The sequence below is a fragment of the Balaenoptera acutorostrata genome, chromosome 1 (genome assembly GCF_949987535.1).
Source record: "Balaenoptera acutorostrata chromosome 1, mBalAcu1.1, whole genome shotgun sequence".
Taxonomy (NCBI): domain Eukaryota; kingdom Metazoa; phylum Chordata; class Mammalia; order Artiodactyla; family Balaenopteridae; genus Balaenoptera; species Balaenoptera acutorostrata.
This window is the reverse complement of record NC_080064.1, coordinates 19,130,170-19,347,481: the sequence shown is the minus strand read 5'-3', so window position 1 is coordinate 19,347,481 and position 217,312 is coordinate 19,130,170. Positions and strand designations below refer to the sequence as shown.

At 45.1% G+C, this 217,312-nt stretch overlaps 5 protein-coding genes, 1 long non-coding RNA gene and 1 other non-coding gene across 16 annotated transcripts; 4 read left to right on the top strand and 3 right to left on the bottom strand.

Annotated features, from left to right (window-relative positions):
• Positions 1–6: 6 nt before the first annotated feature.
• On the bottom strand, positions 7–33,546 carry RCAN3 (RCAN family member 3). Of its 3 annotated transcripts, none has more exons than XM_057526650.1 (6): positions 33,275–33,546; positions 25,190–25,444; positions 5,569–5,742; positions 4,346–4,517; positions 3,182–3,362; positions 7–974 (listed from the first exon to the last, which is right to left on the bottom strand). In XM_057526650.1, the coding sequence occupies exons 2-6, from the start codon at positions 25,382–25,384 to the stop codon at positions 932–934; spliced, it is 765 nt and encodes a 254-aa protein (XP_057382633.1). In that variant the 5' UTR covers positions 25,385–25,444; positions 33,275–33,546; the 3' UTR covers positions 7–931. The 3 variants fall into 3 exon arrangements, with proteins under 3 accessions (XP_057382633.1, XP_007178767.2, XP_007178766.2); XM_007178705.3 differs by having other exon boundaries at positions 25,190–25,441; XM_007178704.2 differs by lacking the exon at positions 7–974 and having other exon boundaries at positions 1,023–3,362.
• Positions 8,282–9,222, top strand: LOC103012974 (junctional adhesion molecule B-like). Its single transcript, XM_057552470.1, is given in 2 exon segments — positions 8,282–8,614; positions 8,617–9,222. Coding segments are annotated over 2 exon segments (939 nt in total).
• On the top strand, positions 16,226–16,298 carry TRNAS-GCU (transfer RNA serine (anticodon GCU)). Its single transcript has one exon. It is a non-coding gene; the product is annotated as a tRNA-Ser (tRNA).
• Positions 33,547–33,604: 58 nt separating the features above from the next.
• Positions 33,605–50,377, top strand: LOC103000159 (uncharacterized). Of its 2 annotated transcripts, XR_009009635.1 has the most exons (4): positions 33,605–33,740; positions 48,724–48,864; positions 49,777–49,895; positions 50,005–50,377. It is a non-coding gene; the product is annotated as an uncharacterized LOC103000159 (long non-coding RNA). The 2 variants fall into 2 exon arrangements; XR_009009634.1 differs by having other exon boundaries at positions 48,724–49,895.
• A 3,609-nt stretch (positions 50,378–53,986) lies between these two features.
• On the bottom strand, positions 53,987–103,214 carry NIPAL3 (NIPA like domain containing 3). Of its 7 annotated transcripts, XM_007175137.3 has the most exons (14): positions 103,082–103,214; positions 102,027–102,169; positions 99,869–100,201; positions 83,300–83,368; positions 81,509–81,680; positions 78,872–78,931; positions 74,472–74,617; positions 70,472–70,568; positions 67,946–68,081; positions 65,967–66,055; positions 63,884–63,947; positions 61,726–61,820; positions 60,500–60,531; positions 57,588–57,720 (listed from the first exon to the last, which is right to left on the bottom strand). In XM_007175137.3, the coding sequence occupies exons 3-13, from the start codon at positions 99,959–99,961 to the stop codon at positions 60,515–60,517; spliced, it is 1,038 nt and encodes a 345-aa protein (XP_007175199.1). In that variant the 5' UTR covers positions 99,962–100,201; positions 102,027–102,169; positions 103,082–103,214; the 3' UTR covers positions 57,588–57,720; positions 60,500–60,514. The 7 variants fall into 7 exon arrangements, with proteins under 7 accessions (XP_057407338.1, XP_007175198.1, XP_057407345.1 ...); XM_057551355.1 differs by lacking the exon at positions 60,500–60,531 and having other exon boundaries at positions 53,987–57,720; XM_007175136.3 differs by lacking the exon at positions 60,500–60,531 and having other exon boundaries at positions 53,987–57,720; positions 99,896–100,201.
• A 19,247-nt stretch (positions 103,215–122,461) lies between these two features.
• STPG1 (sperm tail PG-rich repeat containing 1) lies at positions 122,462–157,595 on the top strand. The gene is made up of 8 exons (XM_057532519.1): positions 122,462–122,495; positions 122,658–122,776; positions 131,882–131,983; positions 136,316–136,486; positions 141,304–141,412; positions 145,202–145,367; positions 154,077–154,267; positions 156,057–157,595. Exons 1-8 carry the CDS (start codon positions 122,462–122,464, stop codon positions 156,131–156,133), a joined length of 969 nt encoding a protein of 322 aa, XP_057388502.1. The 3' UTR covers positions 156,134–157,595.
• Positions 157,596–161,563: 3,968 nt separating this feature from the next.
• Positions 161,564–195,636, bottom strand: GRHL3 (grainyhead like transcription factor 3). Its single transcript, XM_028164735.2, has 16 exons — positions 195,508–195,636; positions 183,757–183,943; positions 180,951–181,012; positions 178,627–178,972; positions 178,296–178,369; positions 177,683–177,836; positions 177,366–177,477; positions 175,884–175,978; positions 173,471–173,629; positions 172,802–172,880; positions 172,547–172,680; positions 170,827–170,861; positions 169,375–169,463; positions 168,450–168,535; positions 165,885–165,949; positions 161,564–161,678 (listed from the first exon to the last, which is right to left on the bottom strand). Exons 1-16 carry the CDS (start codon positions 195,522–195,524, stop codon positions 161,564–161,566), a joined length of 1,809 nt encoding a protein of 602 aa, XP_028020536.2. The 5' UTR covers positions 195,525–195,636.
• Between the last annotated feature and the right edge of the window lie 21,676 nt (positions 195,637–217,312).

Below are 217,312 nucleotides of genomic sequence, written 5' to 3'. Positions count from 1 at the left end.
GAATGAAAGTACTAACATGACTCTATCTCCTGGCATCTCTTTGATTTGAACATCCCGTAAACCACAATGTTTATCTAAACTTCTATGTTATAAACAACAAGGTCCTACTGCACAGCACAGGGAACTATATTTAATATCCTGTGATAAACCATAATGGAAAAGAATATAAAAAAGAATATATATATATGTATAACTGAATCACTTTGCTGTATGGCAGAAATTAACAAAACATTGCAAATCAACTAAACTTCAATTAAAAAAAAAACCTTCATGTTGAACTTAGAAGTTCCCAGGAGCTGTTATTTGGCTCTTAATTACTGATAGGTTTTAGTGTATAATATTTTGGTGAAGGAGAATGTGAAAAGACTAGTTTGCTTTCACCTGGTTTTCAGCTCTCCAAGGCAAGGGAACCGTTCTTACCATTTCTGCTTCTTAGCACCTTAAACTAGTAGATGCTCACGGGGAGTACACTTTTAAATAGATTAACTTCCGGTTTCATCCGCTGGGTAAATTGAAAGAACCTAGACCATAAGAGCCCATGCATTACAGGTTCTGTCGACTATTTTTATTGTCGTACGATTTTCTTATCCTTTGCAAATGTTTTTTCCTAACAAAAAGCATCATCTTCTTTCCTCATAACTGTCTAAATTGATTCCCAAGAAGAGGTTATCATTTCTAAAGAAAACATAGCTACTATACTATCAGTTAAATCTAAGCAATGACTCGATTTCAAAGAAGAAGAAGTAGATAAACTTAATAGAAGGTACTTAAAAAAGAAAAAGATGCATGAGACTTATCTCTCACAAGATGGATACATGAACTGGATACAAAATAGCCAAAAAAAGACAGAGCTCATAATACCTGGGGAGATCCTGGTTGATTTCACAATATTTAAAAGTCAATGGGAGGGAATTCCCTGGCGATCCAGTGGTTAGGACTTGGTGCTTTCACTGCTGAGGGCTTGGGTTCCATCCCTGGTCAAGACCCCATAAGCCGTGGGGCATGGCCAAAAAAAAAAAAAAAAAAAAAAAAGTTAATGGGCATATAGTAGTTTTTGTTTTAGAGTTCATCTTGTGGAAACATTATACTAGAAAGAATGAAAATATTAATGTTTTCCGTTCGGAAAAGTTTAATATATATTAAATAATTATATATTAAATAAAAATATATATTACTTAATATATATTTAATTTTGGTTTAAGTTTTTCTTCAATTTATTCAACACTGGAAAAAAAGAAAGAAAAGGGAAAAAGAAATATTCAGGTAATTTGCATTGTTTGACTTTAAAAGACAGTTTTAAGTTAGGGATAGAATATTCTTTAATTGGAAGGTAGAGCATGAAAGCCAAGCCAAACAATAAAACATCATGACTTTTGACCACTTAGAAAATTATAGCAAATAAATATTATCTAAAAGGAAATTCAAAAATTCCCAAATGCTGAAAATACATACATTTCCTGACTTAGGGTCTGTCCTGCAACGCTAAGTTAGTACACCCAGATAAGATGAAAAAGTGACAAAATGCTGAATTTAGAACTGCAAAGTAAATTTATTAAGTGGCTGCCAGTTAAACTGCCAAATAATGAGTTTAATAAACTGTTTACAGAATCACAAGTTTCAACTGAATTTACATTGAGGCTTACCAGTGGTGGATATATACAAATAGAAGAGCTGATCATCTCAGAGTATTTGAGGGCAAGGAAAATATAGAAAACTTTTTTTTTTTTGCAATAAAGTTTATGTCCTTAGAAATAAATTCTACCATAATAAGAACATCTAGACCACAGAAACACATTACCAAAAATGCACAGACGGCACAGTCTGAATTTCTGCATTTTTCTTTCTTTGTTGTGGCAGCCATATTGGTTTATTAGTCCAAACTCACACGTCCCTGCACAGACACACCAGGGAACCCCAGACAGTTGCCATACAAAGAAAACCTCAGAGTGAGCACAGAATCAGCAGAGCCACCTGACCTGAAGCAAAGCATTCTTACTTTTGATGCTTTTCTACAAAAGGGAACTCAAAGTCCAAATAGACCACAAAGAGTTAAGAAGATGTCTGCTCCTACCTTAGCAGGTTCAACGATACACTCTGAAACACAGGTAGGAAACACTTCTATTTTAGGGGAAAATGTCAACTGGCAGCCAGGGCAAAAACATTTCACCCAAAAGAAAGCCCAATTAACAAAACGATCTCCATCTGCCCCATCTTTCCCTAATTCACAGAAAAAAAATGTGTGTGACTTTCGTTTCAAATCAAACTGAAAAATGTTTAAATGGACAATGTAAAAATGGACAATCTTATCATGACCTTTTCTAATTCAAAGTCTAAGAATGATGACACACAAATACGCATAACAAAAACTCAACTGGTGGTTGAAGACAGTCCGAGCTACAGGCCAGCACGTGGTCACGAACGGTAGAGTGCGGTGGCCACCTGAGGTCACGGCCATCAAGCTCACAAGGGACACGTCCTGCCTTCCAAAGCAGCAGCTCTGTGCCCGGGAGGGATGGCACATCAGAAACTGGGGTCTGTGCATCACTTTCGGGACGAGGACAATGTGCATATAGATTTGGGTCCCTTGATTCTGACAGTCAAAGGGAATTGGGCATTTCTTCCCCAAAGTTAAGGAAAAAACACTTGAGAAAAATGATTTTCTATGAATTATTCTCTACGTCAGGTTTCTTTCTGCTCAAAAAATTCCATGTATATTGAAGAGCAATTAACCTTTGACCAATAGATTAGTTGGAAGCCAACAGACCATTACAAAAAAACCCCGCACTACATTATTAAAATTGTAAGACTATTTTTAAGTTCTTAAAAATGCTACTGCACTCAGTGACTAGAGTTTTCATTTTGGGGTACCCCATGCTATACGGAAGCAGGGAAATCAACGTTGCTGGAGGGAGCCATTCTCCTAATTTGCTATTGTTAAAAATGGTCAAGAGTTGCCACATGTTGGGGGCTAATCCTTTCATTTAACGTGCTGCTCAGAGCATCAGTTAAAATTTTGAACAGGTAAACCCGGCTGTTACTCTGTACTCCCCTGTCCCCAGGGCAGGCGCTCTGTTCCCTCCTGTCCTCGCATCGGCTGAGCAGCGGTCACGGTCACGGGCAGGCATGTCCCCGCCACCCCAGCCCAGGTGGCAGCAGCCTCGCCCCACAACCAAAGCCTCACAGTGTACAGTCGAAGGCCCGGGGCTTGCTTGGTGCTGCAGTCAGAGGTTCAGGGCGCCTTGTCTGGGTGATTTTCTGTTTGGGATTTTTTGTTTCCTCTTCCTCTTCAGTTTCACTTTCACAGACATGAACCACCACGCTCGGTGTTGATTCGGTTCCCGCGTGAAGTTCGTATTTCTCTCCTGTGGAGGTAAACAGCAAAGGAAGGGTTCTGTCCCTTGAAACTTCTTGCTCTACTCATATTTTCATTGCTCATTATTGGTTTTTCAATCTTTAAATCCTATGTCAGAGAACTTCATCTTGTTATGGCATTAGAGAATTGATGCTTTAAGGTTCTTAAAAAGTTTTGGCATTTTAAGACATTAGCTAGTAAGGAGGTCTTGGGGATTAAAATGTAAGTGCTAATTACTGTTCTATGAATAACACAAGTACATCTGCTTAATTTCATAACGGTTTCTGGTTCTCCCTTGGTAGACACCTGTAAGGTTCCGGGCAGCAACAGCAATCTCGTTATTATAGGACCTCAGAGATCCAAGATACAGCTCTGATGTCTAAAAACAACAACTAGCCATTTCCCCTCAAAATGCCTTTTGTATCCCCTATAAAAGACATAACATTATCTTAGGTGGACAACTTGTATGAACAACAATGGCATCGATTTCTTATATTGTTTTAAAGGAATGAGAGAGAGAGAGAAATAAAAGAGAAGGAAAAGAAGAAATGAAAAATAAATACAGGAGAAGAATCTGGAAGGGATGATTTGGTATCACCACCAATTCCCTGATACACTAGTCAATGTGACATCTGTCTGCTATTTTGATGGCAACTAATACTAACAACTTGTTATATACTAGAATTTATAGTGGTAAAAACCGCAGTTAGATTAATTATTACATATATATCATGTAATCCTTATAACCACGTTGAAAAGTAGCTATTATGATCCCTATTTTAGATGAGAAAACAGAGGCTCAGAAAATTGAAGCTAAGTAACTTGCTCAAGATCACAAAGTTAGCAAATGCTAGAATTTGAACCCAGGTTTGTGTGACTTTATCCTCCATGCTGACCATGGTGTTACTAGTTGGCTAGAACACAAATTGCTGAATACAGTCTTTAATACAAAAGTTTTTTGGGAATAAAACAGGAGAGATAGAAGTTTGTTACCTGGTCCCAATTTGGAAACAGCACAGAGTAAATCATAATTTATAACAGGCATCGCGTCTTCCCCCTGCTTCCACCCCACTGGAGGCGACGCAGGAGGGGAGATGAGGAACTGTTTGACCGGCTGCGGGGGCAGTAAATACGATTTGTCCTGTGTTTCGCTGGACATCTGTACCTGCAGGGAGGGAGATGTTCAAAATTTGACTGGACTGTTTTTTTCACTTTCATCTTTACATTAACTGTAACATCTCTTGGGAGAACATCTCCTGGGAGAAAATTTTTAAAAATTAAAAATTTCTCTTTAACAGTACATCTCCCAGTGGCTGGGTCAGGGTCTGTGCCTGTCTGGTTCACCACTGAACACTCAGTGCACAGCACAGAGCATTATGTGCTCAATAAATATTAGATGACTAGAAAAATAAATTGGTGAAGAGATGAATGAACAATGAATGGTACTAAGCACTGAATCCCAGTTTTAGAAGAGATTAGGTTATACCATCTCCATCAATTCCACCAAGAAAAGTCCAAATATGGGTTTCATTTGGAGTATGAGATGACAAACCCCTTAATTTTTTTTTTTGTTTACTTTGAAAGCTAAGACCAAGGGAAAAAATGCTGTGTTGAAAATAAAACAGTGCCCTTAACACACATCATCTAATGCCTTTATCTCACTAATTCTTCCGAGAAATAAGCATAGCCAATTCTTGGCAACCCAGAGGATCCTTTTCAATTCCAAAGTCTAAAACAGTCTTTCCGTATGTGCCATGCCTCCTCCCTGCTCACCCCATTTTCAGAGGGGTGCCTCATATGAATCACAGCACACGGAAATGATTCCAGAGACTACTTTCTCACTTCTTCCAAGGATGTCCCAGCACGAGTGCCATTCTAGACGCACAGGAGAAAAGTTAATTCACTGACCTTAAGGCGTTAGGGCTTAACCTTCTCAACCCCAGTTGAGAAAAGCTGCCAGAAAAATGAATTCCTTAAACTGAATAAAAAAGAGGTTGAAACTCTTTTCATGTTTAAACAAAACAAAGTGAGGACGGCAAATATGCTTAATAAATAAATGTATGTATCTGTAAAATAAAGGAAAAAATATCTTTCTCCTTGGGGATTGTTCACATCAAAGACCTCTGGCATAATAATAGAGAAAATGGAGAACTGACAGTATTTCTGGATGGAGGAAAACAAGTTTAGAGAACACTGCCGTCTGCACCATGAAGTACCTGTGCGAAATACAGCTTCAGCTTCTTCCCGTTGAAGTCTGTCTCGTGGAGTTCTATTCGAGCCCGTGCTGCTGCTTCAGGCTTGCTGAAATTTATTCGCACTCTTCTAAAGCTTTTAAACAGCTGAAACGTAACTTGGTCATCATAGATGGTGAAAAGTGCTTCGAATCTCTCCTACAGATCGAGGGGCAGCCAGGCAGAGAGAATGCGGGCGAGGGGAGAAACGAAAAACCTTTACCCAGAGGAAATTTAAGTCATTAAACATAATTAATGGGATAGAGCTCATTATAATTTGCCTTTTTCCCCAAAAAAGCAGTTTTTTCTTGTAGGTGTACGAGAACAGGTATCCTGTTAATCATATGCTAAATTCTGCAGTTTGCACTTATTCTAAAAATAACCTTATTAAATATAGTGTAGATTCATATTATAAAATCAAATGTAAAGTATTATAAAATAAATGTAAGGTATAAAAATCATAAAAACATTCCCAATTATAGAACAAAAACATTACTATCATTTTGAAGTCCGCAGTGTGCCAGAGTTTCTACCCCCATCCTATTCCTTTCCTGCTTCAAAGTAACCATTTTCTGGAATTTTGTGCTTATCTTTCCCTTGCTTTTCTTTATAGTTTTACAACATTTATATGGATCCCTAAATATTGAATCATTTTGCACATATTCCTCTGTAACTTGCTTTTTGTTCCTAAGATTCTTCCTTGTTCCTGTGTGTAACTAACTGTGAGCCATCCTTTTCACGACTGTATAGTATTCCATTGTAGAGCCATACCACAATTCCTCTAGTGCTGCTGGAATCTGAACTGCCTCCAGTTTTTGCTACTACAGTGCTGCTATGAACATTCTTGGTACCATAAGCATGAGTTTCTCTGAAGTGCAATCCCTGGGCCTTAGCACTGGCACATCTTTAACTTTAGCAGATGTTGCCAAATAGTTTTCCAAAGAGTTTATATCAGTTTACTCTCTAAGAGTGAATGTGTGTTCTGGTTGCATCATATCTATGCCAACATTTGATAAAGACCTTTAAATTTTTATCAATGTGAAGTAGGGAATATGAAATGGGCTCTAATTTTGGTTATAATTCACATTTCTCTGAATAATAAAGAGGTTGAACCTCTTTTCATGTTTACTGGCCATTTGGGGCTCCTCTTAATGTGATGTATCTGTTCATATCTTTTGTCGATTTTTTTTTTTTTCTCTTTTGTCGATTTTTCTATTGGGTTGTCCTTTTTTATTGAGTCATGGGAATTCTATCAAGATACTAATTCTTTGTCAATTATAGGTACCATAAATATTAAAATTTGAACATTACTAAATGTATCCACTTTTTCCTTTTGTGTTGTGTCTTGAGAAATCCTTCTGCACTCTGAGATCACAATGATGTTCTCCCGGATTGTCTTCTCAAAGTTTTATGGTTTTACCTTTCATGTTTAAGTCCTTGCTTTACATAAAACAGATGTGTATGAGGTGCCCCCCACTCACCCCAGTAACCACTATCTCTTTTTCTATCACTCTAGATTAGACTGTATTTTTCAGCATTTTATATAAATGTACTTTTGGTGGGGGGTGGGGGGGAGAGGTCCAGGTATTTTCCCTGAGCATAATCATTTTGAGATTCGTATTACTGGGTTTTTTGTGGTCCTTTTTATTGTCAAGTAGAATTCCACTGTAAGGATGTTTACCCATGTACCTGCTGATGGGCATTTGGGCTGTTTCTAGTTTTGGACTATTAGGTATAAGGCTGCTATGAACATTCATGTACAGATTTTGAGTAGATATATGATTTTATTTCTTTTGGGTGAATACCTAAGAGTGGAATGGCTGAATTGTATGACAAGTATATGATCAACTTTTCAGAAACTGATTTTCAAAGTGATTGTACCATTTTACATTTACACCAACAGTGTGTAAGAGTTCTAGCTGCTCCACATTCTCACCAACATTTGGTATGGTCAGTCTTTTTAACTTCAGCCATTGTACTGGGATACAGTATTATCTCACTGTAGTTTTAACTTCACATTTCCCTAATAACTACTAATACTGAGCACCTTTTCCTAAGTTTATTTGCCATCTCTATAACTTCTTGGGTCAAGTGTCTATTCCAATCTTTTCCCACTTTTAACTTGGGCTATCTTTCTTATTAAGTTGTAAGAGTTCTTTTATGTATTCTATATAGAAGCCCTTTGTCAAGTCTATGTCTTTCAAATATTGTCCTTGCTTTCCTTTTTCATTTTGAAAGAGTATCTTTTGAAAAGCAAGTTTTTTGTTTTGTTTTTTTCTGTTTTTTGTTTTGGGATGAAGTGTTGACTCCATGTGTTGGTTTAAAAAAAACTTTTGTGCTTTTTCAGGGAGATCAGCTCGGTGCTTTGTGACCACCTAGAGGGGTGGGATAGGGAGGGTGAGAGGGAGGGAGACACAAGAGGGAAGAGATATGGGGATATATGTATATGTATAGCTGATTCACTTTGTTATAAAGCAGAAACTAACACACCACTGTAAAGCAATTATACTCCAAAAAAGATGTTTAAAAAAAAAAGAAATGTATCAAGTATAAACGCACATAAGTATAAAAAATAAAGACAATAAATAACTTTAAAAAAACCCCACATGTTCAGTGCCCCCCCGCCCCGGCTGCCTCCCGCACTCCCGCTGCCGGGCCCCTGGCTTCCGAGGAGGCGGCAGCTCCCGACCCTGCGAAGATGGCGAGGAGGAGCCGCCACCGCCTCCTCCTGCTGCTGCTGCACTACCTGGTGGTCGCCCTGGACTATCATAAGGCCTATGGATTCTCTGCCTCAAAAGATAATCAAGTAGTCACAGCAATAGAGTATCAAGAGGTTATTTTAGCCTGTAAATATCCCAAGAAGACCATTTCCTCCAGATTGGAGTGGAAGAAACTGGGGCACGGTGTCTCCTTTGTCTACTATCAACAGGCTCTTCAAGGAGATTTTAAAGATCGAGCTGAGATGATAGATTTCAGCATACGGATCAAAAATGTTACGAGAAATGATGCCGGGAAATATCGTTATGAAGTTTTAGTGCCCCATCTGAACAAGGTCAAAACCTGGAAGAGGATACACTCACTCTAGAAGTATTAGTGGCTCCGGCAGTTCCATCATGTGAAGTACCCAGTTCTGCACTGCGTGGAACTGTGGTGGAGTTGCGATGTCAGGACAAAGAAGGCAACCCGGCTCCTGAATACACGTGGTTTAAGGATGGCATCCGTTTGCTAGAGAATCCAAGACTTGGCTCCCCAAGTGCCAACAGCTCATACACAATGAATACAAAATCTGGAACTCTGCAATTTAATACTGTTTCAAAACTGGACAGTGGAGAATATTCCTGCGAAGTCCGTAATTCTGCTGGACATCGCAGGTGTCCTGGGAAACGAATGCAAGTAGATGATCTCGACATAAGTGGCATCATAGCAGCTGTAGTAGTTGTGGCCTTAGTGATTTCTGTCTGTGGCCTTGGTGTGTGCTATGCTCAGAGGAAAGGCTACTTTTCTAAAGAAACCTCCTTCCAGAAGAGTAGTTCTGCATCTAAAGCCACTGCAATGAGTGAAAATGATTTCAAACACACAAAATCCTTAAAAGAAGTCCACCTTTGCGATGCACCAAAACCACAGTTGTTGCACTATTAAAAGATTATAAAACTCTGCTTTGTTTTACATTTGCAAAGAGGTACATGAGGAGGTGAAATTGGTGTTTCATTATAATCTTTATGACTGCTACATCACTTGAAATTTTTATTTTACACAAATAGTTTTGTCAGCAGCTAAAATACAGTCTGGCTTCTTGTGTCTGGACAAAGTTAAAGGAGTCAAAATACTTTGTAATATTCTGGGGCTTGTGAAATGTTCAATATCGTAACTTCTAGAGTACGTTACTAAAAATATAACATACTGGTTGTGAAATTAATCCACAGAGCATGAAAATATAAGCTGTATGCACCCTCTGTGCAAGAGTCTGATTTAGAGGGTTCAGAAAATACTCTGACAGATGCAAAAGGAACCTCTGGTCTCATTTCTCCCAGAATCCTCCTTTTCCCCCTAATACAATGCTTATTCTGTTGCTCATTTATCACTAATATATTCACAGAAGGGAAGTGGCAGGAAGGGTCTTATACCCAAGGATTTGCACTTTTTGTTTACTTTCATGTCTGAGAACCAAAAGCAACATGAAGAAAAACACCTAAGGACCAGAGCTCACTCACCTGGTGTGTGTCACTGACTTCTTCATTAAACATCGTTCTGAGAGTTAAGCACAAACCCAAGTGTCTTACTTCACCCCCAGAGCTGCTTGTTGCTATTTCCTTCCCCTAAGACCCCTTTGAAGAGGATCAGTGACTTTGACATCAGAACTCGCCATTGGAACCAACACACATAACCCTACAGATACTTGTCCCTGCGTGATGGTGACTTCACATCTCTGTCTATAAAAATCGTGCAATGAAATTTTGCATTGGGCCGAGTCCCTTGCTGTTACGGCCAGTGGTTTTCCAACCCTGCTCATGGCAAAGTCAGCGATATGGAGGGGAGGAGTGGTTGCCTGACAAGTAAAATGAGATGAAACAGCTCAGCGTGGCTCCTGGCACCTGGTGCTACGCTCGATACGTAGAAAACACAGGAGAAATGAAATGAAAAATGGGTCCGATCATCTGGTTTCTAAACTGATGGATCACAAAGACCTCCAGCTAGTGTTACAAAGTGAAAATTCCAATGATGCATGCAATAGGGAGAGTCATTAGACTGTGTTAAAAGCATAATCATCCAGAACTTATTTTGATTATTTGTTTCATATTGAAAAGACAATATGGCTAGGGCACTTCCAGTTCCAGGCAAATCTAGACGAAAAGGTCCCTCACTACCTTTGACAACTTTGAACATGGTTAAACTGCTTTTAAAGGAGTCCACTCTTTTTGCCCAATAGGCAGAGCAAATCGCCAGGATTCACAGGACAGGCAATTGGATTAAGTACTCACCAAGTGCCGAATATGTGCCTGGACACCAGGTCACTGGGAAGATGCCTGTTGTCACACTGCCCCCACTTGTCTGTGACATTCAGTGATTCTCACCAGACCCCTTCCAACAGTTTCCATAAAGGGCCAGGTAGTAGATATTTTAAGACATGTAGGCCATATGGTCCCTGCTATAACTGCCTGTACTGTACTCAACTCTGCCATTTTTCATGTCATTGTATTGTAGCATGAAAGCAGCCACAGACAATACTTTTAAAATGGTCATGTTTGTGTTCTTAAAACAGCAGGCACAGACAGGATCTGGCCCACATGCATAGTTTCCCAACTCTCGGTGGTGAAGCATGAAAAGAAAAAAAAACAAAAAACTATCATTATAATTCTTAGAACATTTTGATTTTGTTTTCGTGAAGTAAAATTGTGTTTTATAAAGGTTAGGGCATTAGTATCTTTAATAGCAAGTTTTGTTTTGTTTTAATTATTATCATTGTAACTAGATTTATTTTTACTTGGGGGTTTAACCTAACTAAATCTGGAACAACTGTTTTTCAATACAGCCTTGCAAAAAACTTCATCTCACAGGTGGTGTTGTCTGATTAAAGTCTACATTAATTAAAAAAAAAACCCACAAAAAACCTTTGTGCTTTTTGTGTCATATTTAGGAAATCTCAGCCATACCCAAGGTCACTAAGATTTTCTCTTATGCTTTCTCGTAGACGTTTTATAGCTTAGTTCTTACGTTTAGGTCTATGATCCACTTCAAGTTAATTTTTGTATGTGAGACAAGGGTCAAAGTTCATTTTTTATCCCATATGGCTATCCCTTTGTTCCAGCACCCACTGTTGAAATGAATATCCTTTCCCCTGTGCACTGAAAACTATAAGACGTAGTTGAAAGAAATTAAAGACCCATATAAGTGGAGAGATATAACTCTTCTCCTTGGGGAATCACCTTTCTGACACTACTGGCTCTCTCCATGTATGTTTATTCCCTATTTCATTAATTCCTGCTCTTTATTCTTAAAATTATTTATTTATTTATTTATTTATTTATGGTTGTGTTGGGTCTTCGTTTCTGTGCGAGGGCTTTCTAGTTGCGGCAAGTGGGGGCCACTCTTCATCGCGGTGCGCAGGCCTCTCACTATCGCGGCCTCTCTTGTTGCGGAGCACAGGCTCCAGGCGCGCAGGCTCAGTAATTGTGGCACACGGGCCTAGTCGCTCCGCGGCATGTGGGATCTTCCCAGACCAGGGCTCGAACCTGTGTCCCCTGCATTGACAGGCAGATTCTCAACCACTGCGCCACCAGGGAAGCCCCTCTTTATTCTTTTCTTTGAGTTTTTTCTCTATCACCTTAAGATGGATGCTTACTCCATTAGTTTTTCAATTTTTCTCATTTTTAATATCAGCATTTTAAAAATATACATTTCTAAGTATTATTTTAGCTGTCCCCACACGTTTTAATATATATTATTTTCACTATCGTTTGATTCTAAATACTTTAGTCTAATTTCCATTATGATTCTTCCTTGTCTCATGAATTGTTTAGATGTTTCTTAAATTTCAAATAAATTTCAGGGAAGTTCAGGTTCAGCTTGAACTTCACATCCAGCCTCAGGCTTCTGCTGGAGTAGAGAGAACTGCATGTGCCAGCCTGTAGATGGTCCGATGGCCCCGTCAGGGACAATGTCGTCCACATGGTGGTATCTTTCCTGTGACTTCAGTAACCGAGCACTGGCTTTGATGAAGAAGTACAAAAGCCACCTCTGCATTTGCGAGGGGGACATGAGTACACACCATCCATTCCTGAGGACCACAGGCTCTCTGCTCATTGGCCTTTAGCATGGGTAAAACACTCCTTTTTGCATCTAGTAACAGAGACTCTTCACTTCTTCAAACATGAGACCACAAAAGGAAGACCTAAGGAGGAATTCACAGCCTGGACAGATCACTTCAGCAAGGTCTTATGGCTTCTACCAGCCACTTATCTTCTGAGCACAGAACTCTGGAGCTCGGCTGTCTGCGTTTAACTCCTGGCTCCATTATACATCTGTGTGACCTTGGGCAAGTTACTCACTTTTGCTGTGCCTACAGTTTCCTTATCCATTAACTGAGGATAGTAAAAGTACTCACTTCATTGGGTTATTGGTGATAGAAAGAGAGACCATTTAAAGGTCTTAGAACAATACAGAGGGAGTATTATCACTATTATTAACAGAAATAGGTAGAGCTGTTGCAATAATCCATTTGCCATTCTGTGGTCACAAAAATAGCTGTTCTACTATGTGATGTGGATTCCCCAGGAAGGAGGTAAATACACAGCGATGACAGTATGAACTAGAGAGCAGGTACCACGGAGGTCGCCAGTGGAAAATTAAAACCTGCCCTTCCTGACAGTCCTTTAGTGTAATTCAGATGCGTCGAGCTGAGGGAGCAGTCACCTAGGAGACATGCCCTCCCAGGAGACTCGGTTGCAGTGGGTGATACAGTGAACCACTGATTAACAGAATCAGTGTCCATCTTCCCAGGATTCTTCTGAACTTGACCTATGACCCTGACCCTTTGAAGCAGAGGACCCTGCTTCTCTGTTATGACACTGAGGACTCTGCATTACTCTGCTATGAACTTTGACTTGAACTGAGGGAGAGGATAGCAGGGTTTTTTTTTTTTATTGTAGCAATAAATTGATTGTACATACTGAAAAAATACACTATTTCCATGCCAGTGGCTTTTAATCTTCCTTATTAATTTTGTCTTTTTGTTTTGTTTTCTATTTCATAAAGTCAACTGTTGGGTGATGGCCTTGGAGTTGCTTACTATGTATGTATTCATGGCGCCAAGCTTGCACAGAATGAAAAGCCACTTAAAACAAATGGAAACGGCTGATATGAAGCTAACACGGTATGCATGAAAACGTGGAGGAGCAAGACACGACTCCTCTTCATCAAGGTCAGTTACGTACAAAGACCAAGAAACATTTCATTCTTGGGCTTGTCCATGTGCTTAAGGATTGGCAGTAACTTGAGCTCTGTTCTATTTCTTTGGTCTCCATCTAGATCTTTGTGTGTACGTGTCTTGATAAATTCTTTCTCGCTGTTCATCCACTCACTCATTCAATAAGGCCAGGTACTAGCTTAGATATTGAGGCTAAAACAAGGAACAATATTGATTGTGTGATTTATTCCAGGGTGGACGTTCATTTCCTTTCTGGTGGTGTTTTCTTCATGGACATTAGAGAATGAAGGTGATTTTTCAAGTTAGGGACCCATCTTTCCAAAGACATGTAAACTTGAAAGAATGTCAGATACAAGTCTGAGAAGGAAGTGTATTATTTGTTCCTTTAAAAAGAATACGGCATCCTTCCTCTTCCTGAACATTCGGTTCAGAAGCCTTCAGGTGTAGCCAAGTAAGGTTGGTGTGTCCACGGTGATGGGGAGCAGGGAGCCTCAGCGGCCTGGAGCAGGGTGTCAGATACAGGTGGGTTAGCGGGGGCAGACACCGGGGAGGGAGGCAGGCCCAGCATGGGGTGCGGGAGCCCAACAAGGATGAGGACAGTGTGCCCACACAGGGGGAGCCCAACACAGGGCGCTGAAACTCAGCGGGGTGAGGAGGGTGTCCATGCGGGAAGACTGCCCAGAGCAGGGCAAGAGAGAGGGTATCCAGCAAAGGGGCGGCTGATGGCGTGAGAAGGCTGAGGAGGGGACCTGCTCAGGAAGGCAATCCAGCCTGGAGCTCGGAGCCCAAGTGAGTAGGGATGTGTCTGCAGGAGGGCAGCACAGGACACTGGATCCTGAGCAGGGTAAGGAGGGCACCCGCAGGGGTATCAGAACCCAGGTGGTGTGAAGGGGGGTTTCCTGTGGTGGAAGCTAGTTTTCTCTCTGTCAGAGAAAGGAGTTACAGATTTGAAAAGGAAGAAAACTAGAAACAATTCTTTAGTGTTGGAAGTATACGTGTGAACACAGGTATGTATGCAAGTATATTCATATGCACATAGTTCCCACCTCTGTGCCAGAGGCCTAGGAACAGTGAGACTCCGAGAGCACCCGGCACACACAGCTAACTCCTATCTCGGTTCCTAAATATGACTGTTCTCCATTGAAAGGAATCACGGCTCCTCATAGGAATGGCTGATTCCAGCACTGGGGCAGGGAGAGTACAAGATAATTCTGGAATAGTTTGTTATGCTAGAAAGTTTAAAGAGGTACCCGAAGAGTGATGGGCACATGTCAAAAAGACACAGAGACCACCTGAAAGGGGCAAGTGCTGGCCAAACCTGGGACGAAAGTAGCATAAAATCACGACAATAACAGATTATAACCAATGAATGAAATAGGAAACCACGAATCTTGCTGATATGAGTAAATATGTTTAAAACTTGACAGGGATACAGGATATTTACTTTCATAGTAACTCCCACAAAGTACTTATTAACTACAAGGAAAAAAAGAATAACTCGACAGTGCAGAAACCTGGGAGACACTGTCTTAATCAAGGGCTCAAAGTGAATTTCATCGGTAAGAGGACAAATTAAAGATGGATGTGAGAAGAGGACAGCATCACTTCTGTGATGTTCCTGCCGAAGGTGCACAACCTGACTCTGACCCTGAAGAAACATCAGCCAAACCCAAACTGAGAGACAGGCTACAAAACGATCAGCCTGCAGTCTCCTAGAGTGTGAGCATCCTGAAAGGCAGGGAGGACTAGGAATTGTTTCAGACTGAAAGAGACCTGACAACTGAATGCACTGCTTGATAAGGGACTGGATTTTTGTTGTTGTTATAAAGGACATTACTGGAACCACCGGCAAACTTGAGTGGGGTCAGAGAATTAGAACAATGTACCAATGTAGTCAGAGAATTAGAACAATGTATCAATGTTAATTTCCTGAATTTTGTTTTTTCTCTTAGAATGCCCTTGTTTGTAGCAAATACAAATTAAAACATTGTGGGTGATGGCTACAATTGCTGGCAACTTACTCTTAAAATGGTTTTAGGAAAAAAGTCCTTCGTACACCCAAACCAGTAAAAGTATTTCAATATGCACTGCCAATATACTTTATTTATTTATCTACTTTTAAATTTATATACATACACACATACCCATACACACACATATTATGGACATGTTGTGCTATCCCAATATAATATGCCCTATAAAACTTATAAAAATAGAAACGTAAATCAGGTAAGAAAATAAAACAAACAGAAAAGACATGGTTACTGAAATTAATTTAGGAGGGCTCAACATAAATGCTGGCGAGTGTTGGTACCCTGACCCTGTAGATAATCTTCCCAGTTTTTTATTCATCACATATTTAATGCACAGCAAGGCTCAAAAGCTGGGCTCTGTGCCAGGCAGTATAGAGGCGACACACATGCCTATCGGAGCTCGCTCACTCCTGAATTATCCCGCCCTCCCCCATGGGAGCACCCTGCTTCGGAGAGATTAGAAACACATACACATGGGTAATCTAGATGTTTCTTAGAACCCAAGGACCTTAAATCCTACCTTGATTTGGGGACTGGCAGATCTTTTCCAACTGAAATTGAGATTACTGGGGAAAAAAAGCTTCAATGCATTATTTGTTTTGAGAAAGATAAAAAAGAAAACTATAAGGCATTTCAACTCTATAGACACATTAGAGAAAAGTTATTTAAATTATGTTAGGGGACTTCCCTGGTGGTCCAGTGGGTAAGACTCTGTACTGCTAATGCAGGGGTCCCGGGTTTGATCCCTGGTCGGGGAACTAGATCCCCCATGCCGCAACTAAGAAGTCCACATGCCGCAACTAAGAAGCCCACGTGCCGCAACAAAGATCCCGCGTGCTGCAACTAAGACCCAGAGCAGCCTAAATAAATAAATAAATATTTAAAAAATTATGTTAGGATAAATCTCAATTAAATTATAGGAAGTATTAAATATTATACTGGTTCTTTCTCATTATTCAGTGACTTCAAACGTCACTTCTTCAGACAGGCATTCCCCAACCACTCTAGTTAAAAACTGTCACCCATCAAGTCACTCTCTACCCCTCCACTATTTTATTTTCTTCACAGCAATACTTGTTATTATCTGAACTTCTGATTCACTTGTTTGCATGTTAAATATCTTTATCTCCTTAATGTTCCATCAGGGCTGGAGAGTCACTGTGTTCACCACTGTCTCCCCAGAACTTTAACTGTGGCTGGCACAATGCTCAGTGAACACTTACTGAATACACAAATCAAGATCGAATGTGGAATCTGTAAACCAATTGTCTCTAAGAACATGACAGCTAACCTGACTCTTCAGTGATCTCTCAATATGGCCGATAATTAGGATACCTAACTAAATGATCTAAGACCCTTTTTAACTCTTGTTTTTGAGACAAAGTATTTACAATGGAAGCTACAAATATAATCGAAGATAACTGAAGATAGCTTCTTCATTTCAAAATCTTATATTTGTAATTTCCTGAATGTTATACATTCGATGCGATGGTCTGAGGACCCAGCGCTAGTCCATGAACTCTGCTACTGGTCCACAACAAGGTTTGGTATAGAAATTGAGAGAAAGGGTCTAGGAACATTTTAGCAAGTTTACACTGCTGTGACATTCTTATTGCATTTTACAAATCTGTGACAGTTTGGAGGAAAAACCTGGTCCTTCACTAAGCAATAAATTTGAGAAGCATTCATCTACAGTTTATGCAAAAGTGTGTTAAAAAGGAATAAAAATGTTAACTACCAGACTGGCAAAAATTTTCAATTCTGAAAATATAAAGTATTGGTGATGCAACAATTGATGGAACAATGGGAACTCTTCTACATGGCTGGTAGGAACGCAAACAGGTACAACTTTAGAGACTGTGTGACAGTCTCCACTAAGATGGTGAAAATGTGCAACCTGACAAGCCAGCAACATCATTCCTGTTTACATACCCCGAGGAGACCCCCCACTCTCACCCTCACATATACAGGACACATACAGAACATTTACAACATCACTGCTGCAATAACAACATCTCAAAAATAATCTAAATGTCCAACATTAGAATGGGTAAATAAAGAATGGTATATTTGTAAAACAGGACAGTATACAGCAAGGGACACTGAACACATATCTCAACATGGATTAATCTTACAAATATAGGGGACTTACCTGGTGGCACAGTGGTTAAGAATCTGCCTGCCAATGCAGGGGACATGGGTTTGATCCCTGGTCCGGGAAGATCTCGCGTGCCGTGGAGCAACTAAGCCCGCGCTTAGCTGCACCACAACTACTGAGCCTGCGCTCTGGAGCCCACGAGCCACAACTACTGAAGCCCGCGCGCCTAGAGCCCGTGCTCTGCAACAAGAGAAGCCACCACGATGAGAAGCCCGCGTAACGCAACGAGGAGTAGCCCGCGTAACGCAACGAGGAGTAGCCCGCGTACCGCAACGAAGAGTAGCCCCTGCTCACCACAGCTAGAGAGAGCCCGTGCGAGGCAATGAAGACCCAATGCAGCCAAAAATTAATTAATTAATTAATTAATTAATTAATTTTAAAAAACACAAAACTTTGCAGGCCAAAAGGGAGAGTCATGGTATTTAAAAAACAAAAATCTTACAAATATAACATGGAGAAAAAAACATATAATTATGCCATTTATAGAAAATTTTAAATAATGTAAAATTCTATGTATTCCATTAGTGTTATAGTTTTCAGCATACAGATCCTGCACATATTTTGTTGGATTTATCTTTACGTATTTCATGGTGCTACTGTAATGTTTTTTAAGTTTCAATTTCCAAATGTTTACTGCTAGTATAGAGACATATAGTTGATTTTGTATATTGACCCTGTATCTTACAACCTTCTTAAACTCACTTATTAGTTCTAAGAGTTTTTATGTAGATTCCTTTCTAAATAGACAATCATGTCAACTGCAAACAGAGGAAAATTTAAAAATAGTATACATACACACACACAGTATTAGGTTGAACCAGAAGAAATGCCAATACAGGTATCCACCACTTTTTGAAAGTTTGCTTTATGCTGCTTTGCTTTTACAAAAGACCTATATTAGTACCTGTTTTCACTAACTGAAAGAAATCCAAAGAGGATGTTTCCCTTTTACAAAACAAAGGCGAAAATCGCATTCAGCATCTGTTTTGCAGCAGCCGTCATAGAGGCAGTGCACACCGCAAGCAGTGAGAGTGGCACCACCAAGCTCCTTCCCGGGGAACTATCCTTAGCATCTCAGCATCTCAAGCCACCCTAGCTTTGAACTGTGTCTGTGAGCATCTGTGCTTTACCTCGATTTATTCTGTGCATCCTTTGGTAAGATGTGTCCTAAGGAATTGCTTCTTCATTTTATACCATTTCAGTTTACAAAAGGTTTTGTAGAAACACTCTACTTTTGCAGAAAGGGGGAAACCTGTATTTGACCATTTTGGCCTACAGATACACCAATTTCATATGGTTAAACTTAATAAAAAGTTAAAATTGCATGGGAAATGATAAACACGGAGTTCAGGATAACGCTTACCTCTGGGAGAAGACAAAAGGAGTTCAATTTATCAGTCAAATTTTATTTGCTAAATTGGGTGGGCATGTGGTTTTTCTTTATATTAGTCTTTATCCTTTTTGCACAAGCTAAAAATTGCCCCTGTTTTGAGAGCCTGAGACAGTGCCTTTACACAGGAGGAATAACCAAACTTGGAAGTTATTCACCTGTGTCTTCCCTGGGCTCCTTGTGAAAGAAGAGGCCAAGGCAAGGGCACACACAGGGAGCTTGTTTTGGGAAGTGACCTCATGTGACAAGGTGGGAACAGGGAAGAAGGGAAAGCCCGTCCTCCTTCTGTCCAGGTCGTGTTACCAAGCTGGTCACCTCTGTGAGCAACTGGGGCTTGATCCTGCTAGGAGCACTCTTGAGGAGCCAGAAGCCAAGGAATTGGTGGCTGGAGAGTAGAGGAGAAGGGACTTATTCACTGGCTTCAGCCCCCCACTGGTCAAGGCTTGCCCTGTGAGATGTTAATTAACTCCCTCACACTGCTACGTCTGCACCTGCATCGATACGGACGAGCATCTGTGCACAGTCAGCAGAGAAACACTGGGACAAAGAGCACGATATCCACAGTGCCACGGAGGCCAGCTGCTGTGAGGTTACACCTGCACACAGGTGAGTACTCTCACAACAGCTGGAGTGAAAATGTGGGCCAAAAGCATACAAAGTGGGGCAAAAGAGGTGCCCATACATATACACATACATAGTACACACACATATGTACATATTTATATATATTATATATGTATAAAAGCATATTACAAAGAATGATAAAGTCAAGAAAAAGGGGGGGTTGCATTTTTCTTTTGGTGGTAAAATATACAAAACACAAAATTTACCATTTTAATCATTTTTAAGTGTACAATTCAGTGGCATTAAGTATATTCACACTGCTGTACATAACCACTATCCACCTCCAGAACTTTTCATCATCCCAAATTGAAACTCTGTACCCATTTAAGCTGTAACTCCCAATTCCCCACTTCTCACAGCCCATGGCAACCACCATTCTACTTTCTGTCTCATGTAAGTAGAATCATACAATATTTATCCTCTCGTGTCTGGCTTATTTCACTTAGCATAATGTCTTTCAAGGTTCATCCACAGTATCAGAATTTCATTCGTTTTTAGGTCTGGATAATAGTCCATTGTATGTATACACTGCATTTTGTTTATTAACTTATCCGTTGATAGACGTTTGAGTTGTTCCCACTTTTTGCCTATTGTGAATAATGCTGCTGTGAACATTGGTGTACAAATATCTGTTGGAGTCCCTGCTTTCTTCTGTGTATATACCCAGAAGCAAAATCATTGGATCATATGGTAATTCTATGCTTAATTCTTTGAAGAACTGCCATACCATTTTCCACAGCAGTCATACCATTTTATGTTCCCTCCCGCAATGCACAAAAGGTTCCAATTTCTCCATATCCTTGTCAATAATGGGTGTGAAGTATCTCATTGTGAATTTGATTTGTACTTCCCTAATTATTCATGATGTTGAGCATCTTTTCATGTGCTTATTGGCCATTTATACATCTTTGGAGAAATGTCTATTCAAATCTTTTGCCCAGTTTTCAACTAGTTGTACATACCCCATTTGGTTTTTGTTGTTGAATTTTAGGAGTTCTTTATATATTCTGGGTATTAATCCCTTATCAGATATACGATTTGAAAATATTCTCTGCACACGTTTTAAATTCTGATAAAGTCCGATTTATCTATTTTTTCTACTGTTGTCTGTGCTTTTGGTGTCATATCTGAGAAATTAATGCCAAATCCAATGTCAAGAAGCTTTCCCTCTATGTTTCCTTCTAAGAGTTTATAGTTTTAGCTCTTACATTTAGGTCTTTGATCTATTTGGAATTAATTTTTGTATATGGTGTAAGGTAAGGGTCCAACTTCATTCTTTTGCATGTGGATATCCAGTTTTCCCAGCATTATTTGTTAAAAAGACTGTCCTTTCCCCGTTGAATGGTCTTGGTATCCTTGCTGAAAATCATTTGACCATATATGCAAGGATTCATTTCTGGACTCTCTGTTCTATTCAATTGGTTAATATGTCTATCTTTAAACCAGTACCATACTGTTTTTTTTTTTAATTGAGATATAATTGACAGTAAGTACCACACTGCTTTGATTACTACAGCTTTGTATTAAGTTTTAAAATCAACAAGTGTGAGTCCTCCAACTTTGTTCTTTTTCAAAACTGTTTTGGTTATTTGGGGGTCTCTTGAGAGTCTATGAATTTTAGGATGAGTTTTTCTATTTCTGCAGGAAATATCTTTGGGATTTTGATAGGGATTGCACCAAATCCATAGACTGTTTTAGGCAGTACTGACATCTTAACAATATTAAGTATTCCAGTCCATGGATATGAATATCTTTCCATTTATTTGTGTTGTCTTTAATTTCTTTCAGCAATGTTTTGTAGTTTTCAGTGTACAACTGAAAAATGGGTTCTAAAGCAAGCTCAATACTCTGTTACTCTGAAACTACTGTATGAGACTTGGCTAGGATTTCTTCCAGCTCTAAACTTCTATGATTCTCTAGTGTTTAATCTAGCCTTGAAGTTAACTAAATTTTTACTAATTCTTGGCCAGAATGGCACTACAGATTCAATTAAACAAATATTTACTGAAACCATATTATGTTCCAGGCACTGTTAAAAATACAGTTCACTTTAACATTCTTCCTTTGAATCCCCTTTTGCAATTCTCAAATTTAAAACAAATCACTTTCCTCAAAAGTTTTATTTCTCCTGGATGGAAGGTTGTATTAGAAACACTCAACAATTGATTAGGTCTAAAAACCAGAGACTCAGGGTATTTCAGTTAACTTCCAGATATCATTTATTTTTCTTAAGTAATATTTTCTGTTCTTCTTTAAATGGAGGGTATAGAAACCAAATGCTCGATAGAAAGATTATATTATGCATATGATTATACAGACCACAGAAGAATTTGCGCCAGTGTATCTGAAATCACAATTTCAGATTAAATCTCCTACATACTACTTAACCTCACTCAGCTTATAAGTCTGTTTCTCTACCACAGCTCTGTATCACTAATCCTCCACAAACATCTCACATAATCCATTCATTCAACAAACATTTAACAGGTGTTGCCCTGTACTGGGAACTGTATTAGATGCTAAGTGTCACTGATCAAAAAGCAGGACCAGGAGAGCAAGTAGAGATGTCTTAATATACCCCAACCATCATCATTAGAAAAATAAATCAAATGTCGTGTGGTGAGTAGGTCAGTGGAAACAGTTTCATGTGCGAAGGGTAGTGCTTTGCGAAGAGGCTAATCCAAAAGCAACATGCGTTTCTTTATAAAGTCAGTCCTATCTGGAATGCTGCTTCGCATCAACATTCACTGAGTCCCCTCAGACACACAGACCTAAATCAGAAAGGACAATCACTCCAGTTTCTCCCATCATAAAAACCTAAATTGCATTTTGAAGACCTCTCATGTTCAAACCAGAAGGCTGCTCAATTTTTCCTTATTTTAAGAAAGGGAAAACTGGGGTTAAAAATGTCAAGTTAATAAAATCACACGGGAACAAATTCCAATCTGTTACAGAAAAATTAGGTACTAAACGTGCAGTGCTCCAGATGGAGCCACTGATTAGCTGAGCACATGTATAACAACTAGCAACCGTGTTGCTGCAGAAACAGAAATCACGAGATAAGCCTTTTCCTCGGTTTATTCTTCTTACAGTTTACTATATTCTTTACTCTTCCTCCCCCACCTCACGCAATTTTCAAGAAAAACTGATGAAAATGTAGAGCCCAAATCCAGCGATCTTAAATGAAGATTCACCTTCACATGACAATGGCACCTGTGTTACTCAGTCTACCATTCAAAAGAGGGTAAAAGCTCATTCCAACAATTATAAAATTATCAAGACAAAAACCTTTTCAAACCAGGAGAAAAAACTAAAATTCTTTTGAAAATAAAGCATTTAATTGCAATCAGAATTATTTTGCCCATAATCCGTCAGAAGTGGTTTTTGTTTTGCTTTGTTTTTTGCACGTATGTGGATGACCTGCACAAACAGGTTATTCCAGAAGAAACGAAAGCAAAATAAGACACTGATAGTGAGAAGCAAACTATAAAGAAAACATTTGATTCTCCCTACACTTTATATCCAATTAATGATCCATATATAATTTTATTATATAAACATTTTATATTCTGCAGCTTCAGATATTATCATGAAGGTTTTTATATAAAATTTACTATGAGTTAAGAACTGTATGTAATGTGAAGTCCACTGAACTGCTGCTAGAATTTCTGGTGATATCACTTCCAATATAAATTTAGGTTAGATACAACCTCAAGTGGTTGAAAAATTGAAAACCAACCAGAATTCATCACTTCGGCAAGTTAAACAAATCCCTAGGCTAGAGTAAAAAAAGAAAAACCTGGGACAGATAAGATTGTGAGGTTTCTTGAAAAATTCTTACGAATTTTAAGATAAAATAGCAATACATGTGGTTTCTCACAACAACAAACAACAAAGTCAGTGTAATTATTTATTACATGAAAATTTAGAGCTCTTAAAACGTATGAGAAAACTAGGAAGAATGATTTTACAATGTCTACACTGTGACTGAACTTGGGAAAGAAAATAGCGTTTGTAAATGAAAACAAACCCAAACGGTAAAAACCTGGCAGCTGCCACCCTCTCCCGCTCCCCTTCCAGGTCTCCTGCACCTCTAGGCTGGTTTCCACAAGCGCACCCCAACGGGCCCTGCTTTTGGCTCTCCTGCCACCACTCTGCCCTTCACAGGTTGTGGCTGACCTTCCCAATGTGTAATTCTGACTGCCACTCCTTTGCTCAGAGGCTACTGACCACAGAAGGGCAAGCTCCTCGAGTCTGCAGGATGCCCCACACTCACCTTTCCAGCCCGATTGCTCTTGACTTTGGCTACATCTCACCTCAGTGCCAGCCACACAGAACTGCTCGCTACTCCCTGCAGGAAGCGGTCCATGCTCTCCTGATTCAGCTCTTTCGCTCATTCTGTTCCCTCTGGCTGGAACTGCCTTTCCCTTCCCTGCTAAACTCCTACCCAACTCACACAGCTCCTCTGCAATGCCGTCTCCCCGTAAGATCTTTCATTCCAGCTGGCTGTGATCCTACTCCTCTGTTACCTCAGTACTTTCAAGCGTCTCTAAAGGCACGAGTATTCTATCTTACATCAAATTACTGATCATCTCCACTGCAGGACTGTAAACTCTCTGTGGCAGAAGCTGTTTAAATTCCCTGAAGCAACTGGTACAGTGCCTTGCACACTGGAGCACTCAAGTACGTACTGAGTCAAACTATATCAAGTTCTGCTCCATGAGAGTCACTGGAAGGAAAATACTTTGAGGGCATAGATAGGAAATTAAAAGGATCATGATAGGATTTTTAAACGAAGTCTTAGAACATGCAAAATTCATACCAGTGGCAGAAATATTTTACTTTTGTAGGACTAAGACCCACAAGCTTTTGTGAGGTCACGACGGAACCAAAAGCGCACACACAATCTCTTTTTCCAGTTAAATAATGAATGAACTAAAGAAGAGTAACCTTTTAAAAAAATAAACTCAATCATTTTGCCCTGGCCAGGTTGTAGAAAGTAAAACAGGAAATACTAACAACTCTGTTAAAATGAAATCATAAATAGTCCTAATTATGTAATTAGCCCTAGAAAAAGGCTTAAAATAATTCCTTCTTTTGTGAATTTACTCCCAAGTAATAGGAAGCCAGGCTAAAAATCACTTAGCTTCTCTTTAACCACAGGCTCCAAAAATGAATGACTGCATGAAAAATGGATGAACTTAACAGGACTTGATTCAGAGTTCACTAGAACCCAGTACTTCTCAAAATGCCTGTGGGGAAGGACTGGATTTTAAATATTTCCTATCTGTTGCAGACTGATAGTCTCATAAAGCATAATAAAAATGCCCCAGCAATGTCTAAAGTTTGGTGCACACTTCTCTACCTGTCACGGACCAGTAATAAACTTTGCAAACGGGCAGCCATGTGCTGTTTCCCCGAACCCGCACACATTTAACACACTACCAAAGGCAGGGAAAGGTAGGGTACATGCTTACCTTCTGCTCTGGCACCTCAAACACAGCTTCATGGACACTGCAAGCAAAAAGTGAGGTAGGCAGATCACTTAAATCCATCATTTCTTCCAAATCATCTTCATTTTCACCAAAAATCATCTCTTCTTCTTCTTCTTGGTCACTGCTACAGAGATCTGACTGGCTATCATTCCAAGATTTCATAGTGTCCCTCAGCATTATCCCCTAAAAGCAGGTCTTTTCCGTTCTTAAAGTTCTAAGATGTCTACCAGGCATCTACTGTTAAAAAAAAGAAAACAACAGAGGTAAGACTTTGAAGGCCCAATAACGCTCCAATTAATTCTCAAGACAGCGACTCATCAAATGAAGCAATTTTATTCAGGAAAGATCAAAGTTTAAATCTCATTACAGTCCTCATAAATGAATTCTATACCTACTAATTTGCTTTGCTTAGCATACTTTATGTAATATATTTCACTGGCAGCGACATATTACGAAAAAAAGGCTGCAAGTTTTCTAGTGAAATGGAGCTGGGGGAATAATACAAAATGAAATATTATCAACATGTACACCAGTTTACAAGCAGTAGGAAGGAAAATGTGAACCAGAACTGCCTTTGCATATTTGTTTGGGATTTAGGTCTGCAACACTGAAATTGGCAGAGCAGAATAAAACCCACACTGATTCACTCACCATCTGCACCCTAAAATATGGGCTGCAATAAGCTGACTTTACCTTTTTTAACCAATTTGTTCTTTTTGAATACACTCTCGAAGAACTAAGTTACACAGAACCAAAAGTTCTATACAAAGTTGGTCTTTGCTAATATCAGAAATATTTACAACAGGCAAAATCTGACATAGAAGACAATTTTTAAAATGTCCTTTCTCTGAATGCTTAAAAATCAATAATTTTAACCCCAAAGCATGGAGCTGATAGTGTCCCACTGTTAAATAATGAACAGAGTCTGTCTTATAGGACTGTTTATGTGCATTTTTTTCTCTTGTGATGAACTGCACTCCACACCCACCAAGCAGAGTGCCTTGAACATAACACATTTCAAGATGCTGGAATTTAAGTAATACTTATCAGGCACAGAAAAATTAAGTGAGTGTGATTATTACTACCTCAATATTACCTTTGTGATTTTCTCTTTTATTTCAAAGAACATGAAGTTGCAAATATATTGCTTATATAGAAAACAGTACAGAATGTTAATTATGGGAAAAAATAGTGATTTTTTTTCCCCGTTATTCCACTATATCAATCAGGAAAGACTAATTCTAAAAAGTAAAATCTTTACTTGTTTTCAGAAACATTTTCCGAGTGTCTACTGCATGCCAGGTACACAGAGCTAGCTATGAGATGAATAAAACATGGTTCCTATCCTCAAGGAGATCCCACCAAAGCAAGAATTTCTTCCCTTCAATAATACCCCAAAGGGACCTTGTTCCATTAACTGGCTCCTATACTTTTAATTTCTCCGTCTCCACCCATTCATTCCTCTTCTTCAGCAAACATACCTCTTCAAGATTCCCCACCCCACCCCGGCCCAATCTTGAAAAAAGAAAACCTTCCATTTGGAGTCTGCCTGCCCCTCGATCTACCTCCCTCTGTCTCTGCTTCCCCTTTCCTACCAGCTTCCTGGGAAGAGGAGTCTCCTGAACTCCAGTCACCCCTGAATTCAGGGCAGCTGGACTCCTGCCCCCCCACCTCCAGCTAAAACTGCCCCCACTGGATGGCAACAGCCTCTTGGTGGTGTCCTAACCCCAGGCCTCTGCCTGTCTCTGCAGCTCGGGACCCACCGCCTACCCATTCCTTCTGGGATGTCTCTGTGCCCCTGCCCTTCCCGGGCTCCATCTTTCCCGGCTCTCTTTCCTCGCCAGCTGCCCTTGTCACTGGCTCCTCTTTCCCTACTCACCCTTTACAACGTCTCTTCGAGGTTTCAACCCCATCCTCTTCTTCATCTTACTCTTCCTGGGTGGTTTTATCCAGGCCCAAACATTTTAACTACTCCACCACCAGTGTTTCTCAACTTTGTTTCCTGCTTCCCCGGGGTTCACACACACAACACATGTATATCAATACAGTCTCTCGCTTCAATAATTCTTAAGCCGGGAAAGATGTCACCGAAATTGAGGGGGAAGCAAGAGCAGAATCTTGGGCATCGGAGGGGATGGTGCGTTGAAAAACGACAGGATCCCGAAAGATTCTCATCTGCCCCCAGGTCTTTACTGCCTGTGCACACTGAACTCCACCTCTCTCTCCTGAGTTCTAGACTTGTATTTTTAGCTTTCCTTTGAATATACCTATCTGGTGCTACAACTGTTTAAAACTTATTGCTTTAAGTAGATGATTGTGCTGGAAATCTCCGATCTGGACAGGGGCGTGCTGGAGGGAAAATGGTATCTCACTGTGACTTCCATTGTAATCTTTTCTTTTTTTTAAATTTTTTTAAAAAATTTTTTTATTTTTATGGCTGTATTGGGTCTTCGTTTCTGTGCGAGGGCTTTCTCCAGTTGCGGAGAGCGGGGGCCACTCCTCATCGCGGTGCACGGGCCTCCCACTATCGTGGCCTCTCCTGCTGCGGAGCACAGGCTCCAGACGCACAGGCTCAGTAGCTGTGGCTCACGGGCCCAGCCGCTCCGCGGCATGTGGGATCCCCCCAGACCAGGGCTCGAACCCGTGTCCCCTGCACTGGCAGGCAGACCCTCAACCACTGCGCCACCAGGGAAGCCCTGTAATCTTTTCTTTAAGACTAAGTTGTCAGCTAGAGTCCGTAGCTTTGTTCATTTCTGTTATGTACTTGATTATTTGTTTACAAATCACTCCTAAGCTACCAGAGCTTGAGTACCTTTGAATCCCCAGTCCCTGGCACAGTTTCTAGCTCAGAGTATATGCTTAATAAGGATTACTGAACCGAAAGCAGGTAGTATTGTGTTTACCCCTCTGATACGGCAGCACAGACAAAGGAAAATTTAATTCTGCATGAGATTAGAGACAGCTTCCCCAAAGGAGGTTATGGTTAGACTTAAAGGATGAACAGAATTTCAGCAGGAAAAGAATGGGGTGCATTCCCGGCGAAGCCAACAGTTCATGGACAAAGGCAGGAAGACACAACGAGGAGCAGGCACAGGATCATGAGATCTGGTGCGGCCAGAGTGGACCAGGTTTGGTGGGGATGGCACGAAACAAAGCGAGAAAGGTAGGTTTGGGCCAGGCTGCCTGGAAAGTAGGGTTACAGAGTTCTGACATAAAAATTAGTCAATATTAGCATGGCATTGAAGGTTTTAGGCAGGGAAATGATATAACCAACCTAATTTAACTTTCAGTATCACTAAAAGTGGGCTGTCTTTACCTCTTATCTCTGAGACACTAACGTCTTTATCCTCCCCCTCCCCATTAAAAAGAGGTGAGGAAAACACCTGGCCTGGCTGGAGAGTTAGGGAGCTCTGAATGGCTAGATTTTGAAATTTGAGAAAGTCAAGCTATTTTTGATAAGATTTTCTGTTTGTCTCAAGTTCCTTCCTCCAACCTCTAAAAAAAAAAAAATCAGAGCACAAGAAACAATCCTTCACCTGACTTAAAAAAAAAAATTCTTAGAATGTTACACCTTCATTTCCTGTTTTCCACCTTCATTTTGGGGTAACTTTTTCTTTTGATATAATTTCAAACAGAAAAGTTGCAAGAATAGTACAAGGAATTCCTGCGTACCCTTTTCCTGTATACAATTACTTACATTTTTGCCTATTTTAAAAATCATTCTCTCATTTTTTTTTTTTTTTTTTACTTGATTTTATTTATTTATTTATTTATTTTTGGCTGTGTTGGGTCTTCGGTTCGTGCGAGGGCTTTCTGCAGTTGCGGCAAGCGGGGGCCACTCTTCATCGCGGTGCGGGGACCGCTCTTCATCGCGGTGCGCGGATCGCGGCCCCTCCCGTCGCGGGGCACAGGCTCCAGACGCGCAGGCTCAGCAATTGTGGCTCACGGGCCCAGCTGCTCCGTGGCATGTGGGATCTTCCCAGACCAGGGCTCGAACCCGTGTCCCCTGCATTAGCAGGCAGATTCTCAACCACTGCGCCACCAGGGAAGCCCCTCTCATTTTTATACATATACATTTTTCCCCAAACCATTGAGACTAAGATAGGGTATGCCCCCTTTACTCTCAAATACTTCAGTGTATAAGAACAAGATCATTTTCTTATACAACCTACAGTTCAATTATCAAAACCAAGTACTTTAACACTGACATAATACTTTTATCTAAATCAGAGTCGATTTTCAAATTTTGTCAGTTATTCCCTATAATATCTTTTTTTTTTTTTTTAAACGCATTTTTTTTTTTTTTAATTTTATAGCTACTTTATTTATTTATTCATTTTTGGCTGTGTTGGGTCTTCGGTTCGTGCGAGGGCTTTCTCTAGTTGCGGCAAGCGGGGGCCACTCTTCATCGCGGTGCGGGGACCGCTCTTCATCGCAGTGCGCGGGCCTTTCACTATCGCGGCCCCTCCCGTTGCGGGGCACAGGCTCCAGACGCGCAGGCTCAGTAGTTGTGGCTCACGGGCCCAGTTGCTCTGCGGCATGTGGGATCTTCCCAGACCAGGACTCGAACCCGTGTCCCCTGCATTAGCAGGCAGACTCTCAACCACTGCGCCACCAGGGAAGCCCTCCCTATAATATCTTTATAGGTATTTTCCCTTCAATTTTTTTACATTATTGTTAAATGATTTGCATTTTGTCCCAAGATATTTCAATAATCTTTACAGTATTGCTATATTTTCTTCACTTATACAGTAGTGTATATTTGATATAGCTTAAAAGGATGGATTAATGAAATACCATAGTAATTGCAAACAAGTTTGAACAATATTTAAATATATCTCAGAAAGATTCAGGCTCCATAATCAGACTCCTCGATTTAAACTCTGTCCCCTGTATTCTATGTTAGGTAAATTACTTTGCCTCCCTTTCTGTTTCCTCAACTATAAAATGGGGATGATAATAATAATCCTTATCCAATAACGATGTTAGAAGTATTAAATGAGAGAATACATGCTGGGTGCTCAGAATAATGCTTTGCATATAGTTGGTGGTCAATAACTAATTATTTTTACATAGGCACAATCTATGTCAATGTATTGTTGGGTCGAAAGGATCCCAATAATATCAGAACCTTTGGTGGAACTGATATTAAAATAACAAAATGAGAAAAATACACACCCAAATGATCTAATTCCAAGCAACAAAAAGGATACAAAAATAAAACTAAAAAAATAAAACTAACACTTTGTATCATTTCAAGAAAACTATTCAGTTGCAGATCTATCAATAAAATCAGCTCCAGAGCAACCACTGGTAGTTGTAATATAGCTCCAGTATGAAACCATTTAAAGATTTAAAAACAGAGAGCTAGCTGAAAAAAGGCCATGGTGCACTTTTTAAGGGCCTCAAAGAATTTTATGTTGTAATTCAGTGCACACAGTATTAGAGATGTTGTCTTTCATATGATGGTTCTCTTGCTAAAGGCCTGCCATGAGACTTTTTTGGATGAAGCTTAAGTCAACATCGTCAACCATTTCACAATTTTCTGACATCATAAATGTAGCTAGATTTGAACAGAGAGATATGATCAGAGTCAACCATTGGAAAAGACAATCCTAGCACATCTGTAAAGAAATCATCTTATAAGGTAACTCAGCTGGTACTTAAAAAGTTGTTTGGTTTTATTAAGGAAAAGAAAAAAATTTACAGAAGTACACAGCTTCTATGCTGATATTACTGGAGTTGTCGCTAACTCTGCCCCACTGCAACTCCTACAAGACTAAGCTGTCCCTCAGTTTACTAACTCAGGGAAATATTGATTGGAAAGGGCTGAACCAATATCCACCAGCTTTTGTAAGCAAAGGTCTGTGCTAATCAGGGTTTAGCATCATCTGCAGCACAACGGTAGCTGTGGCTGGCTTCTGGCAAATTGTTTCTTCATGGAAATATCAAATGAGTGGAAAACTCCAAGTAGCATGACCCTCTGCTCTGCTACAAGCCTTGTGACAGAAGTAATCCATCAGGGGAAAATGTCAAGCACATGGATTTGACTTTGCGTTTTAAATTCTGATCAGGAAAAGGTAAATTCCTCCTCCTTCTCCAGGATTAAAAAAATAATAATTTTTCAAAATAGTATGCTTCTCAACTTGGTGCATATTTAAAATACCTTAGCTAGATGCACTTTATTATGTTTTGATGTGCTCAAAATGTTACTGGTCAATACTGGAAGCAAACAAATACCCCATTTCCAGCTCTACAAGTGCCCTGCTGAATAACCTTGGAACAGTCACTTGGCTTTTTGTATTACATTTGTCCTCTCAATATAAAATGAGGAAAATACTCACAGATAATGTTGAACTACTAAATACCTTTTAAAAACATCTAAATTATAAATTTAGACTAAATTTCTTTTTAAAAAAAAACCCTCTGCATTGTCAATGTGGGGGTTCTGAATAGCTATCCTACAAACCTCTATCTCCCACTTCCTCCCCACTCACTACTTTTAGATAGAATCTTACTACTTTTTAGTAGCTGTGGTGAGAAAAAAAAATGGTGCAACAGTAAAGATGAAAATTAGATTTTTGAATTTCATATGTTTCAATGATCTATGCCCTCTTTTCACATTTGTCAGAACAAATGAAAATAACAGGTTTTAAAGAATAATTGAAGTAGAGATATAAAGACTGATGCTATTTGTTTCGCTGTATGTAATTCATTTCCTCTCACTATAACCTCTACATTCTAGGGGAAAAGTGGAGATCCACTGTCTGACCTCCACCTTCTGTAGTTCTTTGGGTCTAAATAACAAATGGTATTGAACTTTAGACCTCCCATTATTTCACAGGCTTCAGCCTAACAGATTTCCAAATCACACTATTTTTCATGATGTTTTGCCTAAGTCTTTCAACCAACATATCCTCTAGTACCATACAAAATTTGTACTCATTTGTAATCCTTAACATGAACACATTTAAAAGCTTTACAGATGTTACAATTCAATAGTGGGACAAATCTTGTTTTCCTGAAAAGCACTGAAATCTCTTCCCACGCTAAGAAAGAAAAGTTTTGCCAACCTGGTAAAACATAAAGCTGACAGCGTGGCTAAAGAAGGGGCTCTGAGTTTTCAGGCCTTTCACTGTCTTCCTGCATCAAAAATCCATTTCTAGAAAACCAATATAATATCCCCACCAAAAAGCAAGAACTTAGTTGATACACAAACATCTGAGTCTCAGTATTGTGTGTTTTTACAATTTAGTATTTTGAATCAGAGCTAATGAAACAGTCTTAAAATTAATCACTTTAAATCCTATTGTAATCACAGCTACAAATAAGTCAATCGCTTATGAAATTGTACATCTGAGACTTCTATGAAATGCAGAGACTTCTATTAAAAGTTTGAATAAATGTGGTGTGCTAGGTAACTTTCAACAAGAAGGAGCAAATACTTCTGGCTTTGAGCACTGCACTAAAACATCACTTTAAATAATCCTAGTTTGTATCTGCAACACGGATCTGAACTGCTCCCTGCACTAGACTCCTAATCCCTGAAGGAGATGATCAGATTTTGCACGGAAGCTGGGACGAAGCAACCTGAAAACGGACCACTACTGCTCTATTGGTCCCGGCAGCAGATGGAAGCAGACAGACAAGTTTCAAGAAGTTATCGAATAGGTAATGCGATGGTTACCCCGCGCATCACGGAGGAAGGAGAGCAAGAAAAAAGGAGGGGCTTCCAACTTCTGGTCGCCCCTGTACTGCACCCTTCTGCCTTCAGGAGCACGTTGGCTCTGTCAGCTTTTCAAAAAGTCAAACAGCTGTTGGGAGAGAGAACATTTTTCTTGGTTTTGTTTTCCAAGACACGACCCCAGAGCTGTCAGAGAAAAGCCTGGACGCCAGAGGGGCTGGACCCGGAAGGCAAAGGCGCAGCATCTCTGGGTTCTGGGGCACAGAAGCGCCCACCCCTCCCGGGCACCTGCGGACCGTTTCTTTTTTTAACTTGCCACACCCAGTGCCCCCCATCCTCCCGAGAGCCGGGTGCCGGCCCCACCCTGCGAAGGGGAGACTCACCTGCTCGCGTGGCCGCCGCAGGCAGGCAGGCAAGGAGAGGCCGGGACGGCCGGACGGGCTACGCGGGAGACGGGGCGCCGCGAGGGGCCGCGCTTGGGGAGACGCCGCGGGCGGCCGCCGGGGTACAGTCTGCTAGGTGCCCGCTGCCCAGAGCCTAACCGCCACGCCCTCGACGCCCTCGGGAGCGACCTTCCCGGCCTGGGCGCGAGCCGCGTCCTGTAGAGTGAGGCCGTCGGCGTCGCGCGCGCACGCCCAGCCCCGCGCGGCTCCGCCCCGCCCCCCACGCCCCACCTCCGGCGAGCGCGCGCGGCGCAGGCGCCCGGTGTCGACGCCCCGGCGGGGGCGCGCGGGGCCCAGTAGCCGGCAGGAAGCGGCCCCGCCCTTCGCGTGCGGCCTTGGGGCCGGGGCGGGAGCCTGGCTGCGCGCTCGCACTTGACCTGCATCCGGGTTTTCTTGTTCCGCGCAGGTGAGGGGCTTGGGCGGTCTAGCTGGGGAGGGGCCTTTAGGTGCCCCCGACGACGGGACCTTTGGCGATCTTCTGGTCTTGCACCGTGACCAGAATGGCTTATCCCCTCTTCATGCTTGGTCCCATTCAGTCGGTGGCAAGAATAGTTAGTAGGAATATAATGAACATTTACTGAGGGCTAGTTACTATGTACACTGCAACGCGTGCTTTGCAGGATTTACCTCATTTAACCTCACAACCAGCGAACCGAACATTATTATCCTCCTTTTATAGATGAAGAGGGCTTCCCTGTGCTGAATTGCCCAAGGCGAGACAGCTAGTTAGGTGGTTGAGCTATAGGTTGCGTCCGGGTGCTGACTCCTGGGCTCTGAACCACGGTGGGCTTCTGCTGCAGCCGCCGCCTCCTCCTGCCCCCCCTCCACTCTCTGTCCACGTCTTCTTCATCGTATGTACAATCCTAATAATATTTACATTTCTAATGTTTTATTTCCCGTTTGCAAAACACTTTTCACCGCACAGTCTTGCTTGATTCTCTCAGAAGCCTCCATTTCTTTTACAAATAGAAAGACCAAGGGCCTAAGCTGTTCAATGAGTTATCCGAAGTTACAGTGGTAGGACTGGGGCTTCCTTTGTCAGGTTATTTAAAAAAAAAAAAATTTTTTTTTTCCCAAGGCGTCTGAGCCAAGCTTGGAAGGGAGCCTGTGTTCACAGAGAGGGAAACAGAGGCACAGAACAGGAAAGGAATGTGTCTTAAGGGTGTGCAGTTAGAGGAACATCAGCTCTGATCTCCCACATAGTCCCCTCAGAGGCAAAGTGAAGCAAATTGAAGGTCAAAATCAAGGCACTTCGCCCCTGGGTCATGGGACAGGAAGAAGGATTAAAGTGTGTAGAATACATCTAATCTCTGTTAGATTTAAACGAAGGAAACAGGATTGCATTATGGTCCCAATCATTCTTTAACAATTGACCTGGCACCATCACAGAGATATGTCCAACGGATCACCCCTCTGGCTTCCTGTTCACTGCCTGTGTTGTTTCTGTTGCTTCCAACCCTACTGTCCCTTGCTCCCCACCAAGTTCTCCCTTTCATTCACTTAACAAATATTTATTGAGAGCCACTTCATGCGTTAAGGTCACCCTAAGAACCGAAGTTATTTTTCTTCTCTAAATTTCTCAAACACAGCAACTTCAGCAAAAATTGAGTTTTTAAGGTCAAATGAATTTGGAAATTGCTGCATTCTGTACCCCTGCATGGGGATCCATTAATGCATCTTAACACAGAAATGGCTCTGAGAGGTCCTAAAGTAAAAAGACTGGTTTAGCCTTTTTAACTCAGGGTTTAGGCCTTGTGCTGGGTACTAGGCTTACAGGGGTAAGGGCCACGCAAATCTACCCCTTCAGGAGCTCACAGATAGGGGAGACAGATAAGCAAACAAATAACTATGACACAACTTTATATGTACACTGATAGAGGCATTTGCAAAGTGCTGACAAAGCAGAGGAAGACTCGAGCAATTCTACCTGGAAAACTGAGGGAAGGCTTTGCATTAGAGGATATTTGAGTAGGATTTTTTTAGGTGGAGAATATGGAAAAGGACATTCCATAGAAATAATGGCATATTTAGAGATATAAAGGTGTGCCTTTATGTTGGTCTTTGGGATAAGTATTAAATATTATTCAACAGGTTTTGTTTTTGTTTTTGTTTTTGTTTTGCATGCAATATACCACTCAAACTGGATTAAACAACAAATGGAATTTATTACCTCATGTAATGCAGAAAAGTTGTGGGCTTCAAGCATGGCTGGATCTAAGGGCTTAAAAGTATGACATCAGGATTTGATCTCCATTTCTTAACTCTGTTTTCCTTTGTGTTGACTTCTTTCTCAGGCTGCCTTTCCCCATGAGATAGCAGAATGGCTGCTAACAACTTCACATCATATCCTTACCATTAGAGAGTTTCTTTTCCTCAGTGCTGTCAACAAAAGTCCCAGGACTGCATCTCATTGGTCTAACTTGGGTTACTCGTGCATCATTAAGCCACTCTCTTCAGAAGGGGCGTGGACTATTCTGATAGCCCAGACCTGGGTCATGTGCTAACCTCTGGAGCTAAGGTGTGGTCAGTAGCTCTTAAATCTCATGGACTGAGAATTAGGGAAAGGTGGCTTCCTGTGTGACCAAAAATTTTCTCTTGGTCCCTTTATCTACTATCTACATTTTTTTTGCTTCCTGATTTGTGCCTCAGGAGATACCAGCGTGGACTGCTTCAATGGGTCCCTAATTCTCTGGCTTACAGTTGAATTTATCCATAGAAGACACTGGAAGCGTGCAGAGGATTGGAGGAGGATGAAGTAAGGCCCCTTCCGCAGGCCCTTTCCCTTCTGGGTCACTGCATGTTGGCCACATACCTCTCTGCTGAGTCTTCTGTCTAGTGCCCCTCTTCATACGGGTCTCTCCTAGCTCTGGTAGAGTCTCCCTTCTCTTGGCCTAGAGGTGGTAGTAGCTCCCTTCTGCTGGCAGCCTCAGAGTTTCATCCTATCATTCCTTCTTGTTTCCCTCAACCCTGCCCACACATTTGTATATAACCTTTACCAAACTCAGCTCAGGTTAACCTTCTGCGGGAACCCTGACGGTTACATTCACCAAAGGTAATTCAAGTTTTTATTACCGAAAGAAAGGGAAATGAGTTAAGAGCAGGCAACAGGCGATAAGATAGCAATACTGATTTGGTAGAGCTATTACAATAAGGCAGACCAGAGATGACAGTGGCTTGGACAAGGGTTATAGGAAAGGAAGCGGTGAAAAATAGTATGTTCCTGGTGGAATTTAAAGGCAAAGTTAACAAAATTTACTGATGAATTATATGTAAGTTATGAGCATGAGAGAGGAGCTGGGATAGAAGCAGCTGGAAGACACAGGTCTGGAGCCTAGGAGTGGGCTCAAACCAAGCGTAGTGATTTTGGAAGGAGGTGTGCGGGATAGTTGAAATCATTAGCTCAGGTGAGATGACCCCGGAGGAGCAGGTGGAAAAGAAACACAAAAAGGGCAAAGGGCCGAATCCAGGACAACATCAATCTTTACATGGTGGGCAGAGAAAGAGGTGCCATTTTATATCTATCAACTAGGTGGTGAGCAACTTAAGAACAAGAATGGAATCTTCCACACCTTCCCTCTTACATTGTGCCCACAGTGAATAATAAGTGCATGTTATGAATGAACTTCACGTAGTTTTACATTTCTAACACTCCCTCCCTCTCCTCCTCATCATTGTGAGGTTTGAGTTACAGGCAGAGAAGAAAAGAGAGAGAAATCGATCCCTTGTGACTCAATCCATTGAAACCTATGCCAAGGTTGATAAGCATTTTTGCTGTCCTGAAAAACTCAAGTAGAACCCGTCAGATGAGGCTACAGATCCTGAGTAGCTCACCTCTTACCTTGGAGGAGAATTTCCAGACAGATGATCGCATTTCAGATTTTGTTATTCTTATCTGAGTAGACTTAAAAGTCAATACTTTAAAAAGTCCTTATTAGGTTTGTGCTATGGAATTAATAGAAATGATAAAAGATCTCCATCTCACACTCCAGTGTTGCTGGTGGAATGTAAAAGGAGACAATCAATTTTGGGGAACTTTTGCCAGTTTTTCAAGCTAAGTGTACATCTACCCTGTGACTCGGAAATTCAACTCCTAGTTATATATTCACAAAAAATGTCAGCAAATATCCCCCAAAAGGGGGAGGGCTTGTACAAGAATGCTTTTAACATCTTTATTCATTCATAATGTGCACAAACTGGGAATATTATAAATGTTCATCAAAAGAAGAATGGATAAGCAAACTATGGTATATTCCAACAATGGAATACTACACAGCCATAAAAAGAATAAACTACTGATACACATAACAGCATAAATAAATCTCAAAAAATTGTTGGGCAAAAAGAAGGCAGACACCAAAGAGTTATAGATGTATGATTCCATTTACATGAGGTTAAATAAAAGGCCAAACTAATCTACGGTGATCAGCATCAGAATAGTGGTTGCATCTGAAGGATGGAGATTGATTGGAAAGGGGTACAAAAGAACATTCAGGGAACATTCACATTTATTGGATTTCTACTATTTGCCCAGCACTGTTCTAGGCATTGAGAAGATAGTGGTGAACAAAACAGACCATGTCCCTGCTTTTATGCAGATCTAAGTTCTTTTCATTGGCTGTGTAGCATCAATGCACTTTAAATAGAAAAAAGTAGCCTTTCTTTAAATATAATCAATGACAAGTCTGAGGAACTTTCTTCTCCATTTTTTAGTTGCTGGTGGGAAGGCAGCAAAATACAATGGAAAGAGCATGGGCTTCAGGAAGTCAGCTCCACCATCACTGGTGGTGTGATCTTCGAGCAGTTTCTTTAAACCCACTGAACCTCACTTTTCCAATCTGTTGAATGACAGTGATGATATCTGCATTGCAGGGTTGTTTTCTAAAGAGCTAGACACATTACAGATGCTCAGTAAACATTAGTTGGTTTATTATCAGTTTACAAGTAAATGTTATTCAAGGCAGCAATGTGTTACCTCCCTTGCAGCTAGGCATAAATTAATTTTGCCCAGTGAGATATGAGCAAAAGGAAGCTGACTTAGCTGGGAGAGGTACCCTGTACACTTCTACTGTTCCTCTTTCTTCTAACCTGCAATATGAATATGATAGCTGGAGCTCCAGCAGCCATTTTGGACCAGGAGGTAACCTTGAAGATGGAAGCCACATGCTGGGATGGTGGATCCAAAAGATGTGGATCCCGGATCCCTTGTGACACTGGAGCTGCCATACCAGCCCTGGGTTGCCTGTATACAGACTGCCTTTACCTGGGAGTGAAATGTTCTATACTGTTAGGTGTCTGTTGCAGCCAAACCTAATCCCAAATGATATACCTTGTGAGTGACCCACAGTTCCCTATACTACTTTTCATGGCATCTATCACAGTTGTATTTAAGAGAATAATTATGCAGTTACTGATTTAATGGCCTAAGTCCATTACTAGAATATTAGTTCCATGGGGGCAGGGAGTAGTCTGTTCACTGTTAAATCCCCAGCTCCTATAACAATATCTGGTTCTGGTATATAGTAGGTGCTCAATAAATGTGGAAGAGAGAAAGGCAGGGAGGAAACAGAGCTGCTTCTGATCGTGAGAGAGATCACCTCATGAGAGAACACATACTGAGAAAGGAAGAGGCCTGAAGATGGAAGCCTGCCTGCCTGCCTGCCAATTGGTCTCTGTCTCTGTCTCTCTGTCTCAAAGGCTCATAGAACCCAGGCATATTAGATATTTAAATTCACGGCCTGCCACACACTCTAGATCTCCTATGGGATTTGCCTTGTAGATGACACCTTTTCCTGAAGAGCCTTTAATTACCCAGCCTCCCTGGTAACACCCTCATTTATCTCCTCTTCCTGGAAAATCAGTCATTCCCCAAAGAAGAGAGTTACAACATGATCCAAGAGCCGGCTGGGAAGGGGGGAAGCTTCTTACCAGCACCATTGGTTGGGAGAAGAGTGATGTCGATTTTTTATACTTAAAATTCCTCATTATAAAAGCTAGACTTGGGGCTTCCCTGGTGGCACAGTGGTTGAGAGTCTGCCTGCTAATGCAGGGGACACGGGTTCGAGCCCTGGTCTGGGAAGATCCCACATGCTGCAGAGCAACTGGGCCCATGAGCCACAACTGCTGAGCCTGCGCGTCTGGAGCCTGTGCTCCGCAACAAGAGAGGCCACGATGGTGAGAGGCCCGCGCACTGCGATGAAGAGTGGCCCCCGCTTGCTGCAACTAGAGAAAGCCCTAGCACAGAAACGAAGACCCAACATAGCAATCAATCAATCAATCAATAAATAAATCTTTAAAAAAAAAAAAAAAAAGCTAGACTTGGTTTTTATGGATAATTTGAAAACAAAAGGATAAATAAGAAAATTAAAATCATTTATAACCCCATGATCTAGAGATTATTCAATATTTTGGTATATTTCCTTACAATCTTTTTTGTAAGATGAGGTATATCAGTGCCTTCTGAAGCCTGGATGCTGTGTAAGATTTCATCCAGCTATGTTCCTCTAAATTACAAAGAATCAGTCCTATTTGCCTGCAGACTCAGAGGCTGTAGAATTCACTGCAGATGGGTTCAAGAGCAGCAGGGCTACTCCACGCTGGAAGGAGCCGCTCTTTAAATGTTGCATTTCTTGAATTTGTTAGGAGGAGATATTATTTCCTGATTAATTTGAGCTGCAGATGGGTGGAGGATAATAAGAGCTAGATGACCATCATCAGAAGAGGGGGTGGGGCACAGAAAAGAAAGGAAGAAAATGGAACATTAAAAATAGGCAGCTACATGAATAGCCCAGGAATTCAAATTATCTTGATTTTTCTTGACTATCAGGGTTTGATCAGGAGACAGAAGTCACACTAGTGATTTGAACAGAAAGAATTTAATATAAAGAATTGTTACCTACATATAAAGTTATTCACTAGTAACTAAACAGGTAAAAAAAAAAGGGATCACAGAGGTAGCAACTGCAGGAAGCAGTTTCCCATTCCTAGGATGAAAGGAACCAACGGAAGAGGTTTAATTATTAAAACTTAGAAGATAAGAGGATATTCAGCCATAAAAAGGAATGAAGCACAGATACATGCTACAACTTCGATGAACTGTGAAAACATTATGCTAAGTGAAAGAAACCAGTCACACTAGTCTACATATTGCACGATTCCATTCACGTCAAAGTCCAAAACAGAGAAATCTACAGAGACAGAAGATAGCTTAGAGGCTGCCAGTGGCTGGGAGGGTGGGGATAGGGAGTATAGGAAATATTGAGGTGGGGGGGGGAGTGTGATAGCTACAGGGTACAGGTTTTTTTTTTAATTGTGGTAAAATGTGTGTAACAAAATATACTATTTTAACCATTTTTAAGTACACAGTTTAGTGACATTAAGTACATTTGCACTGCTGTGCAACCATCACCACCATCCATCTCCAGAACATTTTTCATCTTTCCAAATTGAATCTCTCTACCCAGTCAACTCCCCACCCCCCTCCCCCCATTCCTGGCAGCCACCATTCCCTGCTTTCTGTCTCTATGAATCTGACTAAGTACCTCATGTAAGTGGAATCATACAGTATTTGTCCTCTTGTGTCTGCCTTATTTCACTTAGCATAATGTTTTCCAGTTTGATCCATATCGCAGGATATGTCAGAATTTCCTTCCTTTTAAGGCTGAATAATATTCTGTTGTATGTATACACCACATTTTGTTTATCCACTTGTCAATGGACACTTGAGTTGATTCCATCTTTTGGCTATTATGAATAATGCTGCTGTGAACGTGGGTATTCAAATATCTGTTTGAGTCTCTGCTTTCCGTTCTTTTTTGTATATACCCAGAAGTGGCATTTCTGGATCATATGGTAACTCTATTTTTAAAATTTTGAGAAATCACCATACTGTTTTCCACAGTGGCTGCATCATTTTACATTCCCACTAGCAGTGCACGGGGTTCCAGTTTCTCCATATCCTCACCAACACCTGTTATTTTCTTTTTTTCTTCTTTTGGAGCAGAGAAAGGTTTATTTCAGGGCCAAGAAAGGAGAACAGGCAGCTCATGCTCAAAAGACCCAAACTCCCCAATGGCTTTCAGGGGAACTTTTTTTTTTTTTTAAACTTGGGGAATTTTTTTTTTTTTAATTTCTTTATTTATGGCTGTGTTGGGTCTTCGTTTCTGTGCGAGGGCTTTCTCTAGTTGTGGCAAGCGGGGGCCACTCTTCACCCCGGTGCACGGGCCTCTCACTGTCGTGGCCTCTCTTGTTGCGGAGCACAGGCTCCAGACGCGCAGGCTCAGTAATTGTGGCTCACGAGACCAGCCGCTCCGCGGCATGTGGGATCTTCCCAGCCCAGGGCTCGAACCTGTGTCCCCTGCATTGGCAGGCAGATTCTCAACCACTGCGCCACCAGGGAAGCCCAGGGGAACATTTTTAAAGGTGACATTTGGAGGGGAAGGCTGAAGGATTCATGACTTTCTTCTCATTGACTGGTTGTGAAGTAACAGTGTGGTGTTTTAGGAATCTTAATCATCAACCTTCTGGTTCTGAACAGTCTGGGGTCTAGTGCTTGTGCTCAGCAGGTAGCCGCCATCCTCCACGTGAGTGTGGGGGTCTTAGTTCCTGTAGAACAACTGGTTTCAGGACTTCATGAAGCTCAGGTTCTCGATGTCTCGTCACAGAAAGAATTCAGTGAGAGACAAAGTGATAGGTAAGAAGTGGATTTATTTAGAGAGAGACACACTCCGTAGACACAGTGCAGGCCATCTCAGAAGGCGAGAAAGTCCACCTATTATTTTCTTTTCAGGGTTTCTTTTAGAGATGATGAAAATGTTCTAAAATTAATGGTGGTGATGCACATACCCATGGATATACTAAGAACCATTGAATTGTACAGTTTAGATGAGTGAATTGTATGGTATGTGAATTATGTCAATAAGGGCATTAAATATGTAAGAGGAGGGCACAGCAGGCCTGGGCCCCAGACCTCTGAGGAAGGGGTGCTGATGTCTCTGAGGGGTTGCTATGAAGTTGGTTGTCCAAGTGCTGGAAAGAACTGCAAAACCAGATTCAGCTGCTGCTGCCCTAGAGTGAATCAATGTTGCCGAGTGATGTACATATGAACGGGAAATAGGAAGGAGTCAGTCCTTCTTCCTCGTGCAGCCTCACAGTCTCCCTCACCGGGAGCAGCTGGCAAAGCAGAAAGGCGCTTTCAGCCCCGGCACCCCAAAGCCATCCGCTGGAAGTGTGGGTTTAGAACTGAGAGAAGATCTTAATGACATGCTGTCTTAATCAGCTTGGGTTGCTGTAACAAAATACCATAAGCTGGGTGGCTTATCAACAACAGACATTTATTTCTCAGTTCTGGAGGGTGGAAGTCCAAGATCACGGTCAGGTTCTGGTGAGTGCCTTCTTCCCGCTTTACAGATGTCTTCTTGTGTATCCACACATGGCAGAGGGAGAGCAAGCCAGCTCTCTGGCCTCTTCTTTTTTTGTTGTTGTTAGTTTCTGGTGTGCAGTGAAGTGATTCAGTTATACATATTCTTTTCCATTATAGGTTATTACAAGATATTGAATATAGTTCCCTATGCTATACAGTAGGACCTTGTTGTTTATCTATTTTATATTCAGTCGTTTGTATCTGCTAATCCCAAACTCCTAATTTATCTCTCCCTACTCCCTTTTCCCTTTGGTAATCATAAGTTTGTTTTCTATGTCTGTGAGTCTGTTTCTGTTTTGTAAATAAGTATATTTTAGATTCTACATATAAGTGATATATGGTATTTGTCTTTATTGTTCTGACATTTCACTTAGTATGATAAGCTCTAGGTCCATCCACGTTGCTGCAAATGGCATTATTTTATTCTTTTTTATGCTTGAGTAGTATTCCATTGTATGTATATACCACATCTTTACCCATTCATCTGTCGATGGACATTTAGTTTGCTTCTATGTCTTGGCTATTGTAAATAGTGTTGCTATGAACATTGGGGTGCATGTATCTTTTCGAAGTATGGTTTTCTCTGGGTATATGCCCAGGAGTGGGATTGCTGGGTCATATAGTAACTCTATTTTTAGTTTTTTAAAAAATATTTATTTTATTTTACTTTTTATTAATTTTAATATTTTATTTATTTATTTATTTGGCTGCATCGGGTCTTAGTTGCAGCATGCAGGATCTTTCGTTGCAGCACATGGGCTTCTCTTTAGTTGAGGCGCGTGGGCTCTAGAGCGTGCGGGCTTAGTTGCCCTGCGGCATGTGGGATCTTAGTTTCCTGACCGGGGATCGAACCCACGTCCCCTGCATTGGAAGGCAAATTCTTTACCACTGGACTACCAGAGAAGTCCCTATTTTTAGTTTTTTAAGGAACCTCCATACTGTTTTCCATAGTGGCTGCACCAATTTACATTCCCACCAACAGTGCAGGAGGGTTCCCTTTTCTCCACACCCTCTCCAGCATTTATTATCTGTAGACTTTTTAATTACAGCCATTCTGACCAGTGTGAGGTGGTACCTCATTGTAGTTTTGATTTGCATTTCTCTAATGATTAGTGATGTTGAGCATTCTTTCATATGTTTGTTGGCCATCTGTGTGTCTTCTTTGGAGAAATGTCTGTTTAGATCTTCTGCCCACTTTTTGATTGGGTTGTTTTTATTTGTTTGTTTTTTAAATTAATTAATTAATTAATTAATTTATGGTTGTGTTGGGTCTTCGTTGCTGTGTGCAGGCTTTCTCTAGTTGCGGTGAGCGGGGGCTACTCTTCGTTGTGGTGCGAGGGCTTCTCATTGTTGTGGCTTCTCTTGTTGCGGAGCACAGGCTCTAGGCGCACAGGCTTCAGTAGTTGTGGCATGTAGGCTCAGTAGTTGTGGCTTGCGGGCTCTAGAGCTCAGGCTCAGTAGTTGTGGCGCACAGGCTTAGTTGTTCTGCGGCATGTGGGATCTTCCCCGGCCAGGGCTCGAACCTGTGTCCCTTGCATTGGCAGGCAGATTCTTAACTGCTGCACCACCAGGGAGGCCCTGTTTGTTTGTTTGTTTGTTTTGTTATTGAGTTGTATGAGCTGTTTATATATTTTGGAAATTAAGCCCTTGTCAGTTGTATTGTTCGCAAATATTTTCTCCCAGTCTGTAGATTGTCTTTTTGTTTTGTTTATGGTTTCCTTTGCTGTGCAAAAGCTTATAAGTTTGATTAGGTCCCATTTGCTTATTTTTGCTTTTATTTATTATTGTCTTGGAAGACTGAACTAAGAAAACATTGCTATGATTTATATCAGAGAATGTTTTTCCTGTGTTCTCTTCTAGGAGTTTTATGGTGTTCTGTCTTATATTTAAGTCTTTAAGCCATTTTGAGTTTATTTTTGTGTATGGTGTGAGGGTGTGTTCTAACTTCATTAATTTACATGTGGCCGTCCAGCTTTTCCAACACCACTTGCCGAAGAGGTTATCTTTTCTCCATTGTATATTCTTGCCTTCTTTGTCAAAGATTAATTGACCATAGGTGTGTGGGTCTATTTCTGGGCTCTTTTTTCTGTTCCATTGATCCATATGTCTGTTTTTGTGCCAATACCATGCTGTTTTGATTATTGTAGCTTTGTAGTATTGTCTGAAGTCTGGGAGGGTTATGCCTCCAGCCTTGTTCTTTTTCTTCAGGATTGCTTTGGCAATTCTGGGTCTCTTATGGCTCCATGTAAATTTTAGGATTATTTGTTCTATCGATAGTTGTATGAAAAATTTCATGGGTAATTTGATAGGAAGCACATTAAATCTGTAGATTGCTTTAGGTAGTATGGCCATTTTAGCAATATTAATTCTTCCAGTGCAAGAGCATGGGATATCTTTCCATTTCTTTAAATCATCTTCAACTTCTTTTATCAGTGTTTTATAGTTCTCAGTGTATAAGTATTTCACCTACTTGGTCAGGTTTATTCCTAAGTAGTTTATTCTTTTTTGATGTGATTTTAAAAAGGATTTTTCTGATGTTTGATTGTTAATGTAAAGAAACACAACAGATTTCTGCATGTTAATCTTGTATTTTGCTACCTTGCTGAATTCGTTTGTCAGTCCTAGTAGTTTTTGTGTGGAGTCTTTAGTGGTTTCCATATATAGTATCATGTCATCTGCACATAATGACAATTTTACCTCTTTATTTCTTTTTCTTGTCTGATTGCTCTGTCTAGGACTTCCAATATCATGTTGAATAGAAGTGGTGAGAGTGGGCATCCTTGTCTTGTTCCAGATTTTAGTGGGAAGGCTTTCAACTTTTCACCATTGAGTATTATGTTGGCTGTAGTTTTGTCATAAATAGCTTTTATTATGTTGAGATATGTTCCTTCTATACCCACTTTGGTAACGTTTTTCCTTTTTTTATTATGAATGGATGTTGAATTTTATCAAATGCTTTTTCTGCATCTGTTGAGATGATCATGTGGTTTTAGTCATTTCCTTTGTTGATGTGGTGTATCACATTGATTGATTTGTGTATGTTGAACCATCCTTGTGACCCTGGGATGAACCCAACCTGATTGTGGTCTATGATCTTTTTTATGTGTTGTTGGATTTGGCTTGCTAGTATTTTGTTGAGAATTTTTGCATCTATATTCATCAAAGATATTGGCCTGTAATTTTCTTTTTTGGTAGTATCTTTGTCTGGTTTTGGTAGTATCTTTATCAGGGTGGTGGCTTCATAGAATAACTTTGGGAGTGTTACCTCCTCTTCAGTCTTTTGGAAGAGTTTGAGAAGGATCAGTATAAGTTCTTCTTTGTATGTTTTGGTAGAATTCCTCAGTGAAGCCATCAGTCCTGGACTTTTCTTTGCAGGGAATTTTTTTTATTATAGAGTCTATTTCACTTCTAGTGATCGGTCTGATCAAATTATTTATTTCTTCTTGATTCAGTTTTGGTGGGCTGTAGGTTTCTAGAAACTTGTCCGTTTCTTCTAGGTTGTCCAATTTGTTGGCATCGCCTCTTCTTATAAGGGCACTAATCCCATTCATGAAGGCTCTGCCCTCATGACCTAATTACCTCCCAAAGGCCCCGCCTCCAAATACCATCACATTGGGATTAGGGTCTCAGCACATGAATTTGGGGGTCACACAAACATTCTGTCCATTGCATTTGCATACCTTGGCAACTGGAATATTTTATCCTTCGGTATGACTGAGACTAGCTTTGTAGTTTCAGAAACTGTGTATGCAAGGGCGTCTTCAAAAAGATACCCACAAGCTTGGTGATAAGGTTAAACTTGTAAAAATCTATTCATGAGTGGATGAGATACATGTCTATTCACAAGGCCTCCCAAAGGTGGCCAAGCCCCAAATACAATGCAAGAAGCCAAAATCTAAGCACCTAGCTCTTTGACTTTGGCCTGTGGCTCTGTGCCTCTACTTATACTGCTCCCGAGCTTAAAGAAAAATAATAACAGTAGCTAATGTTATTGAGACATCATTCAGTGCCAGGCATTGTTCTATATTACATCCTTACAACAAACTGCAAGGGAGGCAGTATTACCATGCCAATTTTACAGATGAGGAAACTGAGGTTTGGAGGAGTTATGTACTTTCCTAAGGTTCCAGAGAAAGTAAGCTCCAGAGCCTGTACTCTTAGCCTTGATACTGTGCTGCCTCCCTGTGTCCTGCTCTGTGCTTCTCTTAGCTATTATTGGACAGGCCATGTGACCTTCCTTCAGTCAGGGAGCAACATCACCGGAGATCTAGAAGACACTAAAAACACCCCACCTAAATGACCAGACCAGAGATCATGTGCACAGTTGTACTACAATGTGTGTGGCCACTGAGTGGTTTTCAAATGCTACCAGCATTCATCTTGATGTTGCCAGTGTCTAAAGGACCAGGCTGAGTTGCCTCAGTTCTGGGAGGGACCACTGAGTTGGGCTTTTTTTTGACGAAGCCAAATTCTTGAGGAAAGACTTGTTCTTTCAGGGCTCAGTGGGATTAGTCAGGTCTGGGTTCTCAGGTGCTCAGAGAAACCTGGTGGAGGAGAAAGGGGATGGGCTGCTGGCCCCATGGTGTGGAGGCCTACCTGGAACCAGATGACAGTCCTGCTTGTGAAGGGTTCCTGAGGTTCTGTTTGGACCTGTGGGCTCACAAGAAGCTATTTCCAGGGACTGCTGGAGGCCTGACCCATGCTTTGGAGGGGGAGGCCCATGGTAAGGACCAGGGAGGGTAGGGGGAGTATATATCAGTGGGAGGTCACCAGCAGGGGGCAGCTGACCCAGCTCAGTGATGGTCTCAAAGTGGCTGGTAGAGCAGAGGTCATGGCAAGAGGAGTAATTAAGAAAGGAAAACACAAGAGATGTTACAGAGCACCCAGTACACTTGAAATGTTTCCTGAGAATCTCTCAAAAAAGCAGAAGATGGGGCTGGGGAAGAGAATGTCACATTGAAGTGGTTAATTTCCAGCTATTAGAAGCTTGTGCTATAATAATCTGGGTATAAAAAGGAAAAGTATTATTAGCCAGAGTCATGGTCTGGTGAGGCCTGGATTGAATGGGTTACAGTTGAAATGTAAATTAGATAAGCACATTTATCCAACAAATCAAGCTGTCGGCTTTAGGTGATTTGACTTGAGAGGAATTGACTCAGACACCTACCTTGCTCCTTTACTTGAAAAGGATCCGTGTACTAAAGTTACTGTGATAATCATTCCGATGTGTGTGAGTCAAATCATAATGCTGTACACCTTAAACTTATACAGTGTTGTATGTCAATTATATCTTAATAAAACTGGAAGAAAAAAAAGTATCCCAGGTAGCTTTGACCATTTTCTGAATTTACAGTTTTTCAGTTTTTAAAGTGGCAGCAGCATACTGGAAATGCCCACAGAGTAGAGTTTGTTTTCTTTCCTTCTTTGAATCTTTCTTTCTTTGAATCTGTGATTTATTTCAGTCAGAATAGACACCAACACCTTTTAAGAGCAATGAAAGTCATTTTCACATATTGAGGTATGGGGAAGTCATTCTGGCTTATACATAGGTTAACTTGATTTTATGCTAACTAACACAGCCTGTTTGTGGCCTATCAAACAAACATTGTACATCTGCTTTAATTATTAAAGAAAAGGACATATTGACCAGAAGTAAAGAATGTCCATGTTAAAAATAAAGATTTAATGCCTCCCTTCCTGGGATGCCAATGCTAGCACTCCTTTGATGATAAGACTCCCTTCCCAGGTGCCAAGGCCATACTGACTTGCTGTGTATGTGCTGATCTGTTTGTTTTTAAACCTTGAAGGAATGTATCCCTGACTTATTTGGTTTTCTTTGTCCTGACAATATACAAAATTGTGCTGAAAACCATGGTTCTCCAGAGCAGTTCCTCAGTTATCCGAGAGGCTGTCTCCCAGGCTATAGTCCTCAGTTTGGCTCAAGTAAAACTCTCTTCTATTCCTATTACAGGTTGGGACCTGGGACCTGGGACCCTTTGCTGCAGTATTTGCACCTGGACAAATATCTCCTCGACCAGCAGAATACAAGAAACTATAAGGAACTAAAAATAACTGCCCACATGTGCAGTTGGGGCAAAATATGAACAATGAGGTACAAAAAGGCCAAAACCCAACTGCCACTTCTGAGGTGCCAGGAGCAAAAGCAGAGTACTACACATGATCCCTACAAGGGGGTGGGCAGACCACCTAAGCCGCCCTTCTGGCCTACCCACTGATCCACCCCACCCTCACCCCATTTAAGGGACCAGCTTGTCACCCCCTCAGGGAGTGAGCAAGGACACCAGTTACATGTTTTTGCTCCCTTGTGCTGCAGCGATAAAGCCTTGCCTGAATTCCTTGTTTGGCCTCGTCAATTTCTATTGATTAAAGAGTCCAGGGCTTCCCTGGTGGCGCAGTGGTTGAGAATCTGCCTGCCAATGCAGGGGACACGGGTTCGAGCCCTGGTCTGGGAAGATCCCACATGCCGCAGAGCAGCTGGGCCCGTGAGCCACAACTACTGAGCCTGCGCGTCTGGAGCCTGTGCTCCGCAACAAGAGAGGCCGCGATAGTGAGAGCCCCGCGCACCGCGATGAAGAGTGGCCCCCGCTCGCTGCAACTAGAGAAAGCCCTCGCACAGAAACGAAGACCCAACACAGCCAAAAATAATAAATTAATTAATTAAATAAATAAAAAAGAGTTAAAAAAAAAAAAAGAGTCCAAAAACCCAGATCGGTAAAAGGAGCTTGCTGTCGTTCATGAGATGAGGCCCAGATTGATCTGGATTCAGAGCAGCTTTCACACTGAGGACCCATCAGTTTGCTACTATGAGTCCACATAAGTGGGCACCACGTGGGGGTCCTGGGAAAGCCTCTAGAGAGCCAGAGCCAGCTTTCCAGGCATGTGTGAATTGTGCACTCCTACACGACCCCACACTCAAAAGGGCCTCACACTTGTTTTAATGCTCCGCGTTTGCCATCTTGAAGTTCTTAATAATTTTATCTTTGAACATCTTTCTGTTTGTCAGCAAGGTCTGATGGGTGCCACATGCGTGTGAGCAGAGGAGTTAAAAGCAACATATGTGCGGCGTTCTTTGCACATAGCATTCCTGACGTCCTCATCAGGCGTGCTCAAGGCAAATCCTAGGTGACCGTTAGGCCTGTGATTCAGTGGGGGCAGGGGTGGGAGTGGGGAAGGACTGACATTCTGGAGAGGCTACACTTTCCATTCCAAATGAAACTTTCTTTCAATGCAGGAAGAAGGCAACGGACAAGGATCCCCATCATGTCCTTACACGTGTTACTTCCCTGTATCAGCCTATCAGACAACCACTTCCGCTGAAAATGATGACCTAGATGGAAAGGGAAGGCTCAGGCCACCCACAGCTCCTTCTCTTTTTATTTCTTTACTCATCAATAAGCTGAAGGCAGAGAATGTTGGTAGGATATGTGTATACCCATTAAGAAATAAAAACAGTTGAGTTAGTTTTGTGTAGGATTTCCATTGTTCGGTTAAGAACACAATACCTATTCATGTACAAGCAATGAAATACGAATTGTGTCATATCAGTGATTTCCATATGAGTTAGTGCTCTTATATTTGTGTCTAAAAATGGGTATTGCATAAAATAAAAATGAATGGTAAAAAATGGTCCCTTTAATGGCACTTTTTCTCACTTTTTGGGCCCCTGCACTTTCGTTTTGCACTGGGTCCTGGATGTTACGTAGCTGGCCCTGCAGATATCCTAGTTTGGACTGAAAAGTCGTCTCCGCCTTGTCCAGCTCAGCCCAGGCTCTGGGGCTGAGACACAGTGCCTGCTCTCCACCACACCCAGGGCCATGTCCACAGCTTCCGTCACCCCTTCTGGGTTCTCTTGTTTCCTGCTTAGTCCTGGCCCCATGAAATTTCATCATCAGTCCCTCAGTTATATTAACCATCACACTTTATATTGCTTGCTTCGTTTTCTGACTCCTTTGTATGGAGTTTCTCTTTTTTTCATTGCTGTATGTATGTACTTAGCACATGACAAGTGCTCAAAACACCATTTTTTCACTTTTTATTGTGAAAATTTCAAGCATACACAAAAACAGAGATGACGATTTAATGAATCCTTTGGACTATTGCCGGCTTTGACTACACTATCCTGCCATTCTTGTTTCACCTCAACAATTTTAGTCTTTCTCTTTCGTGTTGTTGGATTTCCTCAAATGCCTTGTAATTCTCGGTGGACAACTCCCACTTATGAATGAAGAGCTATATTGCTTCCTGCAGAGAGTTGGGTGGGTTTCCTTTGCAGTTGTGTGGGTTTCCTTCGCAGTCATGTGGGTTTGTTTATTCAAAGGCTTACGGTCCCCTCCGTGGGAGGGGTAATTTTTGTCTCTGAGGAAGTGAACAGGGTCTCTCCATCAGCTTCCCCTTCAGGTGTGTGAGTGAGGAGCCGGTAGGCTGCCTTGGGACGCAGGCAAAAAAAAGCAAGACTGACTCTAGGGGCAGGGAGCTTCAGTGTCTATCATGACTGCACAGGGCTGTCTTTCCTTATTTCTCCTCCTGGTTATTCTAGAGGTCCATTCATTTCTTCAGCTCCATCTTGACCCTGCCCCAGTATTCTTACCGTGGGCCCTCTACAGCCAAGTCACTTCCACTGTTTAGAGTAATTCTTAGGGCTTCAACTGGGGCATAGCTGCTCTGTGCCTATCGGCACAGCAATCCTTTAAGCCCAAAGCCGCTCTGGGACGGAGAGGAGGTGAATGCGTGTGCTTAGGTTCCATATTGAATAGGAAACTCTTAACAAATATTTTTGGCATAATTAAATTTTTTTTTCTCCCACCTAAGTTCAGAGAGTGTGGCTTCTTCATCTGTGGTCTCCAGGGCTTATCCAGAGGCTCGTGGGCCTGGGTCCCAGTTTTCCAGGGTCTTCCTCCAAGCTCTGAGGCAGAGCATCAGCCTCTGTTTCAGGTCCTCTGAGTTTCAGCTCTGCGGGGCCCCTCCTCCAAGCATCTAAGTTGTAATCATTCCAACCTCTTCCTTTTTTCCCCCCAGCCTTCGGGGTGGGAGCTGCATCTTATCTGTATGATACTTAGCGGTCTCTCTGTACTCTTTCAGTTGCCTAGTGAACAACTTTATTCCTAGTTACCAATTCTTTATATTAAAATTTCTGTTCCAAAAACTGGCGTGGTTTCTGTCTCCTGACTGGACCCTGATTGATACAATAGTTGCCTAAAATACCATATACTCAGTGTACCAAAGGAACGAAAGATGCCTTGGCCCAGGGCAACGGTGAAGGTTGAAAGCTAATGCTCTTGTGCTCCCCCAGACTCAGAGAAAGTTGCATTTTATGCTTAAAAATGAACAAAGAATGTAAAGGTACAGAAGTATTGTCTATTGACATACCGAGGATGGGATTTAAAAAAAAAGCAAACAGACTTTGGAATCAGTTATATCTGGGTTTGAATCCAGGCTCTGCGGCTTACATACCCAAATGACTGAATTTCTTTGAGCCTCAGTTTCTGTATTTGTAAAACAGGGATTGAACAGGTTCCTTGCAGGGCTGTTGAGAGAATGCAATGCGATAATGGATGGATGTAAAGTGCTTAGCACAGGGCCTGGCACAGAGTTAAAACTCAATGAATGGGTGGATGGAGGATGTAGGATACAGCAGGACTCAGTGATGCAGTGGAAAGGGGACAGACTAGAGCTCATAAGACGGTTCTAGTCCTGTGTCTACAGCTAACTAGCCCCCCTTTCCTCACAAGTAATACCAAGTTTGAGCTGCATCAAACCAAGTTAGGTTCCCTAATGCTGGTTTCATCTTACAGGCCTGCAAGAAAATGAGGCAACTAATGAGACTGTCCTAAATTTTTCATAAAGCTAAATTATTCAGTTTCAAGGATTATCCTTTGTTGTGAGATTTTGCCCTTACTATTTGGGTGTTGATGTCCTGTTTTAATGAAATAATAGTATAGTAGGGTATTTTTTCCCATGTTCTCACCAGACAGACAGGATGAGGGAATTCTCTGGGGTCTCTTTTATAAGGGCACTAATCCCATTCATGAGGGTTCCAACCTCATGTTCTAATCACCTCCCCAAAACCCCACCTCCAAAAACCATCACACTGGGGATTAGATTTCAACATATGAACTGGGGGCAGGGGGGCATTCTGTTCTTTAAGTCTGCATCCTTCTTAGAAACTGTACATCCCTTTTATTTGTCAGATAAAGGTGAAATCCTAATGTGTGGTGAACTTACCCCATGGAAATTCAACCACACCAGGAAAGGCAGCACAGCAGAGGGATGAAGAGCTCAGGTTTTGGAGTCAGGCAGTTCTGGGCTCAAATAGCAGTTCTGCTATTTACCAGCTATATGACCTGAGTCTCAGTTTCTTCATCTGTAAAATGGGGATAATATTAAAACTTACCTCATGGAATTGTTATAAAGGAGAATTGAGATGTACATGAAGTCTTAGTATAGTGTGTGGCAAATAATAAGTGCTAGTTAAATGTATGAGTATGTATACATTATTCTATGAGTGTGTGTATATAAGTAAAGATTTAGGCTCTATTCCACACCTGTCTTTGTAGATTGGAAACTTAGAAAGAAGAGAGACACATTTGCTTAGAATTACTTAAGAAAAATCACAAGTGTTCATTATACAATTTCAAAGTGAATAAGTAAATAAATAAGTAAATACGGAAACCATTGCTTCAGTGTCATACAGTGTCCTGATGGGATGCTGGACATAGTTCGAAGACTTTACAGCTCACCTGATCCCCATAATAACCCTTAGGAAGTGACTGTTACTATCCCGGATTTACAGATGAGGCACAGAAAGTTTAAACAACTTGTTCAAGACCACACAGCTAATAACTAGTAGAACCAAGAATCAAACCTAGGCAGTGTGGCCACGAGTCTATACTCTTCACCACTGCAGGGGAAAAAAAAGTGCTTAATTTAGCCTTAAGTGCGATCACGGGCATCTCTAGATCTGCACGGTTTCTACAGCGGCCACTAGCTATATGTGGATATTTAAGATAATTGAATTTAAATAAAACTAAAAATCCAATTCCTAGGTTGCACTCACCATGTTTAACGTGCTCAATAGCCACACGTGGATAGTGGCTGCCGTTTGGGCAGCACAGACAGGGAACATTTCCATCGTTGCAGAAAGTTCTATTGGACAGCACTGTCGTAGATAACTGGAAAGTATTAACCAAACATAAAAGACTCAAACTCAACAGGCATCACATGGATTTTCTTTTTAATTAAATACCACTTCATAATGCTATTTGCACATAGCACACACAGTTTTTTGAAAAATAAGACATGCCATACATTAGTCACTAAATTAACAAAATGTGAGCATCCACATAGAATACATTCTAAGGTGACTTTACTTACACAGCTTCTCAGAGAAACACACAGTAAAATTTTTGCCTGTCAGCCAGTGTTGGACCAGATTTGGAATTCACAAGGCTGCGGGTTGGAGATTCCCCAACACTACCCTGATGGACATCTTGTCTCCACACTGTGCCATCAAGCTGCCTCGTTTCCACCAGAAAAGCAATGGAGATGTCAATCCTCCCTTGCCTACCCAGTGTTCAATTCCATCCTGCAAAACCCTCGCATGACCTGAGGCTTCATGTGATGGCATGTCAGACCTGCAGCTTCGTGGGAGGGGTGGGGGTGGGTGGAGTGGGGCTAAGCTCCCTTCAAAAGCTGCAGGCACCCATCTGTGAAGAACTGCTTTTACTATCTGATTAGGGACCCCAGAATCCCAGCCTTTAGAAGAGGGGAACAGAGTGGGGTGGAGAGAGGAAGCCAGAGAACAAGTGGAAAGCTGAAACCCAAGTTTGGTGACCTTGCCTTAGGTACTGGCTGTGAGAAGGGAGATGGCGGCAGGATATGTATTGCTGCTTGGAGCCTTCAAGAGGGCTTGGGGACATGAGAGCCATGAGAAAAATAAAGTGAGGGCTGTGAGTGGAAAGCTGATGCCCTTGTGCCCCGCCCTAACAGCAAGTGCTGCCTATCTGCCACCAGCAAACCGTCCATTTACACTCAGGGACAAAGACTGGGAGATGCCAGCCCAAGACAGAGTCAGAATTCTGAGGCTGTTGACCTAAACCGGAAGGCAGCTCCTGGGCGGCACTGAACCCATGATCGTCAGCTGACCTGAGATTACAATGTGCTTTTATCCATTCATCACTCTTGCCTGACTCCAGGTTAAAAGACCCAACACAAAACCAAGGGAAGGGGGCAGAGTAAGGCTGGGAGCACATAAGATAACCAAATGATCACCTGGGTTTGACACATTTAAATGGCCTCCCCGCTCACCTTCCCTTTATCCACTCTGCCCTCACACCCCCTTCCGGCCCACGTTAGAAACATCACTGGGAAAATGTGAATAGCAGCGAAATTGGATTTTAATTCCCCTTTTGTGTTTTGTTCCTGCAGCTGTGCAGCCGGACCTTGAAAAGTGACTTTTATTACCCCTTCAGAGTCTTCCTCCAAACTGCATAGGGCCTCCTTTCCAATCAGTGCAGATCCTGCCATTCTCTTCCTCGTGAACCATCAATGGCTCCCATGTTCTCTAGGATATGTTTAAACTCCTCGGCCAGGCCTTCAAGTCCCTCCATGATTCTACCTCCACTGCTTATCTTTCCAGGCTCATTTCCCATCACCTACCCTGGCTCTTCCTTTGCCACCCGCCTCAACCCATCTCTGTGTCTTTGCAAATGCTGGCCCCTCTGCCTGGGGGTGATCACTCTACTTTCTGTGCTTTGCCCAAATCTTAGCTAGATTTGCCACCCATCAATGAGTGGAGCCTAAATCATCTCCAATTCTGAATACCCAGTTCTCGGGTCAGGGCCTGACCTTTAGCAGGACCTCCATAACTGTCATTTTCTGTGGTCGGCTATTGCACTCTGCCTGCCCTGCCATAGTTGACCAGGTATTTGTGTCTCTCACGGCTGGCTTGGAGGGCAGAAACCAGGTCTTGTTATATGTAGCCCTCACTGTCCAAATGCTTAACACATAGTAAGTGCCTCATAAATATTGTTTTGATACCTATTCTAAAGGAAAAGAAAAGTCATTGTCTGTTGCCTTCTTAGGCATGTAAGACACAATACAGAAGTGGTTATCACAGGCAACAGACATCAGCTTTGAAGTCAAGGTACTAAATCAGCATTAAGCACAATCCATAAAGGTTAATGATCTATCAACACTGGTCTATTAACACTGTTATCTTGCCGGTTAGTTCAAGGCTGCCTAGGGAAGCAGGAAGTGTAGTTCTAAGAAGTAATCACTGGATGCAGAAATGCCATGGATCCTATGGGGATTATTTGGCCTGCCAAATGAACCCCCAAGAGGAAGCACGGAATGGTAATTCCAACTTTCCAGCAGGGGTGTGTCAGGGTTTCAGCAGACTGTCTCTCTCAGTTATTAGGCTTTCAAGGTGTGTGATACTTGGATTACCTGCCTCAGAATCACCTGTGCTGCCAGTTAAGAATGCAGACTCTTGGGCCCGGTCCCAGTCCCACTTAATCAGAGTACCTGTGGTTGGGGTGTAGGAATCTGTATTTTAAATAAACTCCCTAGAGGATCCTTATTTTCATTAAAGTTTGCAGACCTTTACCTGCCATTCTCAAAAGCATACAGTCAAGTCTAGGGGAAGACAATCGTGTACGCAGCCAGCCAGCCAGCCAGCAGAGCCCCATTTCTGAGAATGCCTACTTCTCCCAGATGTATGTGCACGGGGATGAGGACCCAAAGAGTCTATCGACCCCAAGGAAGTGAACCAATGACTCAAGCTTGGTTCGTCAATCTATAGAGGAGAGGAGAGAGGAGAGGTGAGTGAGGCTGTCTCTGAAATGAGCACCCCTGGTTTTCCCAGAGGACACTGGTGTGCAGGAAAATACACGTACAACAGCCAGACTGTCTGTCCGTCCTTCTACAGGTGATGCAATCACCGCTTGCAAAATGAAAAGGGATTTTTCTCCCTTTATGGGCTGAAGGCTCATCACCCCTGCTCCTGTCTCTCTTATTCTTCCCCTTCTTCTCTTAATTTCTCAGTTCCTTTGAGGGGAAAGAAAGCAACCAAGTAGTTCACAGAACCAAAACCAAATTAGTTTTCAGAGTGGATCCAGTACAAACACATCAAGCACACTTTCACTGGGGAGGCACAGACCACCAGAAAGCAGATGTGCATTTCTTACAGGCGAGTGGCAGGATGTTACACCCAGGGCTGGTTCACTAATGCCACGTGAAGGCGACACAAAGGTTATCTCAAGTACAGAATCAAGAGGGAGATGGGTAGAGATCAGGCCTGCACATAAGGTTAGGGAAGACTAGATTTGGAGGTTTCCAGCCTTTCAATGGATTTGGAAAGTAAGGGCAGAATCTCTGCCTTGCTTTAGCTCTAAAGAACGTGGCCACCTTTGGTCACTGACTGGGGAAACCCAGCTACCATCCTCAAGGATGACAACGGCTTTCCAAATCTCGTTGGGCTAAACCAGGCAGAGGCTGAACTCTGTACTGCCCGCCTAGAATACTGCTAGCAGCCCCCCACCCCAGCCCCACCCTCATCATCTGAAACTTCCAGGACCAAGATAATCTACCCTTTGCCAGAGACAAAGGCTTTTCAAGATCCCCATCCACAGAGTTCTTGGATTAAAAAAATAAGACTTGAAAGGCAAGTTTTAGAATTAAGGGTTGAACCACTATCAGCATGGCTTGAGCAGCTGTAAATGGAGAGAAGGTGAGTCTCCTTCAGGGTGGGCTCACTCCTTCTTGGTGTGTTCCAGGACGCGATAGGGAACCCCAGAGGCGCTTCTAGAGCCATGTTCTTCCTGCATGATGGGCAGTGTGGCGGGAGCGTAGATCTCAGAAATGTTGTCATTGTTTTCCAGGGCCCCGTAGGAAAAAGAAGCTTTGAGGTCAGGCTGGACGGTCATCCCTTTGTCATGCATGTTTTGCATACCTGAAATGAAATCCATTTCCCCCAAATCATTATGCAGTGGGGCCAAAGGAGGCTGCATCTCATCCTCTTCTATCCCACCACAGACTAATCACCGTGCTCAGGAGCTAAGCATGTGCACTGTCAACTTCCTGAATAGTTTGGATTGAACAAAAAAAGAGCGCCCATAAATATACACTAGAAACGTTATAGTTGCTAAGCAACAAAGGATGAATCTTCAGGAAATATGCACACAGACCAGCCACTGTCAAAAGAAACCATTGGCTTAGAATGAGGGGGGAATGTCCGGGCCACAGGGCAAGTGGAACCAGCACTGTGTTTTGAACGTGGTAGATGCCAACACTTTTTGCTGAATTAAATCAGGATCCAGAAAACTTCATTATACTGTTGAGAGAAGACGATAACTTTTGTGTCATGGATACGTGATGGTGACACATGTATTATGATGCTCAGAGGGAGAGTTTTGACATTAACATCCCTGATTCACATATGGAGTAAGGTGCGATTTTCCTTATTACCTCTGGGCACATTGATGTCGGATTTCTACTTACATTTGAGGGCAAAGACTTTAGTCATTAATTCCTTTAAATGTATTCTACAATTCCCCTAGCCAAGTAGGACCTGGCCTCCTCTGAGGCCAGTTCTTTTCCTGGTAGGGAATTAAGACCCTTCAAATTCTCTTGCCCCCTGGTTGAGTAATAAAAAAACTGAATGCAAATTATCTTCCATGAAACCATGATGATAATAACAGCTGACATCTGACTGCTTCCTATGCCTGACGCACTGGGCTAAGTGCTTTAAATAGTAATAGTAACAACAACAGCAATAATGATAATGGCTGATGAGGACTGAGCATTTAGTTGGTGGCAGACACTGTTCTAAATAGTTATAAAGTTTTATCTTATTTGATTCGCACAACTATTGATTAGGAAAATGAGGCAGTTGGAAGTTAAGGGACTTGCCTGAGGTCGCCAAGCTAGCAAGTGGCAGCTCTAGGGTGCAGACTCAGGTGGTTTAAATTCTGAAGCCCACACTCTTAACCAGAATGCTGTGTGGGCTCCCTATAGACCTTAATCCCCCCAAATCCTATGACAGAAATATGCTACTATCCTCCTTTTCCAAATAAGAACACAGAGATTCAGAGAGGTAAAGTAACTTGCTCAAGGACACACAGCTAATGAGAGACAGAGCTGGGATTTGACACCAAAGCCCATGCTCTTATCTACTCTGCAAATGGCCTGGGAAGACCCCGTCTGTGGAAGGGCCTTTGCTTCCACATTACACAAGCCTTGGCTGACGGGAATTTGAAGGGTACAGTTTAAGAGTCTGTGGTTTAGATTTTGGGGAGGGAATTGGGAGGAGATGAGGGGATGCCTATTCCTCAGGGAGAACAGTTGGCTTACCAGGCATAGTTTAGCTTTGTCAACGTTCCCCAGCCAAAACCCACCAGGAATATACCTATAGTCTAACAAATTTGGGTTTCTTGACTCATTTCAGTGAAGGAGATGTACATCACGGGGAGCTGTTTCAGTAAGAGGGTATTAGAAAGGACTTACTACAGAATTTGGGTTGTGTTAGGTGATTTCAGGAGGGTTTAAGGAAGCAGGGCTTTGCTTTGGATGAGATGCTGTCAGGAAGTGGGGATAATTCTATAACTGGGGATCTTAATGATTGTTATCTAGAAGGAAAGAAGACTAGATGGAGACTAAAGCTGTGATTGGTAAAGAAGCAGCAGCCACTCATGGGAGGGGGATGGTTGGTCTTTTTATGGTTTGGACCATATTCATGTTTGTCTGTGTTTGGACATGACAATGGCATGGTCCTGTTTGTGTCTTGATCCATCACAGTCCCAGAATGACCTTGTCTGCTGTTGATGTTCTGTGAAATGGTCTATGTTCAGCCAGGAACACCAAGGCCCAGCTGTGAGAGCCAGCCCAGCTCCTCGCTGTCAGGGACTGTTTTTCTCCTTCTCATTTTCTAGAAGTCTTCCAGGTGCTAGAATTATTTCAAGCCTCTCCTAATTGTGATGTGTAGCTAATTTTCGGAACTTGAATGCCTCTTGAACCGTGGCTACTAGGCAGTTGTGAAGATATCAGTCTGGTTAGACCCAAAGCCAGGAAGGTCCTGATGCTGACCAGGGAAACCGAGCAGCTGGAAAAGCGTCTCTGTCTAAGAGTTTTCTTCTTCTTGTTTTACCTGGCATCAGGTCAAACAAGTGTTCGAAATTTTCGAAGTCTTTTTTCAAGTAAAAACGAAGTGAAACCAAATTCAACCAGGCATCTACCAGGTCCCAGACATTGTGCAAGGGGCCTTTAACATATTATCCCACTACCCTGGGAAAAGGAATCCCAATTTACAAGTGAGGGTCAGAGGCCTTGGGAGGTCCAGGCACACGCCCAAGGTCACTCAGCAGGTAGGTGGTTGAGAGCTGGGATTTGAATCCAGGTCATCTGAACTCCAAGCCCATGCTCAGCTTCAAAGTACAGAAGCCAGGCCTACTCAGAAGTCCTGTTGTGCCACGGCACGAGGGCAGGTCTCCTTTCTCCAACATTCAACTTCCCACCAGTCACAAGGCACAAAGAGCAAGCGAGAGCCACGTCCACAAACAGATCACAGAATGCGGATACCTAAGATTACCTTAGGTTACCTTCTATCTTCTACCAGAAAACACATCTGTATATACGCAAATGCAAATACTTATATAGATGTATACACATACACGGTTTATAAACACACAAACACACATGTACATACACATACTTGCACAGAGTTGACACCTCACCTATCTGGAATTCAGCTATCCAGCGCCCTCATCTATCCGGAACACAGCCGAGAAACAAGGAAGTAAGCAAAAAAGGCATCTGAGCAGCCAGATTAGATGTTTCAAAAGTCCATGCACTAAAGCTCATGCACTTAACTCATAGGAGAAACCTTAAGGCCCCAACTCAGAGCTTATTTATTTTAATTTTATACATGATTCAAACAACTTGGGTCAAATGAGAAGATTGACATGGAGCTGCTATACACAGGCAGGCTGGTAACAGCAAGAATGACAGACAACAGCTTAATAGCAAGAGATGAGGAAATAATATAAAAAGTAGACACATAAACCCTGGGGCCATTTAAATCATGGGCACCTCGGTCAGCCCTGAGAACACGCCTGCCTCCCAAGTACTTTATTAAGTAGTACTCTACTTCATCACTGCGATTGTCTTTTGTTCACAAGACTGTCTTAATGGAGGGTGGGAGACTATGCTTTGGAGAGAGTTCCATCTTATATATCTAAAATAAAAATTAAATTTGAGTTAAAGAGTGAAAGCTAGTGGCCGCTAGTATCCTATAGAATTTAGGTCAGCAAATCTAGATGGGGCTGCCCAACATCTTAACTTTCTCATCTGAATCCCTTGAGGCTGGAAAGTGCTCTCCAGTTCTCTGCAAGCCCCATCACTCCCTTTTGTGCAGTACTCAGCTGATTCACACATTTATGTTCCTGCCATTTGAACTTGTGCTTCTCAGTGTGAACCCTGAGCTCCCTGGGGAACTAGGCTCTCCAGAACAATCCACTCCCTTGTGGAATCTAAGGAGTGAGGTTATAGTATTTGAATTTCATTCATCCTATTTTCCTTCCCCTCTCTGATCATTCCATTCCACTGAGATGAAATGGATTTTTCCTTTTGCAGGCATGAAGCCTGGTGCTGCAGATCACAATTATAACCAGTGTGAATCAGGATTGTCTTTAAAAGATCCCCAAATTGACATGAGAACTGGCAAGATGTGCCCAAAACCAATCAGGGTGCCTCAGCCATTGCCTCCTCTTTTGCAAACTGAGATCAAACAAAAAACCAAAAAACCCACAAAAAACAGAAACAAAAAAAAAGAGAGACAGTCACATCATAATAGCACAGCACACCTTCCCTGCACCAAACCCAGAGGCTGGTTGTCTCTTTTTAAACAGGAAGTAGCAGTCATTCTATGTGGATGGGCTGGCCAGCTGGATTTGAATGTTACCTGGCATGGCATCCATGGAAATGTAGGGCTCAAAGGGAATGGCCTTCTTCCTGTTACGTGTGATTAAGAAGACGCCCAAGAATGCGATGAGGCACCTGGTGAACACAGATGAAGAAGAGAAACAAGGCCAGAGTGAGGCTGGGAGGGATGCTTTCAAACGTGGGTAATGGGAAAAAGGGGAAAACAGGGTGGCAGGCTGCGGAGGTGGGCTCACTGCTGAGCGGCCCTGAGAGGCAGCCGGGCCTGGGATCAGCAGGAAGCTGATGCGAGATGAATAATAACAGTCTGTGCAGCCCACACAAGCCTCAATCAAAACAAATCAGGCCATCCTCGGCCAAACTCTCACCTCCACTTACCCTGCATCTCAGAACCCTGCCTTTAAAGATTTTTTTTTTAAATTAAAAAGTTCTTTATGGCCTAAATTCAATCAATACAGGAGCAGAGAAAGTAAAAATTAGAAAGTCCCTGTACTCGCCCCCACCATAGGTGTCTATTCTTCCAGAGTCGTTTTTTGTTTTTTTCTTCTCTCCAGAGCTTAGATAAACAAGCACACTTTCTAAAAACTGAGGTATAATTTACAGGCAATAAAATGCACAATCCCTAAATGTGGAGCTCGATGAATCTTACCTGTGCACACACTCGTGGGATCACCACCCAGGTCAATAGAGAAGTCATTTCCATCCCTTACCCCCAGAAAGTTTCCTGTGCCCCTTCCCCATTCATGCAGACCCTTCCCCAGAGGAAACCACTGTTCTGACGTCCACAGAATTGACTGGCCTGTTCTTCAACTTCTTGTGAGTTAAACCATACAGCGTGTACTCTTCTATGTCTGACTTCTTTCACCTGATAAATGTTTTTAAGATTCATCCACTTCATTGTGTGTATTAGTAGTTCATTATTATTATTATTAATTTATTTATTTATTTATTTTTGGCTGCGTTGGGTCTTCGTTGCTCCACGCAGGTTTTCTCTAGTTGCAGCCAGTGGGGGCTAATCTTCGTTGCGGCGCATGGGCTTCTCATTGCGGTGGCTTCTCTTGTTGTGGAGCACGGGCTCTACTAGGTGTGCGGGCTTCAGGCTCGCAGGCTCTAGGGCGCAAGCTCAGTAGTTGTGGCGCACGGGCTTAGTTGCTCCGCGGCATGTGGGATCTTCCTGGAGCAGGGCTCGAACCCTTGTCCCCTGCAATGGCAGGCGGATTCTTAACCACTGTGCCACCAGGGAAGTCCCCATTATTTTTTTATTGTTGTGTTGAACGCATTATCTGACCCATTGTCTGAATATATTAGAACTTGCTTTCCACTCTCCTGTTGTATCCAGTTTGGGCATATTATGAATAAAGCTACTATAAATATTCATGTACAAGTCATTTTGTCAATATATATAACTAATTTCTTTTGGGTCTATATCTAGATGTGGAATTGCTGGCTCATAGGGTATACTGTACATTTTTAAAAATGTAACTTTTTTCATTCAACATATCCTAGACATGGTTCTACGTCAGTACCAATAGACTGACCTCAATTTTTCAAAATGGCAGTATGGTACTTAATTATATGAAGATAGTGTAATTTCTTTAACCTGTATTTTACTGATGGGCATTTAGGTTGTTTCCAATTATCTGCTTATACAATTAATTTTTAAAATAATAAACACCCTCATACATGTGTCCTTACGTCCATCATTTACTTTTCCAAGAAAAATGATTAGAAATGGAAAGCTGCATCAAGAAGCATGCTCATTTAAAAATTTCACTGTTATTGCCAAATTATCCTCCCACATTAAAGAACTTCTCACACTGTGGCAGAGAGCTGGGCTCCTAGTCTTTCGCCAACATGGGACATTCCCCCTCCTGTTAGTTTTTGCAAAATGATGGCATCTTGTTTAGCTTCAGTATACATTTCTTTGATCTGAGGTGAGGTTGAGAGTCTTTCACGGGCCAAATTGTGATGTGTTCGAAATGACAAGGAGATTAAAGCCCAAAAGAGAAGAAAGGAAAGGTAAAGCCCTTTGGGGAATGAAACGCTCACCTCTGGGGACAAAGCTCCCACTGCCAGCTGCTCCTCTGGCTCTAAGGGACTGCCTGAGAGGCTGGAGCAGGGGTGGGGAGAGAGGGGCAGCCTGCCTGGAATTCGGGGCCAGGGAGCAGGATGGGACTCACCCCAGTGCAAACATGCAGACGTGCAGCACGTCCTCCCCGAGGAAGTCCAGGTAGAAGATGGCGCCTGAGCAGCAAAGAATGGAAAATGCGGGTGAGCTGTTTTCAAATCACCCACCTGCCAGTCTGTTTAGGATCTGGCGAAGCTCGCTTCCCTACAGAATACCAAAGGGGTCCAAAATACTATGACTGCACCTAGTAAGAAATTAGCAGAATGGAATAAAAGCCATTTGGGGGGAATAGACTGTCTTCTCTTTCTCCCCCACCTAGGCCCCTCTTACCTCCATCTTTTTTTTCTTAACTTTTTATTTTGAGATAATATTAGATGCACAGAAATAGTAGGGAATTCCCACATACCCTTTGCCCAGCTTCCCCCAGTGAAACGACACTATGAGCTACACTAGAGACTTACCAGTTTTTACACACCCCTCTCCCTCATCTTTCTTTCTTTTTCTTTTTTGTTAAGTTTTTATAGGAGTACAGTTGATTTACAATGTTGTGTTAGTTTCAGGTATACAGCAAAGTGAATCAGTTATACATATACATGTATCCACTCTTTTTTAGATTCTTTTCCCATATAGGCCATTACAGAGTATTGAGTAGAGTTCCCTGTGCTATACAGTAGGTCCTTATTAGTTACCTATTTTATATATAGTAGTGTGTATATGCCAATCCCAATCTCCCAATTTATTCCTCCCCTCCCCTTTACCCCCTTGTAACCATAAGTTTGTTTTCTACATATGTAACTCTTTCTATTTTGTAGAGAAGTTCATTTGTATCTTTTATTTAGATTCCACATATAAGTGATATCATATGATATTTGTCTTTCACTGACTTAACTTCACTCAGTATGACAATCTCTAGGTCCATTCACGTTGCTGCAAATGGCATTATTTCATTCTTTTTTATGGCTGAGTAATATTCCGCTGTATATATGTACCACATTTTCCCCCCATCTTTCTTAAGATGGAAAACCAAGGCTTCGTGGTTAAGCCGCTGGAGCTTTCTAACCTCATGAGACTGGCAGATGTCACACCCTGCAGTGTGGCAGTGCCACAGGCCTGCCGCCCTCACCCTGCAGCCAGCGTCTGTCTGGACCCACTTCACACTCCACCACCCCGACCCTGCCCAGAGCTCCTGATTCCCTGCCTGACTGCAGACTCAACCACGGTGTTTCTATCCCTTTCAATCTTGCCTGGACCGAAGCTGTTGATCATGACTTAAATCTCTGCATGAGGTTAGCTTTCTGGCTGCTCTGGGTCAAGCCCCACTCAATCCCTGGTCCCGCTCACGGCACAGGCCCTGGCAGGCTGTGTGCCCTCTTGTTCTAACCTCTGTGAACACCAGTTTGGGCACCACTTGTCCAAGGTGCAGTGCGAAGTATATGGCTTTCCGGCTGGGCCTTCCTCAAAGGGAGGCACACTGGTTCTTACTGGTCTTTTTACTCTGAAAATCTTAGTCACCATTGCCATTTAAAAACAAACAAAATAACCGACACACACACACACACACACACACACACACAGATATGCTTGCAGCCTCTGAAGCCACCTCAGAAAGAAAAAGAAAAAAAATAGAGGGGTGGAGTAGAAGAAAAGGGGAATGTAATAATGATGATGATCACTTACAGAGCACGTGTTATGTATATACTCATGATCTCTAAAAATTATACAGAAGAAGTGTGTGGTCACTAGGCCAGTGGAGGCTGTGGAGTTAGCAGATGATGGTAAAAACTATTAAAGAAACCTAACACAAGCAGTACAAGGTAGGGGACATTTGGACTATACATATTTCAATTCTAGGAGGAAAGTATTATTACTCCCATGTTATGAATGTGGAACGGAGGCTCAGAGAGGTGAAGTGATTTTCCCAGAGCTACACAGCTCCGTGTCTGTGCTGGGGTGCAAACCTAGGCCCCTCTGGCTCTAAATCCTGCACTCTCCCCACAAAACCATCTACAACTGTGATGGGCAGAACAAGTCAGCAGAATTGGCCTTCTGACAGAGGCGGCGCCCCTTCCCTCCACACTGGGGTAATGTCCCTGCTGTCAAGGTAGAAGACAGCAATCTAGCGACCACACCCTTACCTGCTGTGATAGCCACGGTAGTGGAGAGAATGTAGCCCACACTGGCAATCAGAGAGGAGTCGTACATCTGTGAGGCTTGACCTAAAAACCTTCAACACAAAAGCACTCTGGTCAGTGGGCTGTGGGGATGTCGGAAGGCCGAGGTGAAAGCCGATGACCGCAGGCTTGGTCTGAAAATACGAAGATGAGGCGTGAAGGAATATTCCTTGGGATTATAAAGATGCCAGCCTTGTGTGTCTCCTGGGCTGGGGTCCACGCTTTGCTCCTAGTCTTCCTCTGGACACACAGCCTGAGGCCCCTCCCTCTCCCCGTCCCACACCTCTGACCACACAGTTCTTATCACCGCAATGCCCTTCTCCTCACCTGTGTCCCCTGCTTCCCCTGCCCACTAAAAAGCCATTCCTGGTCCCTTAACACTCCAAGAAACTCCCGTAGCGCTTATCACGTCCTGCCTCGTGTTGTAATTATTCTTTTAAACAAATTTTCTTCTTAATTCAACTCTCACGGCAATAAATATAGGAAAAAGAGAGAGAAAATTAGAGTCACTCCTCATCTCTCCACCTAGGATAAACACTCCATCATTTAGGAATATATTCTTTGTCCATTCTCTGCACAGCACTTTGGTTATTGTTGCAACGTTCCTTACACCATAACACACCTCCCACCCAACTGTAATCGTCTGTTTACCCGGCTGTCCTTGGACCAGGGCTGTGAGCACCTTGAGTTCAGTGACTATCGCCCACGTCTCTGTGCGTGGAAGGCCCAGCACGGGCCCGGTACACAGCAGGCCTCGATGAATGTGTGATGTGTGAGTGAGAAGCTTCCTGAGGAGGGCGGGGCACCTGATCATCTTTGTAAGCCCTGGAGGGCACAGCACAGAGCCTTGCATTGGGCAGGGGCTCAGGGGTGATGACCAGAATCGCTGTAGGAGGACTAAGCATAGTCATAATCGACGTAATAATAGTAACAAAAGTCATAAAAGAAGCTACTATTTACAGGACGCTATCCTGTATCCTACTAGAGCCTGCTGCGATTCTGTTAGGTAGGGGCTGTTGTTATTGTCACTGCAGACGGGGAATCTGTGTCTTAGAGGAGCTGAGGAGCAGGCCTAGGGCAGAGGGGTGAGGGGCGCGGGATGGGGAGGGAGACAGACGCCGGGGTTCCAGTCTCAGCTCCGCCAGTTCCTGGCCTCGCGCAGCAGTTCCTTACGTGCAAAGTGAGGATGATATCATTGTCGTGGGGACCAAATAAATTCAAGTTCCTGTGAAGGCAGTGAGAGCACAGCTTGCACTGGGCACCCGGGTGGCAGCGGTCACCGCTATGTTCCCCGCAGGCACTGCTGGTGGATGGTGAGCCCCAGCGGCTGGAGTCCAGGGCCTGACCTGTCCGGGGTGAACCGGCCCCAGGCACCACACTGAAACCGGCACTGTCCACCCTCCGTCCCCACGCAGGTTTGTCACATGCTCACCCAGGCCCCCTGCTGGGCACCGGATCTCTGACATGAGCAAGGCCCAGGCCTACCCTCAGAACTGCTGCTTCTGAGGCAGAAACCATCGCCTTGCTCTTCTACTTGGAAAGATTTCTTGAGGACAAGAAAGTTGGAGACAACTTTCTGTCTTCCACCGGGCAGACAAATAGGTGCCTCACGGGGACGGCACAGCTTCTTCTGAGGCCCCGGAAGTGGGCACCTGCCTTGGTCCAGATGGGAATCGAGGCTGCCTCTGATTGCGCGGTTCTCACATTTTGAGGCAGAGGGAGAAATACATCCACTCCAGGCTTTTCAAGCGGCACGGCACCCCTCCATGTGATAACTCAGCAAATTAGCGACCCCTCTCTCTCCACAGTGGATGCCAAACCCTGGCGACAGAACATTTGAATGTTCTACCTGCCCTACAGCTTCAAAAACAATTGTAATCAGGCCCAGAAGCTGGAAGAGACCTTTGTGGGGAGGCCCAGCAGGAAAAGAATCTGCAACTCACGCGGCTTGATAGATAGCAGTTGCCACCATGCACACGAACATGACGTAGAAGATGGGGTAGTCGAGCTGCAGGTTCCCCTGTATGGACAAGACGAGCATCCCGGCCACAGCCTTCACTGTCACCACGGTCATTGAGCCTGCAGAAGGTTAACAAGGATGTGTGGGAGCCTCAGAGACATGGCGGGGGAACAGTTTATAAACTCAAAGGACAAGGTGACCAAGATGCAAGGAACACGGGCAGAGCCCAGCCAGTGATTTACACAGTGAGAAGATCCTATTGGCATTGGTTCTTTTGTACCCTCCCATGAAAGCAGAGAGGAAAGCAAAACCCCGAAGGGTACTTCCAAACGCCCTTCTAAACTCTACCAAGAAAGGGTAGTGAGTTCACTCTGAACTCCAGAGTGGCAGCACTGTGTCTGGAACACAATGCAAGGTCAAAACAATCGAATGTATAAATGAACTTCTTTTGAGTATCATTCTCACAGCAATCACAAGAAAAATGTGGTGTGTACAGAGCTCAGGAGTTTTTTGTGGTTTTTTTTTGGTCTTTTAAAATGCTTACTCGCTGGTATTTTTAAAAACATTTCTTTAGACCAGAGGTCTCCACATGTTTTGGAATGCATATCCCTATGCATATGTATATACTTTCCAAATATATATACATTTATTTATTTTAAAATTATAGTCATGTAACACTGTGCTTATATGGTATATACATCATAAAACATGTGTAGGAAATATACTTAAAAGGTGGAGATAAAAAATAAATACCAGTTCTAATATTTTTTCTTCCCATACACTCACCTCACTACGGAGACCACTGCTTTACCCAGTGCTGCAGAAACTTCTAATTCTAAACTGTTGGATCCCCCTGCCAGAGCAGGAATTAAAAAGAACTCCCAAGTATGGTACAAATGAAGTTCCTTGTTCTGGCTGAAATGTTTTGCTTTCCTATTTTTCTCAGCGTCTGCTCATTTTGCCTTCTCCTGCCAACAGCCCAGCAGACACAGCGGCTTCTGGGCCCCTCAGCTACTTAGACTACAGTTTTCAAACATCGGCAGGCAGTTAAGACAAGCACTTTCTCCAGGCTGTCCTCGTTGGTGAGGAGGGGGCACAAAGGAATTGGCCAACGTGTCTCAGAACCTTCTGACCTTCCAACTCACCAGGAGAGAACATTTTGGGACCGTGATCTTCCAATCCACTTTGCAAACAAAATCATCAAGGAACGGACCACTGAGTCATGCTGCAACAGGAATGAACCTCTACAACATGATGCTCAGTGAAAGAGGCCAGGGACAAACAGCCACATGGTGTACGATTCCATTTATGTAATACGTCCAGAAAGGCAAATCCATAGAGACAGAAAGTAGATTAGTGACTGGCCAGGGCCTGGGAGGATGGAAAAATGAGGAGTGACTGCTAGTGGGCACAGGGTTTCTTTTTGGGGTGACAAAAATGTTCTGAAATTCCATTATGATGATGGTTGCATCCTCTATGAATATATTAGAAATCACTGAATTGTATACTTTAAACAGGTGAGATTTACAGTATGTAAACTATATCTCAGTAAAGCTGTTAAAAAAAAAAAAATGGAACCCTGTCCTATGATGACATATCTGTGTGTTTTATGGCCTGTCGCTGGAATGGGGGCTTGCTGTCAGAGGACAGAAGGAAACGACACACACTGGGGACCGGTGCTCATCTCATTTAATCGCCCCTCCCCCCGAGATCTGGGTGTTCTCTTAGGCCCATTTTTAGAGGACAGCGTAGCTGACACAGGGACAGTCACTAGGAGGTAGCGGCAGGGCCGCACCCACTTCTCCCTCTCCAGGAAGAAGGGGTGCTTCTCACAGCTCTAGTTAGTAAATCTAACTCTACGTGGGGTTAGAGCCTTGCCCCAATCTGATTTAGGAGCCATTTCCCCCATTGCACCCATGCCTTTAAAAGGAAAAAAAAAAGAGAGCAAAATCGAAATCAATTCTCGCCTTTGAATCCAGAATTAAGTCTTAACCTCTGATAGGTCTTACACGGACCCTTAGGGGCTCACTTGTTGGAACCTGTTCCACCCCTGACTTCTCTGAAATAACCTCTTAACACCCCACCCCTACCCTTACTCTGCTTTCTTCTTCGTCATTGTAATTGTCACTGCCCAAACTTATACTATCTATGCATTTGTCAACTCGTTTACTGTCATTTCCTCCCTCTCGAATGGGTGGCACCCTGAGGGGCTGGGTGTCTGTCTGGCCCACTGCTCTAGCCAGTTTGCAGCACCGCTCCTGGCACTTAGGAGACGTGGTATTTGAGCAAGAACACGGAAAGCCATCAGCAGCACGATGGAACTGACAAGACCTGCGTCCGGTTAGCAGGGACCCAGCTCCTGCAGCCGCCGATGCAGAGGGACCAGCCTGAGCCGGCCTCCAGCAGCTCCTGGGTCCAGATGCCACAGCTCAGTAAACAAAACCCACATTTCCTTTTGGTGCTCCTTAGTGGTGGTAATCCCCACTCAATCCCCAGGACCCTCACTTACCAAGTAACGCCACCAAGAGGAGAATCACGACAATGTTGTTGGCGTTCCTCTCCTTGTAGAAGTACAGCAGCAAGCAGAAGAGAATGATCTCCACGAGCTACAGAGAGCAGCAAGGGGTGGGAGGGAGGTCAGCGGGGGCCACAGGCAAGACCAGGAGACCCTGGAGGGCTTGGCTGGAGTTTATGCTGCTGATTGCATCAGTCACAGGCCCTCAGAGTTGAAAGGGAATTGAAACATCCAGTATTTCCCAAACCGCTGATACATATCCTGCAGGAAAGCAGGGAACGCTGAATCTCTCTACTCCCAATTCTGAGGAGCAGTTCACCTCGTGGAGAGGCGCTGAGGGTGCTGTGCTGGCCTCAGGTCCACCCTGTCTTGGATGGTCAAGATTCATCAGGCTGAGCTGGTGTCCCATCTCACTGCTCCATGGTAACCCCCACTAAAACTGGGAGTTGGTCAAAGAGGGAGCTGCTTGTTCGTTGAGGAGAAGAGCTCTTTGGTTAAGTATGTAAGTAGATACACCACTTGCCTGCAAACCAAGCCTCCACTGCGTGCAGCTTGGTAGAGTCGAAAAAAGAGGACTTCTGGAGTCAGGGAGGCCCAGTTATGAGCTTGGATCTCCTTCTAAACTAGTTGTGTGACCTTAGCCAGGTCACTTAAGTTCTCTAAACCTCAGTTACCTCCTTTGTGAAACAGGGATAAGAGTTCTTAACTTAGAGGGCCATAATCACAGCTTATACTTAATGAACTCATAAATCTGCCAGGCTCTATTCTCAGCATTTTATCTTTACTCAACTCACTAAATCAGCGTAATAATTCTATGAAGAATCCCAAGCTAGCAAATGGCAGAGCTGGGATTTGAACCCGGATAGTCTGGCTCCAGGACCCATGCGCTTTCCCACTAGGCTACACTGCCTGCAGATGGGGGCCCAGTGCCTGGTGTTCAGAAGGTGCTCCATCAGTAGAATCTTACTAGACAACAGCAAGTTTGAAAACTCTGCAGTTTGAGAAGTTCCCCGCCCTTTGCAGCAACAGCTTGTCCTTTCTATTCCTTAAAGGTCCAGACATTTGGCAATACTTTCCCAAGGAGTGAAGCCAGCCCCAGCCTCCAGCAAAACTAAAGCAATAGGGACTTCCCTGGCAGTCCAGTGGTTAAGACTTTGCCTTCCAATGCAGGGGGTGCGGGTTCGATCCCTGGTCGGGGAGCTAAGATCCCACATGCCTCGTGGCCAAAAAACCAAAACATAAAACAGAAGCAGTATTGTAACAAATTCAATAAAGACTCTAAAAAGGGTCCACATCAAAATAATCTTTAAAAAAAAAAAAAACTAAAGCAATGGCTCAGCTCTGTTTGCCTATCCCAACCTCCTACCGAAGTTCATTTATCACAAAAACCAATGCAGAAACATTAATGGGCATTTTAAAAAGAAAAAAATTGTTAAATTCCTCAGAATTAGAGACCATAAAACACAGCTGCGTTCATTTTCCTGTTTCTTCCTGTCTTTGTCACAGTGAATACATATTTTATCTACTTGTCATCACAGTCAAAGCACAGTTTTGTGCTGGGCCATTGTTAGTTACCGTAAACAATTTTCATGTTTTATGGAGTTGTCATAATTATCTTTAATTGTTGCAAAATACGCCATCAAGCAGATGTACAGTTACTCATCAACATTCCCAACTGATGTGCGTACATTTGGGCAGGGGGGTGGGAGTGGCCGATCTCCCCACCATTCTTCATGATGCTTAAACGCACGCTGGGAGAGCACTTTGCGTTCTATCGCGAGATGGCTGTATATGTGTTGGTGCTTCCTGATGGACCATGAGTTCTGTCAGCCTGTCTCGTTTAGTTTTTATACTCACAGTGTCTGGCACAAAGCAGACGCTCAATAAATATTTACTGAATTTGATTTGGCCAAATCTTTCCAGCTAGCAGCACTGCCTCACAGTGAGGATGGAGGAAGCCAAACTGAATTGGTCACTGAGCATCTGTCACGTGCTGGGTGGACCTGACAGCCACCCCGGGTGCAGGGACCCCGCCAGTTAACGTATAGAGAAGGAGGCAGAGCATGCGGCTAAGTGCCTTGGTTACGGCTACACAGTATGTAATGGACTCGAGCCTAGGACGCTCTGAAAGAGAAGCCTGTGTTCTGGGGTTAAGTTTTTCCTGAAGAGGTGGGTCTCTGGCTCTGCCCGGCAGACACTTCTCCATGCCTACAGGTCAAGGCTGGGGCTGGTTGGCGCTAGGGAGATGACACAGCCCCAACCTTGGGGAAATCTATCATCTGCCTCACGGGCAATCAGAGGAAAAAGGACGTTCGGGGCCTCTACAGCAGGCCCAGGCTGCTTGAGTCAAGGCAAAACAGTGAACTCCTTCGTTAGCAGGCTGTGGTGACACGTGAGGCCAGGCAGGCAGGCAGGCTTCAGGTCCAGCTCTGCTCTCACGGGACTCTCAGCAAGTTTGCTAACCCTGAGATCCAGTTTTCTCATCCATAAAATGGGGAGAAAAACACCTATGTTATAGGACTATCGAGGGAGTCTGAGATGTGATGAAACAAATTTTCACACATTGAGGTCTAGGGAAGTCATTCTGGCTTATACATGATTTAACTCAGATTTTATGCTAACAGGGACTTCCCCGGTGGTGCAGTGGATGAGACTCTGAGCTCTCAATGCAGGGGACCCGGGTTCGATCCCTGGTCAGGGAACTAGATCCCACGTGCATGCCGCAACTTAAGAGTTTGCATGCCACAACTAAAGAGCCCGCCTGCCGCAACTAAGACCTGGTGCAACCAAGTAAATAAATAAATATGAAAAAAAAAACGATTAAAATGGAGAAATTTAAAAAAAAAATTATGTTAACTAAAACGGCCTATTTGTGGCCTTTCAAACATACATTGTACACCTGCTTTAATTATTAAAGAAAAGGGTACACTGACCAGAAGTAAAGAACGTTCACATTAAAAATAAATATTAAAAATAAATAAGTAAATAAATATTAAATGCCTCCCTTCATGGGATGCCAATGCTAGTACCCCTGCGATGATAAGATTCCCTTCCCAGGTACCAAGGACAAACCGACTTGCTGTGTACATGCTGATCTGTTTTTTGTTGTTGTTGCTTTATACCTTAAAGGAATGTATCCCTGACTTGTTTAATGTTCTTTGACCTGAGAAGATATAAAACTGTACTGAAAACCATGCTTCTCCAGAGCAGTTCCTCGGAGTTATCTGAGAGGCTGTCTCCCAGGCTATAGTCCTCAGTTTGGCTCAAATAAAACTCCTCGTTTACTGGTTATTTTTGTTGATAGATAATACATTAAAAAGTGTTTAACATGGTGGGGGGGGGCGGGGAGCAGGAATACACCAGTAGCTTTATCAAATACCTTAGATGTTTTCCTTGATTAGTCTATTTGTAATCAATTTAGATTACAATTAGTCAATTGTAATCTATTTGTAACCTTGATTAGTTCTGGTTGGGGGTTTAGAAGATAAAGTCTGCAGTGTCTCCTGTGTTTCTATGAGCTTCTATCAGCTGTGTGATAGCGGGCAAAAAAAAAAAAATAACATTCTTTAACTGTTGAAAATTTTAACTTTTTTTCTTACCATAACAGTTAAATCCTCACTGTAGAAATTTTGGATAATATGTAAAGACGAAGGTGAAATAAAAACACAATCATAATTCCATCTCCCAGAGACAACTACTGATGGAGTTTCTGTTTTTCTATCCAATCTTTTACAGGTAACGTACAGACCTACAAATACCTCTAAAAAAATCAAGTTATCATACTATACATGCAGTTTTAGACATTACTCAGGATACAAGTGAAAAAAAGCACTTCCCCAGGAACTACATGCTCTCTGCGAGCGTGGTGTTCGGCGCTGTGAAATACGTCATGATTCCCGTGAACCCCGTCTTGCTGGGAATTTGGGTTTCTGGTTTCTAGGACTCCATCCCCACCCCCACCATCTCAGGTGGAAGGACCGGAGGCTTCTCTTACCATGTACAGGAGAAAAGGCCAGCTCACAAGATGTCTGATGATGTTCTCGCCTGTCATCTTCTCGTGACTGTTGGGTGCGAATGTCACCAGCAAGTAGGTGCCCACGATGGCCAGACCGCAGCCAACGAAGGATAAGATGTAGCGCCCTGCAGGGAGGGGGAGGCCATCACAGGGCTTACTGCAAGTGCCCGCCCCAGGCCAGCATGTGTCTTTGGGGTAACATATGGGGACGTGCTATTGCTTGAATTTTGGGTTTTTCTTTACTTGAAAAAAAATAGAGTATCTTCATGAATGTCATTTTTTTTTTCTACTTTTTTGGCCACGCCTCAAGGCATGCAGGAACTTGGTTCTCCCACCAGCAATCGAACCCGTGCCCCCTGCAGAGGAAGTGTGGTGTCTTAACCACTGGGCTGCCAGGGAAGTCCCCTGAATGTCATTTTTTTAAAAAAAGATTTATTGATTGATTGATTGATTGATTGCTATGTTGGGTCTCCGTTTCTGTGCGAGGGCTTTCTCTAGTTGTGACAAGCGGGAGCCACTCCTCATTGCGGTGCGCTGGCCTCTCACTATCGTGGCCTCTCTTGTTGCGGAGCACAGGCTCCAGACGCGCAGGCTCAGTAGTTGTGGCTCATGGGCCCAGTTGCTCCGCGGCATGTGGGATCCTCCCAGACCAGGGCTCGAACCCGTGTCCCCTGCACTAGCAGGCAGATTCTCAACCACTGTGCCACCAGGGAAGCCCTGTCATTTTTTTAAGATACATTTAGTGTTAAAAAAGTTTTTTAATAAGATAGCATGCATACAAAAAAGTGCTCGATGAATTCTTACAAAGTGAACTCACCCATGTAACTAGCACCCAGGTCGAGAAAGGGAACATTCGTAGGACCCCCAAATCCCCACTCGTGTCCCCTTCCAATCACTAGCCCCCACCCCCAGGGCAACACTTTGACTCCTACCAGCACTGACCATTTGCCTGGGTTTGTACTTTATATCAATGGATTCGTACAGTACGTTTTCTTGTGTCTGGGTTCATGCAAGACTATGTTTGTGAGATTCATCTGTATCCTGGCATGTGGTGGTAGTTTCTTCATTCTCACTGCTGTATGGTGGTCCATGTGTGAATAGGATACAATTTATCATTTCTACTGTTGATAGGCATTTAAGCAGTCTCCAGTCTTGGGTTATAACAAATCACGTTGCTACAAACATTCTTGTGCATGTCATTTGGAAAACATATGCATGTAGTTCTATTGGGTACAAAACTAGGAGTGGAATTCCTGGGTCACAGGAGATGTAGATGTCCAGTTTAGTAGGTACTGTCGAATGGTTTTCCAAAGTGGCTATACCAATTTACACTCCCACCAGTAGCGTATGAGCAAAACTGCATATTTTTTCTTCATTTTAGCTGTTCTGGTATTGCACTCTGGTTTTAATATGCATTTTACAAGGAACATTCTAAAGCTAGATGGGCTAGATAAAAACAAAAAACAAAAAAACCTCAAAAGCAAACCTTCAGAGCCTACGGTATGCCTTTGAAAAACTGTCTCAGCCTCTCCCAACTGGCTATTTAACTTACTCCCAAGGGAACTATCTAAATACTATCAACACTTTACTCCTCAGACCTGACAGAAATTGTTGGTGGCCCAGGAGGCATGCTCCTGGGTGAACAACCAGAGTCTCCTGACTCTTCCCCAGGGTCCTGTCACACTCCAGTTGAACCCTGTGGGGTTGGTGAAAAGCCTCTGGTTGAAGTTGAGTGAGCCCAGCCCCAGGCAAGCTGAAAAGGGCTGTGAGTTCTGAGCTGCACATATTGTGACCACAGGCTTCTGGATTTTTCTGTGATAGAATTAACTCTACCTGTTTCATTTCACTATCTCGAGGAAATGTGATACCATATTAAATGTCTTTTATTTTCATTCTAGGCTTCAAAAGGTGTTCAAAAACCAGTTGTTCAATTGCTCAGTGAATGAATGAACCATGGTTAAACTCAACATGGTAAGTTCTGGGCAAGTCTATTGTCTTAAGTTCTCTGTAGGCAGGGACAGGTCTTACTCATCAATATGCCTGCGTTGTCCAGCAAAGGTCTAGCACTGGATGAATGTTTGCTGTACTTAATAGAACTCTAAGCAGGGCAGCCAGGTACAGTTGTGCAGGTTGCTCACTGCACAAGGGCAGTGACGAGGGCTAAAATCTAGCCCATGCTCTGCTCACCAAGGCATTTGCCCACAGAACTATAGATGCCCAGAGGGGCATCATTTTCTAATTCACATAGGGCATGCCTCTCATTCCAGGACCACCTAGCATGACCCTGGAAGGGACATAAACCTCTACACTGATCTCAGAACCAGCCCAGCCCCGCCCCTTCCCCAGCAGAATTACTACAAATCATTCTGAGTCTTTTGGTCTTTGTGGTGTCATTTGTTTGCTGAGCAGTAGTTCTGCTTTTTTCAGTGTAAGATCCTTTTCTTTTTCCACCTCCTGGCCCGATCTTGCTGTTACTCTACACCAATGATTCAGAACCATGGTTCCCAAATGTGGCTGTGTGTCTGCAGCATCTTGGGAGCTTCTTCTCCCTGACATTTTGTGTTTAAAAACTTTCAGACACAAGGACTTCCCTGGTGGTGCAGTGGTTAAGAATCTGCCTGCCAATTCAGGGGACACGGGTTTGAGCCCTGGTCCGGGAAGATCCCACACGCTGTGGAGCAACTAAGCCCGTGCACCACAACTACTAAGCCTGCGCTCTAGAGCATGCGAGCTACAATTACTGAGCCCACGTGCCGCAACTACTGAAGCCTGCATGCCTAGAGCCCGTGCTCCACAACAAGAGAAGCCACTGCAATAAGAAGCCCAGTTGCCGCAACTAGAGAAAGCCCGCGCACAGCAACGAAGACCCAACACAGTCAAAAATAAATAAATAAAAATAAATTTATATAAAAAAAAATCTTTAATAGTAAGCACCCATAGTCCCACCACCTAGATTCTAAATTGACATTTTATTATACTTGCTTTATCCCATATCACGATCCATTTTCTTCATCCCTCCACTCATTCATCAAGCCAGGTTATTCTTGGATACATTTCAAAGCAAGTTGCAGACTAATATACTTCACCCTGGGGAGCTTTATGAGAATGCAAATGCCCAGGCCCCAGCCCAGATTTAAAGTCTCTGAGGATAGAGCCTGGACCCACCATCATGTCACTCCTTAACTCCTTAGCATGGCTTGTAAGCCCCTGCATCATCCAGTTCCTCCATGCCTCCTTGCTCTCATGTCCTGCTTCCTCCTTTACTCATCACCCTCCAGCTACACTGGCCTTACTGATACCGGACACACCAAGCGTACTCCTGCCTCAGGGCCTTTGCACCTGCTGCTCCTTCTACATGGAACACTGCCCACAGACCTTGGCATTGGTAGTCTCCTTAGTATCAGTTAGATCTGGGCCCCACCTCTTCAGAGAGTCTAACCCTGACCAGTCTAGGAAAAGCATCCCCACATCCCCAGTGCCCCAACAAAAAGCATTCTATTTTCTCTGAAGCACTTGCTAAGATCTAGATTATTTTATTTAGTTAGTTATATAGTTAACTTGTTTACTGTATGCTCTCCCCTCCAACACACATATACATTAGACGGTAACCTCCATGAGAGTAGGATCCTCATCTGTCCTACTGCTATATCTCCAGCACCTACAACAGAGGGTGGCACTCAGTAGGTAACTCCTTCCCCACTCCTTGGGTTTCTATGTGGAGGAAGCTCCAATGAACCGACACTTCTGCCTCTTGCCCCATTGGTCTGCATTTCTCGACCGAATGGAGTTAATCTATCGAAATAATTTAAACACTCAGGCTCTGATCTTTTTTTTTTCCCTTCTCTGCCCCAGGATATGTACGGCAGTAATTCAGGATAAGTGTTCCATTCTGTAAACCCAAATATTTCCTTGGGAGACTGGCCCAAGGTCTAGCTGTGGGCTGGAGCGCATTGGGGGAGAGTGTAAGCAAGTTCATGTGGCTGCACGTTCTAATCTAGCTTTTATTAGTAATAAAGCATAACTACTGATCTCCTGTGTTTGACTTCCTTGTTTAGTTCTCACTGTTTTAAAACTCAGTTAGGGAAAGAGGGTGCCTTTTACTGGGCCTCCTAAAATCCCAGCAGTCGATGTTCAATAAATATTGATTGAATGAAATAAATGAAAGCCCATTTTAAAAAGTTGCACAGATGGTTCTGATGTGTAGCCAAGTTTGGGAACCACTGATTAAAAAACCCAGCTCTCAGGAGCCATGAGGGTGGGATACAGAACCACACTGGGGAGCAGGAGACAAAGGATCTCTAAATTGGGGTGAGCTGGTTTTATAATGAAAAAAAGCACAAGCATAAAATTAAGAACAGAGCTCAAATCCACGAACTTACTCAGAAAGTCTTTAGGTTTCCATTTTTCTTTGATGAATATGATTCCTATGATGGCGCTGGCTATAAAAAAAAAAAAGCACAGGGAGAAGAGCATTGAGCCTGCCATCAGTCAAATGGAGTCCCTTCGCCAGTGCCCTTTGGGTTGGCTCATCTGCACTGGAGCTTGCCTAAGCTCTCACTCATGCTCCCAAGAGCTCAGTCTCTTGTTATTAGAAACAGAGGCTCCTCTCTGAGCCTCCCTGAGGATTTCCTACAAGGCCAGGAACACCAGGGGTTGAATACTTGCTGTGTGACAGGCAACTTACACAAGTTATTTCTGGCGTGTTTGCTCTTTGAGGTGGGCACTGTTATGATTCCATGTGAAAAATGGGGACACTGAAGCTAAGAGAGGGAAAGGACCCACTCAAGACCATGCAGCTGGCAAGGAAAGGCTGGGCTCGAACCTAGGACTGCTGGAGGCCAGGGCTCTTGCTCCTTCAGAAGGCAATGTCTACCTCTGACATTTCCCCCCTGCTTCTTTTCTTTTCACTCCCTGACTCTTCCACGTTTGCAGATGTACTCAAACTTTCTTGTGACTGTCCTAAAGGATGGGGCTGGCATTCACCGTGAACAGACCTGGGTTACTATCTCAGGTCTGCCTCCTCTGGCTGGGTAACCTGGGTAGGTCACTTCACCTGAGAGTCAGTCTCCTAGTCTCTGAAATCGTGTGCTGGATCCAGCCTTCACCAGCTTGCTGAGGGTTAACAGTCAGGAAACCATTGGTAGCTTGGAATCAGCGACAGTGTGGGTATTTACACCCTTTACATCAGAAACATTAAAAATCAGGTCTTTTTTTCCCCACTTTTCTGTCCCTTCCCTTCTTCCCTCCCTCCCTCCACCTCCTCTTTCTTTTCTTTTTCTTCTTCTCTCATTCTCTCGAGTTGGTTTATCAGCACATCACTGAAAATACCTACTTCTCAGAGTCATAGGGGTAATTAAATGAGATAATATATGCAAATCACTTAGTACATGCTCAATAACTGAGTTATTATTATTATTATTAAAGTACCTGGAACAGTGACTAATAAGTAATAGGTACCCAATAAATGGTGATTATTATTTTAATATTTATTTTTAATATTATTTTTCACTTGGTGACTTAAGAAACTCTAAGAACCCTTTCATTTCTAGGGGATGATATGTGAAGTCCCATCATTATAATTCAGCCCATTTTTAAGAATTTGGTTATTTGATCCTTATTAAAATTCAAAGACTAAGATTTAAAGCACTTAAGTCATTCAGTCACATATTCCTCATTGTCAATAAAGGTTCTGAGAGCCCTTTGGATAGATGAGCAATGGGCAGAGGACAAACCTAAATACCTATTGGGGCTGGGCAACAACACAGATGTAGAAAGTGGGCCAGATGAAAGACAGTAGAGAGAAGCTGAGACTACGGCAGACAACTTGCCTCAACTAAAGGCACTCAAATGATATTTTGAAACGATACTGGGTGGGAAAGAACACAGCATGACTGAGGACCTCAGTCATCTTGTAGGCTGCCTGTTTACCAACACTGATCAAGAAAAAGAGGGGCTTTCAATAAATAGGATCAGGGAAAGCAAATAGATTTCCGCTCCTCTGCCAACTCCTAGTAAATGGTAATGACTGCCTGAAGCTCTGAGAATTCTGAGGGCCCATCCAGGCTCACTATGATTGATTAGTGATGTCTGCCTTGGGTACTGCAGGGGCACATAAATGCCACGCATATGCCATCCCTGGTATTGAAGAGGCCCTCTTAATTCCAGGAGGATTAAGACTCAGAATACGATTTTCTCCTTTAAGAGCAGAGAAATGCTTCTCGGCACTGTAATGCTTACCAGCAAGATGGAAGGAAACAATTCAAAGCAAGTTCACTGTCCCTGCTCCTATGTACAAAAAACTATTGTTCACTAATCTACTAACATCTTTTATTTAAGAAGAAAAGAATTTTTTTTTCTAATTCTATTTTATTTGTGACTTCATGGACATTAAAACTCCTTTGTCTTCCAGTTGGTTCAAACGTTCTGAAACACTGGTTCAGTGATTACAGAAATCATAGAAAAATGGCAGATGAGAAAGTTAGTGATGTTTTAAAAATGGTATCAGTTGATGTAAAAAGATCAGAGAATAAGCTGAATGTGCATTTCTTAGAGGTGTGAAATACCTGAACTCTGAAAGCTTAGTTTATCTTGACGGTGTTAGGATGAATGTGTCAAGGTTTATCGTCCTTCTGCAGTAGAAATAAAAAGCAATTCTGATAAACTTTCCGAATCTTAAACAGATTCTGGAGGCAGACAGCCAGTCTGCATCCCAGCCCTGCTTCAAGCTAGCTGTGTGATTTGGGGAAAGTAACTTCACCACTCTGTGCCTCGGTTTCCTCATCTGTAAAATGGGGATAATAACAGTATCTCCCTCAAAAGGCTGCCCGGAAGATTAGAAGAATCACTATCTGTAAAGTGCTTAGAGCAAGTCCTGCTGAGTATGAAGCCCTTTGTAAGTGTTAGGTATTACTAGCAAAGCAAAAGCTGGTTTGGTGAGTCTCTTTGATCCTGGCAGTGACCTGCTCACAGAGGTGGGCAAGTCCCAAGGGAGGGGCGGGGTGGGAGCTGGGTCTTACCTATCACAGAGACAGCGCTGAGGGGCACAATCAGCGAGAGTGGGGCGAAGGCGTAGGAGGCAAACACGCCCAGCTCGCCCAGCAGCATCAGGAACAGGCCCAGCCACCATGTCTTGGTCTTGAAATAGGCCCGAGGGTCCTTGGAGCCCGCGAGGCGGATGTGACAGTACTTCTAGAAATCCGAGAAAGAATGCGATTTGTCCAGATCTCCAGGGAAAAGATGCTAAGATGCACAAATCCTAAATCCACCCCCCATTTCTAAAAATAGTTTGGGGAGATCTGTCAAGTTTTTTTGGAGTTCTGACTCAGACAAGAGTAAAGCAGTAGTGATCTAAATCTTAGGTTGCTATTCTGAGACAGTAGTTCTCAAATTGGCTGGGAAGCCTTAAATTCCCTGGGAAGCTTTGAAAAAATACATGTGTCTGGGCCTCATCCTCAGCGGGCAGATGTGGGTGAGGCCTGGAAATGTGCATTTCTGATGCACATCACAGGCAACGAGCAGTCTGGGGTGGGAGCCATGATCTAAGGACCCCCACTTTAGCCTGGCCCTTGGGTTGACTTTTCCCTCTAATAGCAATGCCCAGGAGTTCCCGTGTTCAGTGTGCCCACTTGGATACACTCCTTTCTGTAGAAATGCTGGCAGCTCTGCTGGGCAGCCCTGTGGGTGCTAGTGGACCCTGCCCTCCCTCGGGTGGATACTTGGCCCAAGCACGGACAATATTCCTGGTTCTGGACATGTGAACTTGGGACACAGACCCTGAGGCAGTGACTAAGGAAAGCCAGAAAGGCATGTTGACTTAGAGGGTCAAGGCTGCCATGTGGGGAGGATCTTGATGAGGGCTGCACGGAAGCAGATGCATAAGCAGAGGTGCTGGTCTGCAGAGAGAAGAGAGGGAACCATATAAGGAGCTAAGAGACCATGCAGCCTCGGAAACACACAGAAACACACATGTGCGTGTATGTGGAAGCAGCGTGTTCATGTGCCTGCTCCAGAGGGGCACAGCGGCTCGCCGAAGCTGGAAGCTGTGCAACGCTGGGGGAAAGCGTTGGCCAGTGTGCTGTGGGATTTGTCCTGCTGGCAGGTGTCAAGTCTTGGACTGGGTTTCCCAGAAGCAGTCCCTGAAACAAGGGCTGGGGAGCAGGGAGTTGATTTGGGAGGTGATTCCAGGAAGCATAAGTCAGGGAGTGGGAAAGTGAGACAGGGAAGGGAGGAGGACCAGGGAAGGGTGCTTTCACCGTGAGTTAGTGCTTTGGGCAACTGGGGCTCAGTCCCTCTGAGAAACCCTGTGAACTCCCCCTCAGAACCATCCTACCCAAGGACGGGGGCCTGGAGCATTTATCCACTGACTCCCATCCCCCACTGGTTGAAGGCTGCCCCCGGGGCATTAACAACCGCCACCAGCACCCAACACACACAGCTGGCTTCCCAGCTGCACCTGCAGCCAGTGGGGCCAGTTCCCATGGTGTCGTCAACTGGCTCTAAACCACAGCTGCCTGTGAGCTCAACTAGGCCGAGGAGTTGTGGGGCAGGGGCGTCCACAGCAGCTGCTCCAAGGCGCCCCCCAGAGACTTTTAAGTAACGGAGAGCACTGTCTTCATAGTTGAGGGGTGATGGGGGATGAAGCGGGGGCAAAGAATCAAGGGAGATTCTGGAACAACCTAAAAGGTATTGTCCCAGCCCTGGGATGGAATAGGCAATGTCCCCCAGAGAGGAGGCAGCCGGGCCTGCACCAGATACCCTGGCTGTCGGTTGTATCTCTGCCCCAGGCAGTGCTGGTGACTGAAACGTACCTGGAGGTTAAGCGCAATGCTGACCACAAGGTGTCCGAAAATCGCCAAGAGGGCGCCGATCAAGTTTTCCTGTAAGGAAAGTTCACAGGAGCAGACATGAGCTGGGCCTAAGCCAAGGGGCCCCAGGACACATTTGAATCCAACTGTTTGTTGTCCCAAAACAAAACCAACAACATCCATCACAAAGCCACGCCCCCCAGACACTATTGGAATTTTTCTACCCGAGTTTACTCTGGCTGCCTTGCTGGTTTACAGAACACGGCCCGCAATGGGACACTACCAGAAAGCACCATCATTTGTCCTCCAGTCACAAGGACTTGATAAGGCCTAAATCTGCTCTTCCAGTCCCCTTAATGTATGGACTTGGTATGGTCTTGCGCAGAAAAGCAATGTTCAGAAGTCAGAATTTACAAGAAAAACACAGGTGGGGATACTATTTGCCATCTAATCAATGGAGTCTTCCTATTCCCAGAGGGGTCTCAATGAGACTCTTTTAAGTGGCAAAGTTGCTTAGGGCACTTTTAATTATTTAATTTGTAAAAATTTAATTTACGTCACCTTAAGAATGAGGTTCAGATTCCTTAGCACGGCATTTTTTTTTTAACTTTATACAATGATTACCAAACGTATATTCACTGTAGAATAATTAGGAAATATAAATGAAAAGAACAATAACGCAAAAAGATAAAAAGCCATGTGTCACTCTAAAACCCCCAGAGATAGTTACTGCAAACATTTTGGGTTCTGTAAAAATTTTTTTCTGTCCATGAATTTTGATGTCAATGGCAATGTTAATTTATTTTTATAAAAATAATATTATAATTTGTTTTATAACCTGTTCCTTTACCTAAGATATTATAAATACATTCTCTTGATAGGCATATCTAATTCACCACTTTGAATAAATGTCAAATAACTCACCATTTAGATGTACCATATTTTCTATCATTGCTTCTGTATTATTGGATACTTAGGCTCTTTCCTTTTTTAAAAACAATGCTGTGATCGAACATTCTAGTTCATGCATTTTTGTGCACTTATGAGGATTATTCCCTTGGGATAAATTCTTAGAAGTGGGACTGCTGGGTCAAAGTGTAAGTGGCCCAGCATTTAAACCACACTATGTTATGTCCTCAACACACCCTCCAGCATTATCCCGCTAAACACCAAAGGAATGCATCATTTTAACCAAATAGGAATCCTCTCTTCCCAGCATGGGCTTTCCCAACTCCTCCTTTGCTCAAGAGTCTCCTCCCACGGGTTTGACTATTTAAGATACCCCATATAAGTGGAATCACGCAGTATCTGTCCTTCCGTGACTGGATTATTGCCTTAGTCAATTTGGGTCGCTATAACAAATACGATAGACTGGTGGCTCAACAGACGTTTATTTCTCACAGTTTTGGAGGCTGAGAAGTCTAAGATTAAGGTGCTGGCTGATTCTGTTCCTGGTGAGAGCCTCTTCCTGGTCTGCAGATGCACACCTTCTTGCTGTGTCCTTACATGGTACAGAAAGAGAGCTCTGTCTTCTCTCTCTTATAATGGCACTAATCCCATTTATGAGGTCCACCCTCACAGCCTAATTACCTCTCAAAGTCTGCATCTCCAAATACCATCACATTGGGGATTATGACTTCAACACACGAATTTGGGGTGGGGGGGGAGGCGAGGCACATTCAGTCTAGCACTTATTTCACTTAGCATAATGTCCTCAAGGTTCACCCATGTGGTGGCATGTTCCAGAATTTCCTTCTTTTTTAAGGCTGGGTAATATTCCATTGTAGTATAAACCACATTTTCTTTCTTCACTTATCAATGGACATCTAGGTTGTTTCCACATCTTGACCACTGTCGATAGTGCTGCAATTAACAACAGAGTACAAATATCTCTTCGAGATCTTGATTTCAATTCTTTTAGATCCTGTCCAGACTCCTGACTCATAGAATTGTGAGCAGTAAAATGGTTGTTGTTTTTAGCTACTTAGGTTTTCGGGTGGTTTGTTACCCAGCAATAGCTAACTGATGTGCTTTCTTAGTGGACCAATGTTGCTTAACGATCCAGCAATTTTTATCTGGGACTCAAGATGTGACTCTATTCCAGACATTTACTAGTGGGTGGCTTTGATCGTCCATCTGATTTGAGTATGGATCACTCTACTGCTTGGTCATCTCCCCCCTTTTTTGCTCAGTTAAGGTATTTTAATGTCTTCCCATCTTAATGCCTGGCTCTAAATGCTCTTTAAGGCCATTCTATGAAACCAGAATATCTTTATTTAATGTGTCACTACCTTTTTCATTGAGACAAATTCAAAAATCATAAAAGTCAGCATTTTGACGTTTTTAAAGTGTACCATTCAGTGTTTTTTTTTAGTATCTTCACAATGTTATAAGTGATGCCATTGAAAATCGTGGAATAGAGAACTCCAGGGATCCATCCCTCCAGTAAAACAATGAAGGAACTGGCAAACACTGTCTGAATCAACTTTTCTAGAACTCTGGAGTCTAATTAAAAACTTATAATAAGAAGGGGAAGGCTTGGTGAAGAAAGAAGCAGTTGCTTTATGCTCAGAGAGCAATGTGGCATTTTAAATTGCCTGCCAACCATCCCTTACACTCCAGACCTATGGCAGTCATGAGGACACAGGGAGCAATAAGGACCTTATTTTTTAAAAATTGTGGTTGTGATTTAAAATAGATAACCAACAAGGACCTACTATATAGCACAGGGAACTCTGCTCAATACTCTGTAATAATCTAAATGGGAAAAGAATTTGAAGAAGAATAGGTACCTGTATATGTATAACTGAATCACTTTGCTGTACACCTGAAACTAACAAAACATTGTTAATCAACTATACTCCAATATAAAATTAAAATTAAAAAAAAAAATTGAGGTTGTGGATTCCAACCTGTCTGGCAGCTCCCTGAAGGAACAGTGCAAGGGCTTGCCTTTGTTTTGCCTGACTTGGAGCAGTACCAGGGCTGGGGGGTCAGCTTCCGGGATGCTTTTGCTGAAAGAATTTAAAGTCACAAGTATTGGCTGCAGCATCCTGAGGCAAGGGACAGCACTGGGATGAACAATACACAGAAGGAAAAGCCTGAGCAGGAAGAAGTTGGGAAAGAAGATATGGGGGTGTGGGGTGGAGAGAGAGAGGGCTTTTAAAAGCTCTGGTGTATCCTGGGGAATCAAGACTATTCATATACCCAGGGCTGGATGCGTGCTCCAAAAACACTTGAGAAGATGCTAAGCCTTCACCTCAGGTGGCCTTCAGGCTGGGCAGAACAGCAAGTAAAAGTTAAGGCAGAGTTGTAAATAGACTGGTAAACGATGGAGTAGTGCCCCAGCACAGAGCCAGTCTGCAAAGACTGGGAGAGGTTTTTTTTTTCCTTTTTTCCTTTTTTTGGCTCTAGGCGTTTAAGGAAACTATCAAAACACAAACTGACCACCAAGCTAACAGACGCAGACTTGGATAGGCCACACACAACAGAAAACACAGACTTTACAAAAAAATTTGAGAAAAATCACTAACCAAGCAAACAATAAGAAACCACAACAAGCAGCAACAACAAACAGGGGGCCGGGTGTGGATCTGATTTCCGGAGTTGCCACATAATCTTTTTTTTTTGGCTGCGCAAGTCCTAACCACTGAACAGCCAGAGTTGCCACATAATCTTGAAAATGCCCAGATTTCATCAAGTTGTTCCATACTGATATCTAAATCCAGAACATTTCTGTCATTCCTCAAAGAAACCCCAAACCCACTAGCATTCATTCCCCGTTTCCCCTCCCCTCATTTCCTGGCAACCACTAGTCTACTCACTGTCTCCATGGATTTGCCTATTCTGGACATTTCATATAAATGGAACTCTACAATATATGGTCTTTTGTGACTGGCTTCTTTCACTTAGCATAATGTTCTTAAGGTTCATATGTTATAGCATGAACCAGTACTTCATTCTTTATTATGGCCAAATAATATTCCATTATATGGATATACCATATTTTGTTTATCTGTTCATCAGTTACATGTAAATTATTTCCACTTTTTGTCTATCATGAATGTTGCTATGAACATTTGTGTACATCTTTTTGTATGAACATATGTTTTCAGTTCTCTTGGGTACATTCCACTAGGAGTGGAATTGCTCAGTCATATGGTAACTCTATGTTTAACTTTTTGAGGAACTGCCAAACTGTTTTCTATAGTGGCTACACCAAACTACATTCCCACCAATCAAGGGTTCTCATTTCTCCACATCATTGCCAACACTTGTTATTTTCCTTAAAAAAAAAAAAAAAATTATGATAGCCATTCTAAAGAGTGTGAAGTGGTATCTAATTGTGATTTTGATTTGCATTTCCCTAATGACTAATGATGTTGAGCATCTTTTTAGGTATATATTGGCCATTTGTTTATCTTCTTTGGAGAACTGTTTATTCAAATCCTTGGCTTATTTTTAAAAATTCACATATAATAAAGTTGACTATTAATCATCTTAAAGTATACAATTCAGTGGCATTTAGTACATTTTCAATGTTGTGTAATGCTTTGCCTATTTTTAAATTGAGTTGTCTTTTTATTATTGAGTTGTAAGATTTCTTTATATGTCTGGATACTAAACCCTTGTCAGATATACGATTTGCAAATATTTTCTCCTATTTTGAGGGTTATAGTTTACTTTCTTGACAGTGTGCTTTGATGAACAAAAGTTTCTAATTTTGATTAAGTTTAATTTATCTATTTTTTTCTTTTGTTTCTTGTATGGTTTTTGGTGTCATCATTTTAAAAAATTGTTGTCTAATCCAAGGTCACAAAAATGTGTACCTATGTTTCTTTCCAAGAGTTTTATAGTTTTAGCTCTTAGATCTTTGCTCCATTTTGAATTAATTTTTTTTACATGGTATGAGGAAGAAGTCCAACTTCATCCTTTTACATGTAGATATCCAGTTGTCCGAGCATCATCTGTTGAAAAGACTTTACATTCTTTCCCTATTGAGTGGTCTTAGCACCCTTGTCAACAATCAACGGACCATAGATGTATGGGTTTATTTCTGGTCTCTATATTGTAGTCCACTGATTTGTACGTCTGTCCTTATGCCAGGACCACATTGTTTTGATTACTGTAGTTTTGTAATAATTTTTGAATTCAAGAAGCATGAGTCCTCCAACTTTGTTCTTCTTTTCCCAAGATTGTTTTGGCTAGTTGGAGTCCCTGGCATCTCCACAGAATTTTAGGATCAGTTTGTCTCTAATTTCCCTTGTGATTTCTTCATTGACCATGGGTTAATTTTCACATATTTGTGAATTTCCCTCTTTGCTGCTGTGAATTTCCTTCTGTTATTGATTTCTCATTTCATCCTGCCATGATCAGAGGACATGCTTATATGATTATCTGACATTTGTTTTGTAGCCTAACACATGGCCTATCCCACAGACTGCTCCATGTGCATTTGAGAAGAAGGTGTATTTTACTACTGTTGGGTGGAGTGTTCTATAGATGTCTGTTAGGTCTAATCGGTTTATGGTGGTGTTCAAGTCTTCTATTTCCTTGCTGATCTGCTGTCTAGTTGTTCTATCCATTATTGAAAATGTGGTATTAAAGTGTCCAACTATTACTGTTGAACTATTTCTTCCTTCAATTCTGTCAATTTTTGCTTCATGTATTTTGGGGCTCTGTTAGGTGCATATATTTTACAACTGCTATATCTTTTTGATGGATTGACCATTTTATCATTATATAATGTCCTTCTTAGTCTCTCATAACACTTTTTGTCTTAAAGTCTATTTTGTCCAATGTTAGCATAGCCACTCAAGCTGTCTTTTGGAATATTCCACTGTGAATGGAATATCTTTTCCCACCTTTTTACCATCAACCTATTTGTGTCTTTAAATCTAAAATGTGTCTCTTGTGGACAGGATATACTTGGGTCATGTTTTTAAAAAATCATTTCTACCAATCTCTGCCTTTTAATTGGAGAGAGTTTAATCCATATACATTTAATATAATTACTGATAAGGAAGGACTTCTGCCATTTTGCTATTTATTTCCCCTGTATGTCTTATGTCTCTTTTATTCCTCAATTCCTCCATTACTGCCTTCTTTTTTGTTAAATAGATATGTTTTCTAGAGTACCATTTTAATTCCCTTGTTATCTCTTTTACTATATATTTTTGAGTTATTTTCTTAGTGGTTATACTAGGGATTATAATTACCATCTTAATTTCAGTAGTATACAAAACTTTGCTCCTGAGACTTCCCTGGTGGCGCAGTGGTTAAGAATCTGCCTGCAGGATTCTTATGCAGGGGACACAGGTTCCCTGCATAAGACACAGGTTCGATCCCTGGTCTGGGAAGATCCCACATGCCACGGAGCAACAAAGCCCATGCACCACAACTACTGAGCCTGCGCGCCCTAGAGCCCATGCGCCACAACTACTGAGCCCAAGCGCCACAACTACTGAAGCCCATGTGCTCTAGGGCCCATGTGCTGCAACTACTGAGCCTGCGTGCTGCAACTACTGAAGCCCACGCGCCTAGAGCCCATGCTCCACAACAAGAGAAGTCACAAGAGAAGTTGGGGCTACTCTTCGTTGTGGTGCATGGGGTTCTCATTGCGGTGGCTTCTCTTGTTGTGGAGCATGGGCTCTAGGCATGCAGGCTTCAGTAGTTGCAGCACGCGGGCTCAGTAGTTGCAGCACACGAGTCCTAGAGGGCGTGTGCTTCAGTAGTGGCAGCACATGGGCTCAGTAGTTGTGGCTCGTGGGCTCCAGAGCACAGGCTCAATAGTTGTGGCGCATGGGCTTAGTTGCTCTGCTGCATGTGGGATCTTCCCGGACCAGGGGTCGAACCCGTGTCCCCTGCATTGGAAGGTGGATTCTTAACCACTGCGGCACCAGCGAAGTCCCAACCTGAGTTCTTTTTACGTGGCTGGCCAGCTCTTCTACTAGAGAGAGCTCAGCCTTTGGAAACTGAGACTGGGTTTGTTGTATATATTAGAAATAATCATGACAGCGATAATGACAAACAACAGTATTTATTGAGCACTTACTACATGCCAAGTACTATTCCAAGCACTTCATATATATTAACTCATTTAATCCTCATGACAACCCTATAAGGTAGGTAGTATTATTATCTAATTTTACAGTGAGGAAACTGAGGCACAGAGGGTATGAGGTAGCTGGTAAGTGGATGAAGCAGGACTGGAACCCAGGTAGTCTGACATTAGAGCCCATGCTCTTAACTATTATGTCAAGCTATGGAATATTTAAAGTTCTAGAACAATGCCTGACACAGGATAGGTATTCAATAATTAGTAGCTATTACCAAGGGCTGGGGAATTGGTTCTTCACTCAAAGGTTCCTAGGCTAGTGCAGAATACAGACACTTTACAGAGGAGGGAAGAATAGCACTCCAGACACTTATTCACTTATTCAGTGCCTAGTGTGTGCCACGCACTGACTGTCAACGTGCCATGGGCTGTCCCCGTCCTCATGTGGTATATATTAAGCACCTGATTATTTTTAAGCACACTTCAGTTAGAGCTACCTAGGAGAAGCACAGAGGCCTGATCTAGTGTGTGAGAGACCCAGGATTAAGGGAAGTCAGGGAAGCATCTCTGAAGAATGGTTTCAGAGAGAGATCTGAAGACGTAGAGTGATGGGGGTGGGGTGGAGAAAGCCATTCTACATCCCATGGGAAGCCCCCATGGTGGGAATGAGCATGGTGCCTTCGAGGAATGGAAAGAAGGTGATGTGGAGGGACAAGACCCAGGGGGAAATGGGCTCAAAGGCACTGAGAGGTCAAAGGGGATGTGTGTGTGAGAGCCTGAGGACCAACGAGGGCTTCTATATAGCTGGGGTGAGGGTCCACGGAAGACAGAAGAAACCTGAGTGTAGAGGGATAAGGCTTAGGGGTGGGCTGGTCAGATTGGGAGGGGGCTTCTCTACTTCAAAGGGTTTGGATTTGGGCTTGGAGATGATAGGGAGGCTCTGAGTGATGTCATTAGGACTGTCTCTAAAAGAGAAATCAGGGTAGCAAGGTCTAGAAGGCCTTATCCTTCAGATTGGGGGGCCCAGAGACTCTCTTCTACAAAGGTTTTGCTGATACTGACCGTTTTAAGGGATTCAATCACCATATCCTCATTTCCATCTGCGCCCTTTGCTAGCTTCCTATAGTTCCCCTTTCTTACTTTTCTCTGTAGCTTCCTCCCACTTTATCAAAGAAAGGCTTGTCCTTCACTCATGTGGAATCTTACTCTGGTACATTGCCCCAAGTTGTAAAACCACTAAGAAACCAAGGGGAATTTTGAAATTTTGTTTCCTGGGAGATTTCTTTAGTGATATGATAAATGCCCATTCTAGGAATTGTTTTCTCTCCCTCTCTTATACGTATTCCTGTAAGGCATGACAGATATCAGAATGGGTAACTTGGCCCTTGTTAAGATATTCTGAAATCAGAGAGTCTGATTTAACTGATGTTTGTACAATAAAGACTAGCTTTGTTAATTAGGTTACACCTACAGTTCTAAGTTTTGACAAAAATATATTCAAGCAAGGGATAAATACATGTACAAATATTTATAGTAAATATTTGCATTATATTCTAGAGTTAAAATATATGTACACATATATGTATTACAATACAGTAAGGGCAAAGGTGTAGTAAAATTAATAATATTTCAATTTCCCCAATCCTTTCTGGATATATGAGGTTAACCCAATGTGTCTGTAAGTGAAAAAAGTGACCGGCATAATTGATCATGCTTTTTTGGTAAACGTCACAGAAACTGTAAAAGCAAAAACAAATCCTGTTCTAAATGAAGTGTGTCTAGTACGTTGCTTTGAACAAAAATGAATGAGGTCCTAATCATATTGTTAGTTGATAGGTCAATAAAACTAGTTTATCACTATGTGATTTTTAGAACATAACTTGGAAGGAGTTGAAAGAATTCAGTGATACTGCTGTAACAATACTTCTTCCATTCGGGGTACATGAAGAGGCTCAGCCCTTCTAGCCAAAGCTTGCAACAGGATTGATGCTAAATTCTATCTCATTCTACCAATTAATAATATTTACCTTGAATATTGAAAATCAAGTCCAAATCTTTTCAGATACATTTTTCTAATACAAAGTTATTTTTGTTCAATAATAATGATAAGAATTTATACTGCATTAATCAATTGCTTTTATTCAATTGTATAAAAAATTCTGTATTGAATCAATACCTATGAACCTTATATCAAAGGAAATTTTAAAAAAGAAATTTGGTTACATACTCTACATTCTTTCTTGTAGAGAAGTATGATAGGTGTCCGGAAAAATTTTAAGTGTTGAAAGACAGACACATATAAACAAAGAACAAGAGTGTTTTTGCTCGCCACCCAATTCTGCAAGGATTAAGCTGTAATTTGTTGCAGTCGATGACCGACAGTACACTCTGAACGGAAATTAAGACAATGACAGGATGCTCTGTGCTTGGACAAGCAGGCCCCATAGATAGTTAGATGCACATCTCAGGAAGAATTTTAATGAACCCAGATTCTTGCATCTTCCCGCACATAAAAAAAAGCACTAAATCATTAACTTGAGATATCTGTTCTCGGTGACTAGCAGTCATCTTTTACCAAGATGTACACTTTACTGCATGTATTTCCTAGCCAAAAATCCCATACGTATAAACTGGTTTCCCCCTCAACCTCTTCAGAACAGCTTCCTCAGAGCTACTGAGCGTCTGTCTCCCAGGCTATAGTCCTCAGTAAGGTCTCTGAAATAAAGTTAAGTCACAACTCTTAGGTTGTATGTTTTTCTTTAAGCTGACACAATTTTGGGATAAAATTCTGTGGGGAAATGGAAGGGAAATAGAAATTCAAGAAGGAAAAGGAATGATGTAAACTTTCCAACTGTTAAAGAAGAGTCTTTTCAGAAGTCTGATGGTAGGGATCAAGTGGTCTTTATATTCTGGGGGCTTTAGTTAAGTATGTGTAAGAGTTAAAAAAAAAAAAGAATTTAAATGTGTCAGGAATCACATACTTTGTGAATAGTTAAACTTGTAATCAAAAGTTTTAAGTTTTAGATGTCAATGAAAAGAAAGTGTGAGGAAATACACAGTGTTTCCTTAGAGGGGCAAGTTTGAGGACCTCAAAGGAAGCCCTTCACTACATGTGTCTCCTAAGGATTGAAAGCAAGGACCTCAACCTCATGGGAGGCAAAGAACTTGGGGCCAGGCAGGCACTCTGCCTAATAACTCAGTTTACCTACGCTAATGAGTAAATTGTTACAAAGCGTTAAGTGGCAGTGATTTTGCAGGAACTGCCTTCGGCATGTAGGAGACAAAAAGACTCTGGCTGCTGCTCCAAAAACACTTCAAAGCTGCTTTAACACCTTAGTGGGAGACAGGGGAGAGCTGGAAACAGGCCCCAGGAACTGTGTAGAAACGGAGACCTGAGCGGGGGCTGTTCAGAGGACAGCTGCAGGTTCAGGGTAGGCAGGCTGCTGAGGTCTGCTTCACTAAGCCTCGGTTCCGCTCTCTTCTGCTAGTTGGGATGACGGTGCCCCTCTGTCAGAGCTGGTGCATGAACTTCTTGAGATCATTTGGAAGAAACACTTAACTCAGTAACTAAGAATTAGGGTGAACCATAGAAATTGCCAATATCCAACCAGTTTTGACCTACAAAAGTGGTAGTTTCTTATGGTTCGACCTATAACTGATAGCCACTACATTATTATTACCCAGAGATACCAAGCTGTCCTCTAATGAGACTGAATCCACAAGGCTGCTGGAGAATGTGCTGTGAAATGTGACATAAAATGGAGTCATTTAAGTCAGGGTTTTTAAATGGGGCTGGGGGGCTTCCCCGGTGGTGCAGTGGTTAAGAATCCGCCTGACAATGCAGGGGACACGGGTTCGAGCCCTGGTCCGGGAAGATCTCACATGCCACAGAGCAACTAAGCCCGAGCGCCACAGCTACTGAGCCTGCACTCTAGAGCCCGCGAGCCACAACTACGAAAGCCCGCGTGCCAAAACTACTGAAGCCCGCGCGCCTAGAGTCCACGCTCCGCAACAAGAGAAGCCACCGCAGTGAGAAGCCCGCGCACTGCAACGAAGAGTAGCCCCTGCTCACCGCAACTAGAGAAAGCCCGTGCGCAGCAATGAAGACCCAATGCAGCCAAAAATAAATAAATAAATAAATTTATTTAAGAAAAAAAAAAAATGAAATGGGGCTGGGAGGCCATTAAGGAGGTGGACCCTATATATGTCCTCACCAGCTGGAGCCATGAACTTCTGAACCAGGCCAAACCATGAATACTCTACGGACTCTGCAAGAACGCTTGCAGCTTGTCACAGTACCAAACTGCCCCCCTCCATCCCCCCAGTGATGGCCTGAGCACTCAGTCACGCTTAGCCAAGACTAGCTTCTCCCTCCAACTCCAATGAAAATCCCTTGTGATGCAAACTTCCCTTCTTCACCTTTAAAAGCCCTCGACTTGACACCTGAATCTGTGTGCCCTGAACTGTAATTCTTGGATCCCAAATGAACTTTTTTTTTTTAATAGTAAATCTTGAAATCTGGTAGTGAAAATCCTTCAACTTTGTTCTTTTTTGTTTTTTTTTAAACTTTGGGTTTTTATTTATTTATTTATTTATGGCTGTGTTGGGTCTTCGTTTCTGTGCGAGGGCTTTCTCTAGTTGCGGCAAGTGGGGGCCACTCTTCATCGCGGTGCGCGGGCCTCTCCCGTTGCGGAGCACAGGCTCCAGATGCACAGGCTCAGTAGTTGTAGCTCACGGGCCCAGTTGCTCCGCGGCATGTGGGATCCTCCCAGACCAGGGCTCGAACCCGTGTCCCCTGCACCGGCAGGCAGACCCCCAACCACTGCGCCACCAGGGAAGCCACAAGTGAACTCTTTTTGCTTGATTACTGCCTCCTAAGTCTATTTAGGTCGGCAGTGTTGCTAACAACTCGCCAAGGGGAAGTAAAGAGATGAAGACGGGAAACAAGCAACTGTGGCCACACAGACAAGTCAATGCTGTTTCAGGGAGGAGGCTGTGGAGGGGTGAAACCAGGAAATGAAATCGTGAAGCTCACAAGGATAAACCAGTCTAAGCATCAAAAACAAGGTTAAAAGGTTACCGTAATAATATTTATGGAGCATTTATATATTATATCACAGGTATTATATATATATGTCAGGCATGGCACTAAGCCCTTTCTACGCATCACCTCTGAGCCACAAATAACCCTATGAAGTGGGTACTACTATGAGTCCTATATTTAGCACACAAGTCGGAAGGAGTTTAGAGATGAACGAAGGAAGACTCAGAGTAGTTAAATAACCTGTCCAAGGTGAGAATGGGAGAACTTAAAGCTAGCTAGAGGTCTGACTTCCAGTTTCCTGATGAGAATCTGTCTCCCACTGTATTCTCTGGGGTGTCCTTCAAAGGTGGCAAAATAAAGAAAAAAAGATCCCCACCTTGTAAGGGCTACATTCCCACTAATGACACAGGAAGCTGAGTTTCTTTTAAAAGCCATTACCTCAAGCATATTAATCTCCACTCATAACGACTGGCTACAGACACAGTAACAGCGCAATACAACTTCACGCCCTTTCATCTAAGGGTTTCAAAGGGCTTCGTCAACGCTAATTATGCCCCAAACCCTTGTGAAGTGGTGACTGGTTCAATTTTTTTTTTTTGGTTCAATTTTATGAGCATCTAAAGTCAAGCAAGGAAGCTGCCAGCAGCCCAGGGGTTACACAATTTGAACACACACCTACCAGCCACCCTCAAGTGCCTGGTGGAGGGCAATTCAGAGTTGAGGCGACAACCAGCAGGGCTCCTGACATTAAGTTCCTCCTCCAAACCTCAGCACTGGAAACTGTGAAATGGTGGTGTCCAGGTCTACTGGCAGGGAGGGAGGAGGACAGCAACGGGAGCCTCCAGCTCTGGACACTGCTGGGAGACTTCTCGACCCAGCATGCTCTGCTTTTGGCTGAGGAACCACCCGGGGGTTTTCACCGAAGTTATTCAAAGTGTTAAGTGCTCATAAGTACATGCAGACGGCTAACCCAGGACAGGGATTTGATCTTGGGATCATTGACTCTGTGCCTTACAAAAAGGTGCAGATTGAAACACCGGTGCTCCCACTGAGGGGCAGGTTCAAGCCATGGCTCCAACAGACCCAGCCATCAAGGGAAGGGGACAGCAGACCCAAAGTCACTTCCCTCTCTGCTTCAGCTTACCAATACAGATTTTGAAGACCAGCAGACCTGGGCTGGGGTCCTGCCTCTGCCACTTACTGCTGTGTGACTTCAGGGCAATCACTCTGAAGCCTCAGCTTCCCCTCTGAAAAATGAAGCTGACTGTAAACACTCATGTAATAAATATTAAAACAATTCTAGCTGCTACCATTATTATTTTTACAATTTTCATTTTTATCATCATCATTAGCATTAGCAACAGCTCTAAGGACCCTTCTGGCTCTGATATTCTCTGATCCAAGAATTGATCTTTCACCAGCTACAACTCTGAAAGAAAAGAAACTGTTTGCAGAAAAGCAGCCAAAGGTCGCAGAGGCAGGAAACCTTGGATATTGGTATCCAAGTGAAACCTCAGCTCAGATCTCCTGTTGCAGCGCCTGCTTTACATCTGCCAACAACAGCATCTACTTACATACTGCAGTGACAAGACAAGACAGTGTCATCACTTGCTATTTAAACTGAACTCTCATAGTCCCTTGGGCTTAAAATGCTAACAGTTAAGTATAAACTGCATTCTGGCTTGCTCTGAGGGTTACTCATATTCAAATGCAAGGGATGCAGCAGGCTGGCTAACGGGCTCTGCTACACCTGTGACCTGGCTTCAGGCCAGCTCCCTGACGTTTACCTTCTCCAGCAGGTAAGGCATTACCTTATCCACGACTGCTATTTCGACACTTAATAGCCAGTACCAGGGAGAGAAGGGGCCTTGCAGAGTGCCCGGCACAATGTAGGCAAGAGGAAGTGGTGGATAAAACCAAGGGCTTTGGCAGAGCACAGGCTTGTTTCAAATTCCAGTTTTATGACCTATTGACTGTGTAGTCTTGGGCAAGTTAATTAACATCTCTGTGCCAGTTTCCTCATTTGTAAAATGGGGATATAATAGTAGTTACCTTATGGGACTTTTGTGAGGATTAACACAGTCCCTGTTACAGTGAACACAACAAATGTTAGTTGCTATTATTATGATGATGATTACCATAGTAATTGTGAATTGGCTATAAAAGTGTGGATAAAGGACCTATATTTTCCTGCCAGGAAGACTGACAAAGGCTTCATGGAAAAGGTGATATTTGAGCTGGAGCTGGAAGGGTGGGTAGGATTACCACAGGCAGATAACAGGGGATGGTGCAGGCAGCTTCAGTTCCCTTTTCTGTAAATTCAGGCCATCCTCATAACCACCCTATAGGATGAACTTAATGCTGACGTGCGGAGGAATTACATGATTTTCCCCAAGTTATAATGCTACAAAGTGATAGAGCTGGGACTGGAAGCCAGGTCTCCCTGATTCCAAAGGCCATGCTCTTAACACCCTGCTGAATCTCTCTTTTTGTGCCAAATTCTGTCCTGAAGGATAGATACTGGTGGAAATGGCTTCCCCGCCACCCTTCTAGACTCCTTCAGGGAGGAGATATCTCAGTTACCTACATAGCTCCCGCCCCACCCAGCATAGTCACGTATATGGCAGGTGCTCAGTTGAAAGACCTGTTTGCTAAATAGAAGAAAGTGAGGCCCGACTCTTGCAGGCTGAAGCAGAGCCTCCAGTGTCAGAGACCCGCAGGGATGCCACCTCTCTGGCAGCTCAGCCTGTTGGTCTCACAGACCACCCTCCCCCAACAACCAGAATCCATTCCCTGCTGGGTAGGGTGAGGGCGGGGCTGTAACCCAGGGCAAACTGCTTGTTTCTAACGCCATCCCCCGATCAACGTGGACTTGGGGCCTCTCAATGTTTCCCCCAAAGGTAGGAGATGCCCACAGTGCATCAGCCACAAGCCCACAGTGTGGAGACACCACGTTTGCTGGAGGACCCCACCCCCAGCCATTACTGATTGGACGAATGTAGACACCTGACCCAAGCTGGGCCAATCAGATCCTCCCTCTTTTGAACGTGTGATTAAGAGTTCTACCACCTTTCAAGCCCCACGGCCCTTCTTGCCCCTGGGTTCCATGAGCTACCCTGTAGCCTTATAATAATTTTACCTTTCCCTTCAGCGTCTCTGAAATGGATTTTTATTCCTTGCAACCAAAATAGCCTTAAAATCAAGGAGGAAAGAGACAGCTGCCCCTTAGAAACCCCTTCCCCTTCCCCCAGGCAGAATTAACTACTCCTTCCTCTGCTCTGTGCACCTTCATCTGTTCCTGTTTGTAACCACGAGACAGTTCTGAGTCAAGCGGTGAGTCAAGCCCCTCCTGCATGCCTAGCACTGGGCTACGTGCTTTCTCATTGATCCATGCAGCCGAGGAGGGATGAGGGATGGAGGGAGGTGTTGCTACCACCATCCTACCCGTAAGAGAAGCTCTGAGGGTTACCTAAGCCCTACGTCTAATCACTTAGATAGGAACAGGTAGGGATTTGAAGCCTAGCCTTCTTCCCTTTATCCTCCCTGGTACTTCGGTCAGCTCATCACCCTTTGTTCACATGCCTGTCTGCCACCTCAATTCTTAAGCTCTTTGGTAGAGTCACTATGACTTATTTACCTTTGCTCTGGCATGAAGATATTTCTGTAATAAGTAACTGAATAAAATTTGTGATTAAAATGGAAACTTATTAGAAACCTCATCAGGGAGAGTGTTCTGTGTTTTCTTAAATTCTGTGTTTGTCTATTTGGCATCCATTCCCCACAAGGGCAATTATATTAACTATATTTTCTGTATTCTTGATGCACTGGCATTTGTGACCTCGCTTGTTGGGGAGAGACTGCCTCTTCCAGGGCTATCCAATTCTTAGAGATAGCAAAGGGGCATGCTCTCTGGGATGTTCACTGCAGCATTTACAGTCATCCCAGATTAGAAACAACCTAAACATCCAACAGTGGGAGGTCTTTCCAGCAAATTTTGATACAGCAGCTCAACAGATTACTGCGCAATCATTCAGAAAGCATGCTTTCCATCACTACTCAATGACGTGAGGAAATAGTCCACAAACAAGGTTAAGGGAAACAGCCAAGAAACAAAACTCTCTGTACAATCTGATCCCCAATCTGTAATACCAGAAAAAGACAGGAAGGAAATATACAGAAATATGAACAAAGGTTGTCTCCGAGTAATGGAGCAGGTGATTTTTTTAAAAAAATCAAGTCTTCTAAGTGGGAATGAATTCCTTTTAAAATATTTCTCTCCCTTCCTATCTTTATGTATTTTAATGAACATTTCTTTTGATTACACATTCTCTTGTACGCGTGGAGGGTCTGCCTGTTTCTGCCAGCGATAGGCACGCGGACCCTGGACCTATCTGTTAGCCAATGCTGCACCGTGTTACTTTCTTGTTAGAAAAATATAAAATTCCCAAACCAAAAAAATAAAAGCTCTTGCCTTGTAGGAGAAGGAAGCCTCACTCACAGGGTCAGCACTGCTCGCGGGCGGGAGCTGCTGCAGCTGCAGGGCTGTTCCGTGGGCTCCGTCCATGGTGGTCTAAGGGCACATGCCACCGGGCCTGGTTCGGCAGCTGCAGCTGCTGCTAAGCCATCTTTCCTTGTGGGGTTCACCTCCTTCCACCAGCCATCACTTTCCCACGCGGAAAGAGTACTTCAAGGCTCTTTTGGCCGATTTACAGCCTTTTCCTCATCTTCCCACAAAGACGTGCCAGTTTCTAGGTCTCTTCCCAGGCAGACGGGCAGGGATGCGTTTCCTGATTCTCGCGGTGCTCTAGAGGGTGGGGAAGAACATTAAAAATGCATGTACAATGAAACACTGAAACATTATCATCTCAAATAAAGATATGGCTCACCTACCTCAAAGCCTTCTCCCGGCCCTTTAAAAACCCCTTCCCTCGCCTCCTTTGCTTCCTTCCTTCCATCATATCCTAATTTAAATGCTACTTTTCTACAGGCTCCCCTACATAAGAAGTAGAACACTACCTACATCTACTTCTCCAGGACTCCAAAAAAAGAAAAAAATCCCACTGCCATAAAAAAGGAACCATCTACATTCTGATGCAGGAAAGAAAGAATGAGAAGAAAAGTTATCTCCATGGAAGATGGAAGAATTGTCCTGCTCCTGAGGGTCAGCCTAGCACAGGTGATACAACATTGGACCAGGAGGGGGAAGACCTAAGTGACCAGATCATTTTGCCTCTGGGAGTCTCAGTTGCCTCATCTGTAGAACAGGGGTAAAATGTGGCCTCAAGTAAAACCAGCAATGATGGTAATTCCCATTAGCTTCATTGGACTGATATTTTCAGGGCATCTCAAGCTTTTCTACCAAATAGAGAAAGAGGAAGTATGCCTTTAGTGTTATGGGAAGCATGGCCAAAATACCTTCTGCAAGTGCTAAGGGTTTCTTTGAGGTCTTCTTATATTAAAAAAAAAAAGAAAAAGAAAAAATCATACAAATTTGGATTCTACTGCAAAGTCTATGTTTATTTTAATATAAAAATATTTAAAATTACTTTTGATCCGCCATGTGCTACCTGTTTTACCTTGGCCAAGTCATTTAACTTTTCAGCCAGTTTCCTCTGCTGTGAAATATGGATATTCCGTGCCCATGTGTTGTTATGAGAATTTGGTGAAATAATGCATATAAAATGTGTGCACAGTGAATGGTCAATGAATGTCAGTTATTATTAGTATAAATTTTATTATTACCAGTCTAATTATTTAATTTGCCTATGAATACACCTTTCTTCCTCTCAAGCAATGGGATATTTGAGGGCTTACTGCGTGCCAAACAAAGTCTCTGCTGTGCCTCAAGGTGTCAGAAAGCTGCCTCCTATCTTTCCTGTAGCTTCCAGTTCCTTCTGTTATCTAGCCCTAGGCCCAGGAATTCTGGGTCCTGGTGTGAACAGCACAGTCTTATGTTATAGGACTAACACTGAGTCCAGTGTCTAGGAGACATCAGATGCAGGGCTTAGCACAGGGGCAGCACTTAGACAATGTAGCCCAGGTCTCACTTTGTCAAAGGACCTCAAAGTTAAATGATTGCTGCTGCCTCTAGATGAGGTTATATATTCAATATATATATACCTGAAGTACACTCATCAGACAACTTTGTAACTCACATGCCATAACCAGACCTCCCTGACTGTAAAGCCCTACGAATATTTGTTTGTAATCTTGTGAAAAGCATAATTATTCTTCACTATACTTTTATGCCTTAGGAAGGAAGGGTGGCCCAGGGCTCCCTTGATCTCTGAGACCCTCTTAGAGTCTTTCAGCCTGGAGGTGAAGGGGCACTGGAGCACAAATTCTGGGAAGCAGTTTGCTGAATCCCCTGCTCCGTTGCTCCCTGCCGAGATCTAGCCCAGAGCCTGGCACGGTGACCTCCATACATACCTGCTGACTGGCTATAGACAGGCCTGTGAAGCACCTGGTGCACCGTGGCTGCTTCACGGGCAAGAAGAGAACGGTTTACTCAGGCCTAACCAACCACGACTCCAGAGATACAGCCCGTATAGCCAGCCCCGCCCACAACACGTCAGAGAGACCACAGGGATGTGCCAAGGGGCTGATGGGAATCCAGGCCCCTAACTAACCTCCTCTGGATCAGCTGGTTCCTCCAGGTGGGTTTCTTTTTTGCCCTCCTTTGTGGCGGCTGTGGTTACTCTCATTTAATTCGCTTTGAAAAAGCAGCTTCCCTCTCTGCCTCAGGAACCCCAGGCCTCTGAGGCATCATGGCCTGCAAAGACAGAAAACTCTCCCTCAGCTGTGTAGCCGTTGGGACTAAAAGCCTTGGAGGAACTCTCTGCAAGTTGCCCTTCCTTATAAGGCACACATTCTTTGCCCAGCGACTCTCTTTTCCTGACTTCAAAGCACTTTTCCAGGACTAACATATGCCCTAGAGACAAGGAGCCAACTCTGTGCTGCCAGCCACCCCTTAATTTTGAGGCCCTCACAGCCACCAGTGAGCACAGGGTCGCTGACTCAAAAAAGGAAAGATAATTCACTAGGTGATGGCTTCCACTCCATCCCCCAGCCCTCATCTCAATGAATTACTTCACTGACCCACAGAGTACGGTTTCCCAGCCTAGAGAAACGCAGCTCGTGGCTGCTAAGAGTAGGGTCTGTATTAGACCCTACTGATAGACTTTGGCTCTGCCTGAACAAACAACGCAAACACGCCCTTTCCCACCACCTGCCAATTCAGCTTCCGGTTGCTGAGTGCCAGTTGCAGGCCAAGCGCTTTCCCTTTCCTGGGCTTTGTCTCACTAAAGGCTTACACGCTAAAGTCCCCACCCAATGCGCTGGAAGCAACTTCCAGAGGCCAGCATGGATCAAGAAGGCCTTCTCTCATCCACCTGCTAACTCCACCATCTGCTATCGCCCAAGCCGGCGTGTATAGGAACAATTCAGGCGAAGTTACTCTATTTCACTTCCTGATTTGGTAACGCCTGGCATCACCTTTACTGAGGCAAATCCATGCCCCTCTCCTCGATGCGAAAATGGAAAAAGCATTCTGAGGCAATGAGACCCACAATGACAAGAAGGAAGATATTTACGGTAGATGATCACAAATGCATTCGCTTTTCCTGAAATGAAGGGTGAATTCAAGTCCCCCCTTCCCCCGCCCTTAGTCTTAATCACTACTCACCGGCGGCGTTTCCGCTAAGGCCCACCTATCAGAGGTTTCTGAGCAATGACTTAGACTCTCCGCGCAACCCGGAGGCACAGCCTCCTAGATTCCTTCCCCAACCCAGAGGTGCCCGAGTGCTGCAGTGTTTTGCTTTCAAAGGCCGCGATTTGATTTGCCAGGCCGCCTGCCAGTCAAAAGCTGGCGGGCATTTGGCGCAGGCGAGTGGCTGCGAGGAGGGGTGGGCGGGACAGACCTCCGGCATTGGCTCCGCCGAGAAGCTTGCTTGAAGCGTAGGGGGAGAGCCTTGAGGAGGCGGCGCCCCGCAGGAGCTTTGCGCTCGCCTGGAGAGGGTCTCCTCTAGCGGCCACAGGAAGGACGTTGTAACAAAACTCCGCTCCCTCCTCGGGCTGTGTCTGGAAAGCTCCGGTGACTTGCTCACTCCACCTGCCCTACAGGTGGGCAGCCTGCCAGGTGTCCTGCCTCCTTATCCTCAGAGCCCCCTCCCGGGCTTTGCTCCTGCTGTTCCCCCACCCCACGCTCTCACCAGGTATTCAAATCCTACACATCTTTCTAGGCCCGGTTCCTCCCACGGAGGTCCAGCCACGGGGCCATAAAAATCTCTCCTTGCCTGTCCTCCCGGAACGCCTGTTGGCAGCACAATATACCAACCCTCCCGGTACGTCCACAGCTCAGCAATAATTAAGGTCCACCAGTAAGCCCAGCACTTGAATGCTTCCGTAATGTACAAGGGTAATAATTATAATTGCCTCGAGGATATATTGTACAATACAGGGAATATAGCCAATATTTTATAATAACTGTAAATGGAGTATAACCTTAAAAAAATTGTGAATCACTATACTGTTCACCTGTAACATAATATTGTACAGCAACTATATTTCAATTTAAAAATTAAATTTTTAAAAAATGAGTTGTATTTAAAAAATAATTAATACGTGCATGGAGCTTCTGCTTTTTCACTCACAGGCATTTCATTTCAGATCCTCTCAGCAACCCCCTGAGTGAGACATTGGGCTCATGCCCATTTTACAGGTGAAGACATGACATTTGGACAGAGACCTCGATGATGAGAAAGAGGCAGTTGTGGTTCAGACCCTGACACCAAGCGAACTCAGAGGGAACACCCGAGAGCAGGACGAGGTTGACATATTGTAGGAACTGCCCAAAGGACAGCGTGGCTGGTGCGAGATTTTTCTGGCGCGTGGGAAGGAGGAGCGGGACGGGCAAGGGACAGCTTATATGAAGATGTTTGGATTTCATCCTAAGTTTAAAGGGGAGCCCTTGGAGTGTTCTAAGAGGGAGAATGACAAGATCACTGTGATTGCTCTTAAGTGTGTAAAGAGGGGCTCCTGGAACACTACATGGCTGCCCTCGTATGCTGCCCGTTTCAGTCTTTTTTCTTTGGCTCTTATAAACACGGCTTCGATGAATGTTAGTTCTTTTAGGTTTATTCCTTGAAGTAGGATTTCTGGGTGAGCAAAAGTCTAAGGCTTCGGGTCTATCACAAGATTTTGGGGGGGTTGCCTAGATAAGCCCTATTAAGGTTCCCCACCCATCCTGACGTAGTTAACCTGAACCCTAAAATTCTGGCAGCTTCCCAGCGGTTTTTGAAATGCCTCTGATCATTGGCCAACAACTTTTCACGCTAAAGAAACGGAGGACACCATTGGCTCGAGTTCATCAGGAGGCGGGCAAAAGGTGGAAGTTAGAATGTTTAGGCCTGTGGTTGCCATAGCGACAGGGAGGTTGACAGGCCAGATTCAGCCCTGGGGGACCCGACAAGGTAGGAAGATGTCCCTTTTGGGGGACGGATGCCAGGGTCGTGGGGAGGAGGACCCGGCGCACCGCATGGGACGCCCACTGAGACCGCCGCCTGCCCGGTGCGTGCGGAATTCCGCTGCCGAGCTAGGTGGTGCCGTGAGGGCCGGAAGAAGCCACTGTTGGAGGTTCCCCTCCCTGGAGGTGTGCCCTCAGAGTCCCCACCTGAAAAGTGGTGATAATAACCAGGGCATGCCTTCCCCACAGAGCTCCGGTGAGGGGCGTGGGCATCTGACTCCCCTGCCTCAGCCCCGGCGAGTGTACAAACGTTTGGGGGCGTCTGGCAGCAGGTGGGCCACAAAGAGCTAAATTCTAATCCCAGGTCCACTCCATCTCCTTCCCTGCTCGGGGCTTCGGTTTACCCATCTGTGAAACGATAGGCTGTGATTGGAATCTAGAGGTCACTAGCCGGCAGCGGAAGTTTATTCCAGCTCTCCGACACACTTTCTCGGCTTCAGAAAAATATCAAATAGATTATTTACCCAAGAGTGCTTTGAAAAATGTAAAATACTTCCAAGATGCACCATAGCATTGTAAGTGAATCAATAAAAATCTCATATAGTCAAAACTACTCGTGCAAGTCCCATAAAATTCCACATAAAGGTAACAGTATACATGAGGTAGTATATATTGATATACAGTAAAATACATGCATAAATATATGAAATATGTGATAATACTATAAGATAAGTAATAAGGGTTTTTTGAAACATAGAGATAATAGAATGAAAACATGCCTACAGTTGTAGTTTTGTGAGTTAAATCTTTCTAGAATGTAGCTCCTAATGGAAAGAGTTGTATTTAATATTATGAGTACATCTACATTATGGATAAAATGTGTCTACTCCTCGTATTCATCCATTCATTCAGTCCACAAATATTTATTGAGCAACTGCTATGTGCCAGGAAACAGACTGGGGATTCAGTGATGAACATCCTATTGATGAAGATCATAAAAAAATATTTTATATATTACATATAAAATATGATGTTGGGTAGTGAAAAGTGCTTTGAGAAAAATAAGACAGGGTCAGGGGCTAGAGAGAGATGGGTGGTGCTTCCGAAGAGAGAGTGGTCAAGGAAGTCATCCCAAAGGCAATTTGAGGAGAGGCCCAGATGAATCTGGTGACGGCCAGAGGATGGTACCCAGTATAATGAAAGGAGGAATCCCCATGTTACAAGGGTATTGCAGAAGCTGAAGAGGTCCCTTGTGGAGAAGAGGATTAGTCTTTAGGTTGTGGGTTATGACAGCTGCCTTCAAATACCTGAAGAATAGTCATATAGAACAGTGGCTTTCAAACTTTTTGACTGTGACCCATGGTAAGAAATGCATTTTATATTGTGATCCAGCACACATACACATGCACATAACAAACAAAAGCTTCACAAAACACTACAAGCTATGACCTGCACTTCAAAACTCACCAACGTGGAAGAGGAGTGAGACTTATTCTGAGCTGATTCACGCAGGAACTTTCTAGCAGTTAGAACTACCCAACAGTGAACTGCCTCAGGAATTTTCAAACTGAGTTCTGGGGACCCCCAGCATCCTGTGAAAATTCAAGACAGCCTATATTTGCATAGGACTCTATTTGCATAGTACATTGCACAGGACTCTATGCAATGTCCTAATTTTTAAAAAACCAACCATACACACTCAAGGATAGTAAATGTCAACATTTAGCATGTTAACATTTAGTGTGTGCTGCCTTAGAGGTTATTATAGTGTTTCAGAGCAAGCAGAAGTCAGACTTCCTGGGTTCAAAGCCTGATCCCACCTCTTACTTCTGGTGTGACCTTGAGTAAGTCACTTAACCCCTCCCTCTGAATTTCAGTTTTCTCATCTGTAAAATGGGGATAATACCTCACTGGATTATTGTAAGGACTACGTGAAGTATTCTATACAAGGGATTTAGGAGTGTAGGGGCTCAAGAAATGACAGCTATTATTTTAAGCTGTTAATATATTATCCCCGTTCATGTATTAAAATCTAATGTTAATACAAGCCTACTGTAGGCTAGGCAGCATTTACTACTTGTGGATCATCGTATTTGATCCTCACAAGCAACTTGAGAGGAAGGTACTGTTACCAATCTCCGTTTATGGAGGAGGAAATGGATTTAAAAGGTCAAGTGACTCATCCAAATCAGAACTATTAAGTGGCAGAACCCAGGACTATTAACCTTGAACAGAGGACTGGATACTCTTGATCACTGCACTGGCCCTCACCTGGGAACTGCTTAAACATATGCTGTTGATTAGGAAGGTAGTATATCTTCATTGCTCTTTCTTAGATTCCAGGCCCCTGACATCCTGTCATGAACAGTTATACAAGCAAGTGCACCAGTGAGGCACATCTGCACAGTGCTCCATTCACACCTGGGCTGCACCTTCTCTCATCCTGGCTTCACAGGTATGCAGTACAAGGCTGGAAAACATTATTAATAGTGTTGTCTTTGGGTGGTAGGAGTATGGATTGTTTTTTAAAATCTTTTAAATTTATCTTTCCAAAAATTTGACAATTTGTACATATTACCGTTGTAATAAGCAGCTTAAATCTCTTCTAATTACTCATAATTCTAGCACACTAATGCATTTAAAAAATAACAGCTTTATTGCAGCTAGGGAAGTAGATGGTTATTACTAAGACAACAACACTGCACTGAGATGTGACAAGTGAATAGTGGCTGCTTTTATAGATCCTAAAAGACATTCTTATACTAGAGTTGTGATTGTGCTGTGATCAATATTGACTTGTTTCTGTTGTTTTTAATTTCTTAATTTCTTTGAGTGTGTTGCCAATAATTATATTAAATATTAAGTTTTTAGTATAGATTGTCCACCATAAACGATTGAGAATTGCTGCTGTGAGGGTGATAGAATAAAGTGAAGAGTAAATACTGAAGGAGCAAAGGATTGGTAGAGCATAACATCATTTATTCAATCCTTCATTCCTTAGTATTTATAAATGATGTAAGTTCCTTAGGAAAAAAGGTGAGCAAAATAAAAAGTCTGTTCATGAAAGATTAACTTCTATGAAAATTAAATCATGCTCCTGCTGTTAACAACTAAAAAAACAGAGAAATATAGGAAACACGGTTTTTAGACATTGAACAACAGGGAGCCCAGTACTGTAATCCCTGAGAGAAGAAAAACAAGATGAGCCCCACAATTGCTCCAGCTTAGTGCTGGGGGCAGTTTCTAGGCCACAGTTCAGGGTGAGGGAAACCTCAGTTTCTGAGCTGGGGAGATAGAAATCGGAGTTCAGGGAGACCAAAGCGGCTGGAATTTACAGGGTAGAACACCATAAAGGGGGGACCTGCACATAAAAAGTTCAGAAATAGGAAGAGAACTCTCCTCAAGTCTTTGGCTGAGGAATGATGGGCACATGCATGAGAAGAAACTAAGACTGGGAAAAGAGCCACCAGAAAGCAGTAGGCTGAACAATTTCTGGGCCTGACACAGAACTGGGACTACTTCATGTTCCCATAAACCAGAATAGAGAGACACTGTATCACATGAGGATTGATTGGGCAGAGTCTATAGAAATATCATGTCTTAGTAGTGGAGATAAATTATTCCTAGAGTAAAAGCTGCTCTGGATTCACTATAACAAAGCTTAAAAAGCTGGAAAGGAGCATATGGGTCTGTAAGTTACTGGAAATTGTGCCAGAAAAAAAACATGCAACACTCTACAGAAATACTTCAAAATCCAGTACCCAACAGTGTAAAACTCACAATGTCCAGTGTCCAGTACAAAATTACTGGACATGAAAAATACAGGAAAATATGACACATATCCAAGAGAAAGAGCAGTCAATATTAGCAGTCCCAGAAATGACAGAGATCATAAAATTAGTAGAAAAGGGGCTTCCCTGGTGGTGCAGTGGTTGAGAATCCGCCTGCCAATGCAGGGGACACGGGTTCGAGCCCTGGTCCGGGAAGATCCTACATGCCGTGGAGCAACTAAGCCCGTGCACCACAACTACTGAGCCTGCGCTCTAGAGCCCTTGAGCCACCACTACTGAAGCCTGCACGCCTAGAGCCCGTGCTTTGTAACAAGAGAAGCCACCACAATGAGAAGTCCACGCACCGCAATAAAGAGTAGCCCCCGCTCACCACAACTAGAGAAAGCCCATGTGCAGCAATGAAGACTCAATGCAGCCAAAAATAAATAAATTAAATAAATAAATTTTAAAAAAATTAGTAGAAAAGGACATTAAATCAGGTATTATAAACATGCTCAAATATGTAAAGGAAAACATGAACATAATGAAGATAGAAATGGAAAATATTTTTAAAAAGGACCCAAATGTAACTTCTAGAGATGAGACATGCAATATTTGAAATAAAAATATAATAGATGGGATTAACAGCAGATTAGAAACTACAGAAGATCATTGAACTTGAAGGCAATATACACTGCCCAAATGAAAGTGGGGGGGGAGGGGAAAGAACAGAATCTCAGTGATTGTGGGAAAATATTAAGTAATCTATATATGTATACTTGTAGCTCCAGGAAAGAAGCTGGGGTGGGGAAAGGCTGAAAATTTTTTGAAAATATAATGGCTGAATATTTTCCAAATTTGATGAAAACTATAAATCTGCAGGTTCAGGAATTTCAATGAATCCCAAATAGTAAAAACATAAAGAAAATAATAAAATGATGCAGTCATCATCAAAATCAAATTTCTGAATAAAAGTGATAAACAGAAAAACTTAAAAATAGTGGGTAAAAAAGATATATTAGGACTATAAGATAAGAATTACAATGGATCACTCATCATAAACTATGCAAGTTAGGAGACAATGGAGTAATATATTTTAAAGTTGGGGAGAGGAGGGAAACTGTCAACACAGAATTCTATTACCAATAAAAATGACTAAGAAAATGAAAGAAAAAAAGATTATTTTAGGCAAACAAAAACCTAGAGAATGCATTATCAGAAGACTTGCACTACAAGAAATGTTAAAATAGGTTCTGCAGACAGAAGGAATATGATACCAGACAGAAGCTTAGATAAACCCAAAGAATTAAAGAACACTGACAATGGTAAATATAAAATACATTTTTTCTTATTTTAATCTCCTTAAAAAATGATTGACTGTTTAAATGAAAAATAACACGAGGGACTTCCCTGGTGGCAGCCAATGCAGGGGACATGAGTTCGATCCCTGGTCTGGGAAGATCCCATGTGCCGTGGAGCAACTAAGCCCATGTGCCACAACTACTGAGACTGCGCGCCACAACTATTGAGCCCACACAGCACAACTACTGAAGCCCGCGCACTCTAGGGCCCGCATGTTGCAAATACTGAGCTGCATTACTGAAGCCTGTGTGCCTAGAGCCCGAGTTCTGCAACAAGAGAAGCCACCACAATAAGAAGCCCGTGCACCACAACACAAAGTAGTCCCCGTTCGCCACAACTAGAGAAAGCCCGCACATAGCAACAAAGACCCAATGTAGCCAAAAAATGAATAAAATTAAAACAAGTCTTAAAAAAAATAATAATGTGAGATTCATAATACATGTAGAACTAAAATGTATCTCAAAATAACAAAAAGTATGGAATGTGGGAAATGGAAGTATACTATTGTAGAGTTCTTACGTTATATGTGAAGTGGTGTTTTTTTTTACTGTGATAAATTAAAGATGTAAACGCTAAACCTTAAAGCAACTGCTAAAAATAAAATAAGTATAGCTAATAAATTAGCAATGAAGGTAAAATTGAATCATAAGAAATACTCATTTAATCCAAAAGAATGAAGGAGAAAAGGAACAAAGATCAAATAGGAGAATGGTAGGTTTAAATCCAACCATATAAATTTTTACATTAAATGTAAAAGTTTTAAACACTCCAATCAAAAAGAGATAACCAGAACAGATTTTAAAAAACCAAGATCCAACTCAACTATATGTTACCTTTCAGAAACCAACTTTAAATATAAAGACACGGATAGGTTAAAAGTAAAAGGATGCAAAAAGATACAGTTTGCTAACAGTAGTCAAAAGAAAACTGGAGTGACTATATTAATATCAGAAAAAATAGACTTCAGAACAAGGAATATTACCAGGGATAAAGAGGGGCATTTCACAGTGATAAAGGGTTCAACTCACCAAGAAGAGGTAAAAATTATAAATGTGCATGCACCAAACAGTGCTTTAAAATACATAGAGCAAAAACTGACAAAACTTAAAAAAGAAATAAACAAATTCACAATAATATAATGTGGGAGATTTCAACACTTTTCTCTCCATATTGATAGAATGAATAAAGAGAAAATCAATAAGGATATAAAAGACTTGAACAAAATTATCAACCAATTTGACCTAATTGACATTTATTTTAAAAAACCTCCATCCAATAACAGCAGAAAAACTCAAAATCCCTCCAGCTACTTGGAAATTAAACAGCAGTCTTCCAAATAAACCATATGTCAAAAGATATTATAAGAAAAATAGAAGCTAGTTTAGGAAGAAAATGAAGGCACAACATTTCAACATACATGAGATGCTGTTAAAACAGGGATTAGAGGAAAATTCACAGTATTAAATGCTTATATTAAGAAAGAAGAAAGGTCTAAATTCCATGATTTAAGCTTCCACCTTAAAAAGCTAGAAAAAGAAGAGCAAATAAAGCCTAAAATAAATAGAAAGAAGGAAATAATAATGGTAATAGTATAAGTAAATGAAATAGAAAACAGAAATGGGAAAAAAAATCAATGAAACCCCTTGCTGTTTTCTTTTGAAAAGATCCATAAACCTCTAGCCAGTCTTAACAAAAAGATATAAGATGCAAATTACCAATATCAGAAATGAAGGAGGGACATTACTACAGAACTTACAGACATAAAGGATAACAAGGGACTATTATGAACAACTTAATGCCAATAAATTACATGACAGAGATGAAATGGAAAATCTTCCTTGAAAGACACAAATTACCAAAGGTCATTCTAGAAGACATAGATAATCTGAAGACCCTATATCTAACATGCAAATGGAGTTTGTCATTAAAAAAACCTTCCCACTGAAAAAACTCCTGGCCCAAATGGCTTTACTCATAAATTCCATCAAAAAGTTAAGGAAGAGGGCTTCCCTGGTGGCACAGCGGTTGAGAATCTGCCTGCCAATGCAGGGGACACGGGTTGGAGCCCTGGTCTGGGAGGATCCCACATGCTGCGGAGCAACTAGGCCCGTGAGCCACAACTACTGAGCCTGCGCGTCTGGAGCTTGTGCTCCACAACAAGAGAGGCCGCGACAATGAGAGGCCCGCGCACCGCGATGAAGAGTGGCCCCCGCTTGCCACAACTAGAGAAAGCCCTTGCACAGAAACGAAGACCCAACACAGCCAAAAATAAAATATAAATAAATAAAAATTTAAAAAAAAAGTTAAGGAAGAAATAATACCAATTCTACACAAACTCTTCCACAAAATAAAAGAGAAACTCATTTTATGAAGCCAGCATTACTCTGATACCAAAACCAAAGACATTACAAAAAAGAGAAAACTACACGCTAATATCTTTCATGAATGCAGATGCAAAAAAATCCTTGACAAAATTTTAGTAAATTGAATTCAGCAATATACAAAATTGATAGTATATCATGATCAAGTAGAATTTATTCCAGAAATACTAGGTTGTTTTAACATTTGAAAATCAATCAATATAATCCCATAGAATACTCATAAAGAATAATAATATGATCATTTCCATAGATGCAGAAAAAGTATTTGATAAAATTCAATACCTGTTCTTGTTAAAAACTCTGAAGAAACTAGGATTGGGAGTGATAAAATGCTTTTATAAGAAAACCTACAATTAACATCGTCATACTTAATGTTGAAAATAATTGGAGAAATATACCACGTTACTGGATCATAACACTTGACAAAGTTAAGACATTAATTCTCTCTAAATTGTTTTATAGGTTCAGTGCAATCCCAATTCAAATCCAAAGAGGTTTTTTGGTAGAAATTGACCTGCTAGTTGTATAAATTGCATGGTAATTCGAAAGAGCTTATAAGGGCTAGTACCAATGGTTCCCAGAGGGCAAGTGTGTTGGGGGTGTGGGTGAAATGTGTGAAGGGCATCAACTGTATGGTGATGGATGGTAACTAGACCTGTGGTGGTGATCATTTTGTAGCATACACAGGTGTCAAATTACAATTCTGTACTCCTGAAACTTATATAATAATAACTTTAAAAAGAACTAGTATAGTCAAAATAATTTTGAAAGTGAAGAACAAAGTTGCAACTACCTTGATTTCAAAACTTATAAAGCCAAGATAGTGCGCTGTTGGTATAAGGGTATACATATAGGTCAAAAGAACAGAATTCTTGGACTTTTGATGACTATGCCAAAATAATGCAATAGAGAAAAGGATATTCTTTTCAACAAATAGTGCTAGAACAATTGAATATTTAAATGCAATAAAACAAACCTGACCTATATCTCATGCCAAATATAAAATTTAATTCAGAATGAATCTTAGACCTAAGCATAATAGCTAAAAGCATAAAACTTCTAGAAGAAAACATAGAAGAAAATATTTGTGACCTTGAGTTAGGCAAAGATTTCTTAGACAAGACAAAAAAGAATCACAAACCATAAAAAAAAAAATCGATAAATTCGACCTGATCAAGATTAAAACTTTTGCTTTTGAAAAGACACTGTTAGAAAATGAAAAGGCAAGCCTCAGACTGGGAGCAGATATTTCTAAAACACATATATGATAAAGGGCTTGTATCCAGAATATATTAAGAACTTCTATAACTCAAGAGCAAGATAACCCAATTGTTTAAAAAAATAGTCAAGATTTGAACAGACACTTCACCAAAGGAGGTAAACAAATGGCAAATAAGCACATGAAAATATACAAATTAAAATGACAATGAGATACCACTATACAATCACTGGAATGCCTAAAATTAGTAAGACTTACCAAATGTGTTGGTGAGAATGTGTAGCAACTGGAACAAATTATTGATACATGCTACCGCATGGAAGAATCTCAAAACCATTGTGCTAAGTGAAAATAAATAGACACAAAACAGTATATACTGTATAATTACACATATATGACATTCTAGAAAAGGCAACTATTGTGACAGAAAGAAAAGCAGTGGTTTCCAGATGCCAGGGTTGGGAGGGTATTGACTGCAAAGAGACATAGGGAGCTTTGGGGTGGGGGGGGATGGATATATTTATATCTTAATTGTTGTGGTATTTTACACAATTGTAAACACTTGCCAAAACTTAAAAATGTACACTTTGAACCGATGAATTACATTGTATGTAAATTATCTCAGTAGAAATAAATTTATAAAATTCAAACCTACAAGAGCTCTGTAAGCAACATCAACAGAGAACACTTACAGAGTTCCTACTACAAGCAGTGCAATGTGTTTGGGATTTGGGGTCATAGAACTTGGTAAATCTCAGCCTCTACCCACAAGATTTCTCAGTTTATCCTGCAGATACAACAGAACCCAATCAACATACTTACCAAGATTGTGAAGTGATCCCTACAAATGCTGTATTTTGCTGTTTCAGGTGCTTAGAACACACAGTCAAGTTTTTCATCAAACACATGGAATATATCACAGAACTTTGCTAAGATGGACAATTCCATGCAAAAAGACCAACACTCTGGCAAAAAATATTCCAGGAAGGCTGACAAAGTACAGAAAGGTCTAGTGAATTTTATAACAGAGGTCTTTGGGGATGAGAGCTCCTGACATATGTTCATTTTAGTACGTAAGAGCAAATTTTAGGGGAATATAGTAAATCCTGGGTTATACCCACAAGGCCACTCTTAAGTATATCAAATAGATTGCTTTGGTCATTCTCCCACTGCCTCTAGGGTGATGATTGGGAAGAAACTATGAGAAGAAAGGATGAGGGGGGCAAGAAGGAGGAAGAGATCTTACTTTATTTCCTAAAACTTAACCCAAGCCCCCATTCTGCCAGGTTGTTGGAAAGTTAAACTCCAGCCATTACTGACACAAATGCTATTCCTCCTTATTTCAAGTTTTGGATCTTTCTCAGTGGAAAAAGGTGGTGTGATGATGGGAGTCTGGGTGAGGGAGGGGAGAGGTACTCAGATCATGGGTCATCCATCCAGACAGGTGAGAGCTCCACTGTCTCAGCCCATGTATTCCTTTGGTTTTGTTAGTATGCACTAATCCGGGACTACCTCTGGGCTTGGAGAATCATTGCTGAGGCTGGAAACTTCGTTCTAAGAGCCTCACTCACTCCACTGCTTTTTCTTTTAGGGGTATTACCGCCTCCCTGGTGGGCCTCTAGAGTCCCTGCTGCTCTCAAACCCACAGCTGGACCTCTCTTTCTTCCTCCCATCTTTTGATTTAGTGCTCTCTCTTTTTCTTTAATACTTTTAAATTGAAGCTTAATATATATTCAGAAAACAAATCATAATTGTACAGCTTAATGAATATTCACAAAGAAACCACCACCTATGGAATCACTTCTCAGACCCCGCGATAAACAACAGCATCCCAGAAGCCCTTGTCTTGTCCCTTCCTGGGCATTGTCCCCCTTCTCTGCAAATGTAAACACTATGGCTATCCTGACTTCTAATATCATTAATTACTTTAGTCTGTTTTGAACTTTATATAAATTGGAATCATACAATATGAACTCTTTTTTTAAAAAATATTTATTTATTTATTTATTTAGGCTGTGTTGGGTCTTCGTTTCTGTGCGAGGGCTTTCTCTAGTTGTGGCAAGCGGGGGCCACTCTTCATCGCGGTGCGCGGGCCTCTCACTGTCGCGGCCTCTCTTGTTGCGGAGCACAGGCTCCAGACGCACAGGCTCAGTAATTGTGGCTCACGGGCCCAGCCGCTCCGCGGCATGTGGGATCTTCCCAGACCAGGGCTCAAACCCATGTCCCCTGCTTTGGCAGGCAGATTCTCAACCACTGCACCACCAGGGAAGCCCTGAACTCTTTCCTCTCAGGTTTTTTCTCTTATATTTGAGAGATTTAACTTCATGTTTCATGTATCAGTGATTAGTTCATTTTCATTGCCATAACATGGTATAGCGTTCTTTGTTCTAATATACCACAGTTAGTTTATCCATTATACTATTGAAGGACATCTGGATTGTTTCCTGTTTTGAGGTACTATGACTAAAAGCTTTTATGACTATTCTTGTTCATGTCTTTTGGGACAGATATGTATATATTCCTTGGGTCTATACCTAGGAGAATTGCTGGGTCATAGGGTGTGTTTATGATCAGCTTAGTTGATACCACCAGTTCTCCAAAGTGAGTGTGCCAATTTTACTTCCTTACAAGCAATGTATGATCATTCCAGTTGCTCCACATCCTCACCATTTTCAGCTCATAAGGGTTTTAATTTGCATTGTCCTTTGATCAAAAAGATTGAGCACTTTCTCATGTGTTGGCTGACTTTTAGGATATCCTCTTTGGAGAAGTGACTCTTCCAGTTTTTTACCCATTTTTTCTATTGGGTTTTTCTTTTCTTAGGAGTTCTTGAAAACATTCTAGAGCTGTATCCGTTTGTTGGCTACAGGTAAAGTAAATATCTTCCCTCAGTCTGTAACTTTCCTTTACATTCTCTTAATGGTGTGCTAATGAAGAGAAGCTCTTGATTTTACTATAGGCCATTTTATCAATATTTTCCCTTATAGTTAGTGTATACATCTGTCCTATTTAAGAAATCTTTGCCTATCCCAAAATAATTTCTTCTAATAGCTGTATTATTTTACCTTTCACATCTAGACCTACGATTCACTTGGAATTGTTTGTGTGCATGGTATGAAGATGTCCAAATCTATTGTTGTCAGTATGTATATCCAATTGCCCAGCACCATTTATTGAAAGAGCGTTCTTTTTCTACTACTCTGCGTGCTATCATTGTTGTAAATCATGTCTATGTATATGCAGGTCTGCTTCTGGATTTTTTTATGCTGTTCAAATACCACTTCTAATTACTGTAACTTTATAACAAGTTTTTTTCTTTTCTAGTATAAGTCCTTCAACTATGTACTATGTTTATCTTGGCTACTCTTGGCCACACTGAATTTCCATATAAATTTTAGAATCATCCCATTAATGTCCTAAAAAAATCTTTACTGTCATTTTGATTTAGATTGCATTGATTCTAGCAGTCAACTTGGGGATAATTTACATCTTTACAATATTGAGTTCTCCAATCCATGTGTATCCTTTCTTTTATTTAAGTCTTCTTAAATTTTTCTCAATAATGTTTTATAGTTTTCTGTGTAGAGGCCTTGCATATCTTCTATATATCTATTCTAGGCATTTGATTTTTATGCTGTTGTAAATGGTACTATTTTAATTTCATTTTCTAATTGTTTGCTGCTGGTATAGAAATAAAATTAATTGATTTTTGTATATTGACATTGCTAAATTCAGTTATTACCTCTAATAGGTTATCTATAGATTCTTTTGAAATTTCTCCATATACAATCTTGTCTATGAATGACAGCTTTATTTCCTTCCTTTCTGATCTATGTATTTTTATTTATTTTTCTTGGCCTTTGTACTGGTTAGAGTTCTTCAGTACAATGTTGAACAGAAGTATGAAAGCAGTCAACCTGGTTTCCTTCTCTATCTCAAGAGAAAGCTTTCAGTATCATGTTTGGTGTAGGCTTTTGTCATAGATACCTTTTATCAGATTAAGGAAATTTGCTTCTATTTCTAGTTTGCTAGGGTTTTCTTTTAATCATAAAAGAACACTGAACTTTACAAAGTGCTTTCTCCATCTACTAAACAGACACTTTACCAAAAAAAAAAAAAAAGATAAACAGATAGCAAATAGCATATGAAGAGATGCTCAACATCATTAGTCACTACAGATATGCAAATTAAAGTCACAATGAGATACCACTACACATCTAATGGGATGGCTGGAATTAAAAAGACTGCCCATGGGACTTCCCTGGTGGCACAGTGGTTAAGAATCCGCCTGCCAATGCAGGGAACACGGGTTCGAGCCCTGGTCCGGGAAGATCCCACATTCCGTGGAGCAACTAAGCCCGTGTGCCACAAATACTGAGCCTGCTCTCTAGAGCCCGCGAGCCACAACTACTGAGCCTATGAGCCACAACTACTGAAGCCCGCATGCCTAGAGTCCGCGCTTTGCAACAAGAGAAGCCACCGCAGTGAGAAGCCTGCGCACCCCAACGAAGAGTAGCCCCCGCTCGCCGCAACTAGAGAAAGCCCGTGCGCAGCAACGAAGATCCAACGCAGCCAAAAATAAATTAATTAATTTATTTAAAAAAAAAAAGACTGCCCATTGTTGTTGAGGATGTGAAGTAACAGTAACTCTCATACACTAATAGTGGAGATATACAAAGATACAACAACTTCGGAGAAGGGTTTGGCAGTTTCTCAAAAAAGTTAAAGTATGATCCAGCCATTCCTCTCCTAGGTATTTACCCAAGAGAAATGAAAACTTATGTCCATTTTAAGACTTGGGATTGAATGTTGTTAATAGCTTTACTTGTAATACTTCCAATCTAGAAACAATTCAAATTTTCATCAACAATGGATAAAAAATTGTCACATTTCTATACAATGGAATACTACTCAGAAATAAAAAACAATGAAGTATTGATACTTGAACAACATGGATGAATCTCAAAATAACTGTGCTCAGTGAAAGAAATCAGACAAAGAAGGGTACATATTGTATGATTCCATTCTGCCTCTGTTGACATGATCATATAGTTTTTTAGTTTGTCAATATGGTGAATTATATTAATTGTCAAATGTTAACCTATCTTTGGATCACTGGGATAAACTTCATTTGATCATGATGTATTATCTTTTTTATATATTGTTGAGTTTCATTTGCTAACATTTTTATAAGAATTTCTGCATGTATATGTATGAGGGTTAATGATCTATAGCGATTCCCTCTCACCTCCTGTAATGACTCTGTCTGGCTTTGGTAACACGGTAGTAACTGGCCTTATAGAATGATTTGGGAAATGTCTTTTTCTCTTCAGTTTTCTAGGATAGATTGTATAGAATTGATAGGTGGAGTGTTCTATAAATGTCAGTTAGGTCAAGTTAGGTAATAGTATTGTTCAAGTCGTGTATGTCTATTGATCTTCTATCTACTTGCTTAAATTATTGAGGGAGGGATTTTGAAATCTCTGACAATTATTGTGGAATCTTCTATTTCTTCAGGCAGTTCTATCAGTTTTTATTTCCTGTATTTTGAATTTCTTGTTATTGAGTATATCAGTGCTTAGAATTGTTATATTCTCTTGAGGAACTGACCGCTTTATCATTATGAAATTACCCTCTTTATTGCAGGTAATATTTTTTGCTCTGCAATCTGCTTTGTCTGATATTAAGACCTAGCTTTCTTTTGATAGCATAGTGTATCTTTTCCCCATACTTTTACTTTTAACCTATTCCTGGGTTTATATTGAGTATATTTCTTGTAGACATCATGTAGTTAGGTCTTTCTTTTTTATCCAATCCAACCATCTCTGTCTTGTAATTGGGATGTTTAGACCATTTAAATTTAATGTGATTATTGGTGTGTGAGTTTAAGCCTACCATCTATCTATTTGCTTTCTATTTGTCCCATCTGTTCTTTATTTACATTTTCTGGATTCTTTTGTATTGAATATTTTTTTATTTCTATTTTGTCTACTTTGTTGGCATTTTAGGAATAACTCTTTGCAGTGTTTTCTTCGTGGTTGCTTTAGAGCAAGGGTTGGCAAACTTTGACCCTTGGGCCTAATCTGACCTGTTGCCTGTTTCTATAAATAAAATTTTATTGGAACATAGTTACCTCTATTTGTTTATGTGTTGTCTGTGGCTCTTTCACTCTATAATGGCAGAGCTGAATGGTTGCAACAGAGACAATATAGCCTGCAAAGCCTTAAATATTTACTATGGCTATGGCCCTTTGTAGAAAAAGTTTGCTGATCTGTACTACAGAGTTTATAATATACATCTTTAATTTTATCACATTCTACCATCAAGTGATATTATTACACTTCACACATAGTAGAAGAACCTTACAACAGTATGTTTTAATTTTTTCTTTCCTTGCCTTTGCACTGTTGCTGTCAAATATCTTACTTCTACATACGTTATAAATGTCACAATAGTGTTACTATTTTTGCTTTAAATAGTCAATTATTTTTAAAATGATTTAAATTTTATGTTTATATCTAAATGCATCAATTTATACTCAGGGTTCTACGTTTTACATTTACCTCCATATTTATTAGTTCCAGAGGTCTTCATTCCTTTATGTAGATCCAGATTTCCAACCGGTATCATTTTTCTCTTGCCTGAAGGACTCCCTCCATTTCTTGTAGTTCCAGGTTACTGGTGATTAATTCTTTTAGTTTTTGTATATCTTCAAAAGTCTTTATTTTGCTTTCATCTTTGAGAGATATTTTTACAGGGTACAGGATTTAGGGCGATAGTTTTTCCCTTCTGGTGCCTTAACAGATGTTGTTTCTGATGGTCATCTGCTGTTATTCTTATATTTGTTGCTTTGTGTGTAATGTGTCTTTTTTCCTCTGCCTGATTTTATGATTTCCTATCACTTTTTTTTTTTTTTAATTTTATTTATTTATTTATTTTTGGCTGTGTTGGGTGTTCGTTTCTGTGCGAGGGCTTTCTCTAGTTGCAGCAAGCGGGGGCCACTCTTCATCGTGGTGCGCGGGCCTCTCACTATCGCGGCCTCTCTTGTTGCGGAGCACAGGCTCCAGACGCACAGGCTCAGTAATTGTGGCTCACGGGCCTAGTTGCTCCGCGGCATGTGAGATCCTCCCAGACCAGGGCTCAAACCCGTGTCCCCTGCATTGGCAGGCAGATTCTCAACCACTGCGCCACCCGGGAAGCCCCCCTATCACTTTTAAAAGGCAATTTGATGGGGACTTCCCTGGTGGTCCAGTGGTTAGGACTCTGTGCTTCCACTGCAGGGGGCACAGGTTCAATCTCTGGTCAGGGAACTAGGATCCCCACATGCTATGTGGTGAGGCCAAAAACTTTAAAAAAATAAATAAAAAGTAAAAAAACAAAAAGCAATTTGATTATTATGTGCCTTGGTGTAGATAAATTCCTGCTTCATGTGCTTGAGTTTCACTGCCTTTCTTTGATCTGCAGGTTTATGTTTTTTAAAGTCAAATCTGGAAAATTTCAGCCACTTTTTTCTTGAAATATTTTTTTCTATTTCCTCTCTCCCACCTCTCTTCTTTGGAATGTATATTAGGCTCCTTGAAGCTTTCACAAAGCTCACTGATACTCTGTATTTTTTATTCCTTTTTCTCTCAGTGTTTTGTTTTGAACAGTTTGTATTTCAATGTCTTCAAGTTCACTAGTCTTTTTTCTGCAGTGTCTAGTGTATTTTTAATCTCAGACTTTTTAGTTTTCATCTGTAGAAGTTTGATTTGGATCTTCTTTATATCTTCCATGTACCTACTTAATAAGTTCAATCTTTTTTCCAGCTTCTTGAACATATCAAATGCAATTATTATTGTAATAATGTAATGTTCTTGTACTCTGTCATCTATATCATTTCTGAGTTGGATTTGATTGATTGTTTATTTTCTCCTCATTGTGAATTGTATTTTTTCCCTTCTTTGTATGCCCATTAATTTTTTATCAAATGCCAGTTATTTTTACCTGTTGGGTACTGTATATTTTAGTAGTCCTATGAATTCTTGTGCTTTGTTCTGGGATGCAGTGAAATTACTTGGGAAGTTTGATCTTTTCAAGTCTTGCTTTTAAGCTTTGTTAGCTGGAACCAGAGAAGCATTTAGCCTAGGGGTAATGTTACCCTATTTCTGAGGCAAAACCCTTCTGCATATTCTCCTTGTGTTCCATGAATTATGAGGTTTTCCACTCTGACTTGTGGGAACAGGAGCTATTTCTGTTCCCAGTGTTCAGGTATTGTTTACCCTAACTTTTTCAGGTAAATCTTTCGCCAGCCTTGGGGAGTTTTCTCACATTCCTGGGCTGATTGATACTCAGGAAACTACTTGAGGGCAACCTAGTGCAGGTCTCCGGAACTCTTTCTCTGTATAGCTCTCTCTTCTCTAGTTCTCTGCACCATTCATTGGGAGTGGAAGGAAGGAAAAGGGGAAGTTTGTATATCATTTATACATCACAACCCAGACATATAAAATTTTAACTTGATTTTCTATAAATGATCCCCTTCTGCTTTTTCACCCCAAGTATGCTCAAAGCAGAAACCTAAACTTACACTTGTGTTGCACTGTGTCCTGAAGAATGAGAGCGAGCCCTACTCTGCTCTGGGATTTCCTGACCTCTCTGTATCTTTACGGTGCTTCGCTGATCTGTGACTCTGGGCTGAGGATGAGTGAGGACTCTTGCTCTGTCCCCCTGCCTGGCTCTCTTCCAAGGCTGCTCCAAATGGTTTTGTGTTCCCTTCCTCCTTGGCAAGAACGCCTTTCCTGTCGGATCCTTCCTCTTCCCTTGATACTATGCTTCAGCTGTGTGACCAAGTCTCACTAGTTTAAGAGCTGGAGGTGCTTGGGAGGGGGTGGGGATGGCGGGGCGGGAACCAATAAATTACCAAGAGGGTATTTAAAAAAAAAAAATCCAGTTTCATGTTTATCTCTTGTCAACAGGCAAGTTTCTCTTTTTATTCCATTTAAAACAAAATGTTAACAGATAGCTCTGTGTTTTGTGCATTCGTCAGTTCTGTGTTTTGTGCTATTTTTTATTCTATTTTTGTTGTTTAGGTTTTACTGCTGCGTATCCAACACAATCCTCCATTCCTTTTAAATATCAGCCTTCCAGAATTCCAGAATCAGAAAAAAAAGGATTTAATAGTCAAGCCAAGAGGTTTTACCATAAAAAGGTAATGGCGTTGTCTTAGAGATGCTTTACTTTTAGTCTGGATTTTAGCCTCAGGGGGCAGACACGTGAGTCTGGCTGGTGCGTCTGTCTCTGTGACCAGTAGAGGGCAGTGTCATCCCAGGAGCTGCAGCACCCTCTCCAGCTGTGTGCTCTGATTGGGCTGTAGGAAAGAGTTGGAAAGATATTAAATCCAGTGGAAAACATGTCTGGACTTATGGGGCCACACTGAAACCAAACATTTTTTAACAAGAAATGTATTTTTAAAATTACTATAAAAATCAAAAATGCAAAAATCCCAGACGTATGAATAAAAGATAAAAATCCTTTCCTCCCCCCTCCCCCCAGCCTCACTCAAAACATGACAGGAAGAACAAGACTTTCTTCAAATAACATAAAAGGAAAAATAAACGTGTCTAATAAACGTAAAATTACCTTTGTGATGACACCCCCCCCCCCTTTTTTTAAGCTTCCTTTGACAATGTGTTAGAACTGTTCCTGTATTTCCCCCTTCCTTACCCTCTTCCCCAAATATCTGTGTCTCCTTTTCTCTTTGATCTGGAACGTTCTGCTTGGGTCCTGGTGGGTCCTCACCTAACTTCTGTAATTCCACTGGCTGAAAGCCCAGGTCTGATGTTCTCCCCTCTCACCAGCAGGGGGCGGAAGCAACTCGCAGACGCAAGAGTCTTTTAACATCTTCATTCCTTTTTTCGTTTAACTAGGACCTTTAGAATAACATTCTTTTGGAGGAGTCATCATGTCAGTTACCTTTTGCTGCATTCTACAAATGTTTTTCATCCTACCCCCTCGCCAAGATGGCGAGAGGGGATGGGGAGATCTGGGTCCTGAACGCAGGTGACTCCTCCGCAAAGCCTGTGCCCCTTGGCCTGTTTCCTCCTTTGTAAACAAGAGCGCTGAGCTAGAGAATGTTTAAGTTCCCTCCACTTCTGATATTTTAGGATTCCAAGAATGCAAATAGTAAAGAATATAGTGTGTGTGTACACACACACATATATTTTTAATTACTTGTAGGTTTTCTCCAACGGTGATAAATAAGCTATCCGCTCAGGAGTTTCCTCTTTATGTTTTAACTGTCCATCTGTCTCTCTGTCTCTTTTTTGTCTGGTTTTCCATTTTTCAATTTACCGATAATATACTGTCCATCTCTCAGGTATCTGCAGCCAACCTCCAATAAAAATAATGACAGCCACCATTTACCGATCCCTACTATGCGTGAAACCAGTTTTAGACCATATTTCTAATCCTCTGAACAATGCTAAGAGGAAGGGTTTATACCTTAATTTAACAGAAGAGGAAACCCGGGCTTAGGGAAGTTAAATGACCCACCCGAGGTCTCACAGTGCAGGGTTTGACACATAAGAGGCCCCACATGACTATCTGCTGAATCAACGTTGAAAGAATTAGACCTCAAACCCAGGCCCAGCTCACTCCTAAGCCTCATGCTCTGTCCACACATGGCACCACACCTCCCTCCGTGGCCCGCAAACCCATCAAGTCCATCTATGAAAGTCAGCGAGTGCGTTTCTGAAAATGCCTCCGCCAAACAGACCAAGCTCAAGATAGGGGAAGATGTCGTGTGTGTAGGCCCCATTCCACATGATCACGTTCTGAAGACTCAAATCCAGAAACTGAATGGTCTGGCGTTTAAAGTTTGCATTTTAAACGACTATTACTTTTCAGAAACTTTTCTGCTGAAGGAACCAAGGTGGCAGCCAGCCAAAGCTATAGGCAGCATCCGATATAGAGAGAAATAGCTCCGAAATTTGATTAGTACTTTTCAAACGTGGTTGCGTTGGTTTGACGATGTGAAAACGTTCATCTAAGCATTTGAAAGCATTTTGTAAATAAGTATGGAATTGTTTGGAATGGGCATGGGATCCATAAACCCTGTCCCCTGGGTTCTGCTCTGTTACTAGCTGACTGGGTTTAGACTAATCGCTTGACTTTTCTGGGCTTCAGTTTCCTCATCTGAAATGTACAGTTTGGATTATTATACTTTTTTAGGTTCTTCAAGCTATAAAAACAGGAAGAAAATGTCTTATTGCCTGCTCATTATTCTCATTCTTCCTGAGAGAAATGGGCATTGAGAAGTTAAGAATTCTGTTTAACATCACCCAATAATTTAGTTAGGCAATACAAATTAAAAGCAGATTTTAAAACTCTGGTGTCTCACCACCCTTCTTATGACATTAATCGTACACACCCTGTGCCTCATCTCATGACTTGGTTGTGTCCTCACATTCGTTCTGTGACCCATCTAGCACACCTTTAACACAGAGAATCAGTGCCCTCTGAAATGTGCACTTACCTTATCAGTCTGACTTTGGAGAGAAACTTCAGGGCCTCGTTGCCCAGCTCACATTCCTCGTGAGAATCTGACTGCTGCATACGAGGAATCCTTCACTGAGCTCGGTGTCCGGACTGGCAATTTTGGCTGCTAGAAATGAAGTCTGCTTCCCTGAACATTTTACAGTTATTTACAGATGTGCTGTTGACACCGGGTGCATGAAGAGACATGCCTAATCTGGTACCGAGCATAGTCCAGCCACCCGAGGGATATTTTCCTCCCCCACCTCCCGATTCTGTCCCCATGCCACCCTGGATTGTGGTCACTATTTCCCAAGCTGTGTAACACTAAGGACACTCCCTTAAAGTCTTTGCATCTCTGTTTCCTCATCTTAAAAATAAGGATGTTATAATAGGTAGGCCCTTGCCAGGGATTACTATTCCATGATCCTAAACCTGATTAATCCCTTCCAGGCACACATGAAGGGATACTGGTAGGGTACAGACACCCTTTCCTCTAGACGCACAGTTTTAAAATACATGTTAATTTCAGACATAGCCTGACAGCAAATCCACCCTCCCCAGCGGTAAGCAGGACAGTGTTTAATTTGTGGTGAAATTGTACAAAGTTAATACGGTTCACTTATTACCTTGATAAGGCACCAGACCAGGGATATTTTTTAATGAATTTTTTTTAAAATTTATTTATTTTTGGCTGCGTTGGGTCTTCATTTCTGTGCAAGGGATTTCTCTAGTTGCGGCGAGCGGGGGCCACTCTTCATCGCGGTGCGCGGGCCTCTCACTGTCGCGGCCTCTCTTGTTGCGGAGCACAGGCTCCAGACACGCAGGCTCAGTAGTTGTGGCTCACAGGCTTAGTTGCTCTGAGGCATGTGGGATCTTCCCAGACCAGGGCCCGAACCCATGTCCCCTGCATTGGCAGGCAGACTCTCAACCACTGTGCCACCAGGGAAGCCCATGAATTTTTTAATGTCTGAGATTTTTCAATGAAAGGAAGTTCAGTTTGCAGAGACCGCCACGTTCAAGGGGATAATTTTCCCACATGCGCACTCAGCTGCGTGTTTGAACCACAGTGGGGTCTGCCCGACCTTCCTGCTCTAGAAGCCTGACCTCCTCCATATCAGTCATCAGCACCCCTTCCTCAGGGGTCTGCAGGACACGCTGGTGGAAATCGCAAACACTTGGCTGGCACAGACGGTGTGCCAGGCTCCCCTTGAACATGTTGCCTTTATGAACTCATTTAATCCCCATAATCGATTACCCTGGGAGCTAAGTCCCGTTATTATCCCCACTCTTCAGATAATGACTCTGAGACACAAAGAGGGTTAAGTAAGTGGCACAGCCAGGGTCAGGCCGAGTGAGGACGACCTGGCAGCAGCTCCAGGCTCCCACACTGCTTCCTGGCGTCTCCCGGGTGGAAGCCAGCACACCCTCCCCTGAATGCCCGAGTACCTTCTGCTTGGCAGGGTGGTAATGGGCATGCACATCTTGTCTCCACCCAGCCGGAACTCCTCGGGCAGCAGTCATTGTCCTTTCCAGACCCCCAAGGCCCCTCAAAAGTGGGTCGAATGAATGATCCCAACTCAAGTCTATGAGCCACGGGAACTTGTCCCATCCATCTTGCATTGCTTTGCTGCGTCTCCTGCATCCCATTCCTAGAACATCTAAGCTGCCAACCGCCTGTATCCTGGTGCCCCCGCCCGGGCCCTGGCCCACAGCAGACTTCAGTGTATGCTTGGTGAATTGAGTCTTGGCCCAAATTCCACTCAGGGGATTTCAAGGGCCTGCTAATGAGCTGACACCAGAGTTAACAAAGAGGAGGGCTCTGCAAAAGAGGAGCACGGGTGCTCAGAGACGATACTGATATAAACCGATGCTTTGAAAATGCAGGTTTGGCTTCTCTTGTCTGACTGTGTTTCCAACCCAGCCAGGCCAGCGATGGGCAAGGACCTTGTCCCCATTTTCATCTGCCCAGGTGGCCAGTGTCCCTGGGCTTCCCCCACACCTGCTCTTCACCTGGACCACTAAGAAACAATCTCCTCAAGAGAACTCATCCCAGTTTTCCTGGTTGCTCCCTGAGGGCACCCAGGGATCTTTCATTTCTGAGATCCCCATTCTGAACAAAAAAGTGTCATTTTCTTGCTTGAAGTACGCTCCCCGCCTCTCCCTTCTCCTCTGCTATCAGAGGCATGGAAACTTTGATGCCAGACATTAGTGTATGGAGTTGGGGCGGGGAGAGGGGAGAAAGCAGAAAGGAGGAAGGGCGTCTTACAAGGGGCACTTCTCGGGGTTGTAGACAGTTTGAACCAGAAGGGCTTCAGTGACCCCGAAATCCCTGGGCTCAACAGAGGGGCCCCATCTGTGACAGCATCCCATGCTGAGGCCTGTCGGTGGAGCGGGTAAAGGGGACTTGCTGCTCGAAGCCACTGCCAACTCGGGCCCCCTTTCCCTGAGTTCCTCATGGAGGCCCGGAGTGGGGTTGAAAACTATAGATCTCCACACCCACACTTGCCTCTTTGCAGGTTCACAGATGAGGGGGCTGAGGCCCAGGGAGGGGACGTGCCCTGGGGGCAGACACTGGCTCTCCTGTCTTCTGGCCCATGCTATCACCACTTTGGCCACATCAGCCTGACAAAAGGGTGGATGGATGCATTGTCCTGAGACCCTCAGACCAGAGGCATTTGTAAAACGAAATTGTTCCCGCAGGAACCCCAAATTCCTGGGCACTTTTGCCAGTGGGTTAACCACTAGACAGGGCTCTGTTTCCACCTCAGGTGTGTCTTCCTCCTATTATATACCTCTAGCCCTTCCGCAGACTCTTAGTTTTCATTCATCTTGTGCACTGCTGAGAACCCCAGCTGGCCACCCCCAACATAGACCAAAGCAGGGCGGAACATCCCTGAAGAGTCAAAAGGCAGCTCTAGTGTTGTGGGCTTTGGCCAATGATCCAGCAGAGACCGCACTTTCCAACCTGGAAATGGGTTGACAAACCTGAAAGTCTTAATTGGACAGAATCTATGAAATCGGGACTAGAAAATCCAGGCTGTGTGCATATGTGACTGGGTCCAGGTTGTGGACATTAGGACCCTAAGGAGCTGTCTGGGGTGAGGGGGTCAATGCCCTGCTCCCTCTCTTCCCCTCCTCCTCATGACCTCTCTAAACCTATCTCAAGGTCAAGTGAATGTCAATCTGTGTCCCGCCCTTGGCACGTGCTGCCCATTTGGGACTTTAATCCTTCAAAAGAGCTCTCAAAGTGCATTTCCACCAAATGTTGCCCAGCAACATCAGCCAATCATCTCTTGCTCCATCTCACCCTGAGGGTCTTTAACCGCCAAGGGAAGGTCCTGGCTCCCTTGAGGCTGTTGTGGCAACTTGAGGACTGGTAATGCCGCTGATGGGACGTGCATTGACTCATTCAGTCCTCGCGTGCACAGGGGACAACGGGTGTCGCCCTGGCCCAGAGCTCCCCATGGAACACACAACAGGCAGTCAGCAGAGCTCAAATGAATAGTTCTCTTCCCTTCTCCCTCCCCACACCCATTTTATTTGGTTGGTTTATTTGGTTTTTACCTTCTGGGGTGGTCTCAGCCAAGAAGCCAAGGGCTGGCTGAGTTCACACCAGTTTCGACTTGGATTCTCGCTCTCTGGGAGATGCTGAGTGGCCAGAACTCATCAACCTCATGTAACATTAGTCACATGAGCTGTTATCCCAGAGGCCAAAGCTTGGACTTTTATTGCCCTCCCAGGGAGCCATCCACCACCTCTAGCTTTTGCAGGAGAAAGCTTGAACTCCCTGCAGCTGGACCGTTCCCTCCAGGCAGCTTTGCAACTTACTTGGTGTGGAGTGCAGGTGGTGGTGTGCTGGTAAACCAGCTCTCTCCTCCACAAAGAAAGTTCTGATGTAGAGCATTGGCCAATCTCTGTGGTGTAAATACCGCCCCCCGACCCTGGTCAGTTTCAAGCTACCACGAGCAACATTTCTGAATATTTAACAGTTGCCCTCATGAGCCGCCACTGGCAAGCCCCAGCATCCTGCTGCCTGGAGGACCCTTCCTGGATATTCATAAAGAGCAAATAGGCAGCACGCACTCCCTCCAGGCTAAGAGGTGACAGTTCTCTTCCTATTTGTCCTGGACTCAAAACAGTTTGCAATGTGGTAGAACTAAAATGTGATCAAGGTCCAGTAGGGTTGCCAGATTTAGCAGATAAAAATACAGGATTCTTAATTTAGAATTTCAGATAGGGGCTTCCCTGGTGGCGCAGTGGTTGAGAATCTGCCTGCCAATGCAGGGGACACGGGTTCGAGCCCTGGTCTGGGAAGATCCCACATGCCGCAGAGCAACTAGGCCCGTGGGCCACAATTACTGAGCCTGCGCATCTGGAGCCTGTGCCCCGCAACAAGAGAGGCCGCGATAGTGAGAGGCCCACGCACCGCGATGGAGTGGCCCCCGCTTGCCGCAACTAGAGAAAGCCCTCGCACAGAAACGAAGACCCAACACAGCCATAAATTAATTAATTAATTAATTAATTAATTAATTAATTAATTTAAAAAAAAGAAGATCATGCCTTCCTTCCAACCCCTTAAAAAAAAAGAATTTCAGATAAATAACAAACTACTTTAGTATAAGTATATCCCAAATATTGATTGGGACCTACTTATACTAAAATAGCTTTTTGTTGTTTATCTGAAATTCACATTGAACTGGGCAGGGTGGGATGGAGCAGGCTTGTGTCTTATCTGGCAACCCTAGATCCTCAGACACATATAGGTGCCCAGAAAATTCCTGTGGGCTGATGCTGGTGTTGGGAGTGTGGCAGTAGACTGGGGGCTGGAGATGTCCAAGACTGTTCATTCTTTAAACCTAGAAGAGTCGCAGTTACATTTCCTGCTTCAGCTTTCCCTCACTGTAGGGACTCTGGAAGCTAAAAGTGCCCGAAGGCATTTAGTGCAACACCTTCGATTTACACATGAGGAAACTGAGGTCTAGAGAGGTGACTAGATCAAGGTTACTTAACTAGTAGCAGCATTGATGCTAGAATCCTAATTCAAAACTCAGTGGGATTGTTTTTCCTTTTATCCTGCACTCGTCTGAGAGTTAGTTTGGCTTAGTGGTCAAGAGTAGACTGTCCTCACACTGCCTGGGTTCAAATTCTGGCTCTGTTACTTGCTGCGTGACCTTGGTCCTTATCCCTTTGGGCCCTGTCTTCTCATCTTTAAAATGGGGATTAAATGAGCTAGTGTGTATAAAGTACTCAGAACAGTGCCCGGCATGCAGTGACCATTAATAAACATATGCCAGTCCTGCAAACAGCCCCCTAGAAAAACCTCTTTCTTGTTCCTTCCTGTAGCACCTCAAATCGCACCCACATGCTAGGGTTCTTCTGGTTGGGCTGCATCTCCTGCAGCCTGCCTCACTCTCCTGGTAGTCAGCTCCCCCTCTGTCTACCAGGGACCATCATCACCTACAAGGCAGGAATCAGCTCCCCTGCCCCCACCTGCAAGGCTCAAAGGCTCACTGCATTTAAAATTCAGCACAGAAGAACCTGTTAATAGCCCTTATATTAAACCATAATCACACACTGCTTGGGCCACACTGGAGAGTCCTTGAAGGCCCTGATGGTGCCTTGAGCTCTCTCTCTGCTCTGAGGAAGGTAGTAGGGATGGTGGGGACAGGAGGAGCCTGGGTGGCAGATCTTGGAGGTAGCAAGCTCTGGAGTCAGGCTGCCTGGGTTTAAATCTGCACTTCACCATTTACTAGCTGCAGCCCCAACATCTGCAGGCTTCGCTTTCCTTAAAATGGACCTGATAATAGCCCCACTGCAAAAGGCTTGTGTACACCATCATGTAGCACTGAATTCAGGTGCTGCCACTGACAGCAGTGGGACCTTGGGCAAGTTCATCTCTACGTGCCTCAGTGTCTCCATCTATAAAATGGGAGCATCACTTTCTCACCGGGGGATTAAACGAGACAACCTTTGAAAAGCTCTTGGCACCAAGGAGGCACCCAGTAAACTCTCGAGACGGTGGGGCACCCTTATCATTTCATGTCACTTGCCTGGCCAACTTCTGTCAACATTTACTTCTCCCTGGCAACTAGCATGGGAAATGAGACGCAAGCCCAATTAACTGCGACGGCAGAAATGAGCTTAGAAATCAAGCTTTTGTTTGTTTCTCTCTAACGTACCTGCATCACTTAGGACTTGAGCCCCATGAACCCGCCTCTTTTTGTCTGAGAGTTAGAAATGGTCTTGTTTGGGATGAAGGTTGTTTTTGTTTCATTTTGCTTTATAAACAGAAACACTCCCTGGTTTCTCTTCTGAAAGGCTAGGGAGGAAGCTGAGTCAGGTGGGGTGTGGTGAACATGAAATCGGTCACCCTTCCCTCGCCGTGGGTTTGGTGAACCCAGTCAACCCACACTGACACACACACTGCACACACACACTGCACAGCTGCTGCCGCACTCAGGATTGCATTTTCTGCTCATATCTCTAATGGCACACAGAAACAACAGCATTCTCCTGGAATGCAGTACAGCACAGTGGAAAGAGCAAGGGCCCTGGGGGGTCCCAGAGCCGGGTTGGAATTCCAGCCCCAGCGCTTGCTGACTGAGATGGTGGCTGGGCAGGTCAGGAACTGGTGGAGCCGGGCTGTCATCCACGAGGTGGCATCCCTGCCTGTCCCAGAGGATCACAGTAAGGCTTAGTGTTAATGGATGTAAAGCTTGCAGAAAAGCACCATGGAATTGAAAGTATCCCAATGACACTACGTTCTCTTCCCTTTCAGGATGATATCCCAGGTCCTGGGTTCTACAACGTCATTCACCAGTCGCCTGTGTTTGACAGTGTGTCGTTGTCTAAGAAAGGGACGTGTACTTTTCCCTCTGTGGTGAGAACCCCTTCTCTGAACATTAACTGCTCGGTACTTTCCTTCATTCATTGCATAATCATACATTGGACAACTGGTCCCTTCTCTCCAAAGGTCCGTGGTTCTAATTAGGAGAGTAATTGCCTCCTCAAATTTCATGCAGGTAAACTGGAGCCTATGTCTTTAAGGAATTTTTTTCCCAACTGCTACGTGTTGCCAGAGTGGGAAGAGAAGCTAGAAGAATATTCAGAACCTGATCATTCAAAACCAATTTTGTCAGTGTGGAATGGACTTAACAAATGTTTTCTTGAGATTTTTAGGCAAACCAGGAAAAAAGTTATTATTATACATCTTGCCCTAATAGGACTTTTTACACTGCTTAATCTAACTGGGTTATTCGAGTTACTGAGAAATCTGATGGGACCAAAAAGAAAACAGGCAGCAGGCCGGTAATTTAGTGATATTCCTCTCCTCCCCATTTCTCTCCTTTGTAAGATGTAGATCTTTATCTTTGTGGAAGGCTACAACCGTCAAGTAGCTAAATGAAGTTCCAGTGTCTCTGACCAGACCTGGGCAAGGATAGTCTTTATTTGAACATCTATCAGTTGGCAAGAAAAATAGATATAACAAGGGGAAAGGGTCAAAGTAGGGTAAGACTAGCTGAGGGAGGAAAGTGAAAAAGAAAGCAAACCCAAACTCCAGCATTAACAAAACACATATGCCGTCTGTCCCTTTAAAAGTTATAATAATCTCTTGCAAAAATGTATTACGATACCTGACACTGGAATTGATTTTTTTTTTTTTTTTTAAAAACCACACACAAAGAGACCATTTAAGACACACTGAATGCAGCCACTTATTGGAATTCAAGCTTGGCAGGGTTGAATACTCAAGGAGAAAACCGACTTTGGAGTTAACTCCTTGTTAACAAAGACGTTGAAGCTGCACATGCCCCCAGTGAGTTCACAGAATAACCACGCCTCTACTTCTCCTTCTGTCCCAAGCCCTGAGAGTAAAGAGACTCCAAAGCGATCTGCAAAAGAAGTGCCATCTCACGATGGCCTGGCACAGGAGACAGGACTTAAGACCCAATCTTGACTCAGCTGTGGGTTCTCGATGTGACCTCAAGCACGTCACCCTCCGTGTCCCAGTTGCCTCATCGAGTGGAGACTCCCTGGAGGCGATGGGCAAATTGACGTTGCAATGAGTAAAACAGTCTTTGAAACTGCAGAGCATTATAAACATGTTGAATGTTATGATTGTCACCACCTGAGTCACAAACAAGACTTCCTGCAGCACCTAGGTTTTCTCTCTGAGACGTTGCCAAATAGTGGCACTGCCCATTCTTGCCTGGTGCCAGGGAAGGCACTGACTCCGAGCGCACCATCAATTACCTGCCAGGCTTTACATGTAGTAACTTTCCAAATGACAAGGCTGGGCCGTCTGGAGAAGAAGGGGTCCAAGGGAAGCTCTGTGCGTGACAGGATCTAATCAGGTCTTTAAAAAATTCAGACCAAACCCAAAAGAAGGCAGAAGATGAGTTGTTCAGTCTTCCTCTCCCCGCTGTGATGGACATGGGGGTTTCTATTTATGTTTACAAACACATAAGTTCCTATATCCTTGGGAAGGGACCTTAAGTGGTTGGTGGAAGTCTGTCAGGAGATCCCCACATCTCGCCTAGTTCTTTCCCAAATTGGATGAGAATTTCATTCCTCCGCCCCTTCTTTTGCTGCCTTTCACATTCAGTGCCTCTTGTTTCTGGATCCCAATTCCCTGAGGGAATTAAAAGTAGTCCCCATCAGAGAAAGGTCTGCCTTACTGGAGCTAGTACGGCCAGCAGGAGCGTGCCTCTCTGGGTGAGGCTGACCAAAAGACTCTGTGGGTCAACACGTTTTAAAAGCTTCCTGATGACTATTGGAGCGACAGCACCCAGCCTTCTGAGAGGACCTGTCATCCGCCTAAATTCAAATCATCTGAAGAGCTTCACGACTGTATTCCAAAGCTTTGCTCCAGAATTATTCACCGGACGGACTAGGAAGTTAAATGGGGCAGGTGGGAGGAGGTGTCCATAGCCTTTCTGTATTTGTGTGGTGGCAGCAGTGGCTCTGGAAGAGCTGGAGAGAGGTTCATAAATGCCAGCATGTGGCCAAATTGGAGACCAGAGGCCTGGCAATGAAAAGAAAGCCAAGGGGCGGGGAGGGTTGGTGAGTGACTGCCAACTTCGGCTAGACTCAGACTAATTCTACTGCAATGCTTTATGAAACTTTGCCTCGAATAGGAATTTTTTAGAATGGTTTTTCCCAAAGAGTATGTTAGCAGGTATCTTAAGCCAGAAGATTCTATGATGGAGGAAGGTTGGGAAAGGCTGTTTAAACAAAGCTAGACAGGGGACTTCCCTGGTAGTCCAGTGGGTAAGACTCCGCACTCCCAATGCAAGGGGCCTGGGTTCAATCCCTGGTCCAGGAACTGGATCCCACATGCATGCTGCAACTAAGGAGTCCACGTGCTGCAACTAAGAGCTTACACACTGCAACTAAACATGCCACAATGAAGATCCTGCATGCTGCAACTAAGTCCCTGCATGCTGCAACGAAGTCCCAGTCTTTTTTTAAAAGAAAAAAACCCAAAGCTAGAGAGGTTTCTTTATTGCAGTCCTTCCCAGAGCATTTACTACACCAACGTGTGTTATGAATCTTCAAAATGGGAACAGGGTGTGAAACTTCTCAAATTTATTTGACCCTGGAACTCTCTCCCTGCTGCCGCTACCACCAACACAACCTTATCTCACAGACCTGGAAGGCCGAGGAACACACTTTGGGAACTAGCGCTTTAGAAGAACACGCTTTGCCCACTCTGTTGGGTGACTCAGGATAGACACGCTACAAATGGCAGCACCAAGGAAGGTCTGACCTTGCCACCCTTCTTCTGTGGAAGTTAGAAGGAAAGAGCAGAGGTGTGTCTGCCCTGTTGGGCACAGCAGATTTCGGGTAGTGATTCTTCCAGAACTAACACCTCCCACAGGCATTTATCAGCTGTTCATCTTGTAGATGCGAACACATTGCTGGGACTCCTCTTGGTTCATTCTTCTTCGGAATGGGTATGTGATCCGTATCCTCTCATGGAGGCGAGCATGTTGGTTCCAACGCTTCGCTAGCTGAGGAAGTTCAGTGTCCTCATCTGTAAAGTGGGGATAATCATAATATCCTCGACCCAGGGTTGTCATGAGGATCCAGTGCAACACCCCCTGCAAAGTACTGGGTTAACTATTGCCCCAAATGCAAAGGTAAAGTGAGTCCAAGGCTGGGGTGACCTTACTTCTGGGAACATCAATGAATCCTTGCAGTTAGGAGGAGGTGGAGCTGGGACTCGAACCCAGGTTGGACTCAGGCCAGCTGAGACTCTGGAACGAACACGCCTGCTTCTGGTGGTACATCCACCCACATTACTGGTGGTCCATGAACCAGATGGTGAGAACCATTGCCGCCTTGGACAGAGTGAAGTCGGGCGAGGGGCTAATGCCTTCCCCCACCTCCCCCACTTTCTGTGCTTGTTTGTTGACCCCTGTCAAGTGGAGGAAAGCCAGGGCAATGTTCTCAAGCTTTTAACCATAAAATAATGAAATTTTTTTGTTGTTGTCTTATCAGACTTCAATACTTGCCATACTATCCCAGGGTAAGGTGATGTTATCGCCTAGTTTTTATAGCTTTTGTCCCTGTTCATTTGGCAAACATTGATTCTGTTTGTTTTTTTAACTGAAAATAGTTTATCATGGCTTCCTGGAAGGAGTAGGATTGGTTTCTGTTGAAACAGCAAAAATATCGTAGAGTTTTATGAAATCAGTGATTAGGTGGTGGATAGGAGGTGTGGGTGGGAGGCAAGCCCTATGGAGCCTTGTACCTTCAAGAGGTTAGAAGCAAACTTGTTATTTAGGAAATCTGGATTATTTAAACTTAGAAACAAAAAGTGAGGGTTTTACTCAAAGGAAAACCAAGGTTGGAAGAAGCAAGTCTAAAGCGTCCCATCATATAAATCACCCACCAGCTGATGAGTCAAGTATAAGTGGCCTGAAATGAGATTGGGTGGAAATGCTTTTATGGAAGAATTATCTTTGCCAAGTCCCAAACATAAGATGAATAATTAGAGTTAGTTTACAGAAGTTAACACAGGTCTGAACTTGCATTTTCCAAGAGCAAATTCTCAAAGCCCAAGGTCATTTTATCATTGTTCCCTGCCAGGGTTTCACCTTTTATAAAATGTTTTTAGACCTGGTGCTGGGCACCGTCTTTTTGACATCTGTCCTTCGGAGCCATAAGATATGTGATGATGTGGATTCCTTTGACTTTCTCCTCACAGTGTGCCCGATTGGACACCGTCGTCTCTAAATACCCCGCAGCTAACGCGTACACTATACCATCACGTTTTGTTTCGAAGAAAGACTTCAGTAATTCGTGTTCCAGCATGTTCCAGTTGCCAAGCTTCGCGAAAGTTCTCAAATTTGAAACTCCCGCACCAAACCATTACAATGTAAGAACACTGCCTATGCTTCTTAAGTATATATTGAATGAATGGTTTACTAAAATAAAAGAAAGGAAGGGGGGAGCTTTGGGGAATAGCATTTACTGCAATTGGTAAGCCAGTTAGCATTTGCTGACTACCCAATGGCTACACGAGGCTGGGCAAAACTCTCATAGGGAATTTGCAGAACCCAGAGAAAAATGTGGGCAACACAGAGGTCAGTATGGAACAGTGGGAAGACCACTGCCGAGGAAAATACTTACTGCAATTATTCCTATCACATAAGCTTTCTGGGACGGTTTTCTCATCTGTAACAATGATTATATTACGTACCACTTTATCTGCAGGCACTATTATATTCTTACAGGGAAAATAAACTTCTGTCTTTCCATATCAGAAAATCGGGTTTTTTAACAGCAGTGGTTCGCCATTTCCCATCACTTTGTAGTCAATGAGGCAGAATGGTGTGGTTAACAGGTAAGAGACAGACTCAGCTTCAAATCTCGACTCTGCCATTTTCTAACTGTGTATGGCTTTGGGCAAGTCTCTTAACCTTTCAGGACTCAGTTTATTGATCTGTAAAGTGGGGGTATATGTCTACTCCATGGTGTTAATGCAAACATTAAATGAGATAGTCTAGGCTGAGTGCTCACCTAGCACAATATCTGGTGCACGAGGACTCTACAATACATGAAAACTGGTACAACTGTCTTTAGGGAAGCCCTGTTACCTCTTGAGTTTCAATTGTAAAAGGGAATTAATTATACTTGCCCTACAGGGTTATTATAAGAAGCATATGAGACTACAAATGTGAAAGCACTCTGAAATACCTAAGACGTGAATTGTACATAAGGTAGTAATATTATTACGCCATATTTAAGAATATTTTGGTCTTAGAATACTTCGTTTTAAATTTCCTTTTTCTTTTATAATATTTATAAATAATATTTATTTTTCTTACTACAAAGATCCTGCCTACCTTCTACGATGAATCCAATCAATTATAACATGTTCAAAGCAATATAAGTGCCTGCTAGGCCAGCACGGTCCAAAAGGAATATCAGTATAACCAGAGCCACATACGTCATTTAAGTTTTCCTAGTAGCTACATTTAAAAGTAAAAAGAAACAGGTGAAATTAGTTTTAATTAAATATTCGATTTAACCCAATATATTCAAGATATTGCAATATCTAATCAATATAAAAATTATTAATTAGATGTTTTACATTCTTTCCCTCCTATTAAGTCCTTAAAATTCAGTGTATATTTTATACTTGCAGCACACCTGAATGTGGACCAGCCATGTTTGCAGAGCTCAATAGCTACATGTGGCCAGTGGCTACTGTTTGGGGTAGTATAGCTCTAGATACTCTTCTCCTAGGGTAATCAGAGCCTGAAAATAAGAATGATGATGATATGATGAGGCACTTTTCATGGCCTATGTGCTGTTCTTTTTTTAAAAAATTAATTAATTAATTTATTTTTGGCTGTGTTGGGTCTTCGTTTCTGTGCGAGGGCTTTCTCCAGTTGTGGCAAGTGGGGGGCCACTCTTCATCGCGGTGCGCGGGCCTCTCACTATCTGTGTTGCGGAGCACAGGCTCCAGACGCGCAGGCTCAGCAGTTGTGGCTCACGGGCCTAGTTGTTCCGTGGCCTGTAGGATCTTCCCAGACCAGGGCTCGAACCCACATCCCCTGCATTGGCAGGCAGACCCTCAACCACTGCGCCGCCAGGGAAGCCCAATATATGCTGTTCCGAGAGTCGTGTATTCACTTATTTCATACTCACAAGAACCCAGGAAGTGGATTCTCTTATTCTCAATTTACAGAAGAGGAAGCTGAGGCTCAGAGAGGGGAAAGGACTTGCCCAAAGTTACCCAGCTTGAAGGGACTGTTCCCACATCGGTGAGCACGGGTGGGCGCCGAGGTATAAAGCTGGGGAGTGAGCAGAGTCCCCATGTTCCAGCCCTGCCGGGCTTCCCTTCGTAAGTCCTGTGGCTGCTCTGTGCCAGACCAGTGATACAGCTTAGATTCCAGTGGGGAACTCAAGATGAGAACTAGGAGACAGACAAACAAAATGATTCCTGTGACCAGTTCTGAGGGAGACAAACAGTTAGAGCCTGAGAAAGAGAGTATGTGTGGGGTGTGGAGGTTGGCAATACCATGTACTTTAGACTGGGTGGTCAGAGAAGGTCCTCAGACTGAGACTCAAGGATTGAGGGAAGAGCCAGAGTTGGGGGAACAGCATGTGCAAAGGTCCTGGGACAGCAAACACCTTAGCCCGTGGGGAACTGTAAGAAGGTAGCTAGAGGGAGTTCCCTGGTGGTCCAGTGGTTAGGACTCGGCGCTTTCACTGCCGTGGGCCCCTGTTCAATCCCTGGTCAGGGAACTAAGATCCTGTAAGACGCGTGGCGCAGCCAAAAAAACCCAAAGTATCTAAAGTAGAATGAACTAGGGGGCCTCGGGGGAGAGGGGATGAGGAGAGGCCAGACAGATAGGCAGGGACCAGTTCACGCAAGGCCCTAAAGACCCTAGGAGGGAGTTCGTATTTTGTTCTCTGTGTGCTGGGAAGCCCTCCTTGAGGAGGATAGGGGGTGTGGAGTGATGTCTTCTGATGTACCTTTTAAAAAGAGACCCCTCCAGTTGCTGTGTGGAGAACGGACTGCAGTGTGGGTTAAGGGTGGATTTTGAAAAACCAGTTAGGAAGCTGTCATGCTAACAAAAGAGAGGTCAAGGTCTGGTCCAGGCAAGTGAAAATGAAGGTGCTTGGCCATTGCGCCGTTGCCATTCCTGAGAGAGGGCCGGGTTCCTTGGGAGACAGACCCAAGTGCAGGCTGTCTCCGTGTGAGCGCCCCCTCTGCGTCCTCCCGGGGGCCGCTGAAGGGCACTGTAGTGTTAGTGCTTCACGCCTTCACCTCCCCAGCGCACTGCTCCTTCACCCTGGCTTCCTATCTCCGAGGCCCAGCTCAGGTCCTGGCATGCAGTAATCATGCAATAAATGTTTATGACTCCAAAGGAATAACTTCCTTTGTTAATCAAGAAATGACCATTCCCCACGTCAGGACTCTGCCACCAGATCAATTTTAGTTTGCATGGTTTTTGTTCATTATTGTGTTAATGTGGCTCTGAAAATAATACATCCTCATCATAAAATATCTTCGAACATCACAGGAACCCATGAGCCAGAAAGTGGAAGTCCCTCATCATTCTGCTCTGCAAACAAACATCAAAAACCAGGGGCAATATTGTTCATATTCTCTTCCTCCCTTGGTCCTTCCCTTGGTTTTGGGATTATGCTGTCCACGGTACGCGTGCATTTTCTACTTAATTATATCTGGGATTTGTTTTTTCCCATGGCAATACAATAAATCTGCTTCATTCTTTTTTAACCTGCCAGTGGAGCTGACTCTTCTTAGTCTAATGGTGAAATCTTCCAGCGACACACACACTCAGTGTATACAAAAATGCCCCCTTTTTCTGTTGCTTTTCTGTCTGGGCGAGGAATAAAGCTGAAGTAGTGTTTTGTCTACAGGAGACTTTTTTCAGACCTGGAGAACAATGGTTGAGTCAACTGGCGAGGAGCAGAAATGCGGTAATCCTGTTAGCCACACTGTGCTTTGAGGCTGTCGAGACCTCTCTACCTTTGCTTACTGCGATCCCCCGCTTCTCTATTGGAAGCCTGTCCCTTGGTACCTGTTATTACTTCCTCTCTGGCATCCTGGCTCTTCTCCCCGTGTCCAGTAATTAGCCTGGTCCATCTGATCTTTTTGTTTGCCCTCTCTGCAGGCAGTCTGGCCGTTAGGACCCTGGGAAAAACTAAATTCCTCCGCCTTTGTCAACACAAAATCAAAATGCCATCTGCATTTCTCGAGAAACGTTTTTTTTGACAAAGGAGTAGCACAGAAAATCAAGCCATCCTGGCCCCAGCAAATAGTTTCACTCGTTCAGTAAATATTCCAGCCATTGCAGGCACAATTTTTATTGCATCTTTTATCTAATGAATACAGGAGACTGACTGCAAATTAGCTTTTAAAATATTTATGATTCATCATAAGAATGATCTCAGGGTTCTTTTTTTTTTTTTTTCCCAAAATTATTTTTAGAGTTCTGAACTCACTGGACACTCTCTAATGTATATTGCCTGGGTCAACCAAAATTCTAAATTTCTGGTCAGCCCAGAAAAGTCAAGACAGTGCTTACAAATCTGACCATAATCTTAAGTTACACAATTTCTTTGTATGTCCTAAATCCCGCACGTATAGAAGGATTATTTGAGCAGTGAGGAATCAGGGTGGGGATATGCAGGACTAAGTGTTCCGAAAAGAATGAAAATCGTAGAGAAAATAATTTGCCTGTGTAACGTTACACACTTTTTAAAAAAAAACAGATGATTTGTGTTGACCGGCTGTCCCCTACCCCCAACCCAACAGCACTCTGCCTCTAGTCGAGCAGGGATTATCTGATCCATGTTACAGATGAGAAAACTCAAATTCAGAGAAATTAATCCGTTTGAGCAGGATGTCCTGCCCTGTGTGCGGGGAGAGAGCCCAGAAGTCAGGTCCGCCGGCTGGTTCAGGGCACCGTCCTCTGTGTTGTGTTGGGTCACCAGACACTGGCTGGCGATGACAAACTCTTCCCCCACTCCAGCTGGGGTGAAGGTGAAGGCACAGCCAGTGTGACCTTTTCCACTCACGTCCGCTCATTTTCTGAAGACACGTTTAAATTTGTTTTTTTTTTTTTTTACCCCAAAGTGCCCCTCGTCCAGACACAACAACAAGGACAAAGAAAGGCAAGACACTGAGCACACCGTGCTTATTTTCTCCCCCAGGCCTCTGTCTCTTGCTGCAAACAGACAAACAACGTTTGTGCCCGAGCCGGGTTCATGTCCAAAACCCAGAGAGGACTTTTCACTATTACTAAAACAGGACCTGCCCCAGGTAAGCAGCTGCCTCTCACTGGCCTTGACCTAAGGCTTCCTGTACCAGATCTGATCATCAGGGCACCCATTCCTTCACAGGGAGTCTCTTTGGAAGGAGTTAGGCATTGGGGGAAGAGGGGGTGCAGGCAGGTATTGTACAAAGAGGAGAAGACTGGCTTCCCATTCAGGGGAAGAACGGCCGGCTCTGGAAATGGACCCTGGGGCGGCCTATCACATTGGCCTGCCTTCCAGACCCAGCACACCTGCTTTGGGCAGCCAGCTGGGGAGGGGCTTCTCATGCCAGAAGTGTGCCCGTGCGCATACCCCAGGGGCCATCCCAGGCGCTGGGGGGAGGTGGGGCACACAATACGTCTTGATCCTTGGACACTCGGCTGCAATATTCCTTTCCTCCCATGCCTACAAAGCGGCTTCATCATCTATCATCAAATGATGGGAAATAGCTCTGTTCACAGAGCACCTACTCAGTGCTAAGTTTTTCCACGCGGTCCTCACACATCTGTCCTCATAGGGCCACACTCTCAGTCCTGTGTTTCAGGTGAGGAAATGGAGGTCCAGAGAGTTGAAGCAACTTGCTCAGCGTCACACAGCTAATAAATGGCAGGCCTAAGCCCAGAGGTGTCTGACTGAGGAACCTTTTAACCCCGTCATCCCAGAGTGACTTCTGAAGCCTCCGGGATTCAGGATCACACAAGGGTTCACCTGCAGATGTTTTCCCCGCTGGGCTGGGGAAAGGCATTGCACCTGTTCTGTGCCCTCAGACCTCCTCCCCGCACCAGCCTTAGTGAAAATTTTCCAGAGGGGTCTGGTGACATAGCAGTCCATACTCCAGGAGCACTGGTTAGACTAGACCTTCCCAAACAGGTCCAGAAGACCCCCGAGGGAGCTCTGGGCCCCAGAGCCCAGAGGAGGAGCAGGGAGGGTTTACCTCTGCAATCATGCTTCTCAGATGGGGGTGTGGACAAAATCGCAGCGCATGTCAGATTTCAGCAAATCCAGATTGAAGTTGAGAAGATCAGTCTGAGGCTGAATAACAAAACCAGCCCTAATTAGGAGGCTAAGCCTGGCTAAAGCTCCCTGCCTTGCATCACCACAGGCAAAACCCCACCTTGTTTGTTTATACAGGAGAACAAAGCCAGCATCCCTGGGGTTTGGCCAGAGGTTCCACCAGAGAGCCTGGGGAAGTGGGCAGCTCCTCCCTCTGGGAGGGTCCCGAGGGGCCCCTTGTACCACAGCAGGAAGGGGAGAGGTGAGCACCAGCATCTTTTAAGCTCCTACTGTGTGCCAGGAGCTTTCAAAACTCCATGGAGCGTTGCCTGGCACATATGTGCTCAGAGAGTGTGGGTTATTATTAATATTATTATATTCCCACTTTACAAGCAAAAATGACATATAGAAAGCAGGTGACTAGTCCAGGGTCCCACTGCTGGATTTGAATCCAGGCCCCCCTACATCCAGCTCGATGCCTGGTGCCTTCAGAACTCTCCCCACATCCCCCAAATTTGCCAGGGGCCACAGCCTGGGGAATCTGCTTCTCTGAGAGAAGCAATCTGCTTTGACCTCTCAGAAAAATGCTGTGGTTTCTGCTTCTCCCCGTTGTGGGAAGAAACCAGATGTGGAGCCATGCTTGGCATCCCTGCTGTGTTCCGCCCTCTCAGAGTTCCCCGGGCTCAGGGGCTGAGGGCCGGGTCTGGTCTGCCTTCAGTTCTGAGCAAAATGCTCACCTTTACACATTGGCTGGCTGGATTTTCTAAAGTCTGGCTGCATCAAACACAAGGCCAAGCACTTCCCCAACGTCTTCCTCTCTATTTCTCCTTAAAAAAAAAAAAGTTATTAGAACATGGGGAAACAACTACGGTAAAGTGTCACTTGAAAAACGTGGGTGACACAATGGAATCCACGCTGTGGGCCCAACACCATGAGACAGCATCCAGTGCACGATGGAAAGACCAGGGTAAATACAGCACAGAGTTCAACCCTGGTTTATTCCGGGCCGTGGGAGCATGAATGCCTTTCCCCCTTGCTTCTGCTTTTTAACATTTTTATAATCAAGCATTGCTTTAAACTATTTTTTTTGGTAGGGGGAATAAAAATAAAAAATAAGTATATGTATATGTAAAAAACCCAGAAAGATAATTTGAGAGATATATACCAGTATTATAAATGCTGCTGACTGGACATCTGTTTTTTGTTTTTTTTTTTTTGACTTAAGCATATGTTGGGACCATCTTTTCATGTTATTAAAAATCCTCCTAGAACATCTTTTGTTAATGGATGCATAGTATTCCATTATCTGGTGGTACCATCAGTTAAGGAACAAATGCCCTCTTGCTGGCATTTAGATTGTTTTAAATGGATCACTCATATAAATAGAGTGGGAGCAAACATCCTTATAGCTCACAACTTGTGTACAATCAAGATTATTTCCTTACATAAATTGCCTAATGTGAAGTTGCTAAGTCAAAAGGTATGTAAAATATTTAAGGTTTTTGATATTTGTGACCAAATTGCCCTTCAGCACAGAGATAATTTATCCTCCTGCTTCTATGAGAAATATGCTTTCCCTCACCTTTGCCATCATTGAGTATTACCATTTAAGTAAAATCTTGCTAATATGTCCCATATTGTTGTTTTCAGTGCTTTTGCAATGAAAAAGTCGATTTTATTTTTTTAAAAATTAACTTTACAGTGTTTAGAAAATTTGAAATACTTTTCCCACCCACAATACCACCATTAATATAGTTTTTCCCACTTTTCTGGGTTCCCACCTATTTTTATTCACATGTATCCATTTGCACATTGATATCACAGTATATACAGTATAGACTGTTAGGCTCTATTTTACTTTTCTCGCTCACCTTTATTTTCGAGAACATTGCCATAGGCTTCATGGCCTTTGCACTTACCACCCTCAGGGCTGATATTCCACCAGATTAGGCTGTTTTCCCATAACTGTGCCCTTGTACTTGGACCTTTGGGCTATTCATCGTTTCTCACACTGTAGCTACTGCTGTTGTGTACATCTTTAGGCTTAGAGCTTTTCCATTAGGTTGAATAATTTCCTTAATTTCCAAGTAATAGGAAGCCAGGATCAAAGTGTGCAGCATCTTGAAGGCCTTTGCCTAGTACTGCCGCTTTGCACCCCAAAATGCCTGCCCCCATTTACAGGGTTACTTATTATTTAGGGTGAGACTGCTCCCTCTTTACCCCAGCTCAGATCATTCTCTTCTTCCTTAAAGCTTTGTGCACAACCAAATCACTTATATTCTGACAGTTTCTTGAGACAAGGCATGGTGGGAAAGCATGGACCTTGGAGAAAGGTGGTTCTGGGTCCACATAGTAGGTGCTCAATAAATATTTGTTGATTGCATAATAGTTACTAAACAGCTACCATGTGCCAGGAACTTAAAATGTTCTTTTTCTACCATAGCCTCCCAGTTGTTAGAAGAGTTATTATCCTTAGTTTATGGAGGAGGAAGCTGGGCTTAGGCCCTGGTTAGATGAATGTCCTTTGGCAAATTCCTGAATATCTCTGAGTCTATTTCCTCATGTTTAGAATGGAGGTGCTAATACCCACCTTGCAGGGCTGCCGTGAGGATTAAATGAGCTACATATGTGATGCACAGACACATGTTCTCTAAATGGTGAGCGTTATTTTCAGTTATTCCAGGCCCCTTCTACTTGACCATCCTGGAGTGATACTGCCTTATAGTCATTAAATGTATTCTTACTGCTTTTTATTTATTTGAGAGGAGTTCTTTATTCTGTGTTAAAATTTCTTTCTGCTCAGGGCACTATAATGTCAACGAATCCCTTGTGAAGCAGTCGCCGAAGATATTAATGTCTTGTTTTAAATCAAAAACTGGCCGTGGATTAACACTGACGTCGACAGGCCCAGGACCTGGTTATTACAACCCGAAAGGTCACACCGAAGCTCAGAAAAAGCCTCTTATCCGGTGAGTCCTGACCAACCTGATGTTTCTTCTGGAAGGTGGTTCTGGGGAAGGACCCGAACCTGGGGAGAAAAAGAAGGGGTGTCACAGCTTGGCAGACAGAGGCCGAGTTGCTCTCCTGGGGCCCTTGCTGACACATAGCAGGTGCTCAAGAAATACTTGTTGAATACGTAGTATTTTTTTTTGCATGTGTGTGTGTCTTCGTTGCTGCACGCAGGCTTTCTTTAGTTGTGGCAAGCGGGGGCTACTCTTCCTTGCTGTGCATGGGCTTCTCACTGCAGTGGCTTCTCTTGTTGTGGAGCACGGGCTCTAGGCGTGCGGGCTTCAGTAGTTGTGGCTCACAGGCTCAGTAGCTGTGGCTTGCGGGCTCTAGAGTGCAGGCTCAGTAGTTGTGGCACACGGGCTTAGTTACTCCGCGGCATGTGGGATCTTCCCGGACCAGGGGTTGAACTCATGACCCCTGCATTGGCAGGCGGATTCTTAACCACTGCACCACCAGGGAAGCCCCGGATACGTAGTATTTATTGAGTAACTACTGCATGCCAGGAACTTAACATCTTCTTCAATGATCATAACAACTTTTTTTTTTTAATTTATTTTTTTAATTTATTTTATTTTTGGCTGCATTGAGTCTTTGTTGCTGCACGTGGGCTTTCTCTAGTTGTGGCGAGCAGGGGCTACTCTTTGTTGCGGTGCATGGGCTTCTCATTGCGGTGGCCTCTCTTTGTTGCAGAGCAAGGGCTCTAGGCGCGCGGGCTCAGTAGTTGTGGCTCATGGGCTCTAGAGCGCAGGCTCAGTAGTTGTGGCGCACAGGCTTAGTTGCTCCGCGACATGTGGAATCTTCCCGGACCAGGGCTCGAACCCGTGTCCCCTGCATTGGCAGGCGGATTCTCAACCACTGCACCACCGGGGAAGCCCCCATAACAACTACTGTAGGAATGATTATTCTTACTTCATAGAGGAGGAAGCCAGGCCTCAGCGAGGCTGAGAGACTTGCTAAGTCCACACAGCTAACCTGAGACGCCCCTGGGACTCAGGCTCAGGACTGTTTGGATCTTCCAACATTCCCCATGTTGCTGTACTCTCCTGGTGCTGATATTATTCTATTTTTATAATATAAAATCGCCACTGGGGTGGAAGGATATATGAAAGTGGTGAAACTCTCATAGCTTTGTACTGATAGGTTAAAAGCCTAGACTTTTGGAGTTGGTCAGACCTGCTAGATTTGAACCTCAGCTCTGCTCTATTCATGCTGTGTGACCATCAGCACTGTGCTAACCCCTCTGAGCCTGCCTGCCCTTGGTTGTAAAGTAAAGTGGGGATAATTTATCTGAAAGTTGCTTTCTGATTTTAATAATATATTTGATATAGTAGGTACAAATAGTGAGTCAATAACACAAATTTTAAAAGACGGTGATTTGTGTTACTTTCTTTAATCTCCTGTACATTTAATGTTACTTTCACCTCAGAGGCTCAAAAATTCACAGGGCTTAATATTCCTCAAATGGGTCTAGAACTTCTAGAACTAAGTGCCATTAAGGTCAGCCATCCTGTCACTCTCAACAGGATTGGCTGTTGGGAGGGCTGACCAGCGGGGCTGGGACTAAGGGTATAGCCACCTGGGACCCTCCAGAGAGGTCAGGCAGCTGGCTGGGCGCATAGCCACAGGGGGTCAGAAGCCTGGGTGGCCCGGGGAGGCTGGCAACACAGGGTCTACTCGGACCATCAGCCCAGGGCAAGGGGTCAGGGGTAAGGGAGAGGCGCAGGACATGAGCCTGCTGAGTCCAACCCAGGACCTGGGGAAGGGATTCAGACCTCAGATGGAGTCCACCCGCTGAGTCCCTTCTGCCCTTCGGATCTGGGGTTCTGCAGGTTGACCCTTCATAGGCTGCAGGACTCGGGACCGGGGCGGGAAAGTCTCCAGGAACAGGCTCTCTCCAAACGTCAGGGACTTCCTGCCTCCGGGTTGGCTTGGGCACCACTACGCACAACCTTTCCCTATGCTGCCCCCAAATGGAGTGGGAGAGAGGACGGGCTTTGGGGTTAGCAGACCTGAGTGAGAATCACAGCTCTGTCTCTAGCAGAGACTTCTCCTCCCTGAGCCTCCATGTTTCCATGTATTAAGTGGAGATAAGAACCTTATCACTTGCCTGGACCAGAACCTTATCTCATGGGGGTTCTGTGAGGATTAGATGAGAAAGTGCTTGAAAATAGCTCTCACTCTTATCACAGCAGCTATTATTCTATATCCTAGAGAGGATATAGGACGATAGCAGATGCAGCTGTTTTGTGGCATGGAGGCTCAAGCCCCCACCCTGACTCTGGAAGCTTCTTCAGGGAAACGATGAGAGGAGAGTGAGGAACCCTCGGTGTTTAACCGCTTTCCCCAGAGCAGTGTCATTTGGCCTGCATCCGAGTTTGGACCAGTGGTTTGAAATAACCTCATTTTATGGCATTTGCATCTGTCAGTCAGCAGGCCCTGGAGGTTTCTGGTGCTGTGCTGAGGGCTATGGGGGAGCTCACGTGGACAGAGCACCATCCATACCTTCAGGCTCACCTGGCAACAACTCCAGAGCAAGGAAGAGGAACGTGCCACAAAACGCCGGATCGTGTGGGCCCCAAGGTTGCATGACCCCACACTCCCCCACCAAGGGCGCCAGCTTTCTGGTGGGAGCAGTGCAGTAGTGCTGGTGTGTCTGGGGGTATCTGGGGCGCACTGGCTCTCTGTGATGCTTCGTGATTGGTGGATCCTCCGTTAATAAACCTAGGAAGCACTGCGTACAATCCCTCTGCCCCTGGGTGCATCACAGTATACATGAGCTTATTAAAGGCTCTGAGAAGGCCCGCAGTAAAGAGACCTGTTAAACCCAGTGTCTTAAACTTGGGTTCACCCTGGTGCGTGGACAGTGCCCCAGCCTCCGCGGCAGGCTCTGCAGTCTGGGGCTGCTCTCAGCGCCTCCCTGGGCCTTTGTTTCTCCATGTGTGAAAAGAGGGGAAATCTTTCCATTTCTCACACTCTGTGACCCCAGCTTTGCTCACCATGTCACTTCGGAGAGCGTACGGAGGCAGTGAACACGGGGCCAGCCAGGACCCACAGAGGAAGTCCAGTATATATTGTTGAGTTGACATGGAAAGGATGAAGTTGAGAAATCTGTAATTTCATTTAAACGCAAAGAGATAAAACTAAAGTGTGCTGTTGTTTATTCCAAAATAGCATCCATCTGTTTATGTGGGATGATGGAGAAAGGGATGTAATGTAAAGAAAAGATACAGCCGAATATGATAGTATTGAAGGAGTATCCAAACTCCAGTCTCTCAAATTCAAATTCTGTTTCCTTTCCTGTGACCCTGGAGGGAAGAGAGGGGCAGGAGCACCTGAGGGCCCATCCTGGGGTTGTCAGGCTCCGGAGAAGGTCTGCGTTGTTTCCTCCCCATCGATATGCTGAGACTTTGTCCACATCAAGCCTAATCATACTCAGATCTCCGGGGGCTGCATGGGGCAGTGGTGGAGAATCTGAGAATCACCACAGTGTTTCTTTTGTGGCAGCACGGGCTGCCCAGGTGTCACACGCATGTGACAGGATGTGGGGCCTGCCCTTGTTTCTCTTGCTGGGAAGTGTGTGGCTCTCCGTTCACGGGTGGGGTTCCAGTTTGCACAAATGATATTTCGGTGCTGCTTTCTTCCGGATGCAGGGAGAACCGGGGGAGATGTTAATTCTCGCTGGGGTCGCTGGTGCTGTGTTACCGACCCCTGCTGGCCTCCTGAGCTGGGAACCGGCTGCAGAGGCCGTGGCACCGAGGGCATCAGCACAGGCAGGGAGTCAGGCCGCTGAAACTCCCGCCTTCCCCTCTCACCAGCCCTGGGAGGCTGGGGGTAGGGGCGGCGGGGGGCGGTCACTTAACTCCCTGGGAATTCAAATTCATCCTCTGGGAGTTGGGGCAAGCACACTTTACAACAGGCTTGCAAGGATAAAAAAAGATGACCCGCATAACTCACCAGGTCTGGCAAACTGTAAGCTTTTGACGTGCGTGATTTGTACTTTTATCGAAACGTGTGAGCGAGCCCTCTGCACTCACCTGATGTTTCTTGAGTGGCCCCGCAGCACAGATGCTGTGAGGGGCTGTAGGGTTGTTGGCGTGGCCATTTCTGGGCTCCTCAGCTGAAGAACACGTCACAGAGTGTCTCTTTGTTATGGCCACGTTGCTGACTCAAAAGCTAAGAGGGTTTACCAGCTTCCAGGGGGTCTTTGGGGGAGGCTATCAGCCAGCGTTTCACTTCTGTAGGTCTTCAGCATCCGTCACAGCAATGACTCAGTGGATCAGGGTGAGTCAGGGGAAGGGCTTTTGGAGATCAGAATACTTCCTCCTAGGTGCTGCCTTCCAACTCACGCCAGCAGGGAGGTGAAACACCCACTGACATCTTTCTAACCCTTGATCTGCTTCCTGGAGTTTTTAAACCACTGGTTTTGCTCAGACACGCTGTCCTGTCACAGCCAGAGCCGAAGAATCAAGCCCCGTCGGCCCCATTCCAATTTGGGTAATTACGTTGGACCCACCTAAAGTTCCCCTGGGATTTTCAATTAGATATGGGATGCTTCTTCCCAAGCAGCTGTAATCTGTCACCCACTACCCTGTTAAACAGATACCGCATTCCACCCCAGAGGCAATCGGCTGCCCTTTAATGATGAGAAAAAAATTGCCCCTTTATCCCTCCCGACCCTGGGAATCCCTGAGGCAGAGTGAATCTGTGCCTGGGAGTGTCCCGAGGGTCTCAGATGCCCTCCCCAAGTGACCTGCTGAGTCCTCTGAGACATTCATTATTCTTTGGTGATTTGCAAACAGCTCACACTGGAAGCTGCAAACACAACTTAATCCAGTTGTGGCCAACTCAGAGCCTTTGACAGATGTTTTTTTCCACGGGGCAGGACCAGGTTGGCTTTTAACACTGGGCGATGAGGCTCATAAAAGCCCTGGTTACAATGCACTGTGGCTTTCCTAGGTTTGATTCAGTCTGACCTCAGTGATCTGCCCAGCCCCATGATGACATGGAAGGACCAGCCCCGGATGAGGATAAAACTGTCAGGTGGGGTTCAGATGCCTGGGCTCCCCTACTTGCTTCAACCCCTCTGCTTCTCTCTGCAGTTAGGCAAATGTCCTCGGGAATAGGGACCAGGGCCTCAGTGATGGATAAGACACCATCCCTGCATTAAAGAGCTAGGCAAGTAAAAAGCATAGAAAAGTAATGTGTCTTGTGCAGAGAAGAGAAGAATGGCTACAGTGTATTGAGGGGCCAGCTTCCCCCTGCTCAGAGTTTTCACAGACTTTCTACAGCATCATCTTCCAACTCTCCCACGGGTCAGGATTGTTACATAGAGTTTACAGGGGACACAGACTCTCCCGGGTGGTAGAGCAGAGGGTGGAATCCAGGTTCATCTGACTCCAAAACCGGTGCTCCTCTACGGAGCCCAGGAAGGGAGGTGGGGAAGGGGGAGGATTGTGGCCGGGGGAGTTTCCCTGGAGGAGGTTGAGAAGCAAAGAGGGAATCAGAGCTGGCAGGGAAAGGAGGTGCTCCTGGCAGAAGGAACAGCACGGCAAAGGCATGGAGTCGTTGGACAACGCTGTGCTGGGTATTTCTGGTCACTTCTTTTTTTTTCTTTTGGCCGCACAGGGTAGCCTGTGGGATCTTAGTTCCCCAACCAGGGATCGAACCCGGGGCCACAGCAGTGAAAGCGCGGAGTCCTAACCACTGGACCACCAGGGAAGTCCCTGTGCTGGGTGTTTCTGGGAGGTGACCTGGGAGTTAGGCTGCATTGAGAGCCCACTGGTAGGAGTTTTCCTTTAGCTCCTCCTCAGGGCCTGTAAGGGGGTTTGGTTGGAAACCCAAGTGAACAACCCAGAATTCACGGGTGGAAGGAGGCTTGAAGGCGGTCCAGGGGCTTAGCCTCTGGCTCCTTGTGCCCCAATCCCGGCCCCATGGAGCACGGCTTGTCCCTCTTCCAGGCTTTTGCCCCTGCTGTTTCCTCTGTGGGAAATGCCCCCATCTCCACCTTTTCTACCTGAAGAATTCCTGCTTACCTTTCAGGGCAAATGTTACCTCTTCTAGGGTAGATTTCTGGATTCACCCAGTTGGAATTAGTCTCTCTCACCTCTATTCTAACATTTCATGTTAAAAAAAAAAAAATGGTACCAGTAAAGCACTCGTTAATCTTCATAACAACCCTGGAAGGCAGGTATTATTATCCACCGTTTTACAGATAAAGAAACTGAGGCTTAGGGAGATTAAGAGACTTTTCTAAGGATGCACAGCTAGTGGATGGGGAAGCAGAGATTCAAACTCAAGTCTGTCTGAGTGCAAAGCCTGTAAGTTGTCACCGGTCATGATTGTCACTGGCAGTGGATTGATTGTCAAGCCCTCCGGGGCATTCAGGGTCTGTGTCTTAGCACAGAACAGTCTGGACCCCCCAGAGTGCCTGGCACAGAGCTGCACACGGGGCTGACACTGTCCGAAGATCCAGGGAGCTGAGTTGGTGGGGCCAAGCCTCTCCTGGGCATGTGGATGGAGGGGAGGGTAAGGGACCTGTCTCACTCACTCTCAGCAAGAATCTGGTGAGACGCTGACCCCCGCTGCCCAGCTCCCTGCAGGCTGTCCCTGGTCAGGAGAGTAGACATCTCACAGTTTCCTCAAAGACTCAGGGCGACCCCGACCCATGGAGTAAGCTCATGCGGTGGTTGGCTTATTCCGCCTCTAAATTCCGGGAATCAAGCCTGTCTCTCGATGTTCAAATTTCTGAGGGTGCTCTGAAGGGGTGATGCAGCCGGAACAAGGAGACGCCAGCTTTTATTTGTAAGGGGAGAGTGGTGGATCACACACTGTAACCAGTTCTTCCACGCAGACTGGAGGGAAAGAAAGGAGGCAACGTTTTCCCCCCTTTTCCTGTGGACACCTTTATCCTAAATATACACATCCAAGCCAGCTCTTCCTCCATCCCAAGATGTGAGCCTCTAGCAGGGAGCCTCCAGCAGCCTCCACTGGCAGTGGGAGTGTCCACCCTGCCCCAAGGTAACTCTGGTGAGAGGCCCCCTAACGTCACTTTCCTGAGGCTCCGTTGCCCGTCCAGGCAGCGGGTGGTGGTGCTGCAAGGGATCGTAGTAATAACACATCTGCTTTTACTGAGCACTTACTGTGTTCGGACGCTCTGCTAGGCACCTTACATAGCTTTTCTCCAGTCATGAACCCGCATATAAGGAGTGAGTGTTACTGCTCCTTGTTGCCAGGAACAGAGAGGTCCAGGGACTTGGCTGCCTGGTATTCAGACTCAGGTCTGTGTGACTCTAAGACTCGAAAATCCTCCTCTGCCACAATGCCCTCCCCATCTTGCTAGTCACCAAGACTTGAGTTCCAGTGCTGGCATTACCACGAACCTGCTCTGTGACATTGGGTGACTCACTTTCTCTCTCTGGGCACCAACTTCTTAAGCAAAATAAGGATGTTGGGTAAGACATCTCTAGGTCTCCTCTAGCTCTCCGAGTCTAAGAATGCCTCTGCTTCAGAAGGTGTTGGCCAAAGGGCAGCAGAGTTCCGGTGGCTGGGCATCCCAGTTCCCTCCTCTGTTTGGATGGGTTGGCTTTGAGCTGTGGTGAGTCTCCTGGGGCCATTCAAGGCTCTGAGAAATCTCTCTTTCATTTTGGTGAGAGACCTTAAAAGAAGCTTCAGCTGTGAGGCAGAAGTGGGCAGCCCTTCTATTGCATGGCCAGGAGGGTAGGGCGTTTCCCGTTAACAATCCCAGGATTCCTGGGCAACCCAGCGGACCTCTCTGAATCAAGGCCAGATGGGAGGTCACAGCTGGAAGGGACCTCAGAGGTCGTCATGTCCAACCCCCTCATTTTACAGATGGGGAGACTGAGTCCCAGAGTGAATTAGTAACAGAGTGAGGGCTCGAATACAGATTCTCTCTTTCATTTATTCTCTCAATAACAGGCTTAAAAGACTCCCTTTCCTGAAGGGGGGAAGACAGACCTGAAAACAACTGCAATCTAAGTGGTGATCGTTATTCAGAGGTCTCTTGATTTCCAACCCAGTATTTTTCCACTCCTACATCCTGCCTTGCCAAAAAGATGTTTAATAAGTTTCTGAGATGTCAGTGCTGGAATGGCCTCTAAAGATCTACTAGTCTTGGGATGGCAAATCCTTGGAATTTGGATTGCCTCCTCCCATTTCCTGGCCATGGCAGACATCACAAGTGGCTCACCAATGCTCTTCCCATAGAGCCCAAACGAGGCCTCAGTTCTTTACATGGAGCTCCAGCCAGGCACTACCAAGCGACCAGAGTTGGCACATGGCATCGATGCCTTCTGCCATTCCTGATCAGCTCAACGACATCCGTCATCCACAACGACAAATGTACTGAGCTCTCACTTTGTGCTGGGCCCTGTCCTGACTACCGTGTTTTAGGTGTGTCATCTCCTTTAACCCTGAAAACAAGCCTACGGGGTAGGTACCGTTATGATCGCCCTTGTGCAGGCGAGAAGACTGGGGTCCAGGGTCCCCAGATCACCAGCAGTGGAGCCGGAAGAAGAAACAGGTCTCCCAGTGACTCATCCAGTCCTCTCGCAAATGGCTGGCTGCTGGGCAGGTCCTGGCTATGTCGAAAAACTGCCATTTCTCCAATAGACTGATTTAGTGACATCTTCCCATTTTTGTCTTTTCTGAAGGAGAAACCCCATCCTAAATTTCTCTGCCCAGCCTTTGCCTCTGCCCCCGAAGCCGCCTCTTCCAGGCCCTGGGCAGTATGAGATCGTGGACTACACGGGGCCCCCCAAGCACTTCATCTCCAGTGCATCCTTCGTGTCCAACACCAGCCGGTGGACAGTGGCGCCGTCCCAGCCAGGCCTGCCCGGCCCAGGTCAGAGGATTGCTTTCAGTGATTGTAAAAACCAAACCTGGAATTGTTTGTCATTCCTGGGCCATCAAATACCACTGATTTATAGGCTGTTTGCCAAACAGTTTACAGGGGTTAGAGTGGATCTAGAAGACTTTTCAGCTTACACTTTCAGAGTATGAAAGGTGGGTTTTTTTTTTTTTTTAATTTATTTTTTTAAGGTGAAAGGGCTCTTAGAGATGATCCAGGTCAGGGATTTATAACTGAGGACTATGAATGTTTCAAGAGACACAAAGCTGGGCTCCAGGGGGGTCTGTGACCCTGAAATTGTCTGCAGATTTGAAGCACGCAGATATTATTTTCTGGGGAAAAGAGCCATAGCTTTTGTCTAAAAAGTTCATGTTCTTAAGAATGTTTAAATCGCGGGTCTAGTCTGGCGGGGTCACCTCCCAGATGGGAAAGGCCCGGAGAGCAAGGTGTCATAGCCCTGCGGAGGGTGAGTGGAGGGCAGAGGCCCAGACTCTCTCCCCTCGACGCCTTGTCTGTCACGAAATAAAACAGGGCTCCACCCGAGCAGCTCTTTCAAGCCATATAGTTACGCCCAGGATCTGCCTGAGAGCTGATAGTCTGAGGGACTTGTTCCAGTGGGTGGTCCCTGCACTCCCCTGCCTACTTGGAGCCCCTAGCTATTTACCACCCCCGACACTGGCCAGGGTTTATGGCATTGGGGGATGACAGGTGTGCTGATGGGTTGGTGGCGTGGGAGGGGGAAGGTGAGAGCTGAGGTGGCCGCCAGGCCTGTGAAAGTCAGGCTCTCAATCAGCATCGCGGATGCTCCCACACTGCGTTGGCAAAGATGACTGAGGCTCAGCGCTGGCCCCCCGAGGCGTCCCCTTCCCTCCACACACACAGGTGAGTAAAATGTAAGGTAGGCGGGACAGGGAGAATATCATTCTCATGGCTCTGTCCTTGGAAACGTAGTGATAAGCCAATAAGACGGCAGAGGTTTGACCTACGGGTCATCTGGTCAGTCCAGGCAGAGCTCAGCTTGGTCCCGCAAATGTACGAATGCCCCATGGAGTGGTGGTGCCAGGACCCCGGAGACCAGCCGGATCCTCGTCTGACCCTGTTTGGCCCAGTCCTCTAGGAGCTTTCTCCGAGCATCTTCTCCATGCGGGCACCTGGAGTGCAGGTGCAGGCCAGGGCCTGCGGCTGTGATCACCTAGGCCAAGGTGGGCTTCCCTGAGGGCCTCCCAGAGTAAGTGCATGCAAACATCTGCCTTCTTGGCTTCCAGTGGGCGCAGGTCTACCTGGAACCCTCAGCAGCTTCCTGAGGGTGTACCGGAGGCCGTGCGTGGCCCTCGTGAACAAATCAGCATCAACGCGAGAGTTTCCAGCCACGCCAGGGTGTGGTTCCCAAGCCCTGCGTGGTCCTGGCTGCTATTGTGATGGCTTTCAGTTTTCCGGAAATTTCTGAACTAAGTCAAAACAAAACTGCATTAAGCTGACACCTTGCTATAAGAGTATTGCTCTATTCATTTCTTTTCAAATTTCCTACAAAACTCTTTTGTAAATTTTCTTCTGTTAAAAAAGTTAGTGAGTTGAAGAAGGTGGGGAGCTAGAGTTCGAGTCCCGCCTGGGCCAGTTCAGAGCCGGACGACCTAGGGCCAGTCCCTCCCTCCCTGTCTCCCCACATGTCAGGTGCAGGGGCCGGGGCAGGGGTCCCGCCGGCCTCACGCGCTCCGACGCCGGGTGCCAGGACCTTGAGAACTGGCCTTTTCCCTCTCAACACTCTCTCTTTCTCCTCTCACAGCCACATACAAGCCGGAATTCCCTGGAAAGCAGTCCTTTCTCTACAATGAGGACAAGAAATGGATCCCAGTGTTGTAGTCACCTCATCCGAGCTCAAGGAGACCCCCCCGGCCACCAGCTCTACCCCCAGGCACCCTGGATGGTCATTCAGAGAGCGCCCATCTCGTGTGTGACGGCTGATGACTTGGGACGGCCTTGCCCCCAGCCTGGTGTTACAGCTGGCCTGCCGTGCTTGTCCTTGTCCTGAGCTGCCCCCTGGAGCGTGGACCCCCACCCCCACGGACCCCAGTGGATTCCTGAGCAGAAGTGAGGACCTGACAGAGCCCCCTTGGTTACTTGGCCACGTGCCCTCCGGCCTGGCTTGGCCCGCCTCCCCTCAGCCTTCAGAGCTCATGCAGCTCGGGATCCAGGAGGAGGTGGCCGATGGCAGATGCCCCGTCTGGAAGCCTGATGCTGAGCCAGGGCTCCGGGGCCACAGGGTGGGCGGCGCAAGGCCGCGGCCCCGGCACACTCCCACGCTCTGGCCTTGACCTCCAGACTCCTCCCGGAGTTCCAGGAGCCGGGAATGCCCACAGGCGCTGTGACAGGGACCTGAAGGGGTTGCCTGGCCCTCGCCCCCAGCTCAGCCCTCGTGTCTCGCCCTAGGAAGAGCATGGCAGCTTCACCGTGGTCACGTGAGCTCATCACCCACTTTCAGGAGAGGCCTCCACATCCATTTGTTGGCTCCGTGCACAAGGGGCAGATGTGGGCAGGACCCTCTGGGGCCAGAGCCCTGGGCACAGCGGTTCTGAGGGGCGCCTGCAGGTTCTTACTTTTGCCCGGCCTTTCCCCTTCCCTAGCCTGGTCTCCGTCCCTCCCACCTCGTGCTCAAGTTCAATATGATCTTTAATGGATCCTTTCTGGCCTGCCAAGTCGGTCCCCCTCAGCAAGAGGATGAGATTCTCAAAGAACCAAGAGGAACTGGAGTTAACCACACATCCCCTCCTTCCCCAACTATCCACGTGTCTTGGGCTTTTGTAAGTGGAAGCCTCTTGTGCCGCCTCCCTCCCCTCCGCGTGTCCCTCCCTTGCCCTTGGCTTTCTCCTTTGACTTTCCTCCATGACTGTTAGTCCAGAACTGGCCGTTGACTGCCTCTCCCTTCAGGGAGGGGCGGGTGAGGAAGAGGGAGGGAGAAGGATGGAACAACGGGTCCAGTTAAAGAGTTCTCATTTCTCACCAAAGCTGGCCTTGTTGTGAACCAGATTCCTGCAAGTGCCCCACTGCTTTGGGATGACCGGGAGGCAGCCTGGAGCACGGCGCCAAGAGCATCCAAGGTCTGGACCTACAGGTGGACACCTTGTGCTGCGTCTGCTCAGGTCCTTAGCTTCTCCTAGAGGTCAAGAGTTGGGTCCGAATTTGGAGGTTCAAGGTCAAGCACTTGCAGGGTTGGGTGGGCAAGGCAAGGGAGCAAGACAGGTGAGGCGAGAGGAGGTCCAGGAGCTGAGAATGCTGCCCATCTAAAGGCCAGCTACCTATTGCCACATCTGCAGACTTTTCAAAAGAACGTGGGAAATTTTAAAATGTGCAACTTCTTGATTGGAGATGTCAACAACCATATTTCAATTAAAAATTTTTTGTTCAAGGTAAAGGAAACTCTTCTGCTAACCATCAGTTGTCCACTTCGGCGCTAGAAATTCTGGAAGACCCCTTTAAGGCTGACACTTGAAGCTGCACCTTTCTTTGAACCCAGACTCTTGACAATAGGGCCAGACCTGAAAGCCTTGGCTTTTAGGTCCCTCTGACCCTAGGAGACCTTAGCAGGCCACTGGGCTGGAAGCAGCCAGCCCTGGGATCACTGCAGGCAGATGCTTGAGGGACTGCATAGAAAACAAGACAGGCCGCTCCTCCCCGGGGCAGCTGGGCTGAGCACCAGCAGGTGAGGACTGTCTCTACAGAAACCCCTCCAAGTGGGGTCAGGAAAGCGGAGACTCTGGGAGGAGAATGGCAGGGCTGCTCTTGGCCAGTCGGAATCGGGGTATTCCATAGAAGACACGGCTGGAGCTGAGGCCCTGAGCTCAGAGGGTCTGCCTGGGTTGTACCCAGCCTCTCTGAAGATGTCATAGGCTGCTCACAGCTCTGTCCAGCCCTATGGTTCTCAAGCCCCATCTGTATGGTAGGATCACTTCGGAAGCTATTATAGAGACTGCCCAGGCCCGACCCTCAAAGTTCTGATCTGAGGCAGGGTCTGGGCAGTGGTATCTTTATTAACATTCTTGGTGTGATTGCTAAGTGTCTAGTTAGGGTTAGGATGTACTGATAGTATTTTCCAAAATTGAATGTGCATGCAAATCACTTGGAGATCTTATTAAAAGATCTCGGGTGGGGCCCGAGAGTCTACGTATTTTTTCTTTTTCTTTTTAAATTGAGATATAATTGAAATATAACGTTGTATTAGTTTTAGGTGTGTTTCTAACGAGCTCCCAGGTGATGCCGACGCTGCTGGTCCGTGGACCACACTTAGAGCAGCAAAGTTCTAGTAAATACACCTAATTGGTGAACTCTTCATCTGGCCCTCCATGTGTTCATCCAACTGCCTGTCGACCTATTTATCCTTCCCTCCCTCCCTCCTTCTTTCTCCTCATTATTTGTTCATTCCCTCACTCCTGCGTTCCTCATCCATCCTTTTCTCCCCTCACTCACTCGCTGTCTACCGTGCAAAGCTACCTGCAGGCAGGGGATGGCGATTCCTCCAGCCACCAGTGACCCCCGTTTGGAAAGGACTTACCTTCACTCCTTTCACCTTTCCACTCTTTGGAGAAGGACAACCCTGGAATGGCTGCTGTCGGGCTCAGGAGCTGCCCTTTGCTCCCCGACCTTCTCTGAGGGCAGGGCAGAATTTCCTCAAGCCTTTCAGAGCTCTCTTTGCTTGAGGTCCAAATGACCTTCCTAGGCATTGACGGCCTCATCTGCTGTCTGTTCGTGTGGAGGGGAGAGAAATGGGCCCTGGCATCTTGGCTGGAGGCCATGGGTGGAGGTGGATGTGGAGCTGCAGGCCCCACTCCTGAGCTCGGCAGCAGGCTTTGCACTGGTCCCCAAAGTTCCCTGTGTGCATTAGTCCCGCCAGACACTGGCAGGTTGCAAAGGCAGCAAGGCCTATGGAACGATGGCCATAGCGCAGTGGTTCTCGACCTTGAGTGCACATTGTAATCACCTGGGGGGCTTTAAAAGTACTGAGGCCTGGGCCCCAACCCCAGAAATTCTGATTTAATTGCTGCAGGGTGTGGTCTGGGCAGTGGGGATAAAAGCTGCCTAGGTGATTTCCATGTGCAATCAAGGTTGAGAAGACCGCCGTCCTGCTTCTGGCGGCTCTGGAAGGAAACGAACAGACGCAGGACACCTCTGCGTGCCTGGCCGCGTGCTGATACTCTGCATACGCTCTGCCATTTCACCCTCACGCGGCACCCAGGGTGACGTAGCAGCGAGGCCCGGAGTGGGCAGAGCAGCTCTGGGTGCTCCATGGGGTCGCTCCGGCGGTGCCAGGCAAGCTATATGGGAGTCAGAGGCCACAGGAAACATCAGTAATACTGACCCTCACGTCAAAGTATTGATACTGTATCATGTTTTTTTTGGCCTTAATTTCAAAAGCATTGCATCGGACTGTGATTTAACTTGATTACTGAGCTCTTTGGCTCCTCTTAATTTTGCGCCTGAGGCTAGGGCCTCACTTGCCTGACCTGAGTCCTGGCCACAGGGCCTTGGGAATTAGGACTCTAGACCTCCTGTCAGAGCTGGAAGGCCCTTGGAGACATCCACGGTTTTCATACTTCTTTTTTTTAAGTTTAGTTCAGACAAAAGTTAATTCGAGAAATCTTAGTATGTAAACGAAGGAAAGCAGAGCTGCTCTGACAGAGTCCGGGGAGGATACCCAAGGGTTGCCTGCTGTCCCCTCCCCCACATTGTAGGGGCCTTTGAGACCCACCGGTGAACCCTGGGGCTCCAAAGATAACAGCTACCTGATGACCCAGGTAGACTGTGCCCATTTTACAGCCAAAGAAGCTGAGGACTAGAGCTGGTGGTGTGCTGGTCAGCCAGAAGGGACGAGGGAGGGAGGAAGCTCTGATTTGCCATTTGTTCTCTAGGGGCAATAAGGCAATGATTTGTAGCATTTGTCAATTCCTGCGGTGTAAACACTCCCTCCAACCTACCGACAGGACGTCACTGACCTCAGAGTCGGGGAGAGAGGGCTGGATCGCATCTGTGAGCGGGTAGGAGCCGGCAAGAGGAAGAGTGAGTTGGTCGAGAGCATGGGGGCAGAACTGGCAGGAAAGCGCGGTCACACCGCGCCCGGCCCTGGGCTCTGCCCACTGCCCCAGTGAGGTCCTTGGCAAGGGCATCCTGGGACTTCTTCCTCTCCAGAGTCAGTGGTCCTGACGTCATAACGTTCAGCCTGTGGGACCACACAGGACAGGCCACACAGGACAGGCCACACAGGACAGGCCACACAGGACAGGCTGGGCATCAGGACAAGCCGCCTTCCACGGTGGCACCTCTGCTTCACCCGGGCCCAGCACTTACCAGCACCCTTCACGTTCGAGGCAAACCACTTACAGGATAGAGAAGGAGAGAGGCCTTGTTTACTTTCACCCTCTCCTTCTGGAAGATTTTCACAAAAGGAACTAGTGTAGCATTTGAAGTAATACATACGTAGAATTTTATTACTAAATACCATATGAGTATACAAAATGCATAACTGAATAACAGCTAAAAAAAATAATCCAAGAAATGTGAAATACACATTTTTTGAAATGATAAAAACGTATCCATGAAAAGTATAAAATGTTGCATATATATACAATATATACTTATATATATATAAAACATAAATGAAAACTGTAAATAAGAAATGTATACAGTAGTGAGCAGGCATGGCGGTCGTTTTACGCCGAGGCCACTTTGTTCCAGTCGGTCGGCTCTGCTGCTGTCTAGTGTTGAGGAAGTACGTCTATGAGGAGAGTATATCCACTACAGTGTCTTTTAAAAGTCATTTGCACTGAAAATCAAGTGTTTTCAAGTTAACTAACTGACCAAAGGGTGAGGACTCATTGGTCTGAAGTTGACGGAAGAGTCAAGAACGGGAAGAGTCAAGTCAGCTTGGGGAGACAGGGTCCACTTCCCCCATCCGAACGGCAGCCTGTAGGAGAGGGGCTGTAGAGAAGGGCTTCCGAGGAGGAACAAGCCTGCTGGGCTTGTAAAGCAACATGACACTGTCTCTGGCTGGGCAGGCTCTGGCCGGAAGTTCAGAGAATAGATTCAAGCACGAGATGAAGGTTCGGATCAGGACACCTCCCAGGTCCCTTCCTGGCCTTGACGTCTGTGGGTCTGTGACTTGAGGGCCTCTTCCCCAGGGAAGGCATTCAAGTAACAGCACTGAGGCATGCGGAGAGGTTGTGTGTGGCGCGGGGCCACTTCCCAGCTGGCTCCTCGCCTGGAGTCCACTTCAAGAGGTGTGCGGCTGTGGAGGCTCAGGGCTCACAGCTCCTGAAGGATGATCTGGATCTTGCCGTCAAGCTCCCCCACGTCCAGCAGGAAGGCGACGTGGTTGCTGTAATGCTGAATGATGTTGTTGTCCATGTTGACCAATATTCTGGAAGAGAAAAGAAGGCATGCGTAGAATGGGCTGGGCCCCTTGTCTGCAGGGCCTCTGAGTAAAGGGGGACAGGGATGGTTACTACCTATCGGGCGCCCCCAGCACTTCAGGCACCTCTTGGACTTTCTCTCTGACCCTCATAACAACCCACAAGGTGGGCACTCACTGTCCCACTTTACAGGGGAGGACACAATTCCCCAGTGGCCGAGCCCAACTCAGACCCAGGCCTGCTGGCAGCCACGCCCACCTACTGCACCAGATCGCCTCTCCTCACACATGAGTGTGGACACTTTTGAGCAACCAGCACAGTGCGCCTTAGTCACCAGGCCAGACTGAGCCCTCGGACGCGGCGTGTGAGTTCAAGTGCAGGAGGCGTGGCGGGCGGACCCGTGAGGTCTGGGTTCAACAGCAGGCTGCGATCTGTCACTCAGCTGTGCCTGCCTGATCTACAAGCAGGTGCCACGCAAGGCCCCCTCAGTTTCACCCCAGGAAGCTGAAATCTCAGCGATGGCATCGTGGACTTGAGGAGCTTGGCTGTCTCTCTCCCCACCGTCTTCAGGCAAGGACCTGGGCCAACCTGAGAGGGACAGAGCCTCGGTGGGTGTGGCCCTCTGCAGAGGGTCAAAGCCATAGTGTAGCCAAGGGCACCCCTCTAGGAGCTGCCTCCCTAGTGAAGGACCCACCGGGCTGTGACCTGACCTGAGCACAGCAGCTTCCTCTTTGTAATGGGGGCGGGTGTTTTCCTCCATCCACCCCTCCATCCACTTCACCAGCATCTGCTGAGGTCTTTCCATGTTCAAGACCTTGCTCCAAACAAAAACAAGGGCCACATAGAGATCCTAGGTCCCGCCCTCCAGGAGTTTTGAATCTACTAGGGCCCGGAAGAATGGATCCTTATAACCGTATCACCCCAGTTCTTAGATGGGGTAGCTGAGCAAAGTCATTTGCCTGGGATCACACGGTTAAGAGATGGCAGAACTGGAATTTGAATATGGACTCTTGTCTCTTTCCACTGCATCGTTTTTTTAGAAGAAGAACAACAACAAAACCCAAAACCCTATAATTATAAGTTAGGAAGTGGCATATAAAAGGAAGGCAAAATCCAGGGCTTGGGGAGAGTTCAAGATGAGGCAAGATTATTTAAGTGGGGCAGGAAGGAGAGCGGTGAGAATCCCAGACTACTACTCCTGGCAGGTAGCCAGCCGTCTGCTTTCCCCGGGGACCCCAGGAGAGGCAGTGGCTTTGTCCCCCCACCCCGAATCCCCCAGATCAGGAGGCATAATGGAGACAGCAGTAGGCTGAAGCCTACGGCCCATGTCCAGTTGTCTCTGCAGTAGTGTCAAGCAGCTGCTGCTTTCTGGAAGGAGGTCTGGGCTCAGGCTCCGAGGCCTGGGTGCTGACTGCCAGCATCTAATTATAAGATCCTGCTTCCTTGGGTCCTGTGTGCAGTTCCTTCATTTCACAGGGGGATCTTTGTCTGGGAGCTGCCAGCTGGGAACAGACCAGAGGAGACCAGGGCTGGGGCAGAGGGGTGGGCGCTTCGTCAGTGTCGGTGCTTTTTTTAGTCTCCTATAGTGGCATTTACTGAGTGCTTTAGGTGCCAGGCACTAAGTGGCCTACGTGCACTAACTTGAAGGCCTACTCTCAGGCAGGGCCTCCCAGAAGGCCCAGAGCGCATGCCGGCGCACAGGGGACCCCAGACAGGCCCACAGACCCTTTCCTCTCAGAGGTCAATGACAACCGGGCCCTAGAGGCAGGGGCTTGTCAGGAGCCGCTGTCCCAGAATGTGGGCCTCCTGTCACTTGCCAGCTTCTGGCTGTCTTCTGTCCTAGTTCGCATAGAACCCCTGGCCAGCCGCCAGCAAAAACAATGTATTTGTTAATCTTTCAAGCATACTCAGTGGTGCTTGTAAAGCTGATTGTATCTACCTTGTCCAGAGGACTTTCTGGAGGGTTCTGTGAAAATAAACGAGGCCAGTGATTACAATTTCCTGTTCCTCAGATGAGGGAAGCAGCAAATGAGCCTGCCTCTGCTCTCCCAACAGGTTTTTTTTGGGGATTCTTCTCACTTAGGCATCGCAGACAATCCTAGGCCTGAGGTTTCATAGCTGGGGTGTGTATGGGGTGTGGGTGCTTCTGAAGGGCCGCTGGGTGATGCCCTGGGCTATGGAGCTGGGCAAATATCAATCTGCTGGCCTGGCCACAGCCTTTATTTGCACACTGCTTAGCGGTTAAGGGAACAAGCAGGAGGCAAGATAAAATAGTGGGTGCAGGCATGGGCTTTAGACAGGCCATGATTCCTCCGGCCAGTTACTAACTCTGTAACCCTGGGACTATCCCGAACCCCAGTTTCCTCATCTGTAGAAATAATCATACCAAATTCAAATGGTCAACGAGACGATGCTTGGGAGTTACTTAACACAGCGCTTGGCGTGTAGGAAGCGCTCCACAAATGCAAGTTAGTATAATTATAGTTGAAATATCTGGCTGGGGCTTAAGGGAAAGACTTGCAACTCAGCCAGTGGGGCTATGGGGCATCTTTGTACGCAGTCATACACAAGGCATTCCCCAGCCCCTCAGCGCAGCCTGAGGTGGGATCTGTAAGAGAGGACGGCGGTGGTAGGTGGGGTGGCAGCCAGGGGGTGTGGACGTTGGCACCAAAGGGGAAGTGGGGCTGGGCTTGTCTGGGCAAAGCAGAGCCTGCCCTCCGCTATGAGGTCGATTCCGCTCCACAGAGCATGTGAGCTCCAGTTCCCAGTTTGAAACCGAAACTTGGAAGGAAAAAAATACACAAAGAGCCCTAGACATTCATACAACCAAAACCAAACGATCCTTTCCCAGGGGCTGCAGGGCTGCACACCTTCCCCCCACCGCCGGCCCTTCTATGGGAGGCTGGGTGGGAGCCAAAGGGGAGGGAAGGAGGCCTGTCTGCGAGGAAGGAGGTGGCCCCTGGGCCTGACTGGATGGGCCCTCAGCTTGAGCACAAAACCTGCCTCATTTTGCAGTCCCCTGAAAGAAGAGCCACAGACCGTAGCCACAGGGCAAAGCCTGAGCACCTTCCAGGAAGAGCCGCGGAGAGTAGCGGGAGTTAGTCTCAGGCTGCCCGGAGCTGGAGGGTCAGTCCGAGCTGTTCGGGGGCGGGGAGGGGCTGGGGGGGGGGGGTTCCCAGGGCCCTAGTCCAGGATCCTCTAGGCAGGGAAAGGCAGTCACGATTCCTCACTGCACAGGGGCCCCCATGCTGGGCTGGTGAAGTGACCTAGGCAGCAAGGGCTGCAGAGGCCCGGCTCACTGGCTCCGACAGAGGTGGAAGCCTGGGAGGGCCGTCACCACGTGGCCCTCCAACTCCACCCCCCCCCCCATGCCACCCCTGCCAAGGAGAGATCTCCTGGGCAGAGAGCAAAGGCTATGTGGTCCTTAGCACTAATCCTCTGGAGCCCGTGGCAGGCGGCAGTCACCGCCCGGCCCCCTGGAAGGTAGAGCTTTACTCCCTCCTGCCGCATCCAGACTTGAAGATGGAGGAGGCCTGTGGTGCATCCCTGGCTGGGCTCCCTCAAGATGACGTCCAATCGCAACTCCCTTCCCAGACTCATCGCCAGCCATTTCTTTCTCGGACCCTCTGACTCAGCCGGTAGCAACTTTGCTGGGCCCTTCTGCTTCTGTGCCTTTACTCCACTGTTCCTGCCCCTCTGAACATTGCTTATCACCTCTGAGCCTCAACTCCCCTATCTGTAAAATGTGTGTAATGGTATCTACCTCATGGTATGGCCGTGATGGTTAAATGAGATAAGCTTAACCTAGAATGTGGCACGTAGTAGGTGGTTAAGTGATGACAGTCACTATCATCATTACCATTATAGTCAAATGACTTGGTTACCTTGGTTATTTCTGACATGTGGCCCTGTGCTTCCCTCTCCCCCTGAGTAGGTGGTGTATGAAGACCCTTGCATCTGTCTCCCACTCCTTTCCTTCCCAACAGCGATCAGTGTCTGGTCTCTGCAGGTGGCCTTGGCCTGATAGGGCGCTCTCCACCCTAACTCCACATCGCCTCTACCTCTCCACAAGGCCAAGTACAAACACAGCTCAGCTCCGAGCAGCAGGCCTCTGCCAGGCAGGGCGAACCTGCTGGGAGCTCCCTGAGCCAGCGTTTTAGAGGGAAAGGGGCAGGGTGGGGGTGTGAGCAGGGAGAGCTGTGCTGGGCACTTACCCCCGCTTGCATTTCTTGTAGACTTTGTAAATGTTCTCCTCAGGGAACCCATACTTCTCAGAGATCTGGAAGAGGATGACAGGAGATTCACCATCTGCTGCCAAAACTGGGTTTATACCAGTCTTTTCTATCATGACTTTTAATTTCCTGATTATAAAAGTAATATATACCCATATTGTAGAAAAATACAGTGAAGAAAATTATAACTCATCCATAATCCTGTATCCCAGAGATGAACACTAATAACATCTGAGTGTATTCCTTCCTGTCTTTTGGCCATGTACACGGGTATTTTTATATTCCACGTAGATAGTTTTACTTATCATTGTATGTTATAAGCCTTCCCATATCACAACAAACTCTTGACCAACAGCATGTGTAGTGGTTGTAAACTATTACAAAGGTCATCCGCCATTTCCCTCAATCCTTGCCTATCATCAGACATTTGGATTGTTCCAATGCTAAGGGCTCCCCACTCACCAGCTAGCTGACCAGCTGTGCAAACCACTCGTGGAGATGGAAATGGTGCCTAGCTCATAGGGTTGTTGACAGAATTAAATGAATTGGTCTATGTAAAACACTTAGGACAGTTCCTGGTATGTACTAAAGAAATGTCAGTACTCAAATAAATGGTCATTATTACTTCAGAAGTGGTGCAACAGGGATGCTCTTCTCCTGTTGTGAGGGGGGAGGGGGGGATAACCCAAACACTTACCCTTTCTAGCAGGAACTATTTACCCCATTAGATGGGTGAGGATGCTAAGACTGAAGAAGATAAGGTACGCACCCAAGGCCTAGCCTAGAACCCAGATTTCCTGCCCCCATCACATCCCAGAACATTGGAGCTTAGTCTACAAGTGAGGAAATTGCAGCTCAGAGGCCTCAGCAACCTGGCTGAGCTCACACAGAGTCAGCCCATTTCTCCCCAGACCTCCTGAAGTCTCCTGTGGGGCAGACAGAACTGGTCTGGTCCCAGTTCCACCACCTGGGGTTGCAGAACTCTGAACAAGTCACCTTACTTCATGGAGCCTTAGCTTCCTCATTTGTAAAATGGGTGTCATGATGGGATGTACACACAGGTGATTCTGCACAGGAATTGAGACGGTTATGTCAAGGGCCCGGCCCAGCGCCATCCCTGGGGAAAGCTCGGTCAAAGGCTGCTGGTTAGTACTACTGGCTGCCTTGGAGCTGCAGGGAACCGCAAGCAACAAGCTTCAGGTTGAGGTTGTCCTCTCTGGGCCTTTCAGGAAGAGGAGCCGATCAATCTCCTCAACTGGTCTCTGCCTTAACAGAGATCTCTCCAGGCAAGAAAAGTTCTTAGACTACTTATCTTAATGGCAAGCAATGTGGCTAGAGGCTATCAGGAAGAACTCAAGTCAGTCTAAGCAAGAATTTAGGAGCTTTCTAACTATATGTTGTACAAAGACAGCTGCTTTGTATGGCTGCCTCATAAGCGATGAGCTCTCCATCCCTGAAGTATGCAAGTCAAGAGTGGGCACCCACTTGGAAGAGGTACTGAGGAGAGAGCTCGGGCACCAGATGGGGAGCTGACCCTCTAAGGTACTGTCCAACCCAAAGATTCTGAGTCTATATTCTAGTGACATTAATGGCCTTTTGTGAGCCCAGCTTCCTGGGGCTGGTGCCAAGCAGGGCTGATGCTGTGTGAAGAGAACAGGATAACACAGCCGAGTGGAGAGAGCTTGGGCTGAAACCTCAGCTCTGTCACTTCTAGTTACCTTGGCAAGTCACCTGACCTCTGGGAGGCTATTTCCTTATGGGAAATGAGATCATTAATAGTACCCACTTTTCAGGGTTGTTAAGAGAATATGGTGAGCTGGCAAATGCAGCATGCCTGACAAATGCCTGACACACAGTGGGTCTTCAATAAAAGGTAGCTATGTTATTACTTGATTCATTTTCCCTTCCCCAACCTGACATCTTAGAACCATCTGGCTTTTCTGTGTGGTTCGACCTTGAAACACAGCTGGCCCCGGCGGAGGCTGTGTTTGCTCAATTTTTAGCTGAACCACAAAGCTGCTGTGGATTTTGTTCAGGGCTGTTTCACCTGCTCTCTGGCGGTTTGAGGGGTTGGGGAAGGTCTCCTTGCCCAGACACCACCTTCAGCCGCCCCAGCCAGCGCCCCCCGTCCAACCACAAGCTGGAGGAATGAGGCCCTCTGGGAAAGAAAAAAGGGTATCTCTGGGGCCTGGCCTTTTGGGGTTTCATTCCCATTAAAATAGAAACAGGTTTGCAAAGCCAACAAAAAGCTCTGGCCTGTCAGACAGCAGCCATCAGATTAAGGTGGATTTATGGTGTGTGCGACTCCCAGGGTGGAGCCCGGGTTCTGGCTGGGAGATAACATCTCAGAGGCACACCTCCACCAGCCGGGCCCCACAGGCGCCCTCAGATGGGTGGGACGGATGGGCCACCAGAAAGCCAGCGTTCCAGCGTATTCGTTCCCAGAGTCTTCCTGTGGGAAATCGGAACTCTACGGCGAAGAGTCGGGGGAGATGGGAGCGCAGAGCGGCCGTGGCCAGGGAGGGCAGGGCCCACAAGGCCTCTTACCGCACTCCTCAGGCCCTTCAGGTCCGGGGTCTTCAACATGAGGGCGTCAAACACCTCCTCGGTCTCTCTCCGCACGTACAACAGCACTGAGAAGCAAAGGGGTGGCTTTTAGTGGTGCAAGGGAACATCTGGGGGTGGGAGAATCTTAAAAAATATTATTTGTAACCTAACATTGATTTCTGCAAAAAGAGCAAATCCTTAATGAGGGTCTGTACCCAGCTGGGAAACACCCTACCTGGCTCTGCAGGTCCCACACACTTGCTCAGACTTTGCTGATTTTGGTGGGTTTGAATCCCTGCTCTGCCACCTGCCAGCTCTGTGACCCTGCAGCAGTTCTTTTAATATCATTGAGCCTCATTTTTTCCAGACGGAAAATGGGGGCAGCTCCACCCACTATTTCACAGAGTTGTTGTGGGCAGTATTGATATAACACCAAGTGGGGTGCAAGGCTCAGTTCCAGGTTGCTGGAAGCTTTTGATCTTACTTGCTGGTTGGTTTCTTCCTGATGGTCAGCTACAGCACCCCTCTCTCAGGAAGTCACAGACTTACTGTGTCAAAGACAGAAAGCCAGGTATTGAAAACCCACCCCACTCCTACCCCCATTAGAGAAAGTGGGGGGGACCTGCCCAACATCATGAGCCTGTTGCCTTACCAGCTGCCCCAGGACGCCCACGTTCAAACAAGGTCAGAGGCAGAAGGCCCCCAGCGCCGTGGCTGTCTCTCCAAGCACCCTGGGTGCCCTCCTTACCCGCTCCACCCCCTCACTCAAGTCCTGGCCCAGCCCCAAACTCCAGGGAGTAAAGCAGCCCTTCGTGCTCTCCCCACTGGGGTGGGCGCTGCCCTGGCTGCCTGGACCAGAGTCAGTTTGAGGCTTTGGGGAGGCCTCGTGGGGGGCTGGCGGTGGATGGGCTGGGAGTGAGGCTACCTCTCTGTAGGTCATCTTCCTTGGCCTGTTTGGAGGGCAGAGGCTCAAACTCCTCGGTGAAGGGTGAGCAGGTACGCTTCAGAGGCAGCCTGTGGGGATGGCAGGGAGAGGCCTGTGAGGAACCCAGGGTCGGAGGGGCCCCAGAGGTGAAGAAGACCCTATGAGGGTGGGCACAAAGCTGTGGGACAGAGGTTACAGGAGCAGGTTCTGGAGTGGGACTGCATGGGTTTAAATCCAGCCCTGCCCCTCCCTAGCAGGGGGACAGCCCCTCAGTGTCTGCATCTATAGCAGGGTGCTGCATAAAGTTGTGAGGCTGAAGGAGATAATGCACGCTGCTCTTAGAACAGTGTGTGACACACAGTAGACCCTCCATAAATATGGACTATTGTTTCATCATCAGTATTATTCTTTTTTGAAAGAATCGAGCTGGACGTGAGTCAGTGGGAGGAGGGAGGCTTGTGGATTTTAGAGTGAGTCAGACTTAGCTTCCAGCCTGCCTCTGCTTCCTAAAAGCTGTGTGACCTTGGGCAAGTCATTTCACTTCCTCTAGAGCCTCAGTTTCCTCATCTATAAAATAGAGCAAAAACCCCTGCTTGCCTGACTCACTGGGGCTGTCGTGAGGTAATAAGTGATATAATTTGGTGTGAAAGAACCTTATGAAAAGTACTTCTTGTTTATAAGGAGGAGACTGACTCACCTGTGGGGCTCTCCCGAATTCACTCTTTCTTGAGAGAGGACTTCCTGATCATCCTGGCTGACCTACTCTGGTTATTCTTTACATTTTACCAATTTTTAACATGTGGGATTCTTTTACTAAATTTTTGGTTTATTCTTCTAAAAAAAAAAAAAGGAGGAGACTGATACCAACACTACATGATCTTCATAAAGTGCTTTCCCATTTGCAAAGATTCTATTACATGCCGCTTCTCATGTCTGCCTCATCCTCATGAGGCCATTTTCCTCCTTTGACAGATTTCTAGCTGAGGCTTGAGGAGGTGAAGGGACTGTGGCTGACAGAGGGAAGGACGTGGAGGTCCATCCTAGGCTGAAGGGCCAAGGGGCCCTGGCCACCCCGCTTGGCCTCCTGGAGTCTGCTGGGTGTGGGGGGAGGGGACACGGGGTTGATTCCCCTAAGTCCTCCCACACAGCGCCCCTCCTTACTCTCCGAATCTGCACCATCTCAGAGGCTTTCTCTTTCCCATTTTACAAGCAGGTGTCTCGCCAAAGATTCTCCAACTTTTCAAATAAAACAAACCCATAAAAACTCAGGCAATCTCAGTGAGAAAGGAGCATGAGTCTAGCTTGGGGGTTGGGGACAGAGTCTCAAGGCTGCTTCCTCTGGGCCCGGCCTCTGGCTTGGGGGACAGCAAAGGGAAGGGCAGGCTGGGAGCTTACGAGCAGTAAAGGGGGGACAGGCAGGGAGGTGAGGCCCTTGGCTGCTTCTCTCCGTACCTGTTGGAGGTGCCGTGTCCTGCTGAGGGCACTGCCTGCAATGGAGAGAAAGACATTTTCCGTCACATACAGGAAGATGAGAGTAGCCCTCAGCTGCTGGACGTTTCTGGGATGAACCATCTTTGTGGGGAGATACGGGGGAATGCAGTTTCAATGGCTTTCTAGCTCATTCTGCGCAGGTGTGTCCCCTCAAGTGAGCTGAGACCTTGAGTTGAAAGGAAGCACCAAGCCCCGGTTGGATGAGTCGGGACTCAGTGAACACATGAGGTGCTAAGGAAAGGGTGGCAGAATCAGTGAGTCCCATCTGAGCCCCAGCATGCCCAGAAGGGCTGGAACTGCAGACTGTCCTGCAGCTGGTAACTAGGTAGCTGGAGCTGAGGCAAAAGAAGTGGAAGGGGAAGAGGCAGTCTTTTTGAACCCTCATGTGCGCCTGGCACTGTGCTACCTGGTGCAGCCATCACCAGTCCTATGAGGTAGGCACCCAGGCCCTGAGAGGGCAGAGTCTCCGGGGTAACACGCCACAGGAGGCAGAACTGTGATTCAGAATCGGGCTTTCTGCTCTTCCCGCTCCTCTGGTCCCCTCTCTCAGGCTCACAGGTACAAGCACTGGTGCCCCACTTCTTCCTCCCACAAGGGAGCTTTGAGCCCAAGTGGTCATCTCCCTACTTGAGGCCTCTGGTTGGGGAGAGAGAGTGGGTTAATGCAGCCTCCTGTGCTATGGGGGCCACAGAACTACTTCAGGGCAGTGAAGGTGGTGTGGCGGACACAGAGAAGGCTTTGAATGTGTGCCAGGGCTGACCTCAGGACTGGCTGCTCTTTCAGCACCAGAATCTATCTTATTGTTTGAAGTCACTGCGCTGAGCACATCTGTACACCGAGGGCCATTTCTGCAAACATTCCCACCTCAGTGGAAGGCAACAGTCAGATTGTTTAATATGGAAGCAAACTCACAGACAGGCTCTGGGGTCTTGATTCTGCCACTGACTTGTTGAGTGACCTTGCCTGGAAAATGGGAATAACAGTCTCTACCTCAAAGGATGGCTGGGCTGGGCTGCCCAGGTGAGGTGAGGGGGAAACGAGACAATGCAGCAAAAGGCTGGGCCCAGCACCGCTGGCCGGTCAAGGTGCTTGGTAAATGGCTCCCTGTGTTGAGAGGTGGTGTAACTCGTGGTAACGGGCACTGTTTCTGAAGCCAGGTTGCCTGGGTCCCAATCCTGGCTCTGCCACGTCCTATGTAATTTTGGTCTCAAAGCCTCAATTCCCATGCCATGAATCCAGGGAGAATCATATTATCAACTTCCCAGGGAGGTAGTGAGGGCTAAAGGAGAGAACGCATGGAAAGCACTTAGAGCAGCGCCTGGAGTAAAGTGAGCGCTCACAAGTGTTGCTGTGACGATTATTAGCCACCCAGCTTTGAAGCGGCTACAGTCTAACGTGGGACTCAGATATTAGAAACCTGCCCTGTGTGTGCTCCAGGAGTGAACATTTCGATGGGTATGAAGTCCATTTCTTTATTAACATTCTTCTCTTCAGTAGAAAAGGTCACTGAAGTTATATGACCATATATACATTTTTTTAGTCCCCTGGGATTCAGTAAAGAGAATTTGATGATATCAGGACCTATCAACATCTAAATTGGCCTGTAATGGTCGAGTAGCAGGTCTGTGCTAAGACAGCCCCACCCAGGGGCCACAACCCTCTCTCAGCCCAAGACACTCACCCCTCCAGGGCGCTGCAGGCCAGAGAAGTGCACGTTGGGGATGAACAGCACCGGCGGGGTTTCCAGGTCTGCCTCAGGCCGCAGGTAGGTGGTCTCATTGCCCCTGAAGCCGGACAGCAGGGAGCCCTTGACGCCTGATGGGAAAAGGAAGGCATTGTGCCTTGAGGTCCCTCCATTCACGCCTCCGACCGCTGCGCTCTAGTCTCCGATACCCTTCACCCCAGCCCAGCCCCGCTGTGACCCATCCCCACTGACCACTGTTGCTGGAGTCGGGGCACTTGACCTTCCTCCGGAACTGCTTCCGCTCATCATCCCGCATCTTCCTTTCCGCTCCCTGTGGGGGACGAGGGAAAGGGGTCACCAATGGTCTCGGGAGGGGCTGGCTGCTTTGCCTCTTAAATGTGGGCCAGCCCTCTGGTGTTGCTTTCTTCCCAGAGTGAGACCAGGAAACGGGAAGGTACCAGCACTCAGCCCAGCCCAGTGCAGCCCAGCCCTGAGGTCAGGTAGACCATGAGAGACAGAGAAATAGAAAGACGGAGAAAGAAGAAATTGAGAGAGACAGAGAGGTGTGGGGAGAGAGGAACAGAGAGAGAAACAGAAAAGAGAAAGGGACTCGGAGAGAGATAAGAAGAAAGAGAAATGTGAAAAAGACAGACAGACACAGAGAAAAAGAAACCTGGAGAACTATTTACAGAGATCTAGAAAGAGATCTTCAGAAAGAGGAAGGGATGAGAGACAGAAATGCAGAGAGCAGAGGAAAATATACATAGAGAAACCAAGACAGACAAATGACAAGCACACAGGGAGAGACATTCAGAGAGCAAGAAACAGAGACAGACACCCCCAGAATGGCTGGGGAGGATGCACAGGTGGGGGCTGGCCCTTCTCCCTCCCAGGGCCCAGCAGAGGGTCCACCGCAGCCACCTTGTCACAAAAGATCTTGATCTGGCAGACAGCTCGGTGTACCAGGCACTCAGTGCCTGAGCCACAGTCGTAGGTGTCGATCTGCAGGTTCAGGGGGACACCCTTCACCCCCTTCTGCGAGGAGAAGTCTGTGCTGAGGCAGTTGATGCCGATAAACACCTGGGGACAGATGAGGGAGCTAGCTAAACAGCTTACCCAGGTCACCAGGCCTGCTGTCCCATAGCCACCCTGTATAATTATGGAGCCTACCGTGTGCCTGGTGGGCACCCTTAACTTCACAACGCCCCTGGAAGGCAAACATCACCACCTCTCTTTTAGAGACGGGGAAACTGATGCTCAGAGAGGGGTGGCAGCTGTCCCAAGGCGGCACAGGGGATGTGTAAGGGAACTGGAGTTTGAGCTCAGGTCTTCATCAGTGGACAATGCAGCTTCCACTAGATTGCCAAGGGCAGCCCAAAGGCTCAAGGCCCTGGGAGGGAGACTAAGGGTCCTTTAGGAGCTTAAAATCCAGAGCCCATTTTTTTGCAACTCAGAGCAAGGAGGTAGAGAAGGGCCAAATCCCCCTCCCCGCCAGCTCCAGAAGACCACTTTCCTGCTGGCCCTGGGCCACAGAGAGTGAGACACTGCCCCTTTGCGCGGCAACCACCAGCTCTAGCCATAGCTGAACCAGTCACCCCCATTGTACAGCTGAGGAAATTGAGGCTCTGAGCATGGATGTGACTTGTTAACGTTTCCACAGGGAGTTGGGCAGGGTGACATGGTGGAATGAGCCTGGACATCGGGCCACTTAGACCTCTGCCTCTCAAGCCATGTGGCTTTGGATAAGTCCTTTAATCTCACGGGCCTCAGTTTCTTTATCTGCAAAATGGGGACAATTAAACCTACCTCTTGTGGCTGTGAGGCTGGTAGAAAATCTAGGGGGCTTGGATATTTTGTAACTGTTGTTGTAAGTGGGACAGTTGGAGTCTCAACCCATGTGCCTATGTGCAGCTGATGGCAGCCTGGGGTCAGTCTTAGTTGGGCATCTCTTGGCAAGCTCACCTAGCGATCGCCTACTGCTGACTCCTCTGTGGGACACTAGGCCAGACCCCACTCCAGGCTGGGCCCTGTTCTTTGCGGCATTTCCCTTGGAAATGACCCTGACTTGCACAAGTGGGGGTGGGGTGTGGTACCTGAGCAGACCCCCTTCCTTCCCTGGCTGGGGGGGGCCAGGCCCACAGGTGCATGCCAGACATACCTCCCCCTCAGCCAGCTCAGCCCTAATGCAGCCCCCACCCAGCTCATGCCTGAGAAAGACCCAAGCCTGGGGGCTTAAGAGGCTGTGAGAAAATCCCAACCGAAACCCACCTCTCCCTTCCCACGAAACTCATTTCCCCCCTCCCTGAACTGGAGGCCCCAGCTCCTCCCTCAGTCCCTGGTGTCTGTTTGAATAATAATAATCCCTCGCCTTTGTGCCTCCCTTTGTTGTTTTCAGAGCCCCTTCACCTCCATTTTCTCCAGGCAGCCTGGACCGCCCCATGAGGCAAGGCAGGGAGACAGGGATTAGGTCCCCAGCTTTTCTAGGCCAGAAAGGCCCTTGCCAAGAGCCAGATCCAACCTTGGTCTGATGGGGTAAGTCTGGCCCAGGTAGGTGAAGGGACAGGCCCAGGGTTACCCAGTCCCCAACTCGCAGACTAGTGCCCTTTCCATGATGCCACCTGTCCAAACAGAAAACCAAGACACAGAGGGACACTGCAGCACAGGTGAGTTCAAGTCTGGTCTCAAGCACTAAACGGCTTAATCACTGGTGTGAAAAAAAATCACCAGAGGCTCCATTTCTCAGGTCTCTCCGATGGGCCTGGCATCGTGCCTGTCTCTTTGACATGCGTGATCTCGTAGGATCCTCACCACAACTCTAGGAGGCAGAGGCAGATTATTCTTCCCTTCCTATGTGCTCAAGAACTGAGGTAATGGGTTTAAGCCCTCATCTACCAGACTCCAAAGCACTTCTCCTGCAACTCTCTGCACTAGCCCACAAGTCAGGAAACCTGGCGTCAGCAGCAGCTTGCTGTGTGGCCACGTGCAAGGCTTAGTTTTCCTGTCTGGTAAATAGGTGGGTTGGATTAATTAACAACAGCCACCGCTTCTGTGCCAGGCTGTGCTCTACCTTTTCCTTATCGCACCTGATCCTCACGCCAACCTATCAGTTGGTGCTATGGTTACACCCCAATTTTCAGCTAAGGCATCTGTCCAAGGTCACAGAGCTGGGAAGTGGGCCCAGCGTTCCTGGCTTCTCCACCCTATGTATCCTGCCTCCTCCACTGGTGCCCTCATCGGAGCAGCTGCCACAATCCTAGGTACAGGCAAGCCCTTTTCCCAGGATGGGGACTTCCTGGCAGCCTAGCCCCATTCTGGCCATGCCCCCAGCACTGACCTTGGCCTCCTCGTTGACATTCCACACAAAGGACAGTGCATTATAGGCCACCTCCTCAATGTGTTGCACAGTGTTGAAGTTTTCTTTGCAGTCAGCTGAAACCACAGAAGACCAGAAGGAGAGTCAGAAGGGAAGGGATTTGGGGGCCCCATGGGGAGGGGTCATTTAGGGGGTGGGCCTTGTTCTTGGCAGGGACTTGTATCCTCTCCCCCAAGGACCATGCTTCAATGCAGGGAGGAAATTAGTTATTGTGCCCTGGGCTACAGGTGGAAAAACTGAGGTCCAGCTTGAGAAGCAGATCTGTCCAAACTCCAGAGGACTCCTTAACTTTGCCAACTAGGCCAGGGCCCTCATGATTTTGTGGTGGAGCTTATACTTTTCATGGGATTGTGATTTAGGACATCTCCCAGACAAAGCAGTAGTAGTAGTAGTAATAATCGCAGTAATAGCGGTTATAATAGCCATAGTAAAAGTCGTAGTACCAGTACTACTAGTATTGAACTAGTAATATTAAATAAATGATAGTACTACTGTCATTTATTGAACACTTACAATATGGCAAGCCTTCAGTTAATCCTCACAACAATATTATGAATATTCAGCTTACACATGAGGAAAACAAAGCTCAGAGAAGTTTGGTCACTTGCCCAGGGTCACACAGCTAATAAAAGGTAGAGTAAGGACTGGAGCCCGGCTCTGTCTGGCTCCTGAACCCAGGCTCCTAACCACTTTACTAACTGGCCTCTCAGATAAGTCACTGAATCATCCCTATTTGTATTATGTTCTCTAGTACACGTGGCTCCAAGGCAGAAACAGCTCTGTAGGCAGGCAGGGCAGCTGCCGATTTTCCAGTTGACAGCGGAAGAAACCAAGGCCCAGGAAGGGGAGGTGACACAGGCCACACAGCCAGGAAGAGAGTGATGGAGCCAGAACCTGGAGATCTGAGGATGGACAGTGCCTCCCGCTCATCGCGGGGCCCGGGACAAGGTGGCACACACAGAAGGCCTTCCCCCTGTCCCCTTCCCTCTGACAAAGCCCAAAGGTTCCGGCTTCCAAGGCAGAACTGCCCTTGCACTGTGCTTCAAGCCTTCCAAATCACCCACTGCCTGCACTGTTATGCATTTGTGTCTCAATTGGCCAAGCCCCCTGATGGGGACAAGCAGGTCAGCATCCCAGGGGTGTATTTATCTGACACTGCTAGGGTCCCCAGGGTCCTGTTTATCCCAAAGCAACACAGAAAAGAGGTCATTGCTTCCAGCCAACAGATGCAAATCCCTGCAAACCCCACAGCGTTTGACCTGGAGACAGGGGCCAGGCAGGCGGCTGGAGTCAGAAATAAGTCCTGCAGAGGTCAGAGGGGGCTGGGAAAAAGGGGCACAGCAAGCAAGGCCTAAGTGGGCAGTGTGTGTGTGCGTGTGTGTGTGTGTCTGTTGTGAGACAGAGGAAGAGAGACCGGGACGGAGGGCTCGGGCGGGCTCTTACCCACATCGATGACCCGCTGCTTGGCGGTGGGTTGCCGGGAATGCCAGTGCTTCCAGAAGCGCAGCTGCTCCACCGGGCCCTTCTCGTTGTCGAAGACCACCATCACCACACTCTGCAAGCACAGCAGTCACTGTGACCCCCAGCCTCAGAAGAGGCCCAGGCAGCCTCATCCCTCGCCAGAGCCCGGGTCAAGCGGCCCAGCCCTTTGGCTTAGTTTCCCCCACTCCGTGGCGATGGGCAGTCACACAACAGCACCCTCTCCCTGGGGTCCCTGGCCGGCAGGGCTGACCCGACCCCCGCACCTACTGCCCAAGTACCTTGACTTTGCTGGAGGACAAGGCAAGGCCTTTGCCGCCTGCTGGGGTCCGCAGGGTGACAGGGTAGAACTGGCCCTTGTTGAGGTAGGCCATGGGCGACTCGCCCGATTTGATGTGGATGGCTTTAGGGGAGCCCAGGGTGTACTCAAAGTCACTGCGGGGAGGAGCGAGAGGAGAGTGAGGCTGGGCTCCCAGGCAGGAGTATCCCAAAGGGCAGTGGGGCAGGAAGCCCGAGGCTCTGCTATGGCCTTACTATGTGACCTCAGTAAATCACTTTACTTCCTGGGGACTCAGTTTCCTCTTTTTCAGAGTTTCTATTTAATGGCTTTATTGAGCCACAATCCTCCTGAATAATGAATAATGGAAACCAGAGACCTCTGAGGGGTGACAAAGTTATAGGGAAGACTAGGACAAGAGAACCTTGGTTTTCTAACAGGGTGCTGAGCTCTGAGGTCCTTGTCACAGCCCAGGAAAGGGATGTAGAAATGACTCTATTCTTTTATGTGCCTTCACTTCCCTCTTTTCATTCACTGACGATGCCTGTTCTGGGGACAGTAGGGTCTTTCTGCAGCTCACTGCCCAGGTGGCCAAGGGTCCAGGGAGGCTGACTTACCTCTTGGGGCTGGGATAGTCCTCTGGACACGGGGGTTCCGGGGATGTTTTCAGGATATCTGGGAAGAGCAGCGACTGCAGAGAAACACAATCCAGAGAAAATAAATGACCACATTCAGTTCTGCTGGGACCTCAGCCCAGGGCCACTGCATACAACTGTGAAGGTTGTATAGTGTACAACCTGGACAACAGTACATGGCAGCCCTGCCTCAGCTCAAGGACTCTTTCTCCCATGCATTCCAAAGCTCTGACCGCCTCACTGTCTTCTCTCCTTCTGTACACGTGTGACTACACCCAGGGATGCTGTGAGGGATATGGGGGTGGGCCCTCACCTCCTGTGGGTCATCTTTGAAGGTGCTGTCAGGCTGCCAGCGCTGTGTGGGAGGCACCCCATGAATGCTCTCAAACAAGGAGCTGAGGGAGCCATTATCATACACATCACTGGTGGGCAGCAGGTAGCCGTCCACAGAGCCAGCTTCCAGCTTGCTGGGGCCTGGGGTGAGGAGAGCTGCCTTGCCCGGTGTGGGTGCAGCCCCCTCCAAGCTCATTAGGTTATTCTTCTTGAGCACATCTGGGTACTCTGGGGTTCCAGACACATTCTCTGTCAGGAATTTCATGAGGTGCGTGGGACTTTCAAGGGGGGTGAGGTCCATCTCATATTCCATGCCATGGTAGTACCTGAGGAGAAACAGGAGGGATAAATGGGTGCACCTCTTCTCTCTGAGGGGCGGGGGTTCCTTGGCTGGATTGGAGGGTGACCATCACACTGACATACTGACCTCCTTTAATCCAATGTAATGTTAGGTCTTACCAACATGTGTGAAACAAGATACTGCAGCAAGCCAGTGTGTCACAGGGATGAGCAGGGAGGAGGGGGTCAAGAATGGAACCAAGTACAGGCTCAGAGTTCAGGGGGCAAATGTCTGCTTTATCCATTACAGTACTTGGTAATTAAAAAAACTGAAAGTTTAATTATTTATTTCTTATCCAGAGTCAAATGTCCCCACACTAAAAAAACCGTATTGAGTCATCCATGGTGTGGGCAAGAGTGGGTATTTGTGAGTACAGTTAATGTACGTGAGAAAAAGGTCTGAAAGGATATACCCCAAACTATTAAGGGGGGCAGGGAAGTAGGATTACAAGAAACTTACTTTTTTACTTTATTTATTTTTTTTAGCAAAAATAACAGTGCCTTTAATGCATTTAATTTTACAGAATCCAAAGAATTTTTACATATGGTCCTCACTTGGTTGTCAAAAGAGCCAGTTAGACTATTTTCACACATAAGGCCCAGAGATTCACAGAATCAGAGACACTGAGTGAACACACAGACCTTATAATAAGATGATTCTATTATCAGTGGGTGCTCTCCTTTAATTGTGCCAGTCTTCCATTCCCACCACCATACTTCTGTTTCTCAATGCCCAGCCCCAGTATGGATATTTATTTTGTTACTACACCAAATTTATTTTTAAAAAGTAAACTAAATTTAAAAATAGTTACAACAATAGTTTAATTATTATAATTATACAAATATTGTTTCCTGGCTGGCCAAATATTTTACTATAACTTTTCTTAGAACAACTTTTGTTGTTATTGGAATTATGATATTAATGAGTTTTTTCATTTTATAATTTTCTACTTATCTATTCATAATTTCCCTAAAACTGTCATACACCTATAAACAATTTTCTTCAGATGAACAAATATATTATGTAATCCGCCAGTTCATTCCTCCCTCCTCCCCTTCCTTCCTTCCTTCCTTCCTTTTTCACTTTATACATTTCTACAGAGTTTGAATATTTTATAACAAGTAGGTAGTATTTTATAATCAGAAAAGCTAACAACATTTTAAAAAATTAGTTTTGAGAAAAGTCTCCTGCACTGAAGCCCACTGTTTCTAGCAGTGGAGGGGCCCTGAGCCAGCCGCAAGAGTCGCAATGCCTGCCTTAGCAGTTTGGATGTTCTCGAAGGCAGAGAGGAGACCAGAAGGTTTCCCAGCAGAAGCCCTGCCCAGTGCGGGGAAAGGAAAAGTGGAGAAAGGGGGGCAGGGTCCTTCCAGTGCCCATCTGGCCATGAGCACGGCCTGGGCTGCTTTCTACAAGAAAAGGAACATCAGTGCCCCGAGGCACTAATGCCAGGCAGAGGCCCAAGAGAGCCAAGGGAAAGAAATATGGGAACATAGGTGCCCCCTCCCCTTGAGGCTGCAGGGAGGGTTTTGGAGCTAGGACAGAAAAGCTTCCATCAGGGCTTTTCCACCACTATGGCTTTGAAGTTTGTTTTCAGTAAACTCCAGCTCACATGGCCTGCAGGCACCTAGGATGTGTGTGTCTGTGTGTCTGTGTCTCTGTGTGTCTGTGTGTTCAAGCAAGGTCTCACTATGATTTTGTGGGCCCTAGTCTCTTTTGCCTTCATAGATCCCTTCCTCCATAAAAATATTTTTAAAACCTTTTACAATTGCATTGGTATAAATACAAATATAACCCAGGTTGGATCATATTCATTGTTTTCTTCTGACTTTAAAATAGATTACAATGCCTTCGTGGGCCCCTAAGAGTACGGTGGACTGTACCTCCTGTGCCCAGGGGATAAGGGGCCTAGAGGTGGGGGTGGGGAAGGGCAAAGGGACAGAGATGGTGGCGCCGGCGAGCCTCACCTCTTTCCTTGGTCGTTCCGGCCCCCAGTGCTGGAGGACAGTAGCCGCTTCTCCTTGGGGCCCTGAGAGGAGAGGAAGGAAGGATTTATGCATGGCTCTTGGGTACGATCTGGCTGTTAGGAGCCTCAACCCCCTCCAGGGGACTTGGCCAGGCAGGGTAGCTACCTTGGTCACTGGGAGAAAACCCACCAGTCCTTCGAGTTGTCAGGCCATCATTTAGTCTGAGCCCCAAGTTACAGAGTGGGGAGCAGTACCCCAAGATTAGCAGTTAGGAATCATGGAATTTGGAGTCAAGCAGGCCTAGCTTAAGTTCTAGCTTTACCACTTAAAAGTGCTGTGTGACTCTGGATAAATGACTGTGCTTTTCTGAGATTCAGTTTCTTCATATGTCAAGTGGGGGATCATAAACTCTACTTCAAGGGGATTGCGAAGATTTATTAATAAAAATAATGTTTACTGTTTTTTAATGGAGTACTTCCTATGCACTGGACCCTGTGCTATGTGCCTTCTCTGTGTCCTCTAATTTAATCCCTACAACAACTCTATGATGTCTACTAATGTTATCCCCATTATATGGATGAGGAAACTGAAGCCAAGAGAGGCTCCGTCATCTTAGTGATTAGGAGTGTGGACCTCTTGGGTTTAGTTCCTAGATCTGCCACGTATTGGCTGTGTGATCTTGCACAAGTCCCTTAACCTTTCTGCACCTCGTTGTCCTCATCTGTAAAACAGGAATAATAATAGTAATACCAACCCCTGGGACTGTTGTGAGTGTTTAGACCAGCACCTGACACATGGAGAGGACTATGTAAATGTTACCTTTCATGATTATGATCATAATATTGTTGTATCTTAGAACATCCAGGTCATTTCTCCCTAAGGCTAATAAAGCCAGAACAAGGTCTCCGACCCAGCCTAGTGACTCCAACGCCTGAGTTCTTAGTCTCACCCCGTGGAAGAGCATGAGGAAAGGCGCCTGGCACAGTGCCCAGCATTCAGTAAGAAATGGTAAGTGGTCACCTCTAGGACTACATTGCCAAAAGCCACATTGCCAGCTTGTGGTAGGAACAGGTCTCGAACTTCCAACTTGGTGCTCTTTCCACACCATTAGATCATGTCTTTACTATACATAGTGCTGCTCTGAATCTAACATCCTCTGGGATGGGAAGAGGGGGCAGGTGTATCTCACCGGAACACTATATTGCAATAAACCACTGCAAGTGTCACCTTCAGAGCCTGTCCCCACCACTCTGGCCCTGGGAACGGCCTCTTGCCCAGGGGAGATGATGCTAGATTTTATTTTACGGCCCAACCTCAAGCTATATATCCCAGGCTGGAGTTTAAGCTCAGACCTAGAATTCTGGCTCCTGCCATGTCACCAGGCTGAGGCAGTCAGTTCCAATTTCTTTTCCATCAAATGCTATGAGGATGTTATCAGTCTGCTGGGGAGAAGGTAAGGTAGGGTAACCATACCACTCCAGGATGAGAACCAAAGCCAGAGAGATAATTTGGGGCTTTCTCATATCTGAAGCCACTTCCCCCCTTGGCCTCTGAATTTACAGAGAGTTTACCTTCCTTTGTGTAGCAGAATAGGTAAACTACTTCTTGGGCCTGTGAATTTGAGGGCTTATTTACAAGGTGGCTTTAAATCTTCAAGTTCAGATTCAGTTATCACAATATTTAGCTATTCATGTCCCCCAGCCTCAGATCTGGGAAAGTCTCTTGGAGAAATAACCCAGCCTAGGAAGAGCAAGAAAGTTTGCTGTCATATGACAATTCAGACAGATGGGTAGTGGCTGCCTGGACTACTAGGTTGAAAAAGATTTTGTGTCCTCATATACCCTCAGTGAGAATACAGTTTGTAATCCATTAGCAATGTCTGGCACAGGCACTGGAAGGGGGGTGATGTCGTGTGTAATGTACTTGTGGTTACTGACAGGTTTAAGCACACTTATCATATATGAGAGTGCCTAATTCCTGTTCTCAGGAACTGACAGTCTCCCAGAGTCAAGGCCAAGGCCCAGGAAACAATTAGAGAACAATAAAAGATGGTCTGTCAGGAGGTGTTACAATGCATATGATGGCAGCGAGGGTATGAACGATAGTGAGACACTCAGGAGAGGGACAGGTGATGTGGCGGCATGGCTTCCAAGAGAAGGTGGGCCTTGGGAAGGGCCCTGAAAGAAGGGAATGGATTCAAGAGCAAAAGGCATGTTCTAGGTGGTGGGGTTAGAATAGGCAGGTGGGGATGACAGGGCAACTGGGATGACCTAAGGTACAGGGGCAGAAAGAAGATGGTAGGTTGGGGGTATTGCTGTGGTGTGTAAGGCCAAGGCCTTGATCCATTCAATCAATACGTATTGAGCACTGTGTGGCAGGCAGTATGGGGTGCTAGGGGCTCAGTAATGATCATGACATGATTCCTGCCCTCCGGGAGCTCAGTGTCATGGGGGAGATGGAGGAATAAATGCACAAACAGCAAGTTTCTAAGGAGAGCTTCAAGGAAAAGGATGGTGGTTGCTGAGGGTGCCCAGAGGAGGCACAGAATGGGAGACCCCGGAAAGCCTTCCTCGCCTCCGGTGGAATGAGCTGACATTGAAGCTGAGGCCCAAAGCTGAGAGTACGGTTTAGCTAGGGGAAAGGGGAGGGTACCAGGCAGCGGGAACAGCATGTGCAAAGGCCCAGAGGTGTGAAAGAACATGGTGAGGGGTTAAGGGTGGTCATGGTGGGCTAGTGAGCCATGAGGCCTGAAAGTGAAGACACACAGTCCGTTAGAGGGGGGCATGCCCAGAGGTGGCGAACGTACCATGTAGTAATCGTAGAGGAAGCTCAGGGCCGCAACGCTCTCATCGTCTCCATTGACTCTCATCATGGCCTTCGTGGCCGCCGTCAAGGGATTTTCAAGGTAGGTCTTCCAGGCCTCATCCTCGTTAGTGTAGGGGAATTTCTGGAAGTTAACTGGGTCGTTCTTTAGCAGCCGTACGGATCTGAAACTGAAAGGCAAGTAGGGAAGGTCAAATTTAGGCTGTCCCAGCAGAAGTTCCGTGAATGGTCAGCCTCAGAGCAACACCCAGGAATTCAGAGAGTTACCAGCCTTGAAAACTTGAAACTGCTTCTTCTGTCATCACTGGGCAGATGGAGCAGTAGAATGTATCCACACTCTGGAGCCAGATGCTTTGGGTCACCACCAAATGTTACCACGTAGAAGCTGTAGACCTGGGGCCTCAGTTCCCTCATCTACAACATGAAGACTGTAATCCCAACCTCGCAAGGCTTCAGAGGAGATTCAATAAAATGCTTCCATGGTAGATACTTACTCAAGGGGAATTAGTGTAACAAGGATGGGAAGTAACAATGACAAGCTGCAGAGAATAAAATTTCCAGGTAACTCAGCATGAGTTCTTCTGATGAAATTCTCCTCAAGACCGAGAAAGACACAGAAGGCTGGAGATCATTTCAACTTAGAGTGTGGTGAGGGACAGAAAGAGCCCGAGCAAGGAAGCCCACAGGCAGAACCTGGTCTTGGGAAATGGCATTTCAGACCAACATTTATTGTAGAGTGCCCAAGCAGCTGCTCAGATGCCAGGAACTGGAGTGGAATGCTGCAGGGCACCCCTAGGCAGGCAGAACCTGGGCACCGCGCTGAGAACTTGGACAAATACAAGCCACATAGGCTCAAAGGCAAGAGATCAGGAAAGACTCTTTGGAGGAAGCAGACATTTTAGTTGGGGACACTCCGCACGGGGGATTATATCACTCAGATATGTAGGGCGAGTGTCCCAGGAATAGGAACATAATACAGATTAATGATGATGATGATAAAAATAATGTCTAATCTTTATTGAACACTGACCATGTTTTAGGCACTGAGCTAAGCACTTTTCATGGATTATCTCATTTAATTCTCACCACAACACTGTGAGGCATGTAGTATTATTTTCCCTATTTTATACATGAGGGAACTGAAGCTCCGAGAAGTTAAGGGAGTTGCCCAAGGTCCCAGTTAGTGGGTTAGTGAGTGGCCCAGAGGGGATTCAAGCTTGAGCAGGATGATGCTGTAATATAGAATAGTGTTCTCAAACTTTCGCTGCCTCCGAATGACACGGAAGGCTTGTTAAAACACAGATTTCCAGGCCCCACCCCTAAGTTCCCTGGTAATGCTGATGCTGGTGGTTTGGGGACCACGCTTTGTGAATCACTGGTGTAGAACATGCTCTTAATCATGAGCAAGGGCATAGAGGTGGGAAAGTCCTGCTTATTTTCACTTTAGAGCAAAGAATGTGTGAAGGATACTGGTAGGTGAGAAGCTGGGGACAGCCAGGCTGAGAAAAGAGAACTCCTGAGACTGGTGTCCTGGTGCCCCGGTGTCCCCCTTTCTAGGTGAGTCTCATATATTCTCTAATGCTAGAGACATAGGAGTAATGCCAGCTGCCGTTTACTACACTATATATGAACACTTTCCACTCATCAGCTCTGCTCCTTACAAGAACTTTAGAGGTAAGGATCATGTGCTGCAGTTCACAGATGGAGAGACCCGAGACTCGGAGGAGATAAGAAAATGCCCCCAAATCACCCAACTAGTCCATGACACAACCAGGATTTAAACCCAGGCTTGTCTAGTACCAAAGCCACACATTTTCCACTAAGCCATACAGCTTTACCATAGTGCAAGAGGGCAATCCCTACCACAACAGAGAAATGCTCTAGTTGTGGAATCGCAGGTACTGTGGCAGACTGGTGGGTGGGCAAGGACCGTCACAAATCACACCACAGGAAGTGCCCTCCTGCTGCCCCGCGGCTCAAGCCTGCATTCTCAGACACAGAGGGAACAGCAGACAGGCCACAGCCAGACAGGCCGGGGGTGGCACTCAACCAGGGGCTTCTTCCGGGGCAGTGTCTCCCATCTCACTGAGCGCCAGGGTGTGGGGTACTGGGCTCTGAAAGGGAGGGAGAGGGAGCTGTCACACAGGAAAGAGAGATGACAGAAACCTTCCTGCTCCAGGGGCATGTAGAGGGAGGCACACCTCAAGTTTCTGCTTCTATAAATCAAGGGCCTTAAGATGGAGAGGTGAGAAAAGGCCCCTCCCAGCTGCCTCCTGGGCCTGGGGTTAGAGGAACTCACAGAGCAAGCCCAGGTGGTTGCCCCCAACCCCTCCCAGTCCCAGCCTACACGGAACTCCTAAGCCAAGGGGGCATAGGAGAAGCAGGGAAAGGCCTGGTGGACCACTCTCTGGGTCAACAAGGAATCCCAGTGCTTAGCACCGTTCCTTGTTTATAAAATGTGTCTAATAAAAGCACCCACCATGTAGGATGTGAGGATTGAGTGCAACATCACAGGAAAAATGCTTAAAACTGTCTCTGGCACACAACAAGCGCTTAATACAAAAAGAATGATGTTGCCATGCCACGGAAAGGATATACTTTACAGAACGCTCTTTCCAGAATGTCAAAAATCTTGAGCCTATGGAATCTTATGCTGTAGTTTGGTCTTCAGGTGTTGAAATAATTCCTCATTTATAATTTCTAATAAAGGAGTAATATGCCAAAAAAAAAAATATATGCTCTCGGCCCAGCTTGGAGCTAGACATCAAAGGCTTGCAACGTGGTACAAGACATGGTCACCCTGCAAATCACTGGCAGATCTGGGCCTGGAGCCCCAATTTGCTGACTCTGGTGGAATGACCATTATCAGCTTTGATGAGCTATCAGTTATCTTACCCTATTCAAAAGTTAATTTTTAGAAGACAATGATAAAATCACATCAGAAACGAAAGGACAGGCAATGTTTGCTGTTCATTTGGGGGGTTCTTCTGGTCTACAGTGGTCTCCAATCCATCCTGTTGGGATCCCAAAGTCTGATTCCTTGATACACAGCAGTTACCATACCTCAAGAATTTACCATAGGCAGACACTGTTCCACCTATTATTCTGCATCATATCTACTCTGCACAATAGGTTTAGGGGAAGTTGAGACTCAGGTGGTATTACCTGCTCAAGGTCACTCAGCTAGTAAGCGGCAGAGGCTCACCTTGAACCTGGACTTGTTGGACTCCAAGATGCAGCTCTTAACCCCATGGTAGTCTCCTTTTAAATGTCTCTTTTATTCTGGCAATTCCCCTCCCCTGGAATAAACTGAACCAATCCTCCACTGCAAGACAGAAAGGGATTTGCCACCCACACAAGTCAAGAGAGACTAAGTGGGGAAGAGTGATGAGTGGAAGAGTTTCTGGCCAGGCGCTGGGAGCTCTAGAGTCCTGGTTCCCAAGTATGCTACCAATCAGTGTCATGTTCCAAGACTAAGCATTTGGCTTCTAGAAAGTCTTGGCTATGGATAAGGTTAGTTAGCATTGACTCAGTGCCAAATACTGATCCAAAAACTTTTGGCTCCCTGTTCTCTTAAAGATTAGAATTGAGAGTTGAGGGCCCAGTGGGTGAGGATGTGAAAAGTGTTCCAGGAAGGAGTGAGCCCTACTAATGGGAGACAGAGCCAGAACAAAGAGGGGAAACCAGCTGACTGCAACCTATGCGGTCACCTTCCCCGAGGGCCTCCACAAACTCTCTGTTGGTGTGCCTGTCCAAGGCCAAACTCCTCAGCCATCAGAAGGTGAAAGGGGAACCGGGGAGGAGGGTATAGGGAGAGGAAGTGGCTCTGGGCAGCTTTCTAGCCATCAGGTCTCCACCAGGCCGCAGCACAGAAGAATCTGTAGCACCATGGGAGGAAGGAGCAACAGGGTCATAGCCTGACAGACCCGAGTAACTGTGTGTCCTTGGGTAAGGTACTTAGCCCCTCCAAGCCTATTTCCTTATCTGTTAAATGGGTCTATTGAGCATCTTCTGTGTGCCAGTCAGGGACTCTTCTAGGCACTGGGGAATCAGCCAAGAACAAGACAGATAAGGCTCTTCTCCCTTTGGAATTTGCAATCTAATTGGGGAAGACTGACCGTAAACAAGTAGATAAATGAGTTAATTTTAGTTAGTGATAAGTACTGTGAAGAAAATTAGAGCACAGTCATGTGATGGAGTTACCAGGGCTGGCTACTTTAGAGTGGGGATAATCTCATGGGTTGTTGGGAGAATTAAGTACATTAACATAAGAAATGTGTTTGGCCCAGAGCCTGCCAGAGAATCATCGCTTAGTAAATAATTGGCATCATCACCGTCATCAGCATCATGATCATCATCTTCTTAGAACCCCCAAATGAAAGTAAAGCGGAGACTCTGCCTGAGGTTCTTAAACTAACATCCTCTCCAAGCCTCCTGTTTGTGAACCAGGTTCCACATCAAAAACAAGAGAGACAGTGTAATAACCCCTTGCCTTGACTTTCACATTCATTATCTCTTGGAGCCTCCCGACATATATGATGTGTTATTATCGCTACTTTACAGACCAGGAAATAGACAAAGGAAAGAGACGTTAGGTGACCTGTTCCAGGGGACCGGCTGAGGGAGTTACAAAGCCAGACTCCTGGAATCTAATTCCATGACTAGTCACTTTTCCACCAACCACTAGTTTCCAAGAAGGGATGTAGAAGAGAGGGGAAAAAACAATAAATCTGGGTGGCATCCATCCACCTAACCATCTATGCTTCATTTTAATAAATATTTATCAATATTTATTATACTATGTGCCAGGCTTTGTCCTAGGCGGGCAAGACAACAAGATCCCTACTGTCATAGAGGTTGCATTTTAGTGGCAGGCAAGACAGACATGACCACAAAAACAAATGGACAGGTACTATCAGGTGAAGAAAGCTATGAAGGAAAAGAAGCAGGAGGACTTCTGACCTGCCTAAACTTTGGGGAATGGCTAGATGTTGGCCGAGAAGAGGGGTGGAGGGGGAGAGGGGCGTGAAGATGGGTGGGGAGGATCTTGGACTTTCCAGGTGAAAGGCAAGACAAAGGCATAAGCCTGGGACAGCTCCCAGAGCTTGTCTGCCTACTGTGTGACAGATGTGAGCCAGGTTTTTTGCATATGTTGCCTTGTTTCAAGGAAGGCCAGCCCATTAAGAAGGAAACTCAAGTCTGAGATTTGATAATCCCTCACATTTGCATAGCATGTTATAGTTTTCAACATGCTTCTCATACATTTGTCATCACCTCTGATCCTGCAACGCCCCTGTAAGGTAGGGAGAGAAGGTATGACTATCCCCATTTGATAGCAGGATAGAATGAGCCACAGAGAAGGCCACTGGTTTGCCTAAGGCCACCCAGCTGGTATCTCATGGTGCCAGGCCTAGAACAGAGGTCTCTGTCTTCCATCATCAAGAAGCTTCACAAGGCTGCCTCCTCAGAAGCCTGGAGTGGTGAAGTGCCTAGAGTGGTGAAGTAGGGTTTCATCCCAAGTCCTTTCAGACCCTAATGCTCACTGCATTCTGGCTGAGCCACTTAAAACTCCCAGTGAGAGTAAGGGAATGTGTCTCAGCCATTAGTTGAGATTTTTTGGGTTCCAGTTAGGGTGCAAAGAGACTTTAGAAATCAAGTCTATCTCTTTTTTTTTAGTTTTGTTTGTTTTGGCTGCGTCACGCAGCTTATGGGCTCTTAGTTCCCCGACCAGGGATCGAGCACAGGCCCTCAGCATTGAAAGAGCTGAGTCCTAACCACTGGACCGCCAGAGAATTCCCTAGAAATCTAGTCTCTGGGAGCAGGTGTGACTTGCCTAAGGACACACAGCACAGAGCAGGATTGGGACTCAAAAGTCTCCTAGCTTCCTGTCCAGTACTCAGCTCAATCACTACCTTATCTCAAAGGCATTTCAATAATTCAGAGATGGAAAAGTAAGGCCTCTGACTCAATCTTACAGATGGGGGAAGAAAACTCACCACCAAGGGGGCAGCCTCAAACCCCACCAAAGGAGGTGCCTGACACAGGACAGATCCAGTGATCTGGGCCCCACTTCCCTCCAGCCTGAGGAGGAAGAGTTCCAGGGGCTGCCTGAGCTGGGTGTTGACACCCAGGTACACCCAATGACTTGTCAAACTCTGTTGTGAGCCACCCAGCCTCATCAGCAGTGATCAATCACATTCACTAATTAACCACAGGGAGGCCCTGCCACAGCTGCTCATGGAGGAATCATTTTTCAGTCATCCCCATGGAAGGTGTTCCCTGGGCATGACAGGAGCGCTCCGGGGTTGTTGTGCTTGACAGTGGCCCATCTGGTTTCTGGATGCACAGGTTGTGAAATGTGCCTTATCACATGCTGGGGCTCACTTGGGGGCCTCAGTTGGGAAATGGCAGCGCCTAGGGCATGGCTCTATAATGACTCCAGTTTGAATGAGGCAGTGTGAACTAATAGTTACAGGGTGGGCCCCAGAGCTATGCTGATCTGGGTTCCAGTTTCAGCTCTGCTATTACTAGCTGTGTGACTTTATGCAACTTGACCTCTCTGTGCCTCAATTTTCTGACCCGTAAAAAAATGGGGGAAGATGAGAGCACTAACCTCACAGAGTTATTATGATAGCTATTGTTCACTGAGGGCTTACTAAGTGCCAGGTGCTGGCCCAACAATTTCTAGTCATCATTTTGTTTAATCTTGAGAACTTTGTGAAGTATTACTGTTAGAAAATGCAATGGGATAATGGAGGCAAAGTGATGAGCACAATGCCAGCACATAATAACGTGAACTATTACTACTAATACTCACTTTGTGGGGTAGCCCCCAGAAAATTGCATGACAACTCACAGCCTCACTTTCTCCTTCTACTAGTGGCAGAAGGAGACCTGATGCTTGGAGATTCCCAGATAAAGAAGGGCAAGCATTGCCAGCTTCATCATCTGGATCCAGGTGGGCAAGTTAACTGAGAGCCGTCAGGCTCCAGCCAAAGCCTCTAGCTGCATGTAAATTAATCATATGCCATTTTCTAATTATACCAGAAACTCACTTTCTCCCCTTTGAAAATTCCTTCCTCGATGGGAATTTTTCTTTCATGCTATATTCTCCTCTTGGTTTCCTGTCCAATTTTCCTATTTTTTTCCTCTATTGTTCAATTGAGATGTGAAAGAAGTTGCAATCTACCTCTAGACCCAGGGCACCACATCCTTTCATTCATTCATTCACTCCGCTGAATAGGCCCTGTGCTGGGTACTGGGACACAAAGGTAAATATCATGCTGTCCCCACCCTCAAAAGTTCCCAATTCTTGCTGACCTCCTAGGAAGGCCCAGTGAAATAACATCAAATATTTGTGAGAGAATTTCCCTTCAAGACTTTCACTAGATCAGTTGCTCTGACCTTTTTAAGGAGGCAAAAGGAATAGAAGAAGGGGGCAGCCAGCCAGGATTATTTGCTCCATTTTACAGATGGAAAAGCTGAGTTCCAGAAAGGGGAGGGAAGACAAGGGAAGGAAAGGAGCTAAGTTATTTTATGTGTCAGGCCTTGTGCCTTTTCGTTCTCATACATGCCGTGAGGTGGGTGTTATCACCATTTTACATATGCAGAAACTGACACTTACAGAGCTCAGAGAGCTCACTTACAGAGTTAAGGAGCTCATCCAAAAGTCACCCAGTCTGTACATGGCAGAGCTGGGCTCAAACACAGGTGTGACCCCATAGCAAAGCTCTCAGCCTGCTGACTCAGCTACTACACTGTAGGTCAGCGGTGGATCTGGGAATCTCCTGCCTTCCAATCCTCTGGCAGGTCTTCTAGGCCGATGTTTCTTAAATTTGAACATGCATCAGAATCACCTGGAGGGCCTGTTAAAACACATATTGCTGAACCCCAGCCCCAGAGTTTCTGATTCAGTAGGTCTGGGGTGGGGCTGAGAATTTGCATTTCTAAGGAGTTCCCGGGTAATGATGCTGAGGATGCTGGTCCAAGGACCACACTTCGAGAACACCGTTTTTTCTTTAATTAGGGGAACCAACAATTCTCTCTTTTAAAAATAATGACTCTCTTTCCTTCCTTGCCTCATTTCAAAAGTAACACAGATTTGTAAAACACAATATATAAAATATGGAACATATAGAAAAATTAGAAGCAGAGGCTAGAATTCACCTGCATTCCTCTGCTCAGAAATAAGTACTGTCAGCAGTCTGGCATATCTCCTAGTCTTTTTTCAACATCTGTGCTGGTAGGAAGCAGGGTGTAGCAGATTGGTGTGGGCATCCTTTTGGCCCCTGGTAAGATCTCAGCTCTTCAGCGAGGTGCTGGGAAGATATTGCCTGGGGCAAGCTGAAATCCCCTCATCCTTATATTTATACTCCCATCCTTCAGTGGATTGCTGGGAGGGTTACAGGAGGTGATGTATTTATCAAGTACCGGACACTGTGTCCGATGTGGAGTCAGCGCTCAAGCAAAGGCTTGGCTGTTATTTTTGTTTTAACCGAAGGGCGCTTCGGGTATGTTACTTGTGTTTTCAGCCCTGCGGCCCTTCCTCCCCCTCCTCCTCCTCTTTGTGGAGCCCTGAAGACCCTCTTGGCTCCAGGCACCGACCGGTCCTCCTGGGCGAGGGTAGCGGGCCGAGTGGCAGGGACCGCCGCCGTTTGGGTCGTCGAGGGGCCTCTCGGACTGTGGGTCCAGTCCGCCTGTTCTACAGCCCGGCCTTAACGAGGATTTTTAACTTTTCATTCACCAGCAGCGTAGCTCCGACTTTTAATAACACACCTCGTGCACGACAAAAATTTGCTCCTGGCAATCGTGGTTTCGACCACAAAACCACAGCGGGAGGCGTTCCTAGTTAACTCTTTCAGCGCTGCAGGCAGTCTGCAGCTCAGCGCTCCGGGAGCTTGGGTGGAGCGGTGGATGGGTCGGGTGCCCCTCCCTCCCTCCGCTTCGGCTCTCCAAGATTTCGGGGAGGAAGAGGATTCCAGACGGCGGCTGGGGGCCCAGACTGCGGCCCGAGCGGGGCTGCAGAGGGGAATACTGGCGCGCCTCGCTCACTTCCCTCTCTCTCCTCCATTCGATAGATCTACTACGTGCTGATCACTTAATCTTAATTCCCTCACATCCTCGACGGGCTGGACGGGACAGCGCGGGCCGGCCGGGCACCCAGTAGGCCCTCGCGCACTCTAAAGATGGGACTCCAAACATGGCGGCCGGCCTAGGACCCGTCGCCCGCTCTGGAAGCTCTTTTCCCGCGAGAAGTGGGCGTCCGGCAGCGACTTCCTGCGCCCTCGCCGCCCCAGGATCCCTTGCGACCGGCTCTAGCCCCCGAGGCGCCGAGAACAGCGGGATGGAGGCACCGTAGGTTTGCGGAGTCCTGGAGGCTGGCAGATGCTCCCAGCCCGACCACATAAAAGTCCCGGGCGCTCCACCCGCCAGCTGCCTCGAGCTGGCTTTTAACTCCACCACCTTGGCCTCCATGCTCTTCAAGCGCCGGCCTTCGAAGTGGCCTAGTAATAGGGCTCACGTTTATGGAGCTTCTCCTCCGGGCCGGCTAGCCTACATACGGGAGCTCACTGTTTCCCTGACCAGGTGGGTGTTTATAGTCCTTATTGGACAGAGGAGGAAACTGAGGGTCAGGGAGGAGAAGCAGATTCACCAGGATCCTGAAGTTGCTAAGTGGCAGAATTTAGAGTCATGTGCAAGTCCGGCTTTTCCTACTACACCGAGGCCCAGCAAGAGGTGGTCATTCTGTCGGGATCAGAATGGATGGTAGGACCAGTCCTGTTAACTCTGCACGTTTGGGGGGGAATGCAGCAGCAGCAGGAGCTCAAAACTTGCAAGCCAAGCAGCGGATTCCACCCCTCAACCCCCCTTATCAGTAAAGGCACTTGAGCCCCCAGGCACTGAGACGCTGTCATTGTAATCCTTAGTGGTGACTTCAGAGTGCCAGCAATTACACAGCAGGCACAGGTTCCCCTCACCCCACCCCAACCGGAGAAGCCTCTACTGTCAGGAGTTCTGACTTCAAACTCAAATCATTAAGGAGGAGAAATGCAGGAAACCTTTTTGTTCAAGTAACCCAGCTTCAGGACATCTACCCCCTAAGGGGCACCAATGAATACATTTCTGTCCGCAGCCTCTGCTGTTTCAACCAACAGATCTGACTGGGACGGAGACACATCAGAAGATGTTTTTTGTTTTCAAAGTACGGAAAAATAGAAAGCAAGAGGTTCAGAAATGCTCATTGATTGGTTATTTCTGTGTGAAGTAACAAGGCTATTTTAGATTGCTCCTTACCAGCCTTTAAGTCAATTGCTTGTCTAAAGTTACTGGATACCCCAACAGCTCCATTAAGTGGGTCCCAATATGGCCACAATTTACAGATGAGGAAACTGACATTCAGACAGGTGAAGTGACTTGGCCAAGGTCACACAGCTAATTAGTGGCAGCTGGAACTTGAACCCAGGTGTTGGCTCCACTGCCCCTGTTCTTATCCTAGTTGTTAACATGTTATCAGCCCCAGGGAGCCCATTCAAGAGAAATTCGATGCCCAGTTATTGTACCATGAACATAGTTAGCTAACCCCAGAGAATCCAAGAGCTGACTGGTATCATGGAAACTTGTCTGCAGTCAGGACCCACCAACTGCTCTACTCTCAGGTCTTCAAGTTCTTAAAACAGTCTATTAAGGAGTAGCTAGAAAAAAAGATTGTTCAATCCTTGACTCTGCCTACTCACCTCTGAGGGTGGCAGGAAGAGGATAGTCTGTATTTTAGAAGCCTGGCTTCTGCCAGCTTCCCAAACCCAGGCTACAGCAGCCCAGAATCCCAGCCTCATCCCACCTTCTCTGAGGTCTGGACCCCAAGCCAGGGGTCCATGGTGAAAGTCATCATCAGCCAGCAGGGATTCTAAATCCCAGATATGGGCAGGAAGGCACCTGTGTCCTGTCAGGCAATAGAGATGACCTCACTGAAAACCACATCTCAGCCTCCTCAGCCTTAGAACCGCCTCTGAATGCAATCAACCACATTTTATTGAATGCATCTTCAGACTTTGGCTCTGTGCTAAGCATTTTACAGCCTTTATCACACTTAATTCTCTCAAGAATCCTACAAAACATTCTTGTACCCATTTTCTAGATGAGGAAAGTGAAGCGCAGGTCAGTTGAATGACTTGCCCAAATCAAGATCTCACAGCCCATGAGGAATGGAGCCTGGATTTGAACCTAGGTCAAGCTGACTAAAGAGTGCACATGTTTAACCAGCAACTTCACCTTCCCACTTGGGACTGTTCCAACCCAACAAACAAGTCCCTTTAGAGAAACCCAACTCTCTGCCTAAGACAGTTCTTAGAACCACCTCAAAGAAGTTCCTTTTGGCAAGAAGATAGAAAGCCTAGATGGGATTGGAGCTGTCTCTGATTTCCAAGGCCCCCTTCACAGTATCAGAAAGTGGTGCTGAAAGCCTTCACAGTTTCAGTCCTGTGTTTCCCTACCTGGCTCGAAACTGCTCAGCAGAGAGAGAAAGGAAAAAAAAAAATATTTTCCCAGGGAAACACTCAGCTCTAGCTTGAGACGGGGCTTGCCGCAGCACGCCAAGATGAGATCGTCAGCCCATTCATTTACCCTTACAAATTGCTCTGTGAATCTTGGCGCCAGCCTCCCTGCTCTTTCCCCTTCTAGAAACCCCATCCAGCCTCCATGCTCACAGCGCGCCAGGCATCCACCGGTGTTTACTCACTCAAGTTCATTCGACATCTTCCTGCTCCCAGGCTCCCAGGCTTGACGGATGGATCGGCACCGGGCACCGAGGCTCTGCTGACCGCTCGTCTCTAATTCTTGCCTGACACAGACATTCCCTGCCCAGGGAAGTGTTTGATTTATGTTGAGGTTTCAGTGTCGGGATTATGCTGACAGGTAGGTTCCCGGCAGATCTGGCGCTGATTGGCTACAGGTACAGGTGCCGGCGACAGCAGGTATACCTCAACAGGTGCAGCTGTTAACTCTTGGCCTGCCGAGCTGGGGGCGGAGCCATGGGTGGAGCTGGCCAATTCCTTCCTTGGTGAGGGGGTGGGGGGTGGAGATTAAGGAGGAGGGAGGAGAAAAAAATGTTGGAGAGAAGATAGCCAGAGGAAAATTACAGGGACAAACAGATACTTGGCTGCAGGAAATCTCGATTCCTCTTTCTAGTTAGTGTTGTGGATGCCCCGGAACATCCCCCCACCCCCGCTAGTTCCTTGGGCCCCTCCGCTACCCAGCATCAACTACTTCACAGCCACCGGGGAGTTCTCAAAGGAGCGAGCAGATCTTCCCCTGTGGGTCTCTGTAGAAGTTCCCTTTCTTATTCCTAGAGCTTCCCTTTAAGATAACGACATCTTATTTCTGAATAGTCTTCTACAGTTATTCGGGTGATTTCTTTTGACTTTCACAGTGACCCACTGTGGTAGCTGTTATTATCACGCTCTCTTCCTCCCCAATACACACACTTCACAGGTAAGGAAACGGAAGCCAGAGAGGTAACGTGACTTGCCCAAGGGCATGAGCTAGTGAGTGTCAGAGCCCAGATCTGAATCTTCAGTCATCCCACTGCAAATTTGGCTTTCCCTTTGAGCTGAAGTCAGTGGCCACAATTCAGCAGACATTTATTGAGCACCTGTGGTGTGCCAGGCCCTACTCTACTCTGAGGTGACAGAGGCCAAAAAGACAGGGTCACTGCTCTTAGAGGAGTTTATAGTCGGGGGAGGGGGGTTGGTGGCAGGGGGGTGGGGCAGTAGGGTGGGAGGCAGCCTGTTATTTGGTGTGATACAGATCTGAATGAGGGGTGAGCAAACCACATACCTCCGGCCAGCACAGAAGGGATGGAAAAGACGAAGTCGGTCACCTCCAAAGCCTTAGCTCGCCAGTCATTTCACAAACTCTAATAAGTGCTTCGTTCTGTGTTGGAAACGCAGGAGAAATCAAATGCCCGTTAGACTAAGTAATTGTGGAATAATTGCCATGAGCTGTCTCCTGTAAAAAACAAGGTTGGTAAACCCAGAAGATCCACAAACACAAACAGGAGAATGCTAGAGCTTTTTCTTAGAGCTTCCACCAGGATTAATTTGAAATTGAATCTAAGCCAATCTTGGTATCTTTTGTTTCTCCACTCTCTCTTTCTGTTCTCCCCCCACCACCCCCCTTTTGGCAAATTATCTCTTTGCTCTGTGTTCCTGGGAGCCTCACCTTGGCCCACTCCTTCCTCTCTCAGGGAAAGGCGGGGTTTCAGCTACTCCTGCCAATTTGATGGAGGTTTTCAAGGTAAAGTAAGGATCCAGAGGAACTCCCTTGGGGTGCAGTCAGGCCTATGGAAAGGGGGTACCGGGTTTGAGAACTGTCAGAGGTTGGTTTCTCACTGGAGGCTGTGTTGGGGATAGCCAAGGGGGTCCTGACAAATAATAGTAAATAATAATAATAATTGCTAATGCAGCCACGTCCTCAGAGCAGGCCTCTCCTGCCACCCTTGTTAAAGTAGACCTTCAGTCACTGTATCCCACCACTTAATTTTGGTTCTCTGCAAATCCCTTATGACTTTTGGACATGTTTCTAATTGTTTATTGTCTTTCTCCCCTTCTTCTAGAGTGTGAACTCCATAAGAGCAGAGACCTTATCTGTCTTGTTCACTGTTGTATCTTCAGCGCCTTCCACAGTGTCTGGCACGTGGTGGGCGCTCAGTGTACCGTGTGCGTCAGGCATTGTGCTAAGCCTTTGCGTACATTGTCTCATCTAATCCTTACAACCACCCTATGCGATGGGCACTTCTGTTATGCTTGTTTTAGAGATGAGGAAACTGAGGTACGAAGTGATTAAATAAGTTACTTAAGCTGCAGGGCCTGGGAGTGGTCGAGCTAGAGCTGGGATCTGATGTGATAGCAGAGCCTGGGTACCCAAGCACTCGACACGGGTTATTGGTGGCAGGAGGGCCATTTGGTGCCAGTTGTAACTGCAAAGCTTACTGTAGCCCAAAGGATGGCACACTTGTCTGTGTACCTGTCCGCCCACCTCCTGAAAGGCTGTGGAGTTTCTGTCAGCTGTGTTGCAACTCACAGGTAAAGGGCCGTGCGGGTGACTCATGCTGGCTGGGCTCAGGTGGAGGCTGGGATTCCAGGCAGCGTGTCTGTGCTCGCTGGGCTCTTTAAAATGGGTCCTTTCCCTCTACCTCTGGATCTTGCGTCTTTAATCACCCGCACCCATCTGCAGAGATCAGCAGAGGCCCAAATCATGGGGCAGAGGGTTTCTATGTCTCCACACATGGAAGGCTCCAGAAGGCACCCTGGATGAGATGGAGGGACTAGTGGTCTGGGATAGGTAGGCAGGGTACCATGAGCCAGTTTATAAGGTCACCAGACCCCTCCAGCAGGAGCTAAGCCTCCCAATAAGGAGGTACTGGCTGTTGTAGGCCTTCGTTGAAAGCCGCCAAGGTTTTAGACACTACCCAGGCTTTGCTCCCGCTCTTGCCCCCCTCCTTCTCCTCTGTAGCATGGGCGTGGCCAGGGCTTGGCTGGGCTGCCGTCTCTTCCCCTTCTCAGATTGGCCCAGTTCTTGGTTTCTTGGCAGAGGAGATTGAAAACAGAGACTATCCAATCATATGTGACATAATAATTATATTCACAATAATAGTAAATAATGATGGCTGCTATTTATTTCATGTTTGTATTTTGCAAACACAGTGCTAAGAGTTACCTGTGTCATCCGATAGTATTGCTCTGAGACTGGCAGACCTGGGTTGAAATCCCAGCCCAGCCACTTACTGGCTGTGTGATGTCGGGCAAGTGACTTAAGCTTTCTGAGCCTGTTTCCTCACCTGTAAATGGTTATAAAAATAGTATCCCCCTCATAGGCTTATTGTGAGAGTTAAATGAGATGATGTATGTGAAGTGCCTTGTGCAGCGCCTGGCACAGAGCACTCAGTAATTGTTAGGAAAGCTTTTTTTCCCTCATTTAATTCTCATTTAAACCCAGTGAGGAAGCTGTTACCTCACTTCACAGGCAGAGGGACTGAGACTCAGAGGGGTTAAATGATTTGGCAAAAGGCAAAAGCTAATTAAGTGAAAGAGTTGAGATTTGAACCCACATCTTTCTGCCTCCACTCTTGTAGAACTAGACTAAGTTAGGAATTATCCTGGGTTCAAGTTCTGCCCAACCACTGGCCGCTTGCCAGCTGTGTGACTGGGTAAATCTCTTTTCTCAGAGCCTTGGTTTCCCTCTCTGTAAGACAAGATTAGTGAATCACTGTAAGGGCAGAGGTACATATTGTCACCTAGGTTTTCATTTCTAGATTACTTCTGGAAAAGAAATATTCCACCTCCAGACATCGTGATCTGCCCCCCTGGAGGATGGCACAGTCCTTCATTCCTCCCTCTGCTTTCCAGGGTCATGACTGCCCGTGAGCCACTGTTCCAAAAGAGTGTGACATTCTTGGCATGTTGGGGAGGAGTAAAGGTTAGGACCATGAGTTAAGTGAGTGCTGAGAGCCAGGGCTGCTTTGTACATCTGTGAAGGTTGTGCACTGCACAGTCACAGGGCTGTTTACAGCAGGAGACCTGCATTATTGGGCACGATGGTCCTGCTAACAGCCCTTCCTTTTCTAACACATTAAAACTTCATGGTTGGGCTTCCCTGGTGGCGCAGTGGTTGAGAATCCGCCTGCCAATGCAGGGGACGCGGGTTCGAGCCCTGGTCTGGGAAGATCCCACATGCCGCGGAGCAACTAAGCCCGTGCGCCAAAGCTACTGAGCCTGCGCTCTAGAGCCCACAAGCCACAACTGCTGAAGTCCGCACGCCTAGAGCCCAGGCTCCACAAGAGAAGCCACTGCAATGAGAAGCCCACACACCGCTATGAAGAGTAGTCCCCGCTCGCCACAACTAGAGAAAAGCCCGCACGCAGCAACGAAGACCCAACGCAGCCAAAGATAAATAAATAAATAAATAAATTTATTTTAAAAAAAACACTTCTTGATTATCCCAAACTTAATGAAAATTTGTTGGCCTATATAAAAATATAGAAAGGACAAATAACCAAATGTCAACAGTGCTTCTCTGTGGGTGCCGAAATGACAGGATTTTAATTGTTTCCCTATCTCCCCTCTCTCACCAAATTTTCTGCATTGATGGTGCTTTTGTAATTAGAAATTCTAAACAAAGCCCCAGTGTAAATGTCACTAAACCAAAATAAATGCCCTTCGACTAAATGGTCATCATGTCCCTATTCTTCCTTGAGTAAAGATGGAGATAAAGATAGTAAAAATTCAGTCCTTGCCCAGAGCTTCCCTGTGAGGTCCATGGATAGAGATTGGGGGGCTGTCCAACCTGCAGGCTCTAGGCAGTGAGCTCAGGAATCAGATCGGATCTTAATTAGAATTATTGTCATTTACTGAGCACTTACTCTATGATACTGTCTTTAGATGCTTTATCTCACTCCTCCCTGCATTATGGGATGGCATAATTCATCCCAGACAGAGATTGGCAAACTCCTGGAGACTGGCCAGGTTACTGAAGGAGTAACTCTGGAGTCAACTGCCCGAGACCTTGGACAAGCAACTCCACCTCCTCATTACCCACGTTTCCTCCTCAGTGAAATGATCACTGTGAGGGTTAAAGGAGATAACCCAGTGTCCTTAGTACGTGCCAGGCACAGTCCAGGAGCTTTATTGCATATCATGTAATTCTCTTGAGTCCTATGGAGTCGTTGTCATAATTATCCCCATCTTACAGAAGAGGAACAGACTCAGAGAGGTGAGGTAACTCATATAAGGTCACTTGGCTATCTACTTAGTAACAGAGGTAGGATCAAAGCAACCTCTACCTGACCCCAAAGCCATGGAAACAGTCCTTTCAACCTCCTGAGTTCCTTTTTGGAACAAAGCCTAGTATGGATGGATGGATGGACGGATGGAAGGAAGGAAGGAAAGAGGGACGGAGGGAAGAAAGATAGGTCGGTTGATAACACTTGCAAGATGGGAAGGATTTGTTAGCTTCTGGACTGCAGAAACTCTACAAGGAAAAATAAATCTCACATGGCACCTGTCCCAGGTCTCAACAAGTGTTCAATAAATATTTGTTGAATAAATGAAAAATGAGTGAATGTGTATAATTTACACAAGATCATTGACATTCTGGGCAAATCAGCTGTGTGGCCTTCTACCCCCACCCCACAGGGAAGACCTCCAAAGTTTGAATCCCTGCCCTCCCTTTTATTAGCATATACCTTTGGGCCAGTGACTCAATTCTGTAAATTTCAGTGTCCCCATCATCCCTCAGTGGGGTTGACCTGAGGATTAAATAAGATCTCAATGTAGAGCCAATGGCAAGGAGTAGGTAGCTGGTATTATAGGTGAGCACCCAGCTTAGGAAGGGGTCCCCAGCCACCACCTATTTCTAGCCTCAATACACAGCTTAGTTCACAGCACTCAGCACTCAACCTCCCTTAGAAACAGCCCCTTCTATGTGTAAAGCTCTTTTCCGTTTACAAAGTGTTTTCCTATGCTTTATCTCCTCTGATAAGGCCACAGAGAGGTGGGGGCAGAATGTATTACTGGCCCCATTTGATACATAAACTGAGGTTCAGAGAAAGCACCCCTATTTAAGCAAAGGAGTTTGGATTGGAACCTCAAATTTGGGATAAAGCGTTACCATAGACACCATTATGGATCCTGTGGGTCCCGTAAGTACCATCCTGGATGTTCACCTAAAGGTCTGTTTCATCCTAATATTCTTCTCTACCCTGTCCCTGGACTTTCGTGGAGGGATAGGCCACACACCAGACATGGAGAATATAGTCCTGATTTGAAGGCATGGAAGGACCTGGAAGTTGTGCTCATGAAGAGTCAGGACAAGGAGTGGGCAGCCTCCAGGCCCTTTTACACTCTGTACTTTAGATTTTTATCACAGTTATGCCAATAACATGACCTACATTCCTTCTAGAGGCATGGAAGGACATGAGGAATCACGGGGTCTCAAGTCATCCTGAAAGCTCCCCTTAAAAAAACCAAGAGAAAGTCTGAAAACCCTGGAAACAAGCAAACAAGTAGGATTTGTTTGTTTTTTCCACTTTTCAAGTTGATAAAGATGAAAGAAAAGATGCTGAACGCTGGTGTTGGCAAGGGTGAGAGAAAACAGGCTCTCTCCTTGCTAGAGTGAGTGTGAATCAGTCCAAACTTTGGCTTTAGATTTTAGCCCATCCTTTGATCTAACAGTTTCACTCATAGGAATTTAGCCTAAGCAAATAATCTGTGTGCAAAGAGTTATCTGCAAGGATATGCATCAGAGCATTGTTACAATCCTGAAAAATCAGAATTAATATAAATACCCTTCAACAGAGACTCAGTGAAGTAAATTAAGATACTTGAATTGTAGTTGGATACTGAGTCATGGTTCAAAAGGATGCTACAGAAGGCCCCTTAGCACCATGGAAATTACTTCCTACACTTACAGCACAATTGTTAGCATTTTTGAGTCTTTGCTGTGTGCAAGGCACCGGGCTCAGTTGTTTAATCTCATTTAATCCTCAAGACAACGCTGTGAAGTAAGTACTATTATCCTTATTTTACAGATGAGGAAAGTGAGGCCTAGGAGTGAAGTGACTTACCCAAGGTCATTTCCAGGGAGTCTCGGAGCTGGTCTTGAACCTGGGTCTGATTCCCTACTTTAAGTCTTTCACTTACTCTACCTTTAGTAAATTAATCCATTCCTATTTTTAAAATCCATTTACATGAATAGAGAAAGAAGAGGAAAGATACACACCAGAGAGTATCATGGGTGATAGGCTCAGGGGTGATTTATAGCTTATTCTTTTTGCTTATCTGTCGACATTATTTCTTCCGTTAATAGAGAAAAAAAAGAAACTATTTACAGTTATTAAAGAGTAATAAATCAGAGAAGGCTTATCCCTGAGCTGAGAAGGAAGAAGCGGCCAGAGTGCTGTCTGGAGATTCTTTCTCCGTTGCCAGCAACCAGACAGAACAGGAGGCAGCTAGAGAGAGGAGTGCCAGGAAGAATGTAGCCTCAATCGTGGAAGGAGAAGACCCACTGGAAAGAACAGAACCCAGCTGGCTCAGCCCCTGAGGTCCACTCTTTCCAGGGACCTGGCCTCGGGCCCTAGTAGCCCACCTGCTACTGTGGGCCATCATCAGCCTGCATCGGAAAAGGGCCATTAAACAAGATACTGCCCACTTCCAAATAAGAGAGGTTCGCTGAGAAACACCTGTTAATCCCTACCACCCTGGCAACAAGGCTAAAAATGTATTTCCCCCTCTCTTTCATCTATCTGAAGGGGTCAAACTGGGGACTTGGGGATTCAGATGAGGATTTCCTTGAGGAACTACAGAGGAAAAATGTCCAAGGCCTGGCTTGGACAGAGGGGGTCCTGGTACCCCAGTGCTGAATGGAAGAAGTTAGTGTCCGGGGTCAGGGCTGCCTTCCTAGGTTAGAGTGAGGTGGGGTTGGGTGGGGCGGATGGGCCGGGTGTGGCCTGCTTCAGGCTCAGGGAGGTTCAAATAGGCACAATTAACCCATGAGGTCCCTTCCTTTTCCTTAAGGGTTTTCCTTCCAAGGCTGCCTCTGGTGTTTGTTTAGATCTGATCTCACTGGAGGGGGATGTGGTAGGAGGGGAAGGGATTTGCTAGGGCCTTCTGAGCTCAGTACCTTCTGGAGAAGGCAGAGGCCATGTGGTCAGAGGTTAAGTGCTTGACCTTGGACCTTGGACGTTCAGGGGAGGGTTTTTCTGAATCCACGGCTGGCCTGCCCAGAAGAATTTTAAGTCCCTCAGTTTGCGGTAAGGTGGTCAAGCAGTGGGGAAGGGAAGGGGGAATGATTTAGAAACTGTGGCCTAGAGGGGCCTAAGAGCCATGTCTTACACCAGGATCAGGCCCCTTGGGCTCTTCCCTTGGGAAGGCGGTCACTCACAGGTCACCAGCCATTCACCGCCCCTCACTTGCCCCAACTCACCTTTCAGCCGGTGTTCTGGACAGGCTGCCCACGTTGCCTGGGCACGTGCCATGCTGTGGCCAGCTTTCCCTCCCAGACTGGGCTCATTTATTTGGCTCCATCTCCTCCCCCCTTGCATTCCCCGATTGCTCTGGAACCTCCTCCACTTCTTGACCCAGCTGTGTTCACACATTATTCATTTTTTTAATACTTATTAAAAAAAAGTATTCTTGGGCTTCCCTGGTGGCTCAGTGGTTGAGAATCTGCCTGTCAATGCAGGGGACACGGGTTCGAGCCCTGGTCTGGGAGGATCCCACATGCCGCGGAGCGACTAGGCCCGTGAGCCACAATTACTGAGCCTGCGCGTCTGGAGCCTGTGCTCTGCAACGAGAGGCCGCGATAGTGAGAGGTCTGCGCACCGCGATGAAGAGTGGCCCCCGCTTGCCGCAACTAGAGAAAGCCCGTGTGCCGCAACGAAGACCCAACGCAGCCAAAAATAAACAAATTAATTAATTAATTTAAAAGCCTTAAAAAAAAAAAAAAGTATTCTTTAATGAGTAGCTCTCATTTTTTTAATACTTAACAATGTGCCAGACTGTACTCAGCACGTTACCCACCCTGTTCCACTCAATCCTCACAAACGCCCGAAGGTTTAGGTACAGCCATCACCTCTGTCTTACAGGTGTGGAAACAGGCTTAGAGGCGAAGGAACCTCATCATGTCATGCGGCCCTAGAGTGACCAAGCTGGGAACTGAACTCAGGCTGTTTGGCTCAAAAGCTCAATTTCTGAACCACCACTTTCTGTTGCCTGAACAAGCAGTCATTCAGTCAATTTAGTGAGGACCTGCTCTGGTCAAGCATGTGTACCACAGGCTGCGGAGAGAAACGAATACTGTCTCTTTCTGCCCACAAGGAAGCCTGGTGGGTGAACCTTCATCAAATCCCTCTACTGGGGAAAACCTTTCCTCGTTTCTCTATCTACAACTGGAGTTTTGCTAAATCTTTTTTGCTGTCGAATTTCACGGATTCATGTGTGTTGGAGGATTCCACGAGAGTTCTCTAATCTCGCCCTCCAGGTGATGCAGGAGTCTGTACTGCAGAGCACCTGCCCCAGCACACACACACACACACACGCATGCACACGCACGCACGCACACACGCACAGACGGTAGAGCACATCTAGTTGAGAGCTTAGATTCTGGAGATGAACTACTTGAGTTCAAATCTTGACTCTACCATTTACTGCCTGTGTGACCTTGGGCAAGTCTTTGATCTCTTTGATCCTCAGTTTCTTCATCTTTAAAGTCACTCCTACCTTGTAGGGTTTTTTTTTTTTTTTTTTTGGTTGCCTTGGGTCTTCGTTGCTGTGCGCAGGCTTTCTCTAGTTGCAGCAAGCAGCGGCTACTCTTGGTTGCGGTGTGCGGGCTTCCAATTGCGGTGGCTTCTCTTTCTGTGGAGCACGGGCACTAGGCGCATGGGCTTCAGTAGTTGTGTCACGTGGGCTCAGTAGTTGTGGCTCACAGGCTCTAGAGCGCAGGCTCAGTAGTTGTGGCGCATGGGCTTAGTTGCTCCGTGGCATGTGGGATCTTCCCAGACCAGGGCTCGAACCCGTGTCCCCTGCACTGGCATGTGAATTCTTAACCACTGCGCCACCAGGGAAGTCCCTGTAGGGTTTTAAATGAGGTAACACATGCCAAACATTTACACCACTCTTGTACACACTAAGTCCTGATAAAGTGAGCTATTGTTGCTATCATTAGGGATGGGCCTATCTGGCCTCCCCAGTGAAACAGTGAGTTCCTCTCTTGCCTCTTCCTTTGCTGCTGCCACTCAGCCCAGGGCAGGTGTGCCTGGTGATGGAACTTAGTCACCAGGTTCCCCAGCCTCACAGGGGACGTGAGCATAAGTGTTCCCCTCTGCCCAGGAGCCTTTGAAATCTGAGTCACGGCTTGACAGCTCTCCCTAAAGAGAGATTTCCTTCAGCCTCAACCTACTCCCCTTTCACAATAAACTCAGTCATTAGTACCCTCCGAGGTCATGTGCAGATACCCACAGTTTTACCCATTGATGGGCCCTAGGGAAATCTCCATGGAGATAAGAGTCTTGATAGGCAGATGACAGTGACTTGACTCTCTAGCCAGTGGCTTTGGCTGTTTGTACATATTTCCAAACTACTAGTGGCCTCTGGATTGATGAGGCAATAGAGGGTCACAGTATTTCATTTGGACTAAGTGGCATCTCAGACACAGCCCTGTCTGGATGGGACAAGCTCGGGAGCTTATGTTTCACTCTCTTCCACTCTCCAGTCCCTGGGGGTTCCCGGAAGCCTATGAGGTGGCTTGGGGTGTTGAAAATTAAAGCTCTCAATTTAAAGACTTACTGTGCATTAGGTAGTTTAGTGTTCATGATGACAATCTCCAGGTCTCTAGAGCCCTAGACCCAGGTTCAAAACCTGGCTCAGCTTTTTGTTAGCTGGGACCCTGAACTTCATAACTTGTGTCTCGGAGTCTGTTTCCTCATCTGTAAAATGGGAATAATAATAGTATTTACTTCATAGGGTGGTTATGAGGATTAAATGCATGTGAAGCATTTAATATAGTGCCCAGCACATAGTTGTTATCAGTACTATTGTCTTGCAGTGGGGGAGACAGTGCTGGACCCAGAATCAAGAGACTGGGGTTTGAGTTCCATCTCTGCTGCTCATTGGCTGTGTTGACCTTAGGCAAGTTAACTCCCTTCTCTGAGCCACAGTTTCTTCAACTGTGAAATGAAAGTTTTGGGTTTGAAGGTCACTTGGGTTCTTTCTAGCTGTGTAAGATCTGTGAACTGTGACTTCGAAGGTACAAAAAAAAAAAGAAAAGAAAAGAAAAGAAAGGAAAAAATAATTAGTACCAGATGCCTTTATCTGCCAAGACTACATTTCACAAATCCCAGGACCTTTACACCATCTTCAAAAGCCACCCCATCCAGCAGCCTCTAGGCTGAAGCTTCTCGACCCAAGGAACTGTTAAAAAGACCCCAAGATGCTTTCTAGAGCCACAGCCAGGACTCCGTGTAGAAAGCAAAGCAAGCGTCACAATGAACTAGCCAGCCCCCAACATCATACCCTGGGATTTTACCCTTCTGTGCCTTGAACAAGCATCACCCTTCACTCTACCAGAATGGATTAGTTTATGACAAGGGAAGGATGTTTCCTCTGGAGCCTGGGAATGTTCTGATCTGTCGTAAAACAGGCCCCGCCAGGGAACTAGAACGCTTTCTTTTTGGTCTAGTGACCTCTGACCCTACCCCCCTTCTTGGCCCCCCAAGCAGTCTGAGCCACCCCCTGCAGGAGACAGATGCTGGGAATGGAGGAGGCGTTCAGCATCCCTAAGAACAAGAGTCCCTCCCCAGTGAGTCTCCGTTAGTGCAGAGTCCCACTGAGTTATTCTTATGCTCTGTTTGAACCCGCAGGGGGATGAGATGTGTGGGATTTGCAGAAAATGAAAAGCAATTGGTTTCAACTCGTTCTACCAGTTTTTACCCTCTATAGTAAAACATCACTTAACCATTTTAACGTAACAAATTTCCCTCTACAGAGACAGTGGGCCTAAGAGGAATTTATTGGTGGTAACTAACAAACAGAGGTATCTTTTATGAAGCCCTGAGTACCCAACAGCGTACCAGACATCTTATACCCATTATCTTACTTAAAAAAAATATTGGCTTCACTGTGGGGAAAAAATATTATTTTAATTTTTCAGGTGAGAAAACTGAGGTCCAGAGAAGTAAAGTGATTTGCTTAGAGTAAGTGGTGGTGCTGGGACTTGTGTTATTGCAGAACATCTGCTGCAGCCATGACTTCAGTGTGAAAACTTAAGTGAAGCTTTCTTGGTGAAGTCTGCCCAGGCAGAGATCTGCTCACCTTTTATGAAATCTCAGACTCTGTTTTCTGGAAGACCCACCTGATCATCTTTTAGTCCTTTGACAGCTCAGGGCTCCTCTGTCTGTGGGAAAGAGGCTGGTTCTAGGGATAGATATTGCGATGGGGGACGCTCTTTCCTGATCACTGTCATGTCCAATGGCCAGTAACCATGGACCCTTTCCTCCTGTCCAGCAAATGCAGGGTCCAGATGCAGCCAGTTTTGAAGATAAAGTTTCTGTAAGAATTCTGCAGTGTGGATGTCCTTTCCAGGCTCCAGTCTAGCCCTGAGCCAGTTCCTTCTCTAGCTGGAAGTTTCTGTCCTCTTCCTACTTCTGTGTAACTGCTAGGCCCAGCTCAAGCCCACTTCCTTTGCTCCTTTCCCTATGCCTTCCTGAGGAAGTAGCTCCCTCTTCTTCACAGCCATGGGCTCTACCCTGCTCTGGCTCAACCTTCCTGGGCAGTTTGCTCTGTAACTCTCCTGGACCCAAACTGCTTCTGAGTCCTCTCAAGTCATGTCAGGGAATCTTACAAATGCATTCTGGGAGACCCAAGAATGCCAAAGATGCTCCAGGCAGAAAAGGTTCTGGGATCGAAATACTTGGGAAAAGCTTCATACCAGATGCTCTTATTAGAAATTAACAATGTACAGCTATCAAGTCAAGTCTCTGAAAATTTCTGCAGTTAGGAATCCTGTTTTGTTTATTTTTTCAACCCAAGGTTTCCCAAACTGAGATGACCATGAAATCATCTCCCCCTGCCCCCATCTCCACCACATGCCTATAAAACCCATAGAACCAGTGATCTATTGTGAAACACACTTAGAGAAATGCTACCCCCAGCCCACCACCAAAGCAGAAAATTGACCTTCATATTTCTCTGGGCTAGTCTAACATGCAAAATAATCTAAGGTGATGTCTGCTCAGTAGGGTCTTTGAGAAATACATACTAAATGGGGATGAAGATTCTGCTAACAAGATTTGATGAGGATGCTACTTTCAGAAAAAGATCAGGGATTTTTCAGAATTTGGGAAGAGGAGGAGTAGAATTTGAAACAACCAGCAGACAGGGTTTACAACACTTATTCACTTCCTATTCCAAGGACCAGAGCCAGGGATGGAATGTACTGGAGAATAATCAAAGTCCAGAGCCCAGAATCAGATAAATACTTTTTGGGTGAATGAATGAATGATCAAATAATTGGTCTCCTGGCCTCCAGACTCTTCCTACTCCATTTTATGCTTCCTGCTGTGTATATATCGTCTCAAAACCCAGATCTCATCAGTCCACTTTTCTGTCCAGGAATACTGTGTGGCAACCTGCTTCCTTCATGATCAAGTCCACATGCCTTGACCTGGCATTTAAAACCCTGCAAAATAAAACTCCAACCTACCTTTTCATCCTTCTTTCTTACTACTTCCCATTGAGTACCCCTTATTCTAGTCACAGCACCTCCCTCAAAACACATTATGTTTGTCTTTCTCCCTTCCTGCCTTTTCTCAGGCTATTCTTTTTGCCTCAGATTCCCTCCCCTGCCCCCATTGATACTTATTCAATCCTAGCAACGAGGCTCAGTTCAGAACCCGCCACCCATGTTAAATGAAAGCCAGACACAAAAAGAGGACATTATAAATGATTCCATTTATACGAAGATCAAAAATAAGCAAAACTAATCTATTGTGGAAAACAACAATCAGAGCTGTGGTTGCCTTTGAGGAGTAGGATTGATTGGAAGGGATGCAAAGGGGCTTTTGAGGTATGGAAATACTCTATATCTTGACTCCAGTGGTGGTTATGAGTGTGTACATTTGTCAGAATTCATTGAATTGTACATTTAAGATTTGTGTATTTCCCTGTATTGTAAATTTAATCTAAAAATTAAAATCTTACCAGTTAGATCTCCCCGCCAAGAATGCACTCCTTTGTCTGTTATTCTCTCAAAGCACTCTGTCTATACTGGCAGCCCATCACTCAACATAGACAGCCTTCCATGAGAATTATTCATGGAAGACCCTCACACAGCAAGTATTTGACAAATGTTTGCGAGATTGGGTTGAGGCTAGATTCATAAAAATAAAGAACAACAAAAACGGCTATCATGGGCTTCCCTGGTGGTGCAGTGGTTGGGAGTCCGCCTGCCAATGCAGGGGACACGGGTTCGAGCCCTGGTCTGGGAAGATCCCACATGCTGAGGAGCAGCTAGGCCCGTGAGCCACAACTACTGAGCCTGCGTGTCTGGAGCCTGTGCTCCGCAACAAGAGAGGCCACGATAGTGAGAGGCCCGCGCACCGCGATGAAGAGTGGCCCCCGCTTGCCACAACTAGAGAAAGCCCTCACACAGAAACGAAGACCCAACACAGCCAAAATAAATAAATAAATAAATTAATTAATTAATTAAAAAAAACCGGCTATCATGTATTAAGCACCTACTGTGTGCCAAGCTGTGTGCTAAGTTCCTTACACATATATTTAATTACATATATATGCATGTGTTTACACAAGTATATATAGGTATACACACACGCACACACACACACACACACACAAAACCCCCATGAGATAAATTCAGAGTAGCCATTAAGTCTGAAAACAGAAAAACATGCATAACAAATGTGAATGGTTTAGCTGTGTTACATTATAATACAGGCAAATTAATAGTATCTTTGTTTCCAAGCTTTATGTGATCGTATGCGTGTGTGTGTGTGTGTGTGTGTGTGTATGTATTATTATTATGAGTCTCCATTGTACACCAAGAATACTGAGACCTAAGGTCACAGAAACGTGTCGTGCTGGAAATAGGATGCAAACCCAGGACTGCCTGATCTCAGAGCCATTTAGCTGGACTGTCTCCAAAGTGGCATCACATAAATCCAGGAGAAATGTGACATCTTTCTAGCCAAGAGACTTGAAAACAGCAGTTTCCCTGAAATTGAAAATGTGTGTGTGTGTGTGTTTTCCAGGAAATGTAAAGGCTTTGGGGGGCTCCCACAGCTCCAGGAAGTGGGTACTTAACAAGAGGAGGACTTGGGTTTATAACCCTAACTTTACCATTTATCAGCAGCACAACATGACCATGGGCAAGTTATTTAATATCACTCAGCCTGGGTTCTCCCACCTTCGAGACTGGTATAATAACAGTGCCTACCTCATAGCTTTTAAGGGAGGGTTCATTCAATGAGACAATGCATGTAAACCACTCAGAATGTGTGAGTTCTCAGTAAATGTTTGTTGAGCGTATTATTATTATCATTTTGTTATTTTTATTATGATTACAACTCCCTGCCTCCTCGTCCCCCTCCCCCAACAGTGCTTTGGCCTGCTCCCAACCCCTCCCTTCCTCAGAGGGTGGAAACACAGGCTATAGTCCTCTAAGAGCTGTTGTGACAGATACTTTCATCATAAACACATCACAGCAGCCAGTCAGCCCAAGAGGAAAAAAAGTCAGCTAACTCCCTGGTGGGGGTGACTCCAGGGGATCCCTAGCTGATCTGGGACAAAAAAAAAAACTTTCTTTTGTTTTTTAAGTATCTTTGCCACCTGCTTTGGGCTTCTCCTTGCCTACCTCATTCTGAAATGGATTGGTTGGAAGCCTTGCAATATGAAGAATGGGGCCACTATGACCTGAGTGCCCACCTTTGAATTGCTGGTGAAGTCCAGGCCTTGGAATTCAGGGGCTGATGGGAAGACTGGAACCCACCAGCTGGAACCTTGCCCTTTGGGATTCTGCCTGAGGGGCGCTGGCGGGGGATGAGTTTCCCCCATTACAGTTCTAAAGATCAGAACTTAGGGTTTTCTGCCCTCAGCCTGAAACAACCCTCTGGCAAGTGGAGGACTTGCCAGGGAAAAACCCTCTTGACAGGTCAAGCTTTTGGTTTCTTTGATTTGTAGAATTCAACAGGTCAGTGTTTTTTGAAATAAAATAATGATTTTTCTCATTTCAAAAGCAACCCTTGGTCTTTGAGAGGGGGAGAAAATGAAAATGCAGGTAAATATAATGAAGAAAAAAATTAAATTCTGATAATTTTCCATCCAAAGAGAACCACCATTGTTCTTTCCTACCCTTTATTCTGTTTAGAGGAAGACCATCGCCCCACAATTAAATGCACAGCCTCTCTGGCTGGACTCTAATCCTAGCTATATACCTGTGGGCTAGTCTCTTGAACTTTCTGAGCCTCATTTCCTCAATTGTAGAATGAAAATAAAAAGAGCATCTATGATATAAAAAAATGTTTAAAATTTTAAACAGAGCATCTATGTTATAGGGTTGAAACAATGCCTAAAAGTGACTCAACAAATGTTAGCTCTTAAAAAAAAAAAAAAAAAGTTAGCTCTTATTATAGCAAATGCATATTCTTCCAAAAAAAAAAAAAAGTGCCATCACACCATAGATACTGTTTGTAACCTGCTTTTTTACCCCCACTAGCCAACAATGTGAATCTCTTTCCAACATCAGATATTCCATGACGACCTTTATATGGAAGACTGACCTCATTTATGAGTCCCCCACTGATGGATATTTAGGTCATATCCAATATTTCATTATTATAAACAATGCTGTATGAAATTAACTATGGCTAAATCTTTGTGCCCAGCCATCATTATTTCCTTGGGGCCAATTTCAAGAAGTAGAATTGCAGGGGTTTTTAGGGTAGGCACAATTTTATGATTTTTTATGCCTGTTACCAAACTGCCCTCCAGAAAGTTTGCACCAAGTTCCTTCCCCATCAGCAAGGAATGAGAGTGGCTGTTTCCCTGTACCATCACCAACACTGGCTTTTATCATTTTTGTCCATCTATAAGCAATTATTCTTGAGCAAGGAGATTTCTTCTATCTGTCTGATTCAACTGGGAACTCCCAGAGGGCAGGGCAGGGAGGCAGTTCCTTCTATGTGTAGCTCCCATGCCTAGTACATGCTCTATTCATAATAAACACTCACGAAATATCTGAACTGAGTCTCAGAAGACAGAGTGACTTTAAGTGCCCTGAACAGCCAGTTCTCACTAATGCAAAACCTAACAACTAAGAATGGTACCTGGAGGAAATTCAGAGACTATGCACAGAGGAAGGCAAAGGCAGTTCCGGAAGCACTGCCCTGATATTCAGATATTAATCAGCCATGTGATAAGTTCTGAGATCAGCCTGGGCCGGGGCTCTGTATCTGCCAGCAGATTTGCATGTATAACTAGAGATCCACTCCAGTTTCAAATACTTAGGGGAGCTCTGAGCCAGGATACTCGGGTTTCACACTGTCACCATTTTGGCGGTGGCCCAGGACACATCACCTTATCCTTTGGGGCTTGGTGTCCTCATCTGCTCAATAGTGATTCCAACAGAGGTATTTTAACAATCATGGGATTCTGCCTTCCTCTCCCTTCCAACATTTATCGAGGATTTATTATGCTTCCCATCTGTGCTGGAGGCAGGTTGGCATGCGGATAAGGAAACAGACTCTGGAGCTGGGCATTGTGGGTTCAAAACCCTTGCTCTGAAGCATCCTCACTATATGAATTTGGACAATGGGACTAATGAGACCTGCCTTAGAGGGTTTGGTGGGAAGATTAATAAACTCATCCGTGCAAAGCACTTATGACAGTGCTTGGTACATAGTGAGTGCTAAGTGTCAGCAATGACTATTTCATTTAACACTTGCAGTATCACTGTGAGGTAACAATTATTTTCTCGATCTTTTTTTTTTTTGGCTATACCATGCAGCATGAGGGATCTTAGTTCTCCGACCAGGGATCGAAACCACGCCCCCTGCATTGGAAGCGCGGAGTCTTAACCACTGGACCGCCAGGGAAGTCCCTATTTTCTCCATCTTAAAGACGGGGAAATGAGGAGCAGAGAAGTTACACAGCTGTTAAGGATAAAGCCAGGACTGAGCTCACATCCATCTAACTCAGGACTTTTTGCAGAGCCCTAAAAAGTTAAAGCTGGAAAACACCTTCCAAATCATCTAATCCAGTTCTGACAAGGCCCAGAGAGTGGAAGGGACTTGCCCAGGGATACACAGCAAGGTAGTGACAGAGCAGGGCCTGGGCTCCAGCCTCGCAATGGCTGCTCAGGAGCCAGCCACCTGGTGCCCAGAGGAAAAAAGCCTCTCCCATTGCTGCCCTTGCTCCCAGGCGAGGAGAGGAGCCCAGGGGCTCGTGGGGACTTGAGCAACTCTGTGGGCCGGCACAGGCCAGATGCAAGGAGAAGCCGCTGTTGTCACTGGCCGCTCCAATTACTCCTTTTGTCCAATAATTGCAGTCCCGGCTCCCCTCCCAGGGGGGAGATCATTCACCACCTCCTGCCTGGACTTGCCCTCTCTGCAGCTCCCCTCGGTGCCAAGGCAGGGTGACTCCAAGAGTGACTGTTGCTGCTGCCTGGCCCACCCTGCTCCTCATTCAGGCTCACCACTGGGCAGGGGGCACTGAAGGGTGAGATCCTGGGGGGACAGGCCCCGCCCCCTCCTCAACAGCTCACACCTCCCCTGCCTTGGTCTTAGGCTCTCTTTTTAAAAAATGATATATTTTATTTAACCCAACATATTAAAAATAGTTTCAGTGTGTAGTCAGTATAAACAAAGTATTAATGAGGAAATCTTATATTCCTTTTTTTTGTACAAGTCTTTGAAATCTGGTATATATTTTATACTATAACACATCTCAATTTGGATGCTACATTTTCAAGGACTAATGGCCAAAAAGTGGAAAAACCTAGATGTCCACCAATTGGTGAATTAACAAAAGGTGGTATATTCATACAATGGAGTATTATTCAGCCTTAAAAAGGAATAAAGTACAACATGAGGAAACCTTGAAAACAGAGCCTAAGGGAAAGAAACCAGACACAAAAGACCATATATTGCATGATTCCATTTATATGAAATGTCCAGCATAGGCAAATACATAGAGACAGGAAGTAGATGATGGTTGCCAGGGGCTGGGAGTCGGGGGGATTGTGGAGTGACTGCTAATAGGTACAGGGTTTCTTTTGGGGGTGAAGAGATGTTCTAGAATTAGTGGTGATGGTTGCACAACCTTGTGAATGTATGAATAGCCATTGAGTTGTATACGTTCAAATAGTGAATTTAATGATATAGGAATTATATCTCAATTTTTAAAATTAATTATACAATATATTAAAAATAAAAATGTAGTCCTACCAAAGCAATAGTCTTTTTTTTTGTCTTTTTTTTCTTTTTTTCTTTTTTCTTTTGGAGTGTATTTGATTTACAATGTTGTGTTAGTTTCAAGTGTATAACAAAGTGATTTAGTTATACATATACATATATCTATTCTTTTGCAGATTCTTTTCCCGTATAGGTTATTACAGAGTATTGAGTAGAGTTCCCTGTGCTATACACTAGGTCCTTTTTGATTATCTATTTTATATATAGTAGTGTGTGTATGTTAATCCCAACCTTCTATTCTATCCTCCACCCTGCACCCTGCCACCTTTCCCCTTTGGTAACCATAAGTTTGTTTTCTAAGTCTGTGAGTCAGTTGCTGTTTTGTAAATAAGTTCATTTGTATCATTTTTTTATATTCCACATATAAGTGATATCATATGATATTTGTCTTTCTCTGTCTGAATAAAGTTGTCTTTAATAGGAAAATATTTTACACTGATTCGGTTTCCAAGTTTAAATGTAAATTAATTAAAAATTAAATAAAATTTAATATTCAGTTCTTCAGTAACAGTAGCCACATTTCAAGTCTCAATAGCCACATACGCCAGGGCTACCATACTGGACGGTGCAGCTCTGAGGTATTGCTGCTCCAGGTGACCACAGGAGGCTCTGAGTGGCATCCTTGGCCATCTCTGGCCTGGGTAAATCCCGAAGGGACCAGAGGCAGACGGGTATCAGGACACTGAGGTGAAAGAATGAAATTATAAAAGAATACACATTTTTTTCCCATCACAATGCAAAAACATATCAGTTTAATCATTCCTTTCCAATAACAACTCTGTCTTACAGGTGAGGAAATCCATAGAATGTCAAAACCAGAAGAAATCTTTGCGATAACCAATTTTAAAAAAATTTACATCAAGCACTCTTTGCAGTGTGCAGTTCTGTGGGTCTTGACAATGCATCACGCTGTGTGTCCTCCACCACAAACAAGATACAGAACAGTTCTGACACTCCCTAAGTTCCCTCGTGCTGCCAGGTATTGTTTTACGCTTTCATTTCTGCACCGCATGACAGCTTTCCTACTTCATCTCCCCAGCAGCCCTAGGTCATGGGCATTCAGCTCTCCTTTGCTCAGGACCGCTCAGGTCTCAGTGCCAGCACCGGGCTGTGAACCCAGATCCACCAGCTCCAAAGTTCACGTTCCTAACGACAGCTTTCCAAGATTCATCTATCGAGTGCCCACCGTGCACGTGGTATGCATTTGAATACTCTGTCTCCCCCAAGCCCTCCTCACACAAGTCTTCCTTGGGGTGAATATAATCTCCTGGGAGGTTGCCTCCCTCTGAAGCTTGCATCCTGTCATCTGAAACAGCAGCAGGGCAGCAGGCCCAAGGGAGCGCTGGGCCACTCGGAAGGCCCTCCTCACGGGCCGCGGTGCTTTGTGACCGTGAGTGGAAGGGAGGCTCTGGAGAACAGCTGAGGAGCAATGGCCCGCGGTAGCTGACTTCTGCCTGGAGGCTTTTTTCTCCCCTTCCCCTGGGAACTAGGATCTGGGGTTTCAAAATCAGTTTTCAAGCTTCCCTAGCCAAAAATGTTGTTTTACTCTCAAACGACCGGTTGTCATCTTCCCGATCTTCTAGATCTTTTTATAAGCCCTTCTCCTTCCTTAAAGTGACGTGATGTCAAGACTTTCCAGGCTTAACTTCAGGTGAGGGGGGAGGCAGGCCATTTTCGAGAAAGCTGAAGAGACCGCAACAGAAGCCTCTCTTTGAGGCCTCGCTTGTTCCTGGCTTCTGCAGAGGATACAGCCCCAGACAGACGGGAGAGAGAAGGCTGGTTCCACGCTCGAGGTTCTGGTTGCCTCAACCCAGGTTTAAACAGAAGATTGTTATAAACAAACCCCCTCTGAGAACGGAACAGTAGTTCTAATCCCTGGCCTTTCAGGAGAAAGCAGAGGCTGGGGAAACTAAACATTTTAGGGCTGTGGAAAGACAGCCGCTCCCACCCCTGCGTACTTCGGTGACAGCTCTCATTATGGGGAGAAGCCAGGGCTAGGGGAAAAAATGTGCTACAGAGTCAAACACAAATGATGAACGATAATTTCTCATCAGCTTCAACCCCCTGGGCTTGGGGGGAGGTGGGCCTGAATTGAGGAATGAGGGATAAAAGTGGAAATTAGCTACTGACATCTAGATTTTTTGTCTGCGTTGGAGAGACAGTTTAAGCTAAGCCTGGGTTTGATTAACCATGGATATCCTGGGGGTTGTGGGTTTCTCTTTTTTTAAGAAAATTTCTAATGATATATGTTTGTTGGAGAAATTTTTCAAAATCGCCAAAGGCAATAAATAACTAAAAAATTTAAAAACCGCATTATACCACCATTCAATGCTATCTTTTAAACCTTCCAAACTGTATTTCTGTCCAAAGTGGATCTTTTTTCTACCAAAAAATGGAATTGCACACCAGATACTGTGTTTTATAAACTTATTTTTTTTTTCCCCCAAAAACATATCAATGGTTCATCTTTGTTGTTGTTTTTTAGGATGACCTTATCAATAGTTCT

Excerpts from the sequence above, each read along its gene's own strand:
- STPG1 (XM_057532519.1), top strand. The coding sequence starts at position 122,462 with ATGGCGGGGCGGGAACCAATAAATTACCAAGAGG. Across the intron at positions 141,413-145,201 it reads TAAAACAGGACCTGCCCCAG|GGCACTATAATGTCAACGAA; the intron begins GTAAGCAGCTGC and ends CTTTCTGCTCAG. Across the intron at positions 154,268-156,056 it reads GCCAGGCCTGCCCGGCCCAG|CCACATACAAGCCGGAATTC; the intron begins GTCAGAGGATTG and ends CTCCTCTCACAG.
- GRHL3 (XM_028164735.2), bottom strand. Across the intron at positions 172,681-172,801 it reads CCCCGACTCCAGCAACAGTG|GCGTCAAGGGCTCCCTGCTG; the intron begins GTCAGTGGGGAT and ends TTTTCCCATCAG. Across the intron at positions 165,950-168,449 it reads TGAAGGGCCTGAGGAGTGCG|ATCTCTGAGAAGTATGGGTT; the intron begins GTAAGAGGCCTT and ends ATCCTCTTCCAG.
- RCAN3 (XM_057526650.1), bottom strand. The coding sequence starts at position 25,384 with ATGCTGAGGGACACTATGAAATCTTGGAATGATAGCCAGTCAGATCTC. Across the intron at positions 3,363-4,345 it reads TGTTTCCAAATTGGGACCAG|GAGAGAAATACGAACTTCAC; the intron begins GTAACAAACTTC and ends TTACCTCCACAG. Across the intron at positions 975-3,181 it reads CGGGCCTTCGACTGTACACT|GGATGGAACCCAAGCCCTCA; the intron begins GTGAGGCTTTGG and ends GGTCTTGACCAG.
- NIPAL3 (XM_057551355.1), bottom strand. The coding sequence starts at position 99,961 with ATGGACGGAGCCCACGGAACAGCCCTGCAGCTGCAGCAGCTCCCGCCC. Across the intron at positions 70,569-74,471 it reads GGCCTTTTCTCCTGTACATG|CTCGTGGAGATCATTCTCTT; the intron begins GTAAGAGAAGCC and ends TGCTCTCTGTAG. Across the intron at positions 68,082-70,471 it reads CCTCTTGGTGGCGTTACTTG|GCTCAATGACCGTGGTGACA; the intron begins GTAAGTGAGGGT and ends AACCTTCTGCAG.